This window comes from Phyllostomus hastatus, unplaced genomic scaffold (assembly GCF_019186645.2).
Source record: "Phyllostomus hastatus isolate PE091 unplaced genomic scaffold, TTU_PhHast_1.1 phas_contig_524, whole genome shotgun sequence".
In the NCBI taxonomy this organism is placed as follows: domain Eukaryota; kingdom Metazoa; phylum Chordata; class Mammalia; order Chiroptera; family Phyllostomidae; genus Phyllostomus; species Phyllostomus hastatus.
Genome location: NW_025333900.1, coordinates 16,468,149 through 16,704,982, shown reverse-complemented (window position 1 = coordinate 16,704,982; position 236,834 = coordinate 16,468,149). Strand labels below are relative to the sequence as shown.

The following is a 236,834-nucleotide window of genomic DNA, read 5'->3' as shown; positions in this document are numbered from 1 at the left end:
GGGTGAGAAGGGTGGGGGACTTACATGAGCCAGTGCAACATTTTCAAGATGGTTAACAGCATTCCATTAATTACTCAAAGACATCATAAAAGACTGGATCAAAAGCCTTGTTAAAATCCAAATCTATTAAGTCCCAAGGACCATGGTAAACCACTGAAGGTTCTTAAGCATGGGTGTGATAGACTCAGACTTGGACTTGAGAGATGCAGCTGGGTGGGGGGAGTGAATTAGGGGAATCTAAGACTAGAAGCAGGAGAACTGTTAGGAGGCTGGCTCGTGATCATCTGGAAAGGTAATTATGATTAACGGAGCTGAGATGAGCTTTTTAAAAACATGTTTCTGTCACAGACACTTCATTTCCACTTTTGTCGATATTGCTGGATTGGTGAATCAGAGAAATGACGAAGTCCATATTCCTGACCCTGGCTCCTGCCAGCCACTCCTCTTTGTCCTGCCTGCCACTCCCCTTTGGCGTACCCCAGGCTCCTTCCTCTCTCCTCTAGCCACTTGCTTTTCCATTTACTTCAGCGCCTTGAGGATTCTATCTGACACTGGGCTTTTACACATCTCTTTTTTTCTGTTTAGGATGCTTTCCCACCCTGTCTCTATCTCCAGGCTAATTCCTCAAACATTGAATCTCGGTTTTCTTAGGGAGGACTCCCCTGAACCCCTACACTAAGTCAGATCTCCTTGCTCAAATACCGTTTGCCCTGTACCCTCTGCCTTTCAGAGCACTCAGCACTGCTGCAGCCACTTCCTAGTAGAGCACTTTCCCTTTCCTTTGAAGCTAAACAGTTCCTTGAGGGCAAAAGCAGTGTCTTTTGTGCTTATCACAGAGAACTTAGAACAGTATGAAGTGGGTGTTTAAATAATATTTAGTGAATAGAATTGCCCAATAATAACGTCCTAGACATGTGTCAGAACACAATGAGAAGCTAAGCAGATTGCAGGTTTTAGAATCTCCCTTTGTGCCCTCTGTCCTTGTCCAGATTCTGCGTACTTCCTCTTTGCTGCAGTGTTGCTCAGAGACGACCGACAGTGAATTTGCAACAGCAAGTTTGTTCCTTCTGTTGCAACAGCAAGTTCTTTCCGTTTTCTGAGATTGGTATTGCTTTATTGCAGGGATTCACAAACTACAGCCCAGATCAAAGCGGGCTAGATGCCTATTTATGAAGTTTTATTGGAACATAGTTGTACCTATTTATTTCCAATTTATTGATGGTTGTCTTCATGCTAGAAAAGCAGAGTTGAACAGTTGAAATTGAAACCATATGGCCCACAAAGCCTGAAATTATAACTTTTACAGAAAAAAATTTGCCAATCCCTGGTCTAGTATAAATACTTGAAGTAATTTGGGTTTTTTTTTCTATCATCTCATCTGTGTGTAGCTTCCTTTCCTCCTTACAATCTTTTACCAGCCTTTACAATATAAAATTTATTCTTTCTAATAAAGAATTCAGGCCCTGGTTGGTGTGGCTTAGTTGGTTGGGCATCATCCTGGGAACCGAAAGGTAGCCAGTTCAATTCTCAGTCAGGGCACATATCTAGGTTGTGGGCCCAGGCCCCATTTGGGGGTATGTGAGAGGCGACTAATTGTCACTGTTCATCTTACATATTGATGTTTCACTGCTTCTCCTTCTTCCTCCCTTCTACTCTCTCTAAAGATAAATAAATATAATCTTTTTAAAAAACTAACATTAACTAATATTCAACAAATATCAAATGCAGTTCTAAACACTTGACAGTCACTCATTTAATCATCATGAGATCCCTGTATGGTAGATATTGTTATTATCCTAGGTTCATATGTGGGGAAACTGAGGTACATAGTGGTTAAGAACATTGTCCAAGATCACAAAGCTAAGTGGTGCTTCTGGGACTTGAACTCAAGCAATCTGCCTCCAGAATCCATGCTTTTGTCTGCCCTTCTCACAAGGAGTTTTCCTACTGTGCCAGGCAGCTTTGAAACAGGTCTTCTAGCATCACTTTACCCACCTGCTTTCAACTCACAGCCACCCTACCACCCTTGCTCTGGAGAAATTTTTGAGTGCCCTTGGAGAAGGGCCAAACAAAGGCAGGAAGTCTTAGGGACTGGGGTGAGCAGGGAGCTCTTTAGGTCCAAAAGCCAGGGAGAACGTGATGGTTTCTGGTAAGAACCAGTAGCTAGAGAGGTGGGTAAGGCTCAAGGGTTTCCCAGCCCCAATCCTGCCACCTTAGGAGAATCTTTCTCAGAGCAGAGGAAAGGCTGACAGATGACTAACATCAGTCATATTTAAGAGCATGTCCCCCGTCCAGGGAAGCATCCCCAGATGTGCATGAGGGGAGGGCAAAGTCCGGGTGGATGAGCCACAACCGACCTTCAGCCCATCTGTTCCTCCTTCAGTCTCTGACTTTCAGCCCTCACCTGCTCTCTCTCCATGTCCCCAATTTCTCTTCTGTTCAACTCAAGCAGTCTCACAAACCACAACATACACTTATTATTGCCTGCAGTTTTTCAGATTTTATCAGGCAGTCTCTCTAAACAAGTGTAGCTCAAGTCTTTTTTTTAAATATATTTTATTGATTATGCTATTACAGTTGTCCCAGTTTTTCTTCCTTTCTCCTTCCTCTGCCTGATATCTCCATTCCCTCCAGCATTCCCCCCACTTAGTTCATGTCCATGGGTCATACATCTAAGTTCTTTGTCTTCTCCATTTCCTAGACTATTCTTAACAACTCCCTGTCTATTTTGTGCAAGAGGTAACTGATTATCAATGTTTCTTAATCCCTGTACCTTTCCCCCCATTCTGCCCCATCCCCCTCCCAGCTGATAACCCTCCAAATGATCTCCATATCTATGATTCTGTTCTTCTGGCTGTTTGCTTAGTTTATTATTTTAGATTCAGCTGTTGGTGGTTGTGAATTTCCTGCCATTTTTCTATTTACATTTTTGATCTTCATTTTCTTAAATAAGTCCCTTTAACATTTCATGTAATAATGGCTTGGTGATGATGAATTCCTTTAGCTTTAGCTTGTCTGGGAAGCACTTTATCTGCTCTTCCATTCTAAATGATAGCTTTGCTGGATAGAGTCATCTAGATTGTAGGTCCTTTCTTTTCATGACTTTGAATACTTCTTGCCCGTCCTTGCCTGAAAAGTTTCTTTTGCAATATCAGCTGATAGTCTTATGGGAATTCCTTTGTAGGTAATTCTCTGCTATTCTCTTATTGTTTTTAAGATTCTCTCTTTATCTTTAACTTTTGACATTTAATTATGATGTATCTTGTTGTGGTCGTGTTTGGGCCCAACTTGTTTGGGACTCTGTGCTTCCTGGACTTGTATGTTTATTTCCTTCACCAAATTAGGGAAGTTTTCTTTCATTTCTTTTTTTTTTTTCAAATAAGCTTTCAATTTCTTGCTCTTCCTCTTCTATCTTCTGACATCCCTGTGATTCATATGTTGGTATGTTTGGAGCTATCCCAGAGGCATCTCATACTATTTTCTCTCTCTCTCTCTTTTTTTTAACTTCTTTTTTCTTCTTGTTGGTCTGGTTGAATGTTTATTTCTTATGTTCCAAATTGTTGATTTGAATCTTGGCTCCATCCCCTCCACTGTTGGTTCCCTGTAGATTTTTTTTTTAAATTTCACTTAGTGTAACTGTCATTTCTTCCATACGGCTTGATTTTCTGACAGTTCTGAGTGTTATTTGTTTTGAGGTTTAATTGTAGTTTTTTTTCTGTGGTGCATGAGGAGGCATGTTTACCTACACCTCCATCTTGATTAGAAGTCTCAAGTTTTAAGAACAAAGGCACAGCCCTGCACTGCCCTTACCTCATCCCTAACCATATCTAATGGTTCTTAGAGGCAGCCTGCAGGAAAATTAATTCCTGCCTGGAATTAAATAACAAAGGGCTTCTAGAAATCTAGATTTCACACTGACAACTGAAGAACTTAAGACACAGCATAAGACTGAGCGCAAAGACTGACCCCCAATCCCAGGCATTTGGACTTGCCTATGATGTAAGTCTGATCTTTGGAAAAATGCTCTCTTGAACTGCTGGATTATATCTTCATATTTAATGAGCTATTAATCAGCACAACATGGCTGATAATATGTAAAATGAATGGTACAGAAGAAAGGCAATAATTTTTTCACCAAATGAAAGAGGAGATTTTAATCTGAGCAACACAGTCTGGCCCTGATTTAAAGTAAATTACCAGCTGATTAGACAGCTGTAAATACAGGGAGACAAGCCTCAACAGGCAGCTAGATTTTGTAAGGAAGAGGGAAATTAGAGAAGGCAAAGGAGATCCTGGGCACAGGCAGGGCTCAGCAAAGCATAGTGGCAGCTCTGTGTGTCCAAGATTACAGAGCAGGAAGAGATTTGTAGGAGGTGTTTTGTAGATGGAGCCTGCATCAAAGTGTAGCTCTGGGCTCCCACTCTGCTAGCCCCACCTCCCAGAGAGCCTGAAAGTGTTAAACAGCCAAACCCATATCCGGCAGCAGTTAGAAAGGCGTTTGTTCTTGCAACACAGGAAGTGTCAATGATTTCTATTCAGAGGGGGAAACCTGTTTTAGGTTATACTCAATCTGAAAGCTTCTTGCTTTCTACCAAAAAGCCAGGGACTTAAAAACCACTCTCATCCCAGCAGCCTACAGGGACAGCGTCCAAGCAGATCTCAGTGGGAGGTTCCATTCATTCTCCCAAATAGTAGCTGGGCCAGTTTCTGCAGAGAACAAGCGGTGAAAGGAGCAAGTCCCCATGAATTAGCAATTCTGTAATTAGTAGTGGAGCTTAGGACAAGGAAGGACAGAATCGTGTAACTTGAAAGCTTAGCATTCTTCTGTGTACACTAAAAGAAATCCCTTCTTTCTCTGCAAATATGAGAAGAAAGTTCAGAGGGCCTAGGGGAAGGTAATTGGTTGGGGCAGAAATGGTAGAAAAGAAGGAGGATGACTGTAATTTTAGCTTTGGTGATGGGTGTGAATTTAGCTAAGAACAGACAGTGTGTGCCTTAATCCCATGGGTGTTATTGTTCCATAGCCTTGAGTCCTGCCCTATAAACTTCTATAATCCCCAAGCAAGTCAACTGGGTGCTGTCACGGTCTAAGGAGAGAATAAAGAAAGAATGTATTGCTTCTAGGTTCACTCAGCCACCAGCAACAACCCACCCTTGTGGTCTTTGGGTTCTAGCTCTCAGGCTCTGGATATGCCTCTCATTTGGAGTGAGCTCTTAGAGGACAACAGACCCAATGACCACATCAGCTATAGTTTGATGCACTAGAAAGAACCATTCCAATCTAAAATAAAGATAACTGGGGAGGAGTTGAGAAAGAGGTCTTCTTTGAGCTTAGAGAAAGTCATTTCTTAGCCATCCCTGACTAAGGGTATCATTAATTCCCTAATGTGGAAGTATAGGAGGGTGCAGCCAGAGGGCCCCCAAAAGAAGAACTTGTAATGGGGTTCATAACTCAAGGTGTCCAGGAAATATTAGAAAGATATATAGAATGTCCTCACTCTCCACCACAGGTGTGAGTTGGGGGAAGGGACACAAGTAGCAGGGCCATTCAGAGCTGTTTTGCATAGCAACTAACCTTTGCAGCTAACCTCTGGCATGGTCATTTAATATATCTATAACCTTTAACTGGGATTGCATAGATATGTTAAATAGCTCTGGCCATGCTCTGAGCCAGGGGGATCGAAGGAACTTCCCCCCAAGATGTAACTGGGAGGCAACTCCCCCTAGTTACAGCACCTGCGTGAGAGCTTGGAGATGATTGGCTCCACGACATGGGGCCACCCCTGTGCAGACTCATGGATGGCAGCCCAGTAAAGCTGGTAGGATATTTAAACCCAGACTTGGTGGTCATTGGAGAGAGAACCATGTGGTTTTGGCTGAGTGGAGACTCCTGCGGCCATGTAAGGAGAGGGACCATGTTCCTGTGGCAGTGAGGAGAACCACGTGCTTTAGCCAGAGTAGGGGAACACAGCAACACAGCCGATGGTGCTGAGAACCAAGGGAGGCCCACCAGCCGAGCATGAATTACTGGGAAGAACCAGGAGCTGCCTGAGCCATGGACTTCTATTTCTTCTCCTGAGATACGGTACCCCAGACTGGGCAAAGGGGGGAAGGAAGGACTGCGTGTGTTTGTGAGTGTTTTAAGGGACTTTGGGATTTTGACAAAGACATTAAGTCATTACTCTTAAGTCTGTATAACTTAAATAAATAATTACTTTCCTTTTCACCAATCTCTAACATGGAGAGCTATAATTCTCTGGCGAAGGGAAAGGTGAACCTAGTACAGGGAGCCCCCAGAAGAAGGAGTGGTAGCTTTAAAGTAATACAACTACTTGCATGTACTCAGTAAAAGCCCACCAAAACTAGCCAGGAAGGATCCACCCTATAAGAACAGAGTCCCTCCAGCCCATGAGGTCAATCTCTGCTTGGAGTTGGCCTGCTCCCATGTTCTCTGCTATAAACTCTGTGTGTTTGGTTCAATTCTTTGTCCCAATCACTAAGAACCTGGTTACCTGTGCCCACCTGTGACAGAAGTGTCTTTAGTTACAACACACAGGATGCTACTTGAAGTTTATTGTATAGATACCACATTTAAATATTTACTGATAGAATTAACTGTTTAGTTACCTGGGTAGAGTTCTCATTCCACACATGAGCTTTGCAATCTCAATAAATCTTTTGATTGCCTCTATAGAATTCAGAGTTAAATCATCTGTAAGGCATCTGTGATACACAAAACTGTCATCTGTAGTCAAGATTCCCTGTGCTGAGGGCAAATTCCAGGTAAGCAGTGCCTCTTATCAAGGGCTTCTCTAATAGTGCTTGCAGCCATCAGGACATGACTCCCATCACAAAAGCCAGTATAAATCAAATCACTAAAGGGGCCCACATAATTTAGACTGGAAAGGGAAGAATTCAGAGATGTTTTAAAGCTAGGTTGGGGCCAACTTTGGATGAGGACAGATGTGGAATTGGGTCCACTTTGTCTTGTGTTAATTAAAATAAAGGTTAACATGCCAAATATCCGGGTCACTGACTACAAATAAGACAGCAGATTGGAGAACTAATGGGTGCGACTAGGAGGAAGTGGTCCACTGAAGAAAGGGACAGGAAAACAGGAGGCTCAGCTTGTTCTCTAATGGATAGGAAATATAGAGAGAACAGAAAAGCAGAGTGAAGAGCAGGGAGGACTTTTAAAGACCTACAAAACCATCCTCTACCACGCCATCGCCACTTCTTTCCCTGCACTCAGAATGACTCATGATGGTGCTAGTGAGAGGTACATTTTTAATAATCCCTCAGGTTCATTAAATCTTCCTTCTCTAGTAGTGTAGAATCAATTTTATTGAAGGAAACACTTGGTTCTCATACACTCAAGAAAGAACAGCCTACTTCTCTTAATACATCTCTATTTTGTTTTTCTAAAACAAAGTATATAAATCCCCAAAAGTATGGTGGGCCCCAAAAGAGCCAAGTTAGAGCACTGAGTCTCCTTAGATTCCAGGATTCTAGATGGAACAAAGTTTATTAGTGAATCTTGCACCAACTCCAGATGCCCAACTTTTCCATATAGAGTTTTTCTCTGTTGCCAGAAAAGAAGTTGTGTTGGCTGGAAGTAAAAATATATCCCAGGCAAGAGACCTTTAACAATGCAAGACTTTAGAGCTGCTTTGTTTAAAACTTGCTCCCCAGAAATTCTGTGGCAAGAAAAAAATAGTCTTTTCTTAAAACTGATTCATATTAATGCAATTCTTACTAAAATTTCAGCAAGTTTCTTTGCAGGCTTAGACAAACTTATTTTAAAATTTATATGAAAGGCAAAGGCCCTAAGATAGCTAAAACAATTGTGAAAAACAAGAATTGGAAGGAGACACTCTTACAATATTAAAGCCTAATATATAACTGCAGTATCAAGACAGTGTTGTGCTGATGGAGGGAACAGGAACACAGACCAGTGGAACAGAATAAGAACCCAAACAGAGCCACACAAATATGTTAATCAATTTTTGACAATGGAGTAAAAACAATCCAGTGGAGGAGAAATAGCCTTTTTAATTGCGCTGACCTAAACCTCACACTTAATACAAAAATTAACTTAAATGGGTCATGGACTCACACGTAAGGAGAAGATCTCTGTGGCCTATATCTGGGTGGTGTTCTTAGACTTGATACCAAAAGCATGATCCATAATAAGAAAAATTTATAAATTGGACCTCATCAAAATTAAAAACCTTTACTCTATAAAAGATCCTGTAAAGAGAATAAAAAGGCAAATTAGAGACTGGGAGAAAATATTCACAAATCACATATCCAACAAAGGCCTGAATTTAGAAGTATAAGAACCTTGTAATGCAACATTAAAAAAAATGGAGCTAAGACATCCTTCGGAGCCATGTTTATATGTTCTGTGGACCACCTGACTTAAGACCATGGGGTGGGGAGGGACAGCGGAGGGACAGGGGAGGCCTTGGTAAATACAAGTTCATCTGCTTCACTACAAAAATTCTGACCTGAGTGGGGCCTGAGAAACAGGCCCTCCGGATATTTTTTTTCCTTACTAAAGTTTGAGCACTCCCATTGCTGTTTAATCTAGCAAACTATAAGAAATAGCTACAGATGGCATAGTTGGCGGCATAGGTAAACATGGCTTGCCTCCTCACACAACCACATCAAAATTACAACTGAAATATAGAACAGTCATAAACTGAGTGGATTTTTCACAAAGATGGCACTCAAAGTGAAGAAGGAAGCCCCTGTTCCTCCTAAAACTGAAGCCAAGGCAAAGGCTTTGAAAGCAGTGTTTAAAGGCATCCACAGCCACAAAGAAAAAGCAGATCTGCACATCACCCCACCTTCCAGAGGTCTAAGACACTGTGGCTCTGAGGGCAGTTACATATCCTCAGAAGAGCTCCCCTAGGAGACACAATCTTCACCACTATACCATTATCAAGTTCCCCTTACTATGGAGACAGCCATGAAGAAGATAGAAGACAATAATATACTTGTGTTCATTGTGATATCAAGACCAATGAGCACCAGATCAAACAGGTCGTGAAGAAGCTCAGTGATACTGACCTGGCCAAGGTCGACACCCTGATCAGGCCCAGTGGAGAGAAGAAGGCCTACCTTTGACTGGCTCTAGACTATGATGCTTTGGATATTGCCAACATATTTGGGATCATCTATACTGAGTCCAGCTGGGTAATTCTAAATATAAAAATTTTATACTACAATAAAAGAAAAAGGAATCAAGTTGAATGGAATTCTGACATCTATGAAATTAAAGAAACCACAGCCATCCAGATTGGTAGGTGGGGTGGAGGCATGGAACGGGCTAGTCCCACATCCAAGTGTGGTAAAAAAAAAAATTGGGAGAGATATCTCAGAAGCAAGGAAACCCAGCCACACATCAGACCCCCAGCACAGGGTTCCAGTGCCAAGAAGATAAGTCCCCATACCTTCTGGCTGCAAAAACCAGTGGGGATTGAGTCAGTGGGAGAAATTTCTGGATTCCCAAGCAGTTCCCTTAGAGAACCCACACATGGACTTACTCAGGCTCACTCCCTCTGGGCTCTAGCACCAGGGTAGCAGCTTGAAAGGCACCAGTGGCATACAGGGAGGAACTGTGTCTGGCATCAAGGTGAGAGGTGGGGAACAGCTTTCTCCCAGACGAAAAGGCAAATAGAGGCTATTGAACCTTTGCTGAGCCCTCCCCCCACACAGCCACAAACCTGGCAAATGAGTACCATATCTGAGATTCCATTAACCTGGCTAACATATTTGCCCCACCCTGGAGATCCTCTGAGATTCTGTCCCACCCAACTTACAGGCCCATCCACACTGTTAACTATGACTTTTCCATATGAGTGGCTAGCCTTGGCTCATATTTCACAATTTCCTAAATCCTATCAAACAAGTAACAGCTGGCTTCAGCAAGCCTCCAAGGGTCTGTATCTCTTGCTAAGTGATCCAGGCCCAACACTAGCAACAGCCAGTCTAGATCCACAGCTTGACTCTTCACCTGGGAATCTCCAAGCCCAGCACAAGTAGCAGCCATCTCAGATTGCTTCATAGCTCATGCAGAGTGGCCTCAGGCAGAACACAGTGGGGACTGATTTCAGCCTGCACCACCCAGGAAACCACAAAGCCTGTGCACCGGTAGATAGCTACACACCATGTCGAAGCACCACCACCCTGACTCTGCACAGCTGATCCTCTGCAGAGGGTGGAGGTTGGAGTCAGCAGTCACAGCCAGTGCTTGCAGCTCACTGGCCTGGGTAAATCCCTCCCATTGACCTGCCAACAGCATCAAGGCACAACTACAAGAAGAGGGAAGAGGGTGTACTCAGCTCATACAGCTTGGGTGATAGCAGAGGCTGTGCCACTGGGCCCTATAGGACACATACTGCATGAGGCCACACTACCAAGACACGCAGTCATAGCAGCTGTACCTAACACACAGAAACAAACACAGGGAGGCTAAAATGAGGAGACAAACATGACCCAAATGAAAAAACAGATCAAAACTCCAGAAAAAGAACTGAACAAGGTGGAAATAAGCAATCTATCAGGTGCAGAGTTCAAAGCACTGGTTATAAGGATGTTCAAGAAACTTAGTGAAGCCCTCAACAGCATAAAACAGATCCAATCAGAAATGAAGGATATACTAATTGAAATAAAGAACAATGTACAGGGAAACAACAGTAGAGTGGGTGAAGCCAAGGATCAAGTCAATGATTTGGAACATAAGAGGCCAAAAACAACCAACCAGAACAATGAGAAGAAAAAGGAATTCAGAGAAACAAGGATAACATAAGGAGCCTGTAGGACAACTTTAAGCAACTCAACATTCGCTTCATAGGGGTACCAGAAGAAGAGAAAGAGCAAGAAATTGGAAATCTATCTGAAAAAATAATGAAAGAAAATATCTTCAATTTGGTGAAGGACATAGACAGGCAAGTCCGGGAAGCACAGAGAGTTCCAAACAAGATGGATGCAAAGAGGCCCACTCCAACATACATCATAATTAAAACACCAAAGGTTAAAGATAAAGAGAGAATCTTAAAAGCAGCAAGAGAAAACCAGTTAGTTACCTATAGGGAAGTTCCCATAAGACTGTCAGCTGATTTCTCAAAAGAAACTTTTCAGGATAGAAGGGATTGGCAAGCCGTATTCAAAGTGATGAAAAGGAGGGACCTACAGCCAAGATTGTTCTACCCAGCAAAGCTGACATTTAGAATTGAAGGGCAGATAAAGTGCTCCCAGATAAGAAAAACTAAAGGAGTTCATCATCACCAAACCATTATCATATGAAATATTAAAGGGACTTATTTAAGAAAAAGACAATGATCAAAACTATGAACAATAAAATGGCAATAAATACACATCTATAAACAATTGAATCTAAAAACAAACTAAGCCAACAAGAGGAACAAAGACAGCATCATGGATATGGACAGAGTTTTGATGGTTGCCAGGTGGGAAGGCAGTGTGGGGGAATAAGTGAAGAGGCGAAGGGATTAAGAAGTACAAATAAGTAGTTACAGAACAGCCATGGGGAGGTAAAGTACAGTATAGGAAATGGAGCAGCCAAAGAACTTACACACATGACACATGGACAGGAACAATGGTGTAGGGATTGCCTAGGGCATAGGGGGCTCTGGGTGGATGGGGCAAAGGGGGAAAAATTGGGACAACTGTAATAGCAAAATCAATAAAATATAATTTTTAAACACTTAACCACTAATACCTACTGTTGGCTGGAAGCCAACATAAATTGTCCATTAACACATATTTTTTGTGATATTGTTACAATAACATAAGCTAGGGAAAGGAAAATGTTATGAAAATCATAAAGATAAAATGTACTTACAGTATTTATTGAAAAAATCCACATGTAAGTGTACCTGTACAGTTCAAACCTGTGTTGTTCAAAGGTCAACTGTAATATAATGTTATATGTCAAGTATATCTCACTTTTTAAAATAAAATTCTAAAGATGGAAAAAGAAATAGCTGTGTTAGAAAGAAAGCCAAGTCCGAGCCATTTGTGTACTAAAGGGACAGACAAGGATAGGGACTATCCATGAACCAGAAGTATAAAACAATGTTTTCTTAGAAGCGCCCACTCTGTAGATGTACTAGTATGTGGATAAAATGATGAACTCCCTCCCCCTCAACACACACACACATTCCAGTATACAGTGTAAGAGAAACTTGCTATGTTTGGAGAGATTTATAAAAAGTTCTCAGAGCTGTGCTGCTCCAAGGGTGTGGTGCCCCTCAAGACATGTTCAAAAGGGGGTGTGAGAGGCCAAGAGAGACCCTGTTCTCTGAGACCAGGGCACAGACTTTTGCAAAGTGGGGGACAGTCATTCCACAACTGAACCCTCCTCTTTGGTGCCTGTGTGAGCTGGGCTTGGGGGGAACCCACAGACGGGCACCAGCTATTGCTGATGGGGAAGGCCTGCCTCAGGGGTCTCTAAGGTCAATTTCTTTTACCCCCTTTCCCTCCCACTCACACAAAATCTATACACAGGTTTAGGGATTAAGGAGCAGCTCCATCTTAGCAAGCTACCAAATAGTTTGTGCTTCTTCTTTCACGATTTGCTTCCAACCATTCACAGGTTGCAAAAGGAGAGCCTTAGGACAAGGCAGCATGAGACGGTGTAGGCATAGGTGGAAGCCAGGTCTGTCTGAGCAGCTGGTGAGTAAGAGGGCTCTGAGCACATCTCTGAGCGCATCTCTGAGAACTATGGACGGGGCCAGCCTGGCAAAGAGAACAAGGAAACTGCCCTGGGGAGAGTGAGGTAGGTAGGTAGCTGTCACCCCATCAAAGCGTGAAGTGGTCTTGTAAGGTAAGACCACCCTTGAGAGATTCCAGCCAGAATGGGATGACACATAGATCTTTGTCTAAGGGTGGAAATGGCTCACTCACCTCACCTGATTCAGGCACCTGGGCTTCTGAAACAGCCTTTTCTGCCCAGCAGCACTCCTGAGGGGCTTCCCAATTTCCCTGCACAATCCAGGTCCCTGGGATTTCCATCCTTTGCTCATTTACGTCATATCTCCTTGCCATCAAAACTGATGTGGGCTAATTAGTGTAATAGAAGCAGAGACTCCAGTTCACTTCTGTTCACCTCATTATTGTTTCTCTTTTGGGATGAAGCCAAACAACAAACATTAACATCCCCCTACACAGCAGGTACATGCAGGCACATGGCAGCCTGCTCACATGCACCACACTCTTGGAGGCACACACACATGCACATATGTACCCATGCATGTACATGGGTATTTGCTAACTTAATGTACATGTCCATGCACACACATGTACACACATGCACATACCACCTGTATGCACATACACACCCATGCACACATTTACATACAAGCTCACACACAGCTGCGCCAGCCAGAGGATGAGATGGGATTTGGCTGACTAGGGACACCTAAGATAACTCCTGCCAGCTCCTGGGTGCTGCTGGCATTTTGTAGGCAGCTGTTTCCTCTTCCTGCCCTCCTGTCCCCCAGGCCACCTGGGTACCCACTCTGTAATTCATCCTTACATCTTAGGCCCGTTTCTTGCTGTTGTCAAGAGTGGGAGACCTTCCAGTGAAGACCAACTGCTCTAAACCCAAGCTCCCATGAAGCGATCCAGGTACTAACCTGACTTGATTTTTTTAAGGCACATATTGTATTTTTTATGTTTCCAATTAAATTTATTGGGGTGACATTGATTAATAAGAGGACCTAGGCTTCAAGTGTAGATTTCTATGATGCATAGATTTCTATGATACATGATTACTTGTGTTCCTACCACCCAAAGTCAAGTCAGCTTCTGTCACCAATGATTTGGTCCCCTTTACCCTTTATTCTCCTCCACCCTCTTCCTTCTGGTAACCACCACACTGTTATCTGTGTCTATGACTTTCAGTTTTATATCTCATGTATGAGTGAAATCATGCAGTCCTTAGCTTTTTCTGCCTGACTTGGATTTTAAACAGTAGCACTGCCCTTCCTGGGTGTGAAGCAGCCTGGGCTGCAGGCGAGGCAGGGAAGCCCTCTAGTGGCCATGGCTGAGGTGATAACAAACCTGGAGGGCTCCAGACTGTGCGGGTCCAGCTGGCTCTTCTGGAAGAAACAGATCTCATCATGCACCCACCCTAGCTCTGGCCATATCCATGCTTAGCTGTGCTGCTGTAGTCTGTCGTCTGGGTCTACTGCCTCCAACTTCTGTGTCCAATTCATTATGCATCTGCTGCCAAATTTGTCCTCATAAAAAACCCAGATACTCATTGGGTTTTTTATTTTGCTTTGTTTTTCTTTTTGTTTTTAAGATTTTATTTATGTATTTTTAGAGAGGGGGAAGGGAAGGAGAAAGAGGGGGAGAGAAACTTCAACATGTGGTTGCCTCTCGCATGCCCCCTACTGGGGACCTGGCCTGAAACCCAGGCATGTGCCGTGACTGGGAATCTAACTAGTGACCCTTTGATTCTCAGGCCTGTGCTCAATCCACTAAGCTACACCAGTCAGGGCTATTTTATTTTTAATTTTAAATTTCCTTTATTGGTTCTAGAGAGAGAAGAAGGGAGGGGGAAAGAGAGGGAGAGAAACATTGATGTAAGAGAAAAACATCAATTGGTTTCCCACTGCACATGCCCTGACTGGGGACCAAACTCACAAGCCAGGCATGTGCCCCAGCTGGAAATCAAACCCATGACCTTTTGGTTTGTGGGTCAACCCCCAGCCAACTGAGCCACACCAGCCACAAGGGAGGATACTCATTGTTTCATTGTCTATGTTCTCTATTTAGGAATCTTGTGAGCTTCCTCAGTGACAAAGAACAGATCAGTGGTTGGCCCTGGCTGGTGTAGCTCAGTGGATTGAGGGTGGGCTGAGAACCAAAGCATCGCAGGTTCGATTCCCAGTCAGGGCACATGCTTGGGTTGCGGGCCGAGGCCCCCAGCACCGTGCATTAATGTTTCTCTCTCTCTCCCCCTCCCTTTCCTCTCTAAAAATAAATAAATAAATAATCTTAAAAAAAAAAAAAAAAGAACAGATCAGTGGTTACCAGGAGTTAAGGGTGAGAAAGAGCTGACTACAAAGGTGCAACATGAGAGAAAAAAACAGGGCGGGGGCAGGGTGGGGAGCAGGGTGATGGAAATGTTCTCTATCCTTCATTGTGGTGGTTACACAAATCTATGCACGTGTTAAAATTCAGAGAACTATATACCCAAAAAAGTAAAGTTAATATAAAAATAAATAAATAAATAAATAAAAATTTTAAAACCTCAGAAGCAAGCACATAGTTTAATCTCAGCAAGTTTAGGAAAAGGTAAGTGACACCATTAACTCAAATAAAGGTATTGCTCATGTCTTACGTACGAGGCACTGAGCTAGGCAAAAAGGAAACAGAACCTAGTGAAAGAGCATTAACTTTGCAGTCTGCTAGAGCTGAAACTGAGCCATGGGCTTATGCCTTGTGAACTGTGTGTTCAGGTTGCTGAACATCTCTGAGCTTTAGTTTATGAAGTTAGTAGAACAGAGTACGAACATGTAGGAGGTCAAATGGCAACTATTATTATTAGCATAGAACTGCTAATAATAAAGCTGCCGATGCCAGTACTAATGATGACTATCCAGAATTTAACCCGGAGGCTTGTCCACCGCCACCTTCCTGGTTCAAGAATCCACTACCTCATGCAATATCTTACTAACTGGTCTTCTTGCTGCCACCCTAAAGTCTGTTCTCAGCCCAGCAACCAGAATGTCTTTTTAAAATGTAAGCCAGATTACGTCACTCATCTGCTTAAAGGCTTGCTGTGGCTTCACACTTCACTCAGAGTAAAAGCCAAAGCCTTCCCCGTGTCCTAAGTGACCCTCAGTGCTTTGGCTCTGCTAGCCCGTCTCATGTCACCTTCTACTGCTCTCCACCTCCTTCACTCTCCTTCTTCTGCACTGACCTGTTGCTTTGATCTGAACACACCAGGTATTTCAGCCATTGCACTGGCTCGTCCCTCTACTTAGAACACTTTCCTCATTTGCCTGCATTGCTCATTCCTGTACCTTCTTCATGACTTTGCTAGGACATTGCCCTCTCAAATAGGAAAAAAAAGCTTAAATCTTGACGACTGTATTGAAAATTTCAACCTGCTCCACTTTCCCCCAGTGTTAAGAATCCCTGTTGTCTTGCCCCACTCTTTCTTTTCCTTACCTCTTACCACCTTCTGTAAAGCAAAACCAAACATTGGCAGATGGTTCTCTCGTACATTGTGGTGGGAGTGTAACTTGGTACAACCACTTCAGAAATCTTTTAGAGAGTATTTATTAAAGCTAAATACCCTATTCTACTCCTGCATATAAATCCAGCAGAAAGAGTACTTCTGTTCATCAAAAGACATGTAAAAGAATGTTAATAGCAGCTTTATTCATAATATCTCCAAACTAAAAAAGAACTCAACTCAGTATTTCAAACAATGGAATAATACACAGTAATAAAAATAAAGAATTACTGATATCCTTAATAATATGAATCACAAACAATATTAAGCAAGAGAATTCAGAAACACAAGAGAACATTTTATATGATTTAACTGATGTGAAGTTCAAGAAAGGCAAATACTTCAATAATAGAGGTAAGAATACAGCAACTTATTTTCCTAATGGGGAGGTAACTTAATCTCTCTGAAAAAAATAATAATATCTATCTTGCAGGCCTGGGAGAATTGCAGATAATGTATAGTATCTAACATATATACCAGTTCCTAGCACAGAGTATTGGCTAAATAAATGATGGGTTATATTCACACATACCTAATACATGTTGGTTTACTAATAATTGATAAGTAAATAACAGTTTTGCTGATATGCAACTGAAAAGTTCCAGTTGCATATTCTAGATCCATATTTTTGTTGAGGGAAGCCGTATGCCCAGCTCGGAAAGATGAAGCATGACAAAGCCAGTCATGCAACTCCCACACACCTTTGACCACCACCCACTCTCCCAATTCTCCCTCGCACCTAAGGGAACCAACATACGCAATATGACCAATGAGACCTAGAGAGGAATTCTGATGGGAAATTGTTTAGAAAAGACTTCTCCTCCTAGCTAAAAGCAGAAAGGCATGCATACTTTCTCACCGCATCCCATTCTCTGCCTTTGGACAAATGATGTGTGGAGCTGTGGCCACCATCTTTTGCCCACGAGAATCAGAGAGACAAGAACTCAGGCTCCCAAAACCACCTGCCTTCGGGCTTTTTGTCTGTTGGGAACCGCCCTGACTGGTATCAGAGGCTGAAACCCCCGCCTAGCTAAGGCTAAGGGAACGCCTTTGGAACTGTAAGCCAGCAAGGAGATAAAAGCTTATCTCCCTGGCAGGAATGCTGCTTCTGCTGCTTTATTCATAACTGAACCCCCAAAAAGCTTGGTCGGTTAGCCAAAGATGGGTAAGATTCCCCACGGGGGGAACGACCTAAGACAGGCACGATCACTTTGGGAAGCCTCCCAAAAGAAGGACTTGGGGGGCTGCAGCAAAAGGGGGTGATGGACCCTCACTCCTCGGCTTTGACATAGCCTGAGTTCTCAGCGTCTGGGGAAAAAAACCTCCTTGTCTCCCAGTTGCCTTAGTTCCCTTGCTCCACCTAAGCCTGAAACAATGACAGGGTGGTGCAGCTCGGTACTGAGAAGTGCGGATTCCCCAGGGTGATCAGGCCTAAGAAAGAACATGTAAATTACTGTGAAACCTCCTTTGTTTAGAATGCTCTCAGTTGAATGAGAAGGGTCTTAGGAGGAAGTTATTTTGTTCCTCAGTCTTACAGCTCTTTGACCCCCAACTCAATAGACCGGCAGAGTTCTTTGTTTTCTATAGTTCCTTACTTCCCCCTAATGAGTGTTGTACTTTACCTGAATTATTATGCAAAGTGAGCCCAATAAAAGCAGGTATGGACGGTAAATCAGCGCTCTCCTCACTAGAAGGGGTGGCCATTTCGTCCCTACTTCCCCACAGAAACTAGTCTGTCTCTGTGCATGTTTTTTCTCGCGTGTTTATCGTCGAGCCATCCATAGCGTTCCGTGGTCACTGCTGGCCGGTGACCCACGCGCAACATTTGTCCTAAGAGGTCATTAAATATCTTCATTGTTTAAGCCGCTTTTAGTTGAGTATTGTGTCACCTCCAGCTGAAATTATTCCTGTGACTATTCCTCTATAGAATACAAGTGCTCAAAAGAGAATCCTTAAATTGACCATTAAGGCATTTTACCATGCTGTCTTTTTTCCCAGTGTCTGAGCACAACCCATCCCTTTATGATTTTTTCATGAGTCTCCTCCTTGCCGTAAAAAAGAAGAAAATCTTACCCTTTGCAACAGTATGGATGGATCTGGAGAACATTATGCTAAGTGAAATCAGCCAGTCAGAGAAAGACAAATACCATATGATCTCACTCATATGTAGAATCTAATGAACAAACTGTACTAACAAGGAAGATGGGGAGACTCATTGATGGAGAGCAGGATGACAGCTGGGGGCATAGTTTAGAGAGTGGAAGGATTGAACAAAAAGGAAAAAACCTCATGGACATGGACAACAGTGTGGTGATTGCTGGGGGGAGGGGAGCATAAGGGGGCTAAATTGTAATGGAAAATGATACAATAAAGATTAAATTCCCCCCCCCAAAATGAAAAAAATGGTGAGAGAGAGAGAAAAAAAAACATCGATTTGTTGTTCCTCTTATTTATGTATTCATTGGTTGATTCTTATATGTGTCCTGACCGAGGATCAAACTTGCAACCTTGATGTAAGTAAGGAGCTACCTGGCCAGGACCAAGTATCCTACTAGTTTACTAAAACACTTTCATTTTCTAGGGTATCTGAACACACCAATGAGATTAGTAACTTTCATCAGGTCTTGAGACTCAGGAATAAAAGTTAACACTTAGGAAAATTCTATTCAGTTTCTTACTCTTGGAGGTTAGCAAATTGCTAAATTCTGGTGGTAACTTATACTAACCTACATTTGCTCACAAGCACACCCGTGTGTTTAGATATAAATGTGCCGTGTACAGATGGCTCATCCTAGCAGAGCTCTTCTCTGACTGACAGGGTAGATTTGCCTTGAAGTTAATAGCATTTCAGGCTTGCACAGTCCCCTTACAAGGCCCTGTTTGGGGACCAAGCAATGTGATCACATGGTCATATGCTTTTGTAAAACTTGTTAAGATATGTTAGCCACAATCAGTTATGATCTCTGTCTTTTTCCTCTCCACTTACCCTCTGTTACACTTGCCCTTGCATAGGGTAGCATTAGACCATGAGCTGTTGGGAATTGGCTAAAAGGAAGATGAGTTGAAGATACATAGTGTCTAGCTTAAGAAGGTTATATTTATGTGGTCACTTTCACATCTAGTTAAATTACTGCTAGCTATTCTGGTTCAGGAATGGCTTCCAGCAATATTCCCACTGCCTGCTTCAGCAATGCCAGAGGTCATGTTGTGATATGAATGTGACCTATTGCACTGGGCTTTGAAGTATGTGGGTATTGAAGGACAAACAAGTTTTCAAAAGTATGAAGCCAGAAGGTAGTCTGTCATAAACTATGCCAGTCTTCAATATGTAAAATTATAGGCACAGGATTTGATTCTCACAGATGCCTTGTCAAATAGAGGTTCTGTTTTGCCAGGCATATACTCAATAAGCAACATATCTAATTAGAAATCCATAATATAATTTTTCTTTCTTAGTGCAAGTCACACAAAATAGAAATTACCAGAATTCCCATGTTTGGGTCACAAACTAGTGCCAGTTCCACATTGACTGTGTATATTTTTTTAGTCACATATTTTATCATTTCAACATATCGGATCACATCACATCTGAAGAAAATCAGCAGTTTTAGACAAAATGGGATGAAAGATTACCCATCAGTGGAACACAACAACCCAGGGAAACAATCTAGTGACAAATATCACTCTACACATTCATAAACAAATTAACATATTAATATATAAGAATAGTGTGATTACATAATCAAGTATCTTGATGCAATGTAGAGGTGCTTTTAAATGCATTTTAATTATTTCTGTGTATGCCTTAATTTCAAAAAAATTATTCAGAATTTTTTAAAAGATTTTATTTATTTATTTATTTACTTCTTAGAGAGAAGGGAAGGGAGGGAGAAAGATAGGGAGAGAAACATCAATGTGTGATTGCTCTCGAGTGCCCCCAGCTGGGGAACCTGGCCTGCAACCCAGGCACTTACCCTGACTGGGAAGCAAACCTGCAATGTTTTGGTTCACACCCCGGTGCTCAATCCACTGAGCCACACCAGCCAAGGCCAGAATTGTTAATCATCAAAATTCAAAAGAAATTAGAGAAGTACATATAGATAAGACAAATCATTCATAAAAACAGTGTGAAATTTTTCTGGATTTTTGATGTTTTTAGTATTAGCATTTTAAAATTTGCAATTTGTTGTAATTTTTTTCAACAGGGGTAAAAATTTACTTTCATACCCAATTTTGTATTCCTAATTTTGCATTATTTTTCTTAAGGAGTACCCTCCCCCGCCCCCTGCACACACAATTGTAGAATGTTCTACACAACCCAGAGTGCTTCTGCTGGTCAGGCAACAATTATAATCCATAAAGATTGTAGTATCATTTACCAGTTTGTCTGGGTACCTTGACAGTTCTTTTACCTTCAGGCTTGGAAAGGAGAAGAATATTCAGTGAGAAGAACTGAAGCTACTGTATAGAATGCCCTATGTAGAGTTTATTGAGTGAATGTAACCCGGTGTTAAATAGAACACTCTTACCTCAGTTTCTCCAGGGGTACTGACATTATAGCTCTGAGGTAGCAAAGTACATAAGACAGAAAGCCATAAACATCTTTTTTTCAAAAAATCTGAGGTTTGGTTTCAAAACTTCAGGACATTTATCTGGGGGCTTACTTTATACTTCAAGAGTTAAAAAGCAGGATGGAAAAATTCTGGTGAGGATATTTTTTAGAGAAATTTGTGCTCAGACCTTCAAGTCCTATCTTCCCATAAAGAAATAAGGAGTGAGGGGGCACCTGAACCCCTCCTCAACCTTTCGGGGGTGTCTTCAACATGGCCACATGTTGTTGCCTGCAGTTTGAGAGGCACAGTGAGCTGAGGGCTAGCTTCTGCCCCAGAAAACATAGAGGGTAGGAGACAAATTGTGAGGCCGTGTTGGGAGCTGTGGAGCCAAGGCAAGTAGCTACTTTGTCTGGGAAATTACTTCACACCCCCCCCCCCCCCATCTGGGAGCAGGACATGAGATGTTTTTCCAGCAGAGCTTGCAGGACAAAGGATCTGCCTGTCCTGAGGCTGTTTTAGCATCCACCTGAGAGAACCACTAGGAGGGGCAGTGGGACTCCTGCAGTGTGGGTCGGGTCCTCGGAGAACCGCCGGGGGGGGGGTGGGGGGGGGGCGGGGGGGGAGCAGCCAGCTGAGGTGGGTGGATACGTCTCCAGAGTCCCAGCAGGAGACCCCTCAGCAGTGCTCTCAAGAGGATATCCTCTTTAAACAAGAGCCTAACTTGGCCCCAGCCCAGTTACAGCAGGAACAGCAGAAGTAAGAACATTTCCTGTTCCCATTTTCCCTTTCTCTTTTTCTGTTCCTACACTAGGGGTTAGCCTAATAAGAAGAGAGAAATAAAACAGAAATCTGGGCCTGAGAAAGGGAGATCTGACATTCAATAAAATTCAGGGTTTTCATTTTTTCCAGGGCTGGGTGTACTATGCGTGTTTGTGACTTAAAATGACCATAGCCCAGATTATGTATTACCTATGGGTGAGTCACATTTATCCAGGGCAGGAAAATATTACCACACATTGAGTTCTATTACATCCCACAAGTCAAATCCGTTCAACGCTTTTGTCATTAACTTTAGAACAAGCAAAGAAAAGCAGTAATAACCTGAAGTTCTACTTACGGTATTGATTGAACTACATTTTCTAATCTTTTTTAACAGAACTTTACTGAAATGCCTATTCAGAAGTGGCCAAATTCATGTCTCTGTCTTGGTCTTAGGATGAATAGTTCATTTATCCAACAAATGTGTATTGAGACCTGATGAGTTCAGCTTCGTAAATGCTGATTCAGTCCGCCATTCTCAAGAACCTTCTGTGAATCCCCATTGTTCTCAGCAGTAATTTTGCCGGGGAGGAACACCGCCCTGGGGCGGAGTATCCGTAGGGCAGAGCTTTAATTCACCCTCACTCCCCTCTCTTTCTTTACACTGAGACAAGCCTCAGGGGAGAGCCCTTAGCTCCCCCTCCAGCCACCCTCCTCACTGCCCTAAAAGCCACTGTGATGAATCCGAGGACTCATTTAGTTTGCTCTCAAAAGAGCTCCTAGCTTTCTTTTGTCCACTGAAATCTCTTGGATAAGAAGGAAATAGGATTATATTTCATTTAGATTCAACTTACATTTTCTTTTTTTTATTAAGCTAGGAATAGAATAGTCTCCGTTGGCAGCGGCCCAGCGCTAATCGTTTCAGCTCAGATTGCTTCTCTAGTGCTGCATCCTGGAAAGGGAAAGCTTATGGGGCTTCCGACAGGTTATTTATCTCCAGGGGCTTTTCAGTCTACCTCCTGCACCTGGCCTCACAGAAGGTTTGGCACCATTGGGGTCAAATCAGTTTGGGTGAGAAAGGGAATGTAGGGGTAATAGCTTTGTAAGTCTGACCTGCACTCCACTTGTAGGACAGCTTTGTGGTTCACACATTTAGATGAACTATTCTAAGACATCATGTCCCCCACTCTTTTCTCTGTGATCTCCAGTATACCTTGTTTGGATAACATTAAAATGAAAAATTTTTAATTTTTATTTATTTATTTATTTATATTTTTTTAGAGAGAGGGGAAGGGAGGGGGAAAGAGAAGGAGAGAAACATCAATGTGTGATTGCCTCTCATGTGGCCCCCACTGGGGACCTGGCCTGCAACCCAGGCATATGCCCTGACTGGGAATCAACCCAGTGACCCTTTGGTTTGCAGCCTGTGCTCAATCCACAGAGCTACACCAACCAGGGCTGCATTAAGATGAATTTTTTAAATTAATTATGATTACTTTATTGCCACTTGTATATCACATTGGAAATGCTAAAACTACTGGTGTAACACATTCAGAATACAGGTATTGGGAGATAATATTAAAATTGTATTCTATGCTTTAAAAAAATTACTTCTTTGTTCTTAGTGTTATGCTCAGGACAATAATTAGATGTGCTAAACATCGAGGATCTAAAACATCGGAAAGAGGCTCTGGTGGGGTAGGGGGGCCTGACCATAATCTTCAGCAGCCACCCCAGAGCCACCCAGGCAATGCAATAATGTTGGCATTAGTAAGTGAAAAGTGTGAACCCTTATAAGAAGAGTGAAAGTGCTACTTTTATCCATCTAAAACCTGTAATCCCAAAACATGTTTTATTATGAAAATGCATATTTCCTGTCTTCAATACAAGGTTTAGTCTCTTCTTCCCATCAGATTTTTTCATTTTAATAGCATTTAATCCAATCTATCCAACATTTCTACATGTAATCAAACATAAGAATAGTATTCACAAGATACTCTGTGTTCTATTTTGCCTACTCAATCTTCAAACTCCTATGTGTATGTTACTCTTCAAGCATCTTATTATGTCACTAAACTTTGATTAGAAATATTTTATCTGTATTCAGATTTCATGAAGTGTATCACTGATGAAGTAGATTGACATACCCAAGTTGTCCCAGTCATACTTAAAAGTTTTCCAGTAACTGAGTTGAGCACCAGTTTTAAAATGAATATGTAAATCAAAACCAAAGTTTAGTTCTTTAGTCGCACTGGCTGCAGTTCCAAGGCTCAGTTGCCACCACGACAGTGGCTACCCTATTAACACAGCTAGTGCAGAAGTTCTTAATGGGGTCAGTAGTGCACCCTAGGGGACATTCTGGAAATGTGTGGAGACATTTATTTTTCAGTACTGCACTCACAGTGAATGAACACCACAGGCATTTAGTGGGTGAGATGCCAAGGATGTGGACATCCTGCAAAAAAAAGGCAGTCCCACACAACAAGAAATTGTCCCACACCCCGATTCTTGTTTAGGTAAAACACCTGTTTATAACTATCTGAGCCTAGAACCTGTTTTGGTTGGGTGGTTGGTGGGTGGGTTTACTACTGCAAGTGGGGCACTTGGCTTTAATATACATTTTGGGGGAACTAAAAATGCATATAAATTAAGGGAGGTTTCTACTTTGGGTTTTTCTTTTGTTTTCTTTTTTTTTTTTTTTTTTTGCATTAAACAACAGAAGTGTCAATCAGTCCCCTGGGTGAAATCCATGTGTCAGCAGGACCACACTCTTTCCCCAGGGGCTCGGGCAGAATCTGCTCCTGTCTCCCAGCTCCTGCTGGCAGCCAGCATTCCTTGGCTTGTGCTTGAATCAACCCAATACCTTCCTCCATGGTCCCATTTCCTTCTTCTCTTCTGTCGGTGTGAAATCCCCCTCTTTTCCCCATCAGATTTTTAAAGCTGCCACAAGAGAAGCTTATTGTCTGTTGAAAGTCCTGTGTGGGCACAATTAAATGAATTACAGGGTAAATGCCATAATGAGTTACTGTGTTTTCCTAATGAACCCTGCCCAGGGTAGGCCAGGTGTGTTCATTTTCTTCTGGTAAATAGCTGTTTACTTGACCCCAACAGATAATTCTTTCCCTAACATCAAATCAGCCAGCAGCAGTGTCTTGATAGTTTTAAAAGGTGTCCTCTTATAGTTTGAACTTGAGGTGGAGGTCCTGAAGCAAGTCCTCCCTGCATCCCCGAACCAGCTGCCTTCCCAGGAGGTCTTGCTCAGAGCCATCAAAGTCTGCCACATATGGAAAGCTGTCTAGATTTCAGTCAAGACTGCTGGATTTTCTTCTACCGAGGACGAAAAGAAGACAGAAAAGGAGGAGGAAGAGGAGAAGTACTGGTCTCATAAACGTATGCTTTGCTGGGCAGTTGGTTTTCCCATCAGTCACTACTTTGGAAGCATCTTCTGTATGTCAGAACAGCGCTGTGCCCTGCACATACTGTGAGAAACTAAATAGGTGTCCCTTTCTCTCTGATAAAATCACCCTGGCATTTTAAGTTTCCTTTCTCTGCTTTACCAGGAAGACTGACTGAAGCTTTCTTTCTAGAAGCTGCCACCAGAAGACTGTTTCATTGTTATCATGCCTGCGGACAGCTGCCCAGTCACACAAATTTCAGTGCATAAGAAACAACACACCTTCCCCATGTTAGTCTCTTATCACAGCAATCTGTTTACTGCCTTTCTGATACTTAAAGTCAGAGAATATTTCTTTAATTTGTTTATTTGTTTCTTCATTCATTGCCTCACCTCTCACCTGTGTATAATCTCCAGGAAGGCAAAGAACACTCAGTTTTGTTCCCAGCTGAATCCTCAGTTCCTAATCAGCCCTTACTCATTCTAGGTCAGGGGTGTCAAACTCATTTTCATCAGGGGCCACGTCAGCCTTGAGGTTGCCTTCAAAGGGCCAAAATAATTTTAGGACTGTGTAAATGTAACTACTCCTTAACTGTTAAGGAGTTGAAATCACATTCAGCCCTTGGAAGGCAACCTCGAGGCTGATGTGGCCCCCAGTGAAAATGAGTTTGACACTGCTGTTCTAGGTGATCAATAATATTTGTGGAATTAATAAATGAAAAGGAAGGAAGGAAGGAGCAGGGAGAAGGTCAGAAAAGGTTATGCAAGGCCTAAACAAAAACAGGAGCACCTCACTTCTGAAGGACTTCATATGTCCTTGAATACATCTTATTTATAAAGGGGTCATGAGTCTGGGGCGGCATCTTTGACCAGGGCCTAGAGATCTATAAGCAACTCTCCCAGACAGCCTCCCAGGGAAAACATCAAAATACATTGGGCCTTGCAGACCTTGAGCCACACAGCTGAAAGACGTAATGAATATTCTTCAAGTCACTGGGTGGAGGGGAGAAATGAGCACAAGTCCTGGGCCCTGGACAGCCAACCGTACTGGTGGTGTAGATATGTCCTTGGAGACAAGACACAAGGTTTGCCTGGCTCCAGCAAGGTTTTGCTTTAATTAAGGCAAAAATTCTAGTGAAAATATTTCTTGATTTTATAAGACAACACTTCAATGTATTTTTTCTAGTTTTCTTGCTTTCACATAAACTGAAAGCAAGGCTGTTAAATTGACTCAGGAAGGATGTGTGGAGACCTGAGGTCATTGCAGGGAAATGCACGTGATCAGGTAGATGCATCGCCGTCCCTCAGAACCACATCCTAGGCCTGTATGAAGAATTTCAGGTACCTGAAGTCATTTGTTTATTCCTATTTCATGCATTTATCCAACATTATTGAGCACACAGTATGCCTCCAGGAGATTAATGTATTCAATAATAAACATGGAGGACGAAACCAAGCTCACTGGCTGGAAAGGGACACGGTGGTGGCCACCACTGACAGTCCTGGGCGCTCAGTAGAGTTGTTCCACAATGCCAGGTGTGGGAGGCACAGACTGCATCACTCCTGCACCCAGAGAGCAGTGTATCCCAGCCAACCCCGATGGAATTAAGCCATTTTTGGTGCAATTAAAGGTACAACATCATTTTTCAAACCTTACACAAGAAGATACAGTGAGTGGTTCTTGCTGTTTTTTATTAACCACCAGTTATATGAAAATGCTGGTGAGGTCACTTCTTGGATAATGCAGTACAAATGCAAGCACTGAAAAGCAAACCAAATTACAGCCACACTCTGTGTAAGAGGCTTTCAGGGCCAGGCTGCCATTTCTAAATCTTATTTGACACAAATGCCAGAAATCACATTTCTCTGGGTTTCCAGTTTGCTAGCGGTGTTCAAGGTTCACCTGTGCATCATACTGGGATTTACTGCTCTCGGCAACCTTGCTTGTTAAGCCCCAGCAACATGGCTGCCCTGTCCCTCTGCTGACCACCTGGAATCACGCCCCCGTGCAGCCACAGTGAATCATGCTCTGGCATTAACTGATCAGCTGCTCTCTTATGATTCCACATGTGGAATGCAGCTCACATATGCCACAAGCACTGGATGTATTTCTTGACTGGTTTCTATATAGTCTCTAAAAAAAGAGTTTTTGTTTCTCTAAACTGGAATAATCTTTCTCTCCCTGAACACAAAGATTTCACAGCACCATTCATGACTAATTCTTGGGTTGTATCTCCCCTGCTAATCTATGAGGTAAGGAAGATACATGTAGCAAGCAGAACAATGGCCCCCTAAAGATGGCTGTGTTCTAATCTCTGGAATCTGTGACTACAAGGGGCTACATAGAAAGGGGGAATTAAAGTTGCAGATAGGACTAGAGTTGCTGGCTGGCTGTAGAGATGAGGAGGTTATCCTGGACCATGCAGGTGGGCCAAATGTAATCACATGGGTCCCTATAATGACAGAAGGCAAGATAGAGTTAGAAAAGGAGATAACCAGGGAAGAAAGATTGAAGAGTTGCAACTTTTCTTTTTCAAGACAGAAAATGGCCATGAGCCGAGAAATGTGGACAGCCCTCCATAGCTGGAAAAGGTAAGGTAACAAGCTCTCCCCTAAATCCTTCAGAAGGAGCACAGCCCTGCCATACCTTGATTTGATCTGGCAAGACTCATTTTGAACTCTAACCTACAGAACTGTAAGATAATACACTTGTGTTGCTGTAAACCGCTAAATCTGGGGCAATTTGTTACCACAGCAATAGGAAACTAATGCAATATGTTGGATTCGTCTTTCTTTCCATAAGTACCTAACATGGGGCCTTGCTTTATGCAAGCATTCAATAAGCATCAATGAGAGAATACCAAAGAACTACAGTTTTATTGTAGTAAAAATACATAATATTTATTATTTTAACCATAGTAAGTGTACATACAGTTCAATGGAACTGTATTAAATTTATCCTCAATGTTGTATAGCCATTAGCACTATCTATATCCAGAAGTTTTTAATCATAAACCCCCCAATAAAAATCCCTACCCACTAAACAATAACCTTCCCTTTTAACCCACCCACAGCCCATGGTAACCTCTGTTATACTTTCTGTCTCTCTGAATTTGCGTGTTCTAGGTAGCTCATAACTAGAACCGCACAGTAAAATGTCCTGTGTCCAGCTTACTTCACTAAGCATAATGTTTTTGTGGCTCATCCATGCTGTAGTATATATCAAAATTTGGTTCCTTTTTATGGCTGAATAGAATTCTATTTGTGTGTACATGTCACGTTTTGTTTAGTCATTCATTTGTTGATGGACCTTTGGATTGTTTCTACCTCTTGGCTATTGTCAGTAATTCTACAATGAACATCAGTGTACCAATATCTGTTCAAGTCCCTGCTTTCATTGCTTTGGGGCATATACCCCGAGGTGAAATTGCTGGGTTATATGGTAGTGCTGTGGCCAGCCTTTTGGGAAGCTACCAAAGGGTTTGCCACAACAGCTGCAACATTTTACCTTCCCACAAGCAATGCCTGCGGTTCCCAATTTCTCCTCCTACTCAACAACATTTACCTTCTATTTTTTCTTTTCTTTTTTATAAAACTATAGCCATCCTAGGTGTGAAGTGTTATTTCATTGTGCTTTTGATTTTATCTCCCCAATGACTCATGATGTTGACCATCTTTTCATGGATTCATTAGCCATTTGTGTATCTTTTTGGAGAAATGTCTGTTCAAGTGCTTTGCTCATTTTTTGAAGTGAGTTATTGACTTTGCTGTTGTTGAGTTTTAGGTACTCTTTTAATTTTTCAATTACAGTTGACATGCAATATTATATTTCAGGTGTACAACACCATAATTAGACATTCATAAAACTCATAAAGTGATCAACTCCATAACCTAGTACCCATCTGACATTTAGGTGTTCTTAACATATTCTGGCCATTAATCCCTTATCATAAATGATTTGCAAATATTTTCTCCCATTCAATAGGTTGTATTTTTGCTTTCTGGATAGCATCCTTTGATCCACAGAAGTTCAATGAGGCTGATAAAATTCGTCATTTTTTCCTTTGTCACCTGTGTTCCTATAGTTGATCTCAAACTGGATGACTGAATTCTGTCAGAAAGTCTCACAAAAAGCACACTACGCTTCTCAACTTAGTTTTCTACTCTGCATCTATCATCACATAAAGGATTGTCAAAATAGCAGTTTGTATATAGCTATGTGCCCTTCTACATGTGAAAATCTCAAAGCAGCTTTATTGACAATAGTCCAAAATTATAAACACAATCCAAATGCCCATCAGTAGTAGCATGGATAAATAAACTGTGAAATGTTGATACAGTGGAATAAGAAAAAAGGAAAAAGTAGGTAGTTCTACTAAAGATATGAACGTGGATCTCACTGAAACACTGATGAGGGAGGAGGCCAGACACAAAGGCGCACGCACCATATGGTTCCGTTTGCTGTAAAGTTAGGCAAGACTAATCTATGATGACAGAAGTCAGATTTACGGCTACCTGGAGTGGGGTGTTAACTGGAAAGAGGCATGAAAGAGACAAGGAACCTTCTGGGGTGTTGGAAATAATCTATATCTTGACCTAGGTGGTGACTACATGGGTGCATGTACATAATTCATTAAGTTTACACAATATCTGTGCATTTTACTGTTTATATGTTACACAAAAAATATTAAATATATTCATAAATTTTTTTAAAAATTAAATCTCTGGTTACCAGTAAGGCTCACAGGGTTCATGCTAGTACATGATCTTGGTGGTTTTTCCCATCAGGAGATACAGAGTCTAACCTGTCTCCACAAAATGCTCTGCCTTCTTTGGACAGCTTAAAAACAATAGCTGATAAAACACCAGCAGCAAATAGAAGCTCCTCGAGATTTGGAAATCACAGCCACTTGGAAATGTGCTTGTCACAGGAAGTTTCCTTGAGGACTACACAGAAGACTAATAAATCATAGCTTCTAGATTCCTGTAACACTCTTAAAATAAAAATAGGTGGCCTGGAAAAACTCAGCAACCAACCAACTGGGATGCTTTAAAAGCTGCAGTAAGTGGAAGCTATGTCCTTAATTAATGCTCAAAGATGTTGCTAAGATACATGAGGTACCAAGAAACAATTGAAAAGGATAACGTGCAGGAAAGCAGGAATTTTTCAAAACATAAGTGTGAGTGTGAGCATGTGTCATGTTAACTCAGATTCATGGGAGACTGAGCAGGCAAGAAGTGATGGTGCTTGGCTGCGACTTGTTCACATTCTGTTGCTCTGGGCGAAGTATTTGAAGATGGGAAACAACTTTTAATACATGATTTTTGAAGAAATCAGGTTTTTAAAACTCATCTGGATGAGGACTGAGCTGGCTAGAAATATCAGTCACTATCAGTTCATGTCAGTCAAGCGGGGACATGACGAGCCCCTGATTGTAAGTGTGAGGTTGGCAGGGTGGGTGGCATGAGTGTGCAACAGTGGACAAGGTTATCACACCTCAGAAGACTAGGCCATTATTCCAAATTAGATTTGTGCAGCAGCCCATTGGAAACAAGAGGAGATACATGTACGGTAATGATGGGGTATGAGATTACATATTTTGTTCAATTCATCCTGAAACAAGATGGAAATCAAATAGCTAAATAAAAGCACAGTGGGGGAAAAACAAAGCTTTCTAATGTAAAAAAAAAAAATAAACATGATCTGACCACGTGTTTTATTTCAAAAGTTTTCAAGATATGGGAACACAGTAACAGAGTGTGGCAAAGAAAGATGTGTGGTATTCCAGAGCTCAGAGGAGTCCTCTACGTGTGTTTACTATGGTCTATGTCATGTTTCGCTCTCTGAATATTGAGAAGAGTTTTTTTAAAGACAGGTTAATTTGTAAAGGAATTTGGAATTCGGTTTTTGTGAAGCACATATTATATGACAGGCATGGAGACCCTTAGGCACTGTGACATGTTTCAGGAAACATGTCACCAATATACAGATTTCAGGGAAGCTCCCTCAACCCATCTCCTTAAGAGGAACTATCAAATAACTAGAGGTTAACCTTATTTTGGAAGTAAATCACAGGTGTTAATTCACATATATCTTCAAGTATATAATGCCTAGGCTTACAATGACGGGATCTGATTTGGTGCTAACAGCATCGATAGGGACCAAGAAAGGACGGAGCTTAAATACTAAGACATTCCCATGTGTTGTCGAATTTTGGATTGCACAAGTATAGCAAAAGTTATGGTGTCTCTCTCAAAAGAGTTTTAAAATAGGACAGACCCCCTCCTGTTGTGACAGATTAGGCACTGTACATATTTTCAGGAGTCAAACACTTCAACTATTTCGAGTACCTTACGCACAAGAGCTGTTTCTTCAAAATGCTCACACAACCAACAGATGGCAGAATTGCTATGTTGTTCTTCTGTGGTTAAATACAAATCTCTATATAGAGCAGAATAGATTTTTTTTTTAAAGATTAGTAGGTATTTCCCTAGGAATCAGGGTATCTTACACATTTACGCTGAACCTGTCTCAGGCTTAGTTTTCTCATGTGTGAAATTGGAATACAAATTAACAGTGCCAACCCCTTAGGTGTGTTTTGAAGGTTAAATGGGATCACCTATGTAGTGTGCTTAGCCTGGTTCACGGTATGTCCAGATGAATGTTAGTTTTATCAGGGATCGGGCTCGGTGATGGGGAGGCCAGCTGGACCACTCGACCCCGCGCTGACAGGGCTGCAGAAGTGCAAAATGAGGCTTTACCGTACAGATCAGTCTTCACTTTGAAATTCACACATTTTCAGACACCTTCAACCTGAAGCTAGAAGTTGGAGCTGAGGGAAAAGGCATCTCAGCTGCATGGTCTTTGGCCTCCCCTGGTTCGGGCAGGCCCTTTATGGGGAGCAGTGCACTCCACGTAAAGTTCTGACAACGAATCCTTTCAAAAACACAGCAAATGGGCCTCTCTGAAGACACACCTACTTTATGTTTCCTTAGAAACACACGATTGCCTCTTGAAGTCCCTTCCTAACAAGAATAGAGGCTCATCTGAGGCAGTCTCCTGTCAGCCTTCATCATCCCTACACCAAGAAGAGCACGTGGGTCTTTGGTGCAACCTTCTTCAAGGAAGACAGGGCACCACCAGGGCCCCTCAGCAGCTTTCTCCGTCCTCAAGCGATCATGCCTGTGCTCCTCCCTTTGAGACAGGGATTAAATGGACTTACTACAGACATAAAATCCAGAGGTTTACCACGTAACAGTTCATGATTACCACAACTGCCTTTGTATATAGCACACTTTTAAAAAACGGGCACTTACCATCCAAAAGCCACGATGAACTAGCTAATTTGGCCTGTGATGTTGTCACTGGATGACTGCAAGGGCAAATTAAATTCCAAATTGTTTATAAAAAGATATATATATTGACTACTTGCTAAGCTGATTTTGTATTACAAAACTTCCCTCAAATAGAATAATAGAGAAACTTGGGTCAAAATCACTAAAATATATTTGCAGAATAAAAGTACAAACTGTGTAAAATATTTTTTCTGAAGTGTTTTAAATACTTATAAGTAAAATACACATAATTAGCAACAATATTTTTAATAAGCTAAATGAAACTTATTCAATGAAGAGTCTATAGTTTACAAGAGCAGTGTGTCATAATCGTGTATATTTAGATAATCAGATATATGAGAAGTAATGGCTAATTCCCAAGTAAACTGCATGTTGATAAATATATTTTAATCCCTCATTTGAAAATGTAACAAAGACATAAATGTAGCAAGTCAGTCTTTGAAAATGCTCAGAAACAATCATCAACTTTTTTGATTCTGTAAAATGTGTTTGAACTATCACAATTTACCAAACACTCACCCCTATTTCTATAAGGTATGCATGGTACCTCATTTAGTCCTAACTCTCCTGTAAGATATATATTATCTCACACACACACACACACACACACACACACACACACACTTCCAAGAAAGGAGAGGCTAAATAATAAACTCCAGCCTTATAAATTTAAATTTGCAATTTGTTACTATGTTTTTTAAAATTTCTACATTATAAAATCAAACCAGGAAGGTCAGTGTGCATTCTCTACTTGAAATCCTCCTCTTTTTTTTAAAGATTTTATTTATTTATTTTTAGAGAGTGGGGAAGGTGGGGAGAAAGAAAGAAAGAGAAACATCAATGTGTGGTTGCCTCTCACGAGTCCCCTACCAGAAAGCCGGCCTGCAACCCAGGCATGTGCCCAGACTGGGAATCAAATGGGTGACCCTTTGGTTTACAGGCCCACGTTCAATCCACAGAGCCACACCAGCCAGGGCAAAATCCTCCTCTTAATAATGTGATATATTGTAGCAAACAGAAAAATAGATGACTTCCACAGAAGATCAGAACCCTTACATCCCATCCTTCACTTGGGCCTAACTGAGGAGGTTTGGAGGGCACATATGCACAGAAAACAGTGTTGAGCCAAGGACGGCTTCGATAGGAACTTGGGCTTTGGCCTCCAGTGCCATTGCACTTCACCATCAGGCAAGGCTACGCCAAGTAAAGTGGCTCAGCGTCTAGAAATAAAGTCAGTCACAGCCTCTATGACCCTGCTGTCTAGGCACCACTTCCGTCTCAGGCCCCGCTCATCTCAGCACTTGATGGAAGGCAAGAGCAATCCAATGACACTCAGGGATAACGACCAAGAAAAGGAAAGCCTGCATGTGTGTCAGTGCCCAGGGCAGAGCCGCTCTGGGCAACCAGCCCTGGGCCTCAGGTGAACCCAGTACTGCCCTCTAACCTACCCAGGCAGATGGGAAAGAATGAGAGTGAAGAAAAAAAGAGAGACTGAAATGAAGCAGCCAGAACTTCTTCTTCCTTCTTTATCCAGGAAAAAACCATCCCAAAAGACAGGTTTTATTTAAGCTCCACTTCCAATGCCCCACACTTTAGAAAGCATGGCTCAGGAATATCCCTGGATCCTGGATACTGGTTGGGACTCCTGGGGCAGATCTCAGAGGTGGATAAAGACAGCATCAGGAGCTTCCTTAGGCCACGAGCCAATGTATTTTATTTTATATCCTTGATGAAAAATGTTAGAACTTAATGATGTAAATCAGCATAAAATAATAAATGATGACATGTAATCAAAGAGCCTTGGAAATTCTCCCCACCTAGTGGAGACGTGCTGCTTCGCCTCCTCATCTTACCCTCACAGACACACGTAGCCCTGGCTTCCGAACGAACTTACAGTGCAAACCCTTCAAAGGGTGACGCATAAGTTCCACCTCGTTCACTTTTACAACAGGGGAAGATTATTCCCAGGAGGGATTTTGAAGATGTGAATACTAAGTGAGCAGTGCTATCATATGTATGTAAAATGGAAAAGTCTCCAGTATTTGGGAACTGATGCAGCGGACCAGAGCTGGTTTTAATTATGTAGCAGTGATTGGATACAGTAAAACTCAAACTGGAAAATTGCCTCAGAGCTAGAGTAAAAAACTCACAGGATTTTGCAGTTGGCAGAGACCAAAGCGATCATTTTACTCAATGGCATCTTGTATTTTATTTAATCCAGTCAACCCATATTCACTGAACATCTATTATTTGCTGGGAACTCAAGCACAAAAATTCCTTTTTAATATTAAAAAGGTCACAGTCTTGCATGTGACAGTAATTATAATCTAGACTTTAGGAAAGAAAATACCTAATGGGACAAAAATTAGCTACAAATGTAGTAAAACCTTAAATGTTGCACCTTAATTATTACAACAGCACCTAAATTTGGAAATTAGTAGTATACATATAGATGTCATATTATTTATTCCATCGACAAGAAAAGCTTGATCCAAAAACATTTCTTAATATTTCCTTTAATCATACCACAGTTCCCCCCAAGTGTAAAATTACTGGTCTGCTCCTCATGTGCTCATTTGACAGACCAGGAAAGCAGAGGTCTTGAGAGGTTGTAAGTAACTTACATCTGGGACCGTAACTAGTTAGTGGTAGAGATAGAATCTCTTATCTTACTATGTCAAGTAACCTCTGTTTAGTTGCTGTCTATTCACATAACTAATGGAGAATGCAAACTGTCCCTCATGATTCACTCTCTCCTTCCACACCCCACAAGTTTGAACAGGGCATTGGGCAGCCAGATTGAAACTCCATTTCCCAGCCACTCTTGCAGGTAGGCATGGCCAGGTGACTCTGACCAATGGGATGTATGCAATGGGACAGGAATTGATTTGTGCAGCATCCAGGTCACATTCTTATATGGACAGTCTTTACCTCTCCATATCCTATCTCCAGTCTTTTTTACACTTGTGAGCCTATGTTGACCATGTAGATGAAGTCAGCCCCTTACCAACAAATGCACAGAAGACATTGAAGTTCCTGAATGGCCTCGAAGAATGAGACCACCCTGCACTGCCCCATTCCCTTGGGCCTGTCCTCTGAAAGAGGAAGAGATTTCTGTCTAAACTACTATATTTTGGAGTCTCTTTGTTTTAGAAATGTAGATTAAACCCAGCAAAAATAACCTAATAAGTCAGATAAAAGGCTGCAGGGAGAAAGGATATTAAATTATGCTCTTGAAAATAGAAGTGATCTTGGGTGATTGCAGAAGTAAACTAATCTCTGACTGTCGTAGGCACCCCCTGGTATTTATACTCTTGTTAGTCCCCTCCCACAGTGTGTCAGGGTTTTTCTCTGACCAACAGAATATAACAGAAGTGATGGTGGCTTCTGAGGCCAGGTCATAAAATCATTGTTGATTTTGCCTCTCTCTCTCTCTCTCTCTCTCTCTCTCTCTCTCTCTCTCTCTCACTCACTACCCACTCTTGCTTGGAGAGAGGCGCCAAGACATGAAACCACTCAGGTGGCCCTGTGGAGAGGAACTGAGGCCTCCAGTCAGTAGCCAAGAAACAGCTGAAGTGGTTATAGAAGTAGATCCTCCAGCCCCCATTAGATCTCCAGATAACTGCAGCTGCAAAAGACAACTCATGTACCTCATAAGACAGACTAAGACAGAACCACCTAGCTGAGTCACTCCTAGTTCCTGACTTATGGAAACTGAGATAACAAACATTTGTTGTTTTGAGCCATTAAATTCTGGGTTCACCTAATATGCAGAAACAGATAACTATACACTTGTTGATGTCTGGTATAAGCATCCAGGGCTTGGTAGGTGCTATAGCATGCTAGAAATGTTGGCCTGTCTCCCCTGGTGAATAGATCAATTCCATGGAAAATTTGGTTAAGCACCCTAGTTTTCTATAGGACTAGTGGCAATAATGCCTATAGATGCATCTCTTCTTAGTGAATTTTGGATGTGATCTCAGGGGCTGAAGATGGAGATAGGTAACCTCACCAAGTATTACCCTGGACCTCAGATAAAAGAAACAAATTGGCACCATGTTATACTATTGGTTAGCATTTTGATTTCTCTTGATATTTAGGTAAAATGAATCTGTAAATGTTGAAACCCAGTTCTTCAATTAATCTTTAAAATAGTTATCCAATATGTTGAGACCAATGCCTGGTACAGTTTAGAGAAATAATTACAATAGTTACAGACTCCTCCCTCTTCCTCATTCATCATCCAGTCATTGTGTCCTGTAGAAACTAATTTTTGAGTGTCCTCAGAGTCCCTTCCACTGTCTGAGGCCCACATTTTCCCAGTGGGGTCTCAGAGTGGGTGCTGCCTTTTCTTTTTCGGGGGAGGGGACTTTCACATGGGGGACTCAAAGAAATCTTGAGCTGAATAAGTCCCCTCCTGAAATAGTCACCATAATTTTGAAACTGCAAATCAGAACACACTTTAATTAGAACCTGTGCTAAAAACTCCAGGACCCAAGGAGGCCCATCATGGCAGAGAGATGGGCTGACCCGGCAGCCAGCATCACCAGTTACTCATCCCCCAGACATCCCATGAAAGCCTGCTCTGTGCCAGACAGGGCACGGTGAGGAGGACAGGCTCAGCCCTGCACTTGGGGCTCTTGTAGCCTAACATTCAGAGCTGCTTCCAACACCCTCCAGAGCTCTGTCAGCCTCTCCTTGGCCCTCCACCCCAAGATGGGGTAACTGAAACGTGTCCTTGGAGGTGGGGCTTGGGCTGCTATCCACCCAATGCCTGAGAAATCCAAAGGGCAGGAGTCTAACTCTGCCTGCGTCAACACCAGAAGATACAATTTGGAAAGTACAATAATTCCACTGACAGGTTAAAGGTGCCTGATTACCATGAAACAGAAGTGCAGATATTGGGTGGGTGTGCTGTGACTTGACCTGGAATCTCCTTAAAGGAACTTTGCCTCAAAGGGTCATTCTTCAAAATACTCCAAAGGGAAAGAATTTAATCCCCAAGAACAGAGGCTAAAGGGGGAGTTTCAAGGGGCCAGGTAGTGAGTGGATAATGGAATCAGGGCAGTACAAGTGCAAGTGCAAGAGGCCTAGTCAGTGGAACCTTTCTGACCTCTACTTTCCCCTCTAATCCAGTGGGGGTCAACACCTGGTAGGAGGGAGACCAGAACTGTAGAGAGATAGGAGGCCACTCACATTCCCCTTTCCTACTGTAGGCTTCCAACCCACCATGGGCCAACTTTGGATGATTCACAGTTTTTATTATTCTTCTGGGCTGGGCACCATTAACTATTAAACTGAGATTGTCCTTGAGATATCAAGTAATCAGATCACTTCTCAATCTGTGAGTGAGCAGATCAGCCATGGGCCTGCTAGGGTTTTCATCCAGGGACAACTGACTGGTTTACAGGGGTAGTTGTAGAGGGAAAAGTAAGTTTGCTTTATGACTGGGCTCTCCAATTCCCACCTTTTCAATTACATCCTAAATGAGAGGTACAAGGTGTCTCTTAGTTAGGACCTAAGACGAGAGTATAGGAGGGAGAGCACAGACAGGGCTTCAGGCTGTGGAGAAACTTGAAGGGTTATAGCAGTAATGAAGGGGGATGTGAAGAGTGAATAGGAGGAAGAATAGCAACTGAGGGCAGTGTGAACTTTATGAAATACTCTTCTGAGAGATGGAATAGCGTGGGGTGACTTCCAGATCAGGAGTCCAACCACAGGAAGTGGTGTCTGGGCTAAAGTGAAGGAGAGAGTAGATAGGTGAAGGAGAACTAAGGAAGCAGGGCCTGGGCCATCCATGATACGTGAATCACATCCAAGATGATAGCAGACTTGAGACAGAGGGAAGGGCTCAGCTGTAGTCATCAATGAGTGAGGAAGAACAGATCTAGAAGTCTATATCAGTCTCAGACAAACAAGATTCCACAGATGTGAGCCAGAGTTGAGAAGGCAGGGGGTACAAATGGTTCAAGGAAGGGGCTTGAGAAAGAAAAAGTGAGTGGGAAATTGAGCAGGAGGGGAGGGAGCACCACATCTTGTTGGGGGTGAAATCATGGGATGGGGCTCACAACTGCAGATGGACCAATGAAAATAGGGATGTGAGGCAGAGATGATTCAGTTCTTGACAGCCTTCGATGGCCTGGCCACTCCAGATGCACTCTGAGCACCAGCAGCACCAGCACCACCTGAGAGCTGATGTTAGACCTCACTTCAGACCAACTGCAGCAGAGTCACATTTTATAAGCTCTGCAATTGGTTCTACACACATTAAAGTTTGAACAGCTCCATTCTAGAGAATTACGACCTTAATCCAGCTGTGGCCTAGAAGGAATACCATGAGGTCATTCTTCTCTTTCAGATCCATAAGGGGCAGTTGCATTGGCTGTCTAGTATATGAAAATAGATGTTAGGAGGCATTATAAACGAGCCACTGAGTATGTGGTCAGTCACATGTGGATGAGCCTGGACACTGTGATAGTACTGGAGAATCTGCCTACTGTGCACCCTTATGGATGGCTGTTTGGTGGGGACAGTGTGGTTGAAGGGAATTAAAGCCATTTGCATATATGGACAGAATAAATGATTGAGAGGAGTAGGCAAAGACAGACCCCAAACATCTCCCCATTGGTTTTATTTGCTTTGTGCCTGACCTCACGCATATCTCCCTGCAACAGCCAATTCACAGATATTTGCTGTGTCTGAACCAGGGGCCAGACCCACACTCCTTCCATTTTCCAGAGCCTTTGCATAAACCCTACCATGTTTTAATTTTTATTCTCATAACCACTTTTTGAGGTCAATAGGGAAGGTAGGATATACTACCTCTTATAAACAGCCCTTGAGGATTTGCCCCAAACCACACAACTCATAAGTGACTGAGCTGGGATTTTAATTTAGATTTTCTGACTTCAGTCTGTCTCTGCAGAAAAGGTGGGTTCTTTTATGAAGGGGCTTAATACTTATTTCATAGACATAAGAGTTTGGTGAGCCCTGAATGTCCGTAAAGTGTTTGATTTCCTAATTATATGAACAAGGGAGTTTGAAATGCAGAATGAGGTCCCTTTCAGAGACAATCTTCTGTCCCCATCCTCTCCAACCCATCTCATGGGACATTGGGAACAAAGCAATAAGCACCACAGAAAGCAGATAGGCCCAATTCAGTGACTTATCTAGGACAGCATATAGTGAAGCCCTGATTCCCTTTGTGGAGAGAGAGCACTCAGGAAAAGCTTAGCATTGCTTTTCTGCTTCCTCACTTTGTGGGGTGTCAGCCTTACAAACACCTCCATTTGGTCACTCTGATTCTAAGAGGAATGTACACCATGATCCTTGATGTCACATACTTTACAAAGTGCTCCCCACAATGTTTCCAGTACCCACCTGGCACCATACATAGTTATTGTTGACTATATCCCCTGTGCTGTACCTTGTGTCCGCATGCCTATTTTGTAACTACCAATTAGTACTCCTTTCACCTTTTCTCACCCTCCTCCCCAACATCTATCCCCTCTGGCATCCATCAGTCTGTTCTCTGTACCATAAAGCTGTTTCTATTTTTTGTCTCGTTTATTTTGTTCTTTAGATTCCACACATAAGTGATATCTATTCTGTCATGAGTAGTATGACTTTTTATCCACTCATCTACTGATGAGCCCTTCAGTTGCTTCCATATATTAGTGATTGTAATTAACACTGCAAGGAACATAGAGGTGCATGTATATGTTTTCGAATTAGTAGTTTGGTTTTCTTTAGATATATTTCCAGAAATGGAATCACTGGGTCACAAGGCAGTTCCACTTTTAATTTTCTGAGGAACTCCCATACTGTTTCCACAGTGGCTGCACCAGTCTGTATTCCCACCAACTGTGCAGGAGGAGTTCCTTTTCTCCTCATCCTTGCCAGCACTTGTTTATTTATGAAGATAGCTCTCCTGACAGGTATGAGGTGATATCTCATTGTGGTTTTAATTTGCATTTACCTGATGACTAGTGTCATTGAGCATCTTTTCTTATGTCTATTGGCCATCTGTATGTCCTCTTCCTCTTTGAAGGTGTGTCTATTCAGGTCCTCTGCCTGTTTGTTAATTGAATTGTTTGGGGTTTTTTGGTGTTGAGTTGTATAAGTTCTTCATACATTTTGGGTATTAGCCCCTTATCACATGTATCATTGGTGATAACTCCTTCCATTCAGTAGGTTGTCTTTTCATTTTGTTGATGGCTTTTCTTGCTGTGTAATATCTTTTTAGTTTGATGCAGCCCCATTTGTATATCTTTTTCTTTTATTCCCCTTGCCTAAAGAGATATATCAGAAAAAATATTGCTAAGAGAGATGTCAGAGATTTATATCCTATGTTTTCTTCTAGGGTTTTTATGGTATTAGGTCTTACATTTAAGTTTTTAACCCATGTTGAGTTTATTCTTGTGTATGGTATAAGAAGATGGTCATTTATTTCTTTGAATGTATCTCTTCAATTTTCCCAATACCATTTATTAAATAAACTATCTTTACCTTATTGTATATTCTTGCTTCCTTCATCATAGATTAATTGACCATATAGGCATGGGTTTATTTCTGGGCTCTTTGTTCAGTTCTATTAGTATCTCTTGTTATACCAGTACCATATTGGGGTTTTTTTTAAAGATTTTATTTATTTATTTATTTTTAGAGAGAGGGGAAAAGAAGGAGAAAGAGAGGGAGAGAAACATCAATGTGTGGTTGCCTCTCATGCACTCCCCTACAGGGGACCTGGTCCACAACCCAGGCATGTGCCCTAACTGGGAATTGAACCAGCAACCCTTTGGTTCACAGGCCTGCACTCAATCCACAGAGCTATGCCAGCCAGGGCAGTACCATACTGGTTTGATTGCCATAGCCTTGTAGCATATTTTGATATCAGGTAGTATGATATCTCTCACTTTGTTCTTTTTCTCTAAGATTGTCCTTGCAATTCAGGGTCTTTTGTGTTTCCATACAAAATTTTTATTACTTATTCTAGTTCTGTGAAAAAAAAAGCTGTTAGTATTTTGACAGAAACTGTGTTGAATCTATGGATTACTTTGGGTAATATGCACATTTTAACGATGTTACTGCTTCCTATCTATAAGCATGATATATGCTTTCATTTATCAGTATCCTCAATTTTTTTCTTCAATATCTTACGATTTTCTGAATACAGGACTTTTACTTCCTTGCTTAAATTAATTTTAGGTAATTTATTTATTTTTGATGTAATTGTAAATGGGATTGTCTTCTTAGTTTCCTTTTCTGATAGTTCATAATTGGCATATAAAAATTCAATTGATTTCTTTTTTGTTTAGTATATTTCACCCTTCTCACAAAGTCAGGCAGAATCCCCATTGACTTTCACAGCCAGACATTGTGTGGGCTCCTCCTCCTGGCTTTGGTGCTCCAGGTTAGGGAGTGTGGCATGAGACTGAGACCTCTCAGAGAGAGGGCAAGGGAGGGAGAAAGAGAGGGAGAGAAACACTGATGTGAAGGAGAAACATCCATCAGTTGCCTCTTGCATGTGCCCAGCTGAGCACTGAACCTGTAACCTAGGCATGTGCCCTGACCAGGAATAGAACCCGTGACCTTTCAGTTTGTGGGAACCAACCGAGCCACACTGGCCAGGGCTCTCCCTCTGGATTTTCAACTGTCCCATGTGGGTACAAGGCCAGCCCTTTTTGCATCTTTGCCCTTCCTACTGGTCTCACTGAGGGATCATTGTCTGTCCTTAGTCATAAGGATAACTTCTGTTCAGCTACTACTCAGATGGTTATTCAGACTGATAGTTCTGTAAATTAGCGGCAACTCTGACATGGTCCTGGCAGGAGGCGAGCATAACTTCCACCTACTTAGTGACCATCTTGCTGCCTCTTTAACAGTATTGTTCTGCAACCTGGGCTCTCCCTGTAGTCACTCAGCCCAAAAACACTTGTTCTGTTCAAAATTGAGGGAAAATAACGCTGACATAAAGTTGCCTCATTGACATGGAAGATGACTTTCCCTTCAGGCTCTGAAAACCATTGACAAATGGGGCCAGCTTGCTCCCATGAGGCGTTTTCCTCAGTTGTTTATGCAAATGTCTTTAACCAAGATGAGAGGGATGGTTGAGGATATCAAAAAGAATTCACCTATCTAAAGAGTCTTCACTGGACCCCAGATGTACCTACCAAAGCCCACAGCATTTTGCTCTGACAGTGGCCTTATAGTCTTCCCATGGGCTTCTACTTTGGGTTTTGTTTCTATTTTGTAAAGGGCATAACATGGTGACCAGAGCCTGGGTCAAGGACCCCATGATAAGGAGTGTCTACCCTGCCACCGAATGTCTGAATGTCTTCCCTTTAAGGAGACAATGTGCAGGCCTATGCTGGGTGAGCTGGTGCCAGTTCTGGGAGCAGCACTGTTCCTCAGGGTGGGGACACAAAGTTGGGAGAATTCAGAGATTGAGAGTGTTTTTGAATAATCATCCTGTTTATGTAGCACTGTAACAGAGAGGTCTGGCCAGATCACTGGACAGAGGGGAGTGACGCCCGAGAGGGGTCAGGAAGTGCCAAAGGCAGCAGATTGAAATCACAATCAAAACTGCACGACAAGCTTCCATACCCTGTGGAGGGGTAGACAACTGCAGCTTAGGACAGAGCTTGCACAGAGCCTGCGCAGGGTGGAAAGGTCACAACAAACCTGTAACGGGGTGACACCCTGCCCTGTGGAGAGACACCATGCCCTGCACAGCTAGAAAGCCCTCCTCCCTACCTGCCTGTGACAGACAGCTGGGTGAGGGACAAGGACACGGTGCGGGCTGACACGTGTGATGGATGTTAGCCTGAACTGCTAAGAAGTTGCGCATTCCCATAGCACGTAGGATTTGGGGGCAAAAGATTTTAAATGGAGGGTGTGGAGAAACTCAGCCTTTTTGTGCTCCCCTTGTCCCACCCGCTTGGGGGGACTGGGTGTTTGTAGGACCCTGTGGATGCTGGGCCCTGCTCATGGCTCTTGCTTTGCCTTGCTTGCACAGTTGAGAGCAAGCTCACACAGGATGTGCACCTGGCTGGTGGCAGCCCACAGGACGCTATGACCCCATGCTACACAGTGCACAGGTCCTGGACCACTCTCATTCTCTCACTCTGAGAGCAGCACACAGACACGTGGGTGGGGAAATTTTACTGGCCCCAGGTGTACGAACAGCCTTGGGAGCCAGTGCCACATGGACAGAGCCCTAGCACAAATGGCTGCAGTGATCCGGCAATGTGCCCCAGCCCCTGGAGAGGAAGGAAGCTGTTGCGGAGACACCAACCCACATGTGTGCAACCCAGAAAGAGACAGCCTGAAGCTGGAGAGACAGAGACCCATCCATGTCCAAGCAAACTTGGACGATAGGTAAGAATGGAGGGGAGATCTCTGGGCATGGATTTGGATTTCAGTCTTTTGGGGAACAAGGGGATTTCTGTGTCTTGCAGAAGAGGATAGCTTGGAGCAGGGGAGCCCCCAGCTCTCTCAAATTGGGCACACTGTTAGTAAAAAAAAAAACAACAACATTTTTCCTTCCCCGCCAATTATTGTGTTGTGCTTGTGTATGGTGGCAGGTGGCTGAATCCCACTTAGTTCAGTAAAAGCACTGGCCTCCTAAAGTGTATCAGGATACTGGATTTCTGAGTGGGCTATTTAAGTAGATTGCCAGAAAGGTCTCTAAACCTAGCATGGACCTTAACTTGCCATTCTTACACAGTCTGAGGCCTTCTGATGCTTTTCTTGTTAGCACTTTCCTACAATTAAAGATGTATGGTTTGCAGGGTATATAAAAAATTCTGTCTAAGAATAAAGTTTTTGGTGACCTATGAAATATCACTTAACTTTTCTTTTTTAACTTCTTTACCCATTAAGTGTTGTGATAAAACTGACTAGAGAAAAACAACAGCAAACATTTACGGAGTTCCTATTATGTGCCAGGCACTGTGTTAAATGCTTTCATACATTTATTTAACATTAGATTTATCTAAAGTCACAGGAGCTACTAACTGGTGGGACTGGGATTAAAACTCAGATATACCTAACTAGAAATCCCTTAACTGCCATAAGACATTCACAAAAAGATGAGTAAGAAGGGTTCTTTATTATAGTACATTGAATTTTTTTTTCATGATACTTAGTGTTCAACATTTTTTTGAGTCTCATAATGACTCCATAAATAAGACAGAGTAGGTCTTTTCCCACTTTACAGATGAGGAAACTAATATCCAGACAGGTTAAGCAATTGGCTCCTGTCCCAGAAGTGGTAAATACTGAAACAGGGATCAGAATGCAGGTCTCTGACTCCTACTCCCATGTGACATCCGTTCCCTTCACAGCCTCTCCACTTAGGCAAAGAACCATGTGGCAGAAGAGACCTCAGTGATCACGAAGTCTACATCTCTCATTTTACATTTGCAGAAACTGTTAATGGAAGCTTGGTTCTTCTCACTAACACAGTAAAGACTTACAGATCAGTGAGACAAATGTGGATGAGTAAGAGTTTTATTAGTACTTCCTCAAGAGAGAGGACAGCCGGCCAAGAGCAGTGAGAAAAGGTTTAGCATAGAAGCAGCAACAGCAAAGCATTACACTGGGCTGTGTTACTCACTGGGAAGTCAGAGAAAAGGGGCTGTAGTGACAGGTTCAGAGGATAAGCTGGGACAAGCTGCTAACTGCCCACTGCCTCAGAGTTCAAGAGAGACATGCCTGTGAAGAAAGGAGGGGGTGAATAGAGAGGGAGAGCACATAGCACTGGGTCCTTTGTCTTGAGACTTTAATCTATTTCTTGAAGATGGGGATCTTAAAGCAGGTCTCAGGGGAGGGTTTCAGCTGGATATTCATCAGTTCTCCAGGTTTGCCCTTTCAGGGTCATGGTCTCCACTGACTGGTCAGTGACAGGGCAGGGGTCCTTAGCCATTGCAATTAGTTCTGGTGTGGCCCATCTGGTTTTGCTGCTTTTCTGGGCCTGGAGCTGAAACACAACAGAGGTCTAGACACAACTTCCAGGGAGGCAAGGCCAGGGGAGGGAAGGTTCCCCTGGGGGTGAGGTCCTTGTTTTCCCTGCTTTGCTCCCTGCCTGGTACTGGGGGCCTTCCTCCCTGGCGACCATCTGCACTTGGTTATAAATTGCTTGGTCATTGTGCTCAGCTTCTGTCTCAGTTTCCCTGTTGCACTGGCCAAGGAATGTTCCTAGCTTCTTACTATCGGGTCTCAAAACTGAGATCCAAAGAAGAGTTACTTAACCAGGGTTACCCAATTAGCCAAGAACAGAATTGGCACCAAAAATAACACTCTTGATATTCACAATTTAGTAATATTTTTATTCTTTCAAAATAAAGAAACTTGCAAGTGAAATAATCAATAAGAGAAACATTTGAGGAAACTTTTTTCAGTTTCTCTGGAGGCATAGAAGGGGCCTCAAGATGGAAAAACCTTTGTGTCTTCAGTTCAGTCTTCAACCCCATGGCATTTACTTTTGTGCCCACGTGTAGCTTCCCATTAAAGATGTTATTTTTATGTATGCTATATTAGCTTTAAAGGACAGTTTCTTTTGCTATCAGGAAACTTGATCAAAGTTTCTCTATTCCAAGACTGAGTGAGTCATTATGGCATCTAACACTAGAGGGCGCACGGTAAAAAGATGGCTACGGAGACTCCCAGGAAACAGAAGACAAGAAAGGAAATAAGCAGTAAACAGCAACAGTAATTGTCATGGGGCCACCAAACATCACGAGTCACACAATGGGTTATGAAAAGGTGGTGGTGGTGGTGATGGGGTGTGTGTGTGTGCGCACGCGTGTACGGTTTTCATTTTTGTTTCTGGTTTTCATATAGGCTTGGTTCAGAATAGCTTGCTTTTTCACGTATATACCTTTCACACCTCACAACCCTGAAAGGTGTGTATCTCTGAGACAACCATGCCTTTCTGCCCAGGGTCCGTGTGGCCTTTCCTCTGGGCCTCAGACCGCTCACTCTCTCTACTCCTGACGGTAGGGGCTTGTTGAACCGTAGGAGGTGCTCAGTAAGCACTGGTTCACGGTGATGCTCAAACCTTACTAGGCATCAGAATCACCCCGGGTGCTGGCCGAACTTGCCAATCCTTAGCCCCTGCCTCCAGACCTTGTGATTCCTGACATTACTTGAGGTAATGTCCCTGCATATTTAACAAGCATCCCAGGTGACTGATGTAGGTAGTCTGTGAACCTGTTTGACAAAATTCCTCTTGCTGTGTTCTTTTGAATGTATTCACACTCCTGTATCACAACATCTGACAAAGTTTGTCATTTGTTCCTTACTTAAGACATTTTCTTAAGTTGCCTCTTTGCTTTACATTTCATTTCTCAAAAGTAGGAGCTCTCTATCTTCTTTTCATACCTATTCATTCCTATTGGGTTGGCAGTTTCCCATATCCCTCTCTGCCTAAAACGTAACTTGCTCTCTGGACCCCTATCCTGTGTAGCTGCCACTCTTCATGACTCAATACATGCTGCTCTGGGCGATCTTACTGCCCGAGTCTGGGTGAGGCGCTCCTGCTGCCTGTCCCCCTGGCACCCTACACCTCTCCCACCAGAGCAGGACACATGGCACACACATCTTTCTGATGCATGCAGATGCCGTTCTATGTTTCCTTCATGACTGTATTCCAGCCTCACTGCCTAGGTACTCACTGTATCCCTTTGTGGGGGCAGGAACTTTGGTTTTGTTTTCATTATGGTATCTCAGGGTCAGATGGGGCACCTAGGGGATGGCCAAGGTGAACGGTAAAGCCCAAGTTACTTCACCAGCTTCATTTTCCCTGAAGATTAGAGTCAGTTCAACCCAAAACATACATCCTGGGTGCCTTCCAGGTGATGGGCATTCTGCTAGACCTGGGGAAGCAAAAATGTGTATAGCACACACCTTGAGCTTGATATTTAAAATGAAACCATTCTGTGATCCATATGCCAATGTGTTTAATTATTAATAGGAAAAAAGAGATGACACTATTTCACTCTCAGGAGAGTTCAAATAACTCCAAGTCTTATAATTGCCACATAATATAAGAGAAGTCTTAAAAAGCAATGCAGCATAATGGGGAAAAGCGAGGCTTTAAAGTCCAATGAAGCCATGAACACCAGAGCTGCTAGGAGTTTTGGCTACATATGTAGAATAGGCCTAATAATAATAATAATAATAATGACAACAACAATAACAACCACACTGGCATATAAGAGCAGTGGTTAATATTACTGAGCACTGCTAAGCACGTTGTATGCATTAACTTATTTAATCCTTTCAGCTATCTAATAAAATTCACATTTTACTATTTGAGGAAACTGGTTCGGAGAGACTAAGTAACTTGCCTAACGTGAACCCCAACAACAAACGGCACAGCCAGAATTTGAACCTGGGACTGACCACTGAATACATGAGATCATATAAAGACAAGCCTAGCATGGTGCTGGCAGATAATAAGCCTTCAGAAATGGTTTCTAATATTCCTATTGCCCTCAAGAAGTCAGGCCCACAGAATTCTTGCTCTTGGGGTGCACTACTATGAGGATGGTTGAGCAGATAAGTGAGGAAGGCTGGGTCCCTGAGGCCCTGGCACAAGCCAGAGGCAGGAAAGGGGCCCAATGTGTCACCACTGCTGCTGTAACCCTTGCACTCCACTTCCCAGACCCAGGAGCCACCACCCCCAGACCCCCATCCCTGGGGAAACATGGCATCTTAAGGTTAGAAAGGCCTCGCTGGTCACCCAGTCAGGGTGCCAACTGGGGCATGCATCCTCCTACCACATCCCTGCCTCTACTTTCATCTCTGCCTCCACCTTACGCACCATCCATACACTAGCTCCTCATTGCTCTGGAGCAGGGAGGGCAGGGGTGGAGCCCAAGCCCCAGGAGTCATTGCTAGACAACACTTTCAAGATCTAAATTGACCCCATGTGTTCTGCCTGTGGCCTGGCTGGAGAGGGGATTAGCAGGGACACGACCTTGGGAGAGGCTGGAGCTCTTCCTTAACTCCTGCAGAATGAGTCACTTGTTCCCACTTCACTCCTTGTTCCTCCAGGAGGCAAGGAGAGGCAGGAAAATTTCACATGTTTATGAATCCTAATTAACACCAAGTCCAGGCAGGAGAGGCCCTGTCATGGGGAACTGGTGTGGTCAGCACCAACACAGAGAGCCAGGAGGTGGTTGTCAGGAGAGTGAGCCCGGAGCTCTGGCATTCCGAAGGGCAGGGACACACAAACCTGTGTATACTGGGTGCAGAAGCAACGCTTCCCTGCTGGCACAGACCCTCGTGAAAGCTCTCCGGCGACAGAGTGCTCACCAATGACTAATTTTCATCTCCAAGGCTCTCCTCACCTTTCCTTTCACAAACATGAAACCTGGGGAGGGAGGTGTCAGCATATCGTTTCCTGCTGCCTGAGCTCAAGTGTTTGTACGGAGCATAAGATACTATGGTGATAAATGTGTCAGCCATCCATCCACCCAAACCCAGGCATTCGGCCCTCAGCACAGGGAGTCACCAGTGAGGGCCAAGTGAATAAAATCCCACTTCCTGTTGTATTCATTTGCTGGCCACTACCTGTTTGTCTTGTTCTCTGTTTTCTCTCAGCAAACAGCAGTCAAGGCCTTCTCAGCTCTGGATGAGCCAAGCCATCTGTCTTCTAAGAGCTGCTGCCTCAGAATGGGGCAGTCCCTCAGATTCTCCCATCTCGACTCTGTCATGAAATAGTAAGTACCGAGACCCTGTTATCCTAAGCACACAAACTCAGGGACTTACTACCATGTGGCAGCTTACAGCTTAAAAGGGTTTGATAAAAGTAAACCTGGATGGAATCTCATTGTGAGACCATTCTTGGAAGCCCTGCTCTGTCCGCCAAGGCCTGACCCTGGCCTTCCCCTTCTGCTGGGGTCCAGCAGCTCTGGCAGGGCTCTGGATTTCAGTTGTGAAAACTCTCCCTGTCTCAGCACCAGTTCTTCCTGACAACCACTGCTTTCACTGCCTCTAAGACTTGTGCTTAGGCTATTTTTAACTTGTCCTTTATTTTTTAAAAAAATTACACCAGAGGAGTTTAATGAGTCCTATTTAGCATTTTCGAGAAAAAGAAAATTTGCAACCAAGAAGTGCTACAGAAGGCCAAGGCTGGCTGGCACACCTCTTAAAACTAGCCTTTCCCCTCCTCTGTACAATAGTTTATTTTTGGACAGCAGCCTCTGCACAAACATCACAAACAAGGCACACCAGGGTTTATCGTTAACTTAAAAGAAGGTGGAGAGCTTTGGAAAAAGAACGCAGGGTTTAGAGGGCAGGGTGGGGGGAGGAGGGAAGAGTTCCCCATGTGATGGGAAATCCTGGCTGCCAAAAGCTGCCTCCTGCACCTTTCATGCACTGGATTCTGTGCTTCTAGCCAGCCACTGGTATGAATGATGGGAACAAGTGGGAGGAGGAGGTGAGATTTCAGATTTTTGTTCATCTGATATAAAACTCTCTCTCTCTCTCTCTCTCTCTCTCTCTCTCTCTCTCTCTCACACACACACACACACACACACACACACCAACAACAACCACAACAAAAAGTCTACCTAGACAAGCTTAAGTGTTTCTATGGAATATAAGGTATGATGATGATAAATATCTGCCATCCATCTGCCCTAGCCCAAGAGTTCCCCTGGGTCAAAGTCGATTCCAGGCAAAGGTTCTCAGCTGCTCTGCATGGTGAGAAGTCCAGCTTACAAACTACAGCACTGGCCCCGGCAGGGTCAAAGCAGTCAAGGCCTGGCCACTTGCCGTCTGGACTTTGAATCAGAAGCATCATGGAAGCCATTTCAGGCATGAAAGCACAGCCCCAGCCTCCCTGGTGCTCACACCCAGCCATGTGAGGGTTCCAAGGTCTGCTGATTACCTGCCTGATCACTGCACTTGCATTCTTAACTGGGGTTTGGCCACGGCTTTACCTAGTGGACTCAAAACACATGCTCTTTGGCCTGAAGTCTCTGCATGCAGTGAGGAGCACACACATACAGCCTGTAACTGCCATGGGTGTATCAGAGGTCTGAGGATATGAGAAAGAGATACTTAAACTTCAGCAGAGGAAAAACTTGCTCCCTGGAAAAGTAGCCCACTCTCTCTGAAGTGAGTTAGTGTTATAATGTACTATTCTTTGGCATCCATGCAGTTTTCAGCATTCCATGATATCACAGAAGATAAAAGAGCTCACTCAGAGCTGGATAAAATGCTGTTGAACCATCTTGGATAAATGAAAAGATTTTTAGGATGTTGAGAATTAAAGGGCAAATTTGCAAATAAAGAATTATTTTAAAATTTATTATTGTAAAAAATATTTTGTGGTCAAAATGAATGTGAAGTGTTTATGATATACAGAACTTTAATGAATTCATCAAAAGCAGACAAGATAAAAAGAGTACCTTTTCTGAGTTGCCACTCAAGTCTAGTGATTATAATGAAAAAGGATAAGAATTCTGTGTTTAGACTCTTGATGAAAAATTAAAAAGTCAACAGCCCATCAAAAAGCAATTGGTTGAGGTCTTTACTTCTGTGCTTGCTAGTGAGACAAAAGAATAAAGCCAAGGCTCTCACTTTCTGTGGAGAATAAACAGAAATTGTGTATTTGTCCTTATTCAAAGGCTCATTGAACTGAGGTACAGAAGAGGCCTTGTCCCTTGTCCCACGGCTGCCGCAAGTCATGGAGATGCAGACTCCAGCTCTGTGCTTGCGCTCCTACCAGTCCCTCTGCCTTTAGGGTGTTTGCTGCCCTCTCCACCAAGTAAACTTCTATTCATCCTTTGGGACCCAGCAAAAATATTTCTTCTGCCCTGACTGGTGTGGCTCAGTGGATTGAATGCATGCAGCCTGTGAACTGGAGAGTCGCCGGTTCGATTCCTGGTTGGGGCACATGCCTGGGTTGCAGGCCGGGTCCCCAGTTGTGGGCACTCGAGAGGAAACAACACATCGATGTTTCTCCTCTCTTTTTCCCTCCCTTCCCATCTCTCTAAAAATAAATAAATAAACAAAATCTTAAAAAACGTATTTCTTCTATGAAGCCTCCCCTGATACACCAGGTGGTGGATAATTTTTGTTTGCATTTCTGTCTCTTCCCACCAGACTGTGAGCTGGTCAAGAACTGGGAGTGTGGTTTATTGATAAGTGTTTCAGTAACCAGCGCAATGCTGGACTCTCCATTAATATGTACTCAATAAATGATATTATTTATAACATATGAAAATGAATTCTTCTTGAATACACACGTCTGGAAATGGCAAGGAGAACAAATAATGAAAGGATCGATGATGGCAGGCATTAATGCATCAGTTCATAATCACGGGTTCATCACTGCACAAGGCAATGGGAGAGACAGAAGAAAACTAGGACAGAGTCTAGAACCCGCCTAAGAGAGTCAAAAGAAACACAGACAAAAGACTAGGGGTGACACAAACAATATCTGCCATATCTTGTAGTTAATGGTTCAGAGCAGTAGGAGGAGGGTATCAGAGCTTGACTCTTTGAGTTCTACCCATCCCTGCAACCAAGAGAATTATCCTAATGTTTAAACATCAAATAGCTGTTCGTACCCCTTTTGTGAGTTGTTCCTGACCTCACTCTGCACCCACACTTTGTTCTACGTTGCCTGTTCTCTGAACAGCCCACCCCCCTTCTCATCTCACCAGTCCCACACCTCTTCCTGCTTTTGTCCTTTGTTTCTCTGCTCCTCCAGCCCCAACCCCATCCTCCACTCCCAGCCTGTGACCTCTCTCCTTCTTCCTGGCTGCCCTTGCTTGATGGACACCCACAGGTGGCTTCCTGGCTTGGCCTCAGAACACTGTCTCACAAGGGAGGGCAGATCAGGAGGGTTTGGTCCAGTGGCTTGGTGTTCGCCCTTCTGCTTCCACTAGGGGGCTTTCAGTGAGGACTAAGTAGTAATGAAAGACCCTTGGAGGGGCTGCCACACCTCTAGGCTCCACACAAGGATTGATCTGCCTCATTCCCAGTGTGTGCAGACCTGGTATCTCAACTGCACACCTCACCCACTTCGCACCTGCTCTCACCATTCTTTCATTCTTTGCTTCAATGACTCGGTCTCCTGTCTACAGCTTCATGTCACTGTTGGCTTCCTGAGGCCCAGTTCCATTTCCAGTGGCTTCTCATCCTGATTTGCCTCTGGAAACTTCTCAGTGCCCACTTGCCTCCTTGGCACACCCTAGCCCTAGAGCACTCACGAGACAGTTACCTTAGGGTTTAGCCACGCCCCTGGCACCAAAATGCTAAATTCTATCACTCCGGCACTTGGCACAATCTATACGATTGTCTTGAAAAGTGGTAGAGGCAAGTCTTAAAGACTGGGTCAGATTCAGGAGGGTGAACAGGACAGGTTGGCAGGCAGTGAGAAAACAAAAGATGGGCATAAAGAAAACAGTTCCTTCATGAGACAAGGACCTTTGGATGAGCCTTCTGGGGGTTTCTTCTTGGAGCCAGATCATATTTTAGTGCAGCTACTGCCAATGCTGCTCTCCAAATTAAGGACGCCACAGTACTCAAATGGCCACCAAGTCAGCAGCTAGAGTTCAAGAAGTTCTGGAAATGGCCCCATTTTGAGCAAATCACTGCTCACTTTATTTATACATGTCTAAGAAAGCAATTGTGGGTCCTGAAGCTCGCAACCCCATATGTAATCTTGGATAGCTAGACACTTATGGGCCTGCTGTGTCTGAGTAGTGTACCAACTATTTGTTATTAAGGGTCAGGTTGTATGATCATTCTATTGTGTGCACCAACAGAAAATCTACAAGGTTGTAGATTTCCTGTTGTCCTATCCTAAAGAACTTGGGGAGAGCCAGCCATCTCACACTTGAGCTCATCTTTTGGGACTGAGTGGATACCAAACAAAATGATAGGTCCAAGTTAAGCAGCTCCAATTCAGTGAGAACAGTTGTGGGCAGCATATATCCCAGAACAGAGCCCATAGTGTGTGGCGTCAAGGCGTCAAGGAAACACAGACTGCTAATGGAGGCTGTACTAGTGGGCTTTCTCAGCGGGTTACACTGTGATATAAACATCTTCGAACTTAACAGCGGAGGCTGATTTCTTGCTCATGGTATATGTCATCTCAGAAGAACAGGAGGTGTGAGTCTCCTCTCTCAGTTCCCATTGCCCTAGGATCACCGACCTGCCCTGCTGGTTGAAACCCTGTTCCACACTTTCATCATTCCAAGATACAGACTGAAACAGCAGCTCTAATCAGGCACATTACCATTTCCCAGGAAGAGAGGAAGGATAAATGATGAGAACCCACAATGGCTCGTAAGGCTCATCCTTAGAAGTGGTACATGTCAGTTATGTTTCATTGGCCAAAACCAGTCATACAGATAAGCCTGCAGTCCCTGGTTGGAAGCGTGTAATTGTCACACAGAGGTCAGCAGATATTGGAAACAGTATTAGAACCACTACAAGGACAGAATTTTTTTTTAGAAAACCCTCTGCAGTAAAAGCCCACTTGGGTTTTGGGTCTACAGATGGTCACCCACGGATCACACAAAAGAGAAGGGAGAAGAACATAGCTCATGAAACTCTTTTGCTCCACTAGCAAGAGAGAAAAGAGTGGAGATTTTAGGAGATGAGGCAAACATTAACAAGGAAGGTTGCAAGAGGAACTATCTATTAATATGTTAGAGATAAATTTCAAGGGGATATCACAGAATCTCAGGAAGGAAAGGTACCTGGTCACCTAGTCTCATGTATTCAGATTTAGATTTAAATTCAGACTCATGGCCTTAGCTCTCCTTTGGTTCAGGTTCTCTGCCTGGGCTGAGCAAGGGCACCAACTTCCAGAATGATCAGGAATGGGAGATGGGACCGTTGCCTCTTCTTACTCGTCTACCTTGTCCAAAGAGCAGCTCACATTGAGACCGAGCTGCCATGCAGCCCCATGATTACTATGTCTCGGTCTCAACCTCTTTTCAATTCATCCCGGGACACACCGTTTGGAAGAGCTGTCAGAAGTTGCAGACAGCACTCAGACACAGTAATCTTTCAAACCCAGAATGCCAGAATGTCACCCCTGAGCAAGAAAACCCCGAAGGCTGGCCTCTCTTCCTGTGCTTTGCATTCCTCTGCAGCTCAAGCACTGCTCAGCCTCATCTTGATGGTGCGGGTTCCTGGCTGTGCTCACCTCCTCTTCCCACACATAAGGCCTCTGAGGAGACATCCTGAGTGAATTCCCTTGGACTTCTAAATGTTCAACTCACCATTTGGAAAGGGCAATTCCTCTTCCTTCCTCTTTTCAAAGAAATGACCATAAAATCAGTTTGCTTTGGGAACTGGTTTTGTTTTGCATTGTTTTAAAATATTGCCTAATAATTCCCGCTATGGTGCTTTTTCTCAGGATTTTTGTGTTATTTCAACTTCACATTTGCAAAACTGTAATTAAAATTCCCACTTGCTATTTTATGTCACAGCTATGAGTTTTCATTTCACTTAAGCCTTTTCTTTGAGACAGATTAGAATACATCATAGTTTTACTATATAATGACAATTTTAAAGTAATATGAGGAAGTGAATGTTTAATCTACTCTAAATTATTCTTTTCATTATTGTGTTACTTTGCTTAAATATTTTCCTTAATAAGAATAAAATTTAGGACTTTGGAACTATTACTTTGCAATTTTGTTTGTTAACTCATTGTTTGCCTTTTCTTGTTTGTTAACAGACGAGCAAAAAGGTAGTACTTTCCAATGAGTTTCTCAGTTTGCCACATAAACCACTAGGTGCTGTTTTAGTACAAGGTCTGGATTTGGAGGCTATGAATATAAATGTCTTTTCTCAACTAACAAATACTTGGAGAACATAATGACATCAAAAAAAATCTCAGGGAAATATTTTCCTGAGTTTATACTGATTAGATGTCTTTCATAAACTCATTCACTCATCAAAACACATTTATTGAGTACCTACTGTGTACCAGACCCAATTCTAAAAACATGGGATACATCACTGAGCAAGCCGGGTAAAATCTTGTCCATAAAGGGCTTATATTCTAGAAGAGAGAGAGATATCAGACAAAAAATATATCGAGTAAGTAAAAGATGAGTGCTCAAAGAAAAATAATAAAGCAAGGACAGGAGAATGGGAGTAGGAAGGGTGTTCAATTTTCGTTGTGGTTGTCAGGGGACGCTTCCCGAGTGAGTGGCATCGGTGGGTAGGGGATGCAAGTCATGCTGCAACCTTGCAAACCGCTGCACTCTGAGTAAAATGGGGAGCCATCACAAGGTTTGGGGAAAGGAGTGAGCTGATAGACTTACATGTTTAAAGAATCGCTTTAGCTGCATTGAGAATACACTGTGGGGACAGATGGAACAGGAGTGAAAGCACTTAGACTAGTTAAGTGGTTAACAAATTAAACCAGGAGATAGACGGTGGTGGATGGAACCAAGGTGCAGCACTGGAGGTGGATATTCAGAAGGTAGAGCCAACAGGATTTCCTGACCGTTTCAGTGTAGGTTGTCAGAGAAAGAAAAGAGTCAAGGCTTTTAGCCCAAGCACTTGGAAAGATGGGGTTCCATTTACTGAGAGGGGGGATAGCTTTGTGGGTTGCACAGGTTTAGGAGGAAATAGGAGTTTGGTTTTGGACTTAAGTTTGAAATATCTATTGGATGTCTAAGTAGGAAAAGCAAGTAAGCTGTCAGAAACATAAACCGGAGCTCAGGCGAGAGAACTGTGCTGGAGACACAAATGTGGAACTGTTGGTATAGAGAGGGAAATCAAAGCCGTATGGCCAGATGAGCTCCTTGAAGGCAGTGAGTGAGGTGTCTTAGAAGGCAAGAGAAGGCAGTTTACCAACGAGGAGGGAGTGGTCAATAGTGTCCAGTGCTGCTGAGAGGTCATTTAAGAACCAAGAATTGATCATTGTATTTAGCAAAGGGGAAGTGGCCAGTTATCTTAGCAAGCTCACTTTCAATGTTGCAGTGGGAGTGAAACCGGAACCCTCCTTAGAGTGAGCTGAAGAAAAATATGGTAAAAAAGGAATTGGAGGCAGTGAGTATAAACAATTCTTCTGAGATGTTTAGATGCAAAGGGGAGTAGAGAAGTGGAGTGAGGAAGAAGGTCAAGAGACACTTTATTCCGTAAGATGGGAGAAACAACATTTTTTAAAAAATGGTGATCGCAATCATCCAGGAGAGTTGAAAATCAATGATATGAGAGACAGGAGACAATTGCTGGAGTTACTATTTGAAACTGGATGAGATCAGTGCAAAAGTGAAAAGACTGGCTTTCCATAAATGCCTGGGTAGTTCATCCTTAAGTAGTAGCACACAGGAAGGCAGAGGATATGGGTACAGATCCTCAAGTGGTTAAATGTACTTTCTTTATGCTTGAATTTTTTTTTATTTTATTCCAGAGAGAGGGGAAAGAAGGGGAAAGGGAGGGAGAAACAGAGGGAGAGAAACATCAATGTGAGAGAGAAACATCAATAGGTTGCCTCTTTGCACATGTCTGGACTGGGGACTGACCCCACAGCCCAGGCATGTACCCTAACTGGGAAACAAACCCATGACCTTTTGGTTTGCAGGATGATGCCTAACCAACTGAGCCACAGTAGCCAGGGCTCTTTATGCTTTTAAAAATAAATTTCCCAAGTAAAGGAAACACTGAGTTCCAGGCTATCAGTTAAGAAGCACTGGCTGGCCTGGCTGGTGTGGCCCAGTGGGTTGAACATCATCCTGAGAACCAAAAGGTTGCTAGTTCAATTTCAAGTCAGGGCATGTGCCTGGGTTGTGAGCCAGGCCCCTGGTTGGAGGTGTGCAAGAGGCAACCAATGGATGCTTCTCTTGCATGTTGATGCTTCTCTCCCTCTTCCTCCCTCCCTTCCACTCTCTCTATAAACAAGTAAAATCTTTTTTTATTTTTCTTTTTTAAAGAAGCACTGGCTTACTTGAGGCAACCCTTGTTTTTTCACTTTATGAATCCATTTTAGAAGGGTTTGGTCCACTTCTTTCTTGACATTGTGGTTGATTAAAACTTGTGCTCTTAGTTTTTCTGGTTTCAATTTCATCATATTACTTCTAACTATAGCAGTCTGGCAATTTCCCTTCCTCTTTGGACCTCATTACCTCAGTACTCACGGAGAGTTACCCACACACTTCACCCAGTTTCATTTCCTCCACACTGCTCTCCTCCCTCCACCTGCTCATTTCTAATCTAGTCACCAGCATCTCGGTTTCCTGAGCAATGAAGACGGGGGAGAATTTGCTTCCTACTTCCAAGGCTGAGAGTTTAAGTCTAGGAAGTCAAATGGTTTTAACCCATCTAAAGAAACAGAGAGAAGAGAAAGTGGGAGGTAGTACAACAGAAGAAATCAGGAGTTTGGTATTGAACTTGTTGAGACATATATTAGATGGTTAAGTGAGGAAACCAAGTAAGCAGTTAGAAATGAAAATTGGAGCTCAGGAGAGAGGGCTATGCTGGTGATATAAATGTGGAGTTGTCGGCTTAGAGAGAGAATTCAAAGCTCCATGACTGGACGAGCTGCTTGAAGGGAGTAAGTGTACTATGTTGGAAGGGAAGAGAAGGCAGAAGACTACTTTTACCATTTGCTTAGGCTGAGCCCCTACTAGATAATTTCAAAGGATGTTATGTATATGAGCTCCCAGCTGTTGTAAATTATGTTAGCTGTCAAATTTATAGTTATTCTACATTAAGAAGTCAGGTCACACTTACAATATGTGGACACACTTATAACAGGTAACATTTACTGAGCAATACTTATGTTCTGGGAACTTAGTTAAGCCATTTCCATGTCATTTAATCCTTGGACTCACAATAACTGGAGACATATATTATTATCCCCATTTATGAAACTAATAGAGGTGACAGAGAGAGAGGCTCAAATAATTTGATATCCTGCATCTCTTCAGCATTATTGCCACTTTCCATGCAAATAATATTCTACACTTATGTATAATTGGTTATGCAGGTATGTCCAAATTTAGCCCTGTCCCTCTAGGGCTCTTCCTCACAAGAAATTCATCATATTATTCATAAGCTATACCAGTGTACTTGGGATCAGTTTATAAAGTTAGATTTCTTTACAATTTTTCAACATATTTATAGAATACTGAAATTTATATTGCTTACCGCATGTTGGACATGCTACTAGGTGATGAAAAAAGGAATGCAAAAATCACTCCTCCAAGGGGCTCAGATTATTCTCTAACAGAAAAGTCATTCATTCATTCATTCATTCATTCAATACGTATTATTGAGAGCCTTAGGGCATGCCACGTGCTATAGTTCAGATATGCACAAATCAACTTAGAACTAGAATTCTTGGTAAAACAAAAGAGAGAGAGAGAGAGAGAGAGACGCGCATATACTGACCTTTATCTGACTTGGTCCTTTCAGACAGAGTAAGCACTTGGATCTCTAGAACCAGGCTGCCAGACTTACAAGCCTAGGTCTGCCACTTAAAGGCTGGGTAATCTTGAGCTACTTATATAACCTTTCCAGGCCTTTGTTTCCTATCTAAAGAAATGAGGATAGTGATAGTAACCATCCCATAGGGCTGTTATGAGGACCAAACATGAATATATGTAAAGTATTTAGAGAGGTGCCTGGCCCGTCATAACCATGGTAGCTATTTCATTGTTAGTGTGATACAGATTTACCATGGCTGGGACAGTTACCATTCCTGAACACAACCACTCAGCAAAGGACAGGGAGTGCTTTGTGAGGTTTCTTTGCCACCTCATTTCTGTAGACATGTCCAGTGTAGTCTCAGAGTCTTTTTCTATCATATTTCTTAACTTTGAATCCAATGCCAAATCAGTTATTGTCCTTTGCTGCCTCCTTCCCATTTGTTTTCCTTGGAGAACAGGGGAAGCTGGCAGCTTGTTACATCCTAGACCATCTGAGTGATCTTTCACTACTTGTCCTCGGTAGAGCTCTTACCAATTTTATCTTTAAAAATCTTTTGAAATTATTTCCCCTACTATCAAAGTAATATGTGCTCAACATAATAACACTTCAGGCATACAGAATTTTTCAACAGAAAGTGAATAGCCAAGATGTGGTAACCCCATATCCAGACATAACCACAGTTAACTGCTTATTATGTATGCTTCCAGATTTGTTCTAAGCATACATTTAATAACAAATATATAAAGAAATACAAATAAAAATGGAATCATACTATTCATATTGTTCTGTGATTTACTTTATTCCACTTATAGATTTTAGGCATTCTTCCATGTTAGTACAAACAGATCTATCCTATTTTTATTAATAGCTTCTCAATGTTTTCTTCTACAGATCCAGCATAATTTGCTTAACTAGTTTCCCAACTGGGATTTTATTTGACTTTTACATGGTCATATGTTTCAACTGTTACAAACAGTGCTGCAATAAACATACCTTGACATATATTCTTGTACATAGCTGTATTACTGAAATACATATATTTGGCAAAAACATGTTCAAAGTATAACTTCCTAGATAGAGAACTACCTAGCCAAAGAGCACATATATGTATTTTATCAAAATTGCCAAAATGTCCTCCAAAAGAATTTATCCAATTCATGCTCAACACTCATAGTATATGAGAATGCCTGTTTCTCCACATTTGTTTCCAGAGTATTACTTTTTCTTTTCTTGATTTATAAGTATCTTGAAAACACATTTCTCTGAAATCCAGAACCATAGTTTAAAACCTAGGGAAGATCAAAATATGAAAGTGTTTTTATAGACAGCAAACATTCCAAATGAATTGTAATAGTAAGATGTTTTTAATCAAAATATCACACCACTGGATGATAGTTTTAAAATGGCTCTAACCTCACAGTTGAACAAATGTGGTGCTGTGATTAGATCACTTGGTACACAGCTCCTGCCCACACACCTCCTTCTTGGCTGGGTGTATGGAATAGGAGAGGACGCTGGCACGAGGGGCAAGGAATAGTGAGAAAGCTAGAGGTCAGGAGGGCTCAAAGCCTAATGGCATCTTGTAACTGGTCTAGGACAGCCTCTGTGGTCTGCTCTGCTCGCACTCCTCCCTGTCAGGACTGCTCCCCTTCACTTCCAGCGTCTGAGGAACAAGTGCTCACCACCCAAGGGGCAGTTCTACCACCCCTTCTCTCTGAAGCCTTTCCTGACACCCTAGAACACCACTCTTTGGGATGCCTCACTACATCTGAACCCACACCTTCCTGAGGACATGTTAACATTTTGTGCAGCATGCTTATGAAGAACATTTTAGGTGCTGAGTTGATTGAACACTAGCTGACATGGAGAGAATTTGGTAGGAGAGGTGAGACTTCCCATTGTTCACAGAAAAGGGGAGATTCAGGTAGAAGGAGATATCGAAGTATTGGGCTGAAACCATTTGTCTTGTTAAATTGCTGAAACCCAACAATTCCAAACATCACTCTTGACTTTATTTCTTGACTCATGCTCCTCCCCAGCCACGGAAAAGGCTTCAAATATGCGTACTTTGATCTTACAACAAAAACAAGAAGGAAAACTATCAGGTTGGAAAACACCTCTTAGCAGAGGTCAACCTCTTCATCTGCCTCCTTCAGACGCAGGACATTTTTGGCAAAAAGGAATGAGGAAAAAAAGAGTAAACTCAGATTACAAGAAGAACTGACCCTCCAATACGTCTTTAATAGCAGAGGCAGAACAAACGAGGCTGGGAAGCTATTAGTGCCAAGATAAAGTTGTGTGTGCCCCAAATCCTAGGTAAGTACTTTCTCCTTAGTGTTGGAGCCGCTTACATGACTTTACTCAAATTTCCCCCTATTTCATTGCATTTCTCCCCAAGTCTTAATATTAGAGTTTTAGTCAACAGATAAACCTACGAAAGGCGAATGTTCTTGACCTTTTCTCGTTCCCCCCGACACAGCGGCTGTCAGGCACCACGTCCTACCCAGGTGGGAGTTCGACAGTATTTCGGCGACAAAGATCAAGGCTGCCGCTCTTCCCCGCCCTATGCACCTGCTCGGTGTCGAGCAGCCTCTGGCCGCCCATCGCCGATCCTGGGCACCCTAACCCACCCCGCACCCAGGTCGGGTCCGCACGCCCGCTGGGCTGCGGAAGCGCCCCGACCCTCGGCGAGCGGCGGCGCAACCAGAAGAAAGCGCTCGCAATCACATGGAGGCCCGGGCCCGCCCCATTGGCTGCGGCCGAACCAGTCGCGGAGCTCGCCGGCTGCGGTTGGTCCCGGAGCAGCAGCGCCTGCACGGACCTGGAGTCCATGTTACGCTTTGTCTAATTCCCCTCGTTACAGAGTCATGTGCTGCTGCTCCGGTCGCCGCCGCTGCCGCCGCCCGAGGTGCCCGGGCTCCTCCGCCGCGCTTCGAGGTGGCCGCCGCGGGCGGGGCCGCGGGAGCAGGGTCCAGGGCGCCGCGCGCCTCCGCCGCCCCGCTGCGTCCCGGTGCAGCCGCCGCCCGCCGCAGGTGATGCCGCCACCTCCCGCCTCAGCATAAGCCGTGGCTCGGCGGCCGAGCTGCCTGGGCTGCCCCCCAAGGTGGGTGCGCACCTCTCCGGGGCAGGGGCCGGTGCTGCGCAGGTGGGAGCCGCGTCTGAGCCAGAGCGCACCGGCGCCACGCAGGCGTCCTTCCCCGGGAAGCCGCGGCCCCAGCGGAGGCTGCTGCCGCGAACTCTCAGCGAGGGGGCGGAAAGGGGCGTAGCGGATGGCGAGCGGGGCCGGGTAGTGCTCCCGCGGATGACGCCTTGGGCCCGGAAGGTTGTTCTGCTTTGGACAATTTGAGCGCAGGACGCCTGGGCCGCAGGCGGTGGGCCCTGCGGGAAGGGAGGCCGTGCCTCCTCCCTCCGGCTCCCCCTCGCGCGCGCTCCCTTCTCTTGCCTCCCTCCTCCCTGTCGGAAGGGCGGGCAGACCAGGGTGCGGCTCCGCTGGTTCCTCCTGGAGGTGGGTGTCTGGTGTCTGGCCTTGCTGGCCGGGTGCCCAGAAGGTGAGCCCTTAACTTCTCCAGAAAACATTTCCCCCCGTGGTCTCCCACGGTGGGGGAGCCGAACGGGAACGTGAGGGCCGCGCCCCGCCCCCGGCGCCGGGAGGAGGGAACCGGGGGCGTGCAGGTGCACCCAACCCGCCGAGGGCTGTCTCCGGGTTGGGTACCGGTATAATCCGCTTCCAGCTTGTTTGGAAGCGTGGGCACTTGGGAGCGGGACTTCTGCTCGAATCTTGTTCAGGGGCTTGGAAAGGAGTAGGACTGGGGATGGTCGGCCAGCGAACTGTCACCTTCGCTTACTCGAGGGTTGATAGGGGCTTTCCTCTTTCAGGGATCCTTTATTTGGGGTATCTCTTACGGATGAAGAAATAAGGTTTTGGTTTCTTAAAAACGCCTGCCACAGTGAAGAAAAGCTGCTACAGGTCGAGGGAGGAGAGAGAGGTAGGTCCCTGTTGGAGAGGGGATGCGGGATGTGGGGTCCCACCTGGTACACAGTTGGGGCGTGTGGCCGAAGGTGGGAAGGTAGGAAGGTAGGGTTCTCAGAAAGGGAAGCACAAAGCGGGGAGAGGGCGATCACTCAGGAGGTAAGCAAAGAGCTGGAGAATAGGTGTTGGGGAGTCCTAGCTGTCGGTGGACCCCGCGTGAACCACTTGGGTTCATACATGGCTCCTTCAGCTTTGCAGATTTTTTTCCTTTCCTCCTTGACTTTGAAAAATATTTCTTGTTGGGGGGGAGCCTATTAGGACGTATTTTGAAAGAGATACAGTAGTAAAGAGATAGCTAATCTCTGGAAACGGCCCTTATCCCCTTCAATAATAACATTCCATTCAGGCAGCTTTTACTGACCACCTATTAAGTGTTCCGTGCTTGGCGTTGGAAGAGTCTGGGACGGGTTGGGAATTCCTGTTCGCAGTAATGGTGAGCGCTCGTTACCTCATAAACAACCAAAGGGCACTTCCAAGTGCCAAGAATGACAGTGATTCAGACTTTCCCCGCCAAAGCTGCTGGGGCCTCGGCTTCTTACAAACCCGTGGGAAGAATTCTGGACCATAACCAGTTAATGGGGTCTTCATAAAGCATTTGTTTATAGTTTATAAATCCTGACTGAACACCTACCCACTAGCTAGGACAGGATTAGAGTTGTTGCCTCTCCTGTTCTTAACATTAAAATTCAAGAGCAATATAAGAAAGATCCTAAGATGAAAATTAGGCAGTTAAAATGCGAATTTGGCCAAGTTGATTTGGAGTGTTTGGTTTCTCTCTCGGTTATTTAGGAGCCTCCCATAAAATGATTAGGTAGTCCATGAAGCTAGGGGAAAAAATTCAGAATCTTGAATTGGCATGATTTATTTATATATTTGAACATTCTGTCTTAGATGTGTCTCCTTTATATTGAAATATATGCATGTGTACTTTGTTGATTAAAACTTAACGTCTTACGAGGTTGGAGAGGAAACTGTCCTTAGGTGACCTTGTCCCCCTGTGTGTCCCATTGCAATGTTGAGTAGGCATGATGAAACATTGAAAGTATTGAGCCATATTTGTATCTTTTTCTCCCTGTCAAGGTTTACAGAATTTTTAAAGAAAACTACACCTTGGTCAAAACTAGGCTTTTTTTCTTAACTTTGATATTGTGCAGTGCTTTTTGATTAAGTTTAGAAAATTTTGATGTATTTGTTAATAGTAACTTGTTTGGTAGCTGTATTTTGGAGATTATACTTGGTTAAATCTCAATACCGTAGGTAAATTGGGACTGGCTATGAAAAAGTAAAGTTTTATCAAAACTGTGTACTCATGATCACATGTTCTTAAAATGGTATTTGGTAAGGGATTTCACATTTTTTCATCTTTAATTGGAGCTGCTGTTTGACATTCTAAGAAATAACTCAGTATTTATTGAGTACCAGCAGTAAGCAGAGGATCAGAGTGGATGCTGTGATCACTTAAAAAGGAAGGAGAGGATTCTCAAACAAGGGTAGGTAAGACAGGTGCACCGGAAGGGAACAATTGCATTTGTCTAGGAGGTCAAAGAGTACTGAAGTACAAATGGTGTTTGGAGCCAGATGGAATTGCTGTGTGTGTTGGAGAAGCAGGCAGGAACACAAATTAGGGGAAACTTTGAGGTTTTCATAGGTCAAAAATAGTAAATAGGTTTGCCTGGCTGGAGGAGAGAACAAAACGGATGAAGGAAGGTAGAGAGAATCTAGTTAGTGGAAAACTTGAACCACTAGACAGTGGTGTTAATCATTTGCCTCAAGAAGAGTGGTTCTCAGCAGGGTGTGGTTTTGCCTCCCAGCAGACATTTGGTGATGTCTGAAGACATACTTGCTTGTCAGAGCTGGAGGCAGGTGCTACTGACATCTAGTGGGTAGAGGCCAGGAATCCTGCTGAATATCTTGCAATGCCCAGCTTATTGCCCCTCACAAAGAATTATCCTGTCTAAAGTGCCAGTAGCTCCAGGGTGAAGAAACCCTGCTCAAGTCAGTGCACATAAAGGCCACTTGTGAAGTCAAGTTACATCTCTGAATAGGCCTTGAAAAGAAGATGGTTCTTGACATGTGGGGAAAGACATTGAGGTTAGAAAGCCAGTCTAGGAGACTTTTGCCGTGCTCAGGCCCGATGTGATTAGGCTCTAGGCAGATCCTAATGAGAAGAGGGCATTTTTGAGATCATAGCAGATGCCCTAGCAGGGCAGTATAATATTGAGCAAATGGGAAACTAGAATTTTAGAGAGGCCCTAGTCTAACTTGAGTACATTTTTACACTTGCTAGGCAGCCTCTGTTTAAATTCCCAAGGAACAGGGAATTCTGTTAAATGTCCTCACTTAATATCTTCAATGGGTTCTGCAACTTTAAGTGAGACGATAATATGATGGGGATTGTTTTTACCATAGACTAAATGATATCAACAAGACTTTTAAGTTCGTACAGCATCTCATCAGTGTTCCAGTGAAACAACTTTGAATAAAACCATGTCATTCGAGGACCTGCTGTACTTTTGAAGGCATGCCATTGTACCTTTGACCCATGTGTATGGTGATGGTTTGAGCTGAAGACTGCCTCCTTGAAAGTTCATTCCATTGATTCTGTTCCTCTGGAACTACCCACTTCCACAGCACAGCCATTTCAGTGCACAAAAACAGGATGATGTTTCCACACGATGAACTTTTTCTCGGTGCAAAATCATCCCAACTCTTTTCACAGTCCTGCATGGTATGTGGTTTCTAGGTGTCTTCTCAGTCTGTCAGCATCTCATGGAGAGTAAGGGGTGTCTGGACTTGAACAATTGAATAATTGAGGTGTGATTCGGTCAGCCACCAGCACAGTAGGACAGCTCTTTTCATGACATCAAAGCATAGGCATCTACTTACTACAGTTTAGGGTTAGGGTTAGTACTGCCCTTGAAAAAAATAAAAAGCAGTGTAGCACAGACTCATGTATACATTCTAGATAGTCAGAACTCCCAGATATTGGTTGATGAGTTGCTCCATCCTATATTCATTGGGCAGATTTGTGTGTGTGAGGAGTTGAGTGGAAGTCTTGGTTTGTTTTGGTCCCTGTTCGGTGCTGCCGTTTATTTTGGTTCCTTCTTCAGACCTTTTGAGATTTTAAGGTTTTGATTTTGTTTTCTAATCATATGAGAAAGGAGTAGAAGATGACTTTGCCCAAAGCTTTGTTGACTGGTATTAATACTACAGGAAACCTAGTAGTTTGTCATTGCTGCTCCTGTTTGAGAGCTGGGGTGCTGAGTGATAGAAGTGAATTCCAGCCCTTAGTTTAGGGGCTTCTGGCAAATCTGAGTTCATGGCCAAGCTACATTGCTTTTAGTTCTTACTAATGTTTACACCTGAGATGCCCTTCTCAAATGATTTGAGTCTGTTGCAAGCTTCTGAAAGCTGTACTCCATTTTTGGGGGTCTTGTAATTCTCTTAAGACATATAGTAGAGAACTTTTAATGTTCTGTGCAAATCTGTGAAGCTCGTGGGATCAGAGTTGCTCTTGAAATTTTCGAAGAGGTAAACAGGATACTGGTACTGGCAAAAACCACATACAGATTGGGTTCCCACTCAGGCTAAGCTTTTTTTTTCCTTTTAGATGGTATGCCCAAAATACTTAATTAGTGACAGCTTTACATTTGGAGAAGGAGAGAGGATTGGGGCATAGAAACAAGTTATTTTCCCAGAAAAAGGCTGTAGCTTGTCATTGGTGTAATTTCTTACTTATCAGATTTCACTGAGGAGACATTAGGAAATTACCACTCTGAGATGTCCTTTGAAGCAAGCAGGTCAGACATCCTAGGTGACTCAGTGCCAGGTTCTCCAAATGTTCTAGATTCCTCCAACAAACTAGATTTAAATAAACTACTTGGTTTGGGTGGCAGCCGTCCAGTGTGAGAGTGCTAGACCAAATTCCAGATCTCAGAGGCAACACGTACAGACTCTTTGTGAAGGATGTTTGTTGTGTCCTGATGCCTTGCTGGCGTGTGTGTCTGTCGTCCTGCTCTCACTGCTGTACCGGTCCACGTGGGAGACCTGTCTGTATCCTCTGGCAAAGAAGGATTTACTATGAGAAGAAGGGATGTTTTTTGAACATATGAGATTTTTGAGAGAGAAAATATTTGGAAGTTCTTTTATACTTTGAAAGGTTGTATCAGAGTTGAAGTCACCTTGGGATTAAGGATGCAGTGTGTCATTTTGAATAGGGAGATAGAATTGTATAGATGTCAGGGATTAAATCAACACTTGAACTTTAGAGATGAGAAAACCAAGGCACAGGGAGGTGACATGATTAGCCGCAGCTTACAGGTGTAGTGACAGAGCAAGCATTTTACTCCATCGTCCTTAAAGACCACAAATAAAGATTTCTAAGGATAAAGATTTCCCTTCTGCTTAGAGGTGTGTAAACAGCGAAGTCCCTTGGGTCTTATTTACATAATTGCTCCAAAAGAAGGAGCCCACAGTGGAATTTCTAAGTGTACAGATGACAGTAAGCTCTTGTGAATTATGAAATAACTAACCAGTGGGGAACTGCTCCAGGGAAACCGTAATGGGACATGTTAGTCATCAGAAGATTTGCAGGTGAGTTTCTTTGTGGGCAAATACGAGGTCTGGTATTAAGGAGGAAATTATGGAACTGTCATAAGCCAGTGTTTTGGTGGGAGACCCCAGGAAAAACTTCAAAACTACTTTCACAGTGTTGTCTCACTTGCAATCACAAAGGACAGGAAATAAACCTCATCAAAAAGATTTTGGAAACTTAATTGAGTTTTCACTGTGCTTTGTTCAAAGCATGGGCACCTGATTTTGGGAGAGAACGCCAGAGCTGGAATAACCAGTGTAATGGCACCTAGGAGGTGTGGACATTCCCACTAGAATACAGTGTCTACCGTCCATTCCAGGAGGCTTGATGAGGACAAGGTCTTTCTTGCCCGTTTCTTTTTCTGATAAAAATATTAGGTTTGCTAGCATCTGAAGAGAAGACAGCTGGCAAGAGATGTTATGGAGCCTGTGAAACCACTAGGGTAGCGGCAGAGGAAATCTGCATGAGTGACCTAATCCCAGCAAACCTGATGTGGTGTTTCAGTTGCCTGCTTTCCTATGTGTGCTGTTCTCCACTGATTTCCTAGTGTCCCACATATGGTTGGTCCTCCATATTTGTCACCTGAAGGAATGAAGAGGTATATCTTAAATCTTTATAAGGCAAATTTGGAATGAATGCAAAAAAAATATTGTACCAGTTTTTCTTAACCCTGAATGGCATCAACATCAGTCTGGGGAATACATGGTTTCCATCTGAAGTGGGGAATCCTCACGTGTGGAGAGCTGATTTAAGTTACAGGTGGGTTTTTGACTTCGGAGATGGCCGGCACCCTTCCTTCTGTATTGTTCAAGGGTCAACCGTACTTTAAAGTTAGATGAGCCCAGCCCCATACCTATTGAATGCCTGGGAGTGGAGATTCAGTTTGAGAAGAGCCCTTCCTGCCCCCAAGAGGATTGTAATGTGCAGCCAGAACTGAGAACTACCATCTTATATAGCTGTACGCAAAGGCTGGGAATTGACTGAAGACACCTTCAGAAAGGCTTTGAAACATTTGTGGCTGTCAGGCCCACAGTTGGTTATCAAGACAAACAAGGAGCTTTAAAGATACATCTGCATTTTTGGAAGGGGGTGGCCAAAATAGAAGATGCTCCGTAGTGTGGCCCGTGGTGCCTCCATGAGATGCCGCATCCTGGACCAGATGGCGGGACAGGGCCAACTCGCAGTTCATTCTTGAGCAGCTGCTTCCAGGGTGGGTCCGTGACAGCCGCTGCACCACACTGCAAAACCGGGAATCAAGACAATATAGCAAGCTTTTCAGGTTTAATGTTAATGCTAAGTTTACTTAGTTTAAGTAGTCTTAAAAAACTTGGGGGGGTTCTTTCTTTGGGGTTAATATTTTTTTATGCTTTCTGGTGTCATTAGTCGCCTAAAACCTGGCAGTTTATGACAGTCTTCCTTTTGAAGTTTGACTGATCCATGAAATCAGAAGTCTGGGCACTGCTACTACACCGAGGTTTTCAGGATATCTGTGTCCTCTTGACACCTGCTCTTGGGGAAGGCTCTCAGACCCCATTGTTAGATTCCATTGTGAACATTTCATCTCTTAAAAATGTTTTTACTCTCCTCCTCTGCTTTCTGGTAATAGTTAGGAACATTGCCAGAGGAGGCTTCAGTTCCCCAGCAACCCATAAATCCTGTTGCTAAATCTCAGCATCGACAGATCACCAACACTGCAATGAATCCTGCAAAGCTGGGCGAAGAAGGAAAGCGGAGGACAGCACTCCTCTCTGAAGGACCAGCAGAAAGCTGCCTCTCCAGGTCTCACACAGGAAGGACAGGGCGGATTCCTGCCCATCACCTTGGGTGTGAAAGCCCTCAGAATTCTCTCACTGGTTGTTCTCATCCCAATTCCAAATCTTTGAGTATTCAGATTTTTTGGAAACCGGCCACTGTGAGGCATTCAGTGGCACCCTATTGATTAAGCTTTAAAATTAGTTTGTCACCAGACATAACTAGGTTTTTTTTGTTGTTTGTTTGTTTTTTTTTTTCAAAACTTAGCTGGTCAAGAAGTAATTTGAACCATTATGGAATACACAAAGTTAATAATAATAAACTACTAGGCATTTACTTATTATCTAAATGTATGCCTTAGACTTTACATACATTCTCACTTAATCCTCAGTACAATCCCAAGTGGAAGGTGGGCTTATTCTCACTTATAGATGAGATTACTGGGGCCTGAGAGGTTCTGTGATTTGGAAAAAACAGACAGACAAAAAACACACAGAAGTGGTGGAGGTGGGATTTGAAACTAGTCTTGTTTATTTCAAATCTTGTTCTCTTACCTACTGTGCTCTTCTTATTTCTCTTAGATTTCTTTGTATTCATTTTATAAAACCTATTAATATTTTTTAAAAAAGCCAAACAAAGGATTGGAGTTCGAGGTGTACAGGGACCTCGTATCTCCTGTAGGTTGTGCTCCTTGGTTAGGGATTGGACCTGAAACAGGAAGGCGGCTGGGAAGAGCAGATCTGTGGTGTCACCACGTGCTCAAGCTTCCAGGCTTGCGTTCTGTCAGCACACAGTGGTTTTAGGAAATAGCAGCCCATTGGTAAATCCAGTTGAGTGGAACTTCACCGTGGAATTGAGAGGGTAATTTAAAATCACTTGTTTTGGTGCTTTCTTTAGCCCTTTCATCTTTTATCAGCAATTGGTGGTAGAATGCCAGTAGCACACAGTAAGTACCCTCCTCCTAATTAGGTCTGGCCCTACGATAACTGCTGTCCACAAATGTATAAAGATGTACATACTTTTTGTTAGGGGTTATGTCTAAAGTTTGCTGAATAAGAGCTCTGCCAAATATATGCATTCATAACAAATCATTCATGCCGTCTAAGTAAAGAATGAAGTAATAAATGCCCATATATCTATACCATGTATTTATAGCCTGCTTTATTAATAGATGTGACATGCACAACTGTAATAATTTCCGTGGAGTGAATTTGTTCTGTTACAGTTTCTGCTGTAAGGGTTTTATGTTACATACTAACATTCAGCCGGTAGGAAAGCTCGTGTTTGGAAACGGCCTGCGGTGTTCCATAGCTTGCACAAATGCACTCTCTTTCTTTACACACAGGTGGAGAGAGACCCTTTCCTCTCTTTAAGTGAGTTCTTTTCAAATATTTTTTGTTATGAAACTTTTTTGTTTAGTTGTAAGTTGTTTTCCTTATAAATTATTTGTACATGGAAAATTCTGACCAAGTGAAACTTTATAATTACATCTGTAATTTTTGTACTAACCAGCGACAGAGAAAGTTAGAGTTGGCTATTAGCTAATGTCCCTCAGGGTCACAGGCAAGTACCAAACAATGCTGGAAATGTGCCTCAGGTAAGATGATTTATGGCAGCTGGTACTCAACCTCAGGGTAGAGAAATGGGGGCGGGCGGGTAGACCTGTGCTGAACTTGAAAGAGCAGGTCCTATCTAAAGGGGTCTGTTTAGCAGATCTATTCAGCAGCCAATTTTTACCATATGGGAATGTGAGCCAGTCCTACCAGATCTTCTGGTTCTGTACTGTAAGCCAGAAATCTGGATTATGACATAAAAATCTCCTGATTTTAGAAGATTGGGTAACTTTAAATCCTCCCTGCAGACCTAACAAAATAGCTTTGTGGACTAGATATAGCCTGTGGGCTTTGGCTCTTCAGGGTAGGGTGGATAGCCCTTTGGTGGCCAGATTAAAAAAAAAGGAAGCACAGGATTTGAATAAGAGCATAATACAATTTTATAAGTCAGTTTAAATTGAAACAAGTGAAAACTTGATTTCTTTGTTTTGTGGTCCCCCTATACCTCACCTAAACTGAAAGCCTCACACTTGTGATGGTAACAATTTCTGCCCTTTACATTTGGTATGTGGTATCTGGAGGAGATGCTATTGAAGGGATTGTCCTGCTGGAGGAATAACAGATTCCAGGAAAAATACGAAGAGTGTGGGAAGGAAGCCTCTAGCAGAAGATGATAGAAGTGTAGGGGGGCAGGTGGGCCCAGTGGTGGAGAATGGAGGGTAAGTGCCACTGGGAAGTGAAGATCACTTACCCGGAAGCTAAGGGAAGAGTAATATTTATTTTTATCTTAAAGTTGATTTGAGGATAATAGGGAAGAGAGAGAACAAAGGAGTCGTTACGTAGGGAAAATTGTGACCCCGATAAATATTTAAAATAGTGCAGAATCTATGTGGGTTGGCAGAGCCCTATTATTTTGCTATTCTTAGTGTGTGCGTTTTAATTTGTGTTGTGGCTTCTACAAAGGGAGAATTGGAATGAAAAGGAAGGGAAAGTGTCTCTGTCAGAAAGGAGAATACGGAGGAGGGAAAGGAAGAGGTGGCCTGCAGAACAGCTGACACCAAACTGATCCAAAGAAGCTGGAAAATGTTTGCATTGTAGAAAATTGTCCAACACTCATCCCCCCCTCCCCAACCACCACATTGGGGACTGCTGTGCATCTCCTTCCCTACCTGCCCCAATGACCACATTGTCTGCAAGAGTATGCATGGCAGCCCCAACTCTCAAATAGCTCTGGACGCCAGCTTGTGGAGGCCTGGTGTGCACAGTGCCACTTGGAACAGCCCCCACAGTCACTTTGTGTGCCCGGAGTGGCAGCATGTGGCATCTGTCCCACCAGGCCTCACCGCTTGGAGAACACTGCAAGCTGAGTTTCAGTGCCTCTCCCTGGCCCGGTGCCCCTCTGCAGAGCGCGACCTCAAAACGTGCATTGTGACCCTGCGAGTGCTCCTGTCTTCTGTTTTGTCTGCTCTTCTGGGGAAGATCCTTCCATCGCTTACGTGTGATTTGTTGCACTCACACCCTCTCTGGAAAAGAAGACAGGTGATATCTTAGCGATCTCATCGCTAGTTGAGTCTAGACTCCTAGCCCGAGAGGGGATTTTTAAAAGCATTTTTCTCTTAATCATCGCAAGTATAGCACATTGTTTCTGCAATTTCAGCATTTTCTGAGAAAGAAACCTTTTGATTCATCAATGGGTTTTGTTTTAGGCCTTCGGACTGTCATGTCTGTGTGATCTGAACAGCTCTTTCTCAGCTGGTGGAACTACATTTTTAACACTTTGGTTGCTTTCAGAATAAAAAATGCATTTTAAAAATGTGCCCCCACATTAGTTAGTTAACAGCAATTCGGGTCTTTGGTTTTTCTCATTACAGAAGCTGGTTTGTGGTAGTGAGCGAAGGGGTGCTCGTTTGCTCGCACTGTTGTTCCTGGGAAGAAGGAAAAGTCTTCAAATTCCACTGTTTTTCCTTCTAGGGACTCTAGTCCACAGATAGACATCCTGGAAGATGCTGTCAGGAAGTGAAACTTGTAAATAATCTTTGTGCTGGTTTGGGGCATTATGGATTAACCAATAGTACAAGAAGACGTCTTTAACCTTCTTATAAAATGCACTTTAAAAAGAGCTCACATAGAGATTAATCTGTTCTGGAAGTAATAATAGGAAACACTTGTGTGGTACTCACACGTGCCTGGCACTGTTGGGGGCACTTTACATGTGTTAGCTCATTCACTCCTCACAGCAGCCCATTTTGTAGCAGAGACACCAAGGCTCAGTTCCCTGTCAGGCTGCTGTGCTCCCTTCCCCCACCCCACCCCCATCACCATGAGCAGCCAGGGAACTCAAGGCCACATAACTGAAAGTGGCAGAGTTGCGATTTGAACCAAAGCAGTCGTGGCCTCGTGATTTGGGCTTTTCAGGACTGATTTCTTGCTTCTTACACTCACTACAGGGATCACACTTTGCTTCAGAAAGTTCATTTGCTTTCCATATCACCTCAGCTTCCACATTAAACTCAGGATGAGGGCTTGCTTTAAAAAAAATAAAGAAAATTATACTCCTTTCCTAATATTCCTCCCCAAACCAAATGAATAGATAAAATTGTCAGAGGAAAATTTCCATCTAGGAACAGAAAGCTAATGCATCTTTCTGGAATGACGAACTAACACACGGGACTGAAAATTCCAAGGGGTGCAGTTGGGGTCTTGTTGCTGTGACAACCTTCCCTCTTGGCACCAGAATTGTTTTAAAGAGCACAAAAATTATTTCACCTTCGCCTTTACAGCTTGTGGATTTGCTGAGCTGCTGAGAATGTTTTTAAAATTGCTTTCCACAATTAATATAGGGCCATGGGAGGCGGGCAGGGATTTGGAGCTTCAGAGGACTGGAGCTCCGGTCCTGGCACTTTATTCTGCTGTGACTTGGATTTTCCAAGACTTGGGTTGTATCCCTGTGAATGGTGGAGGTTGTAATAAAAGCAGCATGAATGGTTCGAGGAGGGTAAGAAACTATTCTATATGACTGTTTCATTAACAACAGTGGCCATGTGTGTCAGGCAGTGAGTGGATCAGCAAGTCCTGTGGGAATCTTGAAGTCATTTTCTGTGGGTGAGTGGTGAGGTGGGTGCCCTGGGAGGAGCTGGGGAAGGTTTGCACTGACCTGAACTTCTTTCCTTTCCTGTTCTCTCCTTACCTGTGTGATAGTGTGGACGATAGTGTGGGTGTTGACTCAGTTTCTGGCCCACACTCCTTTTCCTTGGTTTTTTTTTTTCCCCCCTCCTACTTTGGGCTCGCCTCCAGTTTGCCTACAAAGTGCTGTTTGTTGTAAGGGTGAAGCAGGCGATTCTCTGGGCAGCGACACTGTGGCTGCAGGCAGTTACTGTAGTTGAAAGCAAAAAGCCAAGCTGGAGTAGGAGGGGCACTGACCCAGCCTGTTCCTTAGGATTTTGTGCATTGATTTTTGAAGGAAAGAAAAGGGGAATAAGATGACTTTTCAATAGAAATATTATTAAATGCCCTTCATAACAACAAAATTGGGTAGAGAGAAGGTTTTAAGAAATCACTGCTGATCACTTTGCAAATGCTTCTCTATCTCTTTTAAGTGAAAGCAAATGATTTTTGAGCACTTAACTAAGTCTGCAATGCATTCTAGTAGCATGGGGGGGAAAAGGTAATAATAAGTAGTAACAGCTACCTTTTGGGTGCATGTTAGGTGGTCTGCATTGGGCCAGACTCTTGTGTTGTGACTTCATATCGGTCATGAAGGTGGGCATCATTTTTTTTTTGTCCCATTTCAAAGATTAAAAAGTTGTGGCTCAATATGTTCAAATAACTTCGCAAGGGTTACAGTGCTAATAACTGGGAAAACTAAACTTTGAACCTAGCTCTGTGTCTCACCCACAGTGCGAAAGATGTAAGATACACCCTGCTTTCACGGGGAGAATAGCATGTAAACAACTTAGCATAATTCAGAACAGCGTGCAGCATATGCTGTAATTCCTGCACAAGTTAAACTTTTTGGACATTTGCTCAAAAGAAGGAAAGGTTGATTGTGACTGGGAATACCAGAGAAGATTTTACAAAGAAAAATAACCTTAGCAAGCCAGGCCTTGAAGGATGAGAAAGGTGGTGGCAGTAGGGAACAGTGAGAGAGGCGAGGGAACATTAGGGCAGGAAAGTATGGAGACATGAAAGGTTTGTAATGTGTTTGAGGAACTGTGCTGTGACAGAGTGAGGGATGTGGGAAGGAGCGGGGCAGGAAAGTAGTTTGGGACAGATTACAGAGGACCTTGCCTTTAAAGGTTATCCCATTGAGAGTTCCCAGGAAGGGAAATCATTTGCTCTGATCTGACAGCAAATCTGGTGGCGGTCAAGCAGGGAGTCAAGTCTCTGGTGGAGATTCCTCACCCCAACTGCACTTTAGGGTTGCCTGGGGTTTCTTAAATGTGTAGGGATTTCAATGCTGTGTATCTAGGGTGGGGTCTGAGACCCTGTGTTTACTAAGTCCTGCAGGTAATTCTGGGATAAAGGTAAAAGCTTTAGGGCCTTGGGGCAAAGGGTCTGGGCTGAGGCTAATTTGGGTTTATCATTGTGTGGGCGATTTTTAAACCATGGGAGGAGGCCAGTAATCAAGCCTTGGGGAAGTTGTATTTAGGTTTTTTGGTTTCCTTTTTAGTCTCTATAAATATTAATAATAATCTTAGAGCATTGCCCTTTTCACATAAATTTTCCCATTCATTAATCTACAATGGAGCATGGCTCTCATTTTTATGCCTTTGTGCTAAATTTCTTTTGTTGTTGTTTATTTAGAAGGAAATGGAATATGTAGGATTCCCTTGGTGACTTTTAGGAGTTGCATGAAATGATGGTCACTTGTACTTTCCTGGGGCCCAGCTTGAGTGTAGGCCATTTCTCGAGTTCTAAACCAGCTACTGACATTATAAATATAATACGTTTTTCTTGGAAGACAAACAGTTCTACCAAGGGAGAAGCAATTTCTCAACATGAAAGAATTTAAAAATTATAATTTATGCTTAAAAAAATAATGTTAGTCCAAGTTTTAGCTCTTCCTTCTTCCTTCTCCGCTGTTCTTCATCTTGCCGTGCGTTCGCAAACCATTCTCATGACCTTCTGCCTGTGTGGCATGTTTGTAGTGGGGCCAGATTATACGCACACCATTGCCCTTTTCATCTGACCTCTGAATTCAGCCTGAGCCCCTTCATTTCTTTGGGGTTTGCTAACAAAGTGTTCTTGTTGAAGGAAGTATTATTTCCCATGGAGCTTTATTGATGATGTGGGGAATAATAGAGGATCTTGCTTTTTGAAGTTGAGACTTAATGTCCTGAAAGTTTTAAACATATCCAAGGAAGCTGTTGCTTCCTTTACTTGATTTAGTCTTGATATTTCAGGTCTAGAAGTGGTTACCACCCAGTGGGCATCTCATCCCTCCCTAGAAATGAAAGGGAGCACAAAACTGAAACTGAATTTTTTGTTTTTTCTCACCCCTGTTAGTCCAGGTAAGTCAGTTGGCTGTCCCTCATTTGCCCTTTTCACACCTCCCAAATTAATGTTTTGTGCAAATTTGATTATAATAGTGTGAATAATTTCTAAGTTAACTTTTGAATACAGATTGAATACCGTTCTTTGTGATTCTTTTGTTCACATCCTAGTAGATATATCCAGTATTTTTCTTTTGAGCCCACTAACTCCTGAGTGGTTCTTGTAGCCACATACATTTCAGTCGATTTAACTATCCTGACTTTGTGGGAAACTGTATCAAATGCTTCACCAGGATCAAAGTGCATGGGGTTTCCCTGCTTTCCCTTTCCTTGATGGTTCAGTTGTGTTGTATCCAGACAGTCCTGGAGCCCCGCAGTCCAGAGTTCTGGTCGAGGTGAGGAAGCAGCCCTCCTTTGTCTTGGCTTTTCTAGTCTGCACATGTCTTTTCTTTTCAATATTCATTTATTAAGCAGCATGTAGCAGGCTCTGCATCTCTGACTCCCTGCAACCACTAGTTCCATTTTTGTTGTAAAAAGGGAAGCCTCTGAGTCACTCTGCTCCTTCTGCCATTTCCGAGGGCCTATTCCCCAGGAACTGCTTTGCTGGAGAAAGCAAGCCCAATCCAGCTGTGCCATAATGGTAGTAAAGTGGGTTGGTTAAAAATGCACTCTTTGGCCAGCCAGGCTGCCCAAATTCAGATATTTTCTAGCAGCGTTACTTTGGGCAAATGACTTAGTATCTCTGTGTCTTTTTCTTGATCTGTAATGTGGAGGAAATGGTAATTTCTACCTTATGGGGTTGTCATCAGGAATAATTGTATCAATACACGTAAAGTGATTGGAATTTGCTTTCACTACATTTAGTTTAAAAATTGATGAATATGATTACCAGAATTGGTGGGATAATGACACTATAAGGTATAAAAATGTTAAATCACTATATTGTACACTTGAAAGTAATATAACCAACATAAGATTGTATACCAATTACACTTACAACGATAAATTTTAAAAATGAAAAATTGCCTTGGCTGGGTAGCTCAGTTGGTTAGAGGCGTGTTCTAATACGCCAAGGCTATGGGTTTGACCCTTGGTCAGGGCACATACGAGAATCAGCTGGTGAACGCATACATAGGTGGGGCAACAAATAGATGTTTCTCTCTCCCTCTTTCTCCCCCACTCCCTTCTTTCAAATCCATAAATTTTAAAAAATAATAAAAATCAATGAAAATCTTTCAAAAGTTTATAATAATGTTTCTGAATTTTCCAGACACTTTGTTTTTTCCCATGCTATTTCCCTTAGCCATTTTACTGCAGGCAAATGAAAAATCACAGTATCAAATTTTTTGCTACCTTAAATTATTCACGAGTTGCTTTTCTTCATTAAGATTCTATTATAATAGATAATTGAGGATTGATACATTCAATTGACAGTGATGTGTGACTTTCTATCAACTCATTTTGCTACTTTCACATGTATAGTGTACAGATGTTTGTATATTTTTAAATCCCTTTTAAGAACATTTTTTTTAGTAGTGAACATTATATTTATTTGACTTGTTAGTACCATTTCTTTCAATTCGTTGGATTTTTAAAACACTTTTTTAAATGAGTGCCTAAAGAGAATATAAAAATATTTTTTTAATAATGGAGCAGAAATATCCACTACAGAAGATGAATAGACAAAACATGCCTTCCAAAGAAAAATGTGTTATAGGACAGTGTTTAGTCTACACAACACACATCATGATCAGCGGCCAGTAAACAGCCCCAGGCTGATCCTTGCTCACAGCCTGCGCCAGGAACATTCTGTATACTCTTGTGCGCAGGTATTTGCATTTAGTCAAACTTTTGTGGTTTCTTGCTATTCTTTCATATTAGTGATCATTACATCTCAGTACATCAGTCAATGTGGCCCACTTTACATGTATAGTTGCATACTAACTAAAGAACAAGAGGAGATAAAGATTTTGTCCTTCACAGTTTGACCAGTGGATCTGTCTTATTTATTTTCTAAAATCACATGCAGCTGCAGCCCAAGAGCATATTTAACCTAATTTATATCAATTTATATTGCCAGGGCTTAAAATTAATTGGCTTGTTGCAGAATACATGTTTATAGTTTATACTTAACAGAAATTTGGCAAGGTGATAAAGTAACACGATGCAGTTGAAAGCATTACAAGTTGAATTTTGAAAGTGAGGTTCTTCTGAGTAGAAGATGTGCAGCACAGAATAATACATCCACAGCCAAAATCCACCCACTCTTTTCTCTTTGATTAAAAGGAGGAAGAACAGACCTAGGGTGAGTTTTAGCTCCATTACTTACCTACTGCTTTGAAAAGAAATGACAGCATCTGTGAGTTCTGCTGCTGCTTCCAACACAGAGATAGCAGCTCCTCCCTGCAAAGGCAGTGCTGAGAATTCAGTGAGGCAGGGCACGTGTGGTTGCTATGTAAGTGTTACTGATTCTGTGCAGCGTGGGTGAGTTTGTATGCATGTTTGGAAGTTGAGGAAACTGAGGCACCAAGCTGAGGAATGCACAAGCTCAGGCCTGGAGCCACCCTGGCCCTGTGTTTCTGTCTTGCATCTGGGTCTTCCAAGTCCTGCTGTGCCCTTAAGTAGCGCTTTCCTTCCCAGCTTGGTCAAAACCAAGAAACTGTTCGCAGAAAGGAGCTGAAACCATCTTGCAGGCAGATTTTATAAGATGGTTTTACCCCTTGCAGCATTTTCCCATGGAAAATGACACTGGCTCCATGAAGATGAGTAATAACCCTCTGAGGGCAAATGCCAGTCAGACCAGCCAGCTGGCTCTTGGGACATCTTCCTTAAAAACCATGGCCCAGGTTCTGCAGAGGCCAGGAGGTGAATGTGAGTGTCAGAGACCTTCACAGAGAAGCCTGATGCATGTGCTGCCCTGGAAGTGAAGACAAAGACAGGGACACAGATGTGAAGGCTGCTAGCAGAGAGTGGCCATCTCTTAGGTCACCAGAGGCCTTGTTGTTTTTCATTTTTGTTTGTAAAATCCCCCTACAATAATGATCAAGGATCCCCACACAGGGAAATCTTGTAGCATTTTTAACCACTAAAGGAAGGTGTAACATGAAGAGAGATAAGCAGCATTTCAGATACGAGTTTAACATCTCTTCTTCCATGCTCGTTAGTCCTCAAGAAAACTCTCTCTTGTCTCTTAGTTCGTAGCCTCTAAAATTGGTTTCACAAGGTTGCTGTCTTCATCCGTGGACTGTGGTACTGAGGGAATGGAGACTTTCAAAATGAACCTCCAATATTCTTCCAAAATCAATTTCATTTTTTGTGGTATTATTTGTGCTTACATGGGAGCACATTTTTTTCTCTTACAAGGTGGTGAGTTTAACATGTTTTATTTTTCCACTCAGTAGTGCTAAGGAAGAAGCACTTCCCCATATACAGAAGGCACAGGAGAATAGAGAAGCCGTGGGAAGGTACAATATGATGTTTGGGCTCTGTGTTTGTGAGGATACATGTCAGGAACTGATGTAGTCTTAGAAGTGATGTATTAGCCTAACTATGAACTTTGGAATTCACAGAGGTTAATTTAAATATGGTTATGGTTATTTTGCGTTTTCTTAAAGACTCTCATTTGTCTTCAGAGGTTTTTCTTCTAGGCTCTTGAATGAGTAACAGAAATAAAGGCACGAATACCAAGTTGAGTAACAGAAATAAAGGCACAAGTACCAAGTTGCATTTTTAAAATTGACGGCATTTATTAAATGAGAGAGAAGTTTTGAGCTAAAAGCCTTCCTTCTTATGGGGAAGAAATGGCAATGCTTTGGAAAGAAACATAAGTTTTTGATAAAGGGATGAAGAGTTGAAAGGTGCAGGGGTAAGCAAGGGAGTGTGAGGAATAAAGGTGGCAGCAAAGGCAGAGCTGAACCCTAAAAGGATGCTGAGAACCATAAGGAAGCTTTTAGTAATAAGCCCTAGTTACACTGTGTACATCTGAAGGATGGCTGTGGGGATGGCAGTGCATCTCGGCACTGACCCCCAGCCCCTGCCATGGTGAGGACCCAGCCTTTGTGAGAACTGCCTATGCTCTACAGTTCCAGAGCCTGTGCTGCTTAGTGAGCTGATGGGGAAGGGCAAGTGAGGTGCCATTTATCTGGAGACACGACAAAAGCACACACTTTCTCCCTCACTCTCTCTGCAAATGTCTGAGGTCTCACCATTGCCAAGATTCTTAATCATCTTTTAATACGTCTTCCATTTCATGTCTTATCAGAAGGATAATAGCTGCATGCTCCTGACAGGTGAGTATAAATTAAGCGCTAAAGCAGAAGGAAATGGAAAACGAGAAACTTCAACAGTTTTAGTAAAAGTTGAGGCTATGTATGTCTTTTTTTTTTGCCTTTTTCTTTAAAAGGCCCAGTTAGAGAAAAATAATTCAAGAAACAAATATTAGTCAGCTGATTAGGTTCTAAATTGGACAGACTTTGTACCTTGGCACATGAGTAGCTATCCTAGAATCTTTTGAACTTTTGCCACAGAGTAATTCTGAAAAGGCTGACAGAGCCAGTGAGTAGATAATGAGAAAGAGCACAGTGTCCTCTGCTTAAGTAATCAAGCTCCACATTATTCATTTAGGTGGGTAAGGAATCTAGCTCCTAGAGAATGAGAGCATGTACTTTGCAGGATCATTTGAAGATGAACGAGTGGATCACAAATGGTCGGTCACTGGGCTTGACTTTCTCCCAGAATTCACTTGTTTTGAGAATTAGCACAGTGTGGAGGAAATGGCCCAGAATTCATACTTGGGAAAGACCTGTTATTCAGCTCCCCGTTTGAGCACCTTGTAGCTGAGACATTGGAACGATTTCAGAACAGGATTTTTTGCAGATCTATTGGGAAATGTTTGGAGTAAGAGGAGATTAAAATGAGATGCAATCTAGCACTGAGTAGGGGCTTTAAGTCCATCAGTTTCTTTCTACTTCAGTCACAGTTTAGCTTTTTAAATGTAGAATAATCTTCCTTTATATTCTGTTTTCCATGTTGAGTTTTGAGACATTAGTAACTTATTTAAGCTATTCGCTTGATAAAAGGAGCTGTTTGTTAGAGACAGTCCTGTAAGTGCTTTGTAACCTGATGGATTTGTGTGCAAGGGCAGGCAGGGTATGGATGAAGCCCTCCACACCTGGAAGCCCGGAACCTGGGCACTGAACACAGACACAGGCTCCTACAGCTGGCACACTCTGCACATGGCAGATTCTTAAACCATCTGTTTACTGTTTTTTAAACACTACCATAAAGTTCACCTAAGTCAGAGGTTAGCAAAATGAACATAAACCCAGAATTTTGGCACTGCTCAGTGATCCATGCACAGATAAATAACTAGTTTTCTGGAAGAATGCACTACACGATTGTCTTGTGTGTGGAAGTATTAGAGGAGTAAGTGTTAGAGGAGTGTGAGATGGAGGATCCCAGTACAGAGAGCTTAGGGACCCAGAATACTCCCCCCCCCCCCCCCCCAGCCCTGGCAGCTGTGTGCACACACTTTTGAGACAGCCAGAGGCAAGACAAGCAGTTTCCCATCCTGAGGCTCTTAAGGCTGAGGGACTGCAGGCGACATGCTGGGATGTGGCTGTTAACTTAAAAATTTTGCATAAACCCAGCCTCCACTCCCCTGCGAAAGCTCAGTCTTGTCTTTACACCTTCCTCAGGGCGATTTTTTAGGGCGGGGGAGGAAGGGAGAGGAAAGGAGGAAAACGCAGGCAGACTGCACTCGGAACACCGGGAGGAAGCATGCAGTGGATGGACTAGGTACATGTGGGGAGGGGAGACCTCGGCTGGGCTGGAAACGGAAGGGCTGCGCGCGCTGGGCGGCCGCCGGCAGGGGGAGGCCCGGGCCCTGGGGAGCTAGCTCGTGGGTCGCTGCTGTGGCGGGTCCAAGTGCCTGGTGCCCACCATGGCTAGGAGGGCAGCGGTGACGCAACCCGCAGCCCCCTCGGCCTCCCTGCGCGCCTGTCTGCGCCCCTCCCTCCACTCTGCCAACACGCTCGCTCTTTCTCTCCCCTGTGTTTTCAAACAGGAAGTGCACGGCTGTCTGTAACGTGCTGCCGGGTCCCAGGATGGAGGAGTGAAGTCTCCGCGTTGCGGCGGGTTCCAGCCTGCGGAGCCCACCGGAAGCCGAGTCCCTGGAGAGCGCCCTGAGGGAGCAGGGTGGCCGCCTGGTCCAGGTGCGTGGGGCCGGGTCGGGAGTCCCCGGGGCAGGGCGCTGGGCTGTCACTGGCCACCGCCCGCAGAGTGCCGCCAAGCCAGATCTCTAGCTCCACGCTGCAGCCAGACTTCGTACATTTTCTTAGTTGCGCCCCATGTACTGCTTTCTTCCCCAAGGGTCTCTGCCAAACTCTGGCGCCGCGCCGCTGGGGTGCTGAACCTGAGCAGGATCTCTCCCAGCGTGCTAGGCAGGAGGTTTCCAGGCAGGGCTGCCTGTGTCCAGGAGTCCCCGGCCGCCCTCTCCTGCTGCTGCTGCTGCTGCTGCTGCTGCTGCTGCTGCCGCTGTCTGAAGCAGTGGCTCTTTGTTCTTAACACGCTGGCCTGGGTTTATCTACATGAATGTTCTAGGAGGCTTGGGTGTTAGAGTGGTACGTGCGAGTGTGAGGTGGAGTCCTAGGCAGGGGAAGAGGATGAGCGGTAGGTGAAGTGTTAAGGTGGAAAGGAGAGCAAGAGTCTTGGTGTCCTGGCTCAGAAATCCCACTTCTTCAGCCGATGAAACAGAGGAGTCTGCTCTTTGCTTTTTATTTCGGGAGAGCCAGGACATTGGGGACTGAAGGAATTAGTGATGCAGACACACACCGGAAAGGTAGGGACCAAGAATGAGGGACAGCTAGTTCTGAGCTGTTTAGTCTGGTGTCTGGCTTGTTAATTTGAGTTGTGGTTTCTTAGCCAGGCTGCCTTGCCGAGACAGAGAGGGTACTTTAAAGATCTTTATTCATTACATTCCATTTTTCATCAGAGTAGAATTCAGAATGACTTTTTTTTAATTCACTAGGTGATTATAATTTCACGTCCTTACCTTGCTTCATCTCGTAGGTGGAAAACAAAATGCTAGAGCAAAAGGTTGGTTTTATGCACAGACTTTTTGCTGCTTCATTTCCCTGGCAAGTCCTATCTCTACAAAGTCAGGCTGACTTCTCCCCCAGTGAAAGCCCAGCTTGTTTCTCCACTCGTATTTATCTACCTGTTAAAACTCTGGAGAGACACTAGGGAAGGTAGATTGGCTAAGAAAAATCCATTTGATGAGAAAGAAGATTGTCATCAGGCCTCAAATGAAATGTTTGAGCAATGTTGAAGCAAGTAGCACCTTCTTACTCTTTTGTGGTGGAAAGGATGTGAACAAATGACATCGGAAGGAAAGTGAGATTCTACAAAGAAAGGTCTCTTTCTGTAGCAGGGAGGGAAGTAAATAATGACAGTACTGCATGCATTTAGTGCCTTCAGATTATTGGGCTGCCAAGCTTCCTCAGGAAGCAGGGTTAGCTATAATATTTAAATTCATGATGTCAGATGCTTGACTGTACCGTTCTAACTTAAAAGTTTTATAATAAAATATGTTTACTACATAATTAATTTTTCCTTTGAAAGGAAAATCTTTTGTAGTCAGGCAGCCTGGTAAATTTGTACTGTTCCTTCCCTCTTTCTTCCCTGTAAGCAGTGTGGCAATAATTTGAATGATAAGATCCCATTATTCCAATAGTCCTTCAGAACTCTTATCTCTTTTTAAATGCAGCTGCTTTGAGCATTTGTGATAATATCAATAATGGATGATTTGTTAGCAGTAAGTAGCCAAGATGCCCTATGAGAACTCAGCAATTAATTTCATCTCTTTCTAGAAACATAGATGTGCGCTTCTAAATTTTCAGTTTAATTGTAAACTGGTTGTGCTTATGCCTCTTCTTTTACCAAATACATCGTGAGGTAAAAGTGAAAACAAGTCATTAAGAGAAACTCTTGAAAGACCTGAACAGCCATAGTATTTTGCCTCTGTCTTATACCCAGGTATATACCTGCCCCTGTGGTTCATTAATTTATTTGATGACTTTCTTTAGCATGTGTCACTCTGCTTCTAGATAAATAGAACAGCCTTTGTGGCCCTCCCAACCTGTTCTCTGTTTAAGAACAGGATTCACACCTACTCTAGCAGAATTTAACAATAACTAAATAATAACCTAGGAATAATAGTAACTAGTCTATATATTACCATTTTGTATTTATAGAGCACATTTTCTATAGTCATTTGTATTGTGCTACTTCTTAAAACAGTCTGGTGAAATAGGATTTATTTATTTCATTTTATGGAGAGAGGAAACTGAGGTTGAGGAAATGTGACTTATTCATGGTCATATTAGTACATGGAGATGCTGGGACTTGAACAAAAGTCTGATTTTTTTTTTCCTGGCTTCCACAATTCTAATGGCATGTTTTAACTTACAGATATCTTATCCAGGATTTAGTGAACACTATCTCTTAGAAGGGTCAGGTTAGCATATTTTAACTTTTTGTAATTAAAAAAACAACACTTCTAGTTTATCTGTAGGACAGTGTACGTCCCAGAAGAGGGATAAAAAATTAGCAAATGATGACTGTGACGCTCCCTACATCTGCCTACCATACCTATATACTATACCACCACCCATAGATTCCCAGCTCCTCCACCCTAGTTCAGAATAACCCACTGAAAAGCCGATATTACAGAAAGACAGAGGCAAACCCTTGTACACTTAGAATTATATATTAAATACTTTTGTAATATTCCTCAAATGACAAGTTTATCTTTTCTTTGCAGTGCTTAAAGTTGAGGCTTTCTTTACCTAGGGGTTTATGTGGTATTGAGAGGAATATAAATTAAAACTTGGGGTACATTTTCACTGGACTAGAAAGTGCTATATAAAATATTTTCTTCAACAATTGTGTATCTGTAGTGATCTGTAACTTCACCCCTATAAAATTATTTTAAGGCATCAGGAGAAGGAAGAGAAAGTAGGGATGAAGAGAGATACGTTTAATTAACCTTTTTTTTTTAAGTGAGGGATGAGACGACATGTATGTTTTCTTAATACACGGTGCACTGCCATGGCTGTGTGTTTTTGGATGGTTGCAGTAGCTTGTGAACTAAGGATGAAAGGGTAGGTAGCTTTGATGTTAAATGCCAAGGAAAAGTTTATGGCCAAGAGAGGACTAGGAGTGGAGATAACTGTGTTAGGATTTTTATTTTTTCAAATCCCCCTCTTTTTTCTTTGTTTCTATTATAAAATAGGAGTTATCTTCAGTTAGAAATTATAAACTGTAAAGCAGTGGTTTTCAGCCATTACAAAAATTAGGAAGCTTTTATTTACTGCTCAGATTTTGACTTGTTTAGAGTTTTCTTATTTCTGATGATTGCTAATATTTAAGGTCAAAGTAACTAGTTAATATCACCCAGCTGAATGTATATTATAAGTAATGATCACAGCATGTCCTGGACTCATTAAATAAGAGCACATATATGTGTGAGATGCATTTGGTCTACAGACCTCTGCCAGGACCCTGAAGTCCTCAGGTGGAAGTCAGGACCACAGTCAAACAGCTGCTCCAGGCCGAAAATACCAACCTGGTCCTGTAAAACATGCAGTGTGCTACCCATCAGGTTATAAAGATTCCCAGGTGGAAACTTGCCTCTTTGTTGTACATTAAGTACAGGATGTGTAAAGCCTGGTTTCTGGGTTGTTTTTCATGGTTAGCTTGGAGGTCTTACAGTCACTCAGTCATAGGAACTGCATTTCTTCTAAGAGCGTGTTCCCCACAGTGCCTTCAGAGTAGCTCCTCCTTGTGTGTGTGGAGTGAGGACTCTGACACCATTTGCAGAAACATCACTGTCCCAGTTACTGCCACCAGCAGCCTTATTGATTTCCCAGAAGCTAAAATAGGCTTCCCAGCCATATCCTTTTCAATTTTCAATAAATATATGGAAGGAGAGAGAGATTTTATTTCTGTTCTGTAGTGGAAAAAACTGACATGTAGGTTCATGTTGAATCAGTCTCTGGTTTCCGTGCCTGTTGCTCTCAGGGCTTGGGTATTCTGTATAAGAAGGGGTAAGTAGGACACCAAAATCTGTTAGAGTTGGTAGATGATGTTCTTTTTTTTTTTTAGTTAAAAAAATGACTTCCTACCTATTGAACACCTTGTGTATGCTAAACAATTTACATGAATTACCTCTGATCCTTTTAGTATTGCTCAGGGTAGGGAATATCCCCATTTTATAGATGATGAAACTAAGGCAGGCAGTGATTATAACTTTGTTTTGGGGTCTTCTTTTTAAAAACATTTTTAAATTTTATTTTGTAATTTTTAATTACAGGTGACACAATATTTTATCAGTTTCTGGTGTGCACTGTAGTGATTAGACATTTGTATACCTTAGAAAACGATCACCCCAAGAAGGAGATTGCAACTTACCCAAGTCACACGGACTTGGATCTGAGTCTGTCGGTCCCCATATGGAAGCATCACATCTGCGTCTTTCTCTGTCCTTAAGCTCAACTGTAAAGAGAAATGTTAACATTGTGTTTAGTCTTACCTACCTTTTCAGCAAAGGTTCTGTTAAAATTATAGAGAACATGCAGACTTTAGGAATTGAGACATAGACTCAACAACCTCTTATAAATATTTTTGGCTTCTGTGCAGTATGAATTTGCTTTATTCTTAAGGAGCCTAGGTATGTTAAATCTATTGGTGAGAGTTTATTGAGGCAATATTGTCCAAAGCAGTATTGCTGGATCTTAGAAAATGAGCATACTAATTTGACTAGGAACTGTGCATATTGTGGTCAGGTTTATGCCTCCATGTGACTACTACATGATGATTCCTTTTTTTATTAAGTTTTCTGATTTCATCCAATTTGATAGATATTAATTGTACCTCCTAGTCTAATTTTGCCTCTTTTTGATTTCAGGTAAAGTTGAGCATCTCTTCATTTACTTAATTTAATTTTCCTTTTCTGTGAATTGGGTGTCCTCCCTTTCTCCTGTAAGAAGCTCCTTAAAAGAGTTCTTGTAGAGTTCCTTGTATATTCTAGAAATTAATCTCTTGTTACCTGTAGATATTGTAGCTGTTTCTCCTGGTATGTCACTTGCCTGGTAACTTTGCCTATGGTACATTTCATTAACTAACTAATAGCAAAACAACAAATCTTTAATTTTAATGTAGTCGAACCCACAAATTTTTAGTATTGTTGTCTGTGCATTTTGAGTTATTTAAAGAAATTTTTTTTCTATTCTGGACTTACAATATAGTCTCTTTACACTTCATTAGCTTTATAAGTTTACTCTTATTTGGGTTTTTTAAATTATCTGGAATTGGAGATAGGATTTTTATTTTAAAAAAACTGGCCATATTGGAATCCAGTTTCCCTATCACTACTTTCCAAACAATCCATTCTCCACAGACTTTTTGGTGCACCGCTGGTGCATAAATGCACCTTCAGACAGATCTCTTTGTGAGCTCTCCAGTATGTTCACATGGCATATTTGTGTGTTCCTGGGTCATTGATATACTTTTACTGTGGTTTTACAATATGCTTGTTACATGTGCATTTATATTACTTGCTTTTAATAGCATGACTGATACAAATTTAAAAGTTCAAAACTATTTTAGATTATTTTAGATTTCTTTTTTTATTTTAGATTTCTTGCCATTGTTTACATCTGTGTTATTAACTCTTTACATCTGCAAACATGTTTCCTAGAAATGTGTTTACTTCTCTGGGAACATTCTCTATAATTTATTTATTTAGTAACAATTTGATTTTAACTTTCCTAACATTACATTTTCTCCTCTGTTATTTTTATGTTTAGCAGTGATGGCTGTCTCTCGCACTGGGTCATCTGTGAGGGGCAGTGTGTGTCACGCCTCAAAGGCTTCTCTTTCTCTCCCAGTCCTCTGCATGTGCTTATCGAGCTGGGATGTGCCTTCCTGGGACGGCTTTTGAATGAATGTTTTATGAGGTGTGATGCCATAATACATGGCTGAATACTCTTGAAAGCCTGTTAATTATAGATGTCCCTTTATTAATGGGAAAACATTGCCAGTTTCAGCTGCGTTCTCCAAGTTTACTTTTCTCCACTCTGTACTCAGTTCACTGGGTCTCATTCCTCATCCAGTCTCCAATTTATGTCACACTGAATGCTAGGTCACCTTGTTTGATAAGGAGGCATTTACATCCCTACACAGAATACAGGGTACTTTTTCCTTAGTTTATGAAATGTGATGAAAGCATGTTGCACATAACATGGCCTATTATTATAAGTGAATTTGAAATTATGGGGGGGGGGGAGCAAATTGCGATCTCAAAATAGATACTGCATGACAGGGTTTATCTGAAGTCAAAGATGTTACCCTTAGCTACCAGTGCCAGAATTATATTGGTAAATACACTGTATTTTGTTTTTCTTTTGTTTGCAGTTTCTAAGGTGCTTTGTGGATATAAAAGGGAGTTTCAGTCTAACTACTAAAACTTACTAGGCTTGCACAAAGTCCAATAAAATTATAATGTAGAATGTCCTAGAGTCCAAAACCTATTTAGATAGATAAGAGCAGTGACCTTGGGCTGTTGGAATTGTTCTATTGTGCATTAAACAGGATTTATTAGGTATTCACCTGAGTTTGAGTAGAACAGCCACAACTCTTGACCTGACTGAACTTACATACCCAAGAGAGGACTTCATCAGGGCGGGTGTTTTCCATTTCTTACTCAGGTTCCTTTGTGCTCACCTCACAGCTGTCAGATCCACCTGTCTTACCATCCTTCTCTCTTATTCAATTATTCTGATATCATTGACAGCCAAGCTGCTTCATCTGTTGAGACATTTGCTGAGCTGCTCTGAACTTAAATCCTACTTCCCTTATCTCTTCCTCCTACCTGCTGTGTACCAGTCATTGTGCTAAGTTCTGAAGATGCAATGTGTATATGACAAAAGTACCTGACCTCAGAAGATAGACACATAAATCATTAACTAGATCTCATAATGTGAAGCACTTTACAGCAATACAATGTGATAAATAGTAATGGAGAGTGGGGTGCAAAAGAGAGAGTGATTTGTTTTCCTGTTAGTAAGGAAATAATTCATATAGAAGGGGGTTTTGGTGCTGAATATTGAAGGGACAAGATAAGATTGTTTGTTAGGCTGAATAGGAGAGGGAAGGGGGCAGAAGAAACAGCCCGTGTTCAGAGCCCAGAAGTGCTCAGTGCATGAAGAACACAGGGTATGAGAGACTGGAGCAGAGAGACCATGGTGCAGCGCGGAGAAGAGGCTGGAGGTGCCTTTTGGTGCTGATTCTTGGTCCAGTCCTGTCTTGGGCCATACATGCTACTTCTGGCAGTGTGGACTTTTTCCTGAGGGAATTGTGGAACCATCAAGAGTGAAATAAATGCTCAACTTACTGTTTTATGATAGTGTGAAAAGGAAGCAAGGAGAAGTCCAGTGCTATTGAAATAATCCAAGTAGAAGTCATGAAGACTGGAACTAAGGTGGTGACGGTGGTGGGAAGGAAAAGGAGAGGAGGATGGGTTTGAGAATTGTGTAGGAGAAGGAATTGCTGATTTGATGGAAAGTGGGAGGGAGGAAAAAGAAAGATGCCTCTTGATGTTGCTGGTTGGGAGGAGTGATCGTGTGAGGTATCCTTAGCCAGGGTGGAAAACATAAGAGGAACAAGTTTGGAGAGAGAATAGTTAATTTGGTTGGAAGTAAAGTCAGTGTGCCTGTGTGGTATTCAGGTGAACTTGAGAGGCCTAGGCCCCAGGAGAGAAGTCAGGGCTGGAGACAAGTGTCGGGAAGTGACGGAAGCTGATGGTTTTATCCCTGAATATAGTTGAGATCCACCAGGGATGGCCAGAGGACCAAATTTGGAGCACACAAAAGGAGAAAGACTTGAGGATTAGGAAAATCCACAAACAAAAATGGTAGTAATATTGAGCACCAGGGTACTTTTCTTTGGTTTCCATGTATTCTTTTGTTTCCTTGTATTTTGGTTGAGAATACGGGAGTGACTAAATGTAGAAGAGAGAATAACTAATGCAGATGGTTCCAGAAAAGACAGGGTGGCTGAGGTCTGGAGTACAAGTGTGCTCAGAATAGGGACTTGTCTTGGCAGAGAATAGAGACATCCATTCCTTTGGGACAGGCGAGGACACGATAAAGATATGTATGATGGTAGATTAGTGTGCAAGTGGAAGGGAAGGAAGTTGAGAAAGTTCATTCCTAATGACTTGTGTTTTCTCAGTAAAGTAGGAGCAGATGAAATCTGCTGAGAGTGAGGAGGCCTGCAGAAGGCATTTGAAAGTTTGTGACAATTAGCTTGGAAAAAGGAGCTCACTGATTTAGGATGAGTAATAGTCGCACGTCATTGAGGGCCCAGTTGGGATTTTGTCCGTGGAGATTAGGTGCTGCTGGTGGGTTTTTTTTATTGTTTTGTTTTCTGGTTGATAGAGTATGATGAATATTATAAGTGACCTTTTAAAATAAAATACACAAGCCTTGTCTGAAATGTTAATAGTCACTTAAGGAAGCCTAAGGATGTAGGGGGAAGGGAGGGAAAATAGGACAAAAGGAGAAGTAGTTTGAGTAGTAGGGAACTTGAATTGTAGCCTTAGTTCTTCCATTGACAGGGGATGGCCTCTGGGAAGTCAACTAATATCTCTGAGCCTCATTTTCCTCATCTTTCAGTGGAGGAAGTTACACTTCATGTCTTCTGAAGCCTCTTGTAATTCTCAGAACTTCTGTGAGACTCTTTTATCATTAGACAAATATGGGTGGACCAAAGAATAAGAATGGTTAGATTCCTGTCATTTATTATTCATGAGTTTTTCTGAGAGCAACTGTAATGCCTTTGGGGACTTGACAACATGAAACGTGAGACCAGGACAGCTGTCAGTCGACCATGCCCAAGTGCTCGCTACTAGGCTGCTCCTGGCATTGGGACGGAGGAGGCAGGTGAGGAGAGAGGGAGCCAGGAGCGTGGGGCTGTGGTGGCAGTTGTGCAGGGCTCAGGGTGGGTAAGCTGTGTGCCAGGGCTCCCTGAGACCGCAGCCGGTCATTTCATTAAGGTGGTGATGATGGTCTTTGCCTTCATCATCTATGTTGTTTCTTTCCCTCTCTGGTGAGTTTTATTTTCACTGGGTTTATTTCTCCCTCTTGGTTAAACATGTGGCATTGTGGAAGAGAATTGAACATTTGAAGAAGACTAAGCATATTTACAGCATCTTTCCTTAAGTTTTTTCTCCTTCCCACCCCCTTCACTACAACTTGATTTTCTTTGCCTGTAGAAATCACAGACTGAAGCATTTCGCTAGTCTTCTCAGTTGGGTATGTGCTTCTCTCAGAAGGGTTACTCCTCAAAGCCACTTAACTGTCTCTGCCTCCTATTTAGAACAGGAATGACATCTTAAAGCTAGAGGTGTGGCTAGATTCAAAGGCGAATCCAGATCAGGAGAGTGGCTCCAGAGGTTGCTGTAATAATTTAACAAGCCCAAACAGGTGACAGGACACCCTTTTTAAAATTAAGCTATCTTTCTCTGTGCTGTTACATATTTGAGAGTAATTTCTATTTTTCTTCATTAAACTATATTACACAACTAAATGTTTGGAAAATTCTTATCAGGAAGAAACAGGGTGTTAACAGTTTGTGTGAGGCATTTAAAAAATTTTTTTTATGTTGCCCTGGCTAGTGTGGTTCGGTGGATTGAGTGCCAGCCTGAGAACCTAAAGGTTGCTGGTTCAATTTCCAGTCAGGGCATAGGCCTGGGTTGTAGCATCAGGTCCCCAGTTGGGGCGTGTGAGGCAACCAATCGATGTATCTCTTGCACATGGATGTTTCTCTCCCTCCCTTCCTCTCTCTCTAAAAGTAAATAAATAAAATCTTAAAAAAAAAATGACCTTTTAGCTGAAGCCTGAGAATACTATTCTCTTTCTACCCCACTGCAATAATGTCTTTCTGAAAGTCTTAATTTATCCACATAATTAAATATTCTTCAAAGTGAAACATAGTTAAAAACTTAAAGCCATTTAAACTGTGAAATTAAAACATAGTCTAAAAATGTGTTCTTCCATTTCCTGAGAAACAACAGGAAGGATTTGCTTTCTCAAAATAAACTAAGTAGCCTGACTGTGAACTCAGTAGTGGAGATCAAAGATTCCTGCATCATCACACAATGGGAAATTTTCAGACTTTTTTTTCCTAACCTCAGAAAATCAGATGTAATACTGTTAAAACAGCAACAACAATAACATGAGGAACCAGGATATGTGAAATCGTCTGAGCCTGAATGTCAACTGCCTAATGATGTCTAGGAGGGGCTGTTCTAAAATGTGTTTGATTAGTACAGGCATTCAGGATATGCAGCCATGGAACATGTCCTTCCTGGGCACTGAGTTTAGGAAGAATAGAAGAAAACCATATTGCACCTACACATGAACTTGCCAGATCAGTCAATTTTTTCATAGCTCTGCTCGTAAGAAAAGTCTAGCAGTTCATGTTGAATGTTGAGCTATGTTCATTCAAAAAGAAACCTGCTATAGTAATTTTGTTTAAATATACACATATATGTACATACATAGGTAGGAATAATGACATTTGTTAATAATTCTCTGCTTCTAGAAATAAGGAGTGTGAGAGCCCTTTTGAAAGAAAGGTAACTTATTGTTTTATGGCTGGCAGATTTGTTAGATACAAGCAAGATTAGGGGAAATATTTGTACTATGTATCTATCTACTAATTTGTGGGCTCAAATAATATGCAACTCTGTGTTCCTCAAATAGTATAAAATAAGTCAACATTTTGAAATATTGGACAGTATTTATATATACTGATAAAACTATATATACATTGAGAAATTTATAGTCTTTTACTGTACCTGTCTTTCAAGGAAAGGTAGAAAAACAGATCTCAAGGCAGTTTACACCTCCCTTTCTTCCTTTATTTTTAACCTATCGTTTTATGTTTACAGTGGGTCTCTTACAGAAAATACATATTTTGGTCTTATTTGTAATATTCTCTGACCATCTATGTCTTTGAATTGGTATATTTAGACGATTCACATTTAAAGTGATTGTTGATATGGTTGGTCTAATATCTTCCACATTTATAACTGTTTTCTATTTGTTGCATTTGCTGTTTTTTCCCTTTTTAGAAATTTGTGTCTTCTGTGGGTTTAAGTGAACATTATATGTGATTGCATTTATCTCCTGTTTTAGCCTATCAAGTTATACTGCCTTTACAAAATTTTTAGTGGTTACCCTAGAGTTTACCATTAGCCTCACTTCCTAAAAAACAAAAACATTTGCTTGTGTAAGCATAGAAAAATTGGAAGGATACATACCCCAATGTTAACTAACATTAGTTATCTTTGGGTGGTAGGATTACACATGACTTTTACTTTCTTTTTTATAGTTTTTGTATTTTTTAGTGGCAAGCCAGTATTTCTTTTATAATCAGAAACAAAAAGACTCCTCATTTTGAAGAGAAAGAAAGAGTTCAGACAAGCTGAGGATCTCCTGTGGGTGTACAGTTTATACCCTATCTCCGTTTCCAGCTTGAGAAAAGCACATTGCCCCACAGCCACTGGCAGGAGAAAGGAAAGGACTTGCTGCTCCTCCTGTGCACTGGGAACTGAGTCAGGTCCTGCCTGTACCTTCTCTGTCTGCACAGTGAGAATGAACCCTCAGAAAGTCCTAGGTTTGCACTTAACAGAGCTTACCAAACCCCTCTATGTCTGCATAACTAAGTTCTTTTCTACATAGAACCCTTTAGGCTTTTTAACTCTTTTTCAGGAAACAATGAATAGACTAAGAACACTTGAAAACTAGTTTAAAGTATAGCTCTTCACACAGAGCTTAAAATTCCTTGGTTTGCTGGTATGAAACCTCTCTTTTTGGGTGCGTGTTAGGGGTACTGGCGATGGTAATAGGTGAAGCGATTGCAACTAAGTTGAGGCTGTTGGTCTGCATGGATTTCAGGAAACTCAGTTCCCCTTGTGACATTTTGGAGAAAATTACTATCACTGTTTTTTTGACATTGATTATGTCTTCTGAATTATTTGTGATTTTGTGTAAACTAAATCCAATTTGAGGTTTAAGAAAGTGGCATGGCTCAGTGTAAACATGAAATGTAGATTTTAAAAAATGGTTTCATTATCAGTTAATCTGTCAGGTATTTTTAAGAAAGTCACAAGCCCTGGCTGGCGTAGCTCAGTGGATTGAGCTAGGGCTGTGAACCAAAGTGTTGCAGGTTCAATTCCCAGTCAGGGCACATGTCTGGGTTGCAGACCATGACCCGCAGCAACCGCACATTGATGTTTCTCTCCCTCCCTCTCTCCCTCTCCCCTTCTTTCTCTCTCCCTCTCTAAAAATAAATAAAATCTTAAAGAAAAAAGAAAGTCATCTTTCTCTCGCCCTCTCTCCCTCCCTCTCTAAAAATAAATAAAATCTTAAAAAAAAAGAAAGTCACAAATTTTATAAATACTGTAGTTTGTTAATCTGTAGCATTGGGACATTTCTCTTCTGCTGCTTATCTGCTTCATTCAAGTAAACAAAAGACAAGCAAAGCTTTTTGAGTCTTTGAAAGAAAAGAGTCTAAAAAAGCAAACCATTTTTTTCTTTATTTCCAGCTCAGAATTGTAGATCTCTATTTTAATATATCCTATTATTAAGGCCAGGAAATATCATTAAATGTAAGAAATGAGGCAGTATTGTATTCATTTTGAAGCTAATACAATTAAACAGGTAGACATAAACAAAAACAATTAGAAAAATATGACGTGTAAAAAATTCATTCACAATACATTGATTATTGCAACTGTTTCATAGTATATATAAATTTTGAGGGGAATGCAAAAATATAAACAATTGCTATTTAAGGGATTATAAGTAAAATTGAATAAATTTTTTTTATAATATTTTGTTATGTACTTCACAAGAAGTAGAGAGGTCAGAAATCAAGTTTCTGGGGTAGCTAAGTTTAAAATGTTAACGAATGTTTGTATTTGCAGTATAAATTAGTGGACTATTCATAGGGTGTGGGGAGTAATGGTAAGTAATTTGATTTTTTTTAATACTAATTTTTGAATCAGAGACTTAATACATGAAGATAATAAAGAAACAACAATGAAAATTCTAGGGGGTTTGTTACTGTGTTAGCCCATTTATCTAAACATTATCCATGTTAACCTTGCTGCCTTTGATTTGTTGCTGTCTGTCCTCACTCAGGTTTTAACTTGTCAAAGTCTACATTATGGCATTCTGTCTGCCTTTTTGCTCCTCAAGTACCGCTGTGAAAATTACTTAAGTGAGAAGTGTTTAGGGGTTAAGAACTGTAAATGGAGGAAAGAAATAATTCTCTCATTATTTTAAATACAGGGAAAGAGGATTATCTGCAACCCTGAGATTTTTTACCCCCAAAGAAATGATAGTATAATAGGTTTTCTTTGCTTTTATAAATGTAAACCATAATGCTTTAATAGCTACCCATAGGAAAAGGTCGTTAGCTACCAATTTCGATCTGCCTTTCTGTCTATTTATTTCATGATGATTCTCCTCTGTGTTTCTGGAATCATTTACTCTTTGAATAAAGTAATGAGCTTGTGATCAGTTCAGTGTGAGAGCTAGGTATTAGAGCAGTGCACTAACAAAGAGGCTGAATCCCATTCTGTGCTTTCAGGAGGTTGATTGTAAACAGGGAAGTGAAAATTCAAAAATTGCAAAAATGATTTTGGCAGTACCTTGTAAAATACTGAGTATTAAAATATTTTTTATACAATTGCCAAAGTAATGCACATTTTATAAATATGTATAATATATAAAAATATTTTATATGTTTGCTAGAGTAAATTTTCCTGCCTTTTAGTGCTGAATTCTAAGTGAGTAAATCATATTTAGGGGGCAGTAATAGTAAGGCCAAAAAGCAACATGTTTACAGCAGTCTTATAATATGATTTATCAAGCAGTATTCCCACTTTATGGATGGAACCCAAAAGCAAAGCAGTTAATTTAAGTCGAAGGTCACACATTAGATGAGCTTTTCATTCCTGAGTAAGCTGTCATCAGTGCTGGGAAAGAAAGCTAACAAATTTACTCAAAGCAGGCTTTTATCTGAACCATTTCAAGGTAAAGGAAATAAATAACTTAAGCTTTTCTGGAAGAAGTAAAAATCTCTGCACTCTCTGATGTCTCTCAAATCAGTAATATTTTAAACTAAGTCTTTTGTACTAAAACTTAACATAAATCTGATTTCTTTCTTAATAGAAATAGAGACACATCATCCTTTAGGAAATAACTAACCAAAGACAGGCCTCCCTTATGTCTTCTCTATAGTAATTTCAAGGACCTTTACCTTACAAATCCTGTTTTTAAAAATACATACGTAAGAGGGGTTTTTTGGGGATTTTCCTTGAAAGTTTTTTTTTAAGATTTTATTTATTTTTTAGAGAGATGGGAAGGGGAGGGAGAAAAAGAGGGAAAGAAACATCAATGTGTGAGAGAAACATCAACTGATTGCCTCTCGCACTTGCCCTGACTGGGAACAGGACCCCCACAACCTAGGCATGTGTCCTGACCAGGAATGAAACAGGTGACCTTTTGCTCTGCAGGATGACACCCAACCAGCTGAGCCACACTGGTCAGGGCTTCCTTGAAATTTTGGTAACATTTTCCATTCCTCCTTTTAGTTATTGATAGGGACTCTGGCATGAAACCTCCTGTGCTGCAGATGCGATGATGATCTAGGATAGAGGCGGTAGAAGTTGTTGGGAGACAGATTTTGGCTTAAAATGAGAAATCTTTAAAGCCATGCAGGCTGGACTGAAATGCCTGCACTGTCTAGGGCCCAGCACTAAAGGCATCTTGGAGAGGCTGTTCATCCTTAGCCAAGGATTTAGCGAGACTAAAACTCTCCTTTGGGAGAGTAGGCCAGATATTCTCTCTGAGGTCACAAAAGTATGTACATACCAGTCAGTCACAAGCTTTGTGCTAGAAAAACTCATACTCAAATATCAGTTCTGCTGTGTACTAGCTGTATGATCCTAGGGAAGTAATCCAAATTGTCTAAACCTCAGTTTGCTCATCTTTGAAATGAGGGTAAAATGATGTGAGACTTATCATGTGAATTTAATGTATGTAAAGCACTCGATGTAGTTATTTCTTACAATGACTGTGATTCTGTAGCTTTTCACTCCATGACCCTTTTTTTCCCTGCCCTCCATTTCATTCTTTTAGAGGCTTTATTTTCCCTCCTTTTATTGTTGTCTTCTTTCCCTCTGCCTTAGGGCCTCCCGGTGGAGCCTAGGGATGCCCTGAGCTCCTCGGGTAGCATTGCCATCAGTATGTGATGCCTGGGCAAGCCAGTGAGTAGCTGTTGGTCCTCTGTGTCCTTTGGATTTGACGCAAGGGATGCCCTGAACACCTTGATAAGGGTACTTTATCTCACATTACAGCAGTTTTCTTCCATCCCAGCACTGTACCATGACGCCAGCCTCTGGGCTTAGGAGGCATTTCTTGTGGCTCGAAGATGGTCTCTGCCCTGGTAGCCCTAATTGCTTACTAAGGCATTGATGAAGAACTGTGTTCTTACTCAGATGCTGTCTTTTGTCCACGTTTGATGGTTTTATGAAATCTTTGCTTTATTTCAAAGCTCAGACCCAGGAATGATCTAAACAGGCAGATAGTTGGGCAATTTAGTTCTCCTCTGTTTTACAGTTTTTTTACCTCTTTCTCTGTGTAGGCACTTTTATGTTTTTAAGTGATTTATGTGAGCGAACGCTAGCAAACAGATGTAATTATACCCATTTGTCAGGTTAGAAAACTGAGGCTTACAGGCTTAACGAACTTGTTCTTGTTCATACAGCTTGTAAGCTAGAAGTGATCCCAGTTTTCCAGACCATGTGTTCATAATCGCTGCCCTTGTCTACACTTTATGCTCTCCTTACTGCCTGTGTAATGGAGAACAGGACATAGGCTTAAAGAGCTTGTGGCAAATGATTTAAAGACGACCATCTGGTCTAGCCTCTTGGCTTCCTGCACGTGAGGTTTTTATTCCTATAATTTCATGTAATAGGTATTCAAGGTCTTGTTTGTATTTATTTATTTATTGGTTTGCTATTTCAAAGTGAAAATGATCTTTTAGATTTTTGCTATTATAGAACTAATACATCCACAACTGAAGAAAATATAAAATACAGAGAAAAGGGGAAAAAAATAAAATAACCTTTATATTCATAGTTCCACAGCCAGGTAGATCATTGAGTGTGTTCAAATCTTTGCTCTATCACTGACCAGCTGTTGGACTTTGGCAAATTTTAGAGCCCTCATGTAACGCTGTAATTACAGTGGCTGCTTCATAAAGTTGTTATGAGAATTAAGTGGTTCTTACTTGTGAAGCACTAGGAACAGTGCCTAGCACCTATAGTAAGTATAACACAAATGTTGATTAAACAAAACAAATGCTCAGCCATGTAAATAGTCATATTGTCTGTGGCCCCGGGAGGAAGAGGTAGAGGCAGCCCCAGCATGAAGGTCTTGCAGTGCTGTGAGTGGGTGATGGGCTGAGCTGGGTGCAGCAGTCAGGGGGAGGGTGGCCCCGGGGTCCTCTGCTTCCACTTGCCTCCATGGTAATCTTGATGGCCTGGGTATTTATAAAGTTCTACTGTCTCTCACTTTCCAAGATATTTAAAGTGATTGCGATTCTCCTTTGTCTTCTTCTTGCTTTTAGGGAGCTCACAGAAAGCAAGCCTGTTTATTTGAGATTTTTCTGTCCTAGGCTAGGCCACACATGAATTCCACGTGATGGTTTTTTTTTTTTTTTTGGTGGTCTGCATTAGTTTAGTTCTTCCTTTGTTGTTTTGTGCTTTGGTGTGAAGATGCCCTGTGTGTAAAGCTTTGGTGTCTTTCATGTATAATACATTCTTAAACTAATTCCAGTTGCTCTGACCCTTTGAGATTTTTAAATTGCTTTGTTCCGGTTTTTAAGCATTTTTGAAATATTAAAAATGTTCATGCGGGGGTGGGTCGTGGGAACATTTTCCCAGGGTTGTTTGTTTTCACAATATTTCGAGTGTGCATGGAGTGGTTTAATGCGGGGTTAAATTCTGCCAGGTGCATTGGTCACTTGAACTTGGGTTCCTGTTTCTTTTGGTATTTAAATCCTTGTTTCTGAGGCATAAACCATAAAATGTAGAGCTGCAGCCTCTTAAACCTGAGTGCCTCTGGAACCAGTTGCCCATTGTCCCATCAAAGAAAGGCCTTAAGTGTTGTAGCTCTTTGGCTTGCACTGAAGCAACATGTCAATAGGAAGGATCAAAAGATTTGTCGGGGGAGCCAGGAGGCAGTCCCTCTGGGATCCTGACAAAAAAAAAAAAAAAAAAGAAGAAGATATTTGTCTGTTCTCTGACTTTTGTCTTTGAACCAAGACTTTCCAAAAAGAACACAGACTTGTTTTGAATATTGCCGCCTCTGGGTGTGAGTGATTATGCAAGTCAGTAATTTGGTTTATTTTTTTTTTTAATATTCATAGTAGATGGAGAAGTATGAAATTGCAAGAAAAACAAAAGTACTTTTTCAAACAACTGTACAAAGCAGTCTTTGAGTGCAGCTGGTCCTCTGCTTACAAGGATCTGCAGTTCTTCATCTTGTTGAAAGACCCTCCACTAGTTACCACTTGGCCTTTTCCATAATATATCCTACTCATTTAATTCCTACAATTGAAACTGGAAAAGTTGGTGTCCTTGCTGCCTGTCACCACCAGAACCAATGAGTAGAGACAGGGATTGAATCTTTATTGGTGCTTTATTCAGATGGCCAGTGATCTGAGAGAAGACGGCAGGTTATAACAGACCATCTTACACTTCATTTCAAGCCAGCATTTTTTATAAGGAGGGAAAAGTGTAGGCGAGGGGTTTGAAATTTAGGAAAAAGGTTAATCAGGTAAAAGCTGCAGTCTGGCAGTTTCCCTAGCATTCTTTCACCCATTGACCAGTGATTCTTTATTGTAGTCCTGGGCATCTGTGCCCCTGTTTGGGTAGTGAGTGGTAAGTCTCTCCCTGGAGCACAATGGCTCAGGTAGGTACCTTCTTGATTGCTTGCAGTCCCCCCAGGGCACAGAGGTCAAATTACTTGTGGTTTCCTGGAGTCAAGGTGGGTTCTGCCTTCAGTTCCTGAAACAATAGCTTTTTACATGCATTCATTACTAAGCTTATTAACTATTACCTAAAACTTTCCAACTCTTTGAGTTCCCCCATCACAGTGAGTTGCCAGGTTGTCTCAATTCTAGTGTAAACTTAAATTCTTAAATTTTATCTGATCTGTCTTGAAACTCTCCTATATGGTGCTCCAGTGCACAGCTCCACTGTGGCCCCCTGTCCTGTCTTGCCCGCGACTGCTGAGGCTGCCTCCAGCTGCTGTTCCTGCCTCTGCCCTCCAGAGATCTCAAGGCAGAGAGCCTTGGGGGGGCAGTTTACAGAAGAACCCAGTATGCCAGGACCTGCAAAAACCCTGTAGTGACTTCTCATTGTCCTCAGAATTCCTTCATAAGGAGTTAAAAGCCAGACTCCTTGAGACTTCGGAACCTTGCAAGAGGAAGTCCCTGCCTCCACCCCCAGTTTAACCCGGTGCCCTACCTCTCCCCCCACTGTCTCAAGACACACACAGCATTTATAGCCTCACAGAACTTCTTTCTCTTCCTCTAATCTGCTGTTTTCATGACAACAAGCCTTCAGGGTGTGGCCGATGCCTATAACACTCTTTCCCCCTCTGTTGCTTAACTTTTGTCAGGCTAAGTCCTGTGTCTTCTTTTTGCCTTCAGTGTCATACCCTTCAAGAGACCCTCTTTAACCCCTAAAGCCCTTTGCTCTTTCTGTTTGTCTCCTTGTACCTCCCCCATGTTCCACTTACTTGTCTTTGCTAATGGACTCTAAGCCCCATGAGGTCACAGACGTGTCTGCCTTGTTGCCCACTCTATTCTAGTGTCTACCACACAGTTGGATCTCAAATGTTTTTTTGAATGACTGAACATCTTCCAAATCACTCCCATATTATTATGCATAGTAATGCTTATCCAACAAGCATACATGCATTTCTTTCCTTTAAAAGTTTTCATAAACTCCTTGTTGACATAAATTAGCTTTGCCTAGTTATGCTAAATATGTACAAACATGAAATAAGATATATACTCCTTATGCTTATTGCTTTTCCACAATATTAAAACATTTGAAAAATCACACATAAATGCAAACACTTAAAAAGCACTAAATTGAAATTTAAAATATTATTACGAATAAATGCTCTTTTGCTGACACTGAATCACCTATGTTGATTTTTAAAATATATAAAGTTGTTGCCTTGAATCCTAATATATACTTAATGCGTATCAGTCTTTTGATTTGGGTAATAGTAGTGCAGAGAATCCTTGTTTGCAATAAACATGTTATTGACAAGCATATTATGGACTTGAAGACCTGCCAGCTGTCAGGACCCTCAAACCACAACTCTACCAGTCACTGAATTACACTTTAAGAATTTCTAATTTTCTTGCTAATGCTGGGAATTCTACAGTTACTGAAGTCAACATCAAACATATATCTAATTCAACTGTTGCTATAATCAGAAATAGGAAGGTGATGTTAATTTTAGTCCTTATAGATGTAGAAAATTTTTAAAGTTTTAGCATGCAACTAAGTGTCAGCTGAAGGAAGTCAATAGGTAATAGAAATGACTCTCACATTATTTTGAAAGCAACTTGAACATAACATTTATCATTGTCTCCTCTTTGTAGTTTTTGAGCCACTAAAATAAAACTTTTCTGTAATACCTTCATGCCATTATGAAGATACTCTTATGACTACCTTACTGTCTGTCATTTGACCCTTTGCTTGGTGTGACTGTATTGATTATGTATCAAGCTCTCCTCTCCTTTCCTTATTAGCCTCAAGCAGTTAATGTAGCACCGTTGTCTGCTGGCTGTCATTTCATGGTGTCCTGAAGTCAGAGGCTTACTTGCTGAATGTGTGCTGGCCGGCACGTCATCGTGAGTGCTGTTGCTGGTGAATGGTGCCCCTGCGGTCAGCAGTGCAAATCTCAGTGCTGTGATGGTGAGGGCCATTCTGGCACCCTAGGGTGTATTTATATCACTTTCTTTTAGATGAACACTGAAATGGAAACACAAAATTGAAAGATGATATCAGAGGCGTCACAGACCCTTGAATGTATCTATGGTCCTTTAGGGATCCTTAGACCCCACCCTACCCCCACCCCCAATTGGAGAACACTTGCTTATAGCACTCGCAGCAGAACACAGCCCATGCCCAAACACAGAGCCAGGTCTTTGTGTTCGGGTGGTGGTCTGGCTCAGCCAGTGGGTCCCTTGGTTTTCTTCCTTTCTCTAGCCTCCTAGCCTATTCCTGCATCTCAGAAAGCCCCTTCTCAGGGAGAGGGATGGGGAAGCCGTGTTTTCTGGCCTTGCCGAGGCCTTACAGACTCACTGTTAGGAGTCTGTGGCTGTTTGTGCTCCCCTAGGTACCCCTGCAGCCCTGTGACTCTGGAGTGTGAAAACCTGTTGAGGAGGGAGTGTAATAAGAGCATATAGCAAGAGTGGCTAGGGGAGGCAGTGAGGATTTTTAGTATATCAGATCCTTATACTGAATTTAAAGGAAAAATTTGTACAAGTCTTACTGAGTTAGAGTCCGAAGCTGAAGGTATTTTAGTAAGTCAAACATAACATCATGATTTTAGCCTAAGGACTTAACCAAGTCATTTAAATTTTTTAAAATATTTATTTATTTTTAGAGAGGGGAAGGGAGGGAGAAAGAGAGGGAGAGAAATATCAATGGTTGTCTCTAACTTGCCCCCCTCCCATGACCTGGCCCACAACCCAGGCATGTGCCCTGACTGGGAATCAAACCAGCAACCCTTTGGTTCGCAAGCAGGTGCTCAATCTACTGAGCCACACCAGCCAGGGCCATTTAAAATTTTTAGATAGATAATTTTAATAACTTTATTGAGATAGAATTCACGTATCATACAATCAGTTCTTTTAAAGTGTATGATTCAGTGGTGTTTAGTACACACAGAGAGCTGTGCAACCATCCCCACAGCTGTTTCTAGAATATTTTATCACCCACAAGGAAACTCCACCCCTCTTCTTCCCAACACCCCTGGCGCCTGGCAACCGCTAAGCTAACTGTTACTGTAAATTTGCTTATTCTACACATTTAATGTAAATAGAATCATACAATATGTGGTCTGTTGTGACTGGCTTCTTTCACTGAGCATGTTTTCGAAGTCAGCCCAGCCACGTGGAAGCATGTGTCAGTATTTCATTAGTATCATTGTCAAATAATATTCCATTTATAGATATACCAAAAACTTCTCAGTGTGCTGCTTGGTAGTGTCACATTCACATTCTTATGAAGCAGGTCTTCAGAATGTTTTTGTCTTGCAAAAGCGAAACTGGAGAAAACAAATTTTCTTTATCTGTACTCATTGGTTGATGGACATGTGGGTTCCTTTTCACTTTTTGGCAGTTGTGTATAATGTTGCTGTGAACATTTGTGTATAAGTTTTTGTGTGGACAGATGTTTTCATTTTTCTTGGTGTATACCTGTGAGTAGAGTTGATAGGTCATATGGTAAATCTGTATTTAATATTTTAAGGAACTGCCACACTTTTCCCAGTGGCTGCACTATTTTACATACTGTTCAGCAACGCATGAAAGTTTCAATTTCTCTAAATTCTGGCCAATCATTTGCTATTATTTGTCTTTTTCATTATAGCCATGTTAGTAGGTGTGAAGTGTTATGTCAGTGTGACTTTTGATTTACATTTTTCTAATGACTAATGATGTGGAACATCTTTTCATGTGAAGATGCTTAATTTAAAACTGTTTTCTTTCCTAAAATAATGAAGGCGTACTGGACTCTTGGGGTTACGGTTTAAGAAGGAAATACACCTTTTGGGAACCCTGAAAGATACCAAATGTGACTCAGATTACTAGTATTTCAAAGACTGAACAGTAGAGAATACAGCCACCCACATTGTAAGGACTGATACTGGCAAGACAGAATTTAAGGAGAAGCAATTGAACAATCTCTGATTTTTAGGAACCTGCTAAATGAAGTCCTTGTCTGAGACAAGCAAAGGAAGGAAGAGAAGGGGGAAGATGAGCCTGAATGTACGAGATTTCAAGGTGCTGAGTTACCAGCACAACCAAGCCAAAGAATGGCCTTTGGTGTCTGGTACAAAGTATTCATTATTGGTTTTGAAGAAAATGTAAACTTGAATACAGCGGACAAACCAAGAGTTTAGGATCATAAAATGTGAGAATTAGAAGCTACGTATTCTCATATCTACATTATTTTAAAAAAAGGTTTGCAAAATAAAGCATTCCTAAATTAAGTTCTTAAAAGCTACCAGGCCTCCTCAGATTACAGAGACTTCTTTTAAAACATCTGCTTAATCTCTCCAGTAACTACCACCATGCACACATGAAGATGTTATGTATGCCATGGTGCCAGTGAGGTTCACTTACGTAAAAACCTCACCTAAATACCGGCCCCGCCAAATAAGGCAGGTCAACTTTTAGAGTAATGAAGAGTTCATTGTTGAGCTCTAACTATATCCTAGGGAATGTGCTAAGCGGTGTATATTGTGTCTTTAATTGACAGACCATTGCAGTGAGGTCAGTCTTACTCTTGTTTCTCATGTTACAGAAAAGGAAATTTAGGCTCAGCATTTAAGTAATTAGCCTAGTATCACGGCAGCTCTAAAGAGGCAGGCCAGGAAGATCCCAGGCTTCGAGGCAATGCTCTGAACTACTGTGCTTGATATAAAAAGTTCTTACCCCTCTGAGTCTTTCTTTGCAGCTGGAATTGGGAAATGTGCACATGTTGACTCAGTATTACTCTGATGGAGGTTTTGTCCTTGCTTCCTTGACCTGCTCACCACACATGCAATTGAGTGGAGCAGGGACCTCGCACGGTGTGTGGTCGTGGCTGCACCTGCAGTGGTCGTTGTAGCTTTGTGCACACCTGGGAAGGCTGGACTTGATCTAGAACCAACAGAGGATTCTAACTTAGGGAGAGTCATGATTAGATTTTCTGTTTCTGAAGAAATGTAACTGGTAGCATTGCGGAGGATAGACCTCGTAGGTGGAGATGGATGGTGGGGTTAAGGATTAGATTTAGGCAGAAGAGAGGAGAGGACCAATATAAAAGACTTTGGGTGTGAAGCCAGTAGGGCTTGGCAACCTTTTGGATGTGAGAGTTGAGAAGGTAGAGAACTTGAAGATGTCTTTAAAAATTCTAATATTTCAGACATGCAAAAGGTGCCATATTGATGCAGGCTGTAGGATTTGAGAGAGAGGGGCTGAGGAAGACAGAAGCCAGCGGTAGACTTGGGTTCAAGGCTCTGCTCTGGTGGTTTTAGAACTTTTATGGGTCTCTTCATCTTGAATGCTTTAGTCAGTTAAATTAGAAGATAGAATTGTGTTGGCCTGCCCTGTGGTTTTTCTAGAAAATTGATGCCCACTAAAGTTTCTCCTGGGCTCAGGTAGTTGTGTAAGGTTTTTAAAAAAGTTTTTAGTTAAATTATTAGCAGTAGTTTTACTAAAGTTTTCCTGTTTTTGCAAAATATTCTTTTAGGTTATGCAAGTTGTTTACAGATAAAAGGCTAGTGAAGAAAAGTTCATTTGCCATTTAGTACGACGAATCTCTGGTCTTTTCTTACAGCTCTTAGCCTACAGAGTCAGATGACTTTATGTATATCCAGGATTAAATGTCACAGTCTCCTACATAATATAATGTAACAAAGTTGGGTTTTTTGTACAACACTTTGTTAAAGAAAGTGAGTAGTAGATGATTACCTGAGGTTGATTGGTATTTGGAGCCTCATTAATGATTGATTAAAAACACAGAAGTGCTTTTCTTCTAAGTGCCTGTACTTAACGGTCTTTCAGCGTTCAGATATTCAAGATACCAATATCTCTTAATCACTCCTAAAAAATAAGTTTTCTTTTTTTTTTAAGATTTTATTTATTTATTTTTAGAGAGGGAAGGGAGGGAGATAGAGAGAAACATCAATGTGCAGTTGCTGGGGGTTATGGCCTGCAACCCAGGCATTGTACCCTGGCTGGGAATCGAACCTGCAACACTTTGGTTCGAAGCCCGCGCTCAATCCACTGAGCTATGCCAGCCAGGGTAAAATAAATTTTCTTAGACTAAAAATGTATTTGAATGGAATTCAAAGCTTACACTGTTTGCATTTACATTAATTTACATAGAGCATAATTACTCTTAGGTCTCTGATAATAACAGAGTTTCATTTTATTTCATTAACACTATTGGTTTTTTTTTTTTTCTGTTACATGAGTACTAACAACATACCTTAACCATCATCTTTAGAGTTGTAATGATTTATGCCCATCAACTATTATAAAACTTCCTGATGATTTGCAGTTTAAAAATGTTGGCAACTCATAATATGTGAAACAGAAGGTGGACCGATCTATTTTAATACCTTTGGTGGCTCTTTTCTGTAGTAGAATTCCATTGAAAACATTATGAGGTATTTATCTGTACTTTTGTTTTGCCATCTTTATACTTTCTTATTTGCTTTCCAGTGTTATCTCATATTTCTCCAGTTTCCTTTTTGGGCACCTATGGCTTTTACCTTCACTTGGCATTAGGGCCATTGCATTTCTGTTGACTTAGTATAGCTCAGTTCTTTGAATGATCTCTTCCTTAGTGCCTGGCTATCTCTTGCAGAATTTGCAATTTATATTCTATACATTGGAATATGGCTTAGGTCTATACATAATTACTTTTCTGAGGATGTAGTAGGTCTCCAAATTAAATGTGAGTTCTTTGGGGACAAGTATTGTAGTTCCAATGTAAATTACCTACTGATAGTAAATAGCATGCTGCTAAACTACATGGTGCTTTTGTGCTGAGTGCTCATTGAACTTTGTCCTGGGTGCATGGTGGAGAGCCTTCTTATCTGGAGGTGAAACACAGAGTGTTCTGCTAAATGCTTTCAGAGATGCAGCCTAGCCATTCTAGAGCAAACTCTCCTTGTCAAGACCTGAGGTCTGAAACTGCCTAATGGAGTGAGGGGTAGAACCCATTAATTAGCTGTTGATGCTTTCTTTACTCTTTATGGGGATCTTTCTACTGCAGTGACCAGGACTTTATTCTGTTGCTTGGTAGAGAGGAGGTATGATAAGAGACAACCCAGTCATATTCTGTACCAGACACATTAGCAGTCTGTTCTGTTTTTCCCCAGCTTTGGTTTCTACCTTCCATATCCCTGAGAAATTTTTCATAATTATAGCCATGTTATGAGAAGTATACCCAGTTCTGTTGAAGGGCAACCTCTGTGCTGTCTTTGGAGAAACCAGATGGTATTTGTATTCAGCTCTTGAACTTTCTTCTGGGATCTGTCTGCTTACCTAATGTAACTGCACATCCCTGAAGTGAATGCTAGTCTGTTTTTGTTTTCTTCCCAACTTTACCCCTCACATCTTAGGTGAATGTACATGACCAAAGGCCACATGTATATCTCCTGCACTCTGCCACATATGTAACAAGTACTTATGGTGTTTGTTCAAAGCTTGCATGAATGAATATTTTTAAGAGGCTTAACTCTTAATTAACAATATTTTGCTTTCCACAAGTTTGGGAGATTAGTGTAGAGCTGAAGTTGGGATAGAATTTTGAGAATCATAGGTGGAAATAGTTTGCATCCTGAGATGAATAAAGATGGATTTTTAAGCCATGTTACAGCCGGGCTTCTAGATTTACTCATTCTGCCCGTACTGAACAGTTGTCTTGTTCTCACCAAAGGCAGTTATGCTGAATGTTCTTAGAAGCAATGCAGACAAGATTCTGTAATCGATTGGGGGAGAGATCGTAGAGATCCAGGGAACATTCAGACACTGATTCAACCTGTCCTCTCTGAAAAAATTTGACCCCTTCCCTGTAACTCAGCAACCCCTCAAAGCTATCAACACTAAGTTGCAAAATAGGAAAGGGATCAAAACAAGTTTCTTTGTTACAGCCTTCTGGGAAGAGGACGTTAGGAGAAAAAGAAATATTTCTACGTGTATAATTGCATATATATATCCTTATGTTCTCTTGTATTTTTAAAAACCTAATACCTTGAACATTTTTGAAAAAATTAGTTCTTCCAGATACACTGAACTACCCCACACAAAAGGTAGCTGGAAGCAGAGAAAGACTGGGTGACTGTTGAGGTTCATGGCTCCTTTCCATGCTCACCCCATGTTTATATTCAGAGTGGGCTGACAGAACTCTTACATTCCAAATATGCTGGAAAGGGGAGGGGAGGGGAGGGAAGAGGAAGGGAGGGGTGTCAGTCTCTTATAGAACAGGACCCTTCTGTAAGGTTGAAACTAACTGTTGAAGAAATAAAATGTGAAATAACATCTTTGTCATTATGTAGGAGTGAAAACTATCTTGATTTACACTATTGAATCAAATTTATGGCATGGTTCTTACAGTCCTAAATGTTACAATGCTTCCAGGTTTGTTAATAAAGCCCAAATGTTTACCCTTATGTTCCTAAAACAAATTTATATGGGTGGAGTATCATCTATATTATAGCAAACTGAGAGTGCCTTTCAATGTGGAATGACCTAATCCATCTTTAATCTTTTCTATGGGGAATGCTTTTTCCTCATCAGCTGTCGAAAATATTTGGGAAATTATATCTCGTGGGAGTTGCCATTCATCAGGAAATGCTTGTTCATAGATGTTAGCCAGACCACATGTACCAGTAAATGTTATTTATCACTATGGAGACCAAAATTCACAAATGGGTTAGTCTTAAGTATTAAGCATGTGCCTCTCATGAGGATAAGTCATGTCCAGATTTGGTTCAGTTCACTCAAATATTTATGGGGCACTTAACAATCAAAAGGTCTGTGGGTATTCTGTTTAATGACTAATTTTCCTCTACACAAAACCAAAAAGATCACTAAAGGGAACAAGTAGGAGGAAAAGGTCCCAGTTTACATGGATTATCAGGTTTGTAAACATAGACCCGTGAGTTGGGAGACAGGAGACTAGGGTTTTAGTTCTGGCTCTTCCAAAAACTAGCTGTGGCTTTGGAAAAATCTTCTGATGTCTTTGGGTCTCCATTTTCTCATCTGTAATAAAATGCGAGTATGATTATCTGTGGTTTCCAGATAACAAATCTGGTTTTCTTCCTTGCTCCTTGAGAAAATTAAACTATTTTTTGTTTGTTGAGAGAGGTGTTCTACTTGGACAAGTCACATTTAGAGTAATGAGGATTATCGTTCTACTGCAGTGACTATCATCTAAAAAATTAACCTGGTAAGAGTTGGGGCCACATGTTGCTCTTTATTTATATTCCTTTCCACTGTGGATATATTGACATAGGATGCCAGTATCATCCAGGGGTGATTGCGTATGCAATAATACGAATTGTAGATGTTTAATTTGACTTGTAGCTGAAAGTTGGCATTTAAAGAGTGTCACTGCTGTTTCTAGGTAAAAGTTAGGATAATGCCTTAAGCCAGTGATTTTCAGCCATGTGCCATAGCACACTGGTGTGCTGCAAGAATTTTTAAAACATTCAACACCTGCCTATTTAGTCAGGGGCACTGACCTCTTTCCCTTAGATTGTCAAATAGAAAAATATCAACAGCCAAAACACAACAATTACCATCAGATGTGAATGAGTCAAAATTATACTCTTTCTGTCGGATGGGGAAGATATAAATTTTTTGGTATGCCACAAAATTTTACTGATTAGTATATGTGTGTCATGAGATTAAAAAATGCTTGAAAATCGCTGCCTTAAGCAATAATCTGAAGATGTGAAGAGGCTGATAGAGGAGGAGGTTAGCTGAATTGGTTCATGAGAATGTTTATTCATACATCCATTTAATTCTTCGGTCTAATAAGACTTTGTCATGACTGCCATTTCAGTAGTTTCTATAATAGGAATATCTCATAAGTGGAACTTGAATCATTTGGCTGTAATGATTCAGCAGAACTTGTGAGAGGGAGGGTGCATGTGTTTTCAGCTTTGTTGTGTATCTGGGTGTGTGTGGACAAGGCAACTTCTCTTGACTGCTTTCTTGTTATTAAGTGGGAGAGTATCCCACTTTTATCCTTCAAGAACATTATAAGGCTAAATAAAACTATAAATAATGTTATTTTACATATTAAGTAGCCAAGTAGAATCTTTGCACTTGCATTAAAATAAAAATGTTCTTTTGATAGTCCAATATTTATGTTTAATTTTTTAATAGGAGAGTTTACTAGATTACAAGTTTTAAAATATGCAAGTGATTAAAAGCGAGAAGGTCCAAAATAGCTGACTACCTAGGCTTTACAAAATACCATAATATAATAATATTTTGTTAAATGTTCTTTATTCACTCATTAGTTCATGTCATAAATAGTTTTTTTTTTTTTTTATCATTTGCTATATGCCAGGCACTGTTTCAGGAGCTAGAGATACCTAGTGAACTTAACAAAGTCCTTCTGCTCAAGGAGACTATATAGTAGATGGGCTGATAAGCGTACATTCTATGGATGTTTATTAACCACCTTGTAATAAGTGCAGGATAAGTAGACAGAGCAACAGAAGGAGGTGTTAGTGGTCAGGGAAGGCCTTTCTCGTTAGGTGACACTTGAGCAGAGAGACCTGAAGAAAGTGTAGGTACATACAAGCCAGATGGACTATCAGGAGAAAAAACATTCTGGGCAGAGAAAACCTAAGTGCAAATGCCTTATGGCAGCTTTGTGGTTGAAGAAGGATACTTATTTTTCAATAAGATGATACTCTTACACTAGGAAAATAATGCTACACATCACAAAACATACCAACAACGTAAACCAATGAAAACACAACGTAAACACAATGAAAATTATTATTAAAGAGTCATTGTGAAACCCGTGGAAGCAAATTAACTAATTTGTAATATGAGAGCCAAACTGCCAATTTCCTTTAAATAATTGTTTTAAAGCCCCCCCCCTTTTTTTTTTTTTTAAGTACCATACTGAAAACTCGTTTCCTGCTGGACCCATTTGAGAACTCTCATCTACTCAGTTGACACTTGAAATTTCCTGGGGCTGCTGGGATTAAGTGATAGCTTCTCTCTGTGGTTTGGGGATTACGGTTTCTAGAGAGGAATTTGCTACCTAACTCTCCATCCCTTCTTCCACCAGGATTCAAACCAACATGGGACTCCCAGGGAAAAGATAAAATAGAAAAGAGTTTCATGACACAAGTTTCTCTTTACAGAGAGCACAGGGAGATTGTATGATCCTACCATACTACCATACAGTTCTTTTCTCTGCTGCTTAAGGAAGATCAGTTAGAGGATAGTGAGAGATCAGAAATGAAGGGCGGCCCTGGCTGGTATGGCGCAGTGGCTTGAGCGCCTGCTTGCTAACCAAAAGGTTGCCAGTTTGATTTCCAGTCAGGCACACATTGGCTTGCGGGCCAGGTCCGAGGTTGAGAATGTGCTAGAGGCAACTGAAAGTTTCTCTCCTTCTCTTTCTTCCTCCCTGCTCCTCTCTCTAAAAAGCAAATAAAATCTTTTTTCAAAAAAATAAATTAAGGACAAATCTGAGTGAAAACGCCAGCATCATCTAGAATAATGGATAGGAAACTGGACTGTGGGACGGCTGCCCATTTTGGGGAACATAGTCACCTTCATTTGTTTATGTATCGGCTATGGCTGCTTTGCATGACAATGATAGTGTTGAGGAATTGCTACAAAGACTTCTACAGCCTGCAAAGCCTAAAATATTTACTGTTTGGCCCTTTACAGCTGAGCTATCCCCCAGAACTTTCTGTAGAGATGGAAATATTTCTGTCGGCTCTCCGATATGCTGGCCACTGACACATGAAGTTTGCGTGTCAGACACTTACTCGAGTGGGTAATGTGACCGAGTAACATAGTTTTAATTTTACCTAGTTTTAGTTAATTTAATTTAAAAATCAACTTAAATTTAAATAGCCCTATTAGACTAGTGTCTGCTGTATCAGATTGTACTGGTGAGAACAGTTTCCGGGTCAGGGTTGGCTGTGGGGTGTCAGCTTAGTACAGACAAAGGTTTGCCTCCGGCCACTGCAAAGAGGGTGATTAGGAAAACAAGCATTTCTTAAGAATATTTTTTAGAAGAATTTATGTGCAATTTTTAAAAGAGTTACCTGTGTTAGGACCCAGCTCTGTCATTTAATTAGCTTTTTGACCTTGGTCAAATTACTTAGCTTCTTTCTGCTTCAATTTCTTCATTTGTAAAACAGGTAGTAATAGTACCTACCTTAAAAGATTGCTATGAAGTTTAAGTATAATTTCCTAAACAGTGCCTTGCACATAGTAAAATCCTTATAAGTATTTGCTGCTCTTATTATCATTGTTTCACAAGTGTTTTTGTGATCTAGTGTAGGAAAGTAACACTTATTTATCCCTCTCCTTTAAAAAAATTTTTTTTAAGGAAATCAAATTCTGAATTCCAGGGTAATTTGTGCACCAGTCTGGCTAATCTGGTCTGTTCCTAGCTTGGAGATGGGCTGCGCCTCCTGTCTCTCTCTGGAGTTTTGTTGCAGTTAACCCCGGTGGGCCAGCACGTGGCATGTGGCGGGGTGCTATCTCAGCCCTCCCTTGGTCACTGTAAACATGGACAGGTGGCTGGACTGTTTTGCAGAAATTCTTTACAAATAACCTAGGTATAGTTGATTAGCAACAGAACATTTCATAGTGCTTGTTCCTAACCTGAAAAAAAATCCTGGTAGTATTAGAAGGGAAGTATGTTTGTATTTTATCTTGACGCATCAGATCTCTTAACATGAGTAAGCTTGATGTCTTACAGAAGTGTGAGCAGGGCAAGCAGGAACATATCAGGAGGTGGGAGTTGCAATTGTTTGTGCAAATGATATCACTTTGGGTATCGTGTGCTAATAATCCAGTGGTATGTACTTGCCATGGCTAAACAATATCACTTTAAATAAATTAATGAATATGGTCTCTTGAAAATACACTTTTATGTTTTCAGAGACAATAGTGATGTAACAATGCTTTTCAGTCCTTAGATCTGTTCTCCAAGGCTGGAAAAAAAGTGTTCAGCAGATACTATGGGCAGAACAGTTACTCTCCAAGGCTGCCTTTTTGATCTGTAAGACTGTGTTGCAATACTCCTTGATAAGCAAATATTTAAGAAGAAAGCCCTGCCCAGACGGCAGGGGCTTGCTTTACTGTGCAAGTAGTGATCCCGGTCTTTAGGTCATAGTGTTCTGTTTGTTTTCTGTTTTTAAATGCTAGATTGTGTTCAAATCTCTGAGATGCATTGAACCTGCTGAGAGTTTTCATGGGCTTATTTTGCATAGAGCAGAGAGAATGGGAACATGGTCAGCTATTAATATTCTCTAACTTGAAACCATGTACAGTCTGAAACTGGTTATCTTAGGGAGAGAGAGGATGTGGAAGTATCGAAGTCTTTGATGTGATGTGGCCAGTGAGGGTTAGGGTGCCCAGTAAGCACACCTGTTTGACTGCAGGCTCTGTTTTTGTGTACACTTCTCTGTGCCTCCCTGCTCTACATCTGCCCACGGCATTTGCCTGCTAGACTTTATCCACTGCTCTAGCAGGTTTATCTACAGCCCATTGACATGCATTTGCATCACTTCAGCTAAAAGAAAGTAAGCAATAAAACCTTTCCTCCTGCTATAAATTCAGCTTCCCCCCTCACCTTTTGTTTTAACTATAGAGAGAGGAGGCAGCTTACAATTTAGAAGATTGTGGTTCCAATGATAAATTGGGGGGGGAGGTTAGAAAGTCTATTAATATAAATCTCAGCAAGAATTCATGAGTAGAAGGTATGAGCAGATTGACTTAAGCTCAAGGAAACATTTGTTAAACACTAGATCTGGCCCACACAGTCTTCGCAGACCCTGGACGTGCTCAGTCAGATGACTCTGCTAGGCATGTGGAAATTGTTAAGCTGGACCAGATGGTATTGTACACTTTTGAGATATTACCACAAAAATACATATTTTTTATTCAACCTGTGAACTTACCTTATATATAGTATTGTATGTGAGGAATTATTTTTTTCCAAAAATCATAGGTGAATGAGATTTATATATAACATTTATCATAGTGATGTGTCATATAATCATCTTCCCAACAAATTTATTTTAAAATAGTGATTTACTAATTACAGTATACATGAGTGAACTTAGTAGTTATGCATTGGAATCTGCTTATACCCATCACACTATACAGCCTCATGGAGGATGAAAATACAAATATAATACTTCCTTTGCATTCTAATAGGAGGAATAGATGTGTACTTTTGCCAGGACATATATGAAACTATGAAAAAGAGCAAAATCAAATTACAAAAAAAAAGTTAAGAGGGAGCTGTGTAATTCTTCCAGGAGCAACCCAAGGAGTTGATATGGATTGTACCTTACAAAACAAGATTGGAGGGGCAGGATAATAATTAATATTTATTTGGTATCTGCTGTGTGTAAGACATTTTTCTCTGTGTTTTGCATGTCTCTGTGAGGCTTGGTACTGTTAATCCTCATTCTGCAGATGAGGAAATTGGTTTGGAGCAAGGAGAGATTTTGTTCAGGATGTGTGAAGGAGGGAATGTTGAGTAGTCTATGTGTGGGTTTGTGGGCACAGGGAACTGGATAAGGGATGGGAAATGCATTGGAGTCCAATTCTGTAATCTAAATGAATGAGTTGATTTTCTAGAGTACTTCCAGGACCATCAAGAAGCAGTGTTTCATGCAAATTATGCTGTCATTGGAGTGTTGAAATTTTGATTCCAGTTCTAGACTGTAACACAGACAATTCTCATTAGGTTGAACATTTGTCATAAAACAGAAAGGATAAAAAAAAAGATTTAAAAAAGGGTAATAAAATAAAATGAAAGAGGTAGATTAGACAACTCCCTCAAGTTTCAAAACAAAAACAAAACAGAAAGGATACGAGGGCAGTAGTTAAGAGACCTGGGTTTGATTTTTGTTTTGTTTTTTTTTTCTATATCCCTACAATTTGTTGAGTGTCCTCTGCAGACTTAGTCTCTTCATCCATAACAGGAAGGGCAATGATACTGCCCCATGAATATATGACAGTTCAGGTTTGGTGCCATATATATAGAACTTAATAAATATCCGTTGAATCTAAATCAGAAAATAGCCCAGCCAGCCAGCTATCCTAAACATACTCGGATTTCCCTTCAGTCTCTATTTCCTCTTGGGCGGACTATGGAAGTAGTTTCTGAACTGATTTCCACACTTGCTCTCATAAATGTAGAATGTCTAATGTTTTTTTTTTTTCAAGAATAGCATATATCTTGTTATTCCCTGTTTAAAGATCTTCAGTGGGATTGCATCTCCCACAGAAGCAAAAGGAGGTTCTTACCCTCGGGCTCCACCTGGTAATCTAATATGAATCTCTCCTTCTCACCTGCCTGTCTCACCCCTCTTTTCTCATTCCTAGCTCTATTTCTGTCTCCAGTCCTCCTAGTCCAAATGGAGTTCTCCTTCCTTTGTTGCTCTTTATATCTTTCGTGATGCTTTTCATCCAGTCGTCTGTTCAGCCAGTATTGGTTGAGCAGCTGTGTGTGTGTCACACTGCCAGGGGGTGAGAATGCAGGTCAGTCAGAGGAGTCACGTCCCCGGCTGACTCCCCAGTGACATGTGCATCTTACCACCACTGCTAGACCATGTGGTCCCTGAGCACTGGCACTCTGTCTTTAGGCGTTTCTGTGCAGCACTAGATGCCTTACATTAGTGACATGTAAATATTTGTTGAATAAATGGTTGAATTTATGTTAAACAAAATTGTTGTAACTTTTAATATAAAATTTAGATACAATGTAAAATTTTGGGGTAAACAATAACCATTCACTCAGTTTCTCAGTCTTGGCATTTGTAAGGTGAGTCTGTCATTCCTTTATAATTAAAAATGTGATGGGCAGTAAATAGATACTTTTTGGACTCCTCTCCTTAAAAAAATTATATTGATATATATTAGTATATAATTTAGTCTGTTGAAAGAGGTAACATTTTAAGGTGTCTGTTACCTTCCGCGTATGTTTTTAAGTTGTTAATTAGAGATCTCTAAACGACTTGGCAGTGGAAAGAGAATGATCTAGCAGAGAAGATTGCGTAAAACTAAAGAGAAGTTTGGAATGACTAACGACTTGGAACAGGATTTGGACACAAATCTTTAGACCTAGTAGTTCACAAAACAGTATGTGGATGGAGTTGAGCCTTTTTGTGTTAACATGTGTGCATGTCAAAATTGTCTACATTTTCTTAAATTTTAGTTACACGTTTAACTTATAAAAGCAATACGATAAATTTTGGAAAAATAGAGAAAAGAAAGTACCTTAACACAATCACTGTTAGCATCTCAATCTCTTTGTGTTTCTTACCATGTAAAGTTGTGGTATACAGACCATTTGAGATGCTGCATATTTTTCATATTAATATGTAACCATCACTGTTACAAGACTATATACCATTCCATTTAATGGGCACACCATTGTTTTTCAGTGGTTGCAAAATCACGTTGTTTACTGTGCTACAAAATGCTATCACTTGTAATGCTGGTTTTCATGTGCGTATGGTTTTTGCTAGGTTTTGGCATATTTTCTTAGATAGGATTTCCAAAATGCAGTTCTTCTCTTTCTAATGTTCAGAAACAACAACAGAAAAACCATTTAGTGGAATAGTCTTATCAAAATACAGTACTTGTTTTACTTATTCCCTGCCTGGACAATTGATGAAGAAGAAATGATAGCATCATTTAAACGAAACAGTAGTTGAAATGTATTACACTGACCACAGCTTTGAGTGGTTTGGGAAAAAAGAAATTTTATGCCTCTGTCCACAAGTGACTTTAGTATCTGAATGGTTATAAAAAGATCTTAGAAACATTGTTAATGTACCAGATTGTTGTAAGGTACCAGATTGAATAGAGTTCTATGCTCAGCACCTACTTTGAGGTGCTAGTAAGTAGCAGGTGTCTGTGTGCAGAATCCATCACATCAGACATCCGAAGGCCTGCACTGAGTTTACTGTGTCGAAATGTTGTGCCTAACGTCCTTCCTCCCAGTCTTCCCAGCCACCTATTTGAGAGCTGCAGACATGTTTCCCTATAGACAGGAGACTTCTAAAAACTGCAAATGATGGATTTTGAATTATTAGCCTCTGGATAATCCAGGGAGTATTCTGTGATCTTAGAATATTCACAGGTCAGAGAGAATAAAAATCAATACACATTATCATATTTAAAACTTAATGAGAAAGCCAGTGAGAGGAGCGAGGGATGGATAACAACCAGCTGTAGAGCATGTAATTTAATCAGGCTGTGGAGGGAAATAAAGCACAGAAAGGGGACAGAGCAGTGTCCAGATGTTTGTGTGAGCAGAGTGTGGTCAGGGAGCCTGGTAGAAGTGATGGAGGAGCCATGTGGATGTATTTTGGGGAAGAGTGTGCCGAGCCTAGGCAACAAAGGTCCTGATGTGGAAGAATGCTTGACGTGTTTGAGGGTCAGCACGGAGGGAGGCCTGGGCTGCTGGACTGGCGTGTTTTGGTGGAGTGGAGTGGAGGGGATGAGAGCCTTGATGAACTGGGCTTTAAAGAGAATGGGAACAAGTGTAGACAGCTCTTTGGAAAAATTTTTCTGCAAAGAGAACCAGAGAGTAAAATAGAAACTGGAGGAGGATGTGGGGTTAAGGAGAGTTCTTTTTTTAAAGATGGGAAAAATTACATAGCATGCAGTTTGTTGACAGGTGAAACCCAGCAGTGAAGGGAATATGGAGATAGATGTAGGAGGGAAAGAGACAGTTGTTGGAGGAATAGCGGTGTGGGTGCTAGACAAGTTGGGGTCAGCACGTAAGTGCAGGAGTTGCTCTAGACAGAGATGGTTCATTCACAGAAACAGAAGGAGGGACAGAATGTGGGCATCAAGGCAGGAAGACTGGTGCAAGTGACTGTGCGAGTGTGTGGAAATTCCCCCTTGATTGCTTCTGTTTACCCAGCTAAATGTAAAGCAAAAGGCTTTCGGCTGCGGATGGATGAGGAGGAGATTCTGAACAGAAGAGAGCGTGTGAAAGAGTGATCCAGGGACAGGGAAGAGTGACGAACTAGGGAAACACAGTGTGAGTGCCAGGCCTACCTGAGACCCCCTGACGTCAGAGGTTGTGAATGTAAGTGGAACTTGTCTGTCGACACAGCGATATGTTTGTCTGCAGCCACATGCAGCAGCCTGGGCACAGGTGCAGAGTTGGCAGAGTTGGCAGAGTTGGCAGATTTACAACAAGAGCCATGATTTGCCAGATGAGTAGGATGAAGAAAGAGAGGCAAGGTGCGCTGAGGTGGAGGTAAGGACGTGCTTGTAACAGTAGGCGAGCAGGAGGAGAGTTTCAGAAAGGTTTAAGAGATAAGTAAAACTTTCTATTGATTAGATATGGGGGAAAGAGTAAAGTCGGGGGTGATGCTCAGGCTTTAATTTGGGTTGACTAGATAAATACAGTTACCAAGCTCAGGTGGCTTGGTACCTGTAAGGCCAGGCAGGTAAGAGCATCAAAAAAATCAGGCGTGGGGGGCCGTGGTGGACTGGCAGGCACGTGGTCCTGAAAGGGGGCAGCACTGCTGTGGTTACGACCACAGGGAACGTAGATCCTAGGCTGCTGGACCTTCCAGGTTAAAAAACAACAACAACAAAGACAAGATTTTTAATGTGAGATTTCCTAATTTATAAATGCTATTTTTTGTTTTGACTAAACACAGTGTTTAATGCAAGTTGTATTTAGACTCCAGACCACCTCTTTTCTCTTGAGAACATTATTCCTGTCAGGGAAATAAGACATATACATGAAACTGCATCTGTAATTCATCTTATTCAAGGAAGAATTGGAAGCCACATGAGCTAGAGGCATCCAAAGTGCTGAGTTGTGTCCTTCAGTGCATGGATGCTGGCACAATTCTGAGAAGGGGCGCAGCGAGGTTACAAAGTGCTGGCCAGTGTGTGCTGATTATGTGCTATCTCTCAGAACCATGGGCCTTGCTCTCAGGCATGAATTCTTTGTGTTTTCCATCCCATTAACCTTGAACAGTTCACTGAATTTTATTTTTAGCTTCTGCTTTTCACTTCCAAATTGATAACTGAATGAAGTTGCCATTGGCTGGATGAGCCTTGGTTCAGAGCAGCAAGGCCATGTGAAGAGTATCCCTGGCCATGAACTAAGAGATGGGGCTGGCCCTGGTAACTTGAGCTGTTCACGAGCCTCAGCCTGGAAGCAGTTGGTCCACAGCCCTGCCTAGGTGATGGAGTCATGTCTTGGGGGGTTTGGGTGCTAAGGCTTTGCCCATCAGGGCAGCTGCCAGGGAGAGTGAAGTGAAGCCAAGGTCTCGTTTCCATCAGAGTTGGAACCAGGACTTAGGTTTCTTGTTCTAATCCTGCCCAGAGAGCTTCCTTTGGCCATGGGCTGGAGAGACAAGACTAGAAACCTGACAGTTGAGAGACAGATTTTTCAAGGACAGTGGTTATGGTTACTTACTAAGTGTTTGTTACGTTCCCACTGTGTGCCAACCGCTGTACTGGCTGCAAGGCGAAAAGGTAAAGAGGTAGATATCCCTGCTGTCATGGTTTGCTTCTGCCTTCCTTTCTGCCATGCATCCATTCCAGATTCCCTGAATCACAACTATATGCCTCACTCTGGACTGGGTTGTTGGGAATGTAAAAAAAGAAAAATTAATATCTGTCTTCTCAAAGATTAGCAGATAAATGTCAGTTCATTAATGTTTATTCTGTAATTGAAATCGCTTGAGAATTCTGTGAGTCCACAGACATTAAGTGATGAGGAAGATCCTGAAGAAAAGGGCTCATTTCCTGTCCTCAGGGAGCGTATAGCCCTCACTGGAGGAGAACTGGCAGAGCACCTCCAAAAGCACATGCTGCTCTTTAGAATGATCTCTATTTCATCTTTTGTATTTTAGCCTCCAAGCGTCGTTGCATTTCCAGCAGAGTACCTGGTGCCCAAGTGTTTAATAAATGTTGGTAGAATTCATAAACAGGTAAGTGTGTGTTGCAAGAGAGAAATTAATTTGTTGCTGTAATAGCAGTTCTTTTAGAAAGACTGACATTTGAGCCAGGCCTGGGAAAATAGGTTACAGTTACCTATGAGCAGAGAGGAGGTGACTTACGGTGTTCTAAGCACCAAAAATGGCAAGAGCTCCACATTAAGCCTGGGAAACAACCCAGGGTTCTGTTGCGTGACAGGCTTGGGCAGACGAGGAAATGTGGAGAGATGAGAAAGGATGGAGGCAGGTAATGGAGGGGCTTCAGCTGCCGGCCAGGCAACTCTGGGCTCTGGTTAGGGGGAAGCAGAGTTTTTAAAGGGTTGTTCTGGAGGTACTTTCAGAAATTGCCTTTTGATGGCAGTGTGATAGGTAGATTGAAGAGGTTACAGGATCATTATTTTTTAGTTTTACTGAGATAGAGTTTTATTTTTTTTAGTGGGAGCCAAGGGGAAGGGGCCCGTAGGAGAAGGGGGTTGTTTCTGAGGCATAGGCTCATGCTGAGGTAGCAAGAGGGTGAGACGACCAGCATGCCTTTGGGGGAGCGAAGGGTAGAATCTAGTTGGCACAGAGGTGGGACACCCTCAACAGAGCCTTTGCGGGAGATGCTCCTGGAGATGTTGGCCTCGGCAGGGATTCTGAGCCTTTGGAGGCCATGGGAAAACAGCTAACCAAAGGGTTTCAGCTGGGCAGGGGCACGAGAAAGGAAAACCAGAAGAGGCTAATGCTGCACCCATTGTATGCTTCACAACATCTACACTGTAGCATTGGTGGAGTTGGAATATTGATGAGTGGGCAGAAACTGCAGAATACAGAGCGTTCATTTCTTTGGGCCTTAATTACCTCCTTTGTCAAATAACCCTTCAGATCCTGTTCAGAGGTAGTTGCAGTCGTCTGTGAATCTGTCAGCAGAGACACAAGGAACTTTATAGAAGTCACTTGCTGTCTGAAAGCCCAGCCAGGCACCTCTGCCGGATCCAGCTCAAGGAGGGCATCCCAGCCTGGCACAGTGTGGCTACTTTGATCCATTTCTTGCTTACCCATTACTACTTAACTTTGTAGATAACATTTATGGGAAAACAAACAAGCTAGTTTAGAACGTGTTTCCTGTTAACCTTTCTTTGCTTTGCCATTGCTGAAGAAAGTAGGGCACGTTGTTGGAGCAGCATCTGACGTGCTGCAGCCTGAGCCTAAAATTACAGACAGGCCTTTCTGCAAGAATCCCAAATGCGTGAACACACATTCTTCGTGTGTTCTGTATATCTTATAGGTATACAGGGGAATGATCTCACGCAAGCCTTACTAAGTTCATCTTTTGGGTGGGCTGTGGACAAGGTAGACACTGTGTAACGGAGAGTTTCTGTTTCCTGGCATTAGTCACTGAAGGAGAACGCCCACATAATAATAAAAATAATACCTAACATCTGTTCAGCACTTTAGAGCCTCCCAGTGTCATATATATTTGCATCCAAATATCAGAAATCATATATGTGATTTTATACTGTAAACTGACAGAAGCAAGGCAAGTATCCGGCATATAGGGCACTGTGTTAATTTAGGTAAGAATCTGTGGGGAAGAGCAGGCTGCTTCTATTCCTTCAAGCCTTGACACAGGGGAAGGGATCATGTGGATAAGTCCATGCAGCTAGACAAATGTGGGTTCAAGTCTCAGCTCTTTCAGCTGCGTGGCCTTCAGCAAACTGCCTAACGTCTCTAAGCCCCAGCTTCCTCCTCATTGTGAACTAGGATGATAATTCCTCTCACAGTTTCTGTGACGGTAGACAGAAATTAGGTTTACAAAGCTGCGCAGACACAGCCTGAACCAGAGGAATGCACAGGGACTAGTAATAGATGACAGGAATCACTTCCTTAGCTCGGGTGCTGTCAGATCTCGGCGTTGGTGAGCTTTCCTCACCTTTGTCTCTCATATCCAGACTACCACAGTTTCCACTTCTGTTTCTCCTTTTGAAACATTGCTTTACTCTTTCTGCCACAGCCCCATTGACACTATGCCTGACCTCATCTCCAGCTAAATTACGGCAACAGCCTCCCAGCCAATCTCTGTCTTCTCATTCTCCCATATCCCACCCTGTTTGTTCCCACCATATACCTCGTATGGCATGTTGAGACTGTGCCTCCTGAAGCTCTGTTTCCTATGATTGTGAATTTTCACTGTCTCTCTGTTGCCTGTTAAAGAAAACCAAACTCTCTAGACTGAAATTTACCATCGTTTATTTTGTGTGAAGACTCAGTACAAATTCCATGCTACAGTCACACCAGGCGCCTTAATCTTAGACGTTTAGTGAACTGAGTCTGCCTGTGTGCCTTTGCTCATGCTCTTCCTCCTGCCTAGAATGCTGCATACAGCATTGTTTATATTTCTTATATTTTCAAATATACATGATGTATGCATGGATAATTAGTCATGAAAGGAACATCAGGTGCAAAAACACAGCTTTCTTCTAAAAAATGATGAGGAACTTTATATCTTGACACATACATAATCCTTTTGCTTTCCATTGAATTTTTGTCTTGACAATTGATTTTCTGACTATGTTGGGGATGCATTACTGTCATAATGGCATCACTGCATCCTAGTAACGATAATACCAGAGTATTAAACAGCATGGAGAAAGTTTTTGAGCTAGGGGATTTGAAAAGGGCAAGAAAGCATTGTTTCCTGTATATGCACATTAAGACATTTTTCTAAACCTCCCTACCCAGGAGACTCTTTGCTTTGCTGTTGCTGTTTTTTGCAGTTTCTCCTTAGCCCTTACCATATTTTTCAGACTATAAGATGCACTCCCCCCACCCCCAAATTTGGGAGGAATAATGGTTGTTAATGCTGCTGTTGAGTTCTGTTTACATTTACCTTGGTGAAATATTATTTATGTTATTAAATAATTGCCACATTTTTTGCTTCAAAATTTTTTTTGCTATTTTCTTCCTCTAAAACCTAAGTGTGTCTTGTCTGAAAAATATGGTAGATGGAATTAGTGGAGGCCCCATGTGTGGGGGCCTGCTGTCTGTGTCTGCCAGGAACCTCAGCATCTCACACAATGGCTTCAACCTGAGGCAGATCAGGCAAAAAAGGCATTTAAGTTCATTCCTCAGGTTCCTTTCCATCAGCATTCTTTGGGCATAACCTGCTGTTTCTTGGCCAGATAGGCAAATGCTATTTTGCTTGGTCTTCACAATTTAAAACTGTCCTGGTTTGTTGAGATACTTTACCATGCTGACTTGCATTTTTCCTTCTATGCCTCTATCTCCAAAAGGAGAAATTGAGAGGGATATTAATGAGAGAATCGGTTTCATGGCTTGTCTCATCATGACAAATTTCATTGATTTTTGAAATTCTTTCTTCCATTTTCTAGAGTCTAGTGCAGAGATAGCAAACACAAGGCCCGCGAGCCTAATCCGGCCGTCCACCTTGTTTCTACCTGGCGGCAGTGCTGAGCTCTCGCTTAACAGTTAAGGAGCAGTTTCATTTATACAGTCCTAAAATTACATTTGGCCCTTTGAAGGCAACCGTGAGGCTGATGTGGCCCACAGTGAAAATGAGGAAGTTGGACACCCCTGGTCTGGTGCCTCGTCTGTGGCGGGGTAGTAGGAACTTAAATATCCTGCAGCTTCTCTTTTGGCCAAATCATTTAGTCTCTGAAGAATGGGAGAGACCATCTTAAACAGGGGGTTTCTCTTCCCAAGAAGTCCAGCTGGGGTAGTAATTTGTAACTGCCTATGAGATGGCAGTCACATGTAGGATTTTCCTCTTTGCCCAAGTTTCTTTTTAAAGGTTTAAATAGTGGAAGAAGGATCTGATAGCTCTTGTAATCTAGGGCACTCAGTAAAATTTCTCCTTATCCAATCAGATAAGTGCTCCTTAAATCATAGTAGCAATTAAGAGGCTGCTTTTCTTTTTCTATTAGCATTCATTTACCAGGACAAGGACATCTATTTAGAAGCAGTAAAGCACTTAGCAAAAAGTGATTTTAAATGCGCTAAAGGAGGAAACATTTTTCTTGTTTTTTATCCTAAAACATATGGTATAGTCACAGTCCATAAATTCACAGTAACACAACCACTTTAATAAATGGAGAAATGCTTATCAGATTAACCAGGTCAAATTCAGATAGTACATATGCAGTACGATAACTTCAGTGTGAAATAAAAGCCACAAATTTATCCATAACAAAAAGTGGTGGGGAACCCCACAGATGCTAACAAATTATCTGATTTGTTTCACTTCTTTATTCTCTCTGTGTCTATATTCTTCAGTTTTTCTTTGTTGAGTGTTACTAATTTTATAATAAAAAAGTCACTATAAAGTCACTTTTTAAAAAGTTATATCAAGTAATGATGAATGTGTATCAATTTCATGTTTATTTACATTTTACTTTTTGAAAAAAGCAAAATGGGCAAAAACATACAGTGTAAAATGTGGGAGAATAAGTGATTACTTAGAACCTGTCAAACATGGTGATTGTTCACTTGGGCAGAAATCTGGAAACCTCAGGTATCTGAACCACTCACTACGAAGCAAAGTGTGTTATCAGGTTAAATTAATTAGATTATAAGAAGTGTTTTGAACAATGCTTGGGATGTGACAAGCTGGTTATTTTTATTATCATTTTCATCATTGTCACCTCTGGATACTCCATTTTTTAATGAACTCCTTGTCTAGCTCCTAGTGCTCACAAAGTGCTCGTTGAGTTAGTTTTTCTAGACCCTTCACAACACCTGGCCACCTGGTAGTTGTGTCACGCCTGGACTCTGCTGACCAGAGCCGCACTGAACACAGAATAGCAGGCAGGGTGTAAGTGCCGAGATGAGGGGATGCTCTCCTCCCCGATCCCGGCTGCTGCCCTGGTGATGTTTGTTTGGTGGCCAGGTCTCATCTTTGCCTTGTGTTGAGGTCCTGATCTGTGCTTAGGAGTTTTTTTCGAACTACATTGTTTAACCTGACCCCTGCTAAATCTAATCTGTTTTTGTTTTGATTCGTCATCCTGTTGAGGTATTTTTGTTGCTTACTTTCATTCTATGCCATTTTCTGTACTCATTAGCTTTGTACAGTTGAAATTGTTTTTGTAACATCATTGATTTAAAATGTGGAACAGGGCAGAAAACTGTATGCAGTGTCATATGAGGATTTCTCATAGATGGCATAAACATTTCAGGACTTCATTCATTACCTGCTTATTCTTATTTTATTTATAATGCTAACAAAACTCACCTGATTAGTTTTTTGGCCAGTGACAGGTTAGCAGCCACAAATTGAAGAGGAGAGAGTTCTCAGAGGTGGTTGGGCTAACTGTAGCCTGAGGTGATGGTCTGATGCCCTGGGGGGTACATGACATTTAGGGCGGTGGAGGAATTCCAGGACAGAATTCAAACTGTGACCAAAAAAGTCAGTTTTACAAATGTGTGAAGTGCACTCACTCACTGAAGGGAGTGGACGGAAGGGTACTGACCGAAGTAGGTGGCGCTGAGTGAAGACCAAAAGACTAAAGACAAAGGGACCGCACATAAGCACTTCATCAACTCCAGTTGAAAAAGTTATTTCCCCTAAGGGTGAGGGTGCAGGTTAATGATTCTGAAACTACTGTGTGTATGTAGACTACAGTGAACAATTAAGTAAACGGATAGTGGAGGTCCGGAGCCAGGTTTCTTACTGTGGGATGGGAGGCTACCGATAAGCTAGAAGGAATGGTCCATGTGGTGGTGGGTTACAGTTGGAGATGTGTGTCAGTGTGAAGTCATGCTTCGCTTAATACAGAAACGGACACACATGGAAATATTTATAAGTATGTATACATATATAGGTGGGTGTACACACATTTTTTAAATTTTATTTTTTTATTATTATTATTTTAATCCTCCCTCAAGTGTATTTTCATTGACTTGAGAGAGAAAACCATCGGTGTGAGAGAGAAACTTCAGTTGGTTGCCTCCTGCATACACCTTGACTGGGGATTGAACCCACAACCTTATGGTGTATGGGATGATTCTCCAACCAACTGAGCCCACCCGACTAGAGCTACCCACATACATTTTTTGCTTCGTCAGCTGAGGAGCTGGAAGTGGTAACACCCCAGAAGCAACAAGCATACTTAGCACCCAGATCTTGGTTTCCAATAAATACCTTTCTCTAATAAAGGGAACCAGGATTCAGGATTCCTGGCAGGATGGCTGATTCTAGAACTGGGGCAGGGATGTAAAAGATAAACCTGAAGTTTCTTGTAGTGTTGGAAAGTGAGGGAGTGCCCACGAAAATCCACAATGACGGAGGTCTGTCAAAGGAGCACAGGAGCTGACTGAAATAGCTCCCAGTAGCCAAAGCAAAACAATTTGAGCAACCAAATAAAATAGTAATGAACTGTCACCCAAATTATAAAATGAATATTGTGTATCTATGATGATATAAATAAGTCAATGAGGGGGAGAACAAAGAAATCTGCAAAAAAGTTGCAAATGATTCACAGAGCTATTCCATCCTCAGTGAGACGGATCGTAGATCTCCACTCTGCCCATGTAGGGTTTGCACAGCGACCTCTCCCAAAGAGGGTGGTGTGGGGAGGGAGAACCCTGATAAATATGCCTCCATCGGGTAGTCAGGGGTAACGGTGGGATGTCATGGTGGCTTTCTCCTTCGCGTGACGTGAGGAAAATGGCACTTTACCTCTGGGGTCTTCCTTCTTAAAACCATAATTCCAGACAGGAGACTAAATGTAATTTGTTGTCATGGCAAAGAAAAAACACTAGGCAAAATCAGGAAATCTGCATAAAACATGGGCTTAAATGAATAATATAGTAATGTTGTTTCATTAATTGTGACAAATGTAATACTAATGTAAGGTGTTAATAATGGGGAAACTGAGGGTGAGATATATTGTAACTCTTGGTAGTAGCTTCACAACTTTTCTGTAAATCTGACACTATTAAAAATAAAAAATCATGTATACTTTATTTATATATGGCATATATATGTGTGTGTATATGCCATATATACACACACAGAGATGAGTTAATCGTAATGTTAACTCCCTGGATCCTATAACTGTTCTAAGTTATGTAAAACATTAACAATTAGGGGCAGCTGGATGAAATGTATTTGAGAAACTCTATTATTTTTGTGACTTCCTGAAGTCTAAAAATTTGTCAAAATAAAATGCCATACACACACACACACACACACATGCCATATATAAATAAAATATGCATATATATGGCACCAGGCAGGACTCCAGAAGCATTGCAAAAAAGAGTCCCTGCACACCACACACCCTGGGAGCCTGGGGGTGTCCATGGGACAGAACAGTGTTTTCACTGATACTCTTAATAGGAACAGAGTCATCGAAAACAGGCTCAGCCAACCCCTTCAGCCCAGTGTAGTTCTTCCTACATTTTCCTGGTCAGAACTGACTTCTGGCATTTCTGGCCACAGGCTCTGTACACTCTCTATCCCCCATTCACTGTTTTTGATACAGTTTGGCCTAGGAGTCTTAGTATCCAAAAATCACATGTGAGGCAGCCTCTCCTCATTCTTTTTATCTCCTGGCAGAATCTAAGGCTCCTGACTCAGGTACCTCTACTTTTTTATTTTATTTTGACAAATTTTTAGACTTCAGGAAAAATCACAAAAATAATAAGAGTTTCTCAAATATATTTCATCCAGCTGCCCCTAATTGTTAATGTTATACATAACTTAGAACAGTTATAGGATCCAGGGAGTTAACATTTATATGATGAACTCATCTACAGCCCTTAATTGAATTTTGCCAGGTTTTTTTTGTTTATTTGCTAATGTTCTTTTTCTGGTTCAAGATCCAATCCTGGATCACACGTGGCACTTCATCTCCTCCATTCTGTGTACTTCCTCAGTTCTTGTCTCTGATGACCCTGGCACTTTTTAAGCATATTGGCCAGATTTTATATCCCATCTTTCAGTTGGGTTCCCTGGTATTTTCTCGTGGTCAGAGTGGGGTTGTGTGTTTTGGGCAAGGATAGGTCAGAAGTGACATGCTCTCCTGATTCTATTATATCACAAGATACATGATGTTGATAAGTCTTATTATCACTGGCGATGTTGATTTTGATCTCTTGGTCAGGGTGGTGTCTGCCAGGTTTCTCCACTGCCACCTTACTAGTTTTCCCTTTGTAATGAGCGTCTTGTGGAGAGAGAACTTTGAGACTATGCAGATATGCTGTTTCTCGTCACACTTTTGCCTATTAATTTTAGCATCCATCGGGGATTCTTGGCTGTAACAACTATTACACAGTGTTTGCCTTATAGTGATTTTTGTGTTTCCATCATTCTTTGTGTGCCTATTGATTGAAATTCTGCTATGAGGAATTACTCAAAGGTGTATTCTTTTTAATAATAACCATAAAGCAGTAATAATAGGGATCCTTATAACTAACATAGTAGTGCCCAGCATTGCTATTATGACTTGCCATGTGGCTGGCACTGTGCTAAGCCTTGTTCCTGTATCCCACAGCTTGCCGCCCTCTGCCGTTACCCATCCTGCCATCCATGGCAATTCTGGGTTTTCTGTCTCTCACCCTAGACTGATAGTCTCCAGTTCTGCGTGTAATGCCTATCACATCATAAGCACTAAGGAAGCTGATTAAAACAATTTATTATGGCCTTTACAACCCTGGTTTGTCCTCCCTGATCACGCTACATTCTCCCATTTCACATTCTCGTAGTGGCTGTTTAGTAGGCAAGCCATGGTTTTGCCCCAGATGAAGCTCATGGTCAGTGACAAAAACTGGACCTTCTTCACAGGTGCCACTGCTGTTGTGCCAAGTGTCCTGAATTCTCTCTCCTCTTGATCTTTTTTTGTGGATGTTGTTATTTATAAAACAATAATAATTTTCAGTTGTATAAGTGTCTTAAGTGTCTTTAGACTGATCCCTATGAAATGTTATCTTGTTTGTTTTAGCCCATTCCGTCAACCAGTAGAGGAGATCTTTCTGATACCTAATCCTGTTCTCCAACCATTCGCTCTCTTCTCAGCTGTGTACAACCTATAAGCATCTGTCTCCTTCCAAACCACTGGTAACAGTGTGGGATAGGACAGGACCAAGTACACAAAGAAACCCTGCAGGCATTCTGTACCTCTCTTTAGGTGCAGTGATTCACCTGTAAAAATGTCCACAACTGTTACTGGATTAATGTTACTATCAGCTTCACAGTTACTGTGTCCATCTTTGTTCTGAAATCAAGATAGACTGTCTCTGGTATTCTTTACTACACCACAGACAAGTGAGATTCAATGAGACAAAGTTCATTTGAAATAATATGTTCTTCAGGACCTTTCATTGCCATCTGGTTAAATTTTTTTTTCACTCATTTATTCATTGAACCTGTAATTATTGAACACCTACTGTGTGCCTGCCACTGTTCTGGGTGTAAGACTACAGTGAGAACAAAGCAGACAAGGTCCTGGCTTATGAATGAACAAGCAAACACAAACATGAGCAAGATCATTTCAAATAGTTATAAAGGCTATGAGACAGTAGAGTGGGGACTAATTGGAACGGCCTAGTGAAAAGGTGATAGTTGAACTAGAGCCTAAATGGTAAGAAGAAAGGAGCCCTGAGATCTGAGAGAAGAACAGATGCCAAGGTCCCAAGGCGTGTGTGAGCCTGGCACACGTAAAGGACAGAAGAGCAGTCATAGAGCTGGAGCATGGTTATAACTTCCAGTTACTTAACAAACATACAAATAAACTTAATTTTTTTCCTAGAAAGCATTTAATTTTATCCTTAAAATTTGGCCTAGTTTGCTCAGATAGCTTTAAAAAAAAAAAGTAGAATGGAATTGCCAGAAGAGATTTAGCATGTTGCTCCAGGAACAAAGTATCATCTGAAAACAAAACAAAATACTGGAAATTATGTATGCTCCAGGGTCAGTAAGAATGCTCCTATCTTTCCAAGTGTACATTTTTTTCCCCTAGAGTGAGTACAATGATATTTCAAAGTGGAAAACCCATCTGTATTATAATGGGTTATTGTTTTGTCTACATTAATATCTTAGTATAATATACTGCCATGAAACATGCACGCAGTTTTTAGACTGGACTGTTGATGACTGCAGACTTGCTATAAATCCAATGACATGAGTTGTTTCCTTAGTCTTTTCAGTAAAGCATAGTAGAAAACAAGAGCTCTGTTATAGCTGTATCTAGAGTAATTTAATTATTCATTGGGATTGTTGTGTTCTGGTATTTGCAAGTAATTGGGGTTTTGTTTGGGTTTTTTGGTTTTTTGGGTTTTTTTTTTTTTTTGAGTTTTGGCTGATTCTTTTCAAATGGACTTACGATTAAAATGTGCTAAGCCCTTCCGTTGTAACTCACATCGGCACAGTGTATGCTGAAAGCAGAATGCTCCTATCTCTGTCATCTCTCACTTTTTTACTCTTTGTCTCAAGAGTCAGCCAAGTGCGTAGCATTCTTGGCATCATTAGCACAAGTGTTGAAAGCAAATGCTTAGAAGATGACTGGAATGTACAGTAGAAGTATCTGATTCTTGTTTATCTCTGTGTTAAATTTCAAAACAGGAAATCCAGATGGTCCCTTGAACATTATTTTAGATAGAAATTTAGAAAGAAGTAAGTTAAATTCTATTAAAAATCAGACAGAATCATATTCTTTTAGGTTTAGAAGTAGACAGTATAATCAAGTATGGTGACATGAATTGGCTGCAATGAGAACAGAGTTAGCCAAGAAAATAAACTTTGTGTACATTATCAGCACAATACTAAGTGAGCTGAATTATAGAAAAATAAGTTACACTTATTATTTGGATGCGAGTGACATAGGTGTATTTTCCTAAAGACAATATGAGTATCCACTTAAATAGTTGTCAGGATACAAGCTGTACCATATGTAGGTAAGGAAACTCTTGGTTTTTATGTTATAGAAAGTTCTGTCAAGTTCAGAAAAAGAACATGCAATCGAAAATGGGAGAAGACGTGTTTTCTGCAGTGTGTTCATGTTCTGTCATTGTCAGCCCTGGGACCCGAATGTGTCCTCTCCCCACCCATCCACCACTCAGTGAGCCAACAGGCTGGTGTTTCACTGGTGGCAGTGCACAGCATTAACTGACCACACAGGTACTGCTTGTGTGAGGACAGACGGGTGTGCTGGGTAATTAATGACGTGTGTGATAATGTAATGAAAGTTTTTGCAAAGCAAAATTATTACATATTTCTAAAAATATAACTGACTATACTGAGAGTATATATGGTACCTCTATATTACTACCCCCAAAAGATAAGCATACTAATATTCATAGAATATATGATGAAGTCTCTTGGATGGCATTTAAAAACTTGTTTGTTTTTACAAATTGATGAGAGTTTTAAATCTCTATGTATTTACAAACCTGACAGACCTGGTGTGTTTTCTTCAAGCTGTTGTTGTAAACAAGCAAACAGCTTAGAAAAATTCACATCGAGTTAATTTTGTTTCAAATAACATTTCAGAGGCAACTTGAGTTAGCCCTGAGCAAGCTCATAAAACTGTATATGGATATGTATAGAATGATTTTTTCCATGCAGTACATGTATCTTCTGAGTAGTATATATGTTGATTTGATAAGGTATATAAAGATGTATCTGTTCATTTTTTGGCTTATCTTTAGTTTTTGACTTTTCTATATGAACAGGTTTGGCTTGTGTAATTTTTAAATGTATTAAAATATCTTCATATCTACAAGTTTCACTTCATATGTCATTTATTTCATTTTACACAGCAATTGGGCTTCTAAAAAGTTGGGACAGTGAACATTTGTAGACAAAATTATTTTTAGATGTCCTAAAAGAGCTCTTTAAAAAAGAATAATCACCCTAATTTATTTTTTATGATTTCAGTGATCTCTTTATCTTGTTTTCCTAAAGCACAGCACAGCTGTGTACAATGTGCGAGGCCCCTGAGCGAATGTCCCCAAGTCTGACACTTCAGAGCGTCGTCCCCAGGAGCAGAAAATTTTGCCAGACAATGTTTATTAGACATTTCATATAGTGTGTATACTACATTTTCTCCTACAGGTAATTGTTGGAATCATTAGTAGACATTATAGCCTTAATATAATCTCAATATAATTTACAAGTACATTCGCTAATAGATATAATACACATGAGTTTTAGGTTTCCAAACTAGCCTCCAAAAATTGATGTCATAAGTGGCTTCTTATAAATACTTGGCCACTAAGTAGTACGTTTACAGGGCTTGGGCGGAGGTCAGAGTGTGGTGGTGGGGGGGTGTCCGTGTTGGAGGACTCCCACTTGGTGAGTGGAAAGGCAGTGGGGTGCCTACGGAGTGCATGAACGTGGTAAAGGTTAGCTAGGAAGAGGCTGGGGTCGGGGGGGGGGTGGTGTTGGGGATTTAGGGCATAATTCTTTGGGTCAGGAAGAGGCCTTAGAGATCATGTTGTCTGATGCCATCATCTTACAGAGGGAAACAACTAGTGGCCAAGCAGGATGAAGAATACAGGTCTCCTGACTCCCAGCTTACTTTATACAGGCAGGTGCTGAGAAGTCACACCCTGGAGCTTAGAGAGAGGGGTTGTGAGGAAGGGCAGGAGTAGGGGAAGCTCCTGTATGGGGATCAGATTTTACCTCCCTGGAGGACAGAGATGGCAGGAACTAAGCAGAGAGACGTCAGGACCTAGCCAAATAGATTAGCATTAAGGACAGAGGCCAGTCTAAGAGAGGGAAATTGCCATGCCACAGTGGTGGTGATTGCAATTACTCTTCTACTTTTTGGATACTGTCTATACATGAGGCATTTGAACTGTGCATTTTATTGTACCTACTGCTTCATTTTTGAACCTGTCGGCCTTATCCAAATCTGTTGTATTTCTCCAGTGTTATGTGTCAAGCCAGAATCACAGATAAAGACTGGGCATATGTGATAGAGGTCAGGTGGCGGAAGGGGCAGCACAGTGTGGCCTGGTCCTGGAGGCTCACAGTGAAGGAACAGCAATGTCATGGTGTAGCAAGTTGGAGGCCACCTCTCCTGGCACAGCAGATAACAGAAGGAATTACCACCTAATTTCTGTGCTTGTTTCTAAGGAGCTGAATAAAGATGAGTCATCCTCTCTGCCATGTCACTAGATCTCTGTATATGGTTTAGTGCCCACAGGCAACTGATATTGGGAGGGAAAATCTTGGACTCCTAAAACTTGTAAAACATTTACTATGAGCTGGTAAATAGTTGACGGTATGCCACATTTATTCTTCCAGAATCCACTGATGCTGTGGAAGGGAGGCCACCACAAACATTTGTCAAATCTAAAGGGTTCAGAGCATGTGAACTGGGACAGTGAAGAGGGAAAAAAACCACACCCTTTTGAGGAATCATTAAATATCTGTGGTTTGCTAAAAACATAGATGTTTAGCCTAACAAAGGAGAGCTTTGGGGAAGGCTCACACTCCCCCTTCATGGGGGAGGGAAGGAAAGCATCGTTCATTGAGCATCGTAAAGTGTTCCAGGTATCCGGGGCTCTCCAATCTTCAGAAACCCTACAAAGGAAGTACACTCACTTCCTATGGATCACAAAAATGAAGTTTAGAGAGGAATCCTTTTCTGTGGGCAACTTAGCTAGCAAATGGATTCAAAGCTGGGTATACTTAAATGCAAATCAAATGGAGGAGGGATTAGACTTAAATCTGAGTGCCCCAGTAGCAAAGCTGGACCCAGTAGGTATAATGTGGAGTGCGGGTAATTTCACAGGTTCATCAGAAGTGCTCTCTTGTAATAGCTGTTCCCAAAACGAAACATAGTGCCTTTTTAAAAACCTACACAAAACAGGCTTACCGAGATGGAATTTATAGACTGTAACATTCACCTGTTCTAAGCATACAATTTCAAAGAAGAGGCTGAAAAATCTCTCAGTCAAGGATATATGTAGTAGAAGAGTGCTCTGCTTCCATCTCTAGAAGACTTGATGGTAAGTGACTCAAAAGCAGTTGCAACCCCACTGGAGAGCTAAGCGGCTGTTCACTTAAGTGTTCTCAACTTTGATGGACACATGGAAATGGAAGGGCTCAAAAGTATTCCAGTTGAGCTTGTGATCTGCACTAGAATTGCAGAGGAGCTTTTAAACACTCCATATGCAGAAGTGACGGCCACCCTGGAGGGGCTAGGTCAGCACGTCTGGGGCTGGCTCAGCATTGGATGCCGTTTACAGGATGCCCCATGTTATTCTAGGGTGCAGCTCTGCTGAAAACTTTCCTCAGCTGAGGAGAGGCTTCGGGCTCAAGAGGTTCATGAAGGGTCAAAGACCCAAACCAACCCCATCCTGCCAGCTGCCCCAGTTCCTGCCTGCTGCTGCTTCTCTGAGCCCAGAGATCAACCTGCCACTTCCGAGTTACTTCTGGCTTGGCAGCCCCGGCAGCTGTTCAGTATCCAGCTCTAATGTCTGAGGCAGTGTTGGCAGTTTAACCGGAGATAGTTTTATGACCCGTTTAACCCAGTGAACTTGTTTGTACCTCATTCATGTCCACTAGGCATTTCTGCAGAGCTTTAGAATGGAAATGTCCTTGAGAAAAGAATTAAACTTCATCTCTGTATCTGGTCAGTGTTCCTGCTTTCAGAACAGTGATTTTACTATATTTGAAAGTTTCGTGTCTTTCTTTGGTTGTGTAGGTCTCGATGTATACGTCTACATCAGAGGATCAGTGCTTTCTCATTTACCTTCTATGTGTAACTTGTATAGTTACTGATTATAATGTGGCCCAGGGAAAATCTAGTCTGGAAGCCAGAACGTGCCAGAGCTGGTGGCCTTGGGGAGCCTGTAAAACCTCTCTGAAACTGTTTCTTTGCCTACAGATCACTTTAAGAATCCAGCAAAAAATGCATGTGATATAATGCTTTACAGTTGTACATGTGTGTACCCACCTCTGTCTGACAGGTGTTCTGTTTGTTTCCTTGGGGAGACAGCATGAATAAGTTATCCCTACCCTGGAGAATCTTACAGCTCAGTGAAGGAGATAGACTTAAAAAACCTGGTCATTGTAAAAAGTGTGCAGGGGCAGAAATGCACAGGATACTCCAGGAGCATCAAGAGCTACCCAAGAAGGACTGGGTTATTGGCTTAGAGATTTCGGGGAAGGCTTCCTGCAGGTGCTGATGACAGACCAGGGGAAACTAACCAGCTGAATTGGAGCAAGCATGATACTCCAGGCAAAGGGAACAGAATGGGCAAAGACTTGTAGGTGAGAACCTGGAAGGAGTGATGTTGTGATGCTAATAGGTGTTTTTTTCAACTCCCACTTGCTTTCCCGGGGGAGAAATTACTTTTTATTGAGTGGAATGCATGAAGAGGAGGAAAGAAGGCAAGGCATACAGGTTGTCATCATCTGTTTCCCCCTTCAGTTGTCTTATTTTGTGTAGGTGTTTGGCATACGGAACAGGAATGAGGTTGAGTGATTTACGTACACCATCAGAACCTCATGATTAAAAGAGCCCTGACTGGTGTTCAGTGGATTGAATGTTCTGCAAACCAAAACGTCCCCGGTTTGATACCCAGTTAGGGCATATGACTTGGGTGCAGGCCAGGTCCCTGGTTGAGGGTGTGTGAGAGGCTACCAATTAATGTTTTTCTCACACATTGATGTTTTTCTCCCTCTCTTTCTTCCTCCATTCCCCCCTCTCTAAAAATAGATAAAATCTCTTAAAAAAAAACCACAATGAAAAAGAACGTTTTGTCCGGGTCAGGTGCCCTGCATGTTTGACATGTGAAGCATAGCAGTTCTTACAGAAAGTCTCTCTCAGAGAAAGGAGGCTGGTTTTTATAAAGACAGTCTTTTTAGTGCAAGAAGTCTGAATTGTAATTAAACCAAGAGATGGTTCATGGACGATGCAGAGCTCAGAGAAGCAGCACGTCCATCGTGGTGTTATAGCCAGCTAAACCACAGCAGCATTCCTTCAAGGCTGTTCTTAAAGCAGCTACTTCAGTTGATTTCTGCCTTGTGCTCATCCTGTATGCTTCCCAGTTATACATTTTGAGTAATGGAGAAATTACAAAGCCAGATACCCAGGTTACTGGATGGCGTCATCAAAAACAACATGATAACCAGGGGCCTCATCCCCCTTGCCGCTTCTGCTGACTCTTGTCAACTGTGGCGCTGAGGCAGGGGAGACTGCAGGGCTGATTATGGCTGCCTGAGTCCTGAGCCTTTATCCTCCATGCTGGAAATGTCAAGAAGAGATGTACTGAGTAGAAAGAGCAGTAAGGAGGCAGCCAGGAGACCTGACTTCAGTTCCAGCTTTGTCTCCAACTAGCAGCTTTGGCCTTGAGTGGGTCATCGTCAGTGGGTTGTAATTTCTCTCTTGTAAAAGGAGAAGCTGGGGTGTAGATCATCTCTGAGGTTCTCTAAATTGAAGCTGGCAGGACTCTAACTGCGTCATTACCTGATCTCTGACTCTCCTCACCTCTGCCCCTTCCCTTTGGTTCCCACTGTTGCCTCCATTCTTCCCTTCCCACCTTCCTGCCCTCGCCTGACTTTGTTCTTTCATGCTGCCTCTTTGTATGTTGCGGGAACCTTTGGTGTCCACGGAGAGCTAGATTACCTGATAGGCAGACTAAACATGTGTTTAGGACACCTGCAAAGCAAAGGCACCGCTAGAAAATGTTTTGAAAATAATTTGATATTTACTGCTTTGAAAAAATATATCAGAGCCATCCTGGGGGTGGGGAGCAGACTTTTGCTGGTCTTCTTTATTCTTATTTTACAGTTTGCTTTTTTAATTGTATTTCTATTTGGGGGAACACTATAATCTTTTCAGTACTTAAGACTGCTGAAGATTTAATCTTCTACCTCAACTTCTTGGGCTCAACCTTCTCACCAAAGCACCAAAGAGGTAGAGACAGGCATGCTACCTGCTCCACGTCCTTTTCTCTGTACTAGCCGTGGAGTGCTTATTTTAGTACAGTAGTAGCATGTATCTCTAGAGCACCACTCAAAGCCTTCCATTTTATCGTGCACTTTCCAGGTGAACGTTGTTTCCATGGTGGGGTTTTAGGTCCTTGGGTACAGGTAGGTCAGGAAGAGAGGTATACTCACACCCTCTCTAGAATTTACAGTCAAATAAAAAGACACAGTTACTCTCTAGAACAATTAAATGCCAAAGTAGCCATAAATGTTTGAAGGAGTGCTTATAGGAACTCAAAGGAAGAGAAGTTTCTAGAAGGTACTCCCTGCTAAAGGGACCTTGACAGAAAGATAGTGGGAGTTTTACAATACTAACAAAGTGTTTGCACCTGAGTAGCCTGCTACTTTATTTCTAAGCTCTAACTCCCATGACTTGACTGCTGGCTGCTCCCCATTCTCAGAGCCGCCCCAGGCTGGTTTCTCCCACACTCAGGCACTCGGTCTCTTTTCATCCCTACCTCTCCTGCCCTGGTTTTGGTCCTTTGAGCGTGCCCCTTCTGATAAGCTGCTGTAGCCACTGAAAAGAAACAAGTTGAGATGCCTGGGCCCACAGAATAAAAGGGCATTTTTCTAGTGGACTTTATCTGTGCTGTTGCCATGGGGCACATATGTCTTTTGCGTAGTCCCCGAGCAGTCCCCAGTTCCTTATTTTCATCACAGTCTAGGTAAGGCCACGTCGTCATTGTCATCATCGTCAAAGTTGAATGTACTGAGTTCTGATCATGTGACAGGACTGTGCCAAAGGCAGTACATGTGTGGATTTATTAAATCCTCACCACAACCTCTGAGGTGAATGCTATTTTTTCCATCTTATTGACGAGGAAAGGGAGAGACAGAGGCGTTAAGGAATCCACTTGGAGGTTATCCAGCTAATAAATGGCAGAGCCAGAATTTTTACTCTAGCAGTGCGAGTGTGAGCTCTGCCCCTAACCACTGCACCGCACTCTGTGTTCTGAGGACGAGGAGCCGGGTGGCGAGGTGGTCTGGGACAGCAGAGGGAAGGTAGGTCACTTTGTGTTTGAGGGGAGGAAGAACTGATTCTGAGTTTCTTTCCATCAGGAAGAAAGTTGTTTAAATTGTTCACAAGAAGAAATTCCAGAAAGTACTTTCTCTTAAAGATATTTTTCTGTAAAGCCATCTTTTTAATTCTCATCATCATTCTTCAAGCCCTGTATCTGATCAGAGTAAAAGTTGCCTGGTGTGGGTGCCTTTTCATTGACGTACAAAGTATCACATTGCCAGGTGTAATTTCCACTCAGGTGGCACTGTTCTCAGCACTGACAGAAGTGGCGGGATTAGCCAGAAAGGACGGTATTGGGTATCTTATCTCCTTTCACTCTGTAAGCAAGCAGTTACATGCATGAAAGTCTGTCTTTTCAGTGTGGTTGGTTGGTTGGTTGGTTGGTTGGTTTTAAGGAGGGTTTCCTTAAGAAAGTTAACAGTATTTCCTCTGCTGCTTTTTTTTTTGTGGGGGGGAGCTGTTCTGGGGTGTTTGCTGATATTCCTCAATGTGGTGATAACTATGATTTGTAAAAAGGAATTTCTAATTTTATGAACATTTCAATCTGCTACTTCACTTGGATGGAGTTCTTAAGACTAGTTTGATGCCTTGAGTTGCACCCGGAAATTTTACAGTTAGCTCTGAATTGATTTCTTCCAAAACATAAGTATACTTTAAAATTCTCTTAACTCTGGTATGTAACATCCATTTGTCATTTTATTTAATGATTCTAGTTCCTTGGGACGCTCCAATTACTCATTGTTTTTGACTCTTAAGAATAATGTCATCGAATTCCCAGGTTCGCCTGAGACCACCCAGCTTTCCCCTACTCAGGCTTCAAGCCTGTTGTTCTTACTCCAAGGACAAACCAGAGGAAAAAGACTTAAAGTGAAGGGACAGGATGAAAACTTGACAGTAGAGATATCTTTCTGAGCACTCTGGAAGGATCTCCCTTCCCCTCCCCCATACTTTGTCAAAGCCAAAGGCGCTTTACCTTTAGCTTGGTTCTTCAGGAATCCCCAGGCTCGGCTGTGGTGTCCGTTGCAGCTGTAAATGACTCTCTGAACACGGGGACTGGAGAAAGGTGGACTTTCAGGTTCCCTGGTTTAACAGATGCGAAACTTTTTAGGGAAATCAGCTGCCCACTAGTCTGGTTCCTAGGCTGTCTTTATGGGTCAGGCCTGGGAAAGGAAGGAAGAAGGAAATAAAATGAAATGAGTTCACTCACTTTTCTTCCTTAGAAAGACTCTTCAGGAATACAAATGTGGGTCAGAGGCATCTCAACTCAGTGAGCTAGTTCGTTCTACCTGGAGCTCTGTTTACCACCCCTGCTTGTCTCAGGTCCCAGTAAAGCTGCAGGGAAGGATGTGCATACCTTTGCTTCCCAGCTCCACGGTCATGACTTCATGTAAAGCACTTACATTTTCTTATCAGACCTGGGTTTGAGTCCCAGTGCTGTCACTATTAATTAACTCAGTAATCTTGGGCCAGAAGTTGAAACTCTTGAACACAGCTTTCTCCCCTGATTTTGGGTCACTGATAACACTTAATTCTCAGGTAGTTGCCAGGATGAATGAAAATGATGACACATTTAAGGCACTCTGTTATTAGCTGTCTGATATCCTTGCTGTTATGGTTCTACCCATGGCAGGCTTGTTTAGTTGTGGCAAATGGCTAGCTACCTGAATGTTTACACTTTATTTTCTAGGGGGTTTTTTTCCATCCTTGCCCTAATACATTTTCATTGATTTTAAAAAGAGGGGAAGGGAGAGAAGGAGAGAGAAGGGGAGAGAAATAGCAATGTGAGAAACATCAATAAGTTGCATCTTGTACACACCCCGACGGGGGACTGAACCCACAACACAGGCATGTGCCCTGACAGGAATCAAACCTGCGACCTTTCGGTTTACAGGATGATGCTCCAACTATTTAAACCACATGAGCTACATCTTAAAGGTTTTTAATAACCCTTCTATAAAGGATTGTTAACATAGCCCTGGCCATTTGGTTGAAATGTTCTCCATACACCAGAAGGTTGTGGGTTTCGTTCCTGGTCAGGGCACATGGCCTGGGTTTGCAGGTCCAGTCCCCAGTTGGGGCACACACAGGAGGCAACCAATTGGTGATTCTCTCTCACATCGGTGTTTCTCATTCATTCTCTCCCCCCACCCACACACACACACACACCACTTCCCCTCTCTCTCTCTCAAAATCAATAAACATATCCTCAGGTGAGAATTTAAAAAAAATAAAGGATTAATAGTGTAATATATTTGGCTATGCAAATGGGGAAGAACTTGTGAAGAAATTTCTCAGTGCCCTTCATGTTTATTTTAGCACACACAAAGAAATCATCCTAAGGGTTAAGTGTTCACCTGTGTCATTTGGCTTATATAATATTTGGAAGAAACTTTCCAGGTGGCTAATGACCCTCATAGGTCAAGAACTTAATTCCATGTGCTAAGCCACAAATAATATTTTTGATAAGCGTGTTTCTCTTTTGAATGTATTTTAGATGAATCGTTGCCCTCTAAGAATTCACACAGAAATTAGATACCATGTTTTAGACTACCTTCCTAAGAACTTGGTGGGCTGAATATGGTCACATACCCACCCATGAACAAGTAAAACCAGGTTATTTTAGTTCCCTTCCCCCCAAATTTTTGCATATCTATTTTTCAGTAAATAGTCACTAACAACTGTAACATATACAAGGCAAGGAGACCTACCCACTCTGGAGGTGTGAGGGGGCCCATGCATCCCTTCTCCATGCCCACATTGAAAAGCAGCTGAGAGAGATAAAGGAGTTGGGCTGATAGACAGCAGTATATCATCTGCATTACTGAAAATACTTTTTTGGAAAGTGTGGTTTTGGATCTTTTGCCAAATGGGCATTCTGAAATTTCATCCTTGCATCAGATAGTCTTAACCAGCCTTCCCCTGGCATAGCAGGACAGTGGAAGATGGCAATGAGCAGGGAAGGCCTTCTACTTCCTAGCAGAAGAGTCCAGAATTCACCATCTCCCCAGGCTGGCAGACCCCATAGAGGAAAAGGAGGAAGGAGAGGCAGACAGAGAGGCCAGGTCATTGTGGGGAATTCTCTCCTGGGCATAATATGAGGAGAGGGAATAAATGAAAGTCCTCTTGCAGCACCTGCTGTGGGGTCTTCAAAGGAGGATCAGATGTGGCCCTGCTCACCAGGGATATTCAACAAGGAAGGGAGATAAGGCATCTGTGCACTCTGACTGCCCTTCTTCGCGGCCTTAGCTAAAGCTTTAAATGTGGAGCATGTTATATGTGGCTGCCACATTTCTCCCTGGTGTTTTAACTTGCTGCCATCCTTTCTGGCTCCTTCCTACATGTGGAACTTCTTTCAAGCACCACTTTTAGGCTTTAAAAAATTAATCCTTATTTGCTTAAAAAAGGATGAGAGGAACAATCTCTCTCCATAAAAAAGTGCCAAACAGGTTCTGCCTTGCAAATATCTGGTGGTGATGTAACAGCCCAAAGGTGAATTTTACCCTAAATTTAAGCGGGATACAAAATATGTTACATGACAACACATCTCAAATAGAAGCAAATGCATTGCAGCTGCTAAAGAATTGAAAATAGTAAAGTCACTGAAGGGAATTTATAATTATGATGATGATTAATTTCATAGCTTTGGAGATTGAATTGTAGAACTTAATTGACAAGAACCCCACAATTCTACCTCCCACCCATCTTCTTTCTTCTACTTTCCCCAACTTCTGTGCATTTTCTAAGAAGAATTTTACAGAATTTAAAGTAGACCTTTTTGTTGGTGTTCTCAGCCAAACGTTTTGGAGCTAGTTGTTGACCAGAGCCTGCAGCCAGCTTTCTTCAGAAAAACCTGCCCATGTGTCAAGCCAAGTTGTGATAGCCACTCCGTGCTGTTCCCAGATAGGCTCTGGAATAAAACCGACCCAAGCATGTGCATTTGCAGTAGCCACTGGATAAGAACCAGAATAATGACTCCAGAAGTAAAGGGTCACAGCTCTAACCTGCTGAGTCACCTCAGCTCAGCCTTGCTGCATTTCCTTCGCTGCTCATTGCACTCCAGCCTGTCAGAGGCTCTTGCAGATTTGTGGGGGCTCCTGAAGAAAGGGGTAAGTCTAGGTGGAGATCAGGAATCTGGATTTGTAACACATATTCCAGCTCATCTTGATTAAGGTGTTACTTTAAAAGAAACAAAAGAGTGGGTAACTAAGCTCCTCCATACAAACCTGTCCACATTTATTCATGCAGAGAGGCTATTATGATCTGTCACAGTAAGAACACAAAGAGTCCCAAAGGGCTTCTTGGCCGTCCTTCAGGTGCCGGGCTTCCTGTCTTCTACTATGTCTTTGTGCACAAGTGCCAACAGCCTTTACTCCCTTTTGTTCCTGACTGTCAGGGATGTGCACGAACAAGAAAAATAAATATCTAGGATCAGACAAGTTCTACATGAAATTTTGTTTTGGAACATGAAAGCTAAACACTTTCAGGCCAAAAAAACATATCTTTTCCTTGCCCTGGCCTGATGTAACCTCGTTTTTAACTTACACCACACATTAAAAATTTTTGTTAGCCTTCTCTAACTTACTTTCTTTTGCTTATAGTCAAGTGTTCCGGTCTTTTCCAGTTTGAATCATTCTCTACTCTTTTGAGATCACTTTTTCTCCCAAACAGTTGAATTATTAAAAATAAGCCTGACACAGGTTCATGACCGTAATGGAGAGCAGGACTGAAGGAGGGAGGAAACAGTAAGGCTCTGCACGGAAGGTCACAGAACGTGAAAGCATCAAAGGATCTTGAAGATCTTCTACTCCAACAGCATATTTTTCCTTACAGACTGTAACTCACTTAAACTTATGACTCAAAGTATACTAAACTCGTATTATTAATTGTCATCACACATGATTGCTCTTTTTCTGAATTTCAAACACTTGATGGAGGGAACTCTGGTATAATTCCAGAATGTGGCCTTAAGGCCCAAACAAAAGGGGTACCCAGTGAATACTGGATAAAGTGGTTCGAAGAATTGATGCTATAAACATTTGTTGCATATTTTTTGTGTACTAGGCTATTAGAATCTAACTGTTAGATGACAGTGTAAAAAGATCAATAAGGCACAATCTCTTCTCTGGAACAGCTTACCATCTGTTGGGTAAACAAATAATTATACCCCAGTGATTACCCTAATGAACTGTGAATAAAGTAGTATAGAGACTCCGCTACTCTGAGTAGCTAACTCTGCCTTCGGTTAGGTCAGGAGGTAAATGGCTTTCTTTGAAGGATATGGGGGGTGGGGTGGGTAGGGGGTGGGCAGGGCACAGTTGTTTGTTTGGAAAATAGTACAGTAATTAATATACAATAATAAACTCTGTTTCATGTACTCACAACTGGAAACCTATTTTTGCCCCACCCCATATTTGAGTTTAGATTTTAAGTGTGAACCGACTCATAGAATTTTACATCAGGAAGAAAGAAACACTCTGATACAGACTTCTCATTTCACGGATAAGGAGCTCGAGACCTAAAGATTTTAATTGCCATTGCTAGGATTCAGTCATTAGTTCTAGTAGAACTTGACTATTTCTCATGAAAATAGAACTTTGGGTACCCAAAGAAATATTGTAATTGTTTTGGGAAAATGGGATTGACTCTGAGTATAGTTTCTCCTGGAACAAAGTGATGTTTTTAGAGCCATGTTTATTAGAAAGCTATCTTAGAATGATTGATTAACTGTTAAATTCTCTTTGTATGAGCCTAAAGTAACAGCTCTCCTAGTACATGGACTAAATAACTATATCATTTTGATATTTTATTATAAAAACACTGTAAGGCAGGGCAGTCTGGAAACTTGCTAATTGGAATAGTTTGTGGCTCCCAGGCAATCTATGAGGTAGAAATCATTATACCAGATATACCAGAAGGTCACACAATATAATAAGACAGATAAAGGATAAAAGAATCTTCTTAATCTTAGCTCCTAGTACATAATAAAGCATAAATGGCACTGGATTATTTGAATGTTAAGCCCTATCTTAAATAAACCTGTTCTATAAAAATACTAACACACATCTATACTTTTCGTTTTGAATTAATTTAGATTATAAGAATTGGTTAGGTAAGAGAGTTGTCTTTTGATCTTACAGGGTACCTAAAATTTCTTTTCCTTAAAATTTATTCCTAAATTTTTGACTATGTCCACAAAACACAAGTTTATTTCATAACATTACTTGTGATTCCTGATCAGTAGACTTACATAGACTAGTATGATGCTGATCAAGAAACATTTGAATGCTTTCCTTCCTCTTATTTTTCTAAAATGATTACGTAGGCAACCTTCAAAACAGTGTGTGTATGCACGTGTGTTTAGTTTTGCTTTCCGGTATATCATATTTAGTCCTTTGACTTTATGGGGATGTTGTCTAACATTTCCGAGATTGATTTTTCCACCTGTAAAATTAGGGAAATAATTTGCGGCAAGGATTTGCACCAAGTAAATGAAATAGTCCTTGTAAAAACTCTCTCCCAATGTGCCTGGCACATACTTAAATCACAGTAAATTACAGCTTAAGTTATTTTGCTGCATTTCCTGTGGATATGTTTTAAAGCATTAAGAATAGTCAGAAAGAAAACCTGTTTGTTATTTGGAAAAAGTACCCCATTCTTTCCAGAACATAATAAGAATATGATAAATATCCTGTCTCTCCTTTTATTCTTTTCGGGTTCTGGTGAACACTTTTCACAGCAGCAGGTTTTAATGATTACTTTTGAGGCCTGAACCGAAGTATTATTGACTAAGATAAAAACCACAGGCCCCAAGAGTAAGTATTGATGTTGGTAGAGAGCCAGTGGATGAATGATGTTTAATATATTAAATATTAAATGCAGAATCTTTTGGTTTGGTGAGTTTTGCTAACACTGCCAGTTAAAACATCCAGTTTGACTTTCAGAAGTTTGGTTTTATATGGATACCATCTATTTCACCTGACAGTTACTACATAATAATGATACTGGTAATGGTCCAAAGAATTTGCTAAAATTCTGTGTGAATCCAAAGAGAAAAATAAAAATGACTTCGTTATTTAAGTGCTTACATTTTCTGCTGATTGGCTAAATTTGCATCTTTAATATTAGATGCTTATTATTTTAAAGTACTATATTAGTATTAGTACTATATTTTAAAGTACTGCTTATTATTTTAAAGTACTATAAATTATGTTTTAAATATAAAACTAAAACAATAGAAATTTTGTGGAAATATTGGCATCTCTCCCTCTTTTTCTGCTTTTCTGTAATTTTTGAAATACTATTCAGAACTCCCATTATCAGTGCCTACAATTTTCTGAAATATAAACCTTTTTTATTCCATCACCATAAACCTATATTGCCTGTGTTAGGTTCCTATCTGCCACTGGTGGAAACACCTTTTTTAAAATCATACTAAGTGTATTTTTGAAGCAGACAACCTACATTTCATCACTTTCTTTCTACACATTTCTAAAAAGTAGAAATTGTGCAATGAGACCAAATCAAGAAACTTCCAGGCTTAAAAAAGTATTTTTGGGAAAGCAGTCCAGGACTTTAGGTCAAGATGGAGGTATGGGTAGACACACTTCACTTCCTTGCACAACCACAAAAAGAATTACAGCTAAATCTCAAAACAAATAGCACTCAGAACTGTCACAAAACTGAACTGTATGGAAGTCCAACAACCAAGGATTTAAAGAAGCCACGTTCACCCAGATGGGTAGGAGAGGTGAAGAGGTGAGGAGACTAGGTGTGACGCAGAGAGTCTGCGGCAGCAGGACAGGCACAGGGGGTCCCACAGTCACGTGCGGTAGATAAAAATCAGGAGGGATACCATGCGAGTGAGTGATCCCAGGCACAGGCCAGGGTTCCAGTGCTGGGAAGGCAAATTCCCATAACATCAGGCTTCAAAAAACCAGTGGGGGTTGGGGAGGAAGATGAATCTGCTACATTTTCAGGAAACTCCATTTAAGGGGCCTTCATGGTCTTAAAATGTATGCAAACTCACCCACTGTGGGATTCAATGCCAGGGCAACAGTTGGAAGGGTGCCAGTCTCATACAGAGACTGGGTGAAATGACTGGAAATGGAGCAAGTGCTGGGCAAACTTCCAGAAGCTAGGCAGCGACACAGTCCCCTCTCCAAGCCCTCACCCCACACACAGCCACAAAGCAGGGAAGTAGGTTGCCCTGCCCTGGCAATTACCTAAGGCTCCACCCCTCATAATTTACGGGTGACTTTTCTACACAGGCCACGCTACTCAAGTTGTCAAAGCAGCTCTACCTAATACACAGAAACAAACACAGAGAGGCTGCCAAGTGAGAAGACAAGGAAATATGGCCCAAAAGAAAGAAAAGAGTAAAACCACAGGAAAAGAACTAAGCAATGAAGGGATAGCCAACATATCAGATGCAGAGTTCAAAACACTGGTGATCATGATGCTCAAAGAACTCATTGAATATGGCAACAACATAAAAGAAGATATGAAGATTACACTGAGTGAAATAAAGAAAAATCTATAGGGAACCAACAGTGAAAGGAAGGAAGCTGGGATTCAAGTCAATGATTTGGAATATAAGGAAGAAATAAGCATTCCACCAGAACAGAATGAAGAAATTAAGAGTTCAAAAAATGAGGACAGTGTAAGAAGACTCTGGGACATCTTGAAATGTGCCAACATCCAGATCATAGGGATGCAGGAGAAAAAGAAGAGCAAGAATTGAAAACTTATTTGAAACAATAATGAAAGAAAACTTCCCTAATTTGGCAAAGGAAACAGACATAAAAGTCCAGGAAGTGCAGAGAGTCCCAAACAAGTTGGACCCAAACAGGCCACACCAAGACATATCATAATTAAAATGTCAAGGTTAAAAATAAAAAGAAAATCTTAAAAGCAGTAAGAGAAAAGCAGAGAGTTATCTACAAAGGAGTACCTATGACACTGTCAGCTGATTTCTCAAAAGATAACTTTGCAGGCAAGAAGAGACTGGCAAGAAGTATTCAAAGTGATGAAAAGGAAGGACCCACAACCTAGATTGCTCTATCCAACAAAGCTGTCTCTTAGAATTGGAAGGGCGGATAAAGTGCTTCGCAGATAAGCTAAAGCTGAAGGAGTTCATCACCACACCACCAAGCCATTATTACAGGAAATGTTAAAGGGACTTATCTAAGAAAAAGAAGATCAAAACTATGAACATTTAAATGGCAGCAAATTCACAACTATCAACAACTGAATGTTAAAAAGAAGAACCTAAGCAAATAACGAAAACAGGAACAGTATTATAGGTATGGAGGTCATTTGGAGGGTTGTCATCTGGGAGAGGGTAAAGAGAGAATTGGGGGGAAGGTGCAGGGATTAAGAAGCATAATTGGTAGGTACAAAATAGACGGGGAGGTTAAGAATAGTATACAAAATGGAGAAGCCAAAGAACTTAATATACACAGCCTATGGACATGAACTGTGGGAGGATCGCTAGCAGGAAGACGGATACAGGGTGGAGAGGAGCAAAAAGGGGAAAACTGGGACAACTGTAATAGCATAATCAATGAAGTATGCTTTAAAAAGAGAAAAGTAATCCAAATATTCCAATTATTATGCTTTCGCAGATCACAAAATCAGCCTTTATTTTGTGTTAAGAACTGTTCTAAGTGTATCATTTAATCTTCACAAAAACCCTATGAGGTAGGTGGTGGCATTATTATCGTTACTATTACTACTACTACCACAGTCACCGTCACCATTTCGTGGAGAGATCAAGAAACCTCCATAGTAACACAGCTAGTAACTGGTAAGAGTCACGAGTTGAACCCAGACAACCTGGCTCTGAGCTCTGTTCTTGTAATTACTATACATAGGGCTAAGTATAGACCCAGCTTCCAGAAACTTACACATATGATTTGTATTTGAGTAATAATCTAAAAAAACTTTGACTTTTCAGTTTTTAAAGTACAATTTTCTAGCACTTAAGATATCTAAATTATTTTAAATGATGTACTAGTTATGAACAGGTATGTGAAAGGAGTTATATATATTGACCATGCTGACAATATCTGTAAGCCTAGTTTTCTCTGAGTTTCAACCTCTAAAGGAATGTTGGTAAATATGTATTCTGATTTCCTTTTTTCCCCCAGTTTACAAATGAGAAGTTAGTCATTTCCTGTTCTGTGATCCCATGGCACTTTGTTCATACTCTGTATTTTAAGTAAATACTTTTTCTTTGTAATTAATCTGTTTATATGGTACTTATTTCCATCCCCCACCCTCGCCTCCAAGTGAGCTCCTAGAGCTGGAACCAGGTCTACTTTATTTTTGTCTCCACCCACCTGGTGACCAATGGATGAATCATGCTGCCTGGAGAGGGTAAGGGACTTGCCCAAGATTAGCAGGCTGAATTGTGAACAGCTTTTCCAGCTCTCAGTCTGGTACTTATCACTCACGTGCTGCCAGAGATGTTTCCAAATGACTTAGAATCTTGCTAAGGATTTAGGACACCATTTTCATATTATGTTCCTCTAGATTAGCATATTTATAAAATTAAACTAATAGTCGCGTTGAAGATGAAGATGGTGGTGGTGGTGCCACTGTCACCACCTTATCCTACTGCTCAATATGAGAATGAAACGATAGTATCTGTGAAAGTTTTGGCACTGGTATAACGCCTTCCACAAGGACATTTATTGCTGTTACTCTAGTGCATTATTATTGATGTGGGATATACAAAGTATTTTCACATTCAGTATCTCACTGTTCATTACACCCCAGTGAAGTAGATGGTCTCATTGCCATTTCACATATGAGAGAACTGAAGCTGCAAAAGATGAAGTACTTCAGTTACAACCACAGTGGCTAAAAGAAGCCTAGTCTCTTCCCTTGTTGCAACATGGCCACCAGAATGAGGGTGCCAATCCCTCGGGGTGTGGCATCGTCCTCCTGAAGCCTCCAGGAGTGAGCCAGGAGAGAGACCTGCAGGAAAGCAGAGAGCTTGGCTTTTTTAACAGCAGGGCAATTATAAGTGTGTGTTTAAATTTTAGTCCGATTTTTTCATTTAATCACAATGCACGGTCTGGGCACAGAAAGCTTTACAAGATAAAGTGAGTGATTTCATTTTGAAGTGGCCAGCCAGCATTGTAACAATCAGCATGTGGTCATGGGGTCCAGGCAGGAGGGGGCTAAACCCTCCATTGCTTTCGTCTCAATGGGGAGTTCCTTACTGCTACTTTCGGAGGAAATGAAAGATGATAAATCCAGCTGCTGCTTCCTGTTTCTATAATTCAGAGATTTATTTATTTAACGGGTAGAATGCCTTATTTTTAAACCAGTGGAAAATACCGTCAACCTGATCCTTGTTAGTATCTCCTTAAAAACTGGATATACTCACTTAGGCTTTAAATGGTGGGGGGGGAGTGGGTGTGTGTGTGTGTGTGTGTGTGTGTGTGTGTGTGTGTCTGAAATTCCCATGATGGTGCTTGGGCTAGCTCACACTGTGTTTTTCAACAGCAAAAGAAAGAAAACCAATTAAAGCAGATTTTACGGGGCAAGAAGCTCTAAATGAGATTGATGGCTGTCTGAGAGGAGGCCTGTAATTTATATCCATGGAATAACCATCTTCATAATGCCTCTTGTGCAGTTCAGGTCTGGTGTTATGTCTGCTTGTAATTGTAATTAGTGAAAACATCCTGCATGGTGTCAGCACCACACTGCCTCCTCACATACCGTAGGTTATGGAAATTAGCCGTGAGGTGTGGATGACTGGGATGCACCTTAATGCATTCGATCGTATAGCCAATGGCTCCATAATTACAAAAACAATAGAAATATTTTCTCTGATGCCAGTTATTTTCATTGCTAATTTAAGAGACAGAGAATGTGTATGGTAGTGTCAGTGGTGCTTTTCAGAATCACTGAAGGAAATTTATTTGGCTAAGTAGAATTGTGAGGTTATGGTAACTGTAGCCCATCCCCTTACTAGCAAGAAGCTCCTCCTGTAATGTTCCTAAAATCGTAGCTATGACAGTGCTCTGTTCACAATGGGTAATCAGTGCATACTGTGCACTTACGAATCGGCTGGCCCAATTTATTTGCTCTCTGTAAGAATTACAGTTATAGTTTATAATAAATATATTCAGAATAAAAAGGAAATCTTCATAACTTAAATTAAAAGAAGAGCTTATCCTGAATATTTGGTCTGACGTCGTGAACAGCTCCTGAAGATAGTTAAAATGGTGAGGCTGTAACACTCACGGGCGCCTGTTCTAGCGCACTTGATAGGATAGAATTATCCAGTTCTAATCTCAGCTATGCCATTTCCTTGTTGCAACAGCTTCTTGGCTAAAAAAGAAAATGAAGTTTATGGTTGTTGTCTTTCTTTTCTTTTTTCCTTTCCTTTCCTTTCCTTTCCTTTCCTTTCCTTTCCTTTCCTTTCCTTTCCTTTCCCTCTTTCCCTCTTTCCCTCTTTCCCTCTTTCCCTCTTTCCCTCTTTCCCTCTTTCCCTCTTTCCCTCTTTCTCTCTTTCTCTTTCTCTCCCTTCCTTCCTGCCTTCCTTCCTTCCCTCCCTCCCTCCCTCCCTCAGCTCTTTGTGAGGATCAGGGTAGTTGGAATCTGTGCAAGTACTTTTAAAAACTGAGATGATGATAAAGGCATTAGGTAATACCGTCATTAAATGGCAGTCAGGTTGTAAATTGTGACTTAGTTTTTTAGACTTTGCTCCTTGTGTCCTGAGTTAGCCTTTGAACACCAAGGTTTGTCTCCTTCACCTAAGGGTTCCTTCTAATATTTTGTAAAATTTGGGGGAATGATTTAATTTAATTTGAGCTAATCTTTAACTTAAAACAACTGAAGTGGGCAGGTATGGGCAGGTATAGGTTAGTCAGATCTGCGTTTGAATCCTGATCTACCATATTTTAACTGCATGATCTTGGTCAGACTCGTATTTTTTAAACTTCTGTTCTCTCTCGATAAAATGAGAACAGTAATGCCACTGCTCGGGGAGGATGTGACAGCTTAAGGAGCTCAAGTGTGTGAGTGCTTGGTTACTCAATAAGAGACTGTTTTTTTCCGGTCCCCTCCTCTATATTTGCAATAGTCTCCATGTTGAATGATGAGATTCACCCTGAGGTGACCACTTAAAGACACCAGCAGCACATGCCACCTCTCCTCCCTGCCTCCTCTTGTCCCCTCCACACCATGCCAGGGAAATGAGAAGTAAATTAAGCTGCTTCAGATCTCTAACACTCTCCTTAGGAATAATAAATATTTCTTCTCCCATCTTCTTCCTCTCAGTGTATTTTAACTTGAATTCTTTTCATGCTTGACCTTCCAGGGAGTTTCTGTGGGTGAGAAAGCCTGGCACTGTTTGGATTAATTGAACATAGACTGAGGTGCTTGCCCCTATGTCCATGTACTGTGTTTTCTTTTCAAAGTTATATGGGTTGTGTAGTTATTTTTGCAATACCGCCCCCCCTTGTTTTAATTTAGAGTTTCCCAAAAAGGACTCTTCAAAGCTTTACAACTGGATAAGTTCTGTGGTGGTTAGCAAGGTTAATATTTACCAACTTAACTGAAGGGAAAAGCAAACAATATATATCCAACCACTGTTTAAGAATTTCCACAGAATTATTGAATTCTTTAAACTTTGGTACCTTTATTTAATTATAACAGGATGCCATGTACTTGTGTTGGAGCTCCTAGTAGAAATGTGTTTGCTATGTATGGGTTAACCTGATGCTTAAAATAAGAAACAGCCATATGAAAAACTTCTACTTTCTCACCCTGCTGTTTCCAACTTCTACCTCCCTACCCTCAAACCTGCTTCTCCTTCTCCCCATTGCTTTGTTTTTCTCCCCAGCCAAGTTTCAAGAAGTGAAAATGCCATTATCACTTACCTCTGCCCACAGTGAGCCCCACTTTATCACTTGGGGTTGGGCTGAAGCCTCAGTGACTCAAATGCAGCTACTCTTCTCAGCTTCCTGGACTAGCCTGTGGGACTGCTTACCACTCTCCTCTTTAAGTGTTTGCCTCCTTGGGCTCCCAGGACACAGTGCTCTTTGTCCTCCTCCCATACTTTTTTTTCTCCCTTTCCTTTGCCAAATCCTTTCCTTTTGTCTGTTTCTTAAGTATTAGAGATTCCCCAGGATCTTTTGACCTTTTTCTCTGTAGGTCCCTCCTTAGGCAATCTCATCTTCCATGCCCTGACTAGTCATAAATGTGTCCTTCCATCCTAGACCCTCTGTCTTGAGATTCAAGCTAGACATTTTTCCTAAAATCTTAGCTATTCAAGCTGGAAGTTGAATTTACCTGGACGTCATCTTGACTAATGTCACTTTCTCATTCATTTTCTTTCCTCCAGTATTTCCTCCCTCCAGTCCCTCTTCCATATTCTGGATAGAATTCTTTCTAAATTAGAACACTGAACTCATTGTCCCTTATCCCCCACCTTGTTTAAACCATTCAGGGGTTCCTTATTACCCCTTTCTTATCTGGACCTGATAGTGTTGCACTTTTCTGAGCACTGCCCCTGGAAAATCCTCGCCTTTGTGTTCTAGGAACCCAGAAAGTACACCTTGCTCTCAAATATTCTGAGACAAGACCTATCTCCATCCTTCCAGACTGGCCCAAGACTCTTATGGTAACTCCCTTGTTTACCTGCCCCTCTGAAACTCAGCCTCCTTCCTTGTCTTTGAGACAGCCCTCATTAACAATTTTTCTCCCTATTGGAACAGCCTGAATAAAATCATCTCCTTAATTGTCAGCTGTATTTTGTTTCTTTCAAAAGTTTTCCAGTTCAGAAGTTGAATTATATGTTTACTTTTATTGCATATTGCTTATCTCAGCTATCATAATGTTCTTGGCATTCATACACTTACTTTGCTGTCGTTTTCAATTAGGATATATTAGGACAGTTTACCCTAAATAATCTGGGTAGAATTGGGGTTCATGCTCCATCCTTTTCAGAATACTTAAAGTAAGCAGGGAAAGATCTTTAAGTTCTGGGAGGACAAGAACTCTATCTGTCTTGCTCTACTATGTATATATTTTCAGCACTTACCACATTACCTAAGCCAAATAGTTGTTGAAAATGTAAATGGCATGAGCTTGACAGCATCATGACAATGAAGGTTTCATGAAAACTATGATGGGCAAGGTGAATTGTCTTCAATTACAAGTTCCCCAATAACTAACACAGCGTACAGTGTTTGAAAATGAATCAGTGGTGCTATGGCTGGTGTGGCTAAGTGGATTGAGTGCTGGTCTGCAAAACAAAGGGTCTCCAGTTCGATTCCCAGCACATGGCAAGGTTGCAAACCAGGTCCCCAGTAGAGGGTGGCAAGAGGCAACCACACATTGATGTTTCTCTTTTCCTCTCCCTCCCTTCCCCTCTGCCTAAAAATAAATAAAATCTTTTAAAAAGCAAGGAAATTAATCAGTGAATGATCAGCCAACCTCGTGCTTAATATTTCTTAGCATTAGCAGCTTCTGCCTAATGATTTTGGTTCATCCATAAAGTAAACATTGTTATAATTATAGTTCTGATGTGTTGTGTGTAAAATCACACAAATGGGCAAATTTTGTCTTGGTTATAAAGATGTTTCTACTGTTTTTGGCCTTCTTGAGGAAGAGAGGAATATAACATTTAATCCAAAAAATTGTCAGACCTCAGATGGATAAATTCTATCACTCAGATTTTAGAAGATTTAGACCTTAGTCTATATCCCATATGTGATACTTTAGTCTGGAATTTGCAGTAGGTGGAGCTTAAAGCCCTGGGCCTGCTTGTGTTCACTCTCTTCAGTTTACCCGAGATCCTGTATGAACATGCTGTGGGCCGTGCACTGTTAATTATCTCTACAGTTAAAATAACAGACTCTTAAATAAATACATTGGCATCATAGGCACGCGAGTTACATATTTTTTTCAGATGTTATCTTGGGCCATTGTTTTTTCAGAATTAAAAATCATCATAATTTTTCAGAAAATAAATATCTGAAGTTTTCCAAAGTTAAAGATCATCATCTTTGACAACCTTTGTAGAAAGAACAAAGATTATATGTTTACTTTGTTTACATATCTCAATTTAATTTTTGTAAAGTAATATGTAAAGTGAGTGTAAAACTAATTATTGTAAAGTGATAGATGTTTACTTTGAAAGAACAAAGATCTTTGTTCTTTCTACAAGTTGCTTTGTAGAAGCAAGTCATCTAAAATAAGTAACAGCATACTGAATTAGAATTTATGCTTATTTGTATGGTGTATTATCCTAATGCAAAAAGTTAGGGATCATACAAACTATAGGCTGCTCAATTGTGATTCAATATTACAACTCCACTAATGCTTAATAACTGAGGGAAATGTTGTAAATTGTAACAGAACTGTGGCTCTCTATGAAAACTCTACATCAAAATTTAGAGAAAGGGAAAAGACTATTAATTCCATAAACACTTTAGCTAGTGAAGGACTTTTCAGTTAAATGTCCCATCAAACCTGCTTTTCTAAAGACCATTTGTAATTTTCAAAGGAGCTGCACAAACAACTGCTAAGTCCTTAGAAACAAGATTAATTAAGTTGAACATGAATAAAGTATTCCTTTGTTTTATCAAATGCTTTGAAATAGGACAAAAATGATACTTAGCAAAGTTTAAAAATTTATCAGTAATTCTAAAATAAGGCTTTTGTTTGTCTTACTTTAAAAGGCTAACCCTTTGGTGGAATTTTTAGTTACCTACAAGACCCATAATTCTAATGCCCATAATGAATTCCACTGTATTAGAGATTGTCAAAGGTCATTAATGATTTTTAAGAGGTTTGGTTGTCCTTAATCTCTGCCATTATTGACTGATTTATACCTTTATTCTCTTCAAATCCACTCTTATGCTGGTTTTCTGGATTCTCTTTTCTTCTTCATTTATTTTTTATTTCCCCTCAAAGTCTTCGTGGTCCTTCTTAATTTCTGTTGCTGCCACATCTCAAATGAAGGGTTTTCCTTGAATTGGGGAGTAGCTGGGATGGGGACATCAAATGAGCATGTCTGCTGTGTGCTCAATAGTATTCTGGGTGATGTGGGCATCTGGTGACAATGGTGTTTTATTTATCCCCATTTTGTTGATGAGAAAAATGAAGGCCCAAGTTTCCACAGCTGGCAATACAAGACATTTTTTGTATTCCCATTTACAGATACATTGGTAAGAGGTGGAGAAGGGATGAAAACACAGGGTAAATTCTTAAGTCGTGTTCTCATCCATTATGTTACCTACTTGTTGAGAATTAAAATTCTATTTTAGATTATTAGCTCAGTTACAGAGACTCTAGGTTATTTGCACATAAATCATGCCATTTCGTGATTATCTTTGTACAAGTTTAAAGTGCTTGTTTTTTTTCTCATACTATTATCCCTTATATCTTTGCTATCCCATTGCTTGGCTATTATTTACTTAGAAAATATAAGTTCATTTTAATATTGACCACAAGAAAACATAGAAAAGAATGAAACTGTACTGTGTTTCCCTATCTCCTCTGAAAGATACAGTCAAGGTTTTTTCGTTTTTGTTCTTTAGAATAAACTTTAGTTTATTCTGGAAACCAGATTTTATTAGTATGCATATCATGGACTTCGTAGAATTCTTATGGTGTTATCTCCTCATTTCCTTTTATTTATATTGTAAATACCATTGTACAGAGCAATATGTGAAGACAGACCTGCTTTTGGTTTCTAAAGTGTGTTGCACCCCAGAAGTATTCTAAAGAGATAGCTGTTGATCATCTGTATGTTGGTAACACTAAGTAATGTTTTTCAAACTATCTAAGCTTACAGATTTCCCACCCAAGCATGTGAGGGTTTATAGATATACCATTTGTCTACTTTTAAAAGGGATTAAAACTAAAGAATAAGAAGTGATTCAGGGAAATGTGTGAGGAAAAAAGTATGTGAAGGGCTTATAAAAGAGATTTAATTTCAATAAAATCATGTAAATGGATATAAAAGACAATAGGTATGGAACAATGAAGTGGAGAATTAAAAGAAATCTGAACGTCATCTTTGACATCTTTCTCTTCTTCACTGTCCCCACACAGTCCATTAAGTCCTGTAGTTATTTCTTTGGCCTAATAGTTCATAAATACATCACTCCCATTTTACTCACTCCCTTTTTCATTCACCACTCACAGCCCTACCTTTACCTCCATCCTTTGCCCAGGGTAATGCAATAGCTGTGATCCTAATCTCACATCTTCCCTCACTAACCTTACACTGGACCCACAGTGATTTTTTAAGAGACACAAACTGATTTTCAGCCATCTCCCATCTCAGCTAAAAATACATTAGTGGCTTCCCACTGTCCGTAGTTTGAAGACATTAAAAACTTTCACTTGGCTTACAGGACCTTGCGTCATCTCCCACCTCACACTCCTCTCACTCCCTGAGCCTTTTCAGCCCCTCACATGTTCTTTGTGCATGCCCTCTCCCCCACTCCCCCCCCCCCCACACACACACACACTCTATCTCTCCATCTCAGCCTTGGACATTCTGGTCCTACCTACCCTTGCATTCTTCACTCCTCCCTTAAGTCAAATTATGGCTTCTTCCCTGATCTAGCCGACTGAAAGAAAATCCCTATTACCTCTCTTCAAAATACCATTTAAGCAGGGGAAGGTCTCGGTTTTCTGGAGTCTGAAACTGGAGAGCTCTCTTTAAGAAAAGGAACACAAAGTGAGAGATAGAAAGTTGGTACAGGGCCTTGAAAAGAGGCCTTTGCAAGGGAAGGGTCCTGCAGCTGAATGTTCTTGCACCATACCACTAATCTGCTTCTGCCTGTTCCTCTTCTTGGTAGCTCTTCTCAGGTGACTGTTTTATACACTCAGTTAATGAATATTTTTGCCTCCTACTCTGTACACTCTGTAAGAAAGGAACTGTGTCTCTGCTCATCAGGTTTTCTCCAGGAATTTGCATTGTGTTAACACTGAGCATACAGTATATATTTTATGGATGGGGAGGGATAAGTGAATAACTAAATGAAGACTCAGGTTAAGAGTTAGCATCTATAATATCTTTAAAATATTTAGCTGAATTTCTTGGATGCCAAAAGTAAATGGAGAACATCTGAATGCCATAAGTCTTTATAGCAGTACATCATGAAAGACAAACTTGTCTTAGTGCCCAGTGGTCAAGAAGAGTTTTTATCCGGTTCTTGTGTATAAAACAGTCTGTTCAACACAATGGATAATAACAGCAGCTAACTTTTATTTTGAGCACTTACGAGGTTCTGGACACTTGCCCAACACTTGATACATACTCTGAGTTGAGTGTTTATCGACTTCAGAACTTCTGCACCCATTGCCTGTGCAAAAGGGCAGGAAACTCCGTGTGGACCAAGAGAAGGAAGGCCTGAGGCTCTGGCGGCTTCGCTGTCTCTGAGAGCCTGCCTCTCTGGAGCGCCTTCCTCCCTGGCCTGTGACATCGCCTGGCTGCGTGCCAAAAGGGTGCTGGTCAGATCTTGGTCTTATCCTCCAGTGAGGGTGTGCCCAAGCTTACCTTTGTCTTTTTGTTTTTCAGTAGAATATTTCTGAGTCAAACAGCATGCAGATGGTCTATCAGGATGAGTTACCGTCAGAATAACCTATTTTTAAAAACTGCATAGAATTATCCCTCTGGACATTAAAGAATGCCTGTCAGAAATTATCGTTTTAACTTTGGCATAATTAATAATGACCTTATATGCCACTGTAATTGATAGTGGCAAATTGATATTTGGCTCACAAGTTCAGTTCCTTCCAAGCCCTCTTCTAGCATGCTCTTATGGGTCTGCATGATTTATTCTATTACAGACTTTCATTAAGTGCTTGTCCTAGGACATGCAGATGAAGAAACTCTTTTCCCTTTAGGTCAGGAATTTAGACCCAGGTGGAGGGAGAAGGAGAGACAGACAGACAAACAGACGGAACCTAGTTCAGCAAGTGTCAGGAGCGACCATTGTCTAACTCTGTATTTATTTTTAGTCCTATGGCCAAGAGCTCCTAATAAGCTACCAAGTAGACTTTTAACTTTATATGCTACTATCCAAGGTATATTGTATAATATCTGAATATCTTCGATTAACCTTGAGAAGTTTCTTGAAGGTTAGTAAAACGAGCACCAGGACAAGGTACGCAGGTGCTTTCTAGCAGTCTTTACAAACCAGGAAAAAGGATTGGGAGGCTCTCAGTGGTCCATATGCAGAGCAGATATCCATGGGTTTCTGTCCCAAACACATTTGGAAGAGAGGGTGGCCAGCTTCCCGGGACCATGGAAAGTTGCTGAGGGTGTCAGGGAGCTCCATCCAGGCTCACTTCCCTTCACCCACTTTCAGGCGCATGCCGGTTGTACTCTAGAGAAAACAGTATTAAAGATAAGTAAACTTAAAAGGAAAACTGTCCGTTTTGGCCCAAGATGGAAAGAAGCAGTAATTTAGAAATGCAGAGGTCCTCTAAGGATTCCCACTGCTGCCTTGAAAACTGGGTGAAGTTAGGATTATAAAGGGCTGACCAAAATGCCTCCCTTTGGAGTTTGGGATGACTTTCTCTAGAGCTTTTATTAAGGCCTGGTAGCTGCAGGCTATCTTTTTTACTGGCTAGTCACACAGTTGCCATTATCTCCTCCTCCATGTTTCCTCTAGGCTGCTTTCTCAGTAAGGAGAGCTACGATTTTTTCATTATTCTTCCCCTTTTTATCCTGAGAGCCTGTATCTAAGCAGATAAAGGGTGCTCGGTAAATACATGCTGAATGAAATGAAGCTTCTAGCAGAGGGCACACTAACTGAGGTGTGTAGGTACTGAAGCACTCATGAAATTCTGCTGGCCAGAACTCGTGGTGAAGGGATGCCAGTGTAACTCACAGGAGTGACTCTGCGGTCGTGTGGAATAAAACGTGGAAGCCACAGACCCGGAGGCTCCTTTGTATCATTCCTGAATGAGGTCTCCTTTCCTAGCTCTGAAGTACGGGCTTTCACTCTTACAACTGAGAAGAAAAAGGGAGAAAATTCACAGTAGTGTATTAACACATTTTTGTTAATTCCTAACCAGTTTTACCTTAGATCTACTAAAATATATCCCTTAGCCTTAAGTAAATTTTCTCCAAGATTAGCAGTACTCTAGGGAGAAACCCCAAATAGGTGCTAAAATACAAATACTGAACTATGCTTTGTGTAAAACTATTTTTATATTTTACAAGTTCTGAATTTTCTGTAGTCCTTTATTTTCAGGTGTTGAATGGATTTATAAAAAAGCTTTTGAAGATGAACAGAATGGGTGCATTTTGCCCAATACAAAATCTGATTTTGTAGATTTTAAATAAGTATTTGTGAAATCGGGGGGGTTCCCTAAACACATATTTTCCGTTATTTTTTTAGGTATCTCAACCAAAGTAGTATCAGAAGAAAATTATTTTAAAGTATAATTTTTATCATAACCTTTTATAAGGCAGTAATACTAGTGGATTGTTGAATTTGTATACAGAGTATCAGCTACAGAGTAACTTGCATAATTATAATATCCATAACTGCTAAAGCTTATATAATACTGGTAATACGGCACTCTTTTGGGAAAAGCTGCATCATTCTTTCTCATTTTGGATCTGAAGCATTCATTGTTTTAACCATACGAATCGTTGGTGTCTGAATTGAGCATGGTGGGTGTGCACATGCTTGTGTGTATATTGGATGTTGAGAAACAGTTATTTATGGGGATGGTATAGTTAGTTGCCTTTTGATGAATTGGTTTCTCCTTTGATTTATTCAGTGAAGGATTTGAAAATTTGATCCTCACCAGTCTCTTGGGTCTTCTCTCATTTGCTCAGTTTGGCCAAAAAGGCTGATTGATTTTTCACAGAAGACAGTTGAAAGAAAATAAAAATCGGCATTTGATTAAGTTGGGAACTCATACCTATGTGAAAAAATTATGTATTAAATTGATTAATCAAGCTATTTGCTTTATACACTAAACTCTTTTCATTAAATAACATTTCAAAGCCGTTTTTTACTTTCTTTTTTAAATAGGGGCATTGAAGATAATCTCCTAGTGGAGGTGGGCTTTATTTCTTAAAGTTTTAAATTAGGTGATCATATTTTTGTGTTTCAATGTTAGATTTTTGCTGCATACTAATAATAAATTCATTAATATGTTTTCCAATGGACTTAGTAGTTACCCACTTTACACTGCTAATAAATGTTAACAAGGAGAAAATTTGAATCCAGCTCTCTTTGGCATCAAAGTTCTGCTCTTTCTAGAAAAATTGGCTACCTCCTAACAAAAGTAATTTTAATTGAAATATTACTTAAAGAATTAACAAAATTGAACAAGTTTCATTGTCAAACGTATCTTCTGTGATTACTTCCACGAAGATTGTGTTACACGCTAGTTCAAAATTCAAGAAATTGGCATAATCATCATTAGTTAAAGATTAATTAAGATGGTTTGCTTTTCTCAAAGATTCTTTTCCCGCATTCAGAATGCAGCAAACATCTTGGGGGGATTGCTTTGTGTCAGAGCCTGAACTGGGTGTGTTCACTGCACAACCCTGCAAAGTAGGTATTGTCAAGATTTTGTAGCTGAGGCGAGCACACTCGGTGAGGATAAGTAAAATGTTAAAAAATTTTCTCCAGAACCAGTTCAATGTAATCAAAACAACATAGCAACAATTTCAAACCATTTGAACTTAGCAAATAGTCTAGCATAACTATCTGCATTTAGGCTATAGCCCTATCTACTTTCACTACCCTGTTTCTCTTGAAAAGGCAGTTTAAGCAGTAAAGATTGAAGTCTAGCTTTTAAATATTAACAGCTTTATTGAGATATAACTCATATACCATAAAACTATACGTTAGTTTTTTTAGTATATTCATGGGCTTGTCCAACCATCCTGGCTTCTAATTTTGAACTTGGCTGTTGGATATTGGTTTATTCCATTATTAATGGCCATACTTTTAGATAAGAAAACATAATTATATATCATAAAAGGATTTAAATTCAGTCTCTGATACTCTTATTCATCTTTATCCAACCAAAGTCCAGTATCTTTTCCTTTTTGCTTCTAGTATAAAAAGCATCCTCGACTTCAGTGAGAAATGTTTGCCTACAGGACTGTTAAGCTGGTTATCCTATGTCCCATAGACAGAGGAGCCTTGGAATGTGAAATCCACTTCCTTATAATGCACTTCTTTAAGTTCTTTGTAATAGGTGTATTATAAAGGAGAACCCAAAGAATGGCTGCAACTAGTACTTACTAAATGTGCCTTCCTCAGGTTAAAAATATAAATACAAAGATACCCTGATAACCATTTATGGTCATTCTGAGTTGTGATTCACTAAAGAGATTTAACTTCAAGATACAGGTTTTGGAAAACTAAATATTGAACTTCTTTCTCTTTGACTTCAATGTTAGAAAGTCACTTGAGGATCATAATGTACTTAATATACTATCTTATATGGATATATATTTAATATACTTTATACACACGCATTATGACCAAAGCAGCTTTTATTTTCCAAGTGCTACTTCATCTTTAACCCAACAGATAGTAAACATTCCCTGGGAAATCAGAAGTTTTTACCCAGTTTTTGATTGGCCAGATGAGATGACAGACACATTAATTGAAGCCACATGTTCTCAGTAAGAGCATGTCAGTAGCTGACATTGCAGAAAGGTACTGGTTTCCTGCTGAGAACCTAGGCACTTCCTTAAGACTGCAGATGAGTCATCCATGCCTCAGTTCCCGTCTCTTGGCATACCCATAAAATGTGATGTCTGTATGAGGACATACTACACTAATATAGTGGTGTAATATTGGATTTATGCATAGTTTCTGTAACACACGATTTATTTCCAGTCTCTCTACTTTGGCACTTGCTATTTTTGCTGCCAAAATTCCTTAACCTTCCCAACCACCCATTGGTGGTCTCCCTTCTTCCAGTCTCGGTTTAAAAGTCATCTGTGAAACCTTGCCAATTATCGAGTGCACACGTGGGTTTGCCCCATCTTGTGCCTCTCTCTGCTTTGTATGAACCAGGTCAGAGCAACCTTCTTACCATGCTGAATAGCACCCTTAACTGCTTGTCATCCTCATTAGACTGGGGCTTCTTGAGGACAAGGACTAGGGTTACATCATTTCTACATTCCCACCATGGCGCCCAGCTCATGGTTTTCTTGAATTCTGAGTGAATGTCATGAAAGGTTGCCCTAGGGAAGGTGGTGATGGTTATATAACTTTATTCCTTTGTACCCTCAGCGTTAAGGACAACGGTGAGAGGGTCCCACCGTAACCAGCCAACGCTTGGCCAACAACACAGCCATCAGATGACCGTGTGATAGATTTGGAGATGAAAGATTCTGTTAGCACTCTCATAATTAGCTCAGGGAAGTCATTTAAGCTGTTTGTGCTTTAGGTTTCCTCATATTACTATTGGGTAATAGTAATGCCTAGTTACTAGTCGCTCAGTTATTGTGAGAATCAGTTGAGATATTTTATAGAAAAGTAATTTGAAAACTTAAAGCACTGCAAGCATGAGAAGTAGAGAAGAAATGCAATGTAATCTGGCAGAAAGAACATGTCATTTGGCCTTAGATGAGATTTTAAGTCCAGACTCCACCACTAATTATTTGACTGCCATGACTTAACTCCTGCAAGCCAGTTTCTTCACCTGTCAAGGGAAAATAATAACACTTTGGCAGCTTTGAGTAATGTGAAGGTTAGATGGAATTCAGGCAGTGTTCCCCTTGGGTTTCATCTGAATGCTTTCAACTGTTACCAGCCAGAGCTTTTGTGCATTGTGTGTGCATACCTTACGCCCCATTTTCTATGACAGCTTCAGTCCCTTGTACTCCAGGGACAGCACACCTCTTCTCTCAGGCTGAGGAGATAGCAAGTGGAGGGCACTAGAGGAAGGTCACAGGCTTCCCTGACCTGTGACCCCAGCCAACCTGGTATGCCTTGGGGTGGGGGTGAGGCAGAGTGTCAGTCTGGTGTAAGAGCACATTCCTGGGGCAGCTGTTTCTGCTGCAGCTACTTGTGCTGTTTCTTTTTGAAACATTGTGTTGGAGTTAAAATATACATGCCAAAAAAGGCACAGAGCCTAAGTGTAGTGATCACATTTTACAAACTGAACACACCCATGTAACCAGATCATCCATTCTCATTGCTGCCTGATAGTCCATTTAGTGAATGTTTCACATTTCGTTTTTCCATCCTCCTGTTGATGGGCGTTTACCTAGCTTCCAGTTTAGGGCTGTGGCAAACAGTGCTGATGTGAATGTTCTTACCCGTGTCTTTTGATGAGTATATGTATTTCTCATGGATATTCTTAGCAGTGGAATTGCCGGATCCCAGTGTGTACATATGTTTGGTTTTAGTAGATACTAACCCAAAAGTTTCCCATTATGGTTCCACCAGTTCATACTCCCAGCAGCAGTGTTTCAGAGTTCTGATTGCTCCACAGCCTTACCAGCACTCAGTATTATCTGTCCTTTTAATTTTAGGAATTCTGGTGGATTTTATAATATTGTGTGGCATTTTAGAAATAGAACCATTCCCTCAGCCCCAAAACCTGTAACCCTAAACTTTGACATAATCCTTTTTTTTTTTTTTAGGAATGTACTCTATACAAAATCAGGGGATTCTATCAGATATATAGGTCCTTTTCCAGTGGTTGGTATATGGAAGGAAGATGGCAAATGATAGCTGCTGTTTATTTTTATTATTGTTATTATTATTATTATTATTACTAGTATTGCTATTACCATCATCATCACCATCACTATATGCCTTCTCTGTTTGTCAGGAGAGAGTAGGGTGTGGTATATACGACATTAAAATAAGACATAGTCTTTGCCCAAGAGTAGTTCAAGATCTCATTGAAGAGACCAACATTGGAAACAAGTTTACTGTTAGGCCATATGATAGGAGCTTGGAGAAGGAGGTGGTGCTTGAGCTACAACTTGAAGAATAAGTCGGAGTTCTACAAAAAGAAATGAAGGCATTGAGCTGGAGGAAATGGCAGGGCACACTGCGCGAGGAGGGCAGTGGCAGAGGTGACAGCGCGCGGGAGGACAGGAGTCCATCTGAGGCCGCAGCCTTCCCAAGCTGGTCTCTAGTGTTTGGATGTGGGGGTTGAGCTGACAGCTGTTGGGGGCTTTGGTGTGAAGTTACAGTACTCGAATGCTGTGTTCTCTGCTCCCACCTTTTACCTCTTCCTCCTCCGAGAAAGTGGTTTGCCTCCTCAGTCTCCTGGAAACAGAGCCTGCCCCGAGTATGAAGTGCTTGGACACCGTTGAAGTGCTTCAAGCACCGTTGAAGCTTGGACAGCTGCAAAATATCAGTGATGAGAAGCTATTTATTGAGCTATTTATTTGTATGCTAAGGCCTAGCTTGGAGTTTTTGTTCTTACATTGGTCCAGTTTGCTCTGTGGTGGTAAAGTTTAAGAAAATACTCTTCTGCCCAATCCCATATGGAGACAGTTAATAAATGTTCTTGAGAAATTTTGATGCTGCTGCTGAAGATGACTGTCAGCAATTCATACACTCTTTCATTGACTGTGTTAGACATTGCTCCTTAGCACTCAGGAAGATGGTCCCTGTCATCATTGAATTTATAATGTAGTGGGGAACCAGACAAGTCCACAGTTGGTTCCACCACAGTGTGATAAGGGCTAGAGGTAGAGTGCGATGGGAGCACACCAGAGAAGCACCTGGCCCAGACGGGGGGTTGGGAGGGCAACATGGGAAATGTGGCAGACACCCGATAGCCTTGTGGAGGAGTGTGGGGAGGGCGCATTCCAGGTGGAGGAGACCATGTGTAGGAGGAGCTGAACACAAGGAAGAATAGCTGGTCGGAGAAAGTAGAAGATACAATCCACCCAGAGCACAGAGTGTCTGGAGAGGAGAGGGATTTCCACCAAAGGACTGGCAGCAGGGTGGAAGACGGAGTGAAGGAGATCAAGACTGGAGGCAGAAAAAGCAGTTGTAATAATCAAGGCTTAAAAGACAACTAACCAGCATTCTCAGTACAGTGACTTTCAAAATTCCATGTTCCCTCAATTCTCACCCCAAACACCCTGGCTTCTTTAGAGCCCAATACAGCTTTTGAAAGAGTGAAGAAAAATGCTATTAGAAGTGTTATGGGGGCAGGGGACAGCTTTTTTCTATCATCCATATTGATGGACCTTTAAAGTTGTGGTCCCTGCTGTAACCATACAAATTTTTTTGCCAGGAATAAACCTGTGTGAGGTATGTTTTCCAGTTTCTGTACATGAAGCAGGAGCCACTCTGGCCTCTGGCTGGGCGCTATGTTTGTGCTTCTAGAAGGGGACTGAAGAGCTCACAGGGCAGGTGGTTGAACAGTTTCTCACTGAGTTTGGCCCACCGTGCATTCCAACAGCCTTGCTTCCTGCTTGAATTCCCAGGCCACACACACACAAACAAGATTACTGGGGGCGGGGGGGGTGTTATCTTCTTTTTCTTTTTCTCACTCTCTTAGTAATCTTCTACAAACACTGGGTACCAGGCATCTCCTACATGAATCCTGAAGTCTGGAAATGGGATTTCTACCAATTTTCACAAAATACAAGTACGACTCAGTAGTTTAGATGTGATTGGACTTCTTGGGCTTGTGTTTACCTGGTTATATGAAAGATATTTTACTTTAAAAAAAACTATCATATGAGAATTGCTCTTACAGTGAAGTAGATACCTGTTGTCTTTTATTAAGAAACACCACGCACCATCACGTGCCTGCTCTGTACAGTGCTAGTTGTGTGGGAGAGTTTCCAAAAGGTGAGGCATGGTCCCTGCTTTGGGAGACATCACCTAACGCAGAGTGGACATGCAGAATAAAAGCACTCAGGCCACCGCTCTCCATTCTGTTATTCCAGGAGGGACACCAGTAGTCAGTCACAGTCCTGCTTCCCACCAAAGCCAGAGTTAGCCCCAGAATCTTCTTCATCACGGCACTCAGGGCAACTGTTGCACACAGAGATAGAAACCTGTCTCGCAGCCTTTATTTAAAAAACACTTTGCCAGAACCTTAGGCACGCTCCTTGCTTTTTATCTTTTCGTTTTTTGTTAGTTTTATCAATCATTTTATATATGACTATTGGAACCTGAGAACCTCCTAAGAGAGCAGAATGTGGTACTGTTGCTTTTCAGGAAGCTGAAATGTCCTCATTCAGGAGGATTACATTAGTTTCCCACCCATGATGACAGAAGCCCATTCCCTTTACTTGCCACTGGAGGCATTGTGTTTTTCTTGGTTAGTTTCAGAGTGACTGCCCTTGCGCTGTGTTACAAGTAGTTTCATGGCAGTGAAGCTGCCAGCTGTTGGTGAATGGCACCCACATTTTTTAGTGTCCTAGCACCAAGATTCTCTTCAAAGCTGGGGTCATCAGTTTTGGCAGACATCAAAGGTCTCATTAGTTCTAACTTACTATCATCACTGATCATTCCATGCCCACCGATGTCTTTGGCCCTCTTCTCATTCCACGTTTTCCATCAGCGCTACATCAGGGGCCAGAGTTTGAGCTACCTGTATGGGTAAATGCCAAGTATTTAGACTAAGACTCCTCTTACACTCTAGACCCTTAATTTCACCCATCTGTGGGGCATTTCCACCACAGTGGTGAGAGCTAACACAAAGAGCTAACAAATACCTGTGGCCATACATTGTACTTAGAGCTTTACAATCATGTCTTAATTTAAGCTTTCCAACAACCCTTTTAGAAGTCATCATCCCCATGCTACAGATGAAAAATACCAGACTTGGAGAATCACACCATTTCTAAGTGGCAGGTCCGGGGCTGCGACATGGGCTGTGCAGAGTTTGTTGCAGACTCTTCAATCTTGGCTTGTACAAAATAGAAGTCATCCCACCCCTCTACCTCAAAACTTCTGTCTCAACCTTAAATCAAGCCAGTCCACAACAGACACCATCCTGTTCTCATATCCCTCTTTGAGGTCCAGTAAGTTACAGGTCTTCCAATTCTGTCTCCTAAAAAAGGTAGCTCTCAAATTTCTACTTCCTGCTTTCTACTCTAACCACCATAGACCTGGTGAAGACTACCATTATTTCTTACCTTGAAGGTAGTCTATTTCCTACCCATTTTTTTTCTCCTCTTGGGCTAGGAGAAAAAAAAAAGCTACTATAAGAAATCACCATTTTTCTCAGTGATGTTCCTTTTAGTCAATTTTTTTTCTACCATACCTGTCTTGGATAAAAGGATGAGAAAACTTAATTTGGAACACAGAAGGTTTTTTCCTAAACATTTCATGCTTTCACTTATATCTCTATAATCATGTCTTTCATTTGCTTGTTTTCTAGGAATGTTTACCCTTGCAGAAGTTGCTTCACTTAATGACATCCAGCCAACTTACCGGATCCTGAAGCCATGGTGGGACGTGTTTATGGATTACCTGGCTGTCATTATGCTGATGGTAGCCATCTTCGCAGGAACCATGCAACTTACCAAAGATCAGGTGGTCTGTTTGCCAGTATTGCCATCTCCTGTAAATTCAAAGGCACACACACCACCAGGAAATGCCGACGTTACCACCAACATCCCGAAGATGGAGGCAGCCACTGACCAAGATCAACATGGGCAGGCGACAAATGACATTTCCTTTGACACATCTGCTGTGACACCTGACATACCTCTCAGAGCCACATATCCTCACCCAGATTCCACAGTTACAAATCAGGAGGCAAAGAAAGAGAAGAAGGATCCAACAGGCCGAAAAACAAACTTGGATTTTCAGCAATATGTATTTATTAATCAGATGTGTTACCATCTGGCCCTTCCGTGGTATTCTAAGTACTTTCCATACCTTGCTCTTATACATACTATTATTCTTATGGTCAGTAGCAACTTTTGGTTCAAATATCCCAAAACATGCTCAAAAGTAGAACATTTTGTTTCAATATTAGGAAAGTGCTTCGAATCTCCTTGGACTACGAAAGCGTTGTCTGAGACAGCGTGTGAAGACTCGGAGGAAAACAAGCAGAGAATAACAGGTGCCCAGACTCTACCAAAGCACGTGTCTACCAGCAGTGATGAAGGGAGCCCCAGCGCCAGTACCCCAATGATCAACAAAAGTGGCTTTAAATTTTCAGCTGAGAAGCCCGTGGTTGAAGTTCCCAGCATGACCATCCTGGATAAAAAGGACGGAGAACAGGCCAAAGCCCTGTTTGAGAAAGTGAGGAAGTTCCGTGCCCATGTGGAAGACAGTGACTTAATCTATAAACTCTATGTGGTCCAAACAGTTGTCAAAACTGCCAAGTTCATTTTTATCCTCTGCTATACGGCAAACTTCGTCAACGCAATCAGCTTTGAACATGTCTGTAAGCCAAAAGTCGAGCACCTGACCGGTTATGAAGTGTTTGAGTGCACCCATAACATGGCTTATATGCTGAAAAAGCTTCTCATCAGTTACATATCCATTATTTGCGTGTACGGTTTTATCTGCCTCTACACTCTCTTCTGGTTGTTCAGGATACCTTTGAAGGAATATTCTTTTGAAAAGGTCAGAGAAGAGAGCAGTTTCAGTGACATTCCAGATGTCAAAAACGATTTTGCGTTCCTTCTACACATGGTAGACCAGTATGACCAGCTATATTCCAAGCGTTTTGGTGTGTTTTTGTCAGAAGTCAGTGAAAATAAACTTAGGGAAATTAGTTTGAACCATGAGTGGACATTTGAAAAACTCAGGCAGCACGTGTCACGCAACACCCAGGACAAGCAGGAGCTGCATCTGTTCATGCTGTCGGGTGTGCCCGATGCTGTCTTTGACCTCACAGACCTGGATGTGCTAAAACTTGAACTGATTCCAGAGGCTAAAATTCCTGCTAAGATTTCTCAGATGACTAATCTCCAAGAGCTTCACCTCTGCCACTGCCCTGCAAAAGTTGAACAGACTGCTTTTAGCTTTCTCCGAGATCACTTGAGATGCCTTCACGTGAAGTTCACCGATGTGGCTGAAATTCCTGCCTGGGTCTATTTGCTCAAAAACCTTCGAGAGCTGTACTTGATAGGCAATTTGAACTCTGAAAACAATAAGATGATAGGACTTGAATCTCTCCGAGAGTTGCGGCACCTTAAGATTCTCCACGTGAAGAGCAATTTGACCAAAGTCCCCTCCAACATTACAGATGTGGCGCCACATCTGACAAAGTTAGTCATTCATAATGACGGCACTAAACTCTTGGTACTGAACAGCCTTAAGAAAATGATGAATGTCGCCGAGCTCGAGCTCCAGAACTGTGAGCTAGAGAGAATTCCACATGCAATTTTCAGCCTCTCCAACTTACAGGAACTGGATTTAAAATCAAACAACATACGCACAATTGAAGAAATCATTAGTTTCCAGCATTTAAAACGACTCACTTGTTTAAAATTATGGCATAATAAAATCGTTACCATTCCTCCCTCCATTACCCACGTCAAAAACTTGGAGTCACTTTATTTCTCCAACAACAAGCTCGAATCCTTACCAGTGGCAGTGTTTAGTTTACAGAAACTCAGATGCTTAGATGTAAGCTACAACAACATTTCAATGATTCCAATAGAAATAGGATTGCTTCAGAACCTGCAGCATTTGCATATCACTGGGAACAAAGTAGACATTCTGCCAAAACAATTGTTTAAATGCGTTAAGTTGAGGACTTTGAATCTGGGGCAAAACTGCATCTCCTCCCTCCCAGACAAAATTGGTCAGCTCTCCCAGCTTACCCAGCTGGAGCTGAAGGGCAACTGCTTGGACCGCCTGCCAGCCCAGCTGGGCCAGTGTCGCCTGCTCAAGAAAAGCGGTCTTGTTGTGGAAGATCACCTTTTTGACACCCTGCCACTCGAAGTCAAAGAAGCATTGAATCAAGACATAAATGTTCCCTTTGCAAATGGGATTTAAACTGAGATAATCCGTGCACATCCATGTGCCAGAACAGCTTCCTAGATTGCAAGAGCTCACGTACAAGTTATTGCAAAATAATGCGTTTTAGGAGTAGACACATCTTTAAAAATAAAACACAGAGAGGATGCATAGAAGGCTGATAGAAGACATAACTGAATGTTCAATGTTTGTAGTGTTTTAAGTCATTCATTTCCAAATCATTTTTTTTCTTTTTGGGGAAAGGGAAGCAAAAATTATAATCACTAATCTTGGTTTCTTTTTAAATTGTTTGTAACTTGGATGCTGCCGCTACTGAATGTTTACAAATTGCTTGCCTGCTAAAGTAAATGATTAAATTGACATTTTCTTACTATATCACCTTTTTTGAGGTGTCTTGATTTACTTTGCTTAATTGGTGCAATGTCACTTTAACCCAGACCACTAAAGACAGACACATCATCAGGTCTAAACTTGTAAATTTAGATTTGCTGAAATATTGATTTTTTTCCTGTTTTAATTTAAAGCACCTCAAATAAGCACTTCTTATAATATTTGACTGGTACTGCTCCTTTGAGAATCCCAGTTTATAGATTTTACACTCTTAAAGGTCTAAAATGCAGTAAAGGTGTGTAGTTTTTTGGGGTTTTTGTTTGTTTTTAAAGAATAAACAATGACAAAAATAATAGAAATAGCATTCCTTTTAATAACAGCTGTTTTTCCATCGTCTGGAGTTATGATTATATGGTGCATTTTTCTACTAATAATCTAGGGTTACCAATAAATAGAAAATGTTTTTAAAAAATAAACGTATCTGATTACAACCAACATAAATTTTTTAATGGCTTAATGATTAACAACCTTCCACTATCACCTTTTGAAAGATAACACAAAATCAAAGCAAGTATTATTTAATTTCCTGCCCTGTTTTCACTGCTGGGGAGGGGCGGGAAGGACTTGCAGTTCATTGGAAAACTCCTAACTTTCCCTGTTCATTTTCGTGACAGGCTGTATTTCCTCTGTTTGTCTGCAGTAGGAGGGGTCATGTCCAGGGAAATGCTGGCAGGATGTCCATTTTAGATGATAGTTTTCCTTCTTTATCTAACTTACAGAGTGTGTCTAATTCCATCTCAGAAAATCAGAACATTTTCTGCCACCTGTTTAGATATTGGCTGGCAAGGATTTCATAGGCCTTTCTATGGTATTGTTTTTCCAAGAGAAGCAACGTGTTTGGCACGCTGGATGACAAAGTACAATAGTATTCTCTCTATGTAAGGCTCGGTTCACTGAATGAAACACTGGACATTCTCTTGCCACACCTTATTATGGCTTGAAGGATTTTTCAGAGAATATGAAAAGATGAACTCACATCCTTGCTTTTCTTCCTGAGAACTGAACTCTGGGGGTACTGGCCTGTTGCAAGTGGCAGTGAACCTTTGCCTGCTCTACAGCTTGTAAGTACTCGGAGGATTATCTCCAGTCGAAAAGCCTGCAGCCACTGTGGCTCAGTTAGGAGCTGACCCCAGCTCCAGCATCCTGGCCACTCTCTCTCCTAAAAGATTTGAGGTCAAGGAAAGGATTGGAAAAGCCCACGTTTAGAAAATCAGAAGGGCAAATTGGGGTATAAGCAAATTCTCCCATGTGTATATCTTCCATTTCTATCAGCATTCATTAATATAATGACTGGCAGTGATTGTGCACCTACTGTGTGCCTCTGCACTTCAAGCAACTGCGGATTCCACTTGGCTATGTGGCGCTCTATAGCAAACTGGGGAGATAAAAAAAATGATGTGTCAAACTGTAATACAGAAGGTGTACAGAATCTGTGAAGGAGTTATGGCTGGGATGGGGTCAGACTTACAGAGGACCTTCAGGGAAGTTTTGCAGTTACAGACTCTGCCTATAAACGCTCCTGGCCGTTGCCCTCCCCCCAGCAGCATAGGACACTCTTCGCTCTGCTTAGTAATAATGCCACTACCAGAAACCGGTACAGCATTTTTAGAAGGGTGCCATGTCATCTTGCTTGTGAGACAGAAGAGGCCAGACCTTATGATCCTCACTTTACAAAATAGGAAACTTCTCTTCTTTCTTAAAACAAGTGCATGTTGTTTTGACAGGTACAAGTGGCAGGCACCCCTGCTTGCTTACCTAGCCTTTCAGAGGGCAGGGCTGTAGGAGCTGGAGTCTGCGCGACATTCCCAAAGCCTCAGCACTGTCAGCTGCCTGTGGGCACCTGTTTTTAAATCAGTACTTGGGGTTCAGTCACTTAGAACTGATTGGTGTTACATGCCTTCAAACAATGTCAAGGGTTACCTTTTCTCTTACCCAGACTTCTGTTGACCTTATCAGCCCCTAATGATTTCCTTGAACTTGGAAAAGTTCATGGTCAATTGATTTAAATGCTGCATTCCATGCCACTGTTTGCAAATAGCAATATTTTAAAAGCAGTTTCCTAAGAAATGCTGATTCATCTAACAGACCTTAAATGTGCTGGGTCCCAGAGTCTCAACAAAACAGCAGATTAGATTATGGGCCCAAATATACTATACCCATGCATTTTCACAAGTTTATGTTGGCCCTGCATGCACCAGACATAGGAACACACGTTAGAACGTATGAGTTTTGGCTTATATCTTTCTTCAAAGTCCCTCGAGTACCATCTAAAGAAGAATTACTTTAAAGTATCTTTAAATGTGCTGTGTGGGGGGAGGGTACCATGGTCTGAGAGAATCTAGTTCACTTTTCCTGTTTAACTTTTTTTTTTTCAGCAGCATTCAGTTGGCTCAACAGGAATTTTCAGAGGTTCAGATAGATGAGATGATTACCCCATTCTCTCTCAGTAGTGGTGATACAATAGGTAGAAAGAACTTCTTCTGTATAAGCCCTGGCCTGAAAGTCTTGACCATTTGACATTTTTCATAAATAAAGAAAAAAGTCATGTTTTATTAAAATTGCTAGTACTTTCTGACTACCTCCCCTGGACTCTATTTCAACCAGCAAGTAAACTCCAAGTTGCTGATGGCAGCAGATGCCAAAGTGCCCTTGAGACCTACGCCCGATAGCTGTTTCCATTCACCTTGCTGAATGAAAGCCAGAGTGTTGTCCTCTCCCTAAGATTTCTGGCACCACTTGCGTCAGTAATTCATTCCGATAAAATGGCCCCTTTATCAACAGAATCCCCAAACAAAGGCTGTGCTAACAAAAAGCCCCTTTCATGAAAAGAAGAAGGGGGGTAAAGAAACCCTGGAAGACAGTTTTCAAATGTCCTCTAACTTGTGACTGTGACACAAAGAAGTGGCCCCTTCTGGTCCCAGCCAGCTGTGCTCTCCTAGGACAAGTTCACCAGGTGCTCGCAGTGGTGTCTGCCATGGGGGAGGGGGCAGAAGAACGGCAGGCCGCGGGGCAGAAGAACGGCAGGCCGCAGAGCAGTGCCTCAGGCCTGGCCCAGCCTGGGCTGCCAGGCTGCCAGTGTGGGGGAGGAGCCCCCTGGCTCACAAGTCTTAAAACTCCAAAGAAGAGTAGCTTTCCTGTCTTCATCCTTCTGTCGCTGAAAATACAATGTATAAATTGTCCCAGGTAAGGCATTGTTGTGAAATGCACAAGATTTTCTGCTTAGTCAATCCTGCGGGCTTTGTCTCATAGATTGATGGTCCACTATTCTACTTATGTGGGGCTCTCGCTGGTACAGATTGCCTGCTTGTCTCTATCTGTCCTTTCTTCATTCCGAAGAGTCCAGGCTGTGGAGCAAGACTGCCTAGATTTGAATCCTGCTTCTGCCTCAGCTGTATGACCAAAACGAGCTACTTCTCTAAGCCTGTTTCCTCTGTAAATGGGAATAATAATAGTGTTCTACCAATGGTGTGTTTTGGGAAGATTGAATGAGGTGATTTGTTGAAGTTGCTGTGCGCGGCAGTACACATTCCACATTCCACTATTACATTTTTTACCCTCAATTGTGTCAGAGACTCATGTCTTTGCCTGATAGGCATTCTCTCTCAATGGACACTCAGGAACAGGGATTAAAATGCGAATAAAATAAAACATTACTCGGGGCTGGGTGTGGTCACGTGACTACATTCTAGCCAGAAGACTGGGAATAGAAGTGGAATGTGTAATTTCTGGATCTGGACCTTAAAGGCAAGGATGTGCCACCTGCTGCTCCATTCCTGCTCGTTAAACTGCAGATGGAGAAATGAATCCAGTCTAGACCATCCAGGCCAGGCACAGCCCAGCAGCAAAACAGAAGCCCAGCTCCCGACAACCTAAAGGAGCAAGGTTACATAAAATGGGAATAAACTCTTGTCTAAGCCTTTATTGGTGTGGGGGCCCTGGCGCATGTGGCAAGTGCTAGAGATCTTGCTTCCCAAACTGCACTGCGGGGACAATGCCTGGAAGTTTCTTAGAAATGGAGCATCTTATATCCCTCCCCAGAACTGTATCCTAACAAGATGATATCCAGGTAATTTACAGACAAGTTAAACTTTGAGAAGCATTGTTCTATAGAACGTAACTATCAAATCAGCTGGTCATCATCAGGAGCTGGAAAGAGGGTGCTGCTGTTGGCCAGTTTTTTCACCACAATTGGGATCTGCCATCAGCCTCTGGCAGGGCTCCAGTTGGTGAGGAATTGGGGTCTTGCTGGTTCTTGTGGCTTATACCAATGTCCATGTCCCTCTACCCCGTTTGCTCCTGCTGGTAACCATACTAACACCATAGCAAGCACAGGAAGGAGGGGTGATAGTCAAACTGCCAGTGTCCACTGCTTGAAGAGGGGGTAGTCATTCACAGGGATCCGGCAGAAGTAACACCTGCCTGAGTGTGGTTGGGAGGGTAATAATATGGGTGTAATAATTTATAGTCTTAATTTGAACATTTCACCTAGAATGTCACATGGTGTGCTTGAGTGTGATATTGTGGTGTTACAGAATTCCATGCTTACGATTTTGTAATAAAAGATTTCACAACAGCAAAATGGAGAACATTATGCTAAGTGAAATAAGCCAGGCAATGAAAGACAAATGCTGTATGATCTCACCTATAAGTGGAACCTAATCAACAAAACAAGCAAGTAAAAGGGCCAACAAGGAACATGTATAAAGGACACATGGACAAAGCCAAAGCAGGTAGGTTCGAGGGTGGGAGGTGGGGATGTGTGGGGCCGGGGGCTGAGGCGGGGTAAAAAGAGACAACTGTACTTGAACAACAATTAAAAATAATAATAGTAAATTTTATAATAAAAAGGGGTGTTATTTGTGCTGGACCCTGCACATCATTCTCCTGGGAGCCTGAGGTTTTGAAGGTCCTGTAACTGACCTAGTGACTCACTCGTGCTCGGCCAGCAGACACCCTTCACAAGCCTGGGTAACTAAACAACCCCATTTCACTGTTTAACCTTCAGCTTGGGTCTGCATTAGCTGCTGAAAGCTCACTCAACCATGGCATAACCTGCTCATTTCGAGCCCTTTCAGAATGTCCCTGGGAAACTGCCAAATGGCCCTGTGAGTTGGAGTTGACGAGTAGTTTCTGGGGAGCACCTGCCCAAAGGAATCACCCAGGTGTTAAGCCACACTATAAATACTTATAAATACTTTCTTTACACTATAAATACTGTAAAGAAATACATCTCTTTCAGTATACCAGTGGAAAAGTAAATACTATATAATTCAGTAATGTAAAGGACTACCCAGATGGAAACCTTTTCAAGATGTATCTCCAAGGGTTCAGCCCCAATCTCCCCTGCAATATGACTGGCTCTTCATCTGGCTTTGGTTGTGGAGACAGCTGGTCACCACCCAGATCCTCACCCTTCATCTTTTTGAAGGTGGTGATTAAATCACTCAAAACCTGCTCCCCGGGATGTTGTGAGGTTATGTCAGCATGGTGCTTAGGGTACCTGGAGAGAGAGAGTGCCTAAATACAGCTTGCTATTAATTTGTCATCACAGTAGGCAGGAAATTCAGTTGAAGACATTGTTTTCCTCTCCGCCTGAGAAGTAGCTGACGCATATTCAAGGCTACACCTTCCACTTATTAGCTGTTCTATTTTTTTAGGGGATTCTATTTCAGGTTTCTATTTCTGAAGGTGGGAGAAGACGTTAGGAAATGCATTGAACGATAAAATAGCTCAGGCTGTGCAAAAGAGGCACTCGACTTTCTCGGAGTTACTCGTCACCACAGACCTGGGAGGTGTGAATTATCCCCATATTACAGATGAAGAAACAGGTCAGGCAATCTGCCCAAGGTCACCTACACAGCAGGAAATGGGGACACTGCTCATTCGGTCAGTGTGTATATTTAATCCATCCTCAGAAGACTGCTAAAAGAAAGGTATTACCCCCATTTAAGAGATGAACACACTGTGACAACTTGCCTCTGGTTCCACGTTGTAAGTAACATCCATTCTCAGACTCAGACGTGCCTACAGTCAGAGCTGTGCTCTTCCACCAGACTACAGGACAAAGGGCTGGTGCTCTGTCAGCAACTCAGAAAAAGAGGTTTTGAAATCTGTGTTGACATCCCGTTACATAAATCTGCCCCAAGCTAGGATTTTCCTTCGTTCTTCAGTATTATAAGTTTTTGATGTGTCTCAGCATCTGTGCCTAGTGTTACGACTTGTTTCCTCTGTTAGGCTGCCTGACAGTCATGAAAGGGCACTCCGCCCAAGGTAATGCAATTATTTTCCTTCGCTAAATGTTCAAGGCATGACCGCCTTCACTCACGGTCATTTGCTCGGAAATGAGAAAGCTCTGTCCCAGCTATTTGATGCAGAGTAAATATGGTGGAGAGTGACATTCAACAGGTCCAGAGCAGTGGGTGCAGGGCAACACTGTAACATTTGTGGGCCCTCCAGGCAGATGTGACTTTTCTTTCCAGCATGGCCTTTCAGACAGATTCCCGAGCTGTGACCAACCCAGGCAGCTCTGGCGCCTGCACCGTCCTGACCTTTATTTTTACTGGATCTCTTTCTTCTGTTGACGGTCACTGACTCCACCATCTGAACTAGGACAAGAGGCAGATATTTGTGGTCGGTGGGGAGAAGAAGAAAACAGTTTTACATGGGAAAAACTGATGAGAAGAAAAGAATGAAGAAAGTTGAGCAAACTAACATTCCCACCCCCTGCCAGTACCTTTCTACTCCAGTCACCTCCCGATTTGCATTTCAAAACCTCCAGAATGTTTTGATTTCTTTTTTCTTCTTTTTTTTTTGTTTTTTGTTTTTGGCCTGCCTTCCTTTTTCACTGTAATTTGTTCTAATACTTTACCTAAAGTAAGAGCAACTTGGTGGAGTACATTTTAACCAAAATATAAATTGTTCTTTGAAAACCATTCATGTTTGTTCTATATCTTTGACCCCTTGTAACAGTGAGTGGAGCTTTTTCAGAAGATAACACAACTCATACAGTCAATATAAACAGAAGAATCTTCTCATGCACTGGGACTAAACTTGGGGTCAGTAGTGACCAAGAAAGTCTGTGGATGGAGCAATCAGAAGCCCAGAGGAGGCCTGGCAAAAGGCAGGGATGTTTTAAAATGTAAACAGTTACTCTATTATTTACAGAATAAAATTATCCCAATGACACATTCTAAGTATGGCCTCAGTTATTCCACCAGCTATAGCTGAAGACACGGTAAATGACATGTGTGCTCAGTTGCAACAAATCAGGCCCCATGGCTGTTGCTCTGGGGGACATTACAAGAAGTAGTAAGTTAACTACTCATACTGAGTTCTTACTTGCTAAAATTCTCCTAATCGTATGAAATTAAATTGATATTCTTGGCCTCAGACTTAACTCCCTGTGTGTAAACAGAAGTTCCTGCCAACAATTCCACCACCTGCTCTTTTTGTCACCAGGACTGAGAAGCTGCAGAGTGAGAAGCTGCTAAGAAGGTTCAAGCTGCTGGAAGTGCCTCACTGCAAAGTCACCTTTCGCGCGCGGGTGAAGGGCGGTGCGCACCTCGTAGCTTAGAGGTCTGCACTCAGCAAGGCGACACACAGGAAGCACTCGGGACAGTGTCTACTGTATTGAGTGTTTAATATGTTTCAGTTGTTTTCATTACTGTTTCTACAGTAACTCAGAGATGTGTCTATAGCAAAAAAAATCGGAAACTAAAACTGTTTCAATGTGATGTGGGCCCAGAGCGCGTGGCGGGGGGTGGGGGGGCGGTGAGCACTGACCAGGTAGGGACTCCGTTATGCCTTCCTCTCCTTTCAGACGCCAGCAAAGTCGAGTCATTGCGGACTCAGTGTCTCACGAGCTGCATTCCGTACATTCATTAATTTGTTTATTTTGCTTAGTAAATCAAAGCAACCAGACTTTGTATTATTAAGAACCCTCTTTGGTTGGTTATGAAGGTTTCTAAGTAGTTCTCAAAACTTGGATCAAACCCAATGACCGGTCTGGCCAAAGGCCTGAAGATGGATTTCCAAAGAACGGCTGCAGGCAACCCTGTCTTGGGCCAATTTATTAGGTTCTCAATAAAAACGTTGACTACTCTCGCTGTGCAAGGAATAGGAATCAGTTGCTGGTATAGGGGAAGGAAAGAAAATTGTTTTCCCTCTACCTGTATTAGGTTCATTGACAAGGCTCTGTAAATCAGATTGACAAAAGATATCAGCAAGAGAAAAACAGACAGAAGTTTCTTAACAAGTGCATTGTGCATGCACATGGAAACACCCAGAGATGCTGATTCGAAAAGGTGGTCAGAACTTGGGCTGTGATATAGTGTTAAGAAATAAATAAATATTTAGAGGAGTGACTAGACAAAACAAAAGGACTTCCAGGTTTTCTGGGGTAGCAAATCACGGAAAGGTAAATATATGGGGAAACTAATGGTAGACAAGGGTGAGTTTAGCAAAGTTTCTTTTATAGATTCCCCTGCTGCTTTCTCTGCACTGATACAGGTGTAGAGTTGTCTACGATGATTAACTTCTGTACTTTTTGGTAGAGAGGGGATACAGGACACTTTTGCAAATTTACATCCTGTTTTGGGGCAAACAAAGGTGGGCAGAGAACTTTTCTTGTGTCTGCTTTTTCTTGGTTCCCTTCAGCTTAAAATAATCCTTATACTCAAGTGTCATATTTGGGAATGGTGTATTCTGCCACTCTTCCCTGGGCTGATCAGGATTTTGTATTTCTATTTGGTTAATTTGAAACTTGTACTAAGACTGGTCACTGGAGTTGAAAGTATCCAACCTTTTCTAATCTATCCAAGAAGATGAAAAATCATCTCTATGGTCATTGCTTCCTTTAAAGAATTCATTTCAAATATGAGTATATATTTGTGTGTGTGCCCTATTTTTAAAATACCTGATGCAAAAATGCCAAATTTATGACCAAGGGGAGGATCACTTGCAAAACAAAAAGAACCTTTTCTGCTGTTCATTAGGGTCAGTTAGCTGTTCTTGGCCTCAGAAAAATGGTGGGTATATACACAGTGCTTAGGAAATGCATCAATTGGTCAGAGCAAAGCGCACTTGCACCTTAAACAGAATGCTTATTTAAAAAGTAACTTCCATCCAGGCTTGCATTGAGCATCTCTGTTTAATCATCTACCCCTTTGCCAACCAAAAAAGAAATAAAAATGAATAGAGCTTTTACAAGATAATAATGGGGGAATTCATGAGTTGTAAATTTCAGTTTTAAATAATAGTTAATAAGCTTAGTAATGAATTCACGTAAAAAGCTATTGTTTCAGGAACTGAAGACAGGACCCACTCTGACTGCAGCAGACCACAAGCAACTTGACCTCTGTGCCCTGGGGGAACTGTAAGCAATCAAGATGGTACCTGAGCCATTGTGCTCCAGGGAGAGACATCCTGCCGCCCAGGACACAGATAAAGAATCACTGTCACCACGGATGAAAGGATGCTAGGGAAACTGCCGGACTGCTGGACTGCAGCTTTTATCTGATTAAACTCTTCCCTGAATTCCAAATCCCTTACCTCTCTATACTTTTCCCTCCCTATAAAAAAAAGGCTGGCTTGAGATGACATGTAAGACAGTCTGTTAGGGTACAAACCTGTTGACTTCTTGGATCACTGGCCACCTGAATGAGGTGCCCATGAAGATCCAGTCCCTGGCTCTGCTTATTGGTTCTGGTGGTGACTGAGAGCACGAACGCTGACTTTCCTGGTTTCAGTAACACAACAACTTTTAACTCTGCCAGTCCCAGCACTCCCCCCCAAATACTGAGATATAAACGACGATGAGGTGGACACAGTTACCTGAGAACCTGTGAGATCTCCACTGGACTTGAAGTTCAGCTCAAGTTATTACATTTTTAACATCAGAAACAGACCTTGAGATATGCAGGGCTTCAACACAGCAGACTTCTGCTGTTTTGTTGCTTCAGAGACCAACCTTCCACTGTGCCCATTCTTGGAAAGATTCCATTTAGAATTCAGTTGTACCAACACAGAAGGGGAAATGATCATGGGAAGATTTGGGTGCAGAATAACAGGGAGATTACTCAGGTCAATTCATTCATTTCTTCAAGAAATAATCCTGCTCCCACCTTATAGAAACTAGGCAATGTGCTAAGTGCTGGGGTAAATCAGATGTACTTGAATCCTATTCAGAAAAATTCAATCTATGCTTTGTATTCTGTTCTTACTGCACCTTCTGCCCCCTGCCCTCATCTCTGTCCAGGCACGGTCCCACAGAGGTGCCATTGCTAGTGCGAGCACAGTCAGAGAATATGACAGGTCCTCAAGAATCCAAGGGTTACAGCATGTTGAGGCCGCCCTTCCAATCAGCTCCGTTACCTGCCCCTACCCTTTGAGTCCTTTCTCCCTCTCCTCTGCCCCTCTGTGCCCACATATTGGCATTAAAGGACACAGCTTGTCTTTGTTTGCTTATTCTTATATAGTCTTCTAAGTGTTCTGATGTCTTTTGTCTGATTACAAAAGTAACACATGTTCATCATTACATAAAAGTCAAGTATTACAGAAATGCGTGTCCTTCGAAAACATGTCACTCCACCCCTCAAAACCCTACACAGACTTTTGCTTTTGATTTAGAGTGAAAAACAAAGTCCTTAGAGGGCCTACTGATTTGCACCCCTCTTACCTCTCTGATCCCATGACCCCCAGATCTGCCCGCATCTCCCAGGGTCCAGCATCACACACCCCAGCTCGCCTGCACTTCAGGGTCTTTGCACGGCTGTACCCTCTGCTGGAATGCTCTCCCACAGATATTTGCGTGGCTTCTGTCACAGTCAGCTGGGACTGCCATAACAAAATGCCATGGTTGGGTAGACATGTGCATATTCTCTTACAGTCTGGGGGACAGAAAGGCAAGCAAGATCAAGGTTCTGGCCGATTTGGTTTCTGGTGAGAACTCTCTTCCTGGCTTGCAGACAACCACCTTCTTGCGATGTCCTCACATGGCCTTTTCTCAGTGTATCCTCATGGCCTCATTTAACCTCAATTACTTCCTTAAAGGCCCCATCTTGAAATACAGCCCCATGGGGGTTAGGGCTTCAATATAGGAATTTGGGGAAGACACAAGCATTCAGTCTGTAACAACTTCCTTCTTCTGTTCTTGTTGACATACCACCTTCGCAGAGAGGCTTTCTTTCTCTGGCTTCCTTTTTGAGACACTGAGTATTATCTCTCACAATTCTGTGGGCTGGCTCGGCTCACTGGGGTTATCTATGAGGGGCAATCATCAGGCAGCTCAACCAGGACCAGAGGGTGTAAGACCCCCCTCCCCACCCCGCTATCCCCCCACCCCCGTGGCAGGGCCTCTCCCTTCATGGGGTATCTCATTCTTGTACAGTGTAGTCTGGGCTTCTTCATGAAACAGCATGAATCTTTCAAAAGGGTGAGATACTAGTTCCATGGCCTCTGAGGGCCCAGGCTCCTAAACAGCGAGTCAGGAACCGTTGAGTCCATTGCAAGGGGTGTAGACATGAGATGGTGTGCTTTGTCAGGCGAGCAACTGTCACAGTCTGGATGTCACGCCATCCAGTTAAAACTGCAACTTCACTCCCACTTTTCCATTGTTATTATCCTTGACTAAGAAGCTACAAACTCTGCAGAAGGTATTTGTCAGTTTTGTTCACTGATGTATAGAGCCTGGCTTATGGTGGGTGCTTTAAGTGACTGAAAACATTAGTTTGAAAGTGTTTTCCAGAGCCCTTCATCTTTAATAACTGCATTACTTTGGGCATGCTTTTACTGTTAAAAAGCACTTTCCCATAAAATGATCTCATTTTACTTTTCACAACACCCTCAAGAGGCAGGCAGAATATGTATCATTGTTATCACTTTATAGATGAGGAAACTGAGGCCTAGACCGGGAGAGCGGCGTGCCCAAGGTCGCACAACTGATAAGAAGAGACTGATTTCCTGTCCAAGGCTTTCTATCTGTGCTCATGCAACCTTCCAGGTGAAATGTATCCTCTGCTTTTTGTGTTTCCCTCCCCAGGGCTTGGTGCTTGGGAAGCTCTGTAGAGGAAATAGTTTGGTTACACCGCTGGCAACAGGCCATGTGGCCGAGAGGAGAAACATTATCTCTCTGAAATCGCCCCAGGGGGTCAAAACCTAAAGGTCTCCATGATTCAGGGCTATCAAGACACTGAAAGGTAAGGCTGTCGGGATCTATCTTTACGGACCTTGCCCTAGGCTGTGCTGCACCCTTTGTGCGAAGTTGAACTTTAAAGCCGTGAGTCTAACCAGTGTTTGCCATGCTGTCCCGGTCTGGATGAGCCTTGGTTTGAGCCTGTAGGGAGCAGAAAGCAACCTCCTCCCAAGCGTGGAACTGCTGTTCCACTCATAGGTTTGGTCAAGGAGCAAATCTTAATATCAAAGGGAAATGATACCAGAAGGAGAAACTACTCAACTCTGTACATTGAAATGTGTTTGGAGCTTTTAAAGTTAGAGAGGAATGCTGGTCCCTTTTAAGAAAAGCTTCTCTGTCTTTTTTTTTTTAAAGATTTTATTTATTTTCAGAGAGAGGGGAAGGGAGGGAGAAAGAGAGGGAAAGAAACAGCTATCAGTTGCCTCTCACACACCCCCAACTGGGGACCTGGCCCACAACCCAGCCATGTGCCCTGACTGGGATTTGAGTAAGTAGCCTTTTAGTTCTCAGGCTGGTACCCAATCCAGTGATCCGCACCAGCCAGGCCAAGGGTGAGAAAAGATTCTTGACAGACAGCTTGCAGAAGTCACTTTTAAAACAAAGTTTTATCCTTTCTGCCTTACTCCTTCTCCTGACTTGTCATGGCAATTTGCTATTTAATGTCATTTTAAGTAAAGGAAAAGTAAAATATTAGATTATTAGCATGCTTTTTATCATTTCTTTTATTGTGCAATGTCTGTTTTATATGAAAATATGAATGTTAAATTCCTATGCAGAATTAGTGAAATTAGGCAATTTGTATATTGTAGCTCAAACATGTGTTTAATCTTATTTTTACCAGAATAGTGGAAATACTGCACAAAACTAACCCAACTGTTTTTATTTCATCTGTTGATGCGTGCACATTCTACCAATACTCCACCTATCATTTACTGATGAGTAAGGAAAGACTCAAAAGGAAAATGAACTTTGGGTTGCCATTTTTCCCTTTCTTTCTATGTCATCATTTTCAGCCTAAGTGGTAGGCTAATTCAGGGTAGTAACATGAATGAAGGAAGGATATGATAGAGTTCTTTATTCATTTGTTAAATAACTAACATTCACATTTAGAGTGCCATTACAGCATGCATTTAAATTAAGTTCTGGTTTAAACAGGAACCATGGTTTCTCAGGGCTACAAGTGACCTCTCTCCTCTCCTTCCTTTGTTATAGATGGAACTCACTTACCTTGTACTTGTCTTGAGTCTTACTGAACTCCCAGGCATCCTTGGGGCTCCATGGGAATTCAGTGCTCATGAGGCACCAAGAATTCTTTATGCAGCCCTGGCTGGTGTGGCTCAGTGGATTGAGTGCCAGCCTGCGAACCAAAGGGTCACCAGTTTGATTCCCGGTCACGGCACATGCCTGGGTTTCAGGCCAGGTCCCCAGAAGGGGGTGTGTAGGAAGCAACTACATATTGATGTTTCTCTCCCTCTGTTTCTCCTTCCTTCCCCTCTGTTAAAAAAATTTTTTTAAAAGAATTTATGCAAATGGAACATCAACAAAAAATGGACACTCATACTTATCTCCTGTGCTCACACATACAAGCCCCTGATGCATCAGCATGAGTTGTAAAATGCAAGTACAAAGATAAAATTATTAAAAATCTTAGGATGGTGACCACAGAGCATTAAAACCAGTGTGCTGTGATTATATAGGTCTCTTGTTCCTAAAGCAGGCCTTGCTTCTCTCTATATTTCAAGAGGAGGGTCAGTTTTCTTTTTCTTTTTAAAGATTTTATTTATTTACTTTTAGAGAGAGGAAGGGAGGGTGAAAGGGAGAGAAACATCAATGTGTGGTTGCCTCTCGAGCATCCCCTACTGGGGACCAGGCCTGCAACCCAGGCATGTGCCCTGACTGGGAATTGAACCCGTGACCCTTTGGTTCACAGGCTGGCACTCAATCCACTGAGCCGCACCAGCCAGGGATAGGCCAGTTTTCTTTAGGAGCCGTGACACACACCCTTCCATTTCTGCTCTTTATTGTTCTCACTACACAGTCTTCATCTTTCGCCAAGAGAGTATGAATGTTTGTCTATGGAGTTACCTATCCTGAAAGAGATCAGAAAAAGGAATCATTCTGTTCTTAATTTATTCCATACATTGTTTTGGATTGCCTATTGTGTGCCAAATGCAAACTCCTGAAGTTTAATTATTCAATTTGACTCTGAGTAGTACCTTAGGATTTATGATTCAGATTTCATAAACAGAGGCAACCTAGTATGGTCACTGAACATTCAAATTTTCTTGCAAATACATGTCTTTTAAATGCATCCTGTCTCCCTCCACAGTGTGGCCTGAGCATGACTAATAAATTTTAATGAACATTTTTGTCCTTAACAATTATCAAATTTCAGCAATATTTCTTTCTGGTTAACTACCTTTATATATTAATTTGTTTTGTTTTTCTTTTTGTGGTTGTGTATATATACAGGGCCTGGCACAAATAACACCCTTTTTAATTATAAAATCATAAGCATGTAATTCTACAACATAATAATATCATACTAATGCATGTCATATGATATTTTAGGTGAAATGTTCAAATTAAAGCTATAAATATTACACCCATGTTATTACCCCACCAACCACACCCCGGCAGGCATTACTCTGCCAGACCCTGTATGCGTGTATTATATACACACACATACACAATGTATGTGTACATGTGCACACACACAGGGTGAGTAAATGTAAGTTTACAGTTGTGAGTACATGAAACAGAGTTTACTCTTACATTATTATTGATTATTGGGTTGTTTTCCATACAGACAACTGTAACCCTACTTTTGCCCAACCCTGTTTATAAAATTATATATGCGTGTGTAACAACATAAAATGTATATATGGTGTTTAGTTTTTTTGGTTTCATCTATGGTTATTTTTGCTCAACCACTTGAGAGTGAATTGTGGATATTGTGACATTTCACCCTAAATACCTTAACACATTTTTTTAAATAACAAGGACATTACAGTGGTCATATTAAAAATCCTAATATACTATGTTATCCGATCTAAAATCTGTACCACCAGGCCTCAAAGTTGGCACCCAATCTTCACCTCATAGTATTCATGCCCATATGCAGGGCCCTCCCACTTTGAATCGGGGCCGACTGGAGCAATGCACACAATGCGACAGGATGCAGGAGGTGGTTTGTGGTTTCTGAGACTGTGCCATAAGGGGCATTATAATTTCCACCTTGGTCTCTGGGATTGCTCATTCTAGGGGAAGCCAGCTGCCATGGAGTGAGGATGGCCAAGCAGCCACACGGCAAGGAGCCAAAATGCCAGCTCCAACTTAACAGCCATTTGAGTATCCCCTTGGAAGTGGCTCCTGCAGCCATGTTAACTCTTTTTTAAAAAGATTTATTTATTTATAGACAGAGGGGCAGAGAGAGAGGGAGAGAAACATCAGTGTGTGGTTGCCTCTCACACACCGCTACTGGGGACATGGCCTGCAACCCAAGTGTGTGCCCTGACTGGGAATCGAACCAGTGACCCTTTGGTTCACAGGCCAGTGGTCAATCCACTGAGCCACACCAGCCAAGGCCCATGTTGACTCTTTAGATGGCTGCAGACCCAGGAGTATCTTAGTACAACTTCATAAAAGACCTTGAGTCAGAACTGCCCAACCTAGCTACTCCAACCAAAGAACTTGTGAGAAATTAAATGAGCATTGTTTTTATAAGCCACTATGTTTTAGAATGATCTGCTATACAAAAATAATCAATACACAATTCATATTCAAACTTTCCCAAATGTCTCAGAGATATTTTTTACTTCTCTGACCCAGGATCCAATCAAGGATCACAACTTGCATTAAGTTGTCATGTGATTAATTTTCTTAATTGGATATTGTGAGATAATAGAAAATATATATATTGGTCTCTGCTCCTCATCTCTCACATGGGTCTTCTAAAACCCCTGCAAATTGAATATTTGTGGAGATCCAAGATGGCAAAGAAGTAGAAGGAAGTTACACTCACCTCCTCCCAGGGCCAAACCAATTTAGTTGTTCTACAACTAAATTATAGAACAATCAGCCTCAATAACCAACTAAAGACTAGCTGAACAGAAGTCTCATAATCAAGGATTTACAGAAGAAGCCATTTCAAGACTGGTAGAAAGGGTGGAGATACGAAAAGGGCTGGACCCACACCCAGGTGTTGTGATTGAGAATCGGGAGGGATATTTCAGCTGCAAAGGTCCCTCCTGGGGAATGTGGAGTCTCAACCCCATGCCAGGCTCCTTAGCCCAGAGCATGAGAGCTGTGAAGAGGAGCCCTCATAACATCTTGCTGTGAAAATAAGTGGGGAGTCCATCCACCAGGGAGAGACAGAAGTCTGCTAGAAGAAATCTAGGCACCCTCTTAAAGGGCCAAAACACAAAATCTTATTTGTGGGCACTCACCCTGGGCTTCCACTGAGGGACTGTGGCTCAGATCAAACTGAAGTCATACAGGGACAGATTGGGTTGTGTGCCTTTAAAGAGAGAGCTGTAAGGACACCTACCATTGTCCTTGTGCTAAGTACCTCTTCCACACCACAAACAGATGTGCTGAATTGAGCACTCCTATCCTTTTGGAATCAGCCTGGGGAAGGTGCTCTGGCCCCACCCTCCCAATTCCCTGTGGCTCCAGCAGCCAAACCTACATCCTGCAGCCTAACCCTAAGGCATAGATTTTCTTGAAAGACTCTCAAGGAGGTTGATTTCCACCCCACCCCCACCTGCTCCTACCCACACCACCCTTCCTGTGCATAGATCTCCTTCCACACAGCCAAGTCTTAATCTGTTTTAGACTGGTGAACTCTACTGACGTCACCCTAATGACTCCCTGAGACCCCACCCCAACACAGAGGCCTACAGGCCCCAGGCAGGTGGTGGCTGGCCTTGGTGTGCCCTGAGGCTTTTGCTTAGTGGCCTCATACCCAACAATCGCTCCAAGATCAAATCTATCAACACCACAGGCCCTACCTAGTGACTCACTGAGAACCTACCTCTCATAACTCACTTACTGCCAGAGGCTCTTTCAGTGACTAAGCTTAACATGCAGTGGACAAGCAGAGGTGGATCTTGAGGTGCCTTGGACATTTTTCTGACCTGACCCCAGGCACAGTACTGGTGGAAGCTGACAATGGCATGCAGCTAGGCCTCTCACAAGTGTACCAAGGTCCAGCAGAGGCAGCCACAACTGTGGATCGCTGTAGTTCCTAACAGGTAGCCCAGGGCTGTCACAGGCAGTGTCTCACATTGCTCTGCATCAGAGTGCTTCCCAAGAGGCCCCAGATCCAGTACACTCAGCAGCAGGCTTCAGACCACATCAGAGCACAAACCAATCACCTCCACAAGTGCCACACCCCAAGGGAGATCTCGGCAGGCACCACACCCTGCTGGGGAAATTCTGCTTCACAGGGTCTGTCCCTGCACAGCCGCTGTATGCTCTGGTCAGTGTCAGTTCTCAGAGTCAGCTAGCCTGAAGGTCAACTCCGCCCACACAATCAGACTCAACTACAACAGGAGGACGCACATAGCCCACACAAGGGACATTCCAGGAACATCTAACTTAACTGATCTGGGAGTCTCTGCCACTGAGCTCCGCAGAGCACCTACCACATGAGGCAGCCCTACCAAGACTGAAAGACATAGGAGATCTACCTAGTACACAGAAAGAATCACAGAGAGACAGCCAAGATGGGGAGGCAAAGAAACATGGCCCAAATGAACGAACAGGAGGGAATCCAAGAAAAGATCAACAACTAAATGAAATGGAGGCAAGCTACCACATACAGAGTTTAAAACAAGGGTTAGAAGGATACTCAAAAAATTTAGGGGAAGAATGAATGAACTCAGTGCGAGAACTTAAACAAAGAGAGAGTAAACATTAAAAAAGACATAGAAATGAAGACTACAATACTTGAAATGGAAAATATACTGGAAGGAATCAATATCAGGTTAGATGAAGCAGAGGATCAAATCAGTTATTTGATAAGAAAAGATATTGGAAAATACCCAATCAGAGCAGCAAAAAAGAAAGAAATGAATTAAGGGACTTCTGGAACAATGTGAAGCGTAACAATATTTGCATCATAGGGGTACCGGAAAGAGAAGAGAGAGAGCAAGGGATTAAGAAACTATTTGAAGAAATGATGACTGAAAATGTCTCTGACCTGTTGAAGGAAAAAGATAAACTACTCTTTTTTTAAATCACATCTTTTAGTAAACTGGTGAATGTGTTTCCCTGCGGTCTGTGAGCTGTTCTAGCAAATAATTGAATCCAAAGGGAAGAAGGTCATGGGAACCACAGGGTTGTAGCCAGGATAGACAAAAGTTGTGGGTAACATGAGGCTGTACTGCTGTGATTGGCCTCAAGTGCAGCAGGGAGCGCCCTTGGGACTGAGCCCTTAACATGTGGGATCTGAGGTTATCTCCAGGTAGAGAGTGCTGGAATTGACTTAAATTGTAGGACCCAACTGGTGTCATGGAAAATGGCTTGGTGTAGAAAAACAGCCATGCCTCTGGTATCAAAAGTGGTCTGAGTGTAGCAGTAGTGTGAGGCTAAAAGAGAAATACAGGATTGAGCTTTTTCATTACACAGATTTTAACATCCTTTTTCCTTATCAGTGGCTAATCGGTGGTGTGTTTTGGACAGCAGGATAGTAAATATAAAGCTTCAATTTTCAGTGTTTGAAAGCTCTAGAAAGTGAGAAATTTAGCATAATTCACACCATAATGGGGAGCCTGATATGATCTTCTTTTACTTCTTCTGTAGTCCTAGTATATGCAGTCCTTTGCAGTGCGATTTCATTCATCACCATCTCATCTTCCAAAGCCTTCCTTCCTTCCTTCCTTCCTCCCATCTTCCCTTCCTTCTTTCCTCCCTCCCTTCCTTCCTTCAATTCGATTAAGACATTGCAAGTGATTTGTGCCAAAAACTGATTTGACCCCTAATTTTTCTGGCTGGTGTAATTAAGTCAGAAAAAGCCAGAAAAATAGAAATCAAAAACTTACTCTATTCTGCCATCTCTTTGATCATTAATAAGATTATAAATGTATTTGATTATTCATTCATCTATTAATTATCTATTGGTGAGATATGCTAGGTACAAAAATAGTAGTGGACAACATAAATATAGCCCTTGCTTTCATAGAACTTAAACTGTAGGGGCAAAAAGAAACAATAAAGATATTAGTTAATGATGAAGGTATTTTCATCTTAATTTACTTGCCATGAGAAAAAGCAAATACATGGTGTAATAGAGAGAGATTTGGGGAGCTAGTAGACTGAGCATCAGCAAAGCCTTTCTGAATCACACAGGGATTTGTTGAAACACAGATTATGATTCAGTAGATGAGGAGCTGGGCCTGAGATCTGCATATTTTATGCGGTGCCAGGCGATGCTTAATGCTGCTGGTCCAGAGAGCACTTTTGGGGTAGAAAGGATATGAAAAGAATCTAGAGAGGAGAGTTCCAGGAAGAGGACACAGCCATTATGTTGGTGCTGAGGTAGTAAAATGTTTGATATTTGGGTTAGAGAAACACCATTTCTGGGAGTCGTGGGTGAGGAATGAGAGGTATATATTAAGGTCAAAGAAGTAGGCCAAATTGTGTGGGCTTATAGACCTGTTTTCATTTATTTCAGTGTGATGGAAACATTGTAAAATATCAAAGGGGTGAAGAGTAACATGATCACATTTAAGCTCCTGAATATCAACCTGGAAGCTGTGTGAAGAGTGAACTTCAGGGGAGCAAGAGTGGAAGGAGAAGAGATTGTAGAAGACCAGGGTACCACTCCTTGTGTGAGATGCTGATGGACTGAACCCGACAGTAGCCATGGAGACAGAGAGGGGCAGAAAGCCTGGATCATGACTTAGTGGCAGAGCCATGGGTCAGATGGATGCATTGGATACCGGGAAACAGAAATCAATGTTGTCAACTAGATTAATGTTTTGATCAATAAGATGTAAATTTTTTTTAAATCCTTGTATTTTTGGTAAATGGAAAAGGGGAAGTCATCAAGAATGTCTTATTTTTAAAGCACCTGTTTGTGTGTGTGATGATGCAAATATTGTTTAGAATCTGATGTTAGAATGAAAGTAGACAGGCAAATGCATCTGATCTGAGACTTCAGAATCACTTGCCTCCTATTTTTTTTTTAGAATCTACCCTCATAAATAAGAAATTCTCTGGCAAAAGATGTGTTGCATTATAATGCAAGTTAAGTAAACTTTTTTGCCTTAGCCTGGAATTTTCCAATGGCAGTAGATGACTTCTTAGAACAAGGATGGATGGAAAGTTAGGGTATTTCTGAAGACCCATTAGTAAAATAGTAGAGTTTTTCTCTCAAAATTGCTCACTTTTGGATTTCCATGAATGATTTCTGTCATCTGAAAGAATTTAAGAAAAAGTCATATTTTAAAAATTCCAGTGGATCCTCTAATACCTTTTTCTGGTAGCATTAATGTACTTATATTTCCAGTTGAAAGAATGTTTAAGATTGAATTATTTTTCTATCCTTTTTTTTTTTTTTGCCTTTGGAAGTAGTTTTTTTATTAAAGAAGTAACTTTGTTGGTGTCCAGGTTATGAGAAGTCACCACTGAATGAAGGAACAGAAGGGTTTTGGAGAGCCTCTTCGTGAGCTTGGGACCCCAGTGGCCTAGCCATGACAATCCCTGGTGGAGCTCAGTAATTTTGGGTCAGTCATTTTGGGGAAATGGTTTTTTCCTTTGCCATCAGGTTGATGTGGCAAAAGTAATAATACTCTTTATGTCAACCTTGGTTCTAACATGATTTCTCCAAGTAAGGTTGTAGAAGAAACCATGGGAATTTCCTCCTGAATGACACAAAATTGCATTTTTTACCACCCAGTACTGCACATAGCAGATACTCAGCAGACAATTCAGTTACACCGAATTCCAAGAATCTTCTACAATTCTTACATTGCTTCCTTTCATCTTGCTGACAGTGAGCTGGAAATGGAAGGGGAGGAGTCTAGCTCCTAGGCAGACACATGATTAGCAATCTCACCATTTCCTTTGAAATTGAAGACCTCTGTCCCTGGCTGGCGTGGCTCAGTGGACTGAGTGCCAGCCAGTGAACCGTGAACCAGAGGGTCACTGGTTTGATTCCTAGTGAGGACACATGCCTGGGGGCCAGGTCCCCAGCAGGGCATGTGTGAGGGGCAACAAAACAACTATCACTTGCACATCGACACTTCTCTCCCTCTCTTTCTCCCTCCCTCTTAGAAAATAAATAAATAAAATCTTTAAAAAAATTGAAGACATCTGTTTCTCAAGAACACTTTTAGATCAAGGCCCTGAATCCATAAACATTCCCCTTGCAATTATCTTGCTAATTCTACACGGGAAGTTGTCAAGTTTCTTTTTACCACTGTGGCAAGATAAGCAGAGTTCCTCCCAACCCGCACTTTTCTGGGAGGGAAATTTGGGCATCAACAAATTATGTTATAGGGAGTAAACAGATATGCTCAACTAAGGAGGGACCTTTGCAATAAAATAGGTCCAGAAAGGAAACAAAAACTACTTTACCCCAATAATGCCAGGGTTTTAATAACAGAGTCAGGTGAAGAACATGTTAATAGGCTGAAAAATGCTTTGTCCCTATGTTCCTGGCTCAGTTGTCTTTGGGAAGAGAATGCTGACTGTTGACACAAGAAACGTCTAAACCTATAGAACATCTTGATGAGTTTGCTTGAACCAAGCAGGCAACAATTGCTGGGAAGCAGAATCTCAGTGAATTGAGAATGTTGCAGAGAATGACAGTTTTGTAACTTATTGTATACATCAGAATTGAAGGAGCAGCCTTCACTTTCTGAGAGTGCAGTGGTGTGTTTCACTACAGGGCCAGCCCAAGTTCTCACTTCAGAGCTAGCTGCTGGCTTGTAGCTGTGGAATGCTCAGCTTCTCTGACTCCACCTTGTTTCAGACTGTGGTTCCCACGGGCTTCAGACTAATAGCTCCTGCTTTGTCCTGCACATAGAAATGCTAATAACTGGAGGAATTCTTGGGGCTAGAGTTTGACAAGGCAGCATCTCCCTTTTCCCCTTGACATAAAAGAAGCCAGAGCCCTGTACTTTTAAAAAATGAACTTGAGGTGCCCCCAGGCCTGCCATCTTCTCTGTTGGCATCTTCTTGATCAATGGATATTTCCTTACTCCAGATTCTGATGTTTTGAGTTTTGGCCTTTTCAAGCACAGAGCACAAAGAATTTGAATTGGTGACGAGCTGGGCAGAAGAAATCTTCCATTAGTGTTAACATTATACCTGAAGCTCAAGGCATTAATTTTTACTGTTTCCATAGTTTTTTGCCTTTTCTGAAATGAAATATAATTCAAATCATGCAGTATGTATGGATGTACCATAGTTGATTTATCTTTTCACCTACTGAAGGTGAGAGAGAAAGAATATGTGTACAGTTAGTTTGTTCTGTGTACAATAATCTTTAATGCTTCCAAGTTTGGGCAATGATGAATAAAACTGCTATAAACATTAATGTTCAGGTTTTTGTGGACATAATGAGCTTTCAGCACATTTGGGAATAACCAAGGAGCAGGGTTATTGGATCATATAGTAGGAGTATGTTTAGTTTGCCTTCCCATGGCTGTATGTACCATTTTGCATTCCCACTGAATGAATGAGAGTTCTTGTTGCTCTGCACCTTTGTCAGCATTTAGTGTTGTCAGTGTTTTGGATTTTAGCAATTCTAATAGATATGTAGTTGTGTCTCATTTTGTTTTAATTTGAGTGCCCTTAAGACACATGGTGTTGAGCATCTTTTCACATGCTTCTTTTCCATTTGTGTCCATCAGACTCTTAAGGGAAATGTCTCTGAGTACTTTTCAGAAAATCCCTCTTATATGGGGACTTCCTTTAAAGTACTTCTTCTAGAGAAATACCTCTTCTCCGGTTTCACCTTTCTTCATTCTTAAGGGCTATTCTTTGATGAGTTACCAGACTGAGTTTTGTATGTAAGACACTTGGAAGAAAATATTTTCTGAAGTATTTTATTAGTTCATACGTGTAAAATGTGACCTTTTAGACCATTTATGAGAGACTGAAAGACCTACCAACTCCCTCCGTGTGTGTCAAATTCTCCATCACTGTCATTCACTTCCTGACCTCTTTTCTTTCTTTTTCTACTTTTTCAAATACTTTCTACCAGTTCCTCCAGGCCATCAACGTCCTTCTGATTTTATCACATCGCCCCCTCTTAAACTCTGACTAGCATTTTAAAGCGCACTTTTACAAAACAGTAGAGCCTTCTACTGTAACCCCCCAACTTCCTTTGATCCACTGCATTGGTTGTCTCGACTGTTATTCTTCTGGCCAGAAGTAATTGGAGGAATTCATGGACTTGGGTTCACTATGAATTCATCCTAAGTCAAACCAAGTCTCATTGCTGTAGTTTGTAACCTCCTTATCAGATTTCTCACAGCAGTTTCAAATCTTCGCTATATATCTGAAGTCTCACTATTTCCAGCACCTTCATTTTTAAAGGCTGACTCCCTCTCTTACTTCACTGAGGAAAAGGAGCCATATCCTCATTTTATCTCCTCTCAACCTTAGAAATCATCTCTGTTACTATTCTACTTCAGCCTTTGTCACTTTCTCACCTCAGTTTCTGATTTCCTATCTCAGAAGAAAAAAAAGTCACATTTGTTTTTTATTCCAAAAATCTGCTTTCTCTCCGGAATCTAATTTTCTATTCTCATTAAGCCATCCTACAAGATTTTTCCAAATCAGTCTTTTTGAAAGATCACTTTTCATATGTCCTTCTAGGTTAAAAAAGTCAAGGACAGAGCTTTCCATTGTTCAAACTATGGAACAGATGTCAGGGTTCATCCCTGACTTTCAAGGCCAGCTATCATCTGACCCCACGCTGATATCTAGAGGGCTTTCTCTCTGCCTCCCTCTCTCTCTTTCCTCCCTCCCTCCCTACCTCCCTCTATTTTTTTACAAATATCATGAGGGTGTTTTTTGTTGTTGTTTTTGTTTCTTAATTAAATGTACATCTTAAATCCTAGTGTTCTCCATAATCTTTAGAGCTAGACTTTTTTTTGCATTTATTTGCTAGACTGTTTATTTGCCATTAGGTTTCTTTGTATTTTTATTTATCTTTTTATGTCTAGGTTCATTTTACCAGCTAGATTGCAAACTCTTATGGCAAAGAATGTTTCTTTCATTCTTCCTTAAAGACAAGGAACCTGAATGTTATACAGTTTTTTCCAAGATGGATTTAAAATTGCTCCTGGTAGTTCTTTTTTTTTTTTTAATTACTATTTATTTATTTATTTATTAGAGAGGGGAAGGGAAGGAGAAAGAGAGAGAGAGTAACATCAATGTGTGGTTGCTTCTCATGTGGCCCCTACTGGGGACCTGGTCTGCAACCCAGGAATGTACCCTGGCTGGGAATCGAACCTGCAATGCTTTGGTTTGCAGCCCGTGCTCAATCCACTGAGCTATGCCAGCCAGGGTGGCTCCTGGTAGCTCTTCATTGTTGGCCTATTTCCTATTAGTTGTTATGACTTTAGTTTTAAAACTTTTATTGTGCTGAATGGCAATGTGCATGTTGCAAGTTCTAGTTTTGCTTTAGATGTTCAAGGCTATTTGTGGAAACAACAAACAATATCTGAAACATAAATTTCTGCCAGCCACAATCCAAATATGCAAAAAAAGACCAACAGTAAGAGACAAGAAAATATCTATTCGGTAACTTTAAAATAATATCTTTTCTAGCTCTAGTTGAGTAGCTCAGTTGATCGGGTGTCATCCTCATACACCAAGGTTGTGGGTTTGATCCCCAGTCAGGGCACATATGAGAATCAACCAATGAATGCAAAGATTAGTGGAATCACAAATTGATGTGTCTCTCTCTCAAATCAATAAATAAAAATTAAAATAATATTATTTCTTAGAATAGTTTCTGTTCCTGCCTAGTTCACTCAACATTTCTATGTTAATTGTAATAATTTTTGGAATGGAGATATAGTTTTAAATTACAAATAAACTGTCTTTTACAGAAGAACATTGGGTTGTCTAAAAGTGTAAAACTAATCTGAAGGAAAATGTTTATTTTGTAAGTTTTTGTACATAAAATCTGAGAACAGTGACTCTTTTATTTATACAAGCACATTTTTCCTCTTGTTGGAGCTATCTTGAGGTTCCTATGTCTACAATAAGAACCTCATTTTATTGAATAAAAATCTGCATAGTATTAAAAAGGTAAGGTACATACTCTACTTAGTGCTTGTGATATACTAAGAAAATCAGACATGACATGGACCTTAACAAAATTTGTGTTCTTGGAGGATAGATAAGATATGTATGCATATAATTATAATGCAAGATTAAAAGAGTTGCCATAACATTTAAAGTGCTGAATGCCATTAGAAGATACAGATAAGCTACTGTTGGAATTGAGAAAGTAGGAAGATTGCTTTCAGCTTCAAAAGTAAAAAAAAAAGATTGTGCAGAACATGTCATTTGAACGGAATTATGAAAACTAGGTAGGACTTGACAGGAATGTAAATCAGGATAGGCTAGACTATGCAACACAAAAAAAAATCCCAAATTTTTCATGAATTAACACAAATTAATTTCTCATGCAAGTAACATGTCCATACAGGTTGGCAGAGCAACTCTGTACTTCATAGGCACTTGCAGACCCAAACTGATATGGTTTTATTTCAACATATGTTGTCCAAGGCAATTGCAAAATGTCTTTTAAAATCATACCTGGAAATCTTACATTCCAAAAATTAAATAGCTAAACCTAACTTGAAGAAGCCTGGGAATATAAAGCTGCTATGCTTCAAAGACCTTTCTGGTATTTGAAGTGGCATAGAGGAATTTTGGAGAGACTGTGTGTAAAATTTATGTGGGGAAAACCGGGTACTAGTTTGAAAAGTAGTAATTGTACTAGTAGTAACAACTAATGTGTTTAAAATGTTTTTCATTTTGCTTTTTCTAATAGACTTTTCTGGAGGAAAAGTTTTAATTTTACAGAAAAATTGAGTGAAAAGAGTGCCAAGATGTCCCCTCATTTTTGCCTGCACCCCCCTCAGACTCCCCAGTTATTGACACCTGGCCTTAGCACAGCACACCTGTTACAGCTGATGGGCCAATACTGACACTATGTGATGTACTGCACTCCATAGTTTACATTAGGATTCACTCTTGTGTTTTATATTTCTACGGGTTTTGAAATTATACAAATTGTATAATGACATATCCACTCTTACAGTGTCGTACAGAATAGTTGCACTGCTGTGAAATTCCCTGTACTGCAACTATTTACCCTTCTCTCTCTCTCCCGCTAAAGCCCTGGCAGGCACAGCGTACATATATATCAGCTTTTTCAGACTGGCTTCTTTCACTTAGTAATATGCATTTAAGTTTTCTCCATGTCTTTTCATGGCTTGATAACTCATTTTCTCTCTTTCTCTCTCTCTTTTTTTACATTTAGATTCATTTAGTTGAGGGGACAGTGCAGTCTGCATATAACCAGATGCTCAATTTCCCCCACTAGGGACATCCCACACCTCAGTGGTGCATTTGTTGCAATCAATGAACCTATACTGACACATTATCAGCCGAAGTCTATAGTTTACAAAGGTTTTAACATATGTATAATGGCTTGTACACATCATTATAGTGTCATATGAAATAGTTTCACTGCCCTGAAATATGTTCTCCTTATTCTCCCCTCCCTCCCATCCCCCAAGCCCCTGGCAACCACAGATCTTTTTTGCACTTAACAAGAAGAGACAGCAACAACTTGGGACAACTTCCTCTGTGGGGAGTGGGGCACAATAGGGCAGTTTTCTGCGGCAAAGAGATGGGGACATGTCCTAGAGAGTATACGTGGAGAACATAAGAAGAGGACAGCAGAAGCCCAGGGGGAAAGAACTAGAGAGCAGGAGAGCCTCCATTTGAGATAGCTTCTGAAGCCCTAAACTGTGAGTCTTTGTCTGGTCTGCTTCCCTGCAGCTTTCCCCATGTGGTCTTGGGGAGCAGGTTACTAAGATAGGGTCAAAAAAACTGGTCTCCTCTTGGGAATGATTTTGCAGTACTACCTAAATATTTTGGTTGCTCTGTCAATGTTCAGGGGGAACTGGCACTCAGCAAGGTGGGTGTGGATGTGTCTGAGAAAGACAGCAAATTTCCTGATCAATAGGTGGGTCCTGGTGGAGATGGGCCTAAGAGAAACACAGGCCAGACTCTCCCGCCCCCATAACTGAGATAAAGAGAAGTGTGCAGACCAGCAGATGACTCCCTAATCATGAGAGACAAGACGCTGACTTTGCCCTGACCCTGCTTGAGTGCTACCAAAGTTCACATACATAGCAAAACAGGAAGGGGCTCCTGAAACACCTGGGTCATGTGACATTTAATGCTGTTACAAAACCTTTTTAAAAGGATTTGTGGGTGCTGAGCACATTACGGCACTGTAGTCCTTCCACAAATGTTAATTAAATACTTTTAAATGGCACACTCTATCTGTGCTAAGTCATGGAGAAATTAATTTTTTGGTCTCTGACCTGAAGGATCTCATAATCTACTGAGTAAGACAATTCAATTTGATTGAAGAACAGACTGTGGAATGAATGAGTCCAGTTGGTTCATCTAAGAGATGATAAGGATCTCAACAGAAGCAATAGCAAGAAGGATGAACTGGGAGAGGGAGACAAGTCTGAGAGACATTTCTGAAGTAGCTTCAGATTTGATAGGTAATAGGTACAGTGGGAAAGGAGGCAGAATGTGGCGTGGGGTCGGGGGAAGAAGCTCACTTACTTAACAAAAATAAAGGTGAAGTCTAAACATCAGTGTTGTCAAAGTGAAAGGAAACCGAGAAGCTCCTCTGACTGCTTCTGTCCTCTACTGCTCCACGTGATTGTACTTGATTGACTTGACAGTTGAACTGTTTTAAACCTGGGAACTTTTAATGCGGGCTCCAAGGCCAGCAGGAGTGGAATTCACCTCCAGGGAGTGTCAACGCTGCTCCTTAAGGTCAGACCCTAGACCATCACAAATAAAAAAAAAGGCTGCATAGTTAGGGTCGGGCAAGGGTCAGGGAGCGACTGTAGTTGTAGTATCAGGGCCTTAAGTATTCTGTGTCGTGAATGAGGGAGTTGTTTTGCCTTTTTGGATGAGTATGTGTATGTGTTGGACAGTGTGGAGATTCTGGCAGTCCTAGAAAGGGTGGGGCCAGGGACTCACCTCAGGGAAGGGGCGGAACAAAGAACTGGGACAGAGTACTGTGTCCAACACCAACAGCAGACACGCCATTTTCCTCTTAAAAAAATGAAACAAGTGTCAAGATGAAGAAAATGTGTTCAGTAGGACAGTGAAGTGGTTGAGAATATGGGCTCCTGAATCAAATGGGCTGGACTGATCCCTGCTAGCCCTGAGGGCCTGAGCTGGCTACCCTAGCTGTCTGAATATTTAGCAAGAGCCTGACACATAGTGCTTAGCAAATATTAGCATTTGCTATTCCAAGTAATTTGGGGCAGGAAAGGAAAATCAGAATTATATTTCTGAACCTGAACAGGAAACTAGGAAAAAATAACTTTTAAATAGCACTAGAGCCATAGCCAGGTGGCTCAGAAGGTTGGAGCAGCATCCCACACAGTGAAATGTTATGGGTTCGATTCCCAGTAAGAAGTCATAACTAGCCCTGTCTGGTGTGGCTCAGTGGATTGATCACCAGCCTGCAAACCAAAGGGTCACTGGTTTGATTCCCAATCAGGGCACTTGCCTGGGCTGTGGGCCAGGTCCTCGGTATGGGGGACAGGAGAGGCATGCCCACATTGATGTTTCCTTCCCTCTCTTTCTCTGTCTCTTCCCCTGTCTCTAAAAATAAATAAATTCTTAAAAAAAAACACACACAACTAAGTTATGGGTTGGATTCCTGGTCAGGTGTGCACAGGAGACAATCAACTGATGTTTCTCTCTCATATCAATGTTTCTCTCCCTCTGCAATGAACATAACCTCAGGTGAAATTTTTTTTAAAAAAGCATTGCAATATATCCTCCAAAGCATAACTAACAAAAGAAAAAAAACATAAATTGGACATCATAAAAATTACAACTTTGTGCTTCAAAGGACATCATCAAGAATGTGAAAAGACAACCCATGGAATGGGAGAAAATTTTTGCAAACTATGTATCTAATAAGAGACATATCTAAAATATATAAAGAACTCTTATAATTTAATAATAAAAACACACATAACCTAATTTTAAAAATGAGCAAAGGGACTTCCAGCCAAGATGGAGGCATAGGTAGACTCACTTCACTTCCTAACACAACCATAAAAAGGAAAACAACCGATCTAAAAACAAAAAATAGTCCTGGTTGGTGTGGCTCAGTGTACTGAATACTGACCTGTGAGTCTAAGGGTTGCTAGTTTGATTCCCAGTCAAGGCACATGCCTAGGTTGTGGGCCAGGTCCCCAGTAGGGGCATGTGAGAGGCAACCACACATTGATGTTTCTCTCCCTCTCTCTCCCTTCCCCTTTTTCTAAAAATAAAAAAATAAAATCTAGACAAAAAAAACACAAAAAATAACCAGAACTGCCAGAATATCAAACTGTGTGGAAGTCTGACAACTAAGGATGTAAAGAAGAAACATTCATCCAGATGAGCAGGAGACATGGAGAAGATATGGCATGGCATGGTGAGGTGGCTGAGGCCACTGCCAATGGAATGGGTGGTTCCACATTCACACTGGCAGATAAAAATTGGGAGGGACATCTGAGGAACAAGAGATCCCAAACTCAGGCCAGACCACAAAGCCAGGGTTCCAGTGCCAGGCAAACAAAGCCTTATAACTTCTGGCTGTAAAAATCAGTAGGGGTTGGGACAGTGGAAGAAACTGCTGTTCTCTCAGGAAAGTCCATTTAGAGGGCCTACAGGATCCTAGAACATGCATAATCCCACCAACTCTGGGAATCAACACCAGGGCAGCAGCTAGAAGGGCATCGATTGTTTACAGGATGTGAGGCAAGTGACTGGAAATGGGGTGTCAGCTGAGCAAGTGGCAATGTTCCCTCTCTGACCCCTACCTCAAATACAGCACCACAAAGTGGCAAAGCAGGTTGGCCCGCCCTGGCAAATACCTAAGGCCCTGTCTCTTACACAGTAACAGCAGTGCTGACATGGGGAGTCAAAGCAGCTCTATCTAAGGACACAGAAACATAGGGAGGCTGCCAAACTGAGGAGACAAAGAGATATGGCCCAAATGAAAGATCAAATTAAAACTCTAGAAAAAGAGCTAAGCGACACAGAGATAGCCAACCTATCAGATACATTTCTCTGAGGATCCTCATCTCCAAACACTGGTAATGAGGATGCTCAGAGAAATGATTGAGTACAGCCACAAGATCAAGGAAGAAGTTAAGGCTATACAAAGTGAAATAAAACAAAATATGTAGGGAACCAACAATGAATGGAAGGAAGCTGGGATTCAAATCAATGATTTGGAACAAAAGGAAGGAGTAAACTTTAAACTGGAGTGGAAAGAAGAAACAAGAATTCAAAAAAATTAGGAGAGGCTTAGGAACCTGTGGGACAACTTTAAATGTACCAACATCCAAATCATAGAGATGCCAGAAGGAAAAGAGGAAGAGCAAGAAATTGAAAGCTTATTTTAAAGAATAATGAAAGAAAACTTCCCCAATTTGGCAAAGGAAATAGACCTACAAGTCCAGGAAGACAGAGAGTCCCAAACAAGTTGGACCCAAAGAGGAACACACCAAGACACGTCATAATTAAAATGCCAAAGGTTAAAGATAAAGAGCGAATCTTAAAAGCAGCAAGAGAAAATGAGACAGTTACCTACAACGGAGTTCCTGTAAGACTCTCAACTGATTTCTCATAAGAAACCTTATGGACAAGAAGAGGCTGGAAAGAAGTATTCCAAGTCATGAAAGGCAAGGACCTACATACAAGGTTACTCTATGCAGCAAAGCTATCATTTAGAATGGAAGGGCAGATAAAGTGCTTCCCAGATAAAGTCAAGTTAAAGGAGTTTATCATCATCAATCCCTTATTACATAAAATGTTGAGGGGACTTACCTAAGAAAAAGAAGATCAAAACTGTGAACAGTAAAATGACAACAAACTCACAACTATCAACAACAGAATCTAAAAAACAAAACAAAACAAACTAAGCAAGCAAGTAGAACAGGAACAGAATCACAGAGATGGAGATCACATGGAGGTTATCAGTGGGCAGGGGAAGACTGGGGGGAAGTGTACATGGAATAAGAAGCATAAATGGTAGGTACAAAATACACAGGGAAATGTTAGGAATAGTGTAGGAAATAGAGAAGCCAAAGAACCCATATGTATGACCCATGGACATGAACTAAGGAGAGGATTGCTGGAGGGAATGAGGGTACCGAGTGGAGGGGGCAAAGGGGAAAAAATGGGACAACTTGCCCTGGTCGGTGTGGCTCAGTGGATTGAGGGCCAGCCTGTGAACCAAAAGGTTGCTGGTTCAATTCTCAGCCAGGGCACATACCTGGGTTTTGGGTCAGGTCCTCAACTGGGGGTGTGCGAGAGGCAACAAATCAAGGTATCTCTTCAACATCGATGTTCCCCTCCCTCCTTTTCTCCCTCCCTTCCCCTCTCTCTAAAAATAAATAAACAAAATATTTCAAAAAAAATGGGACAACTGAAATAGTATAATCAAAATTACTTAATAAAAAATAACAAATGCAGCCCTGGCTGGCGTAGCTCAGTGGATTGAGCATGGGCTGTGAACCAAAGTTCAATTCCCACTCAGGGTACATGCCTGGGTTGCAGGCCATGACCCCCAGCAACTGCACATTGATGTTTCTCTCTCTCTTTCTATCTCCCTCCCTTCCCTCTCTAAAAATAAATAAAAAATAAAATCTTTTAAAAAATAAGAAATGCAGACAAAATCTTATGACAAAAAATACAAAAAGTAAACAAAGGAGCTGAACAGATATTTCCCCAAAGAGGACATACAAATAACCAATAAACATGAAAAGATGCTCAACATCTTTAACAGAGAAATGTAAATCAAAACTACAGTGATATTCCACTTCATACACATTCACATAGCTATAGTACCATTTGGCAATAGAAAGGCATGAAGCACTGATATATGCTGTAACATGGATGACACTTGAAAACATGGCTTTATTTGGCTTGATGAAAGAGGCCAAGGAAAGAAAGTCCACATTTTAGGTACAGTCAAACTTTAGTTCTCAAACATCTTGGCTCTTGAACAATGTGGTTCTTCAGCCAGGTGTTCAATGGGAAGAATGTGTCCATTCTCTAACAAAACTCCAGGTTCTGATTCTCTACCCAATGACAACACTTTCATGATGATACCTGTATGATCAGCTACATGTCTCTCAGGAGACAAACAAAGGAGACTCAGTTTTTGAACAAAGAGGTTCTTGAACAGTTTTCTAGATGAATTAAGTTTGAGAACCAAGAACCATTGTAATTCTATTCATATGGAATGTCCAGAGTAGGCACACCATAGAGACAGAAGGTGGATTAGGCATCCACTGGGGGTCTTGAAGGGCATCTCCTGCAGAGAAGGGGAGACTCCTGTACTGTGGAAGTGACAGTGTGTGACTTGGGGTTTCAGTTATGGAAAACACTGCAGCTTCTGTCTTTGCCACTCTTGGTCACTCAGGGGAAAGGGCCCTCAGACAGCCTTGTGGAGAGGTCATGTGTGGGGAGGAATTGAAGCCTACTGTGAACAGCCAGCACCACTATTCACCCATACGAGAGAGTCTTGAAAGGCACTTGGAAGTGAGATTTTGGGACTGTCTTGGATGCAGACTTTCTAGCCTCTGTCAAGCCTGCAGATAAGTGCAGCCCTGGCTGACATCTTGCCTGCAGCAAGATGAAGTCTCTCTCCTGAGAGACCTCAAGGCAAAACTGCCAGCACAGCTGCTCCAGAATTCCAACTCACAGCAATTATAAGAAATGTAGATACTTGTTCTTCTTTCATTCAATACTTCTAAGTATTGGGGCAATTTGTTATGCGACACGGATAGCTGATATACTCTTCTGTGGAGAGCCTAAAGAAGAAGAATCTGAGAAATACCTGCATATTAAAAATTGGGGGTGGGAACCACAACAATTTCCTTCACTTCTGGGTCCCAAGAAAAGAGACCCAACTGCTGGTGAGGAAGACACTTCCAAACATTGGCCATTTCAAACCTCTGCTTTCCAACAGAGTATTCCATGTTTTTGGTGCTGTCAGAAATGTTGGTTTTCAAAATGTGATTAGTAAGACTACAAGGGAGCTACACCTTTATTACATGGGAGAGAGAAAGAGATCCATGGGTGAAGAAAAGGCAGTCTTCTTGACTATAATAAAGGAGATGACTACAGAACTTAACTTAGGGTGATTAAAACTCAGCAGTGGGAAACTTTTAAAAATAGTGACAGGTCCTGGCTGATAGGGCCGCCAGCCTACAAACCGAAAGGTCACCAGTTTGATTCCCAGTCAGGGCACAGGCCTGGGTGGTGGGCCAGGTCCCCAGTAGGGGTGTGTAAGAGGTAACCATGTATATGTATCTCTCACACATTGATGTTTCTCTCCCTTCCTTCCCCTCTCTCTAATAAAATATTTTAAAAATAAATTAAAATAGCAACACAATTTTACAAGATCTGAAATCACTCCTCAAGACTATTTGCTAATAATTTATTTTCATCAAAAAAAGAAAAACATATCCTTGGTAGCATTCCAATTCTCAGCAAGCACATTCATGGCAAGCCTATCTCTGGGAAAAGATCATGAAATATTTCCAAAGTCCTCGTTCCCTAACTACAGCAGTTGTTAGGGCTGTTCACAAACAGTCTTGTTCCCTTTCCTTCCTGATGTGTGGTGGGTTGTCCTTCACTAGCCAGTCGAAGGTCTCACCATGTGACTTGCTTTGGCCAATGAAATGTGAGCAAAAGCTTGAAAAGTCAGGATGCTTCACTATCTTATCTTCTTCCTGTCTTGGCAACAAGCCATGTTGTAGCTCGTGGCTGCTCTGTTGGTCCAGGGCCTGGTGTGAAGGTGACAATGGTGTGGAATAGAGCCTCCAGCTTGAGCAGGATAGAGATTCATGAGTAAGAAATAAATCTTCAAATTTAAGTCACTGAAAGTTTAGGGTTAATGGTACCCTCAGCATAATTAGGCCTATCCTGGCAGAAATGCTAATAAATAACTGACATTCATGTTTATCAGTCCTGCCTCTTCAGGTGCCAGCTAAGCAGCTCTCAGCTGGTTGAGAAGAGCTACTACACTCGTCCTGCTGGGAGCCAGGCGCCTCCCACCCTCCATCCCTGTGCACCGTCACAGAAACTCTGGAAGGCAGATGTTACTAATCCCATTCAACCTATAAGAAACCTGAGAAGTGAAGGGGCTTGCCCCAGCTTACTGGCAAGCAGCAGAGCTGGGACAGGAAGCCAGGTTTTCTGAATATAAAACACAAGCAGAGTCTCTAAGCTGCACTGGGGCCTCCTGTTACTGATTACGAACCAGAATAATTTTAGCCTTCATGATAACTCAGCCATGACCTCTTCCTGTGTTAGTCACTTTTGTATCCTTCTCCTTGTCTCTGCTTTTCTGTGTTCTCCATGAACCTGAGCCGTGGGAAGCTTTACCTCATCATGTTCTACCACTTAAAGGTAATTGTCACCCTCCCACTTAATGGTGAGGAAATAAATACAGTAGACCCTTGAACAACGTGAGGGTGGGGGTGCCGACCACTGTGCAGAGGAATGTCTGAGTATAACTTTCGGCTCCTCTGAAACCCAACTGCAGTGTCCCTCGGTATCTGCAGGGGACTGGCTCCAGGACCAAACACCCTACCCCACCGTAAATATCAAAATTAGCAGATGCTAAGCCCCTTATACAACACAGTGTAGAACAACGAATACAACCAGCCTTCCAAATCCGCAGATTCCCAATCACAGGTTGAAAATACTGTTTTTGATTCATAGTTGGTTGAATTCGACAAAGGCAAAACTTGGGGATATGAAGGGCTGACTGTATATTGATTGAATAAATTGATGTATAAGTGGAACTGAACATTCAAATCTGTGTTGCGCAGGTTCAACTGTCCTTGGCATGCAGCCCATGGGAGGTATGTTAGAAATTTCAGATACATTGCTATCTTTTAAAATTTTATTTGTCAGTTACAGTTTATATTCAACACAATTTTGTATTAGTTTCAGGTCTACAGTGTAGTCGTTAGGCAATCACAGACTTTACAAAGCATTCCCCTTGATATTTCCAATACCCACCTGGTACCATACGTAGTTACTACAATATTATTGACTATTTATCATTCCCTATGTTGTACTTTACATCTGTGTGACTATTTTGTAACTACTAAAAGAAGTACATTTGTACTTCTTTTAATTTTTAAAAATTTTAAAAAAGATTTTATTTATTCATTTCTAGAGAGGAGAAGAGAGGGAGAACAAGAGGGAGAGAAACATCAGTGTGTGGTTGCCTCTCATGCACCCCCTATGGGGACCTGACCCAAAACCCAGGCATGTGCCCTGACTGGGAATTGAACTGGAGACCCTTTGGTTCACAGGCTGGCACCCAATCCACTGAGCCACAGCAGTCAGGGTTTACAACTTCTTAATCCCTACACCTTTTTCACCCTGTCCCTCAATCCCTGGCCCCTCTGGCAATCATCTGTTTTCTGTATCTGTGAGTCTGTTTCAAATTTGTTCATCCATTTATTTTGTTCTTTAAATTCCGCATGTAAGTGAAATCATATGGTATTTGTCTTTCTCTGTCTGACATTTCACATAGCATAATACACACTAGGTTCATCTATGCTGTTGCAAATGGTAAGATTGCATTCTTTTTATGGTCAAGTAATATTCCATCGTATATGTGTACCACAACTTTTTTATCTGCTCATCTATTGATGGGCACTTGGGTTGTTTCCATAGCCCGGCTATTTCAAATAATATTACAATGAACATGGGGGTGTATATATTCTTTCTAATTAGTCTTTTGGATTTCTTTGGGTATGTACCCAGAAGTGGAATCACTGTATCATAGAACAGTTCTATTAAAAAAATTTTTTATTATCCTCCATACTGTTTTCTATAGTAGCTGCACCAATCTGCATTCCTACCAACAGTGCACGAAAGTTCCCTTTTTTCACATCCTTACCAATACTTGTTGTTTGTTGATTTATTGATTTATCACCTGACAGATGTAAGGTGGTATCTCCTTGTGGTTTGAATTTCCATTTCTCTGATGATTAGTAACATAAAGCATTTTTTCCTATGTCTATTGGTCATCTATATATCCTCTTTGGATAAGTGTCTATTCAGGTCCTCTGTCCAATTTTTAGTTAGATTGTTGAGTTTGTTTTTTTGTTTTGGTATTGAGTTGTATGAGTTCTTTATAAACTTTGAACACTAACTCCTTATCAAATATATCATGGGCAAATATGTTCTCCCATTCAGTACCTTGTCCTATTTTTTATTGATGGTTTCCTTTGCCATGCAAAAACTTTTTAGTGTGACGTAGTCCTGTTTATTTAGTTTTTCTTTTGTTTCCCTTGCCTGAGAAGATACATCAGAAGAATATTCCTAAGAGAAATGTACAAGATTTTGTTGAGTATGCTTTCTTCTAGAAGTATTCTGGTTTCAAGTTTTACATTTCTCTTTCATTTGTTTTGAGTTTATTCTTGTACATGATGTAAGAATGTAGTCTACTTTCATTTTTTTTGCATATATTTGTTCAATTTCCCCCACACTACTTATTTCACACATGGTTTTTACCCTATTTTGTGTTTTTTTAATTTGATGCTTATATGAATCCTGTAGCAGGAGTGTTCTTTACTTGATTTTAAAAATGGGAAACTGAAGCACAGCAGGTTGTGCAAATTGTCCTAAGGTCTTAGTTAGAATCATGGGGGTAGGTTTCAAACCTGTGTCCACCTGACTTCAAACTTCTTCCTCCTTCTAGTACCTTTCCCCAAGTGATAGTCATTGCATCTAAATGCTTAAAGCGGGTGTGTGTATGTTGGTGGGGGGGAGTGAAAAACAAAGTTGGAGAGGATTAAGGCTGCCTGCCCATTTGGTTGGATTTTTCTATGCAAAAGTGGCATTTTGGGAACCCAGAATCTGTAAGGATCCAGAGATCCCATGATCATGACAGAACAGGCCCTTCATGCTCCTCAGAATAAATCCAGGAGTAAATCTGGAAATGGTCATTTCATTTTGATTTGCATATAAAAAAGTGCTCAATATGTATTTGCTCATAAATTTCAGTTCTCTGGGGGCTTATTAAAGTCAGGGGTAGACAAAGTCTCTGGCTTTAAAGCAGGTCAGGTATTTAATTGGTCCTCCAAATGGGCATGTCTGGCCTCTGCATTTTCCTGGCAGCCTTCTAACAGTTTTTTGCACTGCCGAGGACTAGGTACTAACTTTGTAGCCGTTGGCTACGTCTCAACCCCTATTTCACATCTCTGCAAATTAAGTGCTCAGATCCCTGAGAGGAATGAAAAGACAAAATGTTCCTGGGTGTTCAGGGCTATCTACATGGACAATTATTTACCCCATCTCCCTGCTCAGCTGCCCAGTGGTTGATTCGATGAAGTCAGGTCTTAGCTTGTCTGGCTGTGAAGGACATGCCTTCCTTTTCCTTACACATAAGGAGATCCCAGAGGCTAAACTAGAAGAGACCTCCTGAGATAGGGGTTGAATGATAAGGAACCAGACTGGGAAAATGCATCTAGGCAGAGGGAATAGAAATTCTATGGTTCTCAGGCGGGAATAATTTTGGCATATTTGAGGAATAGAATAAAGTTAGGACAATTACCATTCATTGCATGGTTATAATGGGCCAAGCATTGTGCCATGTGCTTCAATACATTCTCTCACTTTAACCAACAAGAAGACCCTTCAAGATAGATATTATCCCCAGTCTACAGGTAGACCTTCAGTTCTAGTAGCACTGGAGAAATTGGTTTTTGTGTTGCCTGTCACTACCAGAACCAATCAGTAGAGACAAAGATTGAGTCTTTATGGATGCTTTGTTCAGATGCCTGTGATCTGAGAAGAGGGCTATGTACCCTTAAAAACTGTCTTAACATGTCATCTCAAGCTGAATTTTTTTATAAGGAAAAGAAAGGATAGATAAAGGGTTTAGAAAAAAGGTTAATTGGGCAAGTGTAGCAGTCTGGGGAGATTTTTCTAGTACTTCTTTATCTGTTGATAAACAATTCTTTTTTCTCTTTCAGTTTTAAGTATATTTTATTGATTGTGATATTACAGTTATCCCATTATTTTTCTCCCCTTTATCCCCCTCCAACCTGTACCCCACATCTCACCAGCATTCTCCCCCATTAGTTCATGTACACATAAGTTCTTTGGCTTTACCATTTCCTATACTATTCTTAACCTCCCCCTGCCTATTTTGTACCTACCAATTATGCTTCTTATTTCCTATACCTTTCCCCCATCCTCCCCCTTCCTCTCCCCAGCTGATAACCCTCTATGTGATCTTCACTTTTGTGATTCTGTTCCTGTTCTAGTTGTTTGCTTAGTTTTGGATTTTTTTTTAGGTTCAGTTGTTGATATTTGTGAGTTTGTCGTCATTTTATTGTTCCTACTTTTGATCTTCTTTTTTAGATAAGTCTCTTTAATATTTCACATAATAAGGGCTTGATGACGATGAAATCCTCTAGCTTTACATCATCTGGGAAGCACTTTATCTGCCCTCCCATTCCAAATGCTAGCTTTGCTGGATAGAGTAATCTAGGTCATAGGTCCTTGCTTTTCATAACTTTGAATGCCCTCTTTCTAGCCTCTTCTTGCCTGTAAGGTTTCTTTTGAGAAATTTGCTATTAGTCTTATGGGAACTCCTTTGTAGGTAACTCTCTCCTTTTCCCTTGCTGCTTTCAAGATTCTCCCCTTATCTCTAATCTTGAGTAATTTAATTATGATGTGCCTTGATGTGTTCCTCCTTAGGTCCAACTTATTTGGGACTCTCTGAGCTTCCTGGACTTTCTGGAAGACTATTTCCTTTGCCAGATTGGGGAAGTTCTCCTTTGTTATTTTTTCAAATAAGTTTTCAATTTCTTGTTCCTCCTCTTCTCCTTCTGGCACCCCTATGATTCAGATGTTGGAACATTTAAAGTTGTCCCAGAGATTCCTAAGCCTCTCCTCACTGTTTTGAATTCTTGTTTCTTCATTCTGTTCCAGTTGAATGTTTATTTCTTCCTTCTGCTCCAAGTCATTGATTTCAGTCAGAGTATCCTTCCCTGCACTGTTGGTTCCCTGTATGTTTTTCTTTAGGTCACTCTGCATAGCTTTAACTTCTTCCTCTATTTTGCATTCATACTCAGTCATGTCTGTGAGCATCCTGATTACCAGTGTTTTGAACTCTGCATCTGATAGATTGGCTATCTCTGTGTTGCTTATTTTTTTTTCTGGAGTTTTGATTTGTTCTTTCATTTGGGCCATATTTCTCTGCCTCAGCACACTGGTTACATTGTAAGGGGTGTAGCATTGGGTATTCAGCAGGGCAGGGCAAACCTCCTTGCTGCGTTGTGGTGCTGTATGTGGGGGAGGGGTCAGAGAGGGAACAATGCCACTTGCTGGTCTTTCTCCCACATTCAGTCACTTCCCCCACTACCCACGAACAAATTAGGTCCTTCTGGTGATGATTACCAGGTGGGTGGGTTTGTGTACCTTCTAGGACCCTGTGAGTCTCTCCAATAAACTCTCCTGTGAGATTGGTAGTTTCTCTGCTGCTCCAACTCCCATAGGTTTTTACAGCCAGAGGTTTTGAGGCTTTAGTTTCCCATGCTGGAACCCTGGGCTTTGTGGTCTGTCTCACTCCCCAGTTGTTCCTCTTAGCTTATCTGCACATGAATGTGGGATTGCCTGGTCCTCCAGCCACTGCCCGGTTCACCCAGTCTGTCACCTTGCTCCATGTCCTCTCTGCCCAAGCTCCCCATTTTCACTCCCTCCTGCCAGTCTGGTTGAATGTTTCTTCTTTAACTCCTCAGTTGTCAGACTTCTATATAGTTTCATTTTCTGGCAGTTCTGGTTGTTTTTTGTTTTTAAATTTGTTGTTGTCTTTCTTTGGGTTGTGCAAGGAAGCAAACCCAAACATCTACCTACATCTCCATTCTGGTCAGAAGTCCTGATCAACAATTCTTTATCTTATCTGCATCATGGGCTTTCTCTCCTTGGAACACAATGGCTCAGATACCTTCTCCAATCTTGCAGACCCCCTGGAGCACAAAGGTGGACTTGCTTTTTGAACTGGAGTCCTGTAGGTTATGCATTCCAGTTCTTGGAATAACAGCTTTCCATGTACATTAATCACTTAAGCCTGTCAACTAAGGTTATATCTTTAACTCTTGAGTTTCGATATGAGAGGTTCCCTCATCTCTATGATGATTCCCTAGAGAAGAGGTCTTCTGGGGTATTTGAAAATTTAAGCCTGGAATTTACTAGCATTTAGTAGGTGGAGACCAGAGAGGAGGGGCATGCTTTAGTATGTCCAGACAAGAAAGAATTGTCCTTATCAGGTGAGATTCTCAAATATCCCATCAGGCTGAGATTCATGTAAGTGAAAAACTTATTATAATCTCCAAACTTAAGATCTAAATCTGTTTTACATACACATATGAGGCTGTGAAATAATAGAAATCAAGTATGTGTTGCCTCTGGTTTCTGGCACAGAGATTCTAAACCTTTATAATTTCCTAAGTGGTAAGAACACTGGCAGCATCTTTTGCTCTAATATTTGATCTTTGACTCTGGTTCTTGACACAGCTCCTAAATCCCTTGGGATTTCCTGGGCAATAGGACTGTCATTGGATCTAAAGAGGCAAATCCTGTTGGGTTCTGGGATAACTTCAGGAAGGGGGCTCGTCAGCAGAAAGACCAAGTCATGATTGGAAGTTTAGAACATTCAGCCACACCCCATCCCCTGGGAAGGGGCTGGGGGCTAGGGATTGACTTGATTTTTCATGCCTACATGATTAGGCCTCCATAAAATTCCCAAAGGTATGGAGTTATGAGAACTTCCGGGCTGGTGAGCTTGTTTAGTGCCATGCAGAGTGGTGTACCCTGAGAGCACATGGAAGTTTCCTGCCCTTTCCACATGCTTTGCCCCATGTATGTCTTCATACAGCTGTTCATCTCTATCCTTCTTTACTGTGTATTTTATAATGTAGTAAACCAGTAAACATAAGTGTTTCCCCAAGTTCTGTGGGCCATTTTAGCAAATGTTCAAATCCAAGGAAGGAATCCTGGGAATCTCTGATTTATAGCCAAGTCAGACAGCAGCATGTGTAACCTGGAGACCTACTACTTGCAACTGGTGTCTGAAGTGGGAGCAGTGTTGTGGGACTGAGCCCTTAACCTGTGGAGCCTACACTAACTTCGGTTAGTAGCAGAATTTAGTTGTGTGGCAGGACCCTCAGCTGGCGTTGGAGAATTGGTTGATATGGGAAAAACATTTGGGAATGCAATCACAAGCTACAGAGGGGACATTGTACTCTATTTTATTTGGAACTTTATCAGGAAATGTTCCCTATCTCAGAAAATCACAGTTCCTCCTGCATTGCTGACTCGGGGCTGCTCATCTGAGTCACCAGAATGACACAACTGTAGCAGTCTGCCTTTGCAGCGGTCGGTCGTGTGCAACTATGTGGCACAGGAGATCTGATACTTCTTTCAACAGATTTAAAATCCAACATTTCTAAGTTACAGAGATGCATAAATGTAGTGATCTCATTGAACCTTAGGAATAAAGGTTGTTTTAAAAATATTTCATATTCTTACCACCCTACATTTTAACAGATTTAGCACTTTGATAAGACATCTACAATGTGCAAGTTACAAGAGAACAGAATTTTTATTTATTTAGAGTTATTCTGATGCTGTCCCCAGGGCTCTCCCACACAGCTTCTCTGTAACTCCTCGGTTACTGTTTCTTTCCCCAGTCTGTCCTCTAGTTCCTGTTGTGCATCCAGGTGCATGGCTCCCAAGGTCTTTTTAAGGACTCAGTTCTGAGTGTATGCCTCAAATCTCAGTGGGCTTTCAAGGAAAGAAACATTATCCTGTCCCATGTCCTATGTAATAGGGCGTGTACACATAGAGGGACCCCATCAGGGGGACCCCTCTCATCACCATGGACATCAGAATCCTCACGTTTTCAACTTTGACATTGCGTAATTTGTTTTGTGTGTTATCTCCATTCCAATTAAGTTCCCATTTTATTTATCTTACGTAAATAAAATTAGTCCATTGCTTCTCTAAATCCTAGATTTTATTCCAGTGTACCTACACCTAGTTCTTTCATTTTCTTGTATTTCTTATACTTCTTGTATTCATACTTGTCTTATTTCTCAATTCATTCATTGTAAGGAAGTATAAGCAACTGACTACTTCGGTGTGTTTTCTAATGTAACATGGTCCCAAACAAAGCCCTCTAATAAACCTAATAAACATTAATTATTTTTTAAAATACTCACCTTTCTTCTCCTATGTGTTAGAATTTAGGGTTAGTGCTGAAAACCCAGTGTCCCAGAAAACCCCATCTTCCAGGCACACCAGGACTGCTGATCACCCCAGATAGTGTTATGTGTTTTTTCAGAAATTTTAGGTAGGTAGGTTTTATTTTCTAAGAATGTAATTCCATGATGCAAGAGGTGACAGGGAAGTTAAATAATAAATTAACCAAAGTAGTTATTTGTTTGACACCTATACCCACACTTATATACTGGGCGCTCTAGTCAATGCTGTGATACATCAGTGAGTCAAAATGACTTTGTACTCTCATAAAGCTAATAGTTTAGCAGGGAAAACAGATTATAAATGTGGAAACTTATGAAGGAGAGACAGATGAATTTAATTCCATTAATTTACTGAGCACCTATTATATAGGAGACCTTGTGCTAGGCACTCAGAAAATACCAGTGAACGAGACAGATATGGACTCTTTCTTCTTAGAAATTCCATGTTTAGTGGGAAAAGAAGACATCAAACAAGCCTTGTGTGTGTGTGTGTGTGTGTGTGTGTGTGTGTGAGAGAGAGAGAGAGAGAGAGAGAGAGAGAGGGAGAGAGAGAGGGAGAGAGAGAGAGAGAAAGATTCTGAGGGATAACTTTAAGGTTACCTGAGTATTTAGCAAAGGCATATAATTTGGCATAAAAAATTGACCTGGTTGGTGTGGCTCAGTAGATTGAGCGCTGACCTGCAAACCAAAGGGTTAGCAGTTCGATTCTCAGTCAGGGCACATGCCTGGGTTGCAGGCCACGTCTCCAGTAGGGGGTGTGCCAGAAGCAACTACACATTGATGTTTCTCTCCCTCTCTTTAAAAAAAAAGAAAAGAAAAGAAAAATCAAGGTAGGTGTTTTCGAGGAATTTGTGTACTTATGGAGGCTTGGAGAATCAAGTAGCAGTTGGCCAAGCAGAAGTGTGTAAGCTTTCTTTCGTCGGGCCATCTCTAGGTCAGATAACACCTTCCTTCCTGGAGACACTTTCTCCGAAGGCACCTCTTTTCTGCCTGGCCATAGGCAAGCTGTTCAGATAGAACAATGGACACTAACCAGTGAGCTATTCCTGTACTGTCTTTGTCTAGAATTGGACATTCACCTTTGACGGGATAAGCCTGGAAGCTTCCACTCTCCGTGGGTGACTTCAGGGCATTGCCTGTCCCCTACCCTGCATCTGAGGGGACTTTGGGGAAGAAAGTTTTTAAAGGGACAGGCTCTCCTGGCACTCTTGCCACCACCCCCCCCAGCCCTGCCTCCATGATGACTTCCTCCTTCTTGCCTTGGATCTGAGCTCATGAACTGGAAGTGCAGCCATCTTCTCACCAGAGGGAGGAAAGCCACTTGCTAAAGATGCTGAATCTTAAAGAAAGAACCTGGTTCTCTCCTGGCTGCATGTTGGCCCTGCTTATACCCTGATCTGAATTTTCTGAGAAGCTATTAAATCTCTCACTCTTAGGATTTGTTTTGTGAGTCACATAATTTTTTTAAAAAAAGACCTTATTTATTTTTAGAAAGAGGGAAAAGGAGGGAGAAAGAGAGGGAGAGAAACATCAATGTATATGAAATACATCCATCAGTTGCCTTTTACATGCCCCCAATTAGGGATCTGGCCTGCAACCCCGGTGTGTGCCTTGACCAGGAATTGAACTGGTGACCTTTCAGTTCTCAGGCCAATGCTCAGTCCACTGAGCCATACCAGCCAGGGCTGAGTCACATAATTTTATTATTTTTTATTTTTTTCATTTACAGTTGACAATATTATTTTGTATTGGTTTCAGGTGTACAGCATAGTGGTTAGACAATCATAGACTTTATCAACTGATCGCATATTTCAAGTACCCACCTGGCACCATACATAGTCATTGCAATATTATTGACTATATTCCCTATGCTGTATTTTAAAACCCTATGGCTATTTAGGTGTTTTCCCCTGTTGTTTTCATTTGTCACTAAACAGATCTTTAATTAATTCATTGCCCCACAACCCTGGTAACAAAAAATTGAGGCTTAAAAATTTATACCTTGGTTTGGAAGGATTGCAGATGCTGTCTCCATTCTGCTTCATGTCAGAGTACACCTGGATGGAAAGCTCTAGGCATCACCACAGATTAAAGCTGAGTTCTATTTGTTTTTAGGCTACTGTACTCAGGGTTGCAGAGCCAGTTACCCTTTGAAGTGCCCCAGTTTACACACCTGGACTTCTCATATTCTCATGCTTCATGTTAAAACAGGTAAGAAGTATTCAGGGAGTGGCTTCTCCCATTGTTTGAGCACAATAAAAATGGTGCAGATTAACTTTTTCAAAAATCATGGTTGGAGGAAAAAGAGAAAAGGGAAAAGTGAAGAGAAGAACAAAGGCAAAAGCACAAATACTTGTTTCAGGTATGTGCTAGATTATACGCCCTTTTGCAAACCCTCTATCAGTGGAGAATAAACCCTTCTAAGGAAAGTCTGTCCTTGGGATAGAAAATCTCTCCAGATGTCTCTGTTTCTACAAATATTACATCTTTCAGTCACAGAAAGGTATTTACAAAACAGATTTTCTAAGGCAATCACATTGCCCTGCAGTATAATTTCAAAAGTATTTTCTTCTGAAAAGTATATGCCCTTTTGTTGTTAAGAATCTTTCCCCTTGGAACACAATCTCAGGATTTCTAAGTCATTCCTGGCCTATAAGGCTCAGTTGGTTGGAGCATTGTCCCTCAATCCAAATGCTGAGGGTTTGATTCCTGGTCAGGTCACATGCCTGGCTTGTGGGTTTGGTCCCCTGTCGGGACGCATGCGAGTGGCAACTGATCGCTGTTTCTCTCTCAAATTAATGTTTCTCTCCCTTTCTTCCTCCTTTGCCCTCCCTCTAAAGACAGTAAGCATGTCCTCAGGTGAGAAAAAAAGGAAGAAGAAGAATTTGTAAATTAAAACTCCATGTTAACCTTATCATGGATTAACTTTTCTAATTCAGAAATTTTGATCTTTGTAAAGCAGATCTTCAAAGAGCCAGGAAGTCTCCTGGATTTGGTGGTGTGTTCGGGTTGTTGTCTGCCATACCGGAGACTGTACTGAAGTGAGTTTATTGGATTGAGAGGTCCTCGACTTGTGGACATAGGGGGAAGGAGAGCAGCAGAAAATCTGGAAATAAGACCAGCCCCCTCCCACAGTGGATTTGAAAGAGCTGCCTGTTCCATTGCTCCACCTTTTGGGCACCTGACAGGTGAAATTGCTTTGGGATAAGTCAGCAAAGACCATTGCAGAGGGGAACATGGGGAGGCTCCCTTGATTTCAGAGAGCAGAGGTGTGCTGAGGCCATCTAGGAAAGAGAGGATCACCACTGATGTAAAACTGGAACCAGAAAGCTGTCAGGGATCGAGAGGCTCAGGGGATGACAGTTCCCTCCTTCTCTCTCATGGTCCATATCATCTCTCCTTCTTGTGATCTCTCTGCGTTTCTTCTATGATGTGTCTGCAATATTTTCCTCTCTGTTAACAGGCCAATTCCTAAAACCAAATGCCAGAGAAAGTTGGTCCAAATGACTTTGCTTATTGACATTGCTCCTTTGGGTAGAGTTTTTGCCTAAGGCATTTCATGAGCCATCAGACAGCTGATGCACAGTCTGCCTCAGGCCAGCTGCTTACCTCCAGTCCACTCAGTGGTCACTGATGCACAGACACCAGCCTAGTGCAACTTTCCTAACCCAGGGGACTATGGGCAGGGTAGTTTATACTATAAAAAAGTGATAGAAAACATAGCCTCTGGGACTTGCATGTACACTTGATCTCAATACCTTCACGTGCATTCTCTGTTGAACCAGTGAACACCCAGATTTCCTTATCCCCAAATAGGGAATAATAATGAAAACTATTCCAAAGGTTGTGGTGAGACTTAAACAGGATAATTTATAGGCAAGAGGGCTTTGTAAACTGTTAGATACTATAGTAATGATATTATTATCAGAAAGGGATAACCTTGAGCTATTTTGACTCATTTGGCTTTTCAGAAAGGCTAGGCATTCCTGCAGAATGAGCACAGTGACAGGGAAGAAGTGGCCTGGGGATTTGGGGGTGGGGCGGGGTGGATTCTTCTGCTTCCTTGAGTTAAGACGTGTGCAGGGGGTGCTAGCCAGGAGTCCTGGTCCTCAGGATCTTACAAAGCCCTGGGTACTTGGTATGTGTATAAAATGAGTGACAACCTCTCCTCCCCTCTATAGATGGCCCCCTTTTCACCACTGACTTCTCCAAATCTCTTTAAAGGCAAAAAGAAAAGAAGACAGGAAATTTTGAAAATCGGAGTTGAAAGGAGAGAAGTGACAGTGAGCAGGCCAAAGAAGTAAGATGTTGGGTGTGAGTTCCCCAGGACTGAGCAGTTGGACCCACCTCAACTGGGGAATTTCAGCTCCTCCTTAAACATCCTGTAGCTGCCTGTAAATGTCAAGCTATTGCTTGCACAATGGCCCTCATCTCAGGCAGAGTCACTTCTAGGCTTCCCTGGAATTCCCTGACTCACTGCTGAGGTAGCTGGATGAGGGTGGGGTGGCGGACCAAGTACAGTGGCCTTGTTGTTAACCTCACAGGTCCCTTCTTAAAGCATGGAGGAGACAGAGAGAAAAAGAGAGTGGCTGCAGAGATAGATCTTCCCGGGGCCTCCTGTCCCATATCTGGAAGCTGGGCTCTGTTAGAGGAGGATCAGGTTGCTCACGTTTAATTGGTCACGTGAAGATGCACTAAAGCATATGAAAATTAAATAATAATTTATTCATAAAAACAAAGTTTTCCAAAACATGCTGCCAAGTAGAGTATCTTGATCCAGTAGAGATTGTCTACTGAATTCTGCTGGCTGAGCTGAGCCCGTGAAGAACTACATGGGGCAGGGAGATTACTAAGGGAGCAAGAAAAATAGAAGCGAAGTTTTTTTGTTCCTTTGAAAAGAATACAGGAAGGGCAAGCAAGGGGAGATAGGGGAGTGAGGAAAGAGATGACTCATCCCCTCTTTATTTGGCTGATTTCCTCACTGGAACTGGCAGATAAGGCTGCTGAATCCAGGTCCTGGGGTCTTGGCTTTCCTCTTCTAGGGCTTTTCATTTTCTTAAATTAGGACATTGGAGAAATTGTCATGATAATTACGGCCTAGACCTGGGGAGCTATGGGAAGTAGTAAGAGAATATTTAATTACAGAGCTGAGAAGACACAGGAAGGTGACAGGGTTTCTGAGAGTTTCTCCCTGGCACAATGCCACACCGAGCTGTGTTTTCGGGATTGCCCTGATGTTGTCTGTTATGTAAGGGGGAATCATGGGTGTTTTGTCTGAACATTCTGGGCTGTCAAAATGTTCTTTGCCTGAAGAGTCCAAGGATCTGCAGAGAAAGCAGTGCTGCAGGGCTCTGATCTCTAGTAGTTTTACCCTTAGAGCATGCCATCCTGGAGGGTAGAGGGACAAATAATCTGAGTTTGTTGTCCAGACCAAAAGATACTGACTCTGTCTTTTTTTTTTTTTTTTTGAGAGGTAGAGTGATTAGGTCGAAAACCTCCCACCTTGCCAAATTTGGTCACCACACTTTCCCTTCTACAAATGACTTACCCTCTTCAGCTGGTTGGTGGAAGAACTGAGCCATATGTTTTCCTTCCTCACATGTAGTAGTAAATCTGTACTTATTGGTGTCCAGTTTAACCAGAAATTCCCATTAATCAGTATTTTTCCATGTGGAGAGGACAGTGTGACTGGTGTTCACAATGATGCTTGGAAGGTTCCAGGCTATCCCAACTGTTGTTTTACTTTTCCCAATGAAAGCATCACTATTGTTTCTGCTGGTTATGAATAGAAAACTAGTTTATTGTAAAGGTTCAATATTGAAAACTGGGAAAGTTAAAAATCCCTTTGTAAATGTCTCATCCTATAGTTAAGCCCCTGGTTAAACACTCAATAACCTTGCATAGATCCTTCAGAATTTTCATGTATATAAATATACACATGTGTATAGAATATACTTATGCAAATGAGATTATACTATGTATACTGTTACACTATGTATAATCTATACATAGATTAATGTTATAATCTATGTGTGACATAGATTATACTATGTATACTATTATACTATATATACTATGTATGTTACTGTTGAGTAACATGCCTTTTCACTTCATGTTATAAACATCCATATAAAACATGTAGAACTACCTCAACATCTTTAATGGGCTGCATAGTGTTCTACAGTATAGATTCATCATAACTGATTTTACTAAATACCTATTAAATAATGATGTGGACACCGGGCTGCAGTGTCTGCGGCGTTATTGATGAAACAAGACAAATTCACACAGACCACTGAAATCTTATGGAGGAAAAGGGATGGCACAGCCACTCTCTGAAGGGGAGCGACTCAGAGTGCCTTGACCACTCTCTGGAGAGGAGAGTGCCCCAACCCTTACCTTGACAAGCTTTTATTGAGTTCAATTTGCACAGGAATACAGGGTGTATACATAAAGCTCATCAATCATTGTGACACAGAAATGACTGAACAATAGATAACATTCAAAGAACTCATGGCCTATTCTGAGTCAGGGTTAGATAGTTAAAAGGCCATAAAACTTTGGGGAACAAACTTACTTCCTGCTTGGACCCTTATCATTTAAATTGAGAGTATTAGCAAAGTAGGTTTCATAGGATTTTATGCATTCTTTCTTAGGCCTGATTGCCCCAGGGAACCCACCCTTTCCAGCACAGGGCCACACCCACCTCTGGAATTGTTTCAGGTTTAAGGCATTGTTTCAGGCCTAAATTAGGCAGGGGAAGTAAGGCAGCCAAGAGATTAGGAGACTTCTGGCAGACAGAATGAGGATTCAAACTAGGTCAAAGCTGAGGGGTGAGGGTCCATCACCCCCTTTTTCTATAGCCCCCAAGTCCTTTCCTAAGGGCCCCTTCACGACTGTGCCTGTCTTAGGTCATCCCTCCTTTGAGGAATCTTACCCTTCATTGGCTAACCAGTCATCTGCCTGGGATCAAGCAGGGTGAGGTGGAAGGGGGCAGAGGTGGTGCCCCTACAGTGAAAATAAGCTTTGTCTCTTAAGTGGCTTATGGTCCCAAGGTCCTTTACCCGGCTTTAGCCTTGGGGGATTACAGCTCCTGAAATCAGGCAGGGTGGTACCAAATGAAAGAATATTTAAACTGCTTCTTATTTTTTGCTATTATAATTAATTCTGCAATGACATTTTAGAAATTTTCTGATTTTTAACAGATCAACTCTATTTTTGCTTCTTTATATAATTAATTTTATTAGAATATAGTTTATAAGCCCTGGCTGGCGTAGCTCAGTGGATTGAGCACGGGCCTCGAACCAAAGTGTCGCAGGTTCAATTCCCAGTCAGGGCACATGCCTGGGTTGCAGGCCGTGACCCCCAGCAACCACACATTGATGTTTCTCTCTCTCTCTCTCTCCCTCTATCTCCCTCCCTTCCCTCTCTAAAAATAAATAAATAAAATCTTAAAAAAAGAATATAGTTTATATATAATAAACTGAACTCATTGAAAATGTACAGTTCGTTTTGACAAAAGAATCCAGCCATATAACTGATATCACAGTAAAACTATAGAACCTTTCCATCACCTCAAAACAATTTTCTCATTTCCATTTATAACCACCCTCGCCTGGGCCTCAGGCAACTAATCTGTTACTGAGATTAGTTTACATTTTCTAGAAGTTTACATAAGTAGAACTACATATTATGTACTTTTTCGAGTCTGGTTTCTGTCACTTAGCATAGGTTTTTGAGCTGTTAATTCACATAGTTGCCTGGATTAACAGTTCATTCTCTTCACTGCCAAGTAGTGTTCCATTGTATAGAGGAATCACAGTTTATTTTCCATTTACTTGTGGATGAACATGTGGATTGTTTCCAATTTTTGGTTGTTATGAGTAAAGTTGCGATGAACATTTGTTTAGAATTCTTCGTATAGATACATGAACTTTATAAGAAAGTGTCAAACTGTTTTCTTAGTGATTGTGTAACCAGAAAAGACACCGGCATTCAGGCTGCCTGTCACTACCAAATCCAATAAGCAATGAGAGTGATTGAATCTTTATGGGAGCTTTATTCAGATGGTCAGCAATCAGAGATCTGATCTTCTCTGCTCATACCCTAACAAACCATCTTCCCTTCTCTTTCCTGGCCAGATCTTTTATTAGGGGGTGGGGGAGGACAAAGAAGGTGTGGTGAGGGCTTTGAAATCCAGGGAGGATTAGGTGAGGGAAGCTGCAGCATTCCTGTTCTCAGCAGTTAGCTGTTCCCAAGGGGGAGGGGGTGGTCACATAGAAGGCCCCGATGCCTCCAACATGTCCCCAGGCAGTAATCTCTAGCAGTGCCCCAGGAGGTCGGCTGCTTTTCCCAGGAGCCAGGATGGGCCTTATCTGTAGTTTCTGAAACAAAAGCTTAACATACACATTACTTGCTAGATTTACAACTTTTTACCTTAAGCTAAAATATTCCAAGTCTTGAGTCCCCTATCAATTGTACCATTTTACATTCTCACCAGCAGTGTGGTAGAGTTTCAGCTATTACTCCATATTTTTGCCAATACATGACTCGATAGTCTTTTAAATTTTGGCCATCCTATTGAATGCATAATAGCATATCATTATGGGTTTAATTTGTAGTTGCCTGATGACTAATGATGTTGAGCACCTTTTCATGAGCTTTTGGTCATTTGTATATCTTATTTTATGATTCACCTGTTAAATATGTTGCCCATTTTTTAAAAATTTAGGTCTTCTTCTTATTACTGCATTACAAGAGCTTTCTCTATATTCTAGACCCAAATCCTTCATGAGACGAGTGTATTGCAAATATTTTCTCCCAATCTGTGTCTTCCCTTTTTATTTTCTAAATGGTGTTTTCCAAAGAGCAAATGTTTTTAATTTTAATAAAGTCCAGGAATCATTTTTTCAAACGTCAAAGAGAGAAAGAGTGTGTGTGTGAAAGATTAAATAGTACTTAGTATAATGTTTGCATTTTCATACAATGTTTTAATTCCTTAGAAATTGCCAACTCTATGTTAATTAGAATGTGATGCAGACCCCAGCTTGTGGGGTCCATGACATTGTGGATGGGGGAGACATTCACATGGACTACTGAGTCCTATGAAAAGGGCGAGCGGCTTCACTCTCAAGGGGAGCAAAAAGCCTCGGCCTCCGCCATGACAGGCCTTTATTTCCATCTCTGGGCACATTACGTGATGGTCCTCATTTACTATGCACAGGTTCTCTTTAGGTGGTTACCTTTTACAGAAAACAAAGGAGACAATGCTGCTAATCACATCACAGAAGAGGGATATTTGCAAGTGAAAAGGCAAAAGTGGTTGAACCTGTTACACTCATCCTTGGAAAGTTTAGCATGGATTTTAGGAAGTTACAGTAAGCACTTGGTGTCTCAATTCAGGGTGAGGGAGTTTTAGCAAAAAGCAACACTCAAAGCGGCCTAGGCACATTGCAGGCCTGATTCCCCACAGGAGAACCTACCTGTGGGCATGGGTCCTGTGCATGTCCGAGTGGGAGCTGGGTCCACGCCATGCAGAATGGTCTCCTACAAGAATATTGGCTTAATCGAAACATATTGCTTTGGGTAACAGAATTTTTTATACTTATGTATCCTCCATTTAAATTAAAATTTAAATGTTACCTTAAACCCTTTTCAAAAAGTGACCCAATTGAGAAATGTAGAAAGAATGAAACATATCAGATCTCTGCTCACCATTTATATAAATTTTTTTCCCCTGAATGAGTAACTTATAAAAGTTTGTTAACAGTATTGGTGAAAACGTATTGAGTGTTTACTCTATGTCAGGCACTGTGCTAAATGAATCATTTTATCTAATCCTCACCACACTTGGTCACCATTGTTATCCTCACTTTGTAGACAAAGAAACTTTTCAAGGTCACTCGACTTGCTCCAGAGTTAGGATCCAAACCTAAGTGCCTATGTGCTTTAACCACAACCCACAAAGCCCTCATTCTGTGAGTTTCCTTCCACGCATGAAAAAACATGTATTACGTATCAGCAATACAATTAACCTAACAATGTAACAAAATCATTGCATCCTAAGGTTATTTACTACCCAATCCATATTCTCATTTCCTAACATGTTCTCCAATATTTTTACCACTAATATATAACATCTATTAATTGCATCTCTACCATATAATCTTTATTCTTGAATAGCTTTTATATGGCTGTCTTGTTGTCACAGGTGTGCACAGGTAACCAGGTTCTTAGTGATCGGGACAAAAATTGAACCGAACACTCAGAGTTCATAGAAGAGAACATGGGAGCAGGCCAACTCCAAGCAGAGTTTGACCTCATGGGCTGCAGGGACTCTATTCTTATAGGGAGGATCCTTTCTGGCTAGTTTTGGTGGGTTTTTACTGAGCATATACAAGTAGTTGCATTACTTTAAAGCTACTGCGCATGTGGTTTCCCATGATCCTCCCCGATTGGCCACCAGGGAAGAGGGTCCCACAATGCTACCAAATTGACCCCCGTTTCTCCTGGGGTCTCCCTGTACTAGGTTCACCTTTCCCTAAGCCAGAGAATTATAGCTCTCCATGTTAGAGATTGGTGAAAAGGAAAGTAATTATTTACTCAAGTTATACAGACTTAAGAGTAATGACTTAATGTTATAGGGTGCAGCCAAGAGGGGGGGACCCCAAATGGACATTTGAAATGGGGTCCAGAACTTAAGGTGTCCAGGAGATTTTAAGATGTCTCCATCCCCCCACCCAGGGTGTGGGTTGGGGGAAGGGACAAATGGAGCAAGGCCATTGAGATCTGTTTTGCATAGCAACAGCCTTGCAGCTACCCTCTGGCGTGGTCATTTAACATATCTATAGCCTTTGGCTGGTCGCTTAGATATGTTAAATAGCTGTGATCAGCTCTGAGCCAGGGGAATGGAAGTAACTTCCCCACCAACACGTGACTGGGGGCAGATCCCCCGCCCCCAAGCTACAGCGCCTGCATGGTAGCTCGGAGAAGATTGGCTCCAGGACATGGAGCCACACCTGCCCAGACTCAAGATGGCAGCCCAGTAAAGCTAGAAGGATATGAATTCTGGCATGTGAAGCCGAGTGTGGGAGGAGTCGGAAATGAGGCTGCAGAGGAAGATTGGCCGCGGGGATTTAAAAGCCAGACTTGGCGGCCATTAGAGAGAGAACCATGCGTCTTTAGCAGAGTGGAGACTCCTGCATCCCTGAGAAGGAGAACCATGCTGCTTTAGGAAGGGGAACCATGCGCAGCCCTGAGGAGAGAGAGCCATGTGCAGCCCTGAGGAAGAGAGAACCACGCGGCTTTGACGGAGTGGAGACTCCTGCATCCCAGAGAGAACCGTGCTGCTTTAGGAGAGAGAACCATGCGGCTTTGGCAAAGTGGGGACTCTCCCCTTCCCGCAGCCCTGAGAGGGAGAACCACAAGGCCTGGACAGAGTGGGGACCCCCACAGCTTTAGAAGGGGAACCACCACCTGGTTTTAGCGGAGATCCCGGCGACTCAGCCGAGGGTGCCAGGAACCCAGGGAGATCTCCCAGTAGAGATGGAGTACTAAGAACCAGAGGACTGCCTGAGCCATGGACTTCTATTTCCTTTCCTGAGATACGGTACTCTGGACTGGGCAAAGGGGGAAGGAAGGAAGGACTGTGTCTGTTTGTGGGTGTTTTAAGGGACTTTAGGATTTTGATAAAGACATTAGGTCACTACTTTAAGTTAGCATAGCATTAAATAAACATTTCCTTTCCTTTTCACGAATCTCTGGCATTGAGAGACGTCTTTCCTCTGGCAGCGGACATAACGGACCTGGGGCCTTCTTTCAATAATAGTATATTGTCTCAGGCCCCCCTTGTTGTGTTCTGTAACATTAATGTTTTTGTCAAAATTCCAAAGTCCCTTGAAACACCCACAAACACACACAGTCCTTCCTTCCCCCCTTTGCCCAGTCTGGGGTACCATATCTCAGGAAAAGAAATAGAAGTCCATGGCTTAGGCAGCTCTCAGTTTTTCCTAGTAATCTGTGCTCAGCTGGCAGGCTTTCCTTAGTTCCCAGCACCATTGGTTGTGTTGCCAGGATCTCCAGCTAAAGACTTGTGGTAATTCTTCTCATGGCTGCAGTGGGGGGGTGGGGTGATCCCCCTTTCTGGGAGAGCAACGGCAGCAGCAGCAGCACAGACAGGGCTAGCTCGGGGCTCATTGTGTCCTGGCCAGAGCAGGTGGCTGCAAGGTTGTCTGAGCCCGAGTGGTGAGAGCGCGGGCGCAGCGTGCGGAGGCCTGGCGGTGGCTGCGGCAGCTGGGCAGTGACCTGGTGCTCCCGAGTCACTTACTGGTGGCCCCTTCTCAAGGCCGCGGCTGCAGAGCTGGCTGGGGCTCAGAGCTGGGCGGTAGAGAAGCCACAGGCAGCTGCATCCCGGATGGTGTCTGCCCGGCTGCGGGAGTCCCCACTCTGCTAAAGCCACATGGTTCTCCCCTCAGTGGCTGCGGTCCTCCCTTCACTGCCACAGCTGCATGGTTCTCTCTCCAGTGGTCGCCAAGTCTGGGTTTAAATCCCGGCGCCAATCTTCCTCTGCAGCCCCATTTCCGACTCCTCCCACCCTGGGCCTCACATGCCAGAACTCATATCCTTCCAGCTTCACTGGGCTGCCATCATGAGTCTGGGCAGGCGTGGCCCCATGTCCTGGAGCCAATTTTCTCTGAGGTCCCACGCAGGCGCTGTAACTCGTGGGACCTGCCCCCCAGTTACATTTTGGTGGGGAAGTTACTTCCATTCCCCTGGCTCAGAGCTGATCACAGCTATTTAACATATCTATGCAACCAGTGAAAGGTTATAGATATGCTAAATAACCACACCAGAGGGTAGCTGCAAGGCTGTTGCTATGCGAAACAGCTCTCAATGGCCCTGCTCTATTTGTCCCTTCCCTTGGGGTGGAGGGTGAGGACATTCTATATATTTTTCTAGTATTTCCTGGACACCTTGAGTTCTGAACTCCATTACAAATCCTTCTTTTGGGGACCCTTTGGCTGGACCCTCCTACATTGTTATTTATATTTAGGCATTTGTTGGTTTTGAGGGTTAAGTGTTTTGAGATTTTCTAATATTGACTTCAGTATCATTTTTTTTTCAGTATAGGGACTTCATTTTTAAACTCACATTTGCCAAAATTCTTAAGTAAAAAATTAGAAGTTTGTAATATTGAAGTTTCTCTCTGGCAAAGTGCAGCTCAAAAGACAAAAGTCTGGAAGAATAGAGAGAAGTTGCTAAGGGAGACAGGGCTGTCCCTCATAAATAATAAGACATTTTGCTGAGTCACAGCTGTCTTCCTTCATTTTTCAGATAAATGAATGAGAATTAGAGGAGACATGCAGAGGTGAGGTCTCAGAGCATCCTAGAGCTGGCTCCCAGGCAGGGGCAGTACATTTTCAACATGGGATTCAGAGGGATGGTTGTAATATATCGGTGCCATGGTTTTTGGTGATTAAATGTGGCTTGTTATTAAGTCAGTTACATCCTCCAGATGTGCTCTGACAGTTACCCTGGGGGTTGGATTAATCAGAATAATGTGCTTCTAGAAATATCTGGTGGGAGTAAGGCCACTGATTGATGAAATGCACTGCTTATTTCTCCTTAAGGACTACATATCAGCCAGAGTAGGACTCCACAGGCCTTTCCTTCCTTTATGCCAGATTCCAGCTAGTCTGCTCTCAGTAAGTGTTGATGAAACTGTGTGGAAGGTAAAGTAAGCTCCTCTTTCAAGACAGGAGAGAGAGCCTTACCTATCCCCTATGACTACACTTGAAATAACAGTAAACAAGTACCCCCAAAAAGTGTATAATGAGAAGGGAAGGGATGGAAATAAATGGACTGCAGATTTCAACAAATTTCTAAATTATAAAAAGCAAAAGTGGTGGGTTAATAGTTGAACTGGGAAGAAAAGGCCACAGTTTGAACACACAAGATAAAATGATGGTTAGGAACTTAAGAAAAAACAAATTCTGAACAATAAAGTCACAGACCACACATGAAGCAACCGGAAATGAATATAAGCAGTTAATAAAATGTAAGAAAAGGCAATCTATTTGACCTTGATGCTAGAAATAGCCTCATCTGAGAGACTCAGGGGTTATAGCATTGAGCCTAATGGAAAAGGTCAACATAGCATATTCACACTGAACAATGTTTATATGGATCATAATAAAGTATACGTGCTCGGTTGCCTTTTTCACATTTTTTAATATTTTAATGAACTTTATGATTTAGAAGCTTTCAATTTACAGAAGATTTGTAAAGATATTACAGAGTTCCCTTATTAACATTTTACATAAGAATCACTCATTTGTTATGATTAATGATACTCATTAATGCATTATCATAACTAAAGCCCATGTTTTATGCAGATTTCTTTAGTTTTTACCTAATGTCTTCTTCTATTCCAAGGTCTCATCCAGGATACTACATTACAATGAATCACTCTGTCTCTTTAGGGTCTTCTTGACTGCAGCAGTTTCTCAGACTTCCCTTGTTTTTGATGACCTTGACAGGTTCCAGGAGAACTACTAAGCTATTCAATAGAATGTCCCTTGTTTGGGATTTGTCTGATGTTTTTCTCATGATTAGACTGGGATCACTGTTTTGCAGAGAAGACCATAGAAGTGAAGTATCATTTTTGTCACGTCAAATCAAGGCTGTATGCTTATCAAGGTCAAGGTCGCTTACCACCTTGACCTTGATAACCTGACTAAAGTAGTATTTGCCAGATTTCTTCAATGTAAATTTACCTCCCCTAGCCCCTGCCTTTTCATGCTGTCCTGTTTGGAAGGCAGTATACAGGCTTTTTCTAAAGTATAATTTTTTTTAATTATTATTTTATTTTTAGAGAGATGGGAAAGGAGAGAGAAAGGGGAGAGAAATATTGATGGGAGAGAGAAAAATTGATCTGTTGCCCCTCTTTTATGCACAGAGCTAGGACCAAAACCACAAGCATGTGCCCAGACTGGGAATCCAACCATAAACTTTCTCTTTGCAGGACAATGCCCAACCAGCTGAGCCACACCAGTGAGGGCAGTGCATAGGCTTTTAACTCCTAAATTCAGCCTATAGATAAGTAGGAAAGCCTTTTTTGTGGTTGCATTATAGAATGTAAATATTAATAATTTTGCCAGTGGTAAATGTTGCTGACAAAAATGAAAAGCAGAGGAAAAGTGGAGGAATTGAAAAGACCAATACCTTCATTTTATAGAATAGGAAAACCACAGATACTATATTAAAAAGAAGTAGAAAGTTGAGTCCTACCCTGGCCAGCTGGCTCAGTTGGTTAGTGCATCATCCCATTTACCAAGAGGTTGCAGGTTTGATTCCTGGGCAGTGAACAAACGGGAGGCAACCGATCAATGTTTCTTTTCCTCCTTTCCTTTTTTTAAAATCAATAAACATATCCTTGGGTGAGGATTTAAAAACAAATTGAGTATTTAAAAATATAAAATTAAATTACAGTAGAGGAGATACGACACCATCATTGCTATCAAACACTGGGAAGAGAAGGGTAGTATGAGGTATTTGTGCATCTTTGTGCAGTCGAATCGACTGATAGGGATGACAGTTGGCAACCCAAGGGGAGAGAGGTGGAATGAGGTTGACCTCCACTGAGTGACCTCACCACGGATGAAACCAGAGTTTTCTTCTGCAGAGAAAACTGGAGCTGAGCAAGGAGAAGGGGAATGCCTGATGCTTTTCATTGGAAGTTCTTTTCTACTATTTGACTTATTACCTTGTGCACAAATCATTTGTTTTAAAACCAGATGATGGGTAGGGTGTTTCCCGGACTCATATTGGACCACCTACTATGACCAATTTTGTGTAGTGCCTGCCTTCTGTGACTCAGGCAAGCCAGCCCACTGCCTAAGCTTCATTAGCACAAACCACACTTCCATGTGGTGTTTTGTTGAGGCAAAAACCTCACTTTTAATGGAGAGAAATCACTAAATTAAAACAAAAAAGTTTAGTTCCTAAACTTTTAGAAACTAAAGTTTAGATCCTAAAGTTTAGAATCTAAATTAAAAAAATAAAAAGAATCTTTTTAGGTCTTTGATTTGTAGGAAACACATTTGAAAAAAAGAGAACTCTTTGCTCCCTTAGAATAAAGATTAGAAAGATTTCAGTTGCAAAAGAGAAATTGGCTAAAAGATGTATCAATTGTCCCTTGCTGAAAAGTATTGGCAGTCGGAGGAAATCCTGCATGTGCTTCCTGTGTTGAACATTCACACAACATGTTTTAGTTTAAAAGCCCTTTACTGTTATTAGCTAATTACCTCCCAAGGGCTGCAGGGGAGTTAGAGGGAGCATTGGAACCAAGCCAGTTTTTAGAGCTGGAAGATGTACATGTGTCTGGACCAGCCCTAATTCAGGGTGTAGTTGTTACCTCATTTCCCACACATGGATTGATTGGTTATTCAATCTCTAAAGTCCCCCCACCCCCAGAATCCAAATCTTCTCAAAACATATAAGTTACTGAGACAGAAGAGAACTTATTCCAACAGTATGTTTTGTAAGTATCTTGGAAATTGTTCAACATTGGTAACAATTTTAGGGTCATTATTAAATCAGAACCCTCAAAGTGAAGTTTTAGTTTTGGCACTTCCAGAAGGATAGGGGGATGGTTGGGAAGGTGAAGATAGAAGATAAGGCCAAATTTATGGGGACAGAGGGAGGCTAGACTTTGGGCAGTAAGCACACAATGCAATATACAGATGATGTATTATAGAATTTGCTTGACACTTACATAATGTTATTAAACAATGTCACCTCAATAAACTTAATTTAAAAAGTGCTTTAACCCTGGCTGGGTACCTCAGTTGGTTAAAGCACCATCCCCTATACGCCAAGGTTGCAAGTTTGATCTCTGGTCAGGGCACGTACAAGAAACAACCACTGAGTGCATACATAAGTGCAACAACAAATCAATGTTTCTCTCTCCCCACCTCCTTTCTCTCTCTCTCAAATCAATTTTTTAAAAAATCATGTGGTTTTTTTCATACATTTAAAAATAAAATACCCTGGATGACTCTAGATAATTCTAGAGTGGAGGCTCCTCCTCCTTGCCCCAACGATAGCTACGTCTACAAAGAGAATGAAATACAATGCTTGGCTAGAGAGAACTTTTTATAAACACTGATTGTTAATAAATATTGTATCTTGTTTTGTATCATATATATTGACATTATAAAAGTACTAAAAAATTTGCAGAATGTAGAAGAGGAAACATGCATGCCTATGTACATATAAAAAGTCATCATAAATAGAAACATTGCTCATGTTTTGGAATTTTTCTTTCCATTTTATTTTTACACTTCATCTTTTGAAAAATATTAAAAGATTTTCAATTATAGCTCACATACAATAATTTTGTATTAACTTTAGGTGCATAGACATCTCTATAACTCAGCAGTGAACACACAGTAAGTCTGGCGCCCATGTGACAGCACACACAGTCATCACAGTGTTGCTGACTCTGTTCCCTGTGCTGCACTGTGGCTGTTTCCGTAACTGGCAGTTTGTGCATCTTAATCCCTTCCCCCTTTTCACCCCTCCTTTCAACTCCCCTTTTTCATCTGGCAACCATCGAAATGTTCTCTGTATCTATGAGTTTGTTTCTGTTTCATTTGTTTATCTATCTGTTTATTTATTTGGTGTCATATATATGTGAAATCATATGGAATTTGTCTTTCTCTGCTCACTTATTTCCCTTAGCTTAATTCTATATAGGTCCACCCACATTGTTGCAAATGGTAAGATTTCACTCTTTTTCATGGCTAAGGCATATCTCACTGCATGTGTGCACCACTTCTTTATCCACTAATCTGTTGGTGAACACTTAGGGTGTTTCCATGTCTTGGCTATTGTAAATAATGCTGCAATGAACATAGGGATGTACAGATTTAGTATTTTGGGTTTCTTGAGATAAAGACCTAGAAGTAGAATTGCTAAAACCTTCTTTTTCTATTGTTATGGACTTTGCTTTAAAGTCTATGTAGTTTGATATAGGTATTGATACCTCAGCTTTTACTTTTTGCTCCCATTTGCATGAAATATTTTTTTCATCCCTTTGCTTTCAGTCTCTGTGTGTCTTTTGATTTAAGTGAGTCTCTTGTGGACAGCATGTGTAAGGATCTTTTTTCTTATCCATTCAGCCACACATGTCTTTTGGTTGGAGCATTTAACCCATTTATATTTAAAGTAATTATAAAGTTGATATATAGGTAGTTACTGCCATTTTAGTATTCATATTGTTAACCCCCCCCCCCCCCCTTCTTAAAGATATCTCTTTAACATTTCCTATAATACTGATTTGGTAGTGAGGACTTCCTTTAATTTTTTCTTGGCTAAGATATGCTTTGTCTGTAAAAAAAAATATTAACATAGCTGTTATAAGATTAAATATACAATTTTGTATTTTGATTTTCAAATTTAATGAGCATTTTTTCATTGTTTCATGCTTTAAAATTGATCTCTGAAAATGAAATCTAGCGAAATAAGGTGAACAGGAAAATTTATGCTCAAAATTGAACCAAAATAGAAATTCAGGTAACTGCAGAGCACAGGTCCATGGGAATATTTTCTACCTGGTGTTCATTTAAAAACCTTTGACCAGCAGGAACTAGATAGAACATGTGCTCAATTTCTGTAGCCAAATATTATCTATGTTTGGTGTGTGGTGCCCCCTACTGGCTGTCCTAGGACTGTGCCCTTTTCTCTTTGTACACAGTATATGTGGTGGGTAAGGATTCTCTAAAAAAGGGGATTAGATTATATGTGTGCATATTTGAATTTGGTACATCTGTGTTTTTTATTGATATGTATTGCCTTAATGTAGAATTGAAGCTATCTAAATACAGGCAATAACTGTGAGTCTGTTTCCTTTTTATTCATTCCACGAACATTTTATTATTTTTAAAGATTTTATTTATTTATTTTTAGACAGGGGGTAGGGAAGGAGAAAGAGAAGGAGAGAAACATCGATGTGTGAAAGATACATTGGCTGCCTCTTGCACACCCCTTACTGCAAACCTGGCCTGCACTCTAGGCATGTGCCCTGACTGGGAATTGAACCGGCCATCCTTTGGTTTGCAGGACAGCACTCAATCCACTGAGCCACACCAGCCAGGGCCAACAAACATTTTAAAGAGTTTACCATGAGGGAGGTATGGTGCTAGGGTGATGAAGACCCCAAAATGAAATCTCCACTGAGACACAGCTAGGTGGGATAACCTACTAAAAAGGCCTTGGATATTCCAGCAGAAAAACTTGATTCCTGTAGATTCTTGTCCCCCTCTATCTACGAATATCTTCCTCTTCAATAAGCATGCAGCTTGGGGAGAGACACTTGTGACAGAGTCAGGAAGAAAAGGGACAACTTCCCAGCATGGTAGACCCACCAAATCAATTCTGGCAACCAGTGGGCTTGACAGATGTCACAGACAGCTTGCTCTCAATTTACTTAGTAAATTAAAATACATGATGGGCTATAACATTAATAAAATGAGTGGCAATAATTCAGAGGTTTAATTGAGCCTCCATGAGTGAATAGATCTAATTTTCTACAAATGTATAGTACTTTATATAATGTGTACCCAAGGAAGAAAGTTAACTGTTACATTTTCAAAGCACCTTTGTATTGGAATTTTATGTTGCATATGTAAAGCTAATAGAGTTTTTCTAATTTGAGGAAAGCCAAAAGCACAGGACAAAATGGGGAACCTCTAAAGTATTCATGACCATTTCTTTTGGTATGTAGTCTCTTTGACTACATTATGGACAATTATGCAAGATGATCTATAGATTATCTAAATTACTTTTCTTTTCACCTGAGACTTTGATGATAATATTGGGTTTACAAGGTTGGTTCCATACACCAAACATCTAAGCATGACTCTATAGTATTTATCATGCATACAAAACTAGCAATTACTGATTGTGTGGTCTTGGATGAGTAACTTACCTTTCTCTTTAATTGTCTTCATTTGGAAAAACATGTAACCTCCCTTTTTAAATAAGAATTAGTAATGAGGCATGTAAAGTGTCTATCAAAATTTCTGACACACAAGAGCTGCTCAGTAGAGCACAGTAGGCACTTTAGAATGATAGGGATACCAGCCTGGGCTCCAGAGCCAGGCTGCCTGGGTTTGCATCTTGGCTCTTCTCTTTCTTTAGCTGAGTGACCTTGGGCAAGTAATTTTCTCTCTGGATCTCAGTTTCCTTATCATCTCTGCAGGGGGTGATAGCATTGCCTACATCACAAGTTTACTGGGCAGAAAAAAAAATGAGTTAACACATACAAAGAGCTTTTGAGCATTAATTAATACATAAAACTTAATAAAGGTTAGTTATTATTTTCATTGCTATTCCTTTTAGCTTTTAAAGTCACCTGCATTTTTTTCAAGCTGTATATTAAAACCAGAGAGAGACGTCCTTCTGTCGGTACGAAACACATCCATCAGCATGGTCACACCAGCTGTTTTCAGCAGATTTCCATTGTGGTGGCTCTGTGACCAGTTCTCCTTTGATAAGTCTTTACAGCCCTCGGTAGGAATTACTTTGTTTATGTTTGCTTTGCCTACTTTGCTATAACTAGTAATTCTTCATTCTTAACTCCCCTCTCTAAGTATTTATGAATTCCTTAAAGAACACATTGGGGAAGAAGTATTTGGAGCAAATTAGGAAAGCATTGTGAAATTTGAACTCCTCTTTGTCACCCCACTGTCATTTACCTACAAAATAATTGAAAGACTTTGTATTTTTCTGCAGATGAAGCACTGGGAACCCAATTTCAGTCTCATTAAATCCCTTCTTTATTGGCAATTTGGCTAATGCTCTCCTCCCTTAGAGAAAATGGGTGACACACAGGCCACACGAAGGGGTCAAGGAAGAATCTCCACATCCAAGGAGTACAAACAAAGGAGCTTGACACAGATATAATGAACTAACTCACTAATTATACCTAGAATCCAGCTGTGATAACACAGAAGGGGATTCTGACTAAGAGCTTAGGGAAAGTTTTTAAAAGAGGCAACATTGACAATAAACCGTGAAGAGTGGCAGAGGAGGAGAGGAAACACAACAGAAGCAGAGAGAACAAGATGAGTAAAGGCATAGAAATGTGAAAATCCCTGGCTTATTCAGTGCACAGCAGATGGTCCTGTGCTACCGTAGTGGTAGAAGACATGCAGGCTGAAGGTTAGGAGATGAAGAACAAGGGCCTCTGGGTCCACAGGGAGTCTGCTCATCTAGATCTTCTCAGGTTCTAGGGAATGGGTTGGTGGGATTTCTCCGACAACCTCCTCACGGCCAGGTGCTAAGTGTAACCCTTCATTTCCTCCTTTTCCCTTGTCTTCCCTTGACCTCAGCCAACACATCCTTTTTACCTCTGCATGTTAAAAGCCCTATTCTCTTCTTTCTTCCAGAGGACTTTGCTCGTCTGGTATTTACTAACCTGTCACTTACTATAAAATGTATAGAAGATGAAATGGCATAAGAGTTTGTACAAAACATTGGCCCCTCAGGGTAAAAATCTGAGCCTAACAATGAGGGAACAGGCTAAGTAGCCTGGCTAGACATGGGGCAGGGGTGGGGAAATAGACAAGAGAGAACAAGGAAGTTAGTAAAACATGCTTGGTACATAGTTGGTGCTTGATCAATAAATACTTCTTCAATAAATGAACTAGGGGACAGCTTGGTGAACTCAGGTACTGAGAGGTGTCTCTGAGGTATGGCCGCCTGCCTCTGTGAAAAACCACTGTCTACGTGGAAAACAGGAAGGAAAGGGAGAAGTGGCCTGTATATTCTGGCTCTCTGAGCATGTGTGACAAGTCCAGGCTTCTTCTGGAGTTGGCAGTTCTTTGCCTGGTAGTTTTCTCTTTCAGGGAAAAAAGGGGTGTGTGTGTGCACGTGCCATGTGTACCCATGACACGCAAACACAAATGACCCAATATTTATTCTCTTTGAGTCATGCCAAGACTAAAAGATCTCAGGCTTCAAATTCATTCCTTTGCCAGAAGGTAAATTGGGGTGGAAGGTGGATAACAAGAAAAAAAAAAGTTAAAAATGTCATGAAGAGCACAGTTTTATTTGGTAAACATATTCACTTGATACTTAGGATAAAAAGACTTGGTTCTAATCACAAAGAGCTTTTAATGTGGAGAGCTATAAAACTAAGCAGAGTATTTAATGCAGGGGAAATAGTGTTATAACAGAGGTTAGCCCAGGGAAATCCTAGGAGGAGCTTTAAATAGAGCTTAGGGTCTTGGCTGCTGTGGCTCAGTGGATTGAGCACCCACCCCAAACCAAAGGGTTGCCAGTTTGATTCCCAGGCACGTGCCTAGGTTGCCGGCCAAGCCCCCATGAAGGGGTGCATGATAGGCAAACACACACTGATGTTTCTCTCCCTCTCTTTCTCTCTCCCTTCCCCTCTGTCTAAAAATAAATAAATACAATCTTTAAAAGATAAATAATTAGAGTTTAGGGTCTTGCTACTCCAAATATGGTATGGTCACCACCAGCAGCATCTCCTGGAAACTCGTGAGAAATGCAGGCCTTCTGGCTCCAAACCAGACTGACTGAATGTGATTCTGAGTTTTAATGAGATCCCTGGCTGAATCATATGCACATTAGTATTTGAGAAAAACTGGCCTGGGTGTCAGGGATGGGATCTGGAAGTATTTCTTAGTGGAAGTAAATCCTGAGTTGTGTGTTAAAGATGACTACGGTTAACCACGTAGTGTTCCAAACAGAGGGAACAACATAAGCAAAAGTTCAGTGGCATGGAAGAATATAGGGGTGTTTTGGGAACTGCAAGTGGCTTAAATTGCTGATCAAAAGGGAAAGTATGGGAGAGAGGAGGAGGAAGAGACATAGGAAGATGGCAGGTCAGGCAGTGGCCATCTAGGTTAAGGAGCTTTGCCTCGACCTAATCTATGACAGAAACACATGAGGACATGTTCAGATTTGCATTTGGATCACTGCAGCCCTGAGGAGCCTGAGAATGTCAAGGTCAAAGGACAGAGAAATTAATTAGGCAGCTACAACAATAGTTCTGGAGAGAAATGAGAGTCTAACTCAAATAGTAGTCATGGGGATGGAGAGGAGTGGGCAAGTTTAAGAAATTTTATGAGGTGGTAAGTAGATGAAAGACTTCAGTATGGGTTGAGTATGGGAGCGTCTTGGAGGGCTGTGTCCTGACTGCTCGAGTTGCAGGCTTCTGGCTGCGATTACTGGGTGGCTGCTCCTGACGCCACGTATGGAGATGAAAGCACAAAGGGAGATGAGCAGGTTTGAGGAGGGAAATTATGAGCTCAGTTTTCAACATGTTCCGCTTACATGAATACAAAACAAGTATAAGAGAAAAAGAGAACAAGAAAAGGGTGGAAAACTCAGTCAATCAATC

The 236,834-nt window shown here is 41.6% G+C and overlaps 1 protein-coding gene and 1 long non-coding RNA gene across 8 annotated transcripts; both read left to right on the top strand.

The window, feature by feature from the left end:
• The first annotated feature begins 43,598 nt into the window (after positions 1-43,598).
• On the top strand, positions 43,599-51,452 carry LOC123824046. 2 transcript variants are annotated; one of them, XR_006786638.1, is made up of 3 exons: positions 43,599-43,723; positions 48,956-49,074; positions 50,000-51,452. It is a non-coding gene; the product is annotated as an uncharacterized LOC123824046 (long non-coding RNA). The 2 variants fall into 2 exon arrangements; XR_006786639.1 differs by lacking the exon at positions 50,000-51,452 and adding an exon at positions 49,922-49,982.
• Positions 51,453-61,565: 10,113 nt separating this feature from the next.
• Positions 61,566-170,584, top strand: LRRC8D (leucine rich repeat containing 8 VRAC subunit D). 6 transcript variants are annotated; one of them, XM_045847066.1, is made up of 5 exons: positions 61,566-61,874; positions 62,648-62,757; positions 82,257-82,404; positions 120,262-120,339; positions 167,649-170,584. In XM_045847066.1, the coding sequence occupies exon 5, from the start codon at positions 167,651-167,653 to the stop codon at positions 170,225-170,227; it is 2,577 nt and encodes an 858-aa protein (XP_045703022.1). In that variant the 5' UTR covers positions 61,566-61,874; positions 62,648-62,757; positions 82,257-82,404; positions 120,262-120,339; positions 167,649-167,650; the 3' UTR covers positions 170,228-170,584. The 6 variants fall into 6 exon arrangements, with proteins under 6 accessions (XP_045703022.1, XP_045703020.1, XP_045703021.1 ...); XM_045847064.1 differs by lacking the exon at positions 120,262-120,339; XM_045847067.1 differs by lacking the exons at positions 61,566-61,874; positions 120,262-120,339 and adding an exon at positions 62,281-62,319.
• Positions 170,585-236,834: the final 66,250 nt, after the last annotated feature.

Coding starts and splice junctions, on each gene's coding strand:
- LRRC8D (XM_045847065.1), top strand. CDS start 167,651: ATGTTTACCCTTGCAGAAGTTGCTTCACTTAATGACATCCAGCCAACT.